General features: G+C 41.7%; 4 protein-coding genes across 9 annotated transcripts; 3 read left to right on the top strand and 1 right to left on the bottom strand.

Annotated features, from left to right (window-relative positions):
* The first annotated feature begins 10,758 nt into the window (after nt 1-10,758).
* sec22bb (SEC22 homolog B, vesicle trafficking protein b) lies at nt 10,759-16,699 on the top strand. Its single transcript, XM_060932552.1, has 5 exons — nt 10,759-10,913; nt 13,918-14,027; nt 15,411-15,571; nt 15,690-15,836; nt 15,966-16,699. The coding sequence occupies exons 1-5, from the start codon at nt 10,839-10,841 to the stop codon at nt 16,118-16,120; spliced, it is 648 nt and encodes a 215-aa protein (XP_060788535.1). The 5' UTR covers nt 10,759-10,838; the 3' UTR covers nt 16,121-16,699.
* Nucleotides 16,700-83,632: 66,933 nt separating this feature from the next.
* Nucleotides 83,633-209,616, top strand: notch2 (notch receptor 2). Of its 2 annotated transcripts, none has more exons than XM_060932550.1 (34): nt 83,633-83,985; nt 116,761-116,842; nt 149,140-149,405; nt 150,081-150,422; nt 154,245-154,367; nt 154,539-154,772; nt 162,180-162,335; nt 166,203-166,388; nt 166,506-166,619; nt 167,332-167,445; nt 167,619-167,852; nt 171,217-171,327; nt 172,541-172,733; nt 172,930-173,075; nt 174,122-174,235; nt 177,681-177,800; nt 177,891-178,043; nt 183,747-183,975; nt 186,827-187,028; nt 187,144-187,297; nt 187,887-188,071; nt 188,273-188,405; nt 188,676-188,918; nt 189,625-189,737; nt 192,039-192,571; nt 195,218-195,568; nt 195,651-195,793; nt 200,408-200,612; nt 201,876-201,954; nt 202,080-202,227; nt 203,491-203,813; nt 203,900-204,047; nt 204,166-204,263; nt 204,357-209,616. In XM_060932550.1, the coding sequence occupies exons 1-34, from the start codon at nt 83,913-83,915 to the stop codon at nt 205,803-205,805; spliced, it is 7,497 nt and encodes a 2,498-aa protein (XP_060788533.1). In that variant the 5' UTR covers nt 83,633-83,912; the 3' UTR covers nt 205,806-209,616. The 2 variants fall into 2 exon arrangements, with proteins under 2 accessions (XP_060788533.1, XP_060788534.1); XM_060932551.1 differs by lacking the exon at nt 83,633-83,985 and adding an exon at nt 106,261-107,633.
* Nucleotides 209,617-220,396: 10,780 nt separating this feature from the next.
* slc35a3a (solute carrier family 35 member A3a) lies at nt 220,397-252,122 on the top strand. 5 transcript variants are annotated; one of them, XM_060932544.1, is made up of 10 exons: nt 220,397-220,807; nt 220,932-221,002; nt 223,254-223,324; nt 230,139-230,358; nt 232,234-232,388; nt 236,626-236,748; nt 237,090-237,264; nt 240,289-240,407; nt 248,412-248,545; nt 251,477-252,122. In XM_060932544.1, the coding sequence occupies exons 4-10, from the start codon at nt 230,169-230,171 to the stop codon at nt 251,565-251,567; spliced, it is 987 nt and encodes a 328-aa protein (XP_060788527.1). In that variant the 5' UTR covers nt 220,397-220,807; nt 220,932-221,002; nt 223,254-223,324; nt 230,139-230,168; the 3' UTR covers nt 251,568-252,122. The 5 variants fall into 5 exon arrangements, with proteins under 5 accessions (XP_060788527.1, XP_060788531.1, XP_060788529.1 ...); XM_060932548.1 differs by lacking the exon at nt 223,254-223,324; XM_060932546.1 differs by lacking the exons at nt 220,932-221,002; nt 223,254-223,324.
* Nucleotides 252,123-266,502: 14,380 nt separating this feature from the next.
* On the bottom strand, nt 266,503-273,552 carry fam78bb (family with sequence similarity 78 member Bb). The gene is made up of 2 exons (XM_060930936.1): nt 273,275-273,552; nt 266,503-267,025 (listed from the first exon to the last, which is right to left on the bottom strand). Exons 1-2 carry the CDS (start codon nt 273,535-273,537, stop codon nt 266,503-266,505), a joined length of 786 nt encoding a protein of 261 aa, XP_060786919.1. The 5' UTR covers nt 273,538-273,552.
* Between the last annotated feature and the right edge of the window lie 14,806 nt (nt 273,553-288,358).

Raw genomic sequence — 288,358 nt, 5'->3', positions numbered from 1 at the left:
GCCGTGTTGGGGTCCTGAACTAGGAGGAGCTGTCCCCGATATGCCTGTCAAACTCGTTGTGGGTAACCATAGCAACCAAGCTCGAGCTCGCAACCTGTGCAGTCTGCGCAGTTGCAACTATACTGCTGTGCACCTCAATAAACCGAATGGTAATTAGTCTTTTGATTTTTCCGTGAGGTTTGCCTTATGCAAAGAAAGACAGCATGGACGTTTTTTCCTCCCTATAAGTGGGGGGGACCGAACGAGGTGAATTTAAATCTGGGTGGGACGAATCCCCCCGTCCCCCCCTCTATCTGCGCCCGTGCATCCACCCCCGGTGCCTTGCCACCAAGGAACTTGCAAACCACCTCAGTGACTTCGGCTTGGGTAATGGACGAGTCCACCTCTGAGTCATCAGCCTCAGTCTCCTCAATGGAAGACATGATGGTGGGATTGAGGAGATCCTCAAAGTATTCCTTCCACCGCCCGACAATGTCCCCAGTCGAGGTCAACAGCTCCCCACCCGCACTGTAAACAGTGTTGGCAGAGTACTGCTTCCCCCTCCTGAGGCGCCGGACAGTTTGCCAGAATTTCTTCGAGGCCGACCGATAGTCCTTCTCCATGGCCTCCCCGAACTCCTCCCAGTTCCGAGTTTTTGCCTCCACAACTGCCCGAGCTGCAGCACACCTGGCCTGCCGATACCCGTCAGCTGCCTCAGGAGTCCCAGAGGTCAACATGGCCCGATAGGACTCCTTCTTCAGCTTGACGGCATCCCTTACTACTGGTGTCCACCACCGGGTTCGGGGATTGCCGCCACGACAGGCACCGGAGACCTTGCGGCCACAGCTCCGAACAGCTGCGTCCACAATGGAGGCAGAGAACATGGTCCACTCAGACTCAATGTCCCCTGCCTCCCTCAGAAGCTGGGAAAAGCTCTCCCGGAGTTGGGAGTTAAAGACCTCCCCAACAGAGTGCTCGGCCAGACATTCCCAGCAGACCCTCACCATACGTTTGGGCCTGCCAGGTCTGTCCAGCTTCCTCCTCTGCCAGCGGATCCAACTCACCACCAGGTGGTGATCAGTTGACAGCTCAGCCCCTCTCTTCACCCGAGTGTCCAAGACATAGGGTCGGAAATCAGATGAAACGACAACAAAGTCTATCATCGACCTCCGACCTAAGGTGTCCTGGTGCCACGTGCACTTATGGACACCCCTATGCTCGAACATGGTGTTTGTTATGGACAAACCGTGACTAGCACAGAAGTCCAATAACAAAACACCACTCGGGTTCAGATCGGGGAGGCCGTTCCTCCCAACCACGCCCCTCCAGGTGTCACTGTCGTCGCCCACATGAGCATTGAAGTCCCCCAGTAGCACAATGGAGTCCCCAGTCTGAGCACCCCTCAGTACCTCTCCCAGGGACTCCAAGAAGGCCGGATACTCTATACTGCTATTCGGCCCATAGGCACAAACAACAGCAAGAGCCCTCTCCCCAATCCGAAGGCGCAGAGAGGTGACCCTCTCATTCACTGGGGTAAACTCCAACACATGGCGGCTGAGCTGGGGAGCTATAAGCAAGCCCACACCAGCCCGCCGCTGCTCACCATGGGCGACTCCAGAGAAGTGGAGAGTCCAGCCCCTCTCGAGGAGCTGGGTTCCAGAGCCCAAGCTGTGCGTGGAAGTGAGCCCGACTATCTCTAGCCGGTACCTCTCAACCTCCCGCACAAGCTCAGGCTCTTTCCCCCCAGCGAAGTGACATTCCATGTCCCAACAGCTAGCCGCTGTGTCCGGGGATCAGGTCGTCGAGGCCCCTGCCTTCGACTGCCACCCAATCCACACTGCACCAGTCCCCTACTGCTACCTCTGTGGGTGGTGAACCCACAGGAGGTCGGGCCCATGTCACCTCTTCAGGCTAAGCCCGGCCGGGCCCCATGGGCAAAGGCCCGGCCACCAAGCGCTCGCAAACAAGCCCCAACCCCAGGCCTGGCTCCAGGGTGGGGCCCCAGCTGTGCCATACCAGGTGACGTCACGGTCCTCGATGGTTTCTCCATAAGGGTTTTGGTGAACTGCTCTTGGTCTGGCCTGTCACCTAGGACCTGTCTGCCTTGGGAAACCCTGACAGGGGCATAATGCCCCCGACAACATAGCTCCTAGGATCATTCAAGCACACAAACCCCTCCACCACAATAAGGTGGCAGTTCTAGGAGGGGAGAACCAAAATCATGACATAAATATATGTTATTTACCAGCTGGGAGGTCCATATCGTGAAATACCGTGACCAAGGTCTTGAAAGTACTGACCGAGGCCCTCTGGGCCAAGGCCAGTATTCAAGGCCGAGGTCACAGTATTTCACCATATGGACCGACCTTAAGCTGGTAAATAATATATATATTTTTTTTCTCAACTGTTAGGTTCTAAACCTCTTGCCCTCAGCCTCAGCCGGAGCGATTACCCATCTCGAGACCAGTCCCCTCGTGTCACCCAGACGTCTGGGGGTGAGTCGCAGAAAAAAGACAGGAACCCCACAAAGTAGTTCGCAATCTTTATTCGCAAGTCCCCAATGAGACGAGAGAATACAGGAGATTTTATAAGTGTGTATTATCTATGTGGATGAAGTGACATCACTGTTTGATATCTGTGTGTGTGTGTGTGTGTGTGTGTGTGTGTGTGTGTGTGTGTGTGTGTGTGTGTGTGTGTGTATATGCAGCTGTGGGTGTGTGTGGGTGTGTCTGAAATCATTGCAGACCTTGGCGCTGTTCAGACACATTTCTGATCAATAATACACATTTCATATCAAAATAAGCAGAATGTTCTGATGATATGATATGATAGCAGTGTTCTTATGATATCAAAGTCCATTGCTTATGCACAGCCTGTTCTTAAGATAGAACACAGTCTTACGACAGAAATGGAATTTTTAAACAATGTCTAGCTGACCAGAAGGTCATTTTTAACTGAACAGAATAAATCCTTTACAATTATTAAGCCTTACAATCAAGAATACAATTTTGTCACAAAATAAATTACTGCCTTCTTGGTCAAGAATAAATACTTACAATTATTTATCCTTACAAAGGAATAAAACCTTACAATCCCCTCTTTGATACTAGTATCACTAGGATCACACCCCGGTATTCTGATCATTCTGATTACATTGAGAATTAGGATTAGATGTATGCTTGAGTTAATCCTTGCTCTTCTTGACGTGTATTGGTGCTCAGAGGGTGGGCATGCCCTATCAGCCCTCGTCCCACCTCACCGGAGCTTAGAGAAACTCGAAACCTCTTAATTTGTCCCAAATACACACTACTTCCTTCAGAGTAATTTGTTCTAAAATAGTGAGGGAAAATGAAATTATAGCATATCGACCTATAGTGATAACAGAGTCCTGTAAGAATACAGAGCTTCAGAGCATAGAGACATGTAATAATAGTATAAGGCGGCATCAGATGACAGACATAGCAACTTTCATTCATGTGCGCTCGTGCAGTCCAGTTAGCGAATTGCCAAAAGATGTTGTCTCGAGGGGGCGGCACGGTGGTGTAGTGATTAGCGCTGTCGCCTCACAGCAAGAAGGTCTGGGTTCGAGCCCCGTGGCCGGCGAGGGCCTTTTTGTGCGGAGTTTGCATGTTCTCCCCATGTCCCCGTGGGTTTCCTCCGGGTGCTCCGGTTTCCCCCACAGTCCAAAGACATGCAGGTTAGGTTAACTGGTGACTCTAAATTGACCGTAGGTGTGAATGTGAGTGTGAATGGTTGTCTGTGTCTATGTGTCTGCCCTGTGATGACCTGGCGACTTGTCCAGGGTGTACCCCGCCTTTCACCCGTAGTCAGCTGGGATAGGCTCCAGCTTGCCTGCGACCCTGTAGAACAGGATAAAGCGGCTAGAGATAATGAGATGAGATGAGATGTTGTCTCGAGGTCCAGCTCGAGCGGGTAACCCTGCTCCGAGCAGCAGTAGAGTGGTCATGAAGCTTGTGATTGGTCCCAGACAGGGCGCGAGATCCCCTCTTTGTTCACAACGTCTTGCAGGTAATCTAAGGATTCTCAGTTGGCCATGGCTGCACAAATGTCACGTCAAATCTGTGTAGAGCTCAGAGATAGAGAGACAGAACAGAGACTGGATAGGGACACAGAGAAAACGTTAGTAGCAAACTTGTCATTGTAACACAACTTTGTTATGGAGCCTTCTTCAATCGCATGGCATGGATCCACTGTGGAAAAAGATCAGTTAAAACAACAGTAAAAGTAATGGCGACTACGTCTGCAGGCCCACTATATATAGGTTCTCCCAATTGTCCAAATCATTTAAAGAGTCGCACCAGCACTTTGTCTCCCACGTGAAAGGGGTGTGTGGGTGCTGCTGGTGGAGATAATATTGTACTATTGACCTTGGTACAAATTTTATGCAATTTATCTATAGACCCTTTGCACTGACGTCACCGGAAACCGGAAGTAAACAAACCCTGCGCCATATTGGAAGACCAACAAACTCGTGATTAGGGGGAAATAACGGCAGCGCGCGGAATTTAAACCCACGAGGCACTTGATTCATCATAAACCTACAATGGTAAACTTTTGTGCTGTGTTAGGGTGTTCCAACAAAGCTGATGGGAAAGGTGAAAAGAAGTCTTTCTACAGAATACCAGCTGTGATTGAGACACAAGCAAACCAAGGAGCTTTCTGCCAGGAGACAGAGAATAAGTGCATTACTGAGTGTCTGTGAGCAAAGGAGAGCCTGAACGTTGCAACCTCCCTATTGGCTGTTTATTGGCTGTTTGTAAAAATGTATCAATTGTTGCCCTTCATCGCGGACTCGAGAGACGAGACCTGACGAGTTAGTTCGTTGGTAGCAGAACAAAATGTCTGGACACAAATCAGGTTTTCAGAAAAGGAAAGAAAATAAACGCAGGGTCAAAAATACAAAAAAGGAGGCAGAAAAAGCAAAACGAGTTAAGGTAGGACAAATGGTTACTTTTCTGAGGCAGCCCGCTGTGGCTGCAGGCTTTCAGTTGTGTCATTGAATGGTTACTTTTCTGAGGCGGCCCGCCGTGGCTGCCTGCAGGCTTATTTATTATAGCCCATTTAGTTAAAATAGTTGATATAAAATGTTTATAGTTATAGTTATGTGATGGTTGTCCTCAGTGTTCGAACTATGCCGATATTTTCGGGGGGTCCCTTTTTTTCCCTGGGGGGGTGCTTGCGCTTGTCTCGGAGCGCGGATCTCCAAACACGAGAAGCCTATCTTACGCACATATCACACGGACTCCACACCTCCACACACGCATCGCGTCTGAAGTCATAACTCATCAGGGGAAATCGTGTCCGCATTGGCATGTTCAAAAAACAACCTCGCGTCAACAATGATACCACACGCAAGAAAAAAAAAACAGTCAGGCTACTCAACAACCAACCTGGCAGCAGCAGTCGTTGTCATATCGGTTTATTTTATCTTTGATGTAAACACAACACTTCGGATATGCAAATGCTTCCCATTACACACGATTGCTATGTCAATAAACATCATTTTGCCAATATTTTAGAGACCCCCCAACATTTCCCAAATCATGTTTTCAAGGGATCTCATGTCTGTTTCAGGGGATCTCGGATCCCCCGAGTACCCCCGTAGTTCGAACACTGGTTGTCCTGATTTAGACTGGTGTGTTTTTTTTTTTGGGGGGGGGGGGGGGGGAGTGTTGCGCGATGTTGCGCGATGTTGCACCCGGGTCCAGATTAGGGCAGAACCGGCCCTGGCTACATTTCAGGTGTAGTTTGTTTTATGTATGTATGTACTTGCATAGATGTGTACTTGGTCTTCCAATATGGCGACTACCGAAATCTCACGGCGCGGTGACGTCATGCGGGAAGGGTCTATAAGGGCTGCAGAATACTTATCCATATGTGTTTTCAAATCAGAGGTACCCGGAGCCGGAGTTCCCTTCCTCCAGGGGAGAGGGAAAGGTCTTCCAAAAATAATTTCGTAGGGGGAATTTTGAGGTTCTTAACCTCTTGCCCTCAGCCTCAGCCGGAGCGATTATCCATCTCGAGACCAGTCCCCTCGTGTCACCTAGACATCTGGGGGTGAGTTGCAGAAAAAAGACAGGAACCCCACAAAGTAGTTCGCAATCTTTATTCGCAAGTCCCCTCCCATTGGTGACACGAAAGGACAGTCTTGAGATTAATTATTATGTGTTAATTCATACAGCGCGCTCTTCCCATGACAGCTTATTCACGAGGATAAACAAATCGTCTCGTGGCCCCCCACGAGGATAAACAAATCATCCCGTGAAACCCTTCACGAACATAAACAAATCGTCCCGTGAAACCCTTCATGAGGATAAACAAATCGTCCCGTGGCCCCCCACGAGGATAAACAAATTGTCCCGTGAAACTAGTCACGAGGATAAACAAATCGTCCCGTGGCCCCCCACGAGGATAAACAAATCGTCCCGTGGTCCCCCACGAGGATAAACAAATCGTCCCATGAAACCAGTCACGAGGATAAACAAATAAACAAATCATCCCGTGACAACTATTTCACGGGGATAAACAAATCTGGGTTTTCGGATACTACCAACCAGGCGGAAGTCCCTCAGACTTACCTGGTCAGTAGATCCCGGACGAGCCCCCAAACTATTAGGTTCTTAACCTCTTGCCCTCAGCCTCAGCCGGAGCGATTACCCATCTCGAGACCAGTCCCCTTGTGTCACCCAGACGTCCGGGGGTGAGTCGCAGAAAAAAGACAGGAACCCCACAAAGTAGTTCACAATCTTTATTCGCAAGTCCCCAATGAGACGAGAGAATACAGGAGATTTTATATGTGTGTATTATCTATGTGGATGAAGTGGCATCACTGTCTGATATCTGTGTGTGTGTGTGTGTGTGTGTATATGCAGCTGTGGGTGTGTGTGGGTGTGTCTGAAATCATTGCAGACCTTGGCGCTGTTCAGACACATTTCTGATCAATAATACACATTTCATATCAAAATAAGCAGAATGTTCTGATGATATGATATGATAGCAGTGTTCTTATGATATCAAAGTCCATTGCTTACGCACAGCCTGTTCTTAAGATAGAACAGAGCCTTATGACAGAAATGGAATTTTTAAACAATGTCTAGCTGACCAGAAGGTCATTTTTAACTGAACAGAATAAATCCTTTACAATTATTAAGCCTTACAATCAAGAATACAATTTTGTCACAAAATAAATTACTGCCTTCTTGGTCAAGAATAAATACTTACAATTATTTATCCTTACAAAGGAATAAAACCTTACATCTACCAAATTCTAACAGAAAACGAGAGCGCCCGAAAGGGAAAACCAAGCCGAGCCACCATTTTGAATCCTCATTCACGGCTATAATGTAAATTGCTTTCCCCTCAGTATAAAAGTGCACTTCCATGGCAGGAAAATAAAACTAGATTTTGCCGCCTATGTAGTCCCCTATTTATACAAATAGGAGTCAGTCAGGATTCAGCCATGTTTTTGCTCGATGTTTTTGCTCGACCAAAGTTATACAGTATTATGACCTTTATATTGCATAAATAAAGCCATTTGGTGAAACTCTGAAGAAGAGATTGTACTGGTTTAAAGTTTTTACCTAAAGTAATATCATGTATTAGGATAACATGGTGGGCGGCGCGGTGGTGTAGTGGTTAGCGCTGTCGCCTCACAGCAAGAAGGTCCTGGGTTCGAGCCCCGGGGCCGGCGAGGGCCTTTCTGTGCGGAGTTTGCATGTTCTCCCCGTGTCCGCGTGGGTTTCCTCCGGGTGCTCCGGTTTCCCCCACAGTCCAAAGACATGCAGGTTAGGTTAACTGGTGACTCTAAATTGAGCGTAGGTGTGAATGTGAGTGTGAATGGTTGTCTGTGTCTATGTGTCAGCCCTGTGATGACCTGGCGACTTGTCCAGGGTGTACCCCGCCTTTCAACCGTAGTCAGCTGGGATAGGCTCCAGCTTGCCTGCGACCCTGTAGAAGGATAAAGCGGCTAGAGATAATGAGAGGAGATGAGATAACATGGTCCAAAATGGGTCTCATTAACTAATGAGATCAAACTGTTAGCAAGTTACAGGTTTTTAGCTTTCTCCTGAAATGTTTTCTTTTATTTCTTCTTCCTCAGGGTAGTAAAACTTGCTTTCGCTGTGAACACTGTCGTTATCGCTATCCATGCTGTAAAATTAATGCTATTCTCCTGAGAAATGCTGGCAAAAATTTATAAGTTTTTTGATAATCTTATAAATAAATCTCATAAAAATGATAAATGTTGACAAAAAATGCTACTATGTTTGCTGTTGTTGTGAACGAGCGAGTCGCCAGAGGTCCGTAACCGGGGTCCGTACCATAGGATACGGACCCACTCGCCAGCCAATCAGAGCGCAGGATTTGGACCGCGAAAAAAATAAATCTCTATATGTCACTCGTGAGGAAACCGATGAGTGAATTGTTTTGATAAATTTGGGTACTTTTTGTTTGTGAATGTGTCGATATAATAAAAAGAAAATCACACGTCATCGACTGGTTCAGTATCATGCTAGCTGAATGGAATTTATATGATATACCATGAAAAAAAGCCAGCCACTATTATTTGAATATGTCACTCAGATCCGCGATGTGTTTCGTATGAAAAATTCAAGTTTTTCAACACAAGAAGATAAACTTCATATCTTCAAGCCAACGTGTGATTTTCTTTTTATTATATCGACACATTCACAAACAAAAAGTCCCCAAATTTATCAAAACATCAATTTATGATCAGTTTCCTCATGAGTGACATAAAAAGATTTATGTCTCGGTTTTGGTTCTCTATGTCCTGGATGGAGCTCGGATGAAAAATACGAGTGGTGTATTTCCCAGTAAAACACTTGTGTCTATATAATATTAAGTATTACTGCACTGCAACATTTCACTGTGTGTATTACTCAGCTAGTGTTTGTTTGCCACGTAAAACCCACTTCTTACATTCTTGCAATAGTTCTGAATGGTTAGTAGAGTTAGCGATCATCATATATATGAGAAAGGGGATATTACACAGTTGCATGAAGATATGAAGTTTATCTTCGAGTGGTGAACATATTCGCAAGTGAGCAAAGCCAACGAGTGAAAATATTTTCAACACAAGAAGATAAACTTCATATTTTCATCCAACCGTGTAATGTTCTTGCTAAAAATATGTGTCATGCTTGAATATTCTGTGTGCTTGAACTAGTCCAGGCTGGTCTGATTATTACTTGTTTTGATTCATTAAATCTTTGCTCGCAGATTCTGCTGTCTGCTTAATGAAGGTTAAGTTGGCCAGTATTGTCTTTCTTCTTTTCATAAGACTCTGATGGGCGGCACGGTGGTGTAGTGGTTAGCGCTGTTGCCTCACAGCAAGAAGGTCCGGGTTCGAGCCCCGTGGCCGGCGAGGGCCTTTCTGTGCGGAGTTTGCATGTTCTCCCCGTGTCCGTGTGGGTTTCCTCCGGGTGCTCCGGTTTCCCCCACAGTCCAAAGACATGCAGGTTAGGTTAACTGGTGACTCTAAATTGAGCGTAGGTGTGAATGTGAGTGTGAATGGTTGTCTGTGTCTATGTGTCAGCCCTGTGATGACCTGGCGACTTGTCCAGGGTGTACCCCGCCTTTCGCCCGTAGTCAGCTGGGATAGGCTCCAGCTTGCCTGCGACCCTGTAGAACAGGATAAAGCGGCTAGAGATAATGAGATGAGATGAGATGAGATATTCATAAGTCAGCGTGAAATTGTCTCTGAGCGGCTGTGTCTGTGTCAGTGACTTTTGCTCCGGGGTCGATCCGTGAGGCAGAATCTCTTAGGCCTAACAAATCCTAACAGTTCTTTATATCACCTGGACACATCCACAAAAAAATATGCAAGTTAATCAAAAGAATTTTTATTTTGAACTGGTTCACCATTTTGACAACGTGTGGTCAGCAGGAAAACCCTGGGAGTGATGTCATCAGAGTGAAATATCAGGAAATATGTCACTCAGATCCATGATGTATTTCGGATGAAAAATGCGGGTTTTTCAACACGAAAAGATAAACTTCATATCTTCAAGCCAACATGTGATTTTCTTTTTATTATATTAGCCACATTAACAAACAAAAAGTTTCCAAACTTATCAAAACATCAATTTATCATCGATTTGCTCACGAGCGATATATAGAGATTTATGTCACAGTTCTGGTTCTCAATGTCCCAAATGGAGCTCGTATGAAAAATATGAGTGATGTATTTCCCATTAAAACACTCATTTCCATACATATAATATATATTTACCCCATTTGCCGGTCATTTCATCAGAATTTCACACGTTTTAAATACATTTGCACTCTTGATATACTTTATTTATTGTACATCAATTATTACAATTAAAAATTATTTTATTAAAATATTATGAAAATGATGGCCACTTTTAATGGTGTGTTTATTCATTTTATTTGTATTGACAAACTTGTGTTACTGTGATTCAAACGTTAAGCTAAGGTAACCGGAACTAATTACACTTGGATTAAACGTTTCCTACGGACAGCTAATAGAGCAACACGATACGGTCACGTATTTCCGGCCAGCTCATCGAGTCCACAGTTGTTGACAACCTGTCAATTTTTATCCCAATCGTATTCCGAGTAACTTGGTTTCATGGGTCGTTATTGGCTAATTCGCTCTCGATTTCTCGACTACGATTGGCTCGGAGTACATACTCCACCTATTAGCAAAGAATCAGGATTCTAGTAACCAATCATAGCGAGGAGGGCGGGATTTGTGTGGAATACGGGTAGGAAAAGTGGGCTGCGTAATCTTGATCCCCGTCATCATATTATCTGCAGACTGAAGCGGGTCAGAGCGGTGCAGAAATTAGAGAAAAATGGTGCTGTTTACGATGATCGCGCGGTTGGCTGATGGCCTGCCGCTGGCTGCTTCCATGCAAGAAGACGAACAGGTTTAATTTTTATCCTTAAACACTTTTTTTTTTTTTTTAAATCTCTGTGGTTTTAGCGCTGCTAGTTATGGCTAGCTAGCTAAATTAGCTTATATGTAACAGCTCTTAGTTTCTGTGCTTCGTTTAATGTTTCTTTATACAATTTTATAACTCAATTTTTTAACATAACGTCTGTAAATTAGGGATAGTTTCTCACATTTATTTATTTATTTTCACTAACCTGTTAAGATGATACCTCCTGACCGATATTGAGGAAAATATCATATCACGATACTTCCATACGGTTTCCTGATACACGATATTTCACGGAAACTATCAGTGACCCCACAGATCAGTGATAACGTAATGCTAAAACTGTGATTTGAGTCTTTCAAAAATGTTATAATTCAGTTGAAATGCTGCTACCAATATCAGTGTTGCACTGTATTCACACTCATCACGCTTGTCGTTTGTCACTTATAGGTGTGCACTGTTCAGCATCCTTTTATTTTTCTATGTCTGCGTCCGACACGGAGCCACGATTTCAGTGATGTCACAACAGGGCAACTTTTGAATTGAGATTTGCTACGTTCTTAAGCAAATTAAGTATTATTCCTCCACAAAAAGCGACAAATCCAAACAGATAACTTGAACGATTACTTGGAGCAACCATACGGCACGCGTGGCGATGCTTCTTCGGTTCCCCACTCGCCACTTCACATCCTGTTTACTGTTTGATGCTCAGAAAGTAGGCGATGTCCTTATGACCTTTGTTTCATGTTATTGTATTGAAAGCGTCTTTTTAATAAATGTGTACAGAGACATTATTGGATTGGGGGTGGGGGGCAATAATGAAGCTTGTAGGGAGGAAGTAGTGGAGATCGTTTGTGCCTGTGGTGAATGTCTGAGTGTACGTAGTGAATTTGTTTTGCTAGACTAATCTGACTACAAAGCTTCGCATGTAACATGTAACTCAAACTTAAAGACGTTTTAAACAGAAGTGATGTGTTTAGATCTTAGCTTTAGGCTGCATGTTTTAAATACTCATCCTAACAAGGGGGAAAAAATAATGCTGGATAGGCCACGCCCACAAAGACTGACTGTAATCATATTTATGCCAAAAGCTGGATTTTTTTTTTATTTAATCTTTTACGTACTGTAGAAAGCAAAGAACTTTTGCACTGTAATTATGTGCATAATAGATTACTGATAAAATGTTTTTTGTTGTGAATTAAGACGTATTTTAATCTCTGACTTCTCCCTTTTCTTTTTCTCATGCGGCCTTGAAGGCAAGTGAGAAGGTTTGTGCACATTCTGCTTCATCGCTACACACAAGAAGAAAAGAGAAACTTCTCCACTAATCACACACGGCGCATTAACCTTGACCACCCCTGTCCTGATATTCAGTTTTCACATAAAATGAATATCATAAAACTCAGTTTCCTCCGCCATGTTTTTTCCTTCATCCATCCCTCCGTCTGTCTGTCTATCTCTGTTCATCCTTTCTCTGAAGTGACGTGGTGATTTTTGAGGGTTTGTTTGGATTCTGATTGGTCCCTGCAGCTCTGACCTGCTCTCTCAATGCACTCTCAGTACGTTTACATGCACATCCAAATCGAGCTACTGTCGGTAATCGAGAAAAGGGTCCCAGCAGGGGTGCCAGAGAAATCCAATCCTACATGCAACTGTGAAATCGTATTGTGTAAGGTGCATTGTGCACCCGAGCCACAGGTGGCGCTACACGCCCCATCGTGTTGGTACACTTCCGGTTGTCGTCATGAAGAAGAGCTATAGTGTTGCCAGATACTGCTGACGTTTTCCAGCCCAAAACATGTTCAAATCCGCCAAAATGCACTTAAAACCTCCCAATCTGGCAACACTGGCAATAGGTCGTGTAGCTCGATTGCGAGAAATCAAGTTCAGTTCAATTTCAGCCGAGCTAAGGTGTTTCCATGGCATTTAGAACTGCGATTTCAGTTGAGCAACGGCAGAAATTCGATTTTCTCTATGTGCATGTAAACGCACTAACTGTGTAATGCATTATCATTTCTATAGAAATAACTTGTACGCACACACGGAGTTGTACAGCAGACGCTCCGTATGAACGAAGAAGTTTATTTAACACTTTTATGGAAGGAGTCTCCAGGGTCCGATGTAAAGCCGTGACAGAAGAGTCTGCGTTTTGCGGTTTCCCTGTGACCTGACAAGCTGTATGGGTTTTTTGTTTGTTTGTTTGTTTTTGAAAAGTCTTATTAACTTCAAAATAAATAACGATGGAACAACTCTTCACAGCTGCTTTAATATCAGAATGTAAGAACATGAACTAAACTTTTTTTTTTTAATAAATGTAATTTAGTATAAATACACAGGTGATTTTTATAGAAAATCACACATGCTGATTGGTCGAGAGATTGAGACGATTTCTCAATGATCACCTTGAGCGACTCAGGCAGCCGATTGCCATTTCGTCACTGTAAGTGAGGAAGAATTACAAATGATGAAAGAAAATGCTGTTCCTAAAAGCACTAAAGAGGCTATGAAGTTTGGTCTAAAACCATTCAAAGGAAAGGTGGGATTGTGATTTTATTTTATCCATTTCAAAACGAAGTGACTCGGTGTAGATAAGTGAGACAAGTCTGTGCCGCAAAGTTATTACATTTGCATGAAGATTTTGAAGATTGAAATAAATTATTTTTAAAAATAAATAAATAAATCAAAACAATTATCCGTCTCGGGCTCAGTGAATAATTGTTAAATGTAACCGTAGACGTAAATTATAAACTTTTAACATTTGCTAACGTGCTGTGGCGTAAGAGGAATAAAACCCTTCAGGAAAATAATCGTCACGTTGGTAACAGGAACTCCACCTCTTCTTAGGACTGTTCTATTGATCCAAAAGACATTTTCCTTTCAACCTCATTCCTGCTTCCACATGGTCTATTGAATACCTGAGTATCAGCACATGCCTAATGGGTGGTTTGTGTGTGTGTGTCCTCTACGTCACGTGTAATCATGTGTTTTGCAGATGGGTCGAGACATGCAGCAGTATCAGACTCAGGCCAAACAGCTGTTTCGGAAGCTGAATGAACAAAGTCCAACACGCTGCACGCTGGAGGCCGGATCCGTGACCTTTCAGTGAGTCTCTCACGCGCAGCACTAATTAAAACGCTTTCTAAACAAAAAAGCTCTTAAAGCTCATGGGCAACGGTTTTAATTTTATGCACATTTGAAACTATATGTGAAAAAACCCTCTGTAATTTTCTTCTGATCCCAAGAAGTATTGTTAATAAGTAATAATTAAAGTAAGTTAGCGCGGATCGCGGCGAATTTCTGTTTGGCTATTTTTGTGACCATTCAGCGCGTGACATCATTTAAGCCAAATAAACCGCTCGAGTTGAGTCCACTTCCGTTTACTTACACTGCCGTTCGGCTTGAGTGCAGACGCGCGTTCAGGAATTTCCAAAGTAAAAACCCCCCATGCCTTATTGCTGTGCAGTGAACTGTAACAACGGGACCGGTTCAGGAAGAAGTTTTTACCTTTATCCGAGAGAGGAGAAGAGGCGGAGAGAGTGGGTTGGCTTTTTCCAAAAAAGAAGAGGCGGAGCGAGTGGATTGTGTGCGTGAAGCGAGTAGGCTCTAAAAAAAATAGTATAATGCCGCGGATGGCAGGCTAATGTGGCCTACCGGCGCGCTGTCCAGTAATTGTTCCCTATATCCACTAGGGAGGGCGGTTTAATTATTCTTCAAAAGGGCTCTTATTTAGTATTACGACGAAAGTAGGAATTTATCGTAACTACCAGGATAAATCGTTTGGGCGCGAGTCTTGTTGAGGTCCGGGGTCACCGCGATCAGAGTCGGCCGAGTCGCTGTCCGATTCCGAGGCCGCACGGACAAACCAGTGAGCCACATTCACCGATTGCTTCGCAACGACCAGAGGTTCATACATGTATGGTTTCACCTCTCAATATTCAACTTGGAGAGTTCCTGCTTCAAAATCGCTATCACCTTCAGACGTTTTACCCAATCTCTCACGACCAAAGTCCGTACACGTGTGGTCACTTCGCAAGTAAACACAGAGCTGCTCCCGGTCTGTTTGGCTTAAATGACGTCACGACGACGGTCCCCTGGCGGTGAAAGTGTGCATAAGTGAGATGTAAACAAACCTTCGGAAATTGGGCAAAACGGTATATTTTAACCGTTTTATTCAATTTTAGGGTGCAAATTAGACACCAGGAAGATTGATTTCACTTTTTGGGTCGTTCTTCTAAACAATAAAGTTGATATTCTACGTTTCACCTCCGACCATTGCCTATGACCTTTAAACACGTCCCAGATTTACACCCTTGTGTGTCCTCACTTCCTGTTCTATATCACAACTTTTAATGTCATTTCCTGAAGCAGAATTTCACACTCGGCTTATTAACATCAAAAAAAATCCAAACCAACCCTGTTTGTTATCTGGCTAACTCCGAGACCTGACGTGTCTGATCTGATCTAATCTAATCTGTTGGTCTAAAGTTACCTGATAGAGAAAGGGGTGTGTTACCTGGTGCTCTGCGAGGCCGTGTTCCCTAAGAAACTTGCCTTTGCGTACTTGGAAGATCTCCAAGCTGAGTTCCACGAGCAGTACGGGAAGAAAGTTCCCACTGTATCCCGACCGTACTCCTTCATTGAGTTCGGTAATGGAGAAACTTTTTTTTTTTCCTCTCTCTCCATTCTTTTCTTTCATAAATATTGCCACTAAGATGATTTGAAGTCTCCAGGCCTGTAAAAGTGACCGTGTGCACGTCCCCACAGACACATACATCCAGAAAACGAAGAAGTCATACATCGACAGCAGAGCTCGCAGGAACCTGGGGAGCATTAACACGGAGCTGCAGGACGTCCAGAGGATCATGGTGGCCAACATCGAGGAGGTGCTGCAGCGAGGAGAGGCCTTATCGGGTAACAAACAAACAAAAAGCCAAATTATGATTTTCTTTTCCTCACTCTTAGTTTGAGTCTTTGTTGTTTTAACAATTATGGATGTCTTAAGTGTCCGAGGTAAACTTGTCCCCCCCCAAACACCTCCAGCTTTAGACTCGAAGGCCAGCAACCTGTCCAGCTTGTCCAAGAAATACCGCAGCGACGCCAAATACCTGAACACGCGCTCCACCTATGCCAAGCTGGCCGCCGGCGGCGTCTTCTTCATCATGCTCATCGTCTACGTCCGCTTCTGGTGGCTGTGAGGACGAGGACGAGGGAGGAGACGTGACGAAAGCAGCGGAGACAAGCCAACCGCCGTCACTCTCCCTTTCCTCAGAGACTGATGATTCCGGCACTTTCTCTCCCCTTGCAGTTCACAGACTGAGCTACGATTCGTTGATTTGTTCGTATGTTGTGTGTTTTATTAACTGACGCAGAAGGAAGAATGAGTGACTGTGTGTGAGTGAGTGTCTGGAGACAGTGATGTGAATAAGAGCGAGGGCGAGAGAGCTTTTTCTGAGGAAAGAGCCCAAAGAGCGCCACCAAGTGGACAATTTGCCTTATTTCACTCTCCTGAAAGAGGTCAATTCATTTGTTAATTCCCTCATTCATTCATTCACTTGTTCACTCGTTCGCACTTGATATGGAGAGATTGCAGGGGTTTTTTCGCAGGTTTACAGGCCGTGTGCTTGGCAGTGAAGTACACCGCTGTAAAAACCAACACAGGTTTTTAAAGAGGGAAAAAGACTCTGGTGTACGTTTACTGTTCAGTTGATGATAAAGTGGTTCAGTGTCTGATGCCTGTAGTTTCAGTGTCTGTTCTAATAAACGCCTGAAAGTTCGTTTGTTGTTGTATTCGAAGTTCATTTAGTCGTAACTTGAACTTTAAAGAATATTGAAATATGTAGGGGGGGAAGTAATAAACTTTTTTTTTTTTTAAATTCCATTTTTTAAATGAAACATAAAGGAGCTACTACGAGTAGGAGTGATTTTATTTAAATTAATTTAAAGGTGGTGTTGTAGTCGAGGTCCCCTAAAGCCCCGAGACCAAGTCAAGACCAAATGGCCCTTTTCCACTACCCTTTTTCAGCTCGCTTCAGCTCACTTCAGCCCGACACGGCTCGCGTTTCGACTACCAAAAACCAGCACGACTCAGCTCGCTTCAGCCCTGCTTAGCCCCTAAAACTCGCACGGTTTTGGAGTGGGGCTGAAGCGAGCCAAACCGTGCCGAGTGAGGCTGGGGGCGTGAACAGACACTCCCCTGTGCACTGATTGGTGAGGAGGAGTGTCCTCACATGCCCACACACGCCCCGCGAGCACGCTGGGATCTGTAAACACCGCAAACCCGGAAGAAGGAGAATTACGAATTACGAGAATTATGAAGCCTTATGCGCCTCGCCTCATCTATACGCTCTTGCCAGTATCGGTTGGCGTTGTCAGTGACAACAAGCCACAGCACCAAGACCAGCAACACTAACGACTCCATGTCCTCCATGTTTATTGTTTACTATCCGGGTCATGAGACTACCGCTTAAAAGATCACTGATGTCACTGTTTGCGCTGCTTAACGACATCACGTGACGTCCACCCACTTTCGCTAACTCCACCCAATGTGTCCACCCACTTCCAGCCAGCACGGTTCAGCGCGGTTGTAGTTGAAATGCAACTCCAACAGCCCCACTCAGCCCAACTCAGCACCGCACGGCTCAGCCCGACTCAGCCGCGTTTGTAGTGGAAAAGCGGCAATAGTGTATCGAGACAAAGACAAACCCAACATTTTGAGGGGTTGAGATCAAGGCAGGGTGAGACTGAGTCAAGACCAGAACCAGATTAGTGTGTGTGAAATGCGGGTGGGTTGACGGCCATTAACAGGAAGAAAAAATTCAAATTAGCAATGAGTCCCGTTATTGGTTGCATTTGAAGCAGGAACTTTTCCATCCAATCACAGTAATGATGTTAACAAATAAATCAGACAATGCACAAGGGATTTTACTGAAATCCCCACTGTTGTGGTCTTCACCGGTCTTGAAATAAAATCCAGAGTCCTCTATATCCAAGATCGAGACGAGACTCAATAAAAATGCGCCTGGTTGCAAGACAAGACCAAGACCTTCATAAAGTGGTCTTGAGATCAAGCTCGGTCTCCAACAACGCTACAGGGTTAGTCAAAATTATATTAACATTAATGGATTATTTTTCTTTTTCTTTAAATGGTACTGTTACTCACTGGGTTTTGTGCGTTGAACATGATGGTGAACAGGTTGAGAAAATCATCTTGCACATGTGATGTATGTTTTGTGAATAAATTGTTTCTACTATTCAAGTGTTTAACATAATTTTGACTAGCCCTGTATTTAAAGGTGAGATATTACATCCCTTTTCCACAAGCTGACCCAATTCTCTGAGGTCTTAATGAAATGTCTGATGTGCTTTGGACAAAATACCACAAACGTCAAGGACCACAGCTCCTCCTCACCCTGTCCAAACAGCCCTTTTGAGATACGGTCTGTTCCTTTAAATGAAAATGAGCCGCTGCTCACCCCACCCCTGTCTTCTGCCAGCCAATCAGGGAGCACTTTCTTCATGAATGAGAACTACCTTTGGGAATGAACAAGCCAGGAGTGGAGATTCTCAGATGAAGGGGTGGGATTATTCTAATGAGCTCATTGTGACATAGAAAGAGGAGCGGAACCGAACCTGCCGTGTTGAAGCTCAGGTTTTCTGAAACAGGCAGAATGAAAGAATCCGACTGGGTCGTCTCTTATTTCAGTTTGTGTGTTGGTGGAGACTCCAGATACCCAAATGTATGTGCACAAGCACTGAAAAGTATTTTTCATAGCATGTCATTTTTAAATATTTTAATCCAATTTAAAAATATTCATTTAGACACTCTCTCAGAGGCTGGCAGTGGAGAAGAGAAAGGATAATAGCCAGAAGAAAAAAATGAGCAGATGACAAAATTAAAGCTAGACGTCCTTTCGATTTCATAAAATCGGTGAAATTTAGTTCACTCTGAAATGTGGTGATTGTGATATATGTTTATTTCTGTAATATCTCACAAAATATCAGGCCGTTCTGTTCTGTGGCTGGGAAGTTATTTAATTTGAGGGGATTAAAGCAAATAATGTGCATGAAATCACTCGTTTCGTGCAGTCAAGCTGACAGAGGAAGTCCGTGTATGTGTGTGTGTGTGTGTGTGCGCGCATGCGCAGGTTTACCTTTGAGCGTGCACTGACAGTTCCATCATTCTGTTGCTAAACGAACAGCTGATCACACCGAGGTGCTCGCTGAGCGCCGATATTTATTAGTTTGGTCCTGCGTTTCCTTTCCTTTATATATAACATAACGTCTTTTCTTCTCGCTTTCTTTCCGTTACTGTAGTCGGTCTTTCACGTTTCATTCGCACACTCACGTCCTCCATTTTTCTCTCCTGTTTCAAATTTGTATCCCACAATGCCTTGCGTGAATGGGGAAAGCCCACCATGTGATGCGTGACGTAGTATCTTGTATTGGGTCATGGTGAAGCAGGAAAAAATAGCGGAGAATTTAGGGCCACGTGGAGCTAAATTCATTCATTGTTCCATTTTTAAAAAATAATAAAATTGGAAGTCTGTGATTCGAATTCAGTAGCTTTCGGTCCACTGAACAAAAATAATTGGGTGTCGGGAAAATTATTTTTATGACCTAAACTTGAAAAATCTTAAAGGCAGTGTAGCTTTAATGATAGAAAAAGATAATAAGGAAAAAGAAAAAAAGACGTGCATGCGTTCAGTGTGTAAACACTGTTCACTCGGTCCGTTTCACTATGGACTTCACACCGAGTCACTTTTTATACGCTTTTAGTGCACTGATTTATGAGTTTGTTTATTCACTCTATCACTCTGCATCTGCTACTGGGAATTTATCCCCCCCCCCCCCCCCCCCAAAAAAAAAAACATTATTATGAAATTAGCTTGATATATCTATTGTGCTGTATTCATTTGGAGGTTTTTTTTCAACCCAAAAGTATTTTTGTAATCATTTTACGGATGGTTATTATAGTTCCTGTTACCAAAATCAGTCATTTGAATCCCAGTGTATGTGAAAGATAATAAAATGGGATTGAAATCTTTATATGACGATCACACCATATATGAAGTGAATTTTTTGTAAAACTCTACATACAAAAGACAAAAAAAAAATTATGCTTAAAATTAAAGATTGTGACGATCCAATACCCAAGATATGCATCAGAGGGAAGCAAAAAAAAATTAAATTAAATTTTAAAAATAATAGTACAAATTTGAGCGAGTTGTAATAAATGATAACAAAAGAATGGAATTGGGTTCAGAAAAGTTTTTTTTTTTTAATATTAAATGTTGGGGGCGGCACGGTGGTGTAGTGGTTAGCGCTGTTGCCTCACAGCAAGAAGGTCCGGGTTCGAGCCCCGTGGCCGGCGAGGGCCTTTCTGTGTGGAGTTTGCATGTTCTCCCCGTGTCCGCGTGGGTTTCCTCCGGGTGCTCCGGTTTCCCCCACAGTCCAAAGACATGCAGGTTAGGTTAACTGGTGACTCTAAATTGAGCGTAGGTGTGAATGTGAGTGTGAATGGTTGTCTGTGTCTATGTGTCAGCCCTGTGATGACCTGGCGACTTGTCCAGGGTGTACCCCGCCTTTCGCCCGTAGTCAGCTGGGATAGGCTCCAGCTTGCCTGCAACCCTGTAGAACAGGATAAAGCGGCTACAGATAATGAGATGAGATGAGATCTCAGGTTTTGTGTAAGTCGTGTTTTTAGATGTGTATTTTTCTCACTAATTTTTTGTTAAGTACTTTATTATGAATTTTTCATCAATATTTTTTAAAGTTTAGACTTTAAGTATCAGAGTAGGAAAAGAAACAGTGCTGTCATGTCATATCTACTTCAAATACATCTATCTAGGTCTAGGCTGTCTTATTTCTCTGAAAAAGCACAACTTTATTCATCACACACTTGTGAAATTCCTCTCTGCATTTAACCCATCTGAAGCAGTGAACACACACATGCACACACGTGAGCAATGAGCACACACGCATACCCAGAGCAGTGGGCAGCCATGCTAACAGCGCCCGGGGAGCAGTTGGGAGTTAGGGGCCTCGCTCAAGGGCACCTCAGCCCAAGGCCGTCCCATATTAACCTTGCTTTCTAACTAACTAACCATCCAGAACTAGCTTGCCATGGCATGTTTCCTTCACATGATCCAAAAAGTGCTGTACTTTTATCTCTTTGTACTTTTATCCACTGAAATGTAAATGAACAACAGAAAGAAGATTCAGTCCAAACAAATAATCAGGCCAGGGCCTTGTGGCTTTCTGGGAGTCTCGGGATTGAAGCTCATAACCTTCTATTCCGTAACACACAACACAACCTTTCACCATACAGTGTTCACACTAATCACATGTCTAACTTTATGTGTTCTCGAAGAATCCATCAGGCTCAATAGTAGTAATGATTATAGTTCAAAATATTTGCTTATTTTTTAAAATTAGACCTGCTGTACCACTTTATTCTCACCAGGGGGCGCCACAACACAATCAATAACTTCAGATACTTGTTCAAAGACTGGAATTCTTCTCTCAACCCTTCTATGCAGTGCACTTCGACAGGACTGACAGAAATAAGTCCCAAAATCTTTTCTATAAGACATCCTGCAGTGTGGAACATATTAGTCACCTACACCGTAATTATACAGGAGACAAGTATAAGGAGTAAAAAGATACATCCCATGAGAACGAGAAGCTGTTCCCTGCCCTATACAGTATGGAGTGAACTTGTGTAGGGAGAAGACTAGTACACTAGATAGTGTCCTACCTTATTATTGTACACTTCAGTAAGGACCTCTATCCCAAATGCAATGGATGAGTACAAGCCATTATTTCATACCTTTACAGGAAGTACGGTGCAAAATAGCTTGATAAAGGACATATAATCCACTATATCATGCGGCATTGAGGCTATATCTGGTGTACAAGGCATTATTTCATCCCATATGTCATGTGTTTGATTTAAATAGCTCCTGAATGGATATACAATATCATCTAGGGCACTTCATATGACTGTATAGTGCAGTTATATAAAGAAAAGGGAAGTGAGTACCGAATATATAGTGCACTATAGTGTCCTATATGCATAGAACGTAAGCATTATTTCATGTACTATGTACGTAGTGGCTGTTAAATACACAGTGTGTGTTTCGAAGCCACTTTTATACCCTATATAGTGAAGTTACTTATGGAAAATGGACATATTATAAACCTAGTGTGTTATATTGTATGTGAGAGACATTATGCCACACCCTTCCATAGAAAGAAGGGAACTGAATACCAAATGGCAATCCAGTGGGTATAGAAAACACTATGTAGGGCGTGGATGCCATTTTTATCCCCTTTATATTGCAGCGACATCATGAGAATAGTTATATTCGACAAGTATAATGGATCTGAAGGCCCAATGGATAGTGCCATGTAGAGCACTACACAGTGTGTTAGTAATTACAGTTGTGGTCAGAAGTTTACATACAGTGACGTGAATGTCATCGTGGATATGAATGTCATGGCAATATTTGGGTTTTCAATGATTTCTCTGAACTGTTCATTTTCTGTAGTGAAATGATTGTACAGCATATTTCTTTAACAGAAAAAAACATGAATTTGGGGCAGAAGTTTTAATTTATTTTGGGTTTTCTGAAATCAACACAGGGTCAAAAATTTGCATACGCTCACTTAGATTATTAATTCAGAGGTGCTGAGACTTCCAAAATGTCTCTTATCTTGCCAAGGCTGAGGTCTCTTAACTTCCTGTTAGTGATCATGATTGACTACAGCTGGTAGCTTCTCTGTGCCTTCAGAAAAAGGGTTTGTTTACAGCACTCATTGGATTGACCAACACACAGTAAAATGGGAAAGTCCAAGGAGCTCAGTGCAGATCTGAGAAAGAGGATCGCAGATGTACACAACTCCGGAATGTCTCTTGAAGCCATTTCTAAACCACTGCAAATTGCCACTATGCATCAAGAAAGCCCAAACTGTCACCCTCAGCTGAAAGGAAATGGGTTTGGATGGTCAGGAACAACCTGGGAACCACCATGGCACAGCCCTGCCATGAACTGGAAGCTGATGGATCACTGTCTACAGTTCAGATCACCATGGACTAAGAGGGTGCTATCCAAGAAATAACCCCCTGCTCCAAAATTGACACCTTCAAGCTGAACTAAAGTTTGCAGCTGACTACATGGACAAAGAAAAAGCCTTCTGGAGGAAAGCTGTATGGTCACATCAGACAAAGATTGAGTTGTTTGGCCGCAATGACCACCATGTACAGATGAACACTGTACCAGCTGTTGGTGGTGGTAGGATCATCATGCTCTGGGGCTGTTTTGCTGCCAGTGGAACTGGTTCATTGCACAAAGTGGATGGAATAATGAAGAAGGAGGACTACCTCAGAATTCTTCAGCATAACCTCAAACCATTGAAAACTTGAACATGACTTGGGACTTGGGAGTCACAACAGGACAATGAACCCAAACACGCATCAGACCTGGTTGTGGAGAATAAAGCAGGCTAACATTAAGCTTAAATAAGTCCTGAATTCAACCCTATTGAAAATATATGGACCGTGCTTATAAGTCAAGTCCATGGCAAGAAAAAAAAAATTAATTGAACTCTACCAATTCTACCATGAAGAGTCGTGAAATATCCAACCGGAATTCTGCCAGAAGCTTGTTCATTGTCAAGGTGAATCTCGCGAAGAAACATTTTACCCAAATATTAGGTGTGCTGTATGTATATTTTTGACCCTGTATGTATACTTTTGACCCTGTCTTGCTTTCAGAAATCCCAAAGGAAATTGCGCACCGAATTCTAGTTTTTTGTTGTTGTTTTTTAATTAAAGCTGTATGCTGTACAATCATTCTGCCACAGAAAAAGAACAGTTCAGAGAAATCACTGAAAGCCCAAATATTGCCATGACATTCAAATCCAAGATGACATTCATGTCACTGTATGTAAACTTCTGACCACAACTGTATGTCAGCCTGTGTGGTGCAGTTTCATGGAGAAAAGGGAGCAGAATGCCAAACAGCTCCCTATGACGACGTATAATAGACTATATAGGGTGCAGAAAATATTTAATGAGTAAGAAGGTAAAAACCAAATAGCTCTCCATTGGGTTCACTGTCAACTGTAATGTGTAGGAAAGACTTTTATTATTTATTGGATGTAGTGCAATTAGAATGGATATACATTATTATACAAATAGTGTACTATATCGTGTGTTTTATACCCGATGCAGAGCGAACCAGGTGCTAATTCTGGGATGGTACTAGGGCTGGTTCGGAGCTGGTTCAACTGCAAGTTTCAAATCAAATCAAGTTTATTTGTACAGCGCTTTTAACAATAAACATTGTCGCAAAGCAGCTTTACAGAATTTGAACGACTTAAAAGATGAGCTAATTTTATCCCTAATCTATCCCCAATGAGCAAGCCTGTGGCGACGGTGGCAAGGAAAAACTCCCTCAGACGACATGAGGAAGAAACCTCGAGAGGAACCAGACTCAAAAGGGAACCCATCCTCATTTGGGCAACAACAGACAGCCTGACTATAATATTAACAGTTTTAACAGGTATAACCCTCAACTGTCCTCATGGGGCCGTCCTTCACAGGAGTGGGGCGATAAAACTCCGACCAGACACAGGGCACCAGGATGGATCAAGCAGGTCCGAGGGGCAGAAGAGGCCAGCATCTCAATCCCAGGATCAACATGTAACTCAGAGGGACAGATGGGGGGGGGGGGAAGAAAACATGTTGTTAGGTATGCCCTAAAAATGACAAGTATTAAATCTGTGTGGTAGGCTCGCAGAGACGAGAGTCTTTACATCAGGCATGACACACAATGGCATGTTAATATGGTAAAAAAATATATCAACTTGCAAGCTTTCTCAGAACTGGCTAGCTTTTCCACAGGTTAGAGAGCTACATCATTACTTCACTGTATACATCCACCGGCCACTTGATTAGGAACACCCCGACATCCACCTGCTGTTTTATTTTATGCTTTTTTCTAATCAGCCGATCCCTTGGTGCATAAAATCATACAGCTACAAATCAAGAGCTTCAGTTAATGTTCACGCTGTTCAAACATCAGAATGGGGAAAATTCCATCCATCCATTATCTGTAGCCGCTTATCCTGTTCTACAGGGTCGCGGGCAAGCTGGAGCCTATCCCGGCTGATTATGAGTGAGAGGCGGGGTACACCCTGGACAAGTCGCCAGGTCATCACAAGGCTGATACACAGAGACAAATGACCATTCACACTCACTTTAGAGCCACCAATTAACCTAAACTGCATGTCTTTGGGGGAAACCGGAGCACCCGGAGGAAACCCACGCAGACACGGGGAGAACATGCAAACTCCACACAGAAAGGCCCTCGTCGACCACTGGGCTTGAACCCAGGACCTTCTTGCTGTGAGGTGACGGCGCTAACCACTACACCACCGTGCCGCCAATGTGAAAAACTGTGATCTCAATTTTTGTGTGACTTTCTTTCACTGTGGCATGGGTGTTGGTTTGAGCCAACACCCTTCTGGTTTGCATATTTCAGAAACTGCTGGTCTCCTGGAGTTTTCACACACAACAGTTTACACAGAATGGTGCGAAAAACAAAAAACACCGAGTGAGGGACAGTTCTGTGGGTGGAAACAAATGCCTTGTTGATAAGAGAGGTCATCTCATCTCATTATCTCTAGCCGCTTTATCCTGTTCTACAGGGTCGCAGGCAAGCTGGAGTCTATCCCAGCTGACTACGGGCGAAAGGCGGGGTACACCCTGGACAAGTCGCCAGGTCATCACAGGGCTGACACATAGACACAGACAACCATTCACACTCACATTCACACCTACGGTCAATTTAGAGTCACCAGTTAACCTAACCTGCATGTCTTTGGACTGTGGGGGAAACCGGAGCACCCAGAGGAAACCCACGCGGACACGGGGAGAACATGCAAACTCCGCACAGAAAGGCCCTCGCCGGCCCCGGGGCTCGAACCCAGGACCTTCTTGCTGTGAGGCGACAGCGCTAACCACTACACCACCGTGCCGCCTAAGAGAAGTCAAAGATCACAAAATGGACAGATCGGTTTGAGGTTCGAGAGTTTTTGCCAGGAAGGATATAGTAACTCATATAATCACTCTTTACAACTGTGATGAGTAGAAAATCATCTCAGCATGCAACAGCAGAACAGAAGAACACATTGGGTTCCACTCCTGTGAAGAACAGGAATCTTAGAATCAAGACCAAGTTCATATTAAAGTGGACGGTGAGTGTGTCCCTGCTTTCCCAGCCGATCGCCCGCCCACTAACCGCTACTAGCACCACTAGCACCAAGCACAACAACAGAAATGATGGACTACATGGTCTCTTTTTTTTCTTTGGATTAGTCAGATGAGCATCTGTTTGGTGGTCACAAAGTTTTATCTGGTCTAATCCCACCCCAGCCCCTGACATTGACAGTTCTTGGTTCTAAACCAGGAAGGAGTTGGTGCTGCTCTGGAACCAGTTTTCCTGGCTGAGAGCTGGTTCTTTGGCAGTCAGAATGGGAAGAACTGGTTCGAGATTAGGCATCAGCTCCGAACCGGCCCTCGAACTGCCTTGGTAGAGTCATTATGTCATTATGTCAAACCATATATAGCGCCTTTACATGTCAAAGAAGGGATTTTAACTCCAAATGGCTCCCTGTTGGATATACAGTGCTCTTTGTTTGGTGGAGTAAACATTATTTCATGTAAGGTTGGAGTGTAAGAAGGGAGCTGGATGTAAAATTCAAAAATAGCTCTGTGCTGGATGTAATGTCATTTACATCGTGTAAACAAATTGTCATTGAATTTGAGTAAAATAAAGATTATGTTATTTGGAAAATATAAGTCAAACCCTCAAGTTGAATTGAAAATTGATAACAACCATAGAAAGAGTTTATGAAATAAAATTTCTGGGTGTGATTGTTGATCATAAAATTTGCTGGAAACCACATATTAATCATGTTAAAGCAAAAATAGCAAAGATTACTGCAATTTTGGGGAAATCAAGACACATTCTGGACTATAAATCACTACATACTCTGTATAATGCACTCATACTTCCATATCTGAGCTACTGTGTGGAGATATGGGGTAATACCTACGGTACAAATCTAACCTGCAACCGTTATGCACATTACAAAAAAGAGCAATAAGAATCGTCAATAATACGGGATATCTTGAGCATACAAACGCATTATTCGTAAAAGCACACACTCTGAAATTCACTGATCTGGTTAAACACAAGACTGCACAAATTATGTATAAAGCAAGACATAACCTTCTTCCGGGTGAGGTACAAAATATGTTTATGGAAAGGCAGGGTGGGTATAACCTGAGAGGGGAAATGAATTTTAAGAGAGTAAATGTTAGAACAACTATGAAAAGTAGGTGCATAACAGTCTGTGGGGTGAAATTGTGGAATGGTCTGGATAATGAACTCAAAAATAGCACCAACATAAAACTGTTTAAAAAATTATATAAAAACATGTTAATAAAAATATATGAGAATGTGGACAGGCAGACTATATAGGTGATGATGAAATTGAGAGTAAGTCTGTGACTGGTCTTCTTGTATTTAGTGTATAGTTATAGGTATGTGTATATGTATGTACTGTATAGATGTATTGTATGTGTGTATATATGCATAACATAAGTATCTGTATATATGATTTGGTCGATATTATACCATGTCGGTATGTCTTGGTATGTTGGTATGTTTTCTTTTTGTTTTTTGCTTTTGTTTTCTTTTGTATATATAGTTTATTATGGCGGAAAGTGATGTTTGATTAGCGGTGGTATAGAGGGTTAGGATTGGATAAGTTATTACTTCTTCCTAATCCTTTCTGAACATTATTATGTTACTGCCTTGTGGCTACGCTATTCTGTTTGTTTATGACGATGTTTTGATTATTGCATTTTTTATTAAAATTTTTTTTTTATATCTTTCTTCTTTATTGTTCAGAATAAAGTAATCAATCAATCAATATAGGAGTCATTTTTATACCCTATGCAGCATAAGTACAGGGAGAACAGATCTGAATGGGCAAAAGTGCACTATATAGTGTGTTACAGCCATCATTCCAGATTGGCCATTATATCATTCATACTCTGTATAGTTCACTTGCATTCATGCAAGTTCGCTTTCATTCTCTGGCCTTATTAAGAAGGCCGGAAGAGAAAGAGCTGTGTACCTGATTTGAGAGAAGCTCTTTAACTTGTTTCGCAGGAAGTGGGGGCTGAGAAAAAAAGAGAAGCAGTACGTCGAGCTTTAACCGCAGGGCACAGGCCAAACTTTTCACCCCTTCAGTTTTGGCCTGATGAACGGGAAGTGCTAACGAAAACGAAAATGGCACAAACATCAGCTCTGTCTGTGCATTTAACCTGTCTGAGTGTGTACATGTCTCTGTGTGTGTATGAGTGTGTGAGGGGGTGATGTGATTGATAACATGATTTACCAATAATAATAATCATTACTGAAATTTTACTGATGAGATTATGGAGCATATAAAGATTTGAGAGTGAGAAAGACTTTCCTTACTTGTTAGCTACATTATCGTTGTAGCTTCAGTGCAGAACTAAAGTGACTGACTGAATAAATAAATAAATAAATAAATAAAATAATAATTATAACTAGACTGCATTTCCGCAGAGAAAATGCAAAGTGTGCTTGCTGAGCTGTAGCAGAACAGCTATCATGCTAGCATGCTAAAAGCTAGCATGCCAACATGCTAATGCCAACATGCTAACAACTAGCATGCTAACAGTTAGCATACTAACATGCTAACAGCATACTAACATGCTAAAAGCTATCATGTTAACATGTTAATGCTAACATGCTAATAGAGAACATGCTAACAGCTAGCATTCTAACGTTAATGATTAACATGCTATTTGTTAAAATTCTAACACTTTATGGCTAATATGCTGACAGCTATCATGCTAACAGCTAACAGACTAACATGCTAATGGCTAGTATGTTAACTTTTAGCATGCTAACACGCTGAGGGTGACATGCTAACAGCTAACATGCTAACAGTTAGCATGCTAACATGCTCAGGCGAACTCGCTAACAGCAAACATGCGAACTCTGCATGCTACCATGCTAATCCTAACATGTTAACAGCTCTCATGATAACATGCTAATGGTGAACATGCTAACAACTCGCGAGCTAACAGCAGGCATTATATCGTAATGGGTAACATGCTAACAGCTAGCATGGTAACACGTGACTGCTTATATGCTAATTGCTATCGTGTGTGCGTGTAAGTATTCCTAATAAAGTGGCCATTGAGTTGAAGTTGATTTACTGTCAAAGTCTCAAATGAGCAGATCCTTGCCAAATGCATCATCACCTATGGGGGAAGGGAGGAATGACTCAGTCAAGCTTCCACTGATTAGCGGCAAAATGAAGAAAAAATGGACGGATGAAAGGCAAGACAAAGCCGAGTGCGGGTCAGAACCGATATCATGTGTGTGATGGTGATTTGGCCTGAGGTGCCGTATGAAGTTTGGTGGATGTGTGGTGAAGTGTTAGGGCCTCTGCATGCTCTTGCGACAAGGCTTTCGCAGATAGCTTTTCGCAGACAGTTGTAATTTATCGTTGAGAGGGGAGTAATAGGCGTGCGCGATGTTATTCACCGCCACAACGCAAGGGGGCGCGAAGTCGCGAAATCGTTAGGAGTAGTTGGTGGGTGTGGTTAGTGGAGTGTTTATCCTCCGGTTACTTATAATGACTAGAACTGGAGTCGTATAGATGTATGTACTTCCTCACTTCCTCGATCAACCGCTCTTCGTGCTGCTCCATCTTCGCTCGTGTTTTTAAAAATGGCGGTCGTGAAAACAAAACAAACCGGGAAAATAGGGAAGCGGAAGTGCGTGTACAGCTGATGTAGAGTGGACCAATCAGAGCCCTCTTGTCTGCGACGCTGTCTGCGAGGCTTCTGCGGTGGTGACAATTTTTGGGAGGTGCGCGCAGAGCGTCTGCGAAGGGGGGGGCTATGCAGATGCCATCTGCGACGCCATCTGCGAGGACTGCGTTGTCAGCATAAATTGGCCTTTACTGAGCAAAACTCCGTTCATTTGAATGGAGCCAAAAATCAATGGAAGCCTATGGAGGTAAAAAGAGATGCGTGAAAACCAAGGAAAAGATGAGTGCAGGTCTCAGATGAGGGGATGGATCTGTGCGGGGACTTGGCCTGAGGCATCAAGTGAAGTTTCTTGAAGTTTGGTCACTTGGTTAAAAAAATTGATGGAGAGTGAAAGTTTTTCTCCTGAAACACCATTCATTTTCAATGGGGCCAAAAATCAATGCAAGCCTATGGAGGAAAAAGGGATGAGCAAAAAGAAAGGAAAAATATGACTGCGGGACAGAACCGATTGCATGTATGTGTCGGGGGAGTTGGCCTGAAGTATCACATGAGGTTTGGTGCATCTGTGATGGAGCGTGTCCAAGTAGGACGATTCGATTCATGAGCCCTATTCATTCTCTATGGGAAAAAAACAAAAGAAAAACGACAAGAACAAGAGAACGGGCGCGTTGATCCAAAAGCTGTATACAAGCACATTACACCATTTCGGGCCAGACGTCTCAGAGTTGGAACAGTGTCTCTATCTCGAACACCCTAGGAAGAGTAGTGGATCCAAAAAACGTGTCGGAATAAGGCAGAATAAGTAAACTTAAGAAGAACAATAGTGTGCTTGCCTTTTGAGCAAGCACACTAATAATAATAATGCAAGTCAAAAATAAAAACAACAAAATTTCTCAGTTTCAACATTTGATATGTACTATTTTCAATGAAATACTATCTAGGGTGGGGCGGCACGGTGGTGTAGTGGTTAGCGCTGTCGCCTCACAGCAAGAAGGTTCTGGGTTCGAGCCCTGTGGCCGGCGAGGGCCTTTCTGTGCGGAGTTTGCATGTTCTCCCCGTGTCCGCGTGGGTTTCCTCCGGGTGCTCCGGTTTCCCCCACAGTCCAAAGACATGCAGGTTAGGTTAACTGGTGACTCTAAATTGACCATAGGTGTGAATGTGAGTGTGAATGGTTGTCTGTGTGTCTATGTGTCAGCCCTGTGATGACCTGGCGACTTGTCCAGGGTGTACCCCGCCTTTCACCCGTAGTCAGCTGGGATAGGATCCAGCTTGCCTGCAACCCTGTAGAACAGGATAAAGCGGCTAGAGATAATGAGATGAGATGAGACTATCTAGGGTTTCCATGATTTGCAAATTATCGCATTATGTTTTTATTTACAGTTTACACAGCATCCCAACTTTTTTGGAATTGGGGTTGTACACAGACATACAAAAAAAAAAAGACGAGTCTTCCTCACATCAGGAGGTGACCTTGTTCCCAACCACTTGCAAAACTAAGCCGACCTCTGGAAATAACCCAAACCACAAAGAGCCTGTTGGCGACTGGCAACCAACCAACAACCATCACAGACGTATGAAAGTTCCTGGGGTACACACACCATCAGCTCATTTAAGTAGGACGTGGGTATCACCTCCACCATGAAGAAGACCCTAGAGAGATGAAGAAGGCCATCAGGAAACGAATGAGGTTACAGAGTAAGGGAGCAGCAGCTGATGCACTTCTACTCAGCAATAGTGTGAGCTAAAAACATTTGCAAATAAAAAATACTTCAGGGAGTGGTGTTAGAGGAAAATAATCACCTTCAGGATGGTTACGGTACCTCCGCTCCATCACACCACACCATCGTTGATTATTTTCCTGTAACAGCACAACCTCAAGTGTTGTAAGCCTTATTTAGGTTAAATCCAGAACTCTTGAAGGTACATTGAAGTGTTTCTCTTTCAGGAACGTTTCCAGTTAGAAGGTTTTTGTTTTTGTCGTTGTTGTTGTTTTTTTCAAGCTAAGAGCCCTTATCTACCTCACTCAGAATATAGATCTGGTTAAATCTGCATTGCATGTATGTCAGATGTCAGATTCCTTTCTCTAAAAACTGATGTGCATTAAAAAGAAAAGAAACTCCATGTTGTCATCCAGAGACCGGGCTGTTGTCGTGTTCTGAGTGGAATTTACAGAAAAGTGATTAAAATATGACAAATCGACACGTTCCGACGGTGCAGTGAAGAATAACAGGATGTACAGCTTCTCTTTGCACAACATACTGAAGAACTCTCTCTCTCACACACACACACACACACACACACACACACACACACACACACACACACACACACACACACACACACACTTTAATTTCAATTCAGCAAGCTTCATTGGCATGACCGTTGCAGCAGTTACAGTATGTCTCTGTCTCTCTATCTGCCTCTCTCATTCTGTCTGCTTCTTTCTGTATATGTCTCTTTATTTGTCTCTCTGTCTCTCTCTCTCTCTCTCTCTCTCTCTCTAACACACTTTAATTTCAATTTGATGAGCTTCACTGGCATGACCATTACAGTAGTAATTAAATTAAAGAGAGTCTCTCTGTCTCTCTCTGTGTGTGTCATTCTATCTGTCTCTTTCTGTAAATCTCTCTCTCTCTCTCTCTCTCTCTCTATATATATATATATATATATATATTTTTTTTTTTTTTTTTTATGATGCGCCAAATGTTTTCTATGGATGAAAGATCTGGACTGCAGGCTGGCCAGTTCAGTACCCGGACCCTTCTTCTACGCAGCCATGATGCTGTAATTGATGCAGTATGTGGTTTGGCATTGTCATGTTGGAAAATGCAAGGTCTTCCCTGAAAGAGACGTCGTCTGGATGGGAGCATATGTTGCTCTAGAACCTGGATATACCTTTCAGCATTGATGGTGTCTTTCCAGATGTGTAAGCTGCCCATGCCACATGCACTAATGCAACCCCATACCATCAGAGATGCAGGCTTCTGAACTGAGCGCTGATAACAACTCAGGTCGTCCTTCTCCTCTTTAGTCCGAATGACACGGCGTCCCTGATTTCCATAAAGAACTTCACATTTTGATTCGTCTGACCACAGAACAGTTTTCCACTTTGCCACAGTCCATTTTAAATGAGCCTTGGCCCAGAGAAGACGTCTGCGCTTCTGGATCGTGTTTAGATACGGCTTCTTCTTTGAACTATAGAGTTTTAGCTGGCAACGGCGGATGGCACAGTGAATTGTGTTCACAGATAATGTTCTCTGGAAATATTCCTGAGCCCATTTTGTGATTTCCAATACAGAAGCATGCGGGGAGAACATGAAAACTCCACACAGAAAGGCCCTTGCCGGCCACGGGGCTCGAACCCGGACCTTCTTGCTGTGAGGCGACAGTGCTAACCGCTACACCACCGTGCCACCATATATATCTCATCTCATCTCATTATCTGTAGCCGCTTTATCCTGTTCTACAGGGTCGCAGGCAAGCTGGAGCCTATCCCAGCTGACTACGGGCGAAAGGCAGGGTACACCCTGGAGAAGTCGCCAGGTCATCACAGGGTGCATCAAATAATGCAGCTACAAATCGAGAGCTTCAGTTCATGTTCATGATGTTCAAATATCAGAATGGGAAACATTGTGATTTCAATTTTTGTGTGACTTTCTTTCACTATGGTATGGGTGTTGGTTTGAGCCAGATGGACTGCTGATCTCCTGCTGATCTGGGGTTTTCACACACAACAGTCTCTAGAGTTTACGAAGCTCAGACTGGTGCGAAAAACAAAAAACACTGAGTGAGTGACAGTTCTGTGGGTGGAAACAAACACCTTGTTGATAAGAGAGGTCAGAGGAAAATGGACAGATTAGTTTGAGCTTTTTTTTGCCAGGAAGGATATAGCAACTCATATTATCACTCTTTACAACCATGGTGAACAGAAAAGCATCTCAGCCATGCAACAGCAGAAGAACACATTGGGTTCCACTCCTGCAGTGAAAAACAGGGATCTTAGAGTCAAGAACAAGTTCCTATTCAAATGGCCGGGGAGTGTATGTGTCTCCGTCTGCTTGTCTCTCTCTTTCTGTTTATTGTTATTTATTTATCTGTTTTTTTAAGTGAGTATTTTAGAAATGTGATTTATTTGATGCAAAATTCGATGGTAAAATAAAGCATTGCCAAAAGTCAGCATATCTCTCTCTCTCTCTCTCTCTCTCTCTCTCTCTCATTATGTTTCCATGCCAACAGTGAGTGTGTGACAGTCATGTGATGTTGAAGGTGAATGGATTAAAATGCTTTGTGTGATCACGGTACAAGCACAGCATTAACTTTTTACTTATTATACACAGCTGTAGATCTTATATAAAGTTTTAAAGCCACCAGAATGTTCTTTTGAAGACCAAAACATGTTCCTGCTGTGTGCTGTATGATATACATACAGTAGAATGTTAAACAATTCATAAAATAAATCATATTTTTGGGTCAAATTAACTTAAAGAAAAATTAATGAGACCGTCAGTGACGGCATAGCTCACTCCGGCCCCATCTAGTCCAGAAGGAACAGTCTAAAGTGGGCCACCTTGCGCAATAAATGTTGCAAGGTATTGCTGGGTTTCAGTCACGTGACTTTTCTTAGTGGTTTTACCGGAAGTGAAATAGCTGGTGGTCTAAACGGCTGCTGTAGTGCAAACAACTAGCGATAACTTATCAGAGTATGCTCGTCATCTAGAAGCCACTGCTGGCTTTAGATATATTCAGAAGATTGCTATGTGCAATGGAATCGACCCCTACAGTCTGGGAAAGAAGGATTTGTCATACGATCTCGAAAACTACCCTTCAGCCGAGTCCCCCGACATCTCGAACTATCTGGTGTTGCAGACGTCCTTCTACACCGCAAAACAGATGAAAGTGTGGAAGAGTATGGAGGCTTATAACTTTTTTGTATGTGGCTGGGTAAAGGATCTTGGTATCAAGTTGCTGCCCAATGAATCCTGGATTGTTTTTGCCCGTGTAAGTATGGTTTTTTTTAAGCTTTTCGTTCACGTCTTTACAACGAAGCGCTGCAAGTAAACAAACAACAGTTCACTTGATTCTCACTTATGTTCGCTCTTATCTCTCAGCTAAATCATTCACAAAGCTCATCAGAAACCCCTTTAAAGACCTGGATCTTACTTAAACAAGACGGAGAAGTGATCACGGCGCTTTGTAACTGTACGGCTGGGGAAGAATTTTGTCGCAACCTTCATGCATATGGACTTGGTAAGGAGTGAGGAGTAACTCACTAGTAGTGACTAAAAAAAAGTACCGTAAAATAACGACACATAGCAAGAAAAGTACTTGGAAAACACTAAGGACGTAGCTGAGAGAGAAATACAAACCTTTCACCCAAGTGATCACTGCAAACTCGAGCATGCGTCGACTCGGCTCCCTTCGATTTCACTGAGAGGTTCAAAAGCCACCTTTCTCCACGTCTTTTAGTGAAATCCTGTGTTCGTTCACCCTTTTTTATTAGTTCATGGAGAACCCTGAAGAAACTTTTGTCAGTTTCATGGGTTGATTGATTTGAACAACCTAAAACAATGCAAGCGTAAGGCATTTTTCATGCGAGCAATGCACCTTCTCCGTACAAACGCTTTGTCAACTGAACTTTGGTAGACCACCAGCTAAAATTTTGAATAATTAATGAGACGGATGTGACGTCACGTGAAACCCAGCTATATACACTATATATAGAAGTGATATCCACCCTAGGAATACCAACCTATTTGCCAGAAAGAATCCAAAACGGCGAGGAAATGACCTTTTTTTGAACTGCTCATTAAGGCTTAATTAGTCCATAACTTCATTAATAATTGTAATTAAGCAAATATGGGCAGAAGTTATATGCACCTGAGGCAGACCTACCTTCATGCCAGAAAGAATCAAAATCTGTGAAGAATTGAGGGAGAAGTGATTTTCATGAAATGTGTACGACGCCAAACGGATGACGGACCACACATGATGACATAAACTCATCACCTATCAGCTGGATGAGATAATAATAATTAACGAACAAGGCCTTACCACGCTTACAGTTGAGAACCTGGTGTTTTCTTTCAGTTGTGCAAGTTTTGACTGGAGAAAGCTGGAGAAAACACTCAACTCGAGTTTATCTTTCATCTCATCTCATTATCTGTAGCCGCTTTATCCTGTTCTACAGGGTCGCAGGCAAGCTGGAGCCTATCCCAGCTGACTACGGGCGAAAGGCGGGGTACACCCTGGACAAGTCACCAGGTCATCACAGGGCTGACACATAGACACAGGCAACCATTCACACTCACATTCACACCTACGCTCAATTTAGAGTCACCAGTTAACCTAACCTGCATGTCTTTGGACTGTGGGGGAAACCGGAGCACCCGGAGGAAACCCACGCGGACACAGGGAGAACATGCAAACTCCGCACAGAAAGGCCCTCGCCGGCCACGGGGCTCGAACCCAGGACCTTCTTGCTGTGAGGCGACAGCGCTAACCACTACACCACCGTGCCGCCAGTGTTTTACTATTGTTGAATAAATATAATAAAATTGATTAGAAAAAATCCCATTAGTATAATGAATGAATAATGAAATAATAATGAATAAATATAATAAGTAATATTATTATAATGGTAATATTATTACACTAAATATTGCTAAATAATAATGAATAATGAATAAGTATAATAATGAAATTAGTTATTAGTATTACATTCTTATGCTTTCGTAGACCATATCCCATATCTGATATAATAAACTAAACACATTTAATCAAAAACCTCCAACTTAAAATCTTAAAATCTGTAACAGAAGATTTTAAAAGATGTGCTTTTTGCTTTTAACAGAAGTAAAAAGCACATCTTTATGTCACTCATCGTGAATCCCTAGATTGCTTTTTACCTGTTCCCATGGACATCTTCACATCCGATCTTCCCACTTTTATTACTTTACTTTTCCCAGAAATCAGAGCCACTCAGAGATGCCAGGGGTTCCTCTTTGACCCCTCCTGTTCATATTGACACTTCTCCTCTCTCCATCTCTGTCTCTCTCCATCTCTGCCTCCTGTTCCCTCTCTCTCACGCTCCCTCTGTCCCGGAGCCGAGGCCGGAGCAGCTGGAACGCTGTGGACGAGGGTCATAAAAGTGATGGGTGAAAGAGGAAGTTCAGAGGGAGCTCGTGAGTTATTGCCCCTCAACACACATGCACACACAGAGGGGCATGGGAAGGGACCTGGCTCTCACCCGTCTGCCCTCCTGTGGAGAGACAGACAGACAGACAGACAGACAGACAGACAGACAGATAGATACACAGACAGACAGACAGAATGTCATTCTACCTTCTCACTCTTGTTCATGAAGCGCCATTACTGATCCTCCAACTGGTAGATCAGACATCAAAATTAACCCTGAAATCTTTTCATTTTTACCTTTAACTTGATCTTTGTCTCTCTGTGTCTCTCTCTCTGTCCCTCTCTCTCTCTCTCTCTCTCTCTCTCTCTCTCTCTCTCTCTCTGTCTCACTGTCTCTCTCTCTGTCCCTCTCTCTGTCTCACTGTTTCTGTCTCTCTCCCTGCCTCTCTGTCTCTGTCTCACTGTGTCTCTCTCTCTCTCTGTCTGTCTCTCTGTTTCTCTCTCTGTCTCTCTCTCTGTCTCTCTGCCTCTCTCTCTCTCTGTCTTTGTCTCTCTGTCTGTTTCTCTCTCTGTCTCTCTCTCTGTCTCTCTGCCTCTCTCTCTGTCTCTCTCTCTCTGTGTCTCTCTTTGTCTGTCTCTCTCTGTGTCTCTCTGTCTCTCTCTCTCTGTCTGTCTGTCTCTCTCACTGTGTCGCGCTCTCTCTCTCTCTCTCTCTCTCTCTCTCTCTCTGTGTGTCTCTCTCTCTCTCTGTCTCTTTCTCTGTTTTTTTGTTATGACTGATTTTATTATATTTATACTCGAGATGACACTGATCCAGTACAGTATCAATACACAGCACCAGTCAACAGTCAGAAGGAAAAGGCTTCTCATTCAATTCAGTGATTTTTATGAATTAAAAGTCACTTCATGTCTTAAAGTAATGATGGACGTCGTTTCTCTTTCCTGAGTTGTTCAGTTCTTGATATGACACTGTATGGATTACTGCAGCTGTGGATGGAATTGGGCTGTTTTATTATTTGTATTGTTATTATTTACTATTTACTGTTTTATGATTTCAGATGCATTAAGAAGGTAAGAAACTCGTCCAATAATTACCTTTTGACGAGACACACCTGTTAATTGAAAAGCGTTCCAGGTGACGACCTCAAGAAGCTGGTGAAGATAACGCCAATAGTGTGTAAAGTGTCATCACGGGAAACTTTAGTGTTAGAGTTTGAAGAATCTAAAATATCAAACATTGTTTGTTTTGAACCCTTTTTTTGTTGTTTACCACATAATTCCAGATATGTTCCAGATGAATTAATAAATATTTATTTCCCAGGAGAACTTGAACCACATTTTAGAACAGGATGATGATATCACCAATTTAATTATCAACAAGTGTCTGCTCGAATACACGCATATAAAAACTCGTTTTTTATTCGGACTATTCCAGTACGGAATCCATTGCTAGCCTGCGTTGTGAACGCACAACATGTTTCAAGATTTAAAGAGCAGGATCCATCTTTTATTAGATGTGTATAATCAGAAGAAAGTCTGATTTTAATGATATTTCATTAGTATTTTGTACTATTGTTAACATTCTGCTTGTAAATTTATATAATTTATTTATTATAATACCGCTAGACCACCGGATTAGCTATGGTATAATTAAGCACTAAATAAATAAACTGAAAACTGAAAGTGATGTTATTTCATAGTTTTGATATCTTCTGTTTTGTTCTACAACGTCAAAAATAGTCATAACACATATTTTGAAAAACATATGAATGAGTAGAATTAGGGGTGTACAAACTTTTGACTGGTACTGTATTTGCAGTGTAAGTGTGAAAACCTTTAACTCTGAAGTGTTTCATTATAAAGCTTAGTATTTTTAAAAGAAAACAGTATCGGATGGGTATTGGATCGATATCAGCTGATACTCAAGATTTCAGTTTCAGTTTTTCGGAAAAGAAAAAGTGGAATCGTTTCATCGATTACGTCTCGACTGTTCTTCTTTTTGATGTGCTTGATATGTATTATTCAATAATAACTTATTTAATGTCGACAAAATATTTTTAATAGTTTGGAAACCTTTGCATGAAACATGATGATGTATCTAAATATTATATCGACGACTTTTCTTTATTATTTACATTTGTTGTGATCCCAAATCTCAATTTTTTAAAAAAATGACAAAAAAGATTACCATCACTGTGTTAATTCTATCTATCTTTATTTAATATTTATTTAACAATAAAAATGCAGTAAACACACAAACAAATAAACATATCAATAAAATAACTTAAAGTCAAAGTTCACATCATTGAATCATTAAATGATTTAACAACATGCCATTATTTATTAAAGACATTTTATTAAACTTTGATTTAATGTTTATGGAAAGAGTCTCCAGTATCAGTGCTTTAGGTAAAGCTGTAACTATTTAACAGTTATTCCATGAAATCGAGTTGTACATGAGCTGATAGCTGATGAGGCGCGTAGCGCTGAGATTGAATGGAATAACTGTTTTATTCTATCCACATTCACTGGATTTTGAGAAACAGAGCATTTTTATTTGTACTTTCTGCAAATTCGATAAATAAAAACTTTATACAAAACGTCTGACAAAATCATTTCCGCTGAAAAAATGCAATAATAATTATAATAATAATAATAATAATAATAATTCCTGAAAAAAAGAAACGTTCTTACCATCAAATACTTTTATTCCATATTTTGATGCTTTTTTTTATTTTTTGGGGTTTTGTTTTCAAATAGAGTTTTTATTTCGTCCTCGGTTGGTTCAGCAACAAGTGATGCCATTTTATTTTTCTCTACTCATGGCATATGAGCTGATATCCTAGCAGTAGAGTAGCCAATCAGAGTGCATGATAGCTCATATCCAGTGAATGCTGATAGAATAAACTAAGTTTCCTGATAGCTTGGCTCTTATAGCTGGTTTAATTTGCGTGAGAACAGGAACTATCTTGTTCCAGATGCTCCCCAAGATTAAATGCAACTATAAATGGATAAAAAAAGTGTGTTGCATCATCTCATTATCTCTAGCCGCTTTATCCTGTTCTACAGGGTCGCAGGCAAGCTGGAGCCTATCCCAGCTGACTACGGGCGAAAGGCGGGGTACACCCTGGACAAGTCGCCAGGTCATCACAGGGCTGACACATAGACACAGACAACCATTCACACTCACACCTACGGTCAATTTAGAGTCACCAGTTAACCTAACCTGCATGTCTTTGGACTATGGGGGAAACCGGAGCACCCGGAGGAAACCCACGCGGACACGGGGAGAACATGCAAACTCCGCACAGAAAGGCCCTCGCCGGCCACGGGGCTCGAACCCGGACCTTCTTGCTGTGAGGCAATAGCGCTAACCACTACACCACCGTGCCGCCCATGTTGCATCATTGTTTAATAAATTAAAAAATGGGAATAGTTAGGAACTCACTGCAGTATGAGATAGAGGAATGAAACTTAGACCACTAATGTTACAGCTTCACTGAAAAAAAAAAACTCTTTCAGATTTACATGAAAAAAAAAACATGTACATCGGTTGCACATGTTAATATCATGTTTTCTAAAAAGCATATATTCATGTCAGTTAAACATGATTCTGTTTCGAAGAACAAACATGATTTTTTCATGTAAATCTACCATTTTTATTTTATGTTTAGTGTATATAATTACCTCATGATAAATCAACATTATTTATTTTATCATTATAATATATTTTTACATGATCAAGCATGACCAATTAATACTTCATAAAGCATCACCTAAATTTACATTTTTAGAGAGAATGCAAGGGGCTTGCCACACAGCGTTTCAATAATGCTTTTTTATTACTATTTCAAAATGCAAACATGCTATAGCCAAGCTACAGCATAGCAACAGCTTTGTTAGAACTTGTGCTACGCTATTCAAGACGGAAGTAGATGCCACCAGAACCTCTGACTCTGAAATCAGGGGGTACAACACAAACATGCAAAACCTCAACTCAATTTTGTTTTTAAATCCCAAATTAAAACACTTAGCCAAGTGGAGTATGGATTTTTTTGCTTTGTAAAGTAAAAAGGAACATAAAAAATAAGAGCACAAGAGCTTGAGTGCATGAGTTTCAGTAATGGTCCATTGCAACAATGTTTTTGAAAACGTGAACCTCCTTAGAGACCAAGGTGCCTTCCAGCACCATCAAAATTTGAAAGAGTGCTTCAGATGTGCATGGTAGTTGAGGTTCAGCGCATACATTGATCCACATGGTCACCAAAGAACAACTGAAGAGGTACACTTTTAAAACAACTTGTATAATAGTATGCTTAAAGAAGTCATGTTCAAAACTAAACAAAATATTTATCAGTTACTGTAACACGAAAACACATTTTGAGGAGGCACATTTTGGAACGCACAACCCCAGGAGAAATGGTCCCTGAAAATACAGGGGTTAGAAAAAGGTACAAAACCTACAGGAGCTGCATGAGTGTGTTTCAAGTAATGCTCCATTGCAACAGCTCATTCACAGAGTCTGTTTCTGAGAACTTGAACTTTGTTAGAAAGCATGGTGCCTTCCAGCTCCATCACAATTTTCTGGAGCACTTCAAAACAGTACTTCAGATCTGCAGGGTAGTTGAGGTTCAGAGCATACATTAAGCCAAACAATATGACAACAGCTAACGCAAAGCTGTCCAGATCCTGCAGTACCTGCTGGCCTTCCAAGACAATCCCTACCGTATGTCCTCTGGTTTGCTGGTGGCATCATGTTTGAGGACGTAGATTCCAACTGGAGTCTCCTCAATAGCTTCTTGGATGCGGAATTTGTCTTCTGCCGGCGGAGTGCACAGTCAAAAGAAACAGAGTAAGATCAAAGAACAAACAACAGAACAAAAGTACACAAATCTTTACATTTACAGTACATATATGACAGCTGAAAGTAGACAAGTCTTTTTGAGTGTGACTAATTTGTGTTGAATGCACTCTACTTTGATGTACAATTAAAGCATTCCATGTCTTAAATGTGCATGGACATTCAGAGTATGTGCACGGATACCTTGCAGTGCGACCAAAATGTGGATGTTTGAGCTTATAATGGTTCAGCAAGTCATGCCTACTTGCAACTGAACACCCCTTACATGGCCACATTCACCGGGGGGAGAGAGAGAGAAAGAGAGAGGGTGTTATTTAAATGCACAAAATCACAAAATCTGTAATAGTAGTAATAATGTCCTGATTTGTTTAACATGTTTTGGAAATCAGTAGTTTTCCTGAATTGTGTTGTTATCTAGTGAGAAGAGTTTTAAATGTCAAACATTCCTTTTGAACAGCCAGCTTATTGGAAACCTTTCAAGTATATTACTTCAACATACATGGAAGATTATCACTTGGTGAAGTAGAGATGAAAGTGGAGCAAAGAAAAAAATCCTGAACTTTTGAAAGTCTAACTAAGATGGGGGGAGGGGCAACGTCCCCCGAAAAAATTTGAATAACATCACACGCAAAACCCTGCATTCTAGTGCATTTTAGTACTTATTTTCACTAAAACAAGTTATAACTTTTAAGCCTTTTTCTTTCATGTACATTAATGATTAACATGTCAAAAATATCAAATTTAATTCCCCTAGTTAATGAGTAATTTTCAGGAGCGCATTTAGAAAACGCGGTGATTTTCCTGCTACACAGTTCATTACTTTGAAAAAAAATCAGACAGTTGAAGGTAAACTCAGCAAAATCCCAAAACAGTCCTGTTAAAAAGTAAAGGTCTGTTAGAGTTTCTAAAGCTTTCAGGTTTCAATGTTGGGGACATTGAGCCTCGTTTATCAGTCTTTTAGTAGAGTTGTGCGTTTGCAGAAGCTAAAGTGAACTAAAAGTTTCCAATTCATATTTATGCGAGTTGAAGCCAATTGTTCACATTAGTTTGTATTGTCTGTAAATTTAAACACACCAATGAATACCAAATTTCTCATGTAAATCAGGGGCGTAGCTAGGATTTTTTTTTCGGGGGGGGTCACACACTGACTGGCAGCCTGAGTGCATTATGTAACAGAAAATAAATTCCCATTGCTAGTTTTAGGCAGTTTAGAAACCGGCTCTTCCATTATTACTGTTTCTTCCACGTTTTCTTGATGTTGTGTTCTAGAAACGGCACTAAAACTTAGCTTCGAAGCCACAAAATGCAACTTTAATGGAAAAAATATATATAATAAATTGCTTACCTCTCTTCACATCGAAAGAAGGAGGAAAAATTTGCTTGTTTTGACATGGCAAATTATTAACACGAGGAAATACTTGTAATTCGCAACTAAAAAGACTGCAGCTACACTGGCAGCTTGAACATGCTTTCTAGTGCGATCGTGTTGCGCTTGCACAGAACGGTGTCAGTCCTGCGCGCCTTAGCATGTGCACCTGAGGCACGCCTTGGGCACGCGCGCTGTTAACAAAGAACACCTGTCTTTAATCAATGAACTATGTTTGGGCTGTTTAAGGACCGCGCCCATGCAAGGACAATGCGAAGTATTACGCCGCGTCTAGGAATACGAAAAATACATTTCTCCATTCGGAAAACCGGAGATTTTCGAGAGTTTTGTCAAATATCCGGATTTCCGGGTAAATCCGGAAGACTTTCATCTATAGTGAAGGCTCTACTACTGGGTAATCAGCTTTTTGCCTGCCCCATATTTGTGCACAGAAATGAATGAAAGTTTTTAAAAGTGAAATTTAAGTCAGTGAAATGATACCCTAAAAAAGGATCTAGATACTCACCCCTTACTACAGAGCCTTTGGGACAAGTGCAGAGCAAAGCAGATTTTGGCCGCCTCAAAACAAACACAAAATATAAACATACATTTATCTCTCTCTCTCATTATCTGTAGCTGCTTTATCCTTCTACAGGGTCGCAGGCAAGCTGGAGCCTATCCCAGCTGACTACGGGCGAAAGGCGGGGTACACCCTGGACAAGTCGCCAGGTCATCACAGGGCTGACACATAGACACAGACAACTATTCACACTCACGGTCAATTTAGAGTCACCAGTTAACCTAACCTGCATGTCTTTGGACTGTGGGGGAAACCGGAGCACCCGGAGGAAACCCACGCAGACAACATGCAAACTCCGCACAGAAGGGCCCTCGCCGGCCACGGGGCTCGAACCCGGACCTTCTTGCTGTGAGGCGACAGCGCTAACCACTACACCACCGTGCCACCCACATACATTTATATTGTTTTAATATTCACACACAAAAAAGGCATCATTTCTCTTTAAAGCCATGCTACACGTCATATTTAGTCACAATATAGTAGGCTAATGAAAGTGCCAGCTTTAACGACTGGCTTGCCTTTCACATAGGAGTGTTCAAATCCCCCCTACTGCACAGGCTACTGTAACCTTAACTGTTCTTCCTACTGCAGTCTGTGCCTACGTGGTGCAGACACATTTTTCATTCGTTTTCATTTAGAATGCATGTTAACAGATGAGACCATGCATACCACACGTGATCCGCGCGGCTGCGCAGTCTGCTTGAAATAGAAAAAGGGTTCTATTTTTCCGCACGTGTTGTGCGCGGTGTAGCGCGGGCTCCAAGACTTTAATTGAGAGCTCGGGCAGCTTAAACACCACCCACAAATGTGCAATAGATTTTCATAGTGTAAAACTCATGTTGAATGCATGCATCTCAATACATGTTTGCCTATTTCCATTTGCCAATCTGCCCGACATGAAGTTAACTGACAGTCACCTGCATTAGCCGAGCGAGCAACAGCTGAACGTTAACGTCAACTTCACTTTGCATAAAACAAGCCAGCCACTACCTTCTCCATACATGTCAACCTTTGGTCAATCAAACCTGTATAACCAACCTCCAAAATCCGTATTTCCCTTATAAAATCCATATAAGATGCAAATTAAAATAATTTACCTAAAATTTGAATGATAATTACAATAATATATCCCAGTTATTTTTATTCAATATTAATAACAATAAACCTTCAGAATGAATACAAAGCTCCAATGTTTGACAAAAACACAAAGTGTCACTCTAATGTTCTGAATTGTACTCCATGACAGCTTTTTTAGCGCTCTGCACCAATACCTCACGAGGCTGCATGTCACAGCAAGTGTCTGTGTTGATCTTGCCGGAGTGCCCATTCAGAATCTTTTCAGTCGCTAGTGAAAGTTGCTCAGGTGGAAATACGCATTTCAAACAAAATGTTACTTCCCGGTTGGTGGGATTCTCGCAATGCGGTGTGCGCATGATCAAAAGTGGAACGAAGTCTCGCTACCACAAGATAACGCGCGATTTGATAAGACTCTTTACTGGTTGTCTGTGGTGTACAGTACGTTTGTAAATGTTATGCGCTCTTTTATCATCGTGGGAATTGATTATAGCTCTAAATAAATATTGAAGTTTTTTTAAAGAATCCGTATAACTTTATTTGTACGCCCGTATACTACGTTTATTGAATCAAATCCGTATAAAATACGGACATTCCGTATAGGTTGACATGTATGCTTCTCGCACCTCACAAAAAGCCTCATTAACATTAGCTAACTTCAGAGTTGAAGTCACCAAACTTGTGTTCAGTAAATTCAGACGATAAATACAAACGCATATCATTTAGTCCAGGGGTTTTCAAAGTGTGGGAGAGTCAGCCCCCCCTCGGAGAGCAAATAAACAACAGCACCCCCCCCCCCCCCCTACAATTTTTGTTGTTGCTATACTTAATGTTCCATTCGTATTTTAAAAAAAAATGGTTGTTGTACACATTTTTATTTTTTTCTTTTTCACATTTTAAACATCTGTGCTTTTTAAAACATCTTGTTTTACACATTTTAAACATTTCATAGCATCGTTAGCTAGCACCTCTTGGCAGACGACACACTGTGGCAGTGGAGCATCTTCAGATCCAGTCCATGAAAATCCAAACTTTAAATGATCGTGGTCATACTTCCTTCTTTTTCCAGTCCCCCCAGGATTTCGCGGGCCTTTTTTGTGATTGTTGCGGGCTAAAATGTCTGATGTTGCGGGGGGGGGGTGTTTCCCAAAAAAATTGCGATGAAAGTTGCGGTGTTTTTTAGGTTTTTGTTGCGATTACATTGCGGGAGGAAGTGAAAGTTGCGAGAAATTGTTGCGATTTTCTCTTTTTGTGATTAAAATTGAGTGATATGTTAAATATTAAGTTATTACTGAAAAACTATTGATTAAAAAACAAAGACACTGAGAAATGGTCCTATAAACAACTTTACCAATATAAAAGATTACCAGGACTACAAAAATGCAGAAAAATAGGCTTTACTTATCCAAATGCACCTGTTGGTTCAAACGTTATAGTGCAGAGAACCTCACAGCACAACATGAAGTTACCTTAAAATAGAATATAAATGCTGCAGCTTTCATGTAAGAAAAAAAACTATTAATACTAGTACTGTGTGCAGGCAGTCTCTCCTGAAGACTAAATTAAACAATAATTATAAACTAATAAAATAAATGGCTCAGGCTTCATAGAAGAAAAAAAACAATTTGAACAGAATCTCACAGTATGATGCTGAAGCTGCCTAAACAATGGAAAATAAAATACCATTTTGGCAAAAATGTTGGCATCCATTAATTTCTTGTATTAAGTAAAAAAAAAAATAAAGTGCACACAGTCCTTCACTGTAAACATAACACACTTTCAGTAACAGAATTTAAGCCTACATAAACACTGACTCGCACATCATGCAATGTTGCCAGATACTGCTCTCTCACTCTCTCTCTGTCTCTCTCACTCTCTCTGTCACTCTCTCTCTCTGTCGCTCTCTCACTCTCTCTCTGTCACTCTCTCTTTGTCTGTCACACTCTGTCTCTCTGTCACCCTCTCTCTTTGTCACACTCTGTCTCTCTCTTTCTCTGTCACTCTCTCTGTCTCTGTCACTCTCTCTCTGTTGCTCTCTCACTCTCTGTCACTCTCTCTCTGTTGCTCTCTCACTCTGTCACTCTCTCTTTCTCTGTTGCTCTCTCACTCTCTCTGTCACTCTCTCTCTCTCGCTCTCTGTTGCTCTCTCACTCTGTCACTCTCTCTGTTGCTCTCTCACTCTCTCTGTCACTCTCTCTCTCTGTTGCTCTCTCACTCTCTGTCACTCTCTCGCTCTCTGTTGCTCTCTCACTGTCACTCTCTCTGTTGCTCTGTCACTCTCTCTGTCACTCTCTCTTTCTCTGTTGCTCTCTCTCTGTCACTCTCTCTTTGTTGCTCTCTCACTCTCTGTCTCTCTCTGTGTTGCTCTCTCACTCTCTCTCTGTCACTCTCTCTGTGTCACTCTCTCTCTGTTGCTCTCCAACTCTCTGTCACTCTCTCTCTGTCACTCTCTCTCTGTTGCTCTCTCACTCTCTCTCTGTCACTCTCTCTCTGTCACTCTCTCTCTCTGTTGCTCTCTCACTCTCTCTCTGTCTCTCTCACTCTGTCACTCTCTCTCTCTGTCGCTCTCTCACTCTCTGTCACGCTCTCTTTCTCTGTCACACTCTCTGTCTCTCTGTCACCCTCTCTCTTTGTCACTCTCTCTGTCTCTCTCTTTCTCTGTCACTCTCTCTGTCACTCTCTCTGTCTCTCTCTCTCTCTCTCTCTGTCACTCTCACTGTCTCTCTCTCTCTCTCTCTCTCTGTCACTCTCACTGTTTCTGTTGCTCTCTCACTCTCTCACTCTGTTGCTCTCTCTCTCTCTCTTTCTCTCTCTCTCTCTCTCGTTGTCTCTAGGGCTTTAGGATTTAGGGTGGTAAAAGCTTTTGCATGTTGCTTTTGCATGTTGTTGATTATTTTCCTATAACTGCATGCCCCATACATGACTACACACCATGTACAAATTGGGTCTAAACTAAATTATATCTGTCAGGATGTGTTTATTTACTTCCAGCCCAAAGAGAACACAATCAGGACTGTATATACAGGAGGGTCACTAGCTTGGATGTTGTTATTGCTGATAGCAGAATGAGTGTGTTTACAGTGTGTATGTGTGTGTTCATGGTGTGTATGTGTGTGTTCACGGTGTGTATTTATAGCAAAGCCATAATATGTGTTGCTGTGCTGTTGGAGAGAGCAGCAGGCCGAAGTGTGAATACCAGTCATTGCTATCTTCTGGCTGCCTGTGGTGTTATAGTACACCAATTAACCTCTGGAGGTGGAAGAGGACACACACACACACACACACACATACACACACACACATTGTGTTTCAGTGGTGTTATCATCAGTAAGAGGTGTGAAACGACGAAACACACTGACCACATTACCTCAGTTTTGTGCGTTCCTGCTACTTTTCTCTCCCGCCACCCATTTTTTAGTCTTTCTTTGGCTCACACAATTTGCTCCTCTGTGTGTGTGTGTGTGTGTGTGTGTGTGTGTGTGTGTGTGTGTGTGTGTGTGTGTGTGTGTGTGTAAGAGGCTATGGACCGTGGCGGATTACTCTGACCTTGGCGTACTCCTGTGCCAGAGGGACCAGCCACTCATATTCAAAGAGGTGTGTGTGTGTGTGTGTGTGTGTGTGTGTGTGTGTGTGTGTGTGTGTGTGTGTGTGTGTGTGTGTGTGTGTGTGCGTGCTCATTGAACCTGAAGTCCAAAGTGAAATACCACACTCACACACACACACACACGCCCTGTGACCTTGAGTGTGTACTGGTGGTGTGGTGTGTGAATAGAGCTCAGGATTAGGGCGGGATCGTGATGCTAATCCTTTTGTTCGAAGGAGTTAATAAGACTGGAACGGTGTTTAAATCCACATCATTATAAACATCCGTTAATCATTATTCCGAATCATGGATTCTGATTGGTCAGAAGGTGTTCATTCATTTTCTATAACAATAGTGCACGGACTCATTTCTATAGTAACAGCTGATTCACGTGAACTTACATAGCAGACGCTTCACATAAACGGAATAAAAAAATCACTGAGGTGGTGAAGTTTCCTGTGAGGAGAAATGTGTTTATTTAAGATTTTATGGAAGAAGTCTCCAGTGTCAGAGGAAGTTCCACAGTATTAGATGTGGCTATAAATGGATAAAAAGGATGATGTAACATTTGTTAATTAATAAAACATTGTAATCATTTGCCAATTGCTGTGGTGGAAGAGGAATAAAACTCCTCACCATAACAACTATAGGGCAGTAACAATAACTTCACTTCATCGCCCACACACACACACACACACACACACACACACACACACACAAAACCACACACACACAAAACCACACACACACACACAGACAAAAAAAAAAGTACATAGTGTATAGTGCAGTGATGTCGTGCCCAGTACACAATCTGAGACATGCCATCTGTGTTTGATGATGTCGTCAGAACACCATAATGATGCACAGCGTCCGGAGTTTCAGACCTCCAGCTCACACCGTACACACACTGCTCTCTGCTCAACACACACTTTTTCCCACACTATGGTATAAATAACCGTCTCACCTTCTATGTGTGTGTGTGTGTGTGTGTGTGTGTGTGTGTGTGTGTGTGTGTGTGTGTGAGAGAGAGACAGAGAGAGTGAGTGAGGGTGTGACAGATGGATGGACAGGATCCCACACCCAGCAGCAAATTCCACAAACCTGTTCGCTGCCAAACACTCTGGTACACTTACAGCAGACACACACACACACACACACACACACACACACACACCTGTATAACAAAGGAACTAGTCTCTCTCTCACTCTCGCTCTCTCTCTGTCTCTCTCTCTGTCTGTCTGTCTCTATCTATCTCTCTCTGTCTGTCTCTATCTATCTCTCTCTCTGTCTCGCTCGCTGTCTTTGTCTCTCTCTTTCTTTGTCTGTCTTGCTCTCTGTTGCTCTCTCTGTCTCTCTCTAGCTCTCCCTCCCCGTCACTCTCTGTCTCTCTGTCTCTCTCTCTCTCAGAATGTGGCCAGTGGTTTTGTGTGATGAAGGTAACAGTAATACAACACAGTCGTGAAAGTTTTGCATTTATCTGTTCAACACTGTGAAGGATAAGAGAAAGAAAGAAAGAAAGAAAGAAAGAAAGAAAGAAAGAAAGAAAGAATAAACGGCTTCTCAACACAAATCAGGTCATGAATCAGTCACTATGAATCATTTCACGAGAGTCAGTAACTGACATTTATAACCGAACACCAGGTTGTTGTTTCTAACCAGCTTTACAGTAATCTCTAAACTTTTAAAATAAGATTGCATTTTTATGTTTTTTTGCAGCAGTGTTTCACATTCTGGGGCATGTGTAGTATATAGCGTGTGTGTGTGTGTGTGTGTGTGTGCGCGCATGTGTGTGTGTTGTTATTCTTGCCCATCTCAGCTCATGCCTTCTTCCTACAGCTCTATCCAGTCAGTGTAAGGTGGCACACACACACACACACACACACACACACACACACACGTCCCTCAGAAGTGTTAAAGAGGTCATATGGAGAGAGAGAGAGAAAATCTGTCCTAAATATACCACTCTCTCTTCCTGCGTCCTGCTCTCTTGTTTCACTTAATAGGGTGATGGCGGACAGTGTTTCCGGATGTCTCTGTGTGTGTGTGTGTGTGTGTGTGTGTGTGTGTGTGTGTGTGTGTGTGTGTGTGTGTGTGTGTTGGAACACTGAGGACACTGGACTCAGCATCTTTACAGATTAAATATATAAATATGAACTTGACCAGTGAGGTTATTACCCTCAGGGTCTCAGGGATACATTTATATTTTATACATCGACCAGCCATAACATTAAAACCACTGAACTCAATCACATTGATTATCTCATTATTATGGCACCTGTCAGCGGCACGGTGGTGTAGTGGTTAGCACTGTCGCCTCACAGCAAGAAGGTTCTGGGTTCGAGCCCCGTGGCCGGTGAGGGCCTTTCTGTGCGGAGTTTGCATGTTCTCCCCGTGTCCGCGTGGGTTTCCTCCGGGTACTCCGGTTTCCCCCACAGTCCAAAGACATGCAGGTTAGGTTAACTGGTGACTCTAAATTGAGCGTAGGTGTGAATGTGAGTGTGAATGGTTGTCTGTGTCTATGTGTCAGCCCTGTGATGACCTGGCGACTTGTCCAGGGTGTACCCCGCCTTTCGCCCGTAGTCAGCTGGGATAGGCTCCAGCTTGCCTGCGACCCTGTAGAAGGATAAAGCGGCTACAGATAATGAGATGAAATGAGATGAGATGAGATGAGATGAGATGAGATGAGATGAGAACAGTCAGTTCTTGAAGTTGATGTGTTGGAAGCAGGAAAAATGGGTGAGTGTAAGGATCTGAGTGACTTTGACAAGGGCCAGGTTGTGATGGTGAGATGACTGGGTCTGAGCATCGAACAAAATGGCACATCGTGTAGGGTGTTCCCGGTATGCAGTGATTAGAACCGAACAAAAGTTGTCCAAGGATCTGAAGGACAACCGGTGAACCGGCGATAGGGTCATGGGTGTCGAAGGCTCATTGATTCACACGGGGCACGAAGGCTAGCCCATATGGTCCAATCCCACAGACGAGCTACTGTAGCACAAACTGCTGAAAAAGTTAATGCTGGCTAAAACAGAATGGTGTCAGGATTAACTTTTTCAGCAGTTTGTGTGTGTTTACATTTTCTTCATAATTCTGTATTGACATGAAGGACATTTTAGATCTAAAAAAGATTGCATATTTATGATGTATGATATTTAATAGTTATTTTATATAGTATCTGTACAACTGTCTGTCTGTGTATCTGTCAGTCTCACTATATTTCCTATCTGTCTGTTGGTCAATTTATTGATCTGTCTTTCTGTTGACTGATCTATCTATCTATCTATCTATCTATCTATCTATCTATCTATCTATCTATCTATCTATCTATCTATCTATCTATCTGTGTCTCTCTGTCTGTCTGTCTCTCTTTCTCTCTCTCTCTGTATGTCTGTCTGCCTCTCTCTCTCTCTGTGTCTCTCTCTCTCTGTCTCTCTCTCTCTCTCTCTCTCTCTCTCTAGACCAGCTAACTTCCTTCTCATAAATATGAGCTGGTATTTTGGTGTGTCCACTTTCCCACGCTGTGGATCGAGGGACAGAGATAGAGCTTGGTAGGTAACTGATGCTGAGTGGTGTGTGTGTGTGTGTGTGTGTGTGTGTGTGTGTGTGTGTGTGTGTGTGTGTGTGTGTGTGTGTGTGTGTGTGTGTGTGATTGCTATTCTGATGCCATCCAGCCGCAGTATATCACAGCTTTATCTGGCCCATGACACCCCTGCCATGCACGATAAATCTCTCTAAACTCTGACCTCGTCACACCAGCAGCAGCGTATTTACACCATCCTTATGGCTCATCACACACACACACACACACACACACACACACACACACACACACACACACACACACTTACTTTCCCATGCTGATACTAGCCAACATCTCCTAACTAAGCCACTGTCATAACAAGTGTTATAACCATGAAGGTGTTTCTTCATTTATTCATCTGTTCTAGTAAATTACCTCTCGTAAAGGTTGTGTTTTGCTGTTTTATTCTTTTTGCTGATTTTACAGTCAACTGTCTTCAAAAGTCAACTGACTTCATTGTTACTCACAGTAATATACATCTGACTGGACTTTAAAATCCATTTTTGTAACAATTTTATTTTCTGTCTAGATCCAATTACAATAAGGTTTGAAGATACAGGCGTTTCCTAGCAACCTATTCATATCATCGTATCATTTATAGTGAAAAAACTTCCACAAGATTTGTGATATACAATATTTTTTCCATGTCATACAGCATCATAAACACCAGTTTACAACCTTCTATTACAATCTGAGACAAGTTTCTGAGTGGCATGACAGAAAAAGGTCATGTTATCATCCAGAGATCATGTGAGAGAGTTTTTACCTTTTTATATGTTTTAAAATCAGTGAATAATATATATTCAATCTTGTGTGTCCAAAATTTTTTTTAACTAGTATCATATATAATCTGTGCACATTGGAAGCAACACGGATTACAATAGAGTTACAAAAACATACAATAGTTTTTTTTTTAAATGTTATTTTGGAGTTTTTTGCCTCGGGGCTAAATGAACTGAAAGTTGTCTCGTTAACCCCTGGTTAATTTTTGTGAACAAAAATAATTGATATATGGTGTAAAGGAAACTTATATGATTTTAACAAAAGCCAGAATTTTAAATTTATGCAAAGTTCATTTTAAATCATTAAGATTTAGTTTTTAATTTGTTCTTCGAAAAGATAAAGTTTAACTTTTTTAGAAAAGGAAAAGTTATTTGACAGTTTGATGGCCTGAAGAAGTTTTTTTTCCATATTTGGGTTGGAATGAAAGAAATAGTTTGTTTACCTACATTAGTCCTTGAAGGTGGCATGTAAAGATTACCGTGAGAGGAATATCTCGTACGATAGGAATGCACACTATTAACAAACATGCATCTGTTCCAATCCTGACCTTGTGTCAGTCATCCATGACTGGGAGAGCAAAACTGGATCCCTGGGTGGGATACGCTCCTGTCAATCATAGCCACACTTATCAACTTATTGTGGGCATCTGTGAGCTCGTGTATGTGGAAGGGGGCAGACAGCACTTTCCTCCGAGTATGTGAGGTGGTTTGGGAACAGTGTTGTAGTCGCGTCACTAAACCTCGAGTCCGAGTCCAGTCTCACATCCCCAGTGTTCAAGTCCAAGTCAAGTCCAAATCATTGAAAAAATTCTGAGTCGAGTCCAAGAACAAGACTCCAACCGCACCATTTGACGGTGGCTGTTTCAGTGCCATTAACATTAGTTTGTTCCTGATCATGATGTATGAACAGGTGAATGTGCTCCTCTTTGTCAGGGAGTGTGAAGTATTCTGTCAGAGATGGTTGGGAGACGGATGTAAGTGCAGAAGGTGTGTTTATTAATACAAGTGAAAACACGTAAACAATCCAGAATGGCAGGCAAAATCGTAAAACGGTGAAACAGGCGATAGGTCGGGCGAGACACAAACAGGCTATCGTAGACTCGGCAGGATCAAAGACAAGAAACAGGAAATCAGGGATCAGGAACCCAAACAAGGAAATAAGGCTCAGTAATGTGTCAGCAACGCAACTCAATACTTCGCAAAGTAAGTGCGTTTTCACAGTTTTTACACAGGCCCGCTAATTGCACCTTAATCCTGTGCAGGTGCAAGTTATTTACGGCGCACGTGCCAGAGTCCGCTTGGCACGTGCGTTGATCAAAGTGCGCCCAAGAGTCTATCTGATGCACACGCCAAGGTGTGACACTCTTGCACAAAATTAGTACAAAAATTAATGTAAATATAAATATCTTATGCCAAATTATTATGGCATGTTACAAAAAAATAAAGAAAAACTCTGAGTCCGAATGCAGTTAATGCACGAGTCCGAATCCGAGTCATCAGTGCTCAAGTCCAAATCAAGTCACGAGTCCTTAAAATTAGGGCATGAGTCGGATCCGAGTACTACAAGCCTGCTTGAGAAAACAGTCAAATTAAAAGATGTCTAAAATTTTGGTAGCTAAGTGTGATTTCCTCCCACAGCGAACATCACGCTGTGATCAAATTGTTGAAAATTACAAACAGCAGCACATAAACCTAATCAGTTCAGTTTGTAATCAGATATTGGTTCACGAAATATCTGTAAATTTTAAATGCAGTTTTCTTGCTTTACATTTCCGGTTTGTGAAAAGGGTTTGAAAATAGTAGAACTTTATTTGTGGTTGAAAAACACAAAAATTCTTCATTGCATATATCCATTTAGGAAAGGTTGTAAGTTTCAGACTTAAATACACAAGCTATGATTTCAACATGTGAAGGGTTTTTCCAAGCCGCCACACATACGGTCACAATGAAACCAGTAAAAGTACAATATTAGGTCATTAGGTACAGGTAAAAATACGAAACATTGTGAATGAACTCAGCATTACAACTATAATTGACAGATACATAACCGAAGAGATGATAAGAAAGAATGAAAAGGAAGAAAAATCTGTTAAAAGTTTAAGAAGATAAATGACTTATTCCAACATATGCTGCATGCTGGAGGAAAGTTTGTTTCTCTGATGAGTGGAGTTACAGTTGTTAAAGTGGGAATTTGTGGGGATTTCTGGGGAAACCATTACAGTTACCCAAGTCTTTAACTGGAATTGGAAATATAAAGCATAGTAATCTGCTGACGAGAATGATGAAACACATTGCAGTTTCTCCCTGTTTTATAGGCCTAAGGAGAGCTTGAGAAGATTGTAAAATGTCAGCCAAGGCGATCGTTTAATGCTGTTTCTACATTTCATGTGTTCATTATAGAGTTTGTTTAAAGTCTTTACATTTGCCAGAAATTAATCAAAAGCCTTTTAAATAACAGTTCCATTATCCTGGTGTTAAAACCCTCAAATAATAACACAGTTATTAGTTAACTGCGATGTTTTCCCACATTGCTGCAGCCAGGAACGAACCAGAGCTTGTCCAGGTCCGAAATTTAAAATTAACCCCGAAATCAGTGCAAAATTTTTCTTATTTAAAAGAAGTATTATTTAAACAATCCAATATCCACCAATAGGACAGATATGTGTGTGTGTGTGTGTGTGTGTGTGTGTTAGTGCAAGTTAGTGCACGAGTGTATGCCTGTGAGCGTGTGTATATAGGGGTGGAAGGGTGGCATAACTGCTGTGTAAAAGGTATTTTCCAAGAATTAATGTTGATACATGCACAGAGTATTAGATCCTCAACGAGATCAAGAAAACCCCCTAGAACACCAATGAGGAAAAAAATGGAGGGAAAAAAAACAGTACACAGGGAGGCACAGTTCCCACTGCCAGACAGTGAAAGTGATGAACAGCGCTGTTGAGTTAGTGCCCATAGGTGTGGGTGTGTGGGTGTGTACTGTATGATGTGCTAAAGGATTAAATTGTGTGGTACATAAGGATCAAAAAAAGTTTTCTTTTCTAATTTTCCCAAGAAATAAGAAAAGCCAACTGTTACTGGAGAGAGACTATGACTAAAGTCACAGTGATTTGCACTAGCTTTTACAAACCAGGATGTCTGGTCACCGTACTCTATAGATCCGGAACAGTAAGAGATAGAGAATGACGCTTAGTGAAGAAAAAAGCCCATTTTTCATGGATCATTCCAGTTCGGTGATCCAGATCAGCACCAAAAGTCATAGCAAGTTAATTCTGCCCAAACGTATTGTGCCTGTGAAATTTGGTGATGATTTATTGAAAACTGAGGGAGAAATAACGTCCTAAAAACCAATAATAATAATAATAATAACAATTTTGAGTCTGGTTCCTCTCGAGGTTTCTTCCTCATGTCGTCTGAGGGAGTTTTTCCTTGCCACCGTCGCCACAGGCGTGCCCGTTGGGGATAGACTGGGGATAAAATTAGCTCATATTTTAAGTCGTTCAAATTCTGTAAAGCTGCTTTGCGACAATGTTTATTGTTAAAAGCGCTATACAAATAAACTTGACTTGACTTGACTAATAATAATAAGAAGAAGAAAGATTCTGAGTGAGAGTAACAATTTGCACCAGCACTGCTAGCACAAATGAATTATTTAAGCAACTTTATGTTTTACGTACTGTACAACCCCAATTCCAAAAAAGTTGGGACAAAGTACAAATTGTAAATAAAACGGAATGCAATGATGTGGAAGTTTCAAAATTCCATATTTTATTCAGAATAGAACATAGATGACATATCAAATGTTTAAACTGAGAAAATGTATCATCTCATCTCATCTCATTATCTCTAGCCACTTTATCCTGTTCTACAGGGTCACAGGCAAGCTGGAGCCTATCCCAGCTGACTACGGGCGAAAGGCGGGGTACACCCTGGACAAGCCGCCAGGTGATCACAGGGCTGACACATAGACACAGACAACCATTCACACTCACATTCACACCTACGGTCAATTTAGAGTCACCAGTTAACCTAACCTGCATGTCTTTGGACTGTGGGGGAAACCGGAGCACCCAAAGGAAACCCACGCGGACACGGGGAGAACATGCAAACTCCGCACAGAAAGGCCCTCGCCGGCCACAGGGCTCGAACCCGGACCTTCTTGCTGTGAGGTGACAGTGCTAACCACTACACCACCGTGCCGCCATGGTGAATTGTGTTCACAGATAATATTCTCTGGAAATATTCCTGAGCCCATTTTGTGATTTCCAATACAGAAGCGTGCCTGTATGTGATGCAGTGCCGTCTAAGGGCCCAAAGATCACGGGCACCCGGTATGGTTTTCCGGCCTTGACCCTTACGCACAGAGATTCTTCCAGATTCTCTGAATCTTTTGATGATATTATGCAATGTAGATGATGATATGTTCAAACTCTTTGCAATTTTACACTGTCGAACTCCTTTCTGATATTGCTCCACTATTTGTCAGTGCAGAATTAGGGGGATTGGTGATCCTCTTCCCATCTTTACTTCTGAGAGCTGTTGCCACTCCAAGATGCTCTTTTTATACCCAGTCATGTTAATGACCTATTGCCAATTGACCTAATGAGTTGCAATTTGGTCCTCCAGCTGTTCCTTTTTTGTACCTTTAACTTTTCCAGCCTCTTATTGCCCCTGTCCCAACTTTTTTGAGATGTGTTGCTGTCATGAAATTTCAAATGAGCCAATATTTGGCATGAAATTTCAAAATGTCTCACTTTCAACATTTGATATGTTGTCTATGTTCTATTGTGAATACAATATCAGTTTTTGAGATTTGTAAATTATTGCATTCCGTTTTTATTTACAATTTGTTCTTTGTCCCAACTTTTTTGGAATCAGGGTTATAAATCATTTTTCTCCACAGTTTGGTATTAATCAGTTCCCACCCACTAGCTAGCTACCAACTGGGGAGGGTGAAGGCTAACAGGTGCTTCAGTCAAGATTTTCTGTTAAGACTTTATGCTTCTTCATGCAGCATCACAGGCAGAGTAACACATTCAGAAGAAAGCGCTATCCGCCCTCTTCTGCATACATGAATTTACAGGTGTCCACGATTGACTGTTGATGCTTTGATTGACATGTGAGAGAGTAATACCACCCCTCTCACCCAGAGAGAACAGCTGATTTTGTTCTCTAGACTCCACGTCATGGAGGCTGTGGCATCATCAGGATCTCCTGATGATGCCACAGTGTACTTTTTTCTGTTGCATCACTCCAGAGCCATGATTCAGATATTTTCTTGAATCTTGCTGATCAGTTGTCTTTCATAGATCAAAGTCAACTACCTAGTGTAAGACAAGGAAATACTTCTCTACTGTAAACTCCCATTTCCGGTTGAGAGTACGCAGTGAACGTTTTGGCTGCTGCTTCTCATCAGAGCTTTTTCTTTTTTCTTTCTGTGTTTGTATGGTTTGATGTTTGTTCTTTGTTTGAATGTTTTGTCCGCCGGTTGTGGCTTGCTCTAGACCCAGTTTTTGGCGTCAGTTTCCTCAAGCCTTGGTCCACCATGGGTGATGTGTGTTCTGCTCGCTATGGACTGCAGTGAGGTCATCGCAGTCCATTGCAGTCCATAGCATCATTGCGGTCCACTTTAACATCGGAGTTGCCCAACGCTCTGTGTGGCGGTGCCTCTGTGCTCACTGTCTGGATCCATGGCACGGTGTTTTGAGCGCTGGTGCCCAGTGACGTCGTGGTGGCTGTGCAGGTGGTGCGGGATTTACCTTCATGCACCTTTTAGCCAGCTACGCCACAGGAGTTACATCCTGACCTCTACTGGTGGACCTTTTTTTTTCCCTTTTGTAATTGTAAAGCGACCTTGTGTGTGAGAAAGGTGTTTTATAAGATAAACTTATTTTTAATTTTATTATTATTGTGCAAATTTTTCATAGCATTCAAGTAAAAAAAATGATATTGAAAATTTTGTAGTGTTTTTTTTTAAATCCAGTAATATTTCTGCAAAAGTAAGGACCCTTGCAGAAAATTAATACACAGTATTTCCCATGACCAAAGGTCTTTATAATGCTTTGGTTAAAATGTTTAGTTTAAGGTTTATGTTACTTGAGTGAATTAATGTTTTGGATCTGATCCTCTCAACAATGGTATCCAATGTATATAATTTGTTGGAGCTCAACAAATTTCTATAGTCCCTTTCACATACAAAACCTGGTAATGTATCAGGTGAAAACAACAAGGGATTGATAACAAATTTCAAACCTGACTGTATTTAATGGGATGCTATGGAACATGAACCTCCACGAGGCGTGTAAAACATGCAGAACCGAATATGATATATAAGTCATGAGGTGGGAAGTCTGTCTTGTTGTGAAAATCCCAAGCTAGTTAGTTAGCAACATGGCGCAAGAGTTCTCTTCCTGCTTCTGAACATTTGTTTTGTTCAAGCAAAGGCTATTGATAACAATTTTGCTTCATGTACAGTGGTGCTTGAAAGTTTGTGAACCCTTTAGAATTTTCTATATTTCTGCATAAATATGACCTAAAACATCATCAGATTTTCACACAAGTCCTAAAAGTAGATAAAGAGAACCCAGTTAAACAAATGAGACAAAAATATTATACTTGGTCATTTATTTATTGAGGAAAATGATCCAATATTACATATCTGTGAGTGGCAAAAGTATGTGAACCTTTGCTTTCAGTATCTGGTGTGACCCCCTTGTACAGCAATAACTGCAACTAAACATTTCCGGTCACTGTTGATCAGTCCTTAGAGGAATTTTAGCCCATTCCTCCATACAGAACAGCTTCAACTTTGGGATGTTGGTGGGTTTCCTCACATGAACTGCTCGCTTCAGGTCCTTCCACAACATTTTAATTGGATCAAGGTCAGGACTTTGACTTGGCCATTCCAAAACATTAACTTTATTCTTCTTTAACCATTCCTTGGTAGAACGACTTATGTGCTTAGGGTCATTGTCTTGCTGCATGACCCACCTTCTCTTGAGATTCAGTTCATGGACAGATGTCCTGACATTTTCCTTTAGAATTCGCTGGTATAATTCAGAATTCATTGTTCCATCTATGATGGCAAGCCATCCTGGCCCAGATGCAGCAAAACAGACCCAAACCATGATACTACCACCACCATGTTTCACAGATGGGATAAGGTTCTTTTGCTGGAATGCAGTGTTTTCCTTTCTCCAAACATAATGCTTCTCATTTAAACCAAAAAGTTCTATTTTGGTCTCATCCGTCCACAAAACATTTTTCCAATAGCCTTCTGGCTCGTCCACGTGATCTTTACCAAACTGCAGATGAGCAGCAATGTTCTTTTTGGAGAGCAGTGGCTTTCTCCTTGCAACCCTGCCATGCACACCATTGTTGTTCAGTGTTCTCCTGATGGTGGACTCATGAACAATAACATTAGCCAATGTGAGAGAGGCCTTCAGTTGCTTAGAAGTTACCCTGGGTTCCTTTGTGACCTCACCAACTATTACACACCTCGCTCTTGAAGTGATCTTTGTTGATCGACCACTCCTGGGGAGGGTAACAATTGTCTTGAATTTCCTCCATTTGTACACAATCTGTCTGACTGTGGATTGGTGGAGTCCAAACTTTTTAGAGATGGTTTTGTAACCTTTTCCAGCCTGATGAGCATCAACAATGCTTTTTCTGAGGTCCTCAGGAATCTCCTTTGTTCGTGCCATGATACACTTCCACAAACATGTGTTGTGAAGATCAGACTTTGATAGATCCCTGTTCTTTAAATAAAACAGGGTGCCCACTCACACCTGATTGTCATCCCATTGATTGAAAACACCTGACTCTAATTTCACCTTCAAATTAACTGCTAATCCTAGAGGTTCACATACTTTTGCCACTCACAGATATGTAATATCGGATCATTTTCCTCAATAAATAAATGACCAAGTATAATATTTTTGTCTCATTTGTTTAACTGGGTTCTCTTTATCTACTTTTAGGACTTGTGTGAAAATCTGAAGATGTTTTAGGTCATATTTATGCAGAAATATAGAAAATTCTAAAGGGTTCACAAACTTTTTTTTTTTTATTAAGTTTCTGCCATTGCACAAATAAACTAACAATAAAAATAAGATATAAAATGAAATTATGTAATAAAAAACTTAGTAAACTTAATAAATGGCAAGGCAAACACAACAGAGCTAGGCTCCAATAACAGTGCCGCCTATATAACTAAAATAATTTCAACTAAATACTAAATAAATGAGATAATCTAATGATAATCATAAAACATGTAAATATGGACAACTCTTAAACAATTAATATAATAGTTAATCAATATCCGAGTATTAATTAATAGCAACATTGCTTAAGTAGAAGAAGATTAAGAGAGGAAGAACATTTAGGACACAGGGATTTCCAGGTTAAAAAGTTAAATTGATTGTATGACTTGTCACTAGCGTCTTTATAAAACTTGAGCAAACGAGATTTGAATTGAGCAAGCGAAGTGGAGCTGCGAATAAAAACTGGGAGATTATTCCACAGTTTGGCTAATCGATTAAAGTAGGAAGCTTGGAAAAGTTTAGTACGACATCTAGGAACATGAACATCTAAGTCGGACGAATTACGCGTAGATCTAATAGACATTTTAGGTTTAACAAAGTCAGTAATATTAATGTTGTAGTATCCTAAACGACATCTAAAATAAAATATGAGGTCTTTAGCCTCATGCCAGTAAGTTAAGGGCAATAAGTTAGTTTGCCTTAGCCTATCTATGTAAGGTACTTTATTTTGCCAATGTAGGTTAAGAATAAACTTGGTTGAACGACGTTGTAGCTGTTCAAGTCGCTGCATGCTACAAATAGTTTGGGGAGCCCAAAGTTCACTAGCATACCCCACTTGAGATCTGATAAATGTAAGATAAAGCAATCTCCTAGTTGTAAGACTGAAATTCTTATTTAGATGTCTACATAAAAAACCCAACATTTTATACCCTTTTGAGACAATTTTAATGATGTGACAGTCCCATTTTAAGTTAGATGTAATGGTTACACCTAAGTCTCTTTGTGATGTTACTTGATTTAGTGGCACACCGTCCATTTCATACTGATAGGTTATAGGTGATTTCTTTCTAGTAATTGACAATGCTTCACATTTTGAACTGTTATAACGGAGACTCCATTGCTTGCTCCAGACGCTAAGAGTATCAAGATCACTTTGAAGATTTTTTGCGTCATCTTCACAATTAATCTCGTTGCACAGTTTAGAATCGTCTGCAAATAGGACCACGTTGTTATTAACAGCAGTGGGTAGATCATTCACATATACTAGGAATAGAAGAGGACCTAGTATACTGCCCTGTGGTACTCCAGAAGTAACGGGAAGACTAGAAGACGTCACTCCATTGATAATACATTTCTGGTAACGATCGCTTAAATAGTTTTCCATCCATTTAAGAAGAGTATCAGAAATGCCGTAGGTAGTGAGTTTGACAAGCAGTTTTCTATGCGATACACTATCAAATGCTTTAGCTAGGTCCAGATAAATGACATCAGTCTGAAGACCTTTATCCAGACTTAGTCCCACGTTATGATAAAACGACAACAACTGAGTCACTGTAGAACGACCCTTTAGGAAACCATGTTGTGCATCTGTAAAAAATTGGGCAATGTGTTCCATTAAATTGTTATACACGCAGCGTTCAAGCACTTTAGATAACACAGAAAGCAATGAAATCGGTCGGTAGTTGGTGACATCCTCTTTTTTGCCCTTTTTGAACACAGGTACCACCACAGAGTGCTTCCATTCCTCAGGAATCTCTCCAGTTGCTAGAGATTTGTTAAACAGGTTACAGATAGAAGGACAGAGTTCTGTAGCACATTCTTTCAGAATTGATGTTGGAAGGCCATCGGAGCCAGGGGCTTTGCGAGGATCAAGTGAAGACAGAGATGACAATACTTCCATATTAGTCAACACTATGCTATCCAACTTTGGAACTTGTGAATCTTGATCATACTGATTTGGGTAGCTAGACTCGTCAGAGGTAAAGGTGGAGAAAAAGAAAGTACTACTTGAAAGTAGTACTTTCAAGTACTACTGTATTTGTACAGTATGCAGTACACAGTGAGGCAGTATGAATATTTGGATCATGTAGGTGTCAGTGTGAGTTCTACTTGTGGTCGGGTCATACCAAAGACCACCATAAAATGGTACCTACTGACATCTGGTGAGGCACACCACAATACAGATGTGAGTAAGGAGTCAAACTCTCGCAGTTACCAGAGGACTACCCCCCTACTCTAACCCTAGCGATGTAACAGGTGAGAGGCTGAGGGCTATAGAAATGGAGATCAGTGCCGGCCAAAGTGCCTTAAGGGCGTAGTTAGTACTGGGACCAGAAACTGCCTGAGAAGACCAGGTCCTGGCATGGGAGGGACTTTATTTATTTATTTATTTATTTATTTATTTTTGGTAGGTGTTAGTAGTTCAGTTGCAATATCCCTGCATCATCATTTACGTCACCACCTCAGCATCACGACTGATCACAACGCATTAATTCATCCAAGGACTTGAATTCCCACTGGAACCTTGTCGTTAATGTTTATCGTTAATGATTCTAGGTGGCCTGGGGTTAGATTAATGTTTCAACTTTACCATTTTGCTCCCATTCTCACACAACTCCATTACAACATAATATTGATAAATAAAAGATTTTCAGTGTGAGTGTAAACGCTGTTAGAAATAGGGGTACAGTAAGAATCAATTTCTGGCCCCCAAGGTACAATCTACACTAATGTACACTAATGTACCCTCTAGGGCTCATTATTGGTCCTTACGGTAACTATGTGCACCTTTTTAGGGACAAAAATGTACATATATGTCCCCAAGCAGTATCTAAACGGTAAAAATAAGTGCCTTAGAGGGTACTGATCCAGTGATAAGTCATTGTACCCCTAAAGGTACAATAGCATACTTTATTTTCTGAGAGTGAATGGGGTGTTAGTGACAAACATTTTCCACTAACTGTCTCTAATTTAAGCCTGGACCATGTTCATTTTACAGTGTTGGCAGGAGAGCTCTGTAGTGTTTATTAGATCAGTTCAGCGTGATGTCTTCCAGAGAGCATTTGTGTACTGAACACCAAAAGGAAGTTTCATGTGTTTATTAAAGCATTTTTTGTTTTAACACTATTAAATTAACCAAATGTTACATGCCTTTGTTGTTATTAACTAGATGTAAACACTTACATACTGCTGAATAATGTTGAATATGTTAGAAGAATTAGTAACTCATTTGTTTGCATATAATATATACTGTAATATCTATGTGATTGTTAAGATTTCACTTTTTTTAGGATGGATAATAAATACACTGCCTGGCCAAAAATAAATTAAATTAAAAAAAGGTCGCCATTTGGATTTAAATAAGCAAAAATATAAGAGCCTTTGATTGGATAATTAGTGCAGTGATTAATGTGTTTCAGCTGGCAACAATTCTTTTAACCCTAATTGATGCAGTGAGTAGCTTCTCATTTCTTCAAAAAACATGTTGGAAGATGTATCCTGTACTCATTCAAAGTTCAAAGTGTTTATTGTCATATGCAGAGTAAGGGCATGTCCTCTTGCACATTGAAATTCTTAGTTTGCTGTCCACCATGAATGCCAATTAGAAATAAAAATAAATAAATAGGTGGAAGAAATAATACAAAGTAAAGGCGATGTAGTGTAAAATAAAAGCAAGAAAAAAATTCCCTTCTTACCCTGACATGCGGGCGGCACGGTGGTGTAGTGGTTAGCGCTGTCACCTCACAGCAAGAAGGTCCGGGTTCGAGCCCCGTGGCCAGCAAGGGCCTTTCTGTGCAGAGTTTGCATGTTCTCCCGTGTCCGCGTGGGTTTCCTCCGGGTGCTCCGGTTTCCCCCACAGTCCAAAGACATGCAGGTTAGGTTAACTGGTGACTCTAAATTGACCGTAGGTGTGAATGTGAATGGTTGTCTGTGTCTATGTGTCAGCCCTGTGATGACCTGGCGACTTGTCCAGGGTGTACCCCGCCTTTCGCCCGTAGTCAGCTGGGATAGGCTCCAGCTTGCCTGCGATCCTGTAGAACAAGATAAAGTGGCTAGAGATAATGAGATGAGATGACCCTGACATGCCAAGTAAAAAAAAAAAAAAAATCTGTTACTCATGGAAAAGATGTGTGTTTCAGAAGGGTCAAATTATTGGTCTGCATCAAGCAAAGAAAACAACTAAGGAGATTTGAGTTGAAATAACTGGAATTGGGTCAAGAACTGTCCAACATATTATTAAAACCTGAAAGGATAGTGATGAACCATCAACTTCATGGAAAAAGATCCTGACTGACTATGATCAGAGATCACTCAAATGTTTGGTGAAGTCGAATCGTTAAAAAAAAAATCGACAGTAGAACTCACTGCGGTGTTTAATAGTGAAATTAAGAGCATTAACACTTGCAATGTGATGAGAACTCACAGGATTGGGATTAAACAGCTGTGTGTCCATAAGAAAACCAGTTGTTAGTGAGACTAATCAGGAAAAAAGGCATCAGTTTGCTACAAAACATAAACATTAGACTCTGGAGCAATGGTTTGATAAGTCCAGCTTGACCCTATTCCTGAGTGATAGGCGTGTCAGGGTAAGAAGGGAAGCTCATGAACCGATGCATCCATCATGCATCGGTTCATGCTTGTCCACTGTACAAGCCTCTGGAGGCAGTGTTATGATCTGGAGTTGATTTAGTTGGTCAGGTTGAGGCTCAGCAACATTATGGGGCAATAAAATGAAGTCAGCTGACGACCTGAATGTATTGAATGACCAGGTTATCATCACATCAATGGATTTTTTCTTCCCTGATGGCACGGGCATAAATTAGGGCTCAGACTGTGAAAGAGTGGTTCAGGAAGCATGAGGAATCATATTCATCATAAGCACCACAGAGTCCCAACCTTAACTCGGGACCTTAATCGCTCCTGTGGAGGACAGCCCCATTTGGACTGTTGAAAGTCACACTTGGAAAATGTCTCTGGACACTTATAGTTTTGCTATGATGGCTGAAGACTACAACTGACAGTTTTGCACTGAAGTCTCCATCAATGAACAGTTGATAACTTCAACAAAACAGACTTCATGCTAAAACTATAATGAATTTCCTGGTGACACAGTTGTATTTTGTGACTCTATAGGACACAGTTATAGAAGCGAGTTATTTATAATCGTGCTATCTGTTATCACCCAGATGAGGATGGGTTCCCTCTTGAATCTGGTTCCTTTCGAGGTTTCTTCCTCATGTCTTCTGAGGGAGATTTTCCTTGCCACAGTCACCACAGGTTTGCTCATCGGGGATAAATTAGGGATAAAATTAACTCATGTTTAAAGTCTTTAATTTTCTGTCAAGCTGCTTTGCGCTAATGTCTGTTGTTAAAAGTGCTATACGAATAAAATAAAAAGTGCTTGACTTGACTTAACCCTATTGAGAATCTTTGGGATGTGCTGGAGAAGACTTTATGTAGTGGTCTGGCTCTCCCATCATTAACACAAGATCTCGGTGAAAAATTAATACCACTCTGGATTGAAATAAATGTTGCGATATTGCATAGGTTTATCGAAACAATGCCACAGCGAGTGCACGCTGTAATCAAAGCTAAAGGAAGAGCAACCAAATATTCTTCGTGTGCATGTGATGTCATGCTTATTTTTCAAACTGAAAGTCTGCCATGTTGGATGATAACAACAACCAAGGTGGCGGCACTTCACGTGCGAGCTGCTATAACGAGTCATGATTTTCTTTTGATTTCATTGCTTTTGAAGAAAGACAATGCCTCCTTTGTGTGCGGGGTATAATTGCAGGAATGATGCTACTCATGACAAAGAGAAACAGTTCTTCGGAATTCCCAAGATAATTAAAAACAGTGACAAAATATATGAAGAGCAGTCCAAAGAACGCCATGTGTTGTGGTTCAAAAACATAAATTGTGAGGACTTAACTGAGGAAAAAGCTAATTACACCTGTGTGTGTGGTGACCACTTTATATCTGGTAAGAGTTCATTGCTAATTAAAGCTATGTTTTCTGTTGATTAAATTGAACTTTTGAGTGGTGTTTCTTGAGATCATTAAGAATGGTTTACACGAGCATGAACAAGCATCCTGTCATCGTTTAACTGTTTGGTGAGAAGACTACTAACCCAGCCAGACACAAAGATATTCTTGGCATCTAGGCTCTTATAAGCCTTCATTTGTGCTTTGGTTGTCCATGAGGTTTGTAGAATGAGGGTATTCAATCGCTGGTAATTAAGCTAAATCCTCTGTATAATCAAATGGCTTTAACATATACATGTAAAAGCCACAAATTTCAACTTTTTCTCTGAATCTTGACTTGGCAGAGGACTCCAGAGAATCATAATATTTCAAGAAAGTCGGAGATGCATCACAGTTATTGTTTGCACGAGACGGCATTTTGGATTTATATATCATCCAACATGGCGGCAGATGCATACTATTTTGTCACGTGGTTGCACATGAAGAATTAGAGTGTGTGACTTTTTTTTTTTTTTGGTTTCACATTCTGATACTTTTAAAAATGTCCATCCATCTATAACCGCTTATCCTGTGCAGGGTTGTGAGCAAGCTGGAGCCTATTCCAGCTGACTATGGGCAAGAGGTGGGGTACACCCTGGACAAGTCGCCAGATCATCACAGGGCTGACACATAGAGACAAACAACCATTCACACTCACGGTCAATTTAGAGCCACCAATTAGCCTAACCTGCATGTCTTTGAACTGTGGGCGAAACCAGAGCACCCAAAGGAAACCTACACAGACACGGGGTAAACATGCAAACTCCACACAGAAAGGCCCTCGTCGGCCGCTGGGCTCAAACCCAGGACCTTCTTGCTGTGAGGCAACAGTGCTAACCACTACATCACTGTACTGCCCCCATGTAGCCAGTTAGTGGTAAACAAATGCTCTGTGATCGATGCCAAGTGGTGCATATATATTTCTGAATATATATAAAAATGTGGGGGAAACCAGAGCACTCAGAGGAAACCTATACAGACATGGGGAGAACATGCAAACTCCACACAGAAAGGCCCTTGTCGGCCACTGGGCTTGAACCCAGAACCTTCTGGCTGTGAAGCGACAGTGCTAACCACTACACCACCGTGCCACCGTCTTTTAAAGATATGTACATCCAAAATGAGTTTTATGTGTTTAAAGAAATACACAATTGCTGGAACATTTAGTATATATAGTACATATATAGAACTACACAGAATTATATGTATTTGTGGCAGCGAGGGCATGGTCAAGCATGGGTCTGTGACAGGAGGGTGGAGTCAGGGAAGGTAAGTGGCAGAATCACTACACCTGATGGCAATTAACCTGTGTTTGTGTGTTTTCCCAGTGACCGCGCCCTACTTAACGAGGGAGAATGAGAACAGAGGAGACTCTCCCCCGAACAAGACGACAATTATCCCAGTTACGTGCGTCCTCACTTACGAATTTTTTAATTATGTTCTTGAGGGTGCGATTAAACCGTTCAACTAAACCGTCCGTTTGTGGGTGATACACGCTGGTGTGGATCGGCTTAATACCTAATAACCCATACAGTTCCTTCAGTGTTCGTGACATAAACGAGGTGCCTTGATCAGTCAGAATCTCTTTCGGGATTCCAACTCGGTAGATGATGCGGAAGAGTGCCTCCGCAATACTGCGTGCTGAGATATCGCGAAGAGCCACTGCTTCCGGGTATCGCGTTGCATAGTCCACCAGAACTAATATAAAGCGGTACCCTCGTGTTGACCGATCTAATGGCCCGACGAGATCCATCCCAATTCTTTCGAACGGGGTCTCGATTAATGGCAGAGGGCACAAAAGCGTTTTTGGAATGACCGCTGAATTTACTAACTGGCATTCGCGGCACGCTGTACACCACCTACGGACATCGCCGCGAATCCCCGGCCAATAGAATCGGGCCATTATTCGGGCTAGTGTCTTATCCTGTCCTAAGTGTCCAGCCATGGGATTAAAGTGAGCCGCCTGGAATACCAATTCCCGGCGGCTTTTTGGAATCAAAAGCTGTGTGATCTGCTCTTTCATCTGAGTGTCCTGCGTCTCTCGGTATAATCTATCCTTCATAATAGAAAAATAGGGGAAGGACGAGGTGGCATTTGGCGGGAGCGTTTGACCAGGGTGGCGCAGCACCCTGGGGTGCCGTCTGGCTTCGTTCGGGGTGCTGTCAGAAAATTATATATTCTAACATTGAAATAAATAAAATGAATCAAAATTCCAAAAAATGATAGTTACACTAATGCAGATCATCACCACCTCATGCATCATCAAAATTTGTTTCATGGCCCCCTTTCCCATGTCACAACGTTACTGCTGGGGTCAGCGTATGGTCATCATGACTGCATATATTTTATATGGGGGTACCTTGAGAATTTGCATACTTCTGAAGGGTGCCGTGATTGAAAAAAGGTTGAGAAACGCTGTTTATATATATATATATATATATATATATATATATATATATATCGTAAGTTACGAAGGTAACTATGGATCTGTGAGACCAAGGGATGACCGTCACTACGGTCTAAAAAAAGGAATGATCACCTTCGTTCTGCCTATCACCGAGACCATATGTCAACAAAGTCATGTCCATGACCTCCGGAAGCAGAACGACTCGTGTTATAAATAGCAGAGATTGCTCCCGGTTCAGTCTCCTACCTTGAGCGCCTCCGGATGGTCCGAGCAACAAGGATAGTGATGGTCATCCCTCGGTCTCACAGATCCATAGTTATCTTCGTAACTTACAATCTGTTTCGACCTCACTCTGACTGTCACTACAGTCTACAAAAAGGGATGTCACATACCAAAAGAGTCGCGAGGAACCCAGAATTAATCATTAGAACCTCGCTCAGTCACGGACATGAGGGCAGCATTGCCGACCGGAGCTGGGCGAGTTACATCCTGTAAAATCTAGTAAAAGTGCATGGCGTAGCCCATGAAGCCACTGCACAGATATTGCCTGCTGCCACACCCCTAAGGGCAGCCCAAGATGTAGCTACACTTCTGGTAGAGTGAGGCCTCGTACCTGAAGGGACCGGTATCCCCTGAGCCCTGTAAGCGTGGGAAATAACCTCCACCAGTCAATGAGACAGCCTCTCTTTGGAAAGTGGCAGCCCACGCTTCACCGCCCCATAACAGAAAAAAAGTTGAGAGTGAGTTCTCCTCAAGGACTGTGTACGGGCCAGATACACCCTCAAGGCCCTGACTGGGCACAAAGTGAGCAACTTGTCCTGCTCTGCCTGCGAGGCAGAGGAAGGCTGGAATTGGGACACCTCCAGAACCTGGTTGATGGACTGCTGATTAAGAACCTTTGGCAGAAAAGCTGGATTTGGCCAAAGTGACACGCCAGTGCCTCCTGCCTGCCACCTTAGACAGTCGTCGCTAATGGAGAGAGCACACAGCTCTCTGACCTGCTTTGCTGAACAGAGTGCCAAGAGAAAAGCAGTCTTAAGGGACAAAGATCATACATCTGCGTCTGAAATAGGCTCATACGGAGCTTCAGTGAGCGATGTTAAGACTGTGGGCAGATCCCAGCTTGGCGCCCGCAAGGTGCAACCTGAACGCAACCGGCGGGCTCCCTTCAAGAACTGGCCAATCAAAGGATGCCTACCCAGGGGTCTGTTATCTGTGCCCTGGTGAAAGGCTGAAATGGCCGAAGCATAGACCTTTATTGTATTGACTGCCCTGCCTTGATCCAAATGGGACTGCAAGAAGCATAAAACATGTGGCACGGGGCAAGCTGCTGACTCAAGACCCATGCCGGCACACCAATCTGAAAAGATCCTCCATCTGAGTGCATAGCAAGCTCTAGTAGATGGAGCCCTGGCATTATTGAGTGCCTCTTGAACAGACTCGTCTAGCCGCTCAGTGATGGACTCTGCAGGGGCCAAACCCATAGATGTAGGGCACCTGGGTTCGGATACCAGATCCGCCTGTCCGCCTGTGACAGAAGATCTGCTCTGCATGGTAACTACCATGGCTGACCCTGCAGCAGCCGGAGCAGGTCCGGGAACCAAGGCCTCGACGGCCACCGTGGAGCAACCAGCAGGACTGAGTGTTGGCCCTCTCCGATCCTCCAGAGGACCTGAGCTATGAGAGGGAGTGGAGGAAAAGCATACAGCAAGCTTGTTGGCCATTCTTGTGACAGAGCATCCAGGTCCAGACTGCCCCCCTGCCCCGTGAGGGAGTACCATTCCAGGCAGTGTGTTGTCTCTGCTGATGCAAAGAAATCCACTTGTGCAACACCGTACCGCATCCAGATCTGGCTGATGACATCCGTGTTCAGTCTCCATTCTCCCTGGAGTGGCCCCGTCCTGGAGGGAATGTCAGCCGCTCTGTTCTCTACACTCAGGATGTGCACTGCCCTCAGTGAAGAGAGTCGTGGCCATCCCCATGTCAGCAACTCCTCTGCCACCTGGAGGCACCGCCGGGACCTCGTGCCCCCTTGGTGATTCACATGATACACCGCCAAGGTGCTGTCTGTTCTCACAAGAACATGTTGGTATTGCAATATCGGCAGGAATCTTTGAAGAGCGAGATGGATTGCTTTCAGTTCGAGGACGTTTATGTGCTCCAACATTCATGGGGGTTGCCACATGCCCCTCACCGACCGTCCTTCCTAGACACCTTCCCAGCCTGTTAGGGACGCCTCCGTCGAGATGACCTGTCTCCTGTGGGGAAGGCCCCCCAGTGGGACACCTTGGAGCAGGAACTCCCGGTCCCTCCAAGGACGTAGAGCTTGGATGCAAGCCCGAGACACACGCAGCCTCACCTGCCTGTCGTCTTTCGGGAGGAGATGGAAAGCGTTGAACCAGCACTGCAGGGGGCATGTCCTCAGCAGGCCAAGAGGAATTACTGCTGCTGCTGCGGCCATCAAACCCAGCAGCTTCTGGACTCTGTGAGCTGTAACAAGACTGCCCAAGTGGAAATACTTCAGCATTTCGATAAAGCTGTCCACTCTCCGTGGAGTGAGAGATGCAGTCATGCCGACTGAGTCGAGGAAGATGCCAAAAAATTCCACCTGTTGGCGGGGTTGCAGGTTGCTCTTCTTGTGGTTGACAGTGAAGCCCAAGGATTGGATGTGGGCCAGAACTGTGTCTGCATCGCGCACTACCTGCTCTCAAGAGGGGGCGCAGATGAGCCAATCGTCCAGGTAGTGTAGGATTTTTAGACCTTGAGCCTGGAGGGGGGACAGCACGGCTGACACCACGCGAGTAAAAGCCCTTGGGGCCAGGGAAAGGCCAAAAGGAAGGACTGGAACACCCTGCCCTGGAAGGCGAAGCGCAGGAAGGGCCTGTGTTCTGGGCAGATTGGGACGTGGAAATACACGTCCTTTAGGTCCAGAGATGTGAACCACTCCCCCTGCCGGATGGACTGCATCACTACTCTTGTGTGGACCATCTTGAAAGGCAGCACCTTGAGATATCGATTCAAGGGCCTGAGGTCGAGAACAGGCCGATGACCGCCGTCTTTTTTGGGAACAATAAAATACTTGGAGTAGAACACAGTGAGCTGTGCACTGGGCGGTAGTTCTGAGATGGCCCCTTTTAGAAGTAGCTCTTGAACCTCCTTGATGAGTACGGATATCAAAGCCGGGTCTTTTATGGATGTTACCCTGACCCCTGAAAACGTAGGGGGTCGCCGTCGAAATTGCAATCGGTAGCCGTGAGCCATCATAGCCACGACCCAAGGGTCTGGCGCAATCCCCTCCCAGGAGGTCCATGACAGCTGGGAAGGACAATCGACGGGTGACCCAAGACTCCTATGCAGGACCGTGCCCCGCTGCAGTCCTCTTCTTCCCCTGGGTTGGGGATTTGGGGCCATACTTCGGTTGGGTGCATAAAATCACCAGTCCCGTGGGGCCAGTGGGTCATTGCCTGCTGGCGGAGGCCGGGTGGGCTGCTGCAGCCTATACCTACCCATAGGTGCCCGGCTGGCAGTTGAAGCCAACTTACAGCACACACGCTGGACAGCTTCCCTAGATGCCGCAGTGCATTCAGCATGATCAAGCACCTCCTGGGATCCTGGGTGAAAGACATGCCCAGGCACCATAGGGAGGCTCAGCAGCTTCTGCTTGATGGCTTCCGGCAGGGAGGTTTGCGCCAGCCAAACCTGTCTGCAGCACAGCACCGCAGAGGCCATAGCGTCCCCCACGTCTTGCATCAGCTGGGAGTGGGAAGAAAGAGCTGCGTCCACCAGGGCCCTGGCGTCCTGATCGTCTGGGCTCAGTGTCTTCCGTAGAGCCACCAGGATGATGGCTAGAGCGTTACCCATTCGGGCCGCTGGTGCCGATGCATTAAAAGAGTGAGTGGCCAGGCAGTCTGTCTTGGCGCACTCCTTATGAGGGCAACGTGGATTGGGGGATACGCGGGCAAGCTCCAGGGACGTCAATGCAGCCATTGATGGCTCAACTGGTGGCATGTCCCCTAGTCCAGTCTCAACTGGGTAACCAGCTGTTGCCAGCTGGCAGCAGCCTGCATGAAACTGGGGGCATTGCGACGACTTATCCCATGTTGGCTTGAGCATTGCTGCGTAATCATCCGCCACAGGTATAGGAGGTGGTAGGGTAGCATGAGAGACACCCTCCCAAACTCCTCCCAAAGGAGCCGGGGCTGGTGCAGGAGCCTGAAGGCTCAGGACCTTGGCAGCGCTCAGCACCTGTGACACCAGGGAGCTGACAGGGGCCTCTTCTGTCCCTGTGGAGCTGTCAGCTGGTTCTGCAGAACCAGAATGCAGGTCTCCCCCTAGGCCGTCCCCACCTGTTGTGTTGTCCATTGCTGTGTGGGGAGCATAGATGGATAGCACATCCACATTGCCCCGCCCATCCTCCTTACCATTGCTCTCAGGTCTGGATGAGAGGGTACCCCCCTGGCCCAGGGGCAGGGAAGTAGATGACAAGCCCTGTTGACCTTCCAGCCTGTCCATCCTCTGTGACAGAGCCTGGAGAACTGAGAGGATCTGGAGCGACTCCGCGTTACCACTTTCCATCACCGTAGCTGAGGCAGTGCGTTTAGCAGGTCTGGGCACCTCTCTTTGGGCAGGCCTGTGGGGGGGACTCCCGCTGCCGGTCACGTGAATGCTTGCGTTTGTGCTTATGCTTATTGGAGATGGATGGCTGGTCGGGGGAGCGTCGCCTCTCTCTCCGGCTCTCGCACACATGGCCGCCCACCTGGCTGGCCTGGCGCTGTCTTTCCCCCCTGGAGATGTCGCAGGCTGCACTGCAGGGGTTGTCCATGTCCTCCAGCACGTGGGCAGCTCCAAGGCACATTGGACACTCCCTGTGCCCCTCTCTGGAACTCATTGAGGCCCTGCAAATCCTGCAGTAGTGGGAAGCCATCATAGCCACACAGAGGCCTAGGTGATCTGAAGTCTGGAGTCCTCCTCTAGTAGTCCACCAAGGTATTATGGTGGCCTGCACCAGCACGTGAACGCACTTAACGGCCGCACACTAGCCTCACCGACTGCGAACAGCGGTATAGGGTATGCCACAGGATCACAATGGTGGGCCTTCCCAGCGTGCAAATGCACTTAGCGGGAGCACACTAGCCCCACCAGCTGCGAACAGGGGTATAGGGCGTGGCAGAGGAGGGTGTCGCTGAGGAGCACTGTCGTGGCCTGCACTTGGATGAACCTGATGGAAACAGAAAAAACACAGTACACAGTATTATGATGGCCCACACAAATGCAGTTAGTGGGCGCATACTAGCCCCACCCACTGCAGAAAGTGGTATAGGGTGTGACACGGGAACACTGCCGAGGCCTGCACAGCGTGCAAATGCACCTAGCAGGCTACCCCAGTGAACAACAACAAAAGCACAACACAATAACAGGTGCACACCAAAACACAGTATGAAACTCAAATAACAAAATCCACTTACCGTGGCTATATAGGACAATACAAAGATATATAGCGCTAGGTGGCCTTTAACAGCAATCTGACGGGCTCACACGATTTCTGGCTGTGACAACAGCAGTAAAAAACACAGAACATTGGTATTACGGCGGCTCACACCAGCACGCGAACGCGCTTAGTGGGCTCGCACTAAGCCCACGGCTGTGAACAGCGGTATAGGCACACAGTGGTAATAAACTCAGATTACCCGGAAATCTAGCGCATATAATGTAAACCAGTGGTGGCTGGTAGTCTTTCAAACAAGGGAGGCTGGTCGGTTACGATATATCCAGATTTTAAAAGAAAAAAGAAAAAACACATCAATTTTGCCCATACTCTTGCCTCTGATCTGGATGATTGTTGGCAGGGTCACAAACTGTGAAATAACAGGTTCTTTTGGCCCATTAGCCTACTGTCCAATATACATGATGGTGGTGTTGGGGGGGTATATTTTAACATTTTATATTTTAAACGAATCACACCGCACTCACGATGAAAAGGTGCAAAACAAAACCAAAAGACTGTTAAAACAAGAAAAAATGTCTGCACACTTAGATCCTTTTATTCATTAACTTGCCAAGCTTTCGGTCAGAGACCTTCCTCAGGGCACAAACAGATGGAGCATACAACAAACTAATCAATTAAGATTCATTAAGGTGCTCAGTCACACCTACACAGATGAGTTGTAGTCCAAGTGTGGGAGTTGTAGTTTTTCTGTTCTTCCTGGTTTCATATTTCCTCTACCCAAGGTAGCTAGCATTAAATTGACCCCAAATGCACCAATAAAATTACCCACCACAAAAACATCTTTTTACATACAAACTTAAGTACACACACACGCATATAAGCAAGTGTAAGTTCAAGATAACTGCATAAACATCAGCAAGAACTTCATAAACTGCAGTTTCAAGACTTAACAAATGGTATACCTCCAATCATAACATAACACTCATGTCAAAATCTACATTTAACCCTTTGGGTTGTAGGGCATCCAATGTATGGATCCAAAACAATTCCCTTTGACATAGCACTTTATCAATGTTCCCACCCCTTAACAATTTAACTTGCTCAATACCCTGAAACCGTAGGGAAGAAACAGGGTGGGCACACTCTACAAAGTGACAAGCCACAGGGTAATTAAGATCAACCCGTCTAATCGAACTCTTATGTTCGCTGATCCTTTGTTTTAAGCTACGTGTAGTTTTTCCCACATAGACCTTATCACAGGGACATCTTAACAAATAAACAACATTCTTTATATTGCATGTAATAAAACCCTTCACATTGTAACTTTTACCAGACCTGGGATGTTTAAAAGTATGAGTCTTATATGTACTGTTACACTGGGCACAGTTGCCACAGGGGTAGTTACCATCCCTCAGGGGTGCTAAGAGTGTTTGAGCAGGAGCAGATCTTATACATGCTTTAACAAGCTTATTCCTGAGGTTGGGACCCCGTCTGGAGACAAACAACGGGGGGGGGGGGGTCCTTAAATTTACCCTGGAGTGAAGGATCATCACATATCAAATGCCAATATTTCATGACTGTGTTTTTAATTATGTAGGATTTTGGAGTAAAAGTAGTAATGCAAGAAACTGAAAACTTTTTATCTTTTTTAACACTTTTTTTCAGAAGATATGGCCGTGGCATGGACAGGGCAATGTTGTATGCCTCCTCAACAATCTTAATGGAATAACCCCTAGCCAAAAATCTTTGTTTCATTTCTAATGCAAGCAGCTCACATCCTTGTGCCCTAAAAAACGGACTGCCCAAGAGTCAGTTCTACAGACTCAGACGGATCTGTCACTCTACTGAAGAATATGAGGAGAATGCATTAGAAATGAAACAAAGATTTTTGGCTAGGGGTTATTCCATTAAGATTGTTGAGGAGGCATACAACATTGCCCTGTCCACGCCACGGCCATATCTTCTGAAAAAAAGTGTTAAAAAAGATAAAAAGTTTTCAGTTTCTTGCATTACTACTTTTACTCCAAAATCCTACATAATTAAAAACACAGTCATGAAATATTGGCATTTGATATGTGATGATCCTTCACTCCAGGGTAAATTTAAGGACCCCCCCGTTGTTTGTCTCCAGACGGGGTCCCAACCTCAGGAATAAGCTTGTTAAAGCATGTATAAGATCTGCTCCTGCTCAAACACTCTTAGCACCCCTGAGGGATGGTAACTACCCCTGTGGCAACTGTGCCCAATGTAACAGTACATATAAGACTCATACTTTTAAACATCCCAGGTCTGGTAAAAGTTACAATGTGAAGGGTTTTATTACATGCAATATAAAGAATGTTGTTTATTTGTTAAGATGTCCCTGTGATAAGGTCTATGTGGGAAAAACTACACGTAGCTTAAAACAAAGGATCAGCGAACATAAGAGTTCGATTAGACGGGTTGATCTTAATTACCCTGTGGCTTGTCACTTTGTAGAGTGTGCCCACCCTGTTTCTTCCCTATGGTTTCAGGGTATTGAGCAAGTTAAATTGTTAAGGGGTGGGAACATTGATAAAGTGCTATGTCAAAGGGAATTGTTTTGGATCCATACATTGGATGCCCTACAACCCAAAGGGTTAAATGTAGATTTTGACATGAGTGTTATGTTATGATTGGAGGTATACCATTTGTTAAGTCTTGAAACTGCAGTTTATGAAGTTCTTGCTGATGTTTATGCAGTTATCTTGAACTTACACTTGCTTATATATGTGTGTGTGTGTGTGTGTGTGTGTGTGTGTGTGTGTGTGTGTGTACGTACTTAAGTTTGTATGTAAAAAGATGTTTTTGTGGTGGGTAATTTTATTGGTGCATTTGGGGTCAATTTAATGCTAGCTACCTTGGGTAGAGGAAATATGAAACCAGGAAGAACAGAAAAACTACAACTCCCACACTTGGACTACAACTCATCTGTGTAGGTGTGACTGAGCACCTTAATGAATCTTAATTGATTAGTTTGTTGTATGCTCCATCTGTTTGTGCCCTGAGGAAGGTCTCTGACCGAAAGCTTGGCAATTTAATGAATAAAAGGATTTAAGTGTGCAGACATTTTTTCTTGTTTGAACATTTTATATTTTAAAATTGTGGCATGTGGCATGTTGTTTAAAAATGGATCATTATTGAAAGCAGCTCTTTGTCAGGAACCTCAGCAGTAACAGCAGAGTGTTCTGGAATAGGCACAAGCACTGACCTTGGGGAGCCAAACATAGAGCTGGGTGCCACACATTTCATTCAAACACACTTTCCCTATATTTTACTTACTTTGACTGAGAAATGTTTTATTGACAATTTTGATAACCCTTCACTTTTAATCCAGGTCTGTAGTGTGAAATGTTCTCGGCTGTGTTTTTGTTTAAAAATGTTTTCCAAATTGTAGCTGTGTTTAATTCATATCCAGAAAAATATATATTCCAATATAATATACTCAGCATAAACATTTTAAATAGATTCTATATTTTTGGTCCATCCATGACATATTACTAAAGTAGCCTATTTACTGTTGTTGATGTAGGTCACTTGCTGTTAGCCAATTCACTTTCTCGTACCAGGAGAGCTGAAAGGAATGAGTATTATTCCCTACCTTTTTCACCAAGTCGGTTTGAGGCGTTGGTCTACCTTGCTCTTTAATTTTAATTTTTTCCTCAAAAGGAAGACTGGCAAATGGCTTCGCCAAAATTAAATCAGCAATGCTTGGCATCCGTGCGCAGCTTTCTTGCTAGCTGACTAGCCCCCTCAAGTTCAAGTTCAGTCACTCAAATAAACGAAATTTCTGGAACTAAGATAGCAAACTTGACAACATTATATTTACACTTTATTTACAATGAAAATATATACAAACTAAAAAAGCTGGTAGAAACCGTATGTAATGAATGAAATCGAAATGTAAGCCAATCTCTTACAATACACCACAGCACTAGCGAATCCGCATGGGACTGAACTGAAATTCACCGCTGCCTGTCTATATTTGAAATGAGCTGTCAATCAAAGAAAATATCCGGCCGCTTTCACCAATCACCAGTCTCCTTGCGGAAACTGCCATGTCCCTCCCACTGTGAGGCTGGGAGTCCGTGGGCGGGCATTTTCGCAGTATTTGTCCAATAACCGTCTTGCATTTTGAGATTGAAAAGCGCATAGCTCCCAAATGCCATTGAAGTCCACTGAGGCTGGGAGTCCGTGAGACTCCGTGGGCGGGCGTTTTCGCAGTATTTGTCCAATAATCGTCTTGCATTTTGAGATTGAAAGCGGATAGCTCCCAAATGCCATTGAAGTCCACTGAGGCTGCGCTGCATCGTGCTGTCGAGGGGGAAAAACTCGCACACACATTAGGCGAACTGGGGAAAGTTATAACGGAATGATTTCGCACTGTAGTGGGTTGAGCACATATATTTCTAAGATTCTGGATCTGAAATAGCAATGTTATAAGGTCGGCTATAACATAAGCCTAGCGCAATTCATCCTACACGATGTTCGTCATTTTTAGAGGAGGCTGAGCCTCCCTCGTTGTCTTAGAGCAATCGCCCGTGACGTAAACAAAAAGGATACCTGAAAAAACAAGCTTACAGCCTACCAGCAAATGCACATAGCTCAGAAATACACAAACCACAACAATTCTCGGGGACACAAGGCACCCGTACCGCGCAGGTACCGAATTAGTGGAATGTGAAGCAAAGAAATCAGGATTTCTTACCTTACGGGTCTCTTACTTACGGTCTCGTACGAGGTGATCAAGGTGAGAGACTGAACTGGGAGCAATCTCTGCTATTTATAACGCGAGTCGTTCTGCTTCCGGAGGTCATGGACATGACTTTGTTGACATATGGTCTCGGTGATAGACAGAACGAAGATGATCATTCCTTTTTTTTAGACCGTAGTGACGGTCAGAGCGAGGTCGAAACATATATATATATATATATATATATATATATATATATATATATATATAGTGGCTAGCACTGTCACCTCGCAGCAAGAAGGTTCTGGGTTTGAGCCCAGTGGCTGACGAGGGTCTATCTGTGCGGAGTTTGCATGTTCTCCCCGTGTCGTGTGGATTTCCTCCGGGTACTCTGGTTTCCCCCACAGTTTTATATATATATATATATATATATATATATATATATATATATATATATATATATATACACAGTGGTGCTTGAAAGTTTGTGAACCCTTTAGAATTTTATATATTTCTGCATAAATATGACCTAAAACATCATCAGATTTTCACATAAGTTCTAAAAAGAGATAATGAGAACCTACTTAAACAAATGAGAAAAAAATTATACTTGGTCATTTACTTATTGAGGAAAATGATCCAATATTACATATCTGTGAGTGGCAAAAGTATGTGAACCTCTAGGATTAGCAGTTAAATTGAAGGTGAAATTAGAGTCAGGTGTTTTCAATCAATGGGATGACAATCAGGTGTGAGTGGGCACCCTGTTTTATTTAAAGAACAGGGATCTGTCAAAGTCTGATCTTCACAACACATGTTTGTGGAAGTGTATCATGGCATGAACAAAGGAGACTTTTGAGGACCTCAGAAAAAGTGTTGATGCTCATAAGGCTGGAAAAGGTTACAAAACCATTTCTAAAGAGTTTGGACTTCACCAATCCACAGTCAGATAGATTGTGTACAAATGAAGGAATTTCAAGACCATTGTTACCCTCCCCAGGAGTGGTCGACCAACAAAGATCACTCCAAGAGCAAGGCGTGTAATAGTTGGCGAGGTCACAAAGTACCCCATGGTAACCTCTAAGCAACTGAAGGCCTCTCTCATATTGGCTAAGGTTAATGTTCCCGAGTCCACCATCAGGAGAACACTGAACAACAATGGTGTGCATGGCAGGGTTGCAAGGAGAAAGCCACTGCTCTCCAAAAAGAACATTGCTGCTCATCTGCAGTTTGCTAAAGATCATGTAGACAAGCCAGAAGGCTACTGGAAAAATGTTTTGTGGATGGATGAGGCCAAAATAGAACTTTTTTGTTTAAATGAGAAGCGTTATGTTTGGAGAAAGGGAAACACTGCATTCCAGCATACAACCCTGATTCCAAAAAAGTTGGGACAAAGTACAAATTGTAAATAAAAATGGAATGCAATAATTTACAAATCTCAAAAACTGATGTTGTATTCACAATAGAACATAGACAACATATCAAATGTCGAAAGTGAGACATTTTGAAATTTCAGGCCAAATATTGGCTCATTTGAAATTTCATGACAGCAACACATCTCAAAAAAGTTGGGACAGGGGCAATAAGAGGCTGGAAAAGTTAAAGGTACAAAAAAGGAACAGCTGGAGGACCAAATTGCAACTCATTAGGTCAACTGGCAATAGGTCATTAACATGACTGGGTATAAAAAGAGCATCCTGGAGTGGCAGCGGCTCTCAGAAGTAAAGATGGGAAGAGGATCACCAATCCCCCTAATTCTGCGCCGACAAATAGTGGAGCAATATCAGAAAGGAGTTCGACAGTATAAAATTGCAAAGAGTTTGAACATATCATCATCTACAGTGCATAATATCATCAAAAGATTCAGAGAATCTGGAAGAATCACACAGACACTTTATTTTACTTATTTTCATCAGCTTTTCAGCTTCTCTCACTCACACAATCACACACACAACACACACGTGTTCTGGTCAGGGGAGACTCTTCTCTGCTCTCCCCCTCCTTTTATACTCCATCCCTGCAACAAACAAACACACACACACATTAGTTGACACCAGGTGTAATGACTTAGCCACTTACCTTCCCCGACCCCGCCCTCCATTCACAGACTGCTGCTTGGCCATGCCCCTGCTGCCACAGGAAGATACGACAAAAAAGACCTAAGACAGTTGAGCAACTAGAATCCTACATTCGACAAGAATGGGTTAACATTCCTATCCCTAAATTTGAGCAACTTGTCTCCTCAGTCCCCAGACGTTTACAGACTGTTGTAAAGAGAAAAGGGGATGTCTCACAGTGGTAAACATGGCCTTGTCCCAACTTTTTTGAGATGTGTTGTTGTCATGAAACTTAAAATCACCTAATGTTTCTCTTTAAATGATACATTTTCTCAGTTTAAACATTTGATTTGTCATCTATGTTCTATTCTGAATAAAATATGGAATTTTGAAACTTCCACATCATTACATTCCGTTTTTATTTACAATTTGTATTTTGTCCCAACTTTTTTGGAATCGGGGTTGTAAGAACCTTATCCCATCTGTGAAACATGATGGTGGTAGTATCATGGTTTGGGCCTGTTTTGCTGCATCTGGGCCAGGACGGCTTGCCATCATTAATGGAACAACGAATTCCGAATTACACCAGCGAATTCTAAAGGAAAATGTCAGGACATCTCTCCATGAACTGAACCTCAAGAGAAGGCGGGTCATGCAGCAAGACAATGACCCTAAGCACACAAGTCGTTCTACTAAAGAATGAATCAAGTTAATGTTTTGGAACGGCCAAGTCAAAGTCCTGACCTTAATCCAATCGAAATGTTGTGGAAGGACCTGAAGCGAGCAGTTAATGTGAGGAAACCCACCAACATCCCAGAGTTGAAGCTGTTCTGTACAGAGGAACGGGCTAAAATTCCTCCAAGCCGGTGTGCAGGACTGATCAACAGTTACCGCAAACGTTTAGTTGCAGTTATTGCTGCACAAGGGGGTCACACCAGATACTGAAAGCAAAGGTTCACATACTTTTGCCACTCACAGATATGTAATATTGGATCATTTTCCTCTATAAATAAATGACCAAGTATAATATTTGTGTCTCATTTGTTTAACTGGGTTCTCTTTATCTACTTTTAGGACTTGTGTGAAAATCTGCTCATGTTTGAGGTCATATTTATGCAGAAATATAGAAAATTCTAAAGGGTTCACAAACTTTCAAGCACCACTATATATATATATATATCGGCAGCACGGTGGTGTAGTAGTTAGTGCTGTTGCCTCACAGCAAGAAGGTCCGGGTTCGAGCCCCGGGGCCGGCGAGGGCCTTTCTGTACGGAGTTTGCATGTTCTCCCCGTGTCCGCGTGGGTTTCCTCCGGGTGCTCCGGTTTCCCCCACAGTCCAAAGACATGCAGGTTAGGTTAACTGGTGACTCTAAATTGACCGTAGGTGTGAATGTGAGTGTGAATGGTTGTCTGTGTGTCTATGTGTCGGCCCTGTGATGACCTGGCGACTTGTCCAGGGTGTACCCCGCCTTTCACCTGTAGTCAGCTGGGATAGGCTCCAGCTCGCCTGCGACCCTGTAGAACAGGATAAAGCGGCTAGAGATAATGAGATGAGATGAGATGTTAGCATGTTGGAGATTGTGTCTAACATGATTTCTTTGCAAATGAGTCTTCTCGATTTGTAATAAAATGAAATGATCATAGGAATTTTTAACAGCTACATAAATAATTTGTTTAAAAAAATTATTCGGAGAAATGGTGGGTGGCGTCTTTGTTTTTTATAAAATCCCGTCAACAGGGGGTGAAAATTTCACGTTAAATTTGAGTCATAGAAAAGGGCTAAATCCCCAATCAGCATACTACCCTACTAAACAGTACGCCATGCAGGAAACCGATAGCAGAGCAGCAGTGTGACCTCACCTACTGCTGAGTACGCTAGTATGCAGATTTGCTCGGAGTTGAAAATAAGTTTAAAAATTCCTCCGCCGTGGTCTATGGTACGATGTAAAAAAAGAGAAAGAGACGTATTTGACGTGTCAGACGGTGGAAGAAGTTGTTTAAACATAATTTAGTAGTAGGTTTACCCCAGACGAGTCATATTTTGTGTTTGGTTTAGTTACTGTTAGGATATTTGACCCAGTGTAGTCCCTGTTGTAAACTTCACGCGGATGGATACTGCTTCTCTGCGGCTTTAGGAGGCGTGACGCGTCCTGCTCGAGGGAAGAGAGAGCGCGCGCGCGAGCGAGAGCGAGAGAGAAGTTCAGCGCTAACTCAGAGTCGCTTCATGGACGGAAGAAAAGTTGTAAAAATCTCAATTTTTATGGATTTATCCGCTCGAACCGGAACGAATGAGGGTTTCGACGCGATTTAAGAGTCAGTTTGTTACGTGTCCGTGCCAGTAAGTTGAAACTTAGGTGTTTTTTTTTGCCCCATTTATTGAGTTAAACGTTAGTCCTGAGGTAAAGCTCGCCTCGCGCTCGCGACGCTTATGAGGATTTCTCACAGAAAAAGATGGCCCGATTTTCCGGTGTCTCTTCGGGCAAAGTCATTTTTTTCATCGTTTCCTGGGTTCATCTTTCATATGGTAGGTTATTTGTTAAGTTTTATACTCTTGTTTAAAACGTGGAAACGTATTTTTTCTTGGTTTAATCCATCTTTCAGGTCAGCATCATCATTGTCTCCCTCTCTCTCTGCACGAGCCCCTGCGTGCTTCTTCTCATTTGTACAATAAATAATTTGCATAGCTAATTTGCATATCACCATATAAAGCGATGCATAATTTAAAATCACATGTAGATGATTTTAAATGCTATCTAACAGCTCATAACACAAACGCAATGATATGTGTGTTTTTTAATTATATGTAAGAGCTTTAAGAAATCTTTAAGGTTTAAAATGACTTCACATTACAACAGTAAATCCTAAACCTCAGGAAGTTCAGTACATTAAATGTTAAATACATTATTTCGATATTTCTGTGTTTTAAAAAGGTTATAACGAAGCTGAGAATTTCAGTGTGGTTTATGTTTTTGTTGTTGTTGTTTTGTTGTGTGTATGTGTTTTTTTTTTCAATCTTTTTCTAACCACCACTGCCCAGATGTTGGTGGTCTGCGTGCATTAAGCTTGGCTGCTGCTGATGTGTGTGTGTGTCCCTAAGCATAAAAATGCATGCGTTATTAAATAACAAAAAAAAACAAAAACAGTGTGTATCTGAGTAACTAAAAAGAGGTTGGTGTTAAAGTTAAACTCCACCCTGAAACGCAAGATATTTACATATTAGATTAAAAATATTTATGATTGTTCATGATTCTGCTGCTAATTTATCACCCAATACTGTATTTTCCTGGTTTTTTTTTTGTTCCTGTGAGTTCCTGGTGTTTGTTGATTTTGATCACCTCCAGCGCAGGTACAACGGTGTTCATGAAAATTCCTAAAAACGACACCAGTTAAGGGTTGGTTTTAGTAATGGAGATGTTGGCACAAAAAAACCAAAAACCCTGAAGGATTCAGGAATCCCATAATGCAATGTGGCTAAATGAAGAAGAGACCCGACATGGCTGTTTAGCGATGTACCGGATGACATAGTGATCATAATTGAAGCTTTTGGAAGCTGATGTGTTTGAACAGAGTGTAGGTGAGAGAGCTGGGCATCGCCATTTTTCAACACAGATAAAGTGAAAGTTGAAATCCCACTGGCACCACGATGAGAAGGTTGTCGAACAGCATTGTGGGTAATGCAAGAATCTGTTAAGTGAAGTGAAAATAAGACCAACAGGTCATTGGAAAGAAATTTAACATAAAATAAATAAATCTTCGATACTGTTAATCAAGGTATGATTTATTTTGTTTTAAGGTTAAACAGTGTGGTTTTGCGACAAAAGGCAATGGAAATACACTCCAAAGGAAATAATGTGTGTGTGTGTTTAAGCTGGACTATTTAGTGTGAAGGCAAAAATGGACTTGCTTGTAAAGGACGAGGGCAAAAAAAAAGTGATACAAGTGTCTTTTCTTTTTCATCTTTGGACCTTGAGTGAGAACAAGATGTTTAGACTCCTCCTACAAAAGTATTCACTCCCCCACCCTTAGAACACTGTAACGGTCCAAACTAAGACACTGAAAGGCCCAAGCTGATCCCAAACCTCAATTTTCCAATTGAGAATCTGTATGAACGCTTGGGAAAAAAAAAAAAATTGCTTTTCACCTGCGAGCGGTCTCCATCTAATCTGCCAGACCTTGAGCAATTTCGTGAAAAAATGCCAAAATCTAGATATGCAAAGCTGATTTAGACTCATCTCAGGTGACTCAGAGCCGAAGGTGTAGTTCTGGTGGGGGAGTGAATACTTACGCAACCAATAAATGTCATTGAGAGAATATTTTGCAGCTTCGGTTCGAACGTTACTCAAATGATAATACTAATTGAGTCCATTTCAATTTCAGGTTGGAGGGGGTGAATATTTATGCAACACACTCTGTGTATGTGTGTGTGTGTGTGTACACTCCCCGGCCATTTTAATAGAAACTTGTTCTTGATTCTAAGATCCCTGTTCTTGGCTGCAGGAGTGGAACCCAATGTGTTCTTATACTGTTGCATGCTGAGATGCTTTTCTGCTCACCATGGTTGTAAAGAGTGACTATATGAGTTACTGTATCCTTCCTGACAAAAAAAAAGCTCAAACCAATCTGGCCATTTTCCTCTGATCTCTCTTATCAACAAGGCCTTCGTTTCCACCCACAGAACTGTCGCTTACTCAATATTTTTTGTTTCTCTAATATATTAGAGAGTGGCGATTTTGTCAGACGTATCGTATTGCGATAACTTCAATACATTTCGACAGTGTTGTCTCTCAGAGTAGGCTCATTTTTGATATTTAGCTACAAAGCACCAGTGGAATAAAAAAGAAAACTTTATTTACAACCCTGATTCCAAAAAAGTTGGGTCAAAGTACAAATTGTAAATAAAAACGGAATGCAATAATTTACAAATCTCAAAAACTGATATTGTATTCACAATAGAACATAGACAACATATCAAATGTCGAAAGTGAGACATTTTGAAATTTCATGCCAAATATTGGCTCATTTGACATTTCATGACAGCAACACATCTCAAAAAGTTGGGACAGGGGCAATAAGAGGCTGGAAAAGTTAAAGGTACAAAAAAGGAACAGCTGGAGGACCAAATTGCAACTCATTAGGTCAATTGGCAATAGGTCATTAACATGACTGGGTATAAAAAGAGCATCTTGGAGTGGCAGCGGCTCTCAGAAGTAAAGATGGGAAGAGGATCACCAATCCCCCTAATTCTGCGCTGACAAATAGTGGAGCAATATCAGAAAGGAGTTCGACAGTATAAAATTGCAAAGAGTTTGAACATATCATCATCTACAGTGCATAATATCATCAAAAGATTCAGAGAATCTGGAAGAATCTCTGTGCGTAAGGGTCAAGGCTGGAAAACCATACTGGGTGCCCGTGATCTTCGGGCCCTTACACAGCACTGCATCACATACAGGCATGCTTCTGTATTGGAAATTACAAAATGGGCTCAGGAATATTTCCAGAGAACATTATCTGTGAATACATTTCACCGTGCCATCCGCCGTTGCCAGCTAAAACTCTATAGTTCAAAGAAGAAACTGTATCTAAACATGATCCAGAAGCGCAGACGTCTTCTCTGGGCCAAGGCTCATTTAAAATGGACTGTGGCAAAGTGGAAAACTGTTCTGTGGTCAGACGAATCAAAATTTGAAGTTCTTTATGGAAATCAAGGACGCCGTGTCATTCGGACTAAAGAAGGGAAGGACGACCGAAGTTGTTATCAACGCTCAGTTCAGAAGCCTGCATCTCTGATGGTATGGGGTTGCATTAGTGCGTGTGGCATGGGCAGCTTACACATCTGGAAAGACACCATCAATGCTGAAAGGTATATCCAGATTCTAGAGCAACATATGCTCCCATCCAGACGACGTCTCTTTCAGGGAAGACCTTGCATTTTCCAACATGACAATGCCAAACCACATACTGCATCAATTACAGCATCATGGCTGCGTAGAAGAAGGGTCCGGGTACTGAACTGGCCAGCCTGCAGTCCAGATCTTTCACCCATAGAAAACATTTGGTGCATCATAAAACGGAAGATACGACAAAAAAGACCTAAGACAGTTGAGCAACTAGAATCCTACATTAGACAAGAATGGGTTAACATTCCTATCCCTAAACTTGAGCAACTTGTCTCCTCAGTCCCCAGACGTTTACAGACTGTTGCAAAGAGAAAAGGGGATGTCTCACAGTGGGAAACATGGCCTTGTCCCAAATTTTTGAGACGTGTTGTTGTCATGAAATTTAAAATCACCTAATTTTTCTCTTTAAATGATACATTTTCTCAGTTTAAACATTTGATATGTCATCTATGTTCTATTCTGAATAAAATATGGAATTTTGAAACTTCCACATCATTGCATTCCGTTTTTATTTATTTTTATTTTATTTTATTTATTTACTTTGTCCCAACTTTTTTGGAATCGGGGTTGTATGTATCAGCAATGCCTGTGATACTTCTCATGAATATCGTATCATAAAAAGACATTTTAAATAAATAAATTAAAACAGGAGTAAACGAGGTTAGAGTTGCGTATAATGATGTATATTAGAATATTTTAGTTTATGGTAGTCAGAAACAAACCGCCAGCAAAACAGCGATCAAAATTAAAATATTCATAAAGAACATGGACCAGGAGGAAAATAAATGAGCAACTGAGACAAAAATAATCTTTAAAGTATCAAGCGATGCTTTGAGAAATGTTTATACAGCACAGCGTGATGTCATTTATCGTTATCAGTATTATGTTATTACATGGTCCTAATTATAAATGTGTACATTTCATAATCGTAAAGACACTTAAATTCTTGTGATTCATGCAAAAAGAAAACATGCTGTGTATGAATTTATTTGCAATAAGTATGTTGCTTGTTTTTCCTCATTTATAAATGATTCATTTCAGACAAGTCTGATGGTGTAACCCTTTTATAAACGTGACACATCTTGATATATAGGCCAGTTTAGACCTTGTAGGGAGGAAATAAATATTTTCCAAAAAAAAAAACCCAGGCAAGTGCTGTAACAAACAGAACAAGTCGCTTTTTGTTACTGAGGTTATGCACGAGTCAGTGGAAATGAAAATGGCTCACAATGATTGTTAAAACCTGTGTGTGTGTGTGTGTGTGTGTGTGTGTGTGTGTGTGTGTGTGGTGTTATGTAAATGTTCCTTGACTCGACAAATGTCCCAGAGCAAGTATAGACATAATTATTTACATATTCAACTGACAAAAGGTTGATTTGTTTGTTTAATTGTGTATAAAAAGGAGACATTTTAGTAACTGTTTCAGAGGCAGCGTAAAAAAAAAAGGCTCCATTTCCTCTGCAGACTTTTTTGAGTCGTGTGTGTCTCACTGTCGAGTTTCCACTCCCCTGCTGGTTGGTTTTGTGTTTTTCTTGTCTCATCTGAGGACATGGGCAGCGTCACGTGGTGCTCACACTTGCAAACGTTTTATACCATAATTGTTCTTTTTCTTGTTACTATTGTTGTTATTGTTATGGGATTTTGTGTGTAATTTGTGATTTATATTCCAAATCGTTTGGCATTTGGAAAGCTAGGCGATGCAGACGCAGCTGGAATGCTGCTGTTGGTGTTTCACATTCCACACATACACACACACACACACTCACTCACTCAATGCTGAACCCTACCCATTGTACCATGCACACACTCTTGCTTCTTTCTATGCAGTATTAGATTTCCTCCCCAGAGGTAAAACTCAAAGCCATGTTTTTTTTCCCCTTCTCCTCTTTATCTCGGCCTCTCTGTTTGCCGGCACACGACACTGCCTGGCGTGGGCCTCAGCTCCCTTGTGTGTGTGTGTGTGTGTGTGTGTATTTACTCTGGTGTGTGTGCTATGAAAAAGTCGCTCCTTTGTCCTGGGTTTGGAAAAACGCAGATCTGCGGGGTGTGAAATGCGATTTCTCCCACTGTGCCAAACACAACGGGATGATTATGGAGCACCAGCCTACATGCCTGAATATCCAGGAATATCCAAGACACCCTTTCTGAACTTGTTTTATTCTCAGATTGAAAACCACTTACGTTTGTATTGTCTTTGCTTAAGGCTGGGCGATACGATGATGTATCATAAGGATACCCTGATAAATTTTGTCATGATACATTTTTCTGAGATGTATTTCAAGTATTGAGATATCAAAGTCTGGTTATGAGTCTCTGATTTGACAATACGTTTTTATTCAAAAAATTTTTGAGCATCAGTATCAGGTTGGGACCAGCACAAAATAGCGGATCTAATATTCAATAATCAAATATTAGCAGTCTGTTATCAAGCCTGTATACTTTATTCGTGTAAAAGTATAGCGATATAATATTCTTGACATATCGCCCCTCCTGTACTATCAGTATCGGCCATTGCATTGTTACTAACAGTATGAAAGATAACAAAGATATTGGGAGATTAAAAATCAATAAATAAATATAACACACACACACACACACACACACACACACACACACGAGGGTAAGTCAAAAAATTCTAAGACAAATTGAAAAAGATCTTTATTTATGAAAATAAGAAAACTATTTCTCTACATATCCCAGGGCTCAACATTAACTTTTAAACCCACTTGCCCTGGGGGGCAAGTGGGGGTAAATTTCTACTTGCCCCCTAATATTATCACTTGTCCCCTATTTCACTACTTTTTTTTTTTTTAGGAAAACCATAGAATAATTGTGAATTGCAACATAAAATGAAGATCACACATTGAGTTGAAGTTTGGTTATTGATTAAGTTTATTATTAAGTTTGGTTATTGGTTACTTTTTACTTGTAACGGACAATAACATCTCATCTCATTATCTCTAGCCGCTTTATCCTGTTCTACAGGGTCGCAGGCAAGCTGGAGCCTGTCCCAGCTGACTATGGGTGAAAGGCGGGGTATACCCTGGACAAGTCGCCAGGTCATCACAGGGCTGACACATATGGCCCTTTTCCACTACCCTTTTTCAGCTCACTTCAGCTCATTTCAGCCCGACATGGCTTGCGTTTCGACTACCTCAGAGCAGCACGACTCAGCTCGCTTCAGCCTTACTTAGCACCCAAAACTCGCACGGTTTTGGAGTGGGGCTGAAGCGAGCCAAACCGAGCCGAGTGGGGCTAGGGGCGTGAGGAGACACTCCCCTGTGCACTGATTGGTGAGGAGGAGTGTCCTCACATGCCCACACGCCCCGCGAGCACGCTGGGATCTGTAAACACCGTAAACCCGGAAGAAGAATAATTACGAATTACAAGAATTATGAAGCCTTATGCGCCTCGCCTCATCTATACACTCTTCCCAGTATCTGTTGGCGTTGTCGGTGACAACAAGCCACAGCACCAAGACCAGCAACACTAACAACTCCATGTCCTCCATGTTTATTGTTTACTATCCGGGTCGTGAGACTACCGCTTAAAAGATCACTGATGTCACTGTTTGTGCCGCCTAACGACATCCGTGACGTCCACCCACTTTCGCTAACTCCACCCAATGTGTCCACCCACTTCCAGCCAGCACGGTTCAGCGCGGTTGTAGTCGAAATGCAACTCCAACAGCCCCACTCAGCTCGACTCAGCCCAACTCAGCACGGCACGGCTCAGACCAACTCAGCCGCGTTGGTAGTGGAAAAGTGGCAATAGACACAGACAACCATTCACACTCACATTCACACCTACGGTCAATTTAGAGTCACCAGTTAACCTAACCTGCATGTCTTTGGACTGTGGGGGAAACCGGAGCACCCGGAGGAAACCCACACAGACAGAACATGCAAACTCTGCACAGAACGGCCCTCGCCGGCCACGGGGCTCGAACCCGGACCTTCTTGCTGTGAGGAGACAGCGCTAACCACTACACCACCGTGCCGCCCCTGGACAATAACAGTTTTATCCAAAATAGTTTTTCCTGCCTTAGTCGATTTATTTCCATTTCACAAGCATGCAGCTGTTGTAAAGTTCAGTGTGTTTGTGTAGAACTCTCTCAGACTGTAGGTTCATTACTCGATAATGTAGAAATCATAAAATAGAAATCTATAACAAAGTTTGTATGAAGAAAACAGTAGGGTGCCAATACTTTTGAACAGTACTGTGTTTGAGAATATTATATTGTTTTTTTGTGATACCATCCACCTCTAGGTTTAAAAAAAAACGTGCTGCGTCATGACAATGGATAATGTTTGAGTTTAAAATTGTTTAGTATGTAGGTTGTGGGTGTTTTATATAGACCTGGCAAACTGTAACTGAATCAGTGCAGCCGTCTGTCTGGACACAGCTCGCTTTTTTTTTTTTTAAGAAACCTAGAGGTGGGTGATTAAAAAAAAGATATACAAATATTTTGCACAGGGCTGTGTTCCTCTGATAACAGAAACAAACCTCCAGCTCTCTCTGCTCTTAATCTGTTCTGTTCTTTCAGGATTTATTGTGCATGTCACTCCTTGTTGAGTTTTTTTTATGCCCAAGTTGTTTGAAACCAGTCTGGGTTTTCTGTCAGTGCCATAGACGTCGCCAGACCCATTTTAGGGTAGCTCCAGCCACCCTATCTTATGGCAAAGCCACCCTATATTTTTGCCCTTTTTTAAATTATTTATATTTTTATTTTTTTCCCAAAAAAAACAAAGGCAGTAAAGCACTGAACATGAGCCATCAACAACGCAAGTTAATCCGAACAACAGTTTCTGCTTGCTTATTTATTGTTTAATGCAATATTATTAATATCGTTATGATTCCTCCTCATTGGCTCTGTGTCAAGCGTCACGTCCAGTGGTAGGCTAGTAGGACTTAAAAAACTACGCGGGCATTCTGCAGCAGGCGCGGTGCGGGCTTCCATTGAGTTGGGTTTGCAGAGAGTCAGAATTCTATGCTTTCATTTGCAGACACACACGGTGAGATTGTAATTTGATGTCAGTGGTTTGCATTTGCTTAACTTTACCTAGGCTATATTGAGTCTTCTGTAGAATGTTTACATGATTTGTGAAGCACTTGCCCTCTTCAGTTTGCGCAGGAATGCATGACACCTACCATTGTTTTTTTCACATTTTTGTAGTTTAGCTGGTGAAGTTACTTCAGCAAGTAATTAAATGATGAAAGCAATTTTAAAATAGAATAGAAATGGTGGGAAGTGTGTCCCCAAGGTGTGATGCTCTTGAAATAATGAATTGATTGACAGCCTTAGTAGGTGCTCTGAAAAATGTTCGGCGCGCGCTGCGCGCGCGCAATACCTTTAATCCTCTGGGTGCTAAGCTACCCCTGTCTCTCAAACCTAGTGACGTCCCTGGTCAGTGCGTTTACATGCACATAGAGAAAATCGAATTTCTGCCGTTGCTCGACTGAAATCGAAGTTCTAAATGCCATGGAAACACCTTAGCTCGGCTGAAATCGAACCGAACTTGATTTCTCGTAATCGAGCTACACGACCTAGATTATGCGATTTTTGCCGAGCTACTTAGTGCATGTAAACCCTATCGAGCTACGTAGTCGAGCTACTTACTTCAGCACTGCCCCTTCCGGAAGTGACGAGTGACGAGACCGCAAGCGGGAAACACAACAGCCTCGGTCGGCATGACAACGAATCATGACAACGGCATGAATCTTTTCTTTTTGTGGCATTGTTTGCACTGTTAAAATTTAGCTCACTTACTGTATCACCAAATACATCTGTACAGCTGTTGCATAGCTGTGAATTGTGTACATAAACAAGTCATTGTATTTGTGTGTGTGTGTGTGTGTGTGTGTGTGTGTGTGTATATATATATGTCCAACATCTGAAGAATGTCAATAAAAACAAAACAGTTGAACTTTTTGTGTGTTTATTAAGACATAAGTTAAATTGTAAGCAAAAAAAAATTTTTTTGTAAGCAAAAAATGGACTTTAGAAAAATATACAATTGTGCAAAATAAGTTGTCTTACAAAACAGTGGTCTGCGCAGGACAGTTTGTAGCCATACAGTCTGTTAGAGCAAGCCTAACAGCTTGAGCACGGAACTTGTGAACACGGAACTGCCAGTGTTGCCAGATTGGGCGGTTTTAAGTGCATTTTGGCGGATTTGAACATGTTTTGGGCTGGAAAATGTCAGCAGTATCTGGCAACACTGCTGATAACTTTGTTTATACTCTTGAATAGCTCTTCTTCATGACGACAACCGGAAGTGTACCAACACAATGGGGCGTGTAGCGCCACCTGTGGCTCGGGTGCACAATGTACCTCACACAATAGCTCGATTTCCTTGTGTGCATGTAGGATTGGATTTCTCTGGCACCCCTGCTGGGACCCTTTGCTCAATTACCGACAGCAGCTCGATTTGGATGTGCATGTAAACGCACTGACTGTTGAATAAGGAAGTGGCTTCACCTGTAAGAAAATCATACACTTTCATGAAGGAGCTAACTCGAATGCGAGCAGAAAAAAAAAAAAACGAGATTCTTAAGTAAACTCTTCCATCCTCACTTCCGACTTTCTGTTTTTGTAAAATACAATTTAAATACAATCGTGAATTTCTCTGGAGTTTTCAGGCTGAGCTCCTCTCCTCGTATTCTTTAACCACTAATTTCCTCGTTGTTCTTGAAGCATTTGCTTCTATTTGTTAACATTTTTCTTGATAGCAGGGAGACGGTAATACCTTCTGTTTGAACAAGCAAAAACAGTGCAGAAATGAACCATATTGAAGACAGATTAAGCCTTGCTTGCATGAAAGACGGTGTCTGTCTGACCCTGGCTGTAATTATCACGTGATGTGTGACGTCATGCACAAGGGGTCTATAAACAGTATGCGTACCATACTAGAACAGCGTGGGGATATAAAATAACTTGCAAAGCAGTAAATGAAACCGAGACTAAGAAAACAGCCAAGACATAATGGCGGATACATAGTGAGGGCTGCTTTTAGGAACTGAAATAAAAGATCAAAAAGCCTAATTTTTGTGGTAATAGTTGGTAATATATGCTCCTTCCAACTTGCCCGGTCGGGCACGTCTGGGACATATCCCACTTGCCTGAATGCGTGTTTCACTTGCCCCGGGCAATCGGGCAGTGATTAATGTCGAGCCCTGTATCCTCCATTTAAATCTAAACACTTCTGCAAGTGGTGTTTCCATCGGAGAATTCCTTCTTTGTAGAATTCTGGGGGATGTCTTTCACTAGTCTGGCTAACGCGACTTCAAAGCTCTGTGAGCATTTGGTCTGGCAAAGATATTAAGCCCAACCGTTTCCCAAAGCGCATGGTTGACCCGCCTCCCTGAAATGCCTCAGTTTGCTACTGGTCGAAGCCAGAAAAGGCTGTGACGAAGCTTAAACCAATCACATCACTCTTTCCTCTGACGTATGTGACGCGACGGGGCTAACTGGTAGATTAAACTCTTACCGAAGCCGGTCGGGAGCAAGGCGAAAACTTCCTTCCTTTCAATAAATACCTCCAGGGCTGCTCTTTGCTCCGTTTTCAGTGAGAACTTGCTCCATGTTTGTAATGTTTCTAGTGAATGAAGCGCTTCCGGCATAGATTCTGTAAACAATCTATGGCTTCCGGTTACAGTTCTACTATGTCACTGCCTTGAACACGCCTCTACCCAGGGCCATTGGAGATGCTCAAAGTTGATTGGCTCCCGATTTTTCGGGAGCTTGGAAGAGCTGTAGATAGCTTGCCTGGCCAGACTAAGCTCGCAACAGGCCCTCGTGTTGCGTCACGCTTAGGATGGGCGGGCCCAGGCTAGTCTTTCACACCTTTTGAAATTATAACATCTGTCTTAGGACTTTTTGACTTACCCGTGTATATATATGTCATATAATATTCTAAAAAAATTTTGCAATATCAAATGCCTTTGTCATCTCTGTAGTAAAAAGGAAATGTGTCAGGGATAAGAACGATGACTAAGTGAAATTGTGTCCTCACTGAGGGACTGAAATAAGCAAAGTGTACGTGTCGCTGCAATTATAGAAACGATGTATTAGAGCGAGCCAGCACTACACTCAGAGCTGCTGACCAGTCAGAATTGTGAATGCTAGTAAATCCAAAGCTAACACTAAAGACTCATTTATGTTCCCTTTATGCATGAAAAATAAATGTCCGTTTCAAATGATGGAACTGTCACAGCCCACATGCTTCCATGCGTCCTTTAAATTAGCATGGATGTTAACCAGGACATCAACTAGAGGGCAGCTCAGAGTCAAAAGATTCAGGCAACAACAAACATTGTGACGGTGAAGGAGGTCGTAATAACGTATCTGTTTAGAAAGAGGCAAAAAGTGGAGTGACCTCACACAGATGTTTAAAGTCTCTTAAGTTGTATAACTTCCCTCCATTTATAAAATTTTCTTCATCATATCTTGCTTGAACGCTACGCTGCTCCTACGGTTTCCGGTGGTACTGTTCCATTTCATTAAAATCTGTAAGATTTCAGAAAATGTTCACAAATACAGATGAAATGAATGCACAGTAGAGGTTCTGTGAACAGGAGCAGCATCAGTATGAGCATTTACATATGGAGCATTATTAGCAGTATTGTATAATATTCATATTTTGTGTGTATTAGGGATCGACCAATATGTTTTTTTCAGGGCCGATACCGATACCGATTATTATGGAATTGGGATGCCGATAACCGATATGTGCAACCGATAAATGTAAACATTATAATTCACATGAAATTAAACATAGCACACACTGACACAGACCTTCATATCCATGAAATGTATGTTTAATTGTAAAATTGAACATGAAATTTTGTGCAGGGAGATGCCAGCAGCATTTGTACAATAAAGTCAAACATTAGTTAGAATAAAATGAGAAATAAAAAAATAATAAAATAAATATTCACCAACAAAAAAATAAATCACTCCCTACTATTAATACAGCTCACCATTTTCAGTGGAAAATAAATGAAAATACACTCTGGATTCTTTTATACTAAGAACTAAGTAAGACTTACCAACTTCAAGTAGTTTTTAAATAACAAATCAAGTGTAGGGAGCTGCCTGCAGCATTTTTTAAAAAGTAAAATCAAACATAAAGTAGGCTATCACTCCCTATTATGTAACAACTTAACAAGTCACCATCTACGGCCCTGCTCCTTTAAGAGTATATCGCTTTCCAAATCAGAAGCGCTAGCGAGGAGAATCACTTGCGCAAGAGTTTAATTGATGTATTTCGTTCGTTACCGTTTATCCAAGCAAGTGTGCATCCACGACACAATTAATTACTGAGCCCACAACAAGCGTCCTGACAAACTGCCTACAGTATTACATAGCCTGCTAGCACCATATCACACCTGGCTTGTTTAAATGTTCAAATAGCGCTTTATAAAGTTACCGAACATATACAAGTGCAATGCGCTTTTTGAGCACAAGTCACGTCATGAAGTTTACTCATCACCATAACAAATAGCCAATAGGCTTGCGCTAGCCTACAGAACACAAACACTACGTTTTATTTCGTCTTCCCTTGACCACCTCTCTGTATGGCTGTCATTCTACTGTTCGAGTAGAACTACTGACACATTCACAACGTTTCCAGACGGGGATTTAAAAATGACTGCAGCCTACGTTATGCTGGGGACTGCTTACAACATTACATGTAGTTTCAGCGAGACTAGTTGGTTGTAGGCTAATTCAAGTGCTTCCTTCCGTAAGCTAAGTTTGCCTGGCTACACAGATGCAAATGGACAATTTTAACGAGTAGTAGATGAAGAATGTAAACATATAATGATGTTGTGCTTTTGCAACTTGTGTGTTTGTGACTTATTGCGGCAAAAGCAGCGTGTCCTTACCTTGAAGTGGGATCTGCTTCTGCCCGAGTGCCCATACGGCCGCCTTGAAACAGTTCAGTGATTAGCTATGCGTGTTGATTGGCTGTATCCCTTGTGCCGCTTCTGCCCGAGTGCCCGTACGGCCGCCTTGAAACAGTTCACAACAAATCAGATGTTGTGGTGGGCGGGACCGTGTTCTTGAACTCAGAGAGGCGAGTGCAGGAAAGGACGTGCAGTGACAGTCGTGTTAGGAACGAAATGGCTGCAAAAAGGCATGTTATCGGCATATCGGTGGAAATTATGGCCGATACCGATAACCCTAAAAATGCAGAATATCGGCCCGATATATCGGCCAGGCCGATTATCGGTCGACTCCTAGTGTGTATGTGTAAAGTAGTTAAATAACCACTGCTACAAATGTAGTGTTGCTCACCTGTGTTAAGTGCTTGGTGTTCAGCTTTGGCACATGGTTTTGTGGTTTCAGTAAGAATCCCCTTGTGTGATTAGATGTCATCAGTTGTCTCCTCACACTGAGCGGTTTCAGGGACTTTTTTTAGCATGGCGGACACGCGAGAGGCTCATGACTGACGAGTGGAAGTGTTGCTTCAGAGGTCACGAAAGCAGAACGCACATGTGTGTGTGTGTGTGTGTGTGTGTGTGTGTGTGTGTGTGTGTGTGTGTGTAGCAATGAGTGGGTGCTTTTACCGACATTGTAAATATTACTATTTTGCCAAATACAGCATTTGAAGGCAGCATGAACCTTCAGACATCACATGACTGGAATGGAGGACTGCTGGGTGAAAAACTAAGCAGTGTTCTACGAGGGTAGAGCGAGAGAGAAGAAAAACAAGATGTTGTTACAAAGAGGTTAAGTCGGCGCATTTTGTTCCTGTTGTCTCTTAGTACAGAGGGTTTAGATTTTTGTTTTCATGTGGTTTCATTCAGATGAGTTGAATCAAGTTAGAAGAAAAACACTAATGGGCACCAATAAGTGCTAGGTTAAATGTAAAAAAAAAAAACTTTCTGTTTATCCAAACTTGCAAACCTTGGATAACAAAATGGCATCATCATTAAGTAGCAGGGTTTTAGAAATAGCCCCCAGTGTTGGGAAATGTTTCTGTTTTGAGCTTTCCTCAATTCAGATGCATTGAAGACAATTAAAACCTGCATTGCACCACATACTAAAGCCCAACCAGACACCTGAACTATGATAGCAACCAATTAACACCTTAGCAACCTACTGGAATAATATAGCTACCACCTAATAATATCCTAGCAACCAACTTAGCGAGCAATGCAACAACCTACCAGCACCCTAGCAACCAAATGGGATAGCCTAGCAACCACCTAGCAACTTGAAACATGTTTCAACATTTTTACACTTTTAATCTTCAATGATATAATGTTGATGTCATAAATATTGAGTGATATTTATGATATGCTTTTCTGAGATCTTCTTGTTCTTCTTTTGGCTGCTCCTGATTAGGGGTTGCCACAGCGGATCTTTCGTCTCCATTGCTCTCTGTCTTCCTCATCCTTCTCTACCAAACCTGCCACTTTCATGTCCTCTCTCACTACATCCATGTATCTCCTCTTTGGCCTTCCTCATTTTCGCTTGCCTGGCAGCTCCATCCTCAACATTCTCCTTCCCACACGCTCTGCATCTCTTCTCAGGATGTGCCCATACCATCTCAGTCCCATCTCTCTTAGCTTAATACCCAAGTTCTCCACATGTGCTGTCCCTCTGATGTGCTCGTTCCTTATCCTGTCCAACCTCATCACTCCCATCACAAACCTTAACATCCTCAACTCCGCCACCTCCAACTATGCTTTTCTGAGATATTGTACCATAATGTATTTTGTAGTGCTGTCAAGCGATTAAAATATTTAATCGCGATTAATGTTGCGACTGTCATAGTTAACTCGCGATTAATCGCAATTTAATCGCACATTTTTGTCACATGAAAAACCATGTAATTCTCTTATCAGCATAAAAAAGTGAATGGGCTTGCTCACCGTTCGAACTACAGGGGTACACGGGGGATCCGAGATCCCCTGAAACAGACATGAGATCCCTTGAAAACATGATTTGGGAAATGTTGGGGGGTCTCTAAAATATTGGCAAAATGATGTTTATTGACATTAGGGTTGGGCGGTATCCAAATTTTGATACCTTTAAACCGTCTCTGTGTTTTCCCGGGGTATACGGTATTACCGAGAAAAAAATAATATTTTGTTTCGGCCTACTGTGTAACGTGCGCCTATGCCTCAAATGTACTATTTAAAAGCAGCATAGCGAATTGTGTGCATTGTGGTATGGATTAAGCAGCAAAGCGAATTTTGTGCATTGATGAATGGATTCAGAGACATTTCAAAGCATCACGCAACTCTTCCTTCATCTTGAAAATAGCATTCAACTGTCGTTTACACATGTCTGCGTTGAAACGCCATTTGCAGCACTACTTCACCTACTCCATCAAAAAAAAGTACACGATGAGCAGGATCATACCCTTTCAAGCATGGGAAATAAAAAAAAGAAAAAGAATCAACCAACACCCAAGTCCGTTTAGACTGCGCGATAAACCATATTCTTCAGCGCAAATGAGGCGAACCTAATTCAAATGCGTGAAAGCTGCACAAGGCAAAATCATATGGGCCCACATCATGCCATGGCGGGGAAATTAATAATCAAATGGCCTTACCTTGCTTAAAACGTTGTCTTGATCACATAACTCCTTACAATTATTCCACTTAAATCCATACGGTTTAACACACCCAACAAACATAGCAAGCGCATTGCTAATTCCCACCAGAAACCTAACAGTTTACGCTACGATGTTTTCTTCCGTTTCTTCAGTAGATGACATTTCAAACGTTTATTACCCACATCCCAAATGTCATACGTTATATTATTTTACCTTGTTGTTACTCATGTAACCTACTCAAAACACAACTCATTGGAGAGATCTCGTGGAAGTGGAGTACCCCAGGCTATGGTGTGCCTTAGGGGACATATTAGATTTTTCGTTTGGTTTGAAACCAAAATACTGCCACACTGCCGATGTTGTATTTTTTTTTTTTGCCACTTACTCGTTATCTTGACTTGCCATCTTTCAACCGCGGTCTCAGTCTCTCTTTTTTTTTTTTTAGATAGGACAGTATAGAGAGACAGGAAATGAGCGGGGGAGAGAGAGACGGGATCGGGAAATAACCTCGGGTCGGAATCGAACCCGGGTCCCCGGATTTATGGTACGGTGCCTTAGCCATCTGAGCCATGACACCCCCGGTCTCAGTCTCTTGCGAAGCTTTCTGTCAGACTCCAAAATGTCACGCAGGGTTGCCATGGTAACGACATAAACAACCCTGCATGCGATGAAAACTTCTTTAGGAAATTGATAGAATTAGTGAAAATACGATCACACAGTTATTCGGGATGATCTTCAATTTATTATTTTATATTATGACCTCATGTACTCCATATTTATTTAGATATTATATATTTTTTTTAAATGACGGTAATGAGACCGATACCGTTGGTACTTTTGGATACCTCAGGATACCTTCTTACCGTAATACCGCCCAACCCTAATTGACATAGCAATCGTGTGTAACGGGAAGCATTTGCATATCCGAAGTGAGCGCGCGATGGAGAGCCGCGCTCTGAGACAAGCGCAAGCACCCCCCCAAGGGAAAAAAAAGGGACCCCCCGAAAATATCGGCATAGTTCGAACACTGGTTGTACCAATGTTTTTTTTTTTTTTATTGCAGAGCATAACACGTCTTGTCACAGCCACTGCAAAGTGGGGCTGGAGCCGCCGATGGGAAAACGAAACCTAACCGAGCACCGTGGCTCTTCGGGGGAGAGCAGAGGACTCTGGCTGTGTGGGGCATGGCATCATGTCACAGAGCGTTAATCTCGCGATAAAAAAATTATCGCCGTTAAAATTGAGTCAAGTTAATAACGCGACATTTTTGACAGCTCTAGTATTTTGATAACATTTTTAAAAGCAATAACAATTACAAAACCTGGAAGCAGATCTGATAGTTTTCCAATGCTTGAAATTTGTTAGAATTTTTTTTTTTTTACAGATTTTTACAAAACTTTCCTCCTTTTTGATGTTAATTTTTTTTTTGTAAATGTATACTTAAATACAACACTATTGTTTTACTGGAAGTTTTTTAAGAAGCCTGTCTAGCACATTGTGCATCATAGAAATGTCCTGAAGTATCGTGATATGATATTTTTATTGCAATCATATCGTCCAGCCTCTTAATCACAATGTTAGTGTGGTTCATAGACTCATTAAAGGTGCAATAAGGTAGATTACCAGCATACACAAACCAGCAGTCTGGCCCCAAAGTCATTTATCAGCCATTTAACACTTTTGTTCTGAGGTCATGAATTAAACCCGTACTTTTTAATCATGTTCTATGTTTGAGATTACTGCTGAGTAATGTTTATACTGGACATCTGTTTTCCTATTTACTTCATTTTGTTTGTCTCTCTTGAGTTAAGACCTAGTTAGCTAGTTTTTACTGAACCACTACGATCACTGGTTAAAATGTGTGTTTTGTTTCTGTTTTTTGCTTCAAGAAAGAAATGGCAAACTCTCAAAACAAGTCTTGAGTGCTGCGTAATGATATATATGGGTCTGTCTCAGAAACTGGGTACTGTGGGGGTACCCCACTAAATATACTCACAGTCAATAAACTATACGGTTTTGAATGGTGATGCTGATTTTAATTTGAAATAAAATGATGAAAGAAATAATACAGATAAAACTAAATCTATGATGTGAATACTCTATTCAGAATTTGGCAAAAATTCTGAAAATTTTTGGAAAAATGGCGGCTTGATCTGGGACATGATAAATGGTTGACTACATCGCATTCCCTTAAAAAGGTTGTAGTCCACTGAAAAGTCTACAGTTATCACTAATTGTATTTTAAGTTGTAACTTTATACACCTAAGGATTGGTGCGCTAACAGAATAATCATAACCGTAATTAAACATCATGCAAAATATTTGATCACCGTTGTAACTCCATTTTCCGCAAACCCAAAACCAATACGATCATGTGTTTTGATCTAAATGGAAAGCCTCAGGGTCAAGGTCACTACCTCACCAAAAGTAGTAACTTAAAATCACTACGTCGTATAAAAATTTAGTTATAAATCTGCGATTTTGTTTTTTAAAACGAAAGCTGAAAGTTAGGTATAGAATATGTTTCTTACAGAATATGTTACGATGGTAGCTGGTCTTGTATGAATTTCTGAGCTATAAAATAAGTTGTGGTCTATTTTTTACCGTAGCGTGTTATTTGTGTGCGGGGAAGGACACACATTAACAATTTGCATGTGTAGAATGGAATTTTCCACTCCAATAGTTAGAAGTTGATCATGCTTCCATTTGCGGTCTTTCTGTTACACGGGTGATCTGTTCGGACGTTATCACTGAAAAGGTGAGTTTTGACAGTTTTATTTTGTTTTAGTCTTGCAGTATAAGGCAATAGAATGTTTCTGTTTCATCTTACTTTCATATTTCGTAGTGTTTGCGTATTTTTGGCCAATATTTTGCAACCACGGTCAATTTAGATCGAACTTTTGATAGAATCTACGGCCAGTCATTTTTTGTGTCCTATTGTCCTATTTCGCCATATCAAATACCCAAAATGTATCATATTATTCATATTTAAGTGAATAATCAATTCAATCATCATAATTTGGCATTTTTAACCCAAGCAATCAAAAAGAGGACATTTATTCAATATTTTCACTCATCTGTGAAGGAGGGGCTTTAATTCTTCATAATGTAGTTATTTTATATGTAAATCAATTTTATAAAAAAAAATTTCCACAGTGGAGGCCAGATAAAGCAAGATACTATCTTTATTCTTATTAAACATGACAAAAGAAACATTGAGTGTTAGGTATATGCAAAAAAAATAGTAAAATTAGAAAATTTATTTTTTGACCATAATGTCCCAAATGAGAGACCAGTTTCTGAGACGGACTTATATATATGGGATAATTAAAGTTCAAAACTTTCTTTCTCTCAGTCTCTCTTTTTGCTTGACATCTCAGCGTCTTTTGTGGAAAAAACTTCTATCAGCTTCTCTAACACAACCAGCTCTGGCTCAGGAAGGGGTAGGTTAATTAGCTGTTTATTCGGATCAGGAGCGATTAGCTAAAAAACAACAACAACCCAGAAATATGTAGTGCAAAGGGGTTCTTTTGGAAACCACTGGTTGATTAACCTGGTCTGGTTTGTTGCCAGTTGTATGCAACGTATCTTTTATCAATGATACTGTTTAAATTTTAACTAAAAGCATAGCTAAAGCGAGATACATGGCCTGTTTTTTGTTTCTTGAAGAGATTGAGAAGTGCTTGTGCCTCGTGGTCATTTCAGTTGCTAGGAGGTACAAAAAAAGGCTCATTGTGTGGGTGAAAAAAACACTGCCCTTTTCCAAAATGGTGAAATTGTCATCTGGAAATTGAGGCTAAGTGCTACCAGGCTGTAGGGGAGAGGAAGAGAGGAGGGAGAGAGAGAGAGAGAGAGATGTTTGGGCTTGTTAAAATCCGGAGATTAAGGCAAAGGGGGACTTGAGTTTGTCCTGCTGAGCAGGTTAGCAAATTAACACGGAATTAAGATGCTTTGCATTCCTGCTTCAGAGCTGTATGTGTTTAAAATGTTTTCATGATTACAGATCTTCATTTATTCAGAAATAAAGTCTAGACATAAGCGAACAAGCATGAGGATTATGGAGTTGTATCATGTTCCATGTTTGATCCTTAAGTCCTGATGTACACAGACTTGAAACCCAACTCAAACACAGGATTTGGGTGTTTTTATATCTTCGTGTGATTCATGGAAAGGTTTTTTTTTTTGCAAGTTCTTATCTGTCCACAATGGTTTATTTGGTATTTATAAGTGTTCCAGTAGTTTAACTGGGACATTTTGAAGCCATGTGATATCAGAATGTGTGTGTTGGCGCATGCTGGTGTTGGGTGGTTGGTGTATGTTGGTGTTGGATGGTGTCTGTTGGAGCATGTTGGTGTTGGATAGTGTCTGTTGGTGCATGCTGGATGGTGTGTGTTGGAGCGTGTTGGATGATTGGTGATGTGTGTTGGAGAATGTATATTGTAGAGTTTTGGGGTTGGAGTAGGTTAAAGAGTACATTCTTACTCTTATGTGGTCAGAAGTTTACACACGTTTGTTGATTTTTTTGAGCTGTTCTTTTTCTGTGGCAGATTGATTGTACAACGTATGTCTTTAACAGAAAAAAAAAGAATTTGGTACATAAGTTTTCATTCATTTTGGGTTTATTGATATGAGCACAGGGTCGAAATAATCCATGTAGGGTCAAAAGTATACATACGCTCACTTAGATTATTAATTCTGTGGTGCCGAAAGTTCCAAAATGTCTTTTAACTCACCAAGGCCTATTAACTAAAGAGGCACCGATTGATCGGTTGGTGACTGGAATTGAGAATGAAGTCACATGGAACAGAAGGTGTGAAGATGAGCGAACGCACAGATCTGGACTACAGAAGAAACATGTCAGACATGTTGACGAGCATAAAGGTGCCTTATTATATTTTTCCATTTCTATTACCTGTTGCACCTGTTTTCATTTGGAAAAGTACAAACACTGCACTTCATTTTTAGTTGGAGGTTTGTAAAAAAAAAAACCAAAACAAAACTGCAACAACAACAAAAGAACAAGGTTTGTTGTGTAACCGAGTGCCCTTTTTTATTTTGAGATCTGACAATTTTCCATTAAAGAAAAGTTACAAAAATGTTTGTGTATGCTTTCAATTATAGTTCTTAGAAAGAAAGAAAATCAGAATCAGCAGGCCATACTTAAAAAAAAAAAGAAACTGGAGTCAGCAAAGAAAATTGCTATTGCATCTCTACTCCTTCCTGTTAGCGCTTATGATTACTACAGCTGTAGCTTCTCTATTCCAGCATAAAAAGGGTGTGTTTGACAGCACTTATTTTATACACAGAACAATTGGAAATAAAAGTCCAAGGAGCTCAGTGCAGATCTGAGACAGAGGTCATAGATTTACACAACTTGTAAAAGTCTCTTGGAGCCATTTCTAAACAACTGCAGATTTCAAGATCATCAGTTCAAACAATTGTATATAAGAACAACTTATTGGGAGATATCTGTACCCAAACTGTCCCCCTCAGCTGAGAGGAAATTGGTTCAGATTCTCAGGAACAACCCAGGAACCACCAAGGCACAGGCCTGCTCTGACCTGGAAGCTGCTGGAACACCGTCTACAGTCAAGCAAGTTTTATATCATCATGAACTGAGAGTCTGCCGTCCAAGAAAGACGTCCCTGTTCCAAAATTGCTGCCTTCAAGCTTGACTAAAGTTTGCAGCTGACCACGTGGACAAAGAAAAAGCCTTCTGGAGGAAAGTTTGATGGTCAGATGAGATGATTGAGTTGTTTGGCCACAATGACCAGAGGTACAGAGGAACACTGCACCAACTGTGAAGCATGGTGGTAGTAGCATCAGCTCTGGGGCTGTTTTGCTGCCAGTGGAGCTGCTGCATGGCACAAAGTGGATGGAATCATGAAGGAGGAGGACTACTTCAGAATTCTTCAGCATAACCTCAAACCATTGAAAACTTGGACACAATTAGGTGTTCCAACTGGACAGTGACCCCAAACATACATCAAAGCCGGATGCGTAATGGATAAAGCAGGGTAACATTTATGCTTAAAACAAGTCCTTACCTCTAAGGTATCGGAAATATGTGGCCTGGGCTTAAAAGTCTGGTCCGTGCCAGGAAACATGCACATTTATTTGAACTCTACCAATTCTGCCTAGAAGAGTGGTCAAATATCGAACCAGAATTCTGCCAGAAGCTTGTTGATGGCTAAGAAAAGCATCTTGTCAAGATGAAACTTGCTAATAGATGGTATTAGGTGTGAAGTATGTATATTTTTGACCCTGTGTGTATAATTTTTGACCCAGTGTTGATTTCAGAAAACCCACAATAAATGAAAACTTGTGCACCAAATTTTTTTTCCTGTTATAGATGTATGTTGTACAATCATCCTGCCACAGAGAATGAACAGGGGTGTGTTTCCCAAGAGCGTCTTAACTAGGAGAGAGAGTGTTCATTGTGCTGCATGCTCTACCATTTAACGATTATCTTTGTGCTGTGATGCTTTTGGGAAATTCAGGCCAGTTCAAAAAGAAATCAACGGAAGTCTGATGGTGCCATGACATAAACGTCTGACCACAAGGTTTTCTCTCTCTTTCTCTTTCTCTCTCTCTCTCTCTCGCCCCTTTTTTACAGCCTATTCAAGGCAGGAATCTTATTCCTTTAGTCCACCTTGCATTCTGTATAAAACGTCTGAGTGCGGAACGGTGTGTTGTTCCGTCTCTGAGCCAGAACGATTGGTAGTAACAGAACCAGAATCGATGTCTGTGTCAAAGGGACAGATGGTATGGCGGACAGGGGTTTTCCTCAATGTATATTTTTGATCTCACACACATGTGGCATTCACGAATCTCTCTATTCCTCTCTTCCTCATCTTTCACTCTGATCCTCTCCTGAAAAGCTGGCTCAGTTAAAGGACACACAGGTTATAGCGCTTATATTGAGGTTATTACTTTCCTTAAACCTGAATTATGTAACAAAAGTGATTACATGTTTTGTATGATGGTTTAGCAACTTTTCTTGTGTTTGAAGAGTGATATAAATGTGCACGGCTAACGAAAGCACCTCAACACTTCGGTTAACCTGCCATTGTATGCTCAGGGAATCTGGATTTTCCATTTGTAGATGCATCACCCTAGACGCTGTCATACATTTGGTTGTGGAACGCCAGCTCACAATGTAAAAATGCACACTGGCACGACTTTATTTGGTTCAATGTAAACAACCAAAGCCGAAATATTGAGGTGTCTTCTTTGTGCCAGTATTGCAGGATATCTGTGTAAAAAGGGCTTGTATGTGTGTGTGAGTGAATGAGTGTGAGATGGTGGCATGAGGGACGTCCTCTTCGCTTCATCTCGTGAGTGAAAGTATAACTGGAATGCACTTCAGCTGGGGATTGAAAGCTAATTAGTGAAGCTTGTTGTTCTCTAAAGAGACACTACCCGTCATTAACCTCGTCACCCCGTTTTATTCTTTTCCTGCTTTGTGTTTTTCATGCTGAGGCTGTAAATAAAGTGGGGCTGTGTGTCATGTTGTGTTCAAGGATGTTATGTATTACAGTTTCCTAATGCAGTACTTAAACACAGGAAGAAGGCTGTAGTAGAGCTACTTCAGGAAATGGACTGACTTCCTGTTCCAGCATGAACAACTTCCTCTCTCCGGTTCAGCCTGGACTTGGGCCAGATCCTCTTTTCACTTAGCAGTGGTGTGTGCTTGCTTGGGTAATTGCGCACAGGATTTTTTCCTCTTTCAGTTGCCATTAGTGTGCCTGCGGTCGGTTGGTTGGTCAGACAGACAGATGAAAGTGAGAGAGAGAGAGAGAGAGCATGTATGGACACTTTCAAACATTTTAAGTATATGGCCTGTGATATGAAGCTATGAAAAGCAGCTGTTTGTCGCTGATGTTTATAGCATTACATTTAACCATTGTCCTTGCTGTAGAGAGCGAAATTTACAAACAGTCTCACAGGGATTACGTGTTTTCTGGCCAGTGCAATGATGCGGTCAATTAGCTGGTCCTTCATTGCTGTCTGTGACGCATTGAGACACATTCGTGTTCACACTAAAGATGTAATGTGGTTATATATGTCCAGACCACCTCCAGATGTGGTTAGAGTGATCGATGCTGTAAACCCCATTCACATCTGTACTTATCGCTGTTCGCTTGCCATCCGATCACCCAGGGCGGATGTTAATTCCAGGTGTGAACAAGACTTAAAGGTGCTATATGTAAAAATTTTAGTTTGAAATATTCAAAAATGAGCTAACATTATCAAAAGAATGTGAAGAAACAAGTTTTGGCCTTATATCAGAGCCATCTGTATTGTTTTGCGGAGAGATCTACTGAACTCAGTGTGCTAATCAGCTAGCCCTGGTTCATCCTGTCTCGTAATACCATTATTTGTATCTCGACACGATAGTGAGTCCCGGTATCTCCTTGTTACTTACAATTGGGGTGGACGCCCCAACTTTGTGGTACCCCCAATTTGTTTGGAGAATGAATTCAGTAGGTGTCCAGTTCATACTTATAGCACTATATAAGGTGCCTTTTTGCTAGCACAGCTGCGAACCCAGTAGTTGCACTCGGATGTGGACCAAAAGTCAGCCTAAATACAGGAAGTGAACCAAACATGCAGCACATTTTGGGGTGTGGATGACATTTGTATATAGTGCTGATGAAATAAGCTGCAGGGTCTAAAGGACAGGAAATAAAATAAATACTGGATTTGATATATATATCTGGATATATATATATATATATATATATATATATATATATATATATATATATAAATATGTATATAACAATGTTCATATTATATTTGTTCAGTAAAATAATGTTCGTCTTAAAGGTGTTCAGTGGGTTGAGGTACGGGCTGTGTGCAGGACCTCCACTCCAAACTTAACACACCCTGTCTTTACGGAGCTCAGTTTGTGCACAAGAGTGTCGTCATGATGGATTATGTTCGGGCCTCTTAGATCCAGTGAAGGGAAACTTTAATGCTACAGTGCACAAAGACATTCTGTAGAACTGTGGAGATTAAAACTTTGTTTTTAAAAGTTTTTAAAGTATTTTGTTTTGTTTAATTATCTACAGAAAGAAAACAAACCAGATGACAAACAAATAGGTGTGAAAGCTCCCTTAGAGAAAGAGAGAGAGAGAGAGAGAGATGGAAAAATAAATGTGACCTTAATTGAACCCAAATAAACATGTCCATGCCAATTCTGAGTGTTTACTTGAGGAGAGAGAGAGAGAGAGAGACGCACACTTCCCCAGGGCATTGTGGGTATCGTATGAAGATGAGGCAGCGGTTTCAGGCTGATGGCAAGACCGGCAGCTGTGTCCCAGCTGGGATCTGTGTGTGTGTGTGTGTGTGTGTGTGTGTGTTGAAATCCAGGAGGGATTTGTACTCCAGTATTAGATTTCCCTCATTACCGAAGACCTTTAATTAAAAACACATTGTCCTGCTATGTGTTGATATGTTTTATTTAGTTTTATTGCTGTCCATCTGTAATATTAATCTAAATCTAATCTCTACATCTAATCTCAAAAGATTCTGAAAGTAGAAACGACAATTTATGGTCATGCCAGATTATTCCATCCTGTTGCACTAAAACACTTTTCTTAATCCACCATTTTGTCTGCTCACGTTATCTGGAACTTTCGAGAGGGCTTTAAGCTCCGCCCACTTCACACACATGTCACGTTATAAAAGTGTGTTTCCTGTTAAAAAGAACACGTCAGTTTCCTTTTTAAACCTTATAAACCACACTTACTTAGTCTGGAAACACATGAAACCACATGGTATATTTTGAAAAAATTTTTCTTTTCCCCTCGAAATTATTTTTTCCATGTTCATCACCAAAAAATCTCAGTGTCTGAAAGATTCCCACATTCATGAAATGCAAAAATGAGATCAATACTGCATTCACACACACACACACACACACACACACACACAGTACCAGTCAAAAGTAAAAAGCGTATTATTTCTAACATCATTGAAGGACTGGATATTTTATATATATATATATATATATATATATATATATATATATATATATATATAATTAAATGAAGCCTCATTTGCATAAATGAATGTCAATTATAAATAAAAAAAAATCCTGGTACAAATATTAGCAATCATTTAGCAAATAATTGTAATATGTATTGTATTGTTTTTTCCCCCCATTTCACTATTAAATGATAAATATCTTTAACTTTTTAAAAATTTAAATTCACAAACGTTGATTTTAAAAAAAGAAAAATTTTTATTGAATATTTAAAATAATAAGCTTTTTATAATTGAATTTATATATATATATATATATATATATATATATATATATATATATAAATTTTTTTCATTAATTTATTTTTCTTCCTTTTTAGTGTTAACTAATTAGCAATATATATAATATATATATATATTTTAATAAGAGGCACGCCAATGAAAGCTGGCAGCCTGTTTCTGTAAGGTTGGCTTTTTTTTTAATAGTGATGTCATTTCCTGTAGAAAAGTGGTACTGTGGTTTTATTTCTTCACAAAAGAGAAGTTGTGCACTGCTCTTGACATCATGAGTTTCCTTTTTTTTTTTGAAATATGTGACTTTCTGGTTCCCCCCATCCTTGACTGATTGATCTCATCTCATCTCATTATCTCTAGCCGCATTATCCTTCTACAGGGTCGCAGGCAAGCTGGAGCCTATCCCAGCTGACTACGGGTGAAAGGCGGGGTACACCCTGGACAAGTCGCCAGGTCATCACAGGGCTGACACATAGACACAGACAACCATTCACACTCACACCTACGGTCAATTTAGAGTCACCAGTTAACCTAACCTGCATGTCTTTGGACTGTGGGGGAAACCGGAGCACCCGGAGGAAACCCACGCGGACACGGGGAGAACATGCAAACTCCACACAGAAAGGCCCTCGCCGGCCCCGGGGCTCGAACCCAGGACCTTCTTGCTGTGAGGCGACAGCGCTAACCACTACACCACCGTGCCGCCACTGATTGATCTATAAAAGTAAAATAACAAAGGCAAAGACATGAAGCAACTGATCACTTTTTTGGTGACACTCGATTCTCTTTCTGCTTTTTTCCCCCCACAACAATTAATTTATTCCAAACAAAGTGTAATAATATTGGTCAAATCAGCTTCCACTGAGCAAACCTTTTTAAAAAATCATAATGCTTTTTTTTTTAACAAAAAACCCTCATCTGGAAACCTACCCAGAGAAAACCAAACTTTTTCCTTTTTTCTTTCTTTCTCTTTGCATTTCATGAGCAGCTGTTTTTGGTGATGCTGCAGAGCATACACCCAAACTGATGAGTGCCAATACGCACACATGTACACTTGCTCCCACTTTATGTGCGCGCGCACACACACACACACACACACACACACACACACACACACACACACACAGATGAGGTAAATAAGTTTTCTAGATGATTTAGGGGGACACGTGAGGGTTTTTTTCCTCCCACATCTGGACGCATTTTTCCAAACCTGAATCTTAGAAATTCCCACCCAGAGAGAGAGAGAGAGAGAGATGGATGAAGGAGGGAGTAAATGAGAAACCCAGATGCAGTAAAGTAAATAAATACCAGGAGAAATGACGAAGAGGAACAATTGAAAGATGATAAAATTCCCTGGAGCTTTGACCAGTTACATATGGCCCTTTTCCACTACCCTTTTTCAGCTCACTTCAGCTCGCTTCAGCTCACTTCAGCCCGACACGGCTCGCGTTTCGACTACCAAAAACCAGCACGACTCAGCTCGCTTCAGCCCTGCTTAGCCCCTAAAACTCGCACCGTTTTGGAGTGGGGCTGAAGCGAGCCAAAGCGAGCCGAGTGAGGCTGGGGGCGTGAGCAGACACTCCCCTGTGCACTGATTGGTGAGGAGGAGTGTCCTCACATGCCCACACACGCCCCGCGAGCACGCTGGGATCTGTAAACACCGCAAACCCGGAAGGAGAAGAATTACGAATTACGAGAATTTCTGAAGCCTTATGCGCCTCGCCTCATCTATACGCTCTTGCCAGTATCTGTCCGCGTTGTCGGTGACAACAAGCCACAGCACCAAGACCAGCAACACTAACGACTCCATGTCCTCCATGTTTATTGTTTACTATTCGGGTTGTGAGACTACCGCTTAAAAGCTCACTGATGTCACTGTTTGCGCTGCTTAACGACATCACCTGACGTCCACCCACTTTCGCTAACTCCACCCAATGTGTCCACCCACTTCCAGCCAGCACGGTTCAGCGCGGTTGTAGTCGAAATGCAACTCCAACAGCCCCACTCAGCCCGACTCAGCACGGCACGGCTCAGCCCGACTCAGCCGTGTTTGTAGTGGAAAAGCGGCAATACTGTATGCATGAATATTCAAGAGGAAAATTCAGATACAAATGCATTCGATTTATTTATATTCAAATGTAGAATGTACTTTTTTTTACTGCACCTGAAATAAAATAAGTAGTTCTAAATGAAATGTCATAGAAGGTATACATCCATTTTGCCCCAATAACATTTAGTTATAATACATATAATAAAAATTATCCAATGAGGACAAGATTCATTAATCATACACACCAAACAGGATGCACTCAGAAATGTTTTTTTTTTTAATATATATTTTTGTAAAAGCTGAAGCGTGGTGATGGTAGCATTGCCGTCTTACAGCTCCCTGGTTTTGATGACAGAAAGAATAATATAAGAAATGTATGTAAAATTAGTGAAGTCTAATCAAAGAGCTGTCCTTATGCTCTTTCATCTTTCATTCTCCTACTCCACCTCCTTCCTATCCTTTCTTTCTTACTCAGTCTTTCGGTTCATTTCCTATTCTTTTCCCATCACACATTTACTTTCGTTTTCCTTTCTTTCTCTGCTGCTTTCCTGTCTGTCTTTTTTCTTTCTCCTTCAATCTTCTCTCCATTTCCATCTCTCTGAATTCTGTAAACAAACTTCTATAATGCAACATTTCCAAGAATGTCAGTTTCTTTCTTTCTTTCTTTCTTTCTTTCTTTCTTTCTTTCTTTCTTTCTTTCTTTCTTTCTTTCTCACTCTTTCATAGTCTCTTTTTGATTACATCTCTAGTGTGTGCAGCATGAGACATGTTATAAACGAAGGAGGTGTCTCATGTTGGTTTTGTCACCTGAGTGTTAATGACGGTTTTCGAAGACTTAACCAAACCCTCCTCATTCATAGACACTCATTGTGAAAGCACTGTGCACTGAGGCAAAAGGTTGATCATTTTTATTAATGAACACTTGTCAGAGTTGGTTTGACTTTTGGGTTTTGTGTGTTTGTTACAACATGTTATCAGTTCCGCCATGATTTGAGGTCTAGAAAGTGATTAACATGACCAAAAACACAACTGTTACCTTTTAACGCTTCGTGAAAAGCCAATTCTTTCATGGCTACAATATGGAGTGTTCGATTTTCCTTACTGTGTGTAAAATTGTACAGTGAAAATTTTTGTGAATATAGAAATAAACTAGTTATTTATTTATTTTTTTGCGGTTTGATATTATTGAATGACATTCCCAGAATTGAGACATTATATTTTTGTCGCATCGCTCCACCCTTAGCTAGTCGAAAATTTCATCCTTTTTTTTTTAAGCGTTTTCTAAATTATTGCTACTTTTTTGATGGAAGAGTTGTTAGGATTCGTTGTACCACCATACTTTTTCTGGTGATGGATCTCCAGGAAGAAAGAGATGTAGCGCTTCTACCATTTCCAATACGATCAGTCAGCGATCCTTCTCTCCGAGTGAGAAAAACCTCAGATTGAGATGGAAATCAAGTAATTAGCAGCAGCCCATCCCCGAATCCTGTGACATCATCTCCTCTGGCACAGAGACAGTGTTTGTATGGAGGGCTTGTTAAACCAGTCAGGCTCTGCCCTCTCTCTCTCTCTCTCTCACACAAATTTCTTACTCTTCAAACTTGTTTTCTGTCTTTCATAAGACTCTCAATCTGTTCTGAATTACTTGTGCATTCTTTCCCCCCTTAGAGACACTTTCTCTCTCTCTCTCTCCTCGTCCTCCTTTCTTGAGTGCTCTTGACTCTTGTTCTTCACCTTCTCAAGCACCCTGCTTTCCCTCCCTCCTGCCATTCTTTCTCCAAGTCTCCGAGTTTCTCACACAGCTCAACCAGCCCTCGCCGACACACCAGAACCGCTGCCAAACGTGCTATGCCCCAACTTTTTCATTTCACACCAAATTCCTGCACAAACACTAGACTGCTTGCTTGTTTTTTTTTTCAGCAAGCAAGGTTTACAGTAACTGTATTAATCATCCTTGAAAGAGAGAGAGAGAGAGAGAGGATGTTGAGGCGACAATAAAATCAGCGTTTCTGGTTTGATATGGGTTATAAATACTGTATGGTTATGAGTCTTGTGTGTTTTTGTCTATCAAGCAAAAACCCAACCACAGTCCTGAAACTTTCTAGCTTTGTATCTTGACAGTTTGCTCAAAAGAATATTTTCCTTTATGCACCCCATCGAATGTTCTCATCTCATCAGAAAGTTTTATTTCTTGTTGAACTGAAAGATCCAGAAAGAAAAAAATGACATTGGTATGAATCTGCTATTATTATTATTATTATGCCTTTTTTTGCGGTCTCTCAAACCCAGTTGTTAAACGTTGGCCAAGTGCCCAGTGCGAGCTCATTGTCTTCAAGCTCAAACACGTGTTGATTTCTTTTTTTTCTTTCTTTCTTTTTTTTCTTTTTTGGGCCAAAGTGCAGGAAGTGAATCTTAGCACTGAACATGCTTCCTGTGTGGAGCTATCATGCGTCTTAGACTGTCTGCGCTGCTTTGAAATCATATGACCTGCCTGGTCTGATGTCTGAGAGGGAAGTGTGAACTCGGAACAGTCAGCCATTCTTGTAGCTGTAAAATCTTTAAATGTCAAAGATGTATAGAGAACATTTATGTATACTATTTCTTACACTTAGTGTAGTTTAGTTGCGGCTTAAAGAAAGATCATTCTTTCTGGAGCAGATAGAAGTTTTTGTAAAATGGACAAAACACACCCCTTATCTACAACATGCTTACTTACCTTGTGATGCAGAAGTCTCTAGAAAAAGATTTCCCTGTCTGAAGACGAGAGAAACCCCCTTCTGGTGACACACGCAGACCTCTTTAGGGTTTGTAAACAAAAAGAGCTGCGCAAGAAAACTGACTCAGGTTTAATCTGAAGGGTCTGTCAGGAATTTTATTTAATACTCAGAGTGATTGTTAACTAAAATGTTATCCACTTATCACTGTGGATTATACCACGGCATGGCTGAATGCTTGAATCTGATTGGTCAGTAGGTGTGCATTATTTTTGTATAGCTGCACAGCTCAGAAAGCGGTTCCAGCTTTAACATGAATGACAGGTAAATATAATAGTGCTAGCTCTAATGTTATTGTTTCTATAGTAACATCTCATAGACAGGGACTTGTAAGGCGGGCGCTCTACGCCAACTAAAACTAATAATAAACTGATCTGAAAAAAAATCCCGTTGTTTAATTCACAGTTATTCACAGAAGGTGAACGGAATATCAGTGAATAATAACTGAGATGGGCGGCACGGTGGTGTAGTGGTTAGCGCTGTCGCCTCACAGCAAGAAGGTCCTGGGTTCGAGCCCCGGGGCCGGCGAGGGCCTTTCTGTGTGGAGTTTGCATGTTCTCCCCGTGTCCGCGTGGGTTTCCTCCGGGTGCTCCGGTTTCCCCCACAGTCCAAAGACATGCAGGTTAGGTTAACTGGTGACTCTAAATTGACCGTAGGTGTGAATGTGGGTGTGAATGGTTGTCTGTGTCTATGTGTCAGCCCTGTGATGACCTGGCGACTTGTCCAGGGTGTACCCCGCCTTTCGCCCGTAGTCAGCTGGGATAGGCTCCAGCTTGCCTGCGACCCTGTAGAAGGATAAAGCGGCTAGAGATAATGTGTGTGTGTGTGAATGTAATAACTGAGACTTCGTTTCAGTTATTATTCACCAATATTCACTGAGCTTGAGGTGGATAATTGTTTTAGTAGAAATAAACGTGATTATTTAAAAAAATTGTATTTAAAAAATGATTTCAAACTTCAAAAGTGGCATGCAAATGTAATAAAGGCACAGCACAGACTTGTGTCACATAAAATACTTTTTTTTTTTTAATGGATAAAATAAATCACAATTCCACCCGAATAGTTTTGAATAGTTTTAGACCAAACTTCATAGCATCTTTAGTGCTTTTAGGAACAGCATTTTCTTTCACAATTTGTAATTCTTTCTCACTTACGGTGACGAAGCCATCGGCCGCCATTTTGCCGAGTCGCTCGAGGTGATTATCGAGAAATAGTCCGAATGTCTCGACCAGTCAGCATGTATGATTTTCTATAATCACCTACGTATTTATACTAACAAAGTATAATGAATAATTGTTGATGTGATGACTGACTTTTTGTTCTGAGACTTTTATTTAATGTTGATGGAGTCTCCAGTGTCAACAGTTTCTCACTTTGTCTCGCTTCTTGCTTTGGCTGATGTCAGAGTGACGTGTCTGACTCAGAGGTCTGAAGGTTGGAGTAAATTTAAAAACACAACTTTCTTGGGTGGATACTTGGGAGTGGGATTGTTTGAGTAACTAATAATGAGAACATGAGAATTTTAAATCTTTTAATTCTGATTAAAAATGAGAACTAATTATGGAACTGGATTTGGAAATGTTTACATAAAGAGACTTGATTTTTTTTTTGGGATTGATTTTAATTGTCTCTAGACTTTATATGTAAGTGATTTTGTGAGGGAGTGAGTGAGGGAGTGAGTGTAATGTTCTTTGGTCTCTTGTCTGTTGCTTCGCAGCTCTGCAGTGCGTGGATCTCATGAATCCGTGTGTGAACAATGCGAGCTGTGTCACCTTCACCAACGGAACGGGATACTGCAGGTAAGAGAACCACTCAGCTTCCTCTCAACACCGCTGACATTTTCACCACCCACCGGAGAGCTGGCGCTTTCGTGCACACACACGATTAAGGTTTCTCTGATCGAGCACACCTGAACACAACTGAACCTACCATTTAATGTTTTTAAGTAAACAGATAGACAGAATAAAATGTAGAGGAAATATGTTATTAGATACGATGGGATAGATTGATGTATGGATGGACAGACTGATGTATAGATAACTGGTTGGGCGAATAGATGGATAAATCGGTGGGTGGCTGTATTAATGCATGAACAAGATGGATAGGTAGGTGGATAGAAAATGGATAGTGGGTGTATAGATGGATGAGAGATGGGTAGATGGATAAACAAATGAATGGATGAATGCATGGATTGGATCGCTAGATCGAAAGATGGATTAGTGTGGTATGGATAGAAAAATAGATAGATAGGCAGACGGGTAAATTGTTGGATAGACAGACAGAGGTTAATGGATTGATAGATGAGTAGTTGAAAGGATTAGTGGGTGGAGAATAGATAAATACATGTACAGATGGCTAGACAAGAGCTGCATGGACGGATTGGTGGTTGGATAGACAGATGAATGGATGGATGAGTGATTAATAGATGGATGGATGGACTGGTGAAATGATTAATGGAAGAATGGATGGATTAGTGGATGGAGAGTGGATAAATAGATGTGTGGATGGATGGTAGATGGGTAGGCAGGTGGATGGATGGATGGATGGATAAGTAGATAAGCTGGATGTACAGATGAAGAGATGGATATATAAATGGGAGAGACTTATACAGACTAATGGTGGATAGATAAACAGATGGACAGAAAGATGGTTCAATAGATTGTGGATGGATGGCAATAGATGGATATATGAACTGATATTCAGATAGATTAATAGATAGATACATGATGTATGGATAATGGATGGATTGGAGGCATTGATGGATTGATAAAGTGATGGAGAAAGAGAGAGAGAGATGTATGGATAGATGGTTAGATGATTTGAGAGACAGACATAAAGCTAGAGATGAACCATATAGGGACCTTTAGAAGAATGTGTGTATTATATGTGTTTGCTTGTCATGCTGCTGGAAAATGAGCAACACACACACACACACTTCACCACCTCACCTGATGTTTTCTTCCACAGGAAACACAACTTATAACATTTCACCCAAAGCTACTGAGACCCAAACAGGATGGTGAAAGTAGAGACAGGAACTTTGTGTGTGTGTGTCTAAGTGTGTGCAAGTGTAAGGACTAAAATACTGTATTAATGTTTGCTTCTAACTTTTTTATTATTATTTCTGCATCAAAATAATTTATCTTCAAAAAAGTGGGTTTTTAATAGAAGGGAACTGTGCATTACGTGTGTGTGTGTGTGTTTAGCATACTTTTGTGTTCCATGTTAAACGTTAGCTATTTGTATACAGGCAAAAAGCATGCAAATTGCATAAAATGATTAACAAAGCAAAAAAAAAAGTGGGTAAGTTTTTGAGCAGGAAGTGTTGAATATCAGAGTTCTTAAGTTTCAAGGGGGAATGCATTGTCTTGCTGCTGCAGGTATGAGATGTTTCTAGAGTCTCGATGTGTAATTGTGCTTAAACATTAAAGCAGCCAGACACGCCTGAATTTATCTGCCAGGACAAACACCCTCAACAACACAACCTATCAGGTTGCCTTTTAAAGACAAAAAAAATCAAAACAGGTCTGTTCACTACTGCGGATCATTTACAAACTGTGACTCTAAATCATTCCAAGGTTTCGTCATTGATTTCAGTCCTGCTGATAACTTTTTTGTAAAAATATGACTGTGCAGGCTTGTGAACAGTTTACAGCTTGTCTTAAAATTCTTTTTTTTTAAGAAAAGGAAGAATACAGGGTGTTGTGAGCAGCGTAGCAAGCGAAAGATGACTTAGCAAGCAAGTTAAAGGTGTGTGTCCACATGGTGTTTTTTTTCTGCGCACCAGTGTCTTTTTTTTTTCATTTGTTCCCAGTGAAGAGACGAGTGTATATGGCAACGTACGGCCGCCTCAAGAAAAAGCTCTACACCTATCGTCTTTTTGTTTTTTTTCAGAGCACTCTGCCTTTTTCCCGTGGCCGTTCTAAGCGCTTATAGTTGAAAATCTCTGAACATTGCGGAAAGATGCAGGCGTCATCACTGTGGCTCCTTTTCAGGCAACCAATCATACGACAAATAGAGTAATGATATGTTGTCAAGATATTGAGACGGAAACAAGACCCACGTGCTTTTTTTTTTTGAAGAAGTGCTCGGGTGAAGCCAGCTCTTATCTGCCAGAGAAAAACACTATATTAACACACGTCTGAATTCTTCTAGTTCTATAATTGGATGAGTTGGTAGATATATAAACTGTGTGCGAGTGCCATAGCAGGCTGGACAAAGTGCTGTCAGTCAGGCCTGCTTATTAGAATATTAGGCCACGCCCATCTGGATGGTCCTCTCTAATTTAGATGTGTGAACAGAAATACAGATCGATGGATGGATAGATGGATTAATAGATGAATAGCTAGTTGGATAGATAGATTTATGGATTGTTGGATGGGATCAAAGGTGGACAGAAAAATAGGATGGCTATTGTGCTGGATGGATGGATAGATTGAAGGATAGATAAATAAGGATGGATGAATTAATGGATCAATACTGGAGTAGATGGATGCATATAGATGGAGATTGGATGGATGGATAAATAAGGTTAGATTGAAGGATGGATAAACATGGATAGAAGGATGGATATAGATGGAGATGTTAGATTGAAGAGTGGCTAAACATGGATAGAAGGTTGGATATAGATTGGGATTAGATGGATAGATAAATGTTAGCTTGAAGGATAGATAAATGTGGATAGATTGATGGATGGATAGATAAATGATATTGGATTGAAGGATAAATGAATGTGGATAGATGGATGAATAGATGATTGATGGATAAATGCATATATGGATGGATTTATGGATTGTTGGATGGGATCAAAGATGGACAGAAAAATAGGATGGCTAGATGGGTAGATTGAAGGATAGATAAACGTGGATAGATGGATGGATATAGATGGAGATTAGATGGATCGATAAATAATGTTAGATTGAAGGATAGATAAACATGAATAGAAGGATGGATATAGATGGAGATGTTTTATTTTATTTTATTATTATGGATATATAATTGGGCGGCACGGTGGTGTAGTGGTTAGCACTGTCGCCTCACAGCAAGAAGGTCCGGGTTCGAGCCCCGTGGCCGGCGAGGGCCTTTCTGTGCGGAGTTTGCATGTTCTCCCCGTGTCCGCGTGGGTTTCCTCCGGGTGCTCCAGTTTCCCCCACAGTCCAAAGACATGCAGGTTAGGTTAACTGGTGACTCTAAATTGAGCATAGGTGTGAATGTGAGTGTGAATGGTTGTCTGTGTCTATGTGTCAGCCCTATGATGACCTGGCGACTTGTCCAGGGTGAACCCCGCCTTTCACCCGTAGTCAGCTGGGATAGGCTCCAGTTTGCCTGCAACCCTGTAGAGCAGGATAAAGCGGCTAGAGATAATGAGATGAGATGAGAATTTCAGGGATATATAATTTTTAATAGGTTACAGTTATAGTTGATGATTGTTAGACCTTTCCTGGATTCGCTTGGATGCTCGCGGAGCGGTGGTCTCGGGTCGAGGTCGGCTTTGATAAGTGATTGGTTCGGTCTTGGCTTTTGGCCTTTGTTTCGTGGGCGTCTGGGAGAATTCGGGAGGGGTCTATTCTAATATAATTATACTTTTATACATTTAATAATCCTTTTATATTGTAGCTTTTTTGTACTTATTGTTAGATTGAATATTGAATATATATTGTAAATAATGTAGTCAAATTTTATCATAATTTTTTTTTTTTAGTTTTTATTTATTGTAAGATGTATGTGTGTATAACAGGGCTCCTTTTGATAGCAGAGGCATTTTGCCACTGACTGGATTACCCTGTTGTTGTTTAAATAAAGGTTCCAAACAAATGTTAGATTGAAGGATAGATAAATGTAGATAGATGGATGGATATAGATGGAGATTGGATGGATAATGTTAGATTGAAGGATAGATAAATGTGGACAGATTGAAGGATGGATAGATGGAGATTGGATGGATGGATAAAGGATGTTGGATTGAAGGATAGATAAACGTGGATAGATGGATGAATAGATGATTGATGGATAAATGCATATATGGATGGATTTATGGATCACTGGATGGGATCAGGGGCGGCACGGTGGTGTAGTGGTTAGCGCTGTCGCCTCACAGCAAGAAGGTCCTGGGTTCGAGCCCCGGGGCCGGCGAGGGCCTTTCTGTGCGGAGTTTGCATGTTCTCCCCGTGTCCGCGTGGGTTTCCTCCGGGTGCTCCGGTTTCCCCCACAGTCCAAAGACATGCAGGTTAGGTTAACTGGTGACTCTAAATTGACCGTAGGTGTGAATGTGAGTGTGAATGGTTGTCTGTGTCTATGTGTCAGCCCTGTGATGACCTGGCGACTTGTCCAGGGTGTACCCCGCCTTTCGCCCGTAGTCAGCTGGGATAGGCTCCAGCTCGCCTGCGACCCTGTAGAACAGGATAAAGCGGCTAGAGATAATGAGATGAGAGATGGGATGGGATCAAAAATGGACAAAAATTGGATGGCTAGAGTGCTAGATGGATAGATTGAAGGATAGATAAACGTGGATAGATGGATGGATAAATGGATCAATACTGGAGTAGATGGATGCATATAGATGGAGATCGGATAGATAGATGATGATAGATTGAAGGATAGATACTATGTCCATCTATCCATCCATCCAGGTAGGTTAATGAGCAGAGATGGAGCATTCTTTTTTTTCATGATAAAGAACTGAACATTGTTCTTTCCATCATGTGAAGAACTGAATTCTCTCCATCATGTGAAGCAGTATGTCAGCATGCAGATGAAGTTCTACAGTAGAAGAACCAGTGTAGGGAATAACACCAAAACGCCTCCAGCTGTTTTTCTGAAATGCAAAGTGTTTCCTCAGTGAAGTGTTAATGAACCACTCACACAGGTGACTGCTTTTTTCCACCGGCCTTGAACACCAGCGCTGTGTGCATCACTAATCACCTGGTGGAGCTGGACGCTGCGGAGAATGGGGTATCGTTTGGTGTATGTTTAGCTTCAGGGAAATTGGATTCAACATGCGAGTCATCTTTCACAACAAATCTGTGCCTGTGCGTGCGTGTGTGTGATTTGCTCCACAGCACTGTTTTGGAGTGTTGTTTAGATGAACCAAAGTGTGTTTTTTAACTTTATTCATTTATTTTATTTATGACTACAACTCAGAGCTTCACCAACCTATTTATTTATTTATTTTCTACGATCCTGATACAAGCTTGAGCTCTTGTTATGATAATTTATGTAAAGATCATTTGTATAATATAAATTTCATGAACTGAGAAAAATGACAAAAATATCATTTCGCCAATCTCAAAAGGAGTTCTAAAGTAATAAAATAATTTAAAAAGCTAATGAAACGGTAGCGTGGCAGTAAAATATCAACATGCTCTGTTTACAATAAAACACTTATTTTGTTTCCATTTATCGCAGTTTTATCGATAAATTTAATCTCCATCTATATATGCATCCATATACTTATCTACAGTATCATCCATCTGTCATTTCATCCATGTTTATCCAGTTATCCATCCGTGCGCTCCTCCATCCGTTTATTGTTCTCACAGGTACAGATGGGAAAATGTATGTTCTTTAAAATAAATGCTGTCGATATGTGATCCTGTTTTTTTGCATGTATTATAATTTGGGATAAGACTCAGACGGCCATTTTGTATTCAGGTGTAACCTTAAGCAGTAGTTCCACCTCCTCATCACTTCACATATCGTCCTTCTCGTCTTAGTCATTTTTTGTTTCATGACTAGCCACATTCCCTCTTATGTCCCGCTCATTCTTTATGTTATGATTAAAATGTGTGACGTAACGTTTAATCACTGCTCACGTGAGCTATCATCTGTCACCCCACACCTATTGAGGTATTTCACCTGACGTCACAGGGTCACGTGATGCCCCGGTGTCCGCCATTTTGAACGTCAAGCTAGCTAATGTCAACAACAGTAGCTAGTATGTTACTATAGCAATGTTTACGTTCAGTCATTTGGATGACTGTTAAAACCTTTCAGTCTCAAGTTTTTCCTTTACTGGATTTACTAGTTTACTGAGCTAGCGCACGCCGGCCGCCGGGGAGCTAGCGCACGCCAGCCGCCGGGGAGCAAGCGCGCGCCGGCCGCCGGGGAGCTAGCGCGCGCCGGCCGCCGGGGAGCTAGCGCGCGCCGGCTGCCGGCGGGCTAGCGCGCGCTAGCTCCCAGCTTGCCCGAGCGCGCTAGCTCAGTAAACTAGTAAATCCAGTAAAGGAAAAACTTGAGACTGAAAGGTTTTAACAGTCATCCAAATGACTGAACGTAAACATTGCTACAGTAACATACCAGCTACTGTTGTTGACATTAGCTAGTGCTAACAGCTAGCTGCTAGTGCACTGCTACAACTACACCGACCCTAATAATACAGTTCTTGGTCATCGCCTGGTAACAGCAAATTTATAACGGGCCATGTCTCAACAGACTAAGAAGTTATTTCAATGACATTTAATAACATTTTGTTTATCCTGAGGACCGAAAGTAAATGAAAATGTGAACAAACCTTAGCTGTAATAAGATGGCGACCACCGGCTCCAGGGACGACCCGCTGATGTAGGCATGTTACCCAGCCTGACACAAAATATTTGTAGGCATCCAAACTCTTATACGCTTTCAGATCAATACCTGTGTATGGCGATGGGTTTTTAACAACATAGGTATACAGATCATGTGGGCCGAAGTCAGGTAAAGACGAGGGCTTCGTGTACTTCCGTACGTCAGTGAACAATCCTGGTGGAAGCAGGTAAACGTCGTTCTCTAAGCCTGCTAACCTCAATTTTTGCAAATACCTCTCCCTCTGCTCGCCCTGTAAATGCCCTACGTCGCTGGATAGTGAAGGTGTTTTCTGCATCTCTCTCCTTTTTCTTTTATGTTTTTCGTTTGTCGCCTTCCTCGCATTCAAACTGATTCGAGCCGTGCCGTCCAAAATGGCAGCATCACATGACTTGGTCACGTGGGTGAAATACCTCAATAGGACAGTGTGTGTGGGTTTATGTGGAGACAGATTAGAGTAGGCATTCTAAGCTCCGTCATGGCTCCTCCTCCTTCTCTGAAGCGAACCACTGAGAGATCAGATCTCATCTCATGAACCCTACGAGAGAGAGAGATGCAGTATTCAGCTGAGTGATGCGTTCACCAGAGTCCCAGTAAATAAACATGGCATTAAAGAGAGCATAACATGCAGGAAATTCAGTTTTTATTTATTTAATTTTAAATGTGAATAGCTCTGCTGAGCACGGTGCACTTCCTCCACTGTTATGTTCTGCCGTTGCAGTTTCATTTTTTTTCTTTTTCCTGCCATCCCATAGCACACGAACAGATGCAACTTTTGTCTTTTGTTATTTAGCAGGAACAGCTTGGGACGATATCTCCGTCACATGCAACCAACAAAAAGAAACATTTCAGTATCTTTCAAAATGTCTAAAACAGGAAGTCATGCTGAAGGAATTTATTTATTTTATTTATTTGCTTTGTCGTGATAATCCCCTGAAGGTTCAGAACGATTATCTTGGATTAAAGTTCTCGGTTCACAGGAAGGATTTCTGTCGTTTCTACCACGTATAGACGATAAAAGGTCATCTGAAGTTCAAATATTTTCGCTCTGTGAGTGAATCAGTGGGTTAATAGAAGAGTGGTGGCATGTCGGTGGGGTCGCTCCTGGTCTCCTTTTGTCTCTTCATGTCTCAAGTGCACAAATGATTTGCTTTCATGTTTTCAAAAACAACTAACATTAAGGGATTAACTTTATTAAAAGCACTGTGTGTTACTTAACACATGTTTTCATGCTTTCTAGTGTGATATGGAAAACCTGCAGTCAAACATAGCATTATGCAATATTTAAATAATATTGGCTGGCGCTGAGTGGTATATCAGATATGTTCCATTCAGCTAGCATGATATTGAACTAGTCGAAGATGAGTAGCTGAATGGAATATATCTGATAGACCACGAGAAATACTAGCCAATATTATTATTATTATTATTATTATTATACATACACACTCTTCATATCAGCATTCTCGAAGGCCAATGCTAGCTTACCTGTGACTTGGTGCTGTTACTGCGGCAGTCCAGTTATCTTTCAGCCGGCGTAGCAGTTGCGTTAGTGAAGGCCAACGCTAGCTTACTTGCAACTCGGTGCTGTTAGCGCGGCAGTCCAGGTACCTTCTAGCTGGTGTAGTGTTAGCGCAGGCCAATGCTAGCGCAGTCAAGCCGATTATTATTTATTTATTTATTTATTTTTTCCCTGTGTAATGTATTTCGTTACTTTTAAAATCAACATCAACACACAACGGAGCGACCTGGCAGTTAAAATTCTTTCAAAGTCTTCCACTTTTAATGAAACAAACGTCACGGCCATGTTTGTTTACAAACTGTCACAGTCACTCGCTAGCATGGAAGTTTTATGTTTCCAACATGTCGCTTTTCCAGTTTTTCGATGTTCGTTGATATGTTTTCTCTTGTAAATATGCGTGTAGAGGATATAATGAAGTTTTGGTAGCATTTCGGGTGTTCAACGCGTCTTTAGTTTCAGTTTATTTATTTAATGCTTAAACCTAGCACTGGATTAGCCTCGTCTTCTCTCTTTCCCGGCCATCAAAGAAATGATTGTGCGCATGCGCAGCAGAAAGTTTTGTCATTGGATTTTCGCATGAGCTCTGATGTGTGATGTCATGGTGTCTTGACAACATGCAATATTATAGCAATATTGCACGCTCATTCTCCGTTGGGGAGAGCTGCGTAATACATGGAGGATAAGCGATATGATAACAATATTGCATGCCATCAATAAACCCACTAGAAGGGAATAAAATACATGTTTTTATTCCATGGGAAAAGTGTCCTGTATGTATAATAATTGATGATATTTGACTGATCCTGCTGCGATATGATTTTGATTCAGTGTTTGACTATATTATTGAATCTGCTATGATATGAATTTTGATTCTTCACATAATGGTCCTGTTAGGAAGCTAGATACCCACCTAAGCCCCCTAACCTAGATGTGTGCGATAACGTGATAGTCAGCATGTACGATACTAAGTGGATTGTCCAAAAGGGGCACAGACTTACCGGTACCTGCGCCAGGCCGCCAACCCAAACGTTGCCTCACGTGGACGGAGAGTTCGCACTCGGAGTCACTCCTCTCCAACTCCCCTCCACGTTCATTTGGGGAAAAACCCCGAAAAATAAAATAAACAAAAGAAAACGTGCAGTCCAAAAATAATACGAAATTCCAGAGGCAGGGCGTTAATCCACAATTCATGCAAAGACGACAGGTAGCTGCTTCAGTAGCCTCTCACCGAGAGGCCTACCCAGTCCAAACAAAATCCTTCTCTCTTAACACCTGTTCACAGGCTTATCTAGGCCTAGCCAGCCGAAACCCGCAGTCACGACAAGCCAGTGCCCCCTAGTGGATAGGATGTGTTCATGAAAGTGTAGTGTCTAAAGTGCAACTACTACTAACATCCTAACATCCCTCCCCCCTTAAACAAAAAAACCCATTTTTTTTTTCTTTTCGTCTTTTATATATTTTCTCTTTTTTCTTCTTTCTTCACACACATCTTAAAAATCAGCATTATGCTGACAACCTAGGCCTAATAGCCCAACCCTTGTAACCAAAACTGCAACTCTACTTTACCCTTCAAGTCTCATCCATTGGTTGCAATCGCGATAGTGCATCAGCAACTACATTATTTCTGCCTGCAATATGCTTGACCACCAAGTTATACGGTTGGAGCACCAGGCCCCACCTGAACACTCTCTGATTTGAAGTCCTGAACTTGGCCAAGAAAGTGAGAGGGTTGTGGTCAGTGAAAACCTCAACGTCACCATTGGACCCAGACAAATAGATTTCAAAATGTTGGACAGCTAACACCAGAGCCAGTGCTTCTTTCTCAATGGTAGAATATGCTTTTTGGTGCCTACTTAACTTCTTTGAATAATAAGCTACCGGCTTATCCAGGCCTGCTGCGTCTGCCTGTATCAGCACTGCCCCTATGCCAACATCACATGCATCCACTGCTAGCTTGAATGGTTTACCGAAATCTGGGGCTACCAACACGGGTTCACAAGAGAGGATGGCCTTAATCTGATTAAACGCCCTGTCACACCCACTGTTCCAAAGAAACTTCACCCCTTTCCTCAGGAGATTGGTCAGAGGTTCAGCCACTGTCGCAAAATTGGGAACGAAACGCCTATAAAAGCCACACATTCCCAAAACCTGCATGACCTCACGTCGTGTCTTAGGTACGGGCAGATCTAGGATGGCCTGAATCTTAGCCCGCCTTGGCAGAACCTTCCCCCGTCCCACCAAATGGCCCAGATAGGTCACCTGACCCTTCCCAATCTCACATTTCACAAGGTTGGCTACCAGCCCTGCCTGTTGTAAGCGTTGCAATAGCTGTCGTAAATGCTCCAGATGTTCGGACCATGTATTGCTATGTACCACCGCATCATCTATGTACACAACTACATTACTCAGGCCAGCTGTCACCTTACCCATCAACCTTTGGAAGGTTGCGGGCGCGTTCTTCATCCCAAAAGGGAGGACGTTACAGACATACAACCCATCAGGCGTGGCAAAGGCAGAGATCTCTTTTGCTCGGGCAGACAATGGGACCTGCCAGTATCCCTTAAGTAAATCTAGTTTAGATACAAACTGCGCTTGGCCTATACGGTCAATGCAATCCTCAAGTCGAGGGATTGGAAAGGCATCAGTTCTTGTCACCTGATTCACTTTCCGATAGTCTATACACAGTCGCCATGACTTATCCGGTTTTGGCACTAACACCACCGGCGAACTCCAATCGCTCTGCCCTGGTTCCACTGCCCCAATCTCTTCCATATAAGCCAGTTCTTCCTTAACATGAGACAGTTTCAAAGGAGACAACCTATAAGGATGTTGCTTTATTGGGTCTGCCTCACTGACCTCAACATCATGCACAGCCAATGTGGTAAGACCAGGATGATCCCTAAAAACTGCACCTAATTCACTAAACAGTTTACACACATCTGCCCTCTGCTCAGAAGACAAATGACCAAGATTTTCTTCTAACTCACTCAATGCCGCCACATTACATAGGTGAGCAGTCACAGGCTCCACACCTGCCATATCATCCTCCCCCTCCCCCTCAAGACTAGAGACACATGTTATCATAACTGGAGCTACCCGGCCATGATACGGCTTCAAGAGGTTAACATGACAGAGCCTCGTCTTCCTCCTACCCTCAGGAGTGTTAATCACATAGTTGCGATCTCCTACCTTCTTTGCAACCCTGTATGGCCCAGCAAATGCTGCACTCAAGCTGCCTCGCATTGGCTTCAATACCAAGACCATATCTCCCACTGAAAAAGATCGAGCCGCTGCTTTCTTGTCATATTGACGCTTCATCTGATCACGAGCAACCTCTAAATTGTCCCGTGCTGCCTCACACGCAGCCACTAAGCGCTCCTTGAAATGAGAAACATACTGCAATAAACTGCCCTCCTCCTGGCTGTTTAGAAACTGTTCCTTCACCATCTTCAAGGGACCCCGGACCTCATGGCCATAGACCAATTCAAAGGGAGTAAACCCTGTTGAGTCATTTACAGAATCTCGAATGGCAAAGAGTAAAAATGGCATTGCACAATCCCAATCACTGGGGAACTGAACACAGTAAGCACGCATCATAGATTTTAAGGTCTGATGATGTCGTTCAATAGCACCCTGTGACTGAGGATGGTAGGCAGAAGACAACACCTGTTTTATCCCCAACTCAACCATTGCTTGCTGAAAAACACCAGATGTAAAATTGGTGCCACGATCTGACTGAACCTCTCTGGGCAACCCAAAACGAGAAAAGAACTGAAGTAAAGCGTCCACAACAGGCCGAGTTTTAATATCACGCAGAGGCACTGCCTCTGGAAAGCGAGTGGTTACATCCATAATGGTAAGCAAATACTCATGGCCCTTCTTGGTCTTAGGTAATGGACCTACACAATCAATTAGGACACGAGAAAAAGGTTCAGTTACAATAGGTGGAAGACTCAAAGGCGCCAACGGAATTTTCTGGTTCGGTTTCCCAGAAACCTGACATGCATGACATGAGCGAACAAAATTAACCACATCTTTATGCAAGCGTGGCCAATAAAAATGCCTCATTACTTTAGCTTGCGTTTTCCGAATTCCTAGGTGTCCAGCCATTGCTGCTTCATGAGCTAAACGCAACACTTCCTGCCGAAAACAGGGGGGAAGCACCACCTGCTCTACCACTGCCCAGTCCTCAGTGGCTGGTCGCTCTGGTGGCCTCCATTTGCGCATCAAGACATCATTTTGGAGATAAAATCCCTCAGCAATCATTTGGCTTTCCTCAAACTCAGCTGCAGATTCTCTAAGCTTTACAAGTTCACAATCCTGTTTCTGTGCATCAATAAGGGCAGCGGGACTGAATTCACCACTACAGGGCACCATTCCCAATGCTTCCAAAGATGGCATGGTTGACTTAACAGTGCGCCCACCAGAGGCCATGTCAGAAGATGTTTGCTTTGACATAGAGCGAGTAACCACACAAGCCGGAAAAGCTGCAGGAAACTGCGCCTCTAATGCCTCCAATTCAGGACTCACACAAGGAATGGTACTAACCACAAGTGATATGTGCACCTGATTTCCCGCCAGGTCATTACCCAATAGAAGGCTAACACCCTTAATAGGCAGCGATGACATCACCCCAATAGGAACATAGCCATTAACCACATTAGACTTCAAACACACATTGTAGAGTGGAACAGACCCATACTCCCCACCTACACCTTCAACCAGCACAGATCTCTTCAAAGAACAACTCTCTGGGAACTCTAACACCCCAGCTAACAGCAATGACTGAGCTGCCCCAGTATCTCTCAAAATGGTAACAGTGACTTCAGGCCCACCTTCAGAAACTGACACAGAGCCCTCAGAGACAAAACCCTTAAAAAGTGGGTCAGTTGTAGTTGGCGTCACTATGCTACTCCCACCCTGTTGCAACCCCTGCGTTGCACCAGGCAGGACAAATGCCACTTCTCTGACATCATCCTTCCCGTTATCAGACCGTCCCTTCTTTTGCAGAACGGGACAATGTGATTTAATATGTCCAAGTTTTTTGCAATAATGACACCTAATGTCATCAGAGGGCCTCCTAACAGTACTTACAGTAGATCGGCCAGCAATGGGCTGCCCAGCACTAGGCAGACCTCTAGCAGGTGCCTGGAAATCAAGTCTGCTGCGACTATCACTTCTCTTTTCCTCACCCTCACGACGTGAAGAAACACAACCTGCCTTGTTTGGCCACACACTTCGATGTATCAACACATAGTTATCTGACAATTCAGCAGCTTTAGCTGCAGACTGCACCAGCTGCTCATTAAGGTGTACTTCAAGCTGGCGAGGAACACTGGACTTAAACTGTTCGAGAAGCATCAATTGTCTAAGCTCCTGAAAGGTGTAAACTTCACTAGCTCTGAGCCACTTATCAAAAAGCAACTCCTGTTGCCTAAACAAATCTCTATAAGTCTGCCCAGACTTTAATTTCTCAGTTCGAAATTGCTGACGATATGCTTCTGGAACAAGCTCAAACGCTCTGAGTACAGCCTTCTTCACAGCCTCATAATCTGTATCATACTCAGAACTGAGCGCGGCATAGGCATCCTGGGCCTTCCCAGTGAACTCCCTACGTACCAACGTCACCCATTCTTCTCTAGGCCACTGCCGTTCTCGTGCAATGCGCTCAAATGTATCAAAATATACATCCACTTGATCTGCAGAAAATTTCGGCATTAAAGCAAAACATTTACTCAGATCAAATCTAGCCTCGTGTGTACGCTGACGCTGATTATCTTGCTGTCTGACTTTAACCCGTTCAAGCTCAAGTTGCGCTAACTCCTTAGCCTCCTCTCTGTTCTTTTTAAACAGTTCCATTTCCTTAATTTTCATTTCCAACTCCTTTTCACTAAGCCGTTCTTTTCTGGCAGATTCAGCCTCCACATCACCGACACCCAAACATAACAACAACGCATTTATGATTTCATTTTTATTAGCGTCATGAGAAACCTCTACTTCACAGAACTCAACCAACTTAAAAAGATTTGGCTTTGTAAGCCGAACTAAACGCACACAAGTTACCTCCTCTCCCATGAATTCCTCTGCATTAAAGTCAGACATCTTCGCAAATAACAAATCCAGTCAAACTGCGCCAACAAAACAACCAGACGCGATAATCGCGTTACAAAATGTTCCAAACAAATCAGGTGCTACGCACCAGCAAACACTGCACAAAAGTTACCCAGCCTTGCGCACCGCCACAAAGCGCCAGCCTACACACTGCAGCTTCCAAAACGCAATGGATTCGTTTCCACAAACGCTACCTTACTTTTCACGTTACGCTACACAAAACGAACGCAGCTAATGTTACAACACCACACAAAAGCTACCGAGTTCAACATCAGCTAACCACAACACATTCAGCTCCCGGATGAGCCCCCACACTGTTAGGAAGCTAGATACCCACCTACGCCCCCTAACCTAGATGTGTGCGATAACGTGATAGTCAGCATGTACGATACTAAGTGGATTGTCCAAAAGGGGCACAGACTTACCGGTACCTGCGCCAGGCCGCCAGCCCAAACGTTGCCTCACGTGGACGGAGAGTTCGCACTCGGAGTCACTCCTCTCCAACTCCCCTCCACGTTCATTTGGGGAAAAACCCCGAAAAATAAAATAAACAAAAGAAAACGTGCAGTCCAAAAATAATACGAAATTCCAGAGGCAGGGCGTTAATCCACAATTCATGCAAAGACGACAGGTAGCTGCTTCAGTAGCCTCTCACCGAGAGGCCTACCCAGTCCAAACAAAATCCTTCTCTCTTAACACCTGTTCACAGGCTTATCTAGGCCTAGCCAGCCGAAACCCGCAGTCACGACAAGCCAGTGCCCCCTAGTGGATAGGATGTGTTCATGAAAGTGTAGTGTCTAAAGTGCAACTACTACTAACATCCTAACAGTCCGATTTATTTTATATTGCTGAATCTACTGTGATTACTATACAGCATGCTATTGAATGTGATGTGATATGAAACCAGTTAGGTTCTTAAAGTGTACCAGTACTGGTTATGCTTACAACATTAACCGTGCTTTATGTGTTACTTATAGACAAAAGACGCACGCATTCAGTCAAAAAAAACACCGTAAAAGCACTTTTGTGAACAATTTTATTCCATGAATTACCCGTGGAGGCAGAACCATGGGGAGCAGCCATTGCCGGCCAGAAGTGGCGTACAGTCATTGATTCCGGGTTATCGGGTGCGAGTAAACAAGCAGTGCTCTGTGGGTCGAGATTCCCAGCTCCCAGTCAAGTAACTTAAGAACACGTTGAATAAATATAGATCTAATACTTGTAATAGATCTTTATTTTATGGCACATATCTATTATTTCATGGCATTATGTGCAAGTAGATTTGGTTGTACTTTGGGGTCGAGAGCTTCGCCGGCGAAGCCTAGACAGATTTAGTAGGCCATGCATTGAGATAAATATCTTCGAGTTTTTTATCATACAAGCATGATAAACATATTGACAGAAATGTTATACTTTACACTTTCCTATGTGCCCACTGCCAAATAATATTATAGTTTTTAAATTACCTAAATTAGATGAAACATAAAACTTATCACCTTACTCAATCACACCAGAGTCGGAGGACTGAGCGCGCACTCCTGCATTCATAAAAAACTATTGACATGGTAACAGCATGATAATCACTTTCACTCTTTCGGTTTTGATTGGTTTCTCTTTTGCGGTAGGAACGTCTACCGTAAACAGGATAAAATCTGTCTGACATAGTTTGGGCTATTTGGAGGTAAAACTTTTGGCAAGATGGCACGCGGATTTTATGCGCTTCGGATGATTCAGGACAGCGATTCAGTTCATGATTCATTTTATGATTCAGGACAGCGATTTGGTTCAATCTTGAGAACTGCGGCACTGATGATGAGCAGTGCCTTTTTTTTTACTTAGACTCAATCCAGCCAAAGATCAGCTTGAGTAAGTGTAAATATTTCTTCTATTTCTTATGAGCAGATCGGTTGATAATGTGTTCTCTTAGACTGCTGTTTGCAACACAGGGTCAGTGACCAGTCCACTGCAGCCCAGACAGTTGGACAAACCAACGACTGTGCGTCACTACCAGTGCCGGAACAGCCCATGAAGGAGGCAACATGTCGCTGACCATGCCTGACTGGCAGAGCAGCGACTTAAAACTCGCTCGGACTTGACAAGAGCTTATGATGAACATTACATGACGGAACCACTGGTATCATACGTGATCTTTTGAAATAGCTAGTAATTAAAATTCACTACGTTGCTTTATGGCAATGATACAATATTTGATGATATCACTGTCTGCTGTGATACGATTTCATTTCTTAAAGCACCGATTCTATATGTGACGATGTTGTCATTGAATCTGCTATGAAACAATATGATTTAGATTCATAAGGCAACGATTCGATATTTGATGACACCACCGAATCAATATTATCGATTTTCACAATATTTTAATTTGGAAATATTGTGCCGCTTATTTTTCATATATTGCCCAGGCCTGCTTATTACCTTGTGTTTTATTTCACAAACAGTTTCTGAAGTTCCTGACTGGGTATTTTCATCCATTTTAAGAAGCTGGTATTTATAAACTTCCTGTATAGCTCAATGTCACTTCCTGTAGTGTGGTAGAGAGCAGTGACAGTGTTTTTTTTTTTAAACCTTTTATTTGTCAAGAAATACAATTTTAATGAAACCCACCAGTTAGAGAAAACAACACAGCTGGTCTGAAATTGACAATCAAAGTGTGGCCTACATTGTGTGTGTGTGTTCTTAGTGGAACAAATGAACACACAGATCTGTTTTTTTTCTTCTCTTCTCTGTGTAGGTGAGCCAACACCCAAGAGCAACAACCTGTCTTGTCCTTCTCTTTCTTTCTTTCTTTCTTTCTTTGCTGCCACTGAGAGCTTAGGACAGGAAGAGGTGTGTGTGTGTGTGTGTGTGAGGGAGAGAGAAAGAGGGTGAGCAGCAGAACCGGTGCGACTGCAGGTCTATAGCCAGGGTGTGTGAACCAAGCGTGTGTGTGTGTGTGTGAGATAGGAACACGTCATCTTCGATGACATTATGCATGTGGCATTTCTGTAGGATTTTGCAAAATGGCTCACGTTTTTGCTGAAAGCTGGAATCCACACACAGACAGTGTGAACATTGGAAAGGTTCTAGAGTGTTGAATGTTCTAGAATACCTTGCAGTGCTCTAGAACATCAAAGAATCTTCTGAGATGCCTTGAAATGTCAGAAAGTTTTTTTTTTCACTTTGTAGTTCTTTGGTTCTTTTTTTTTTTTAATTTATGCAACAGTTATTATTTGCATAAATATTAACCACCCTGAGCTCAGATAAAAGGGTGAATGTTTGGGTGTGTGTGTAATGACTGAGTTTTCGAGAGTTACTAAAATGAAACCGTTTTAATACCTGAGCTCACTGCGTTTCTGTGGCCAGACCTTTTTTCTTTTTCATCTTACCGCCAAAACAAAATGCCATTGTTCTCGGACTGAAGCACTTGTTTTATCGTAATTAATTCTCTCCCCATTTTTATATTTGTTCATCTTCAGACAACTCACTCCTCTCACTATCACTCTTACCCCCCCACCCTTCCCTGTCTTACCCACTGTTGGGGGGGTTCTGTGATCTGACATGTAGAATTTGCCTGCAGGAGAGAGAGAGAGAGAGAGAGAGAGAGAAGGATGTCTGTAAAGGATGTAATATGAGACAGGATGTTGTTGATTGAGACTGAGAGTTTATAGGGGGGAGACTGAGGAATTACCCCGTCACTGCCTTTTCCCCTCATCACTCTGTCAATCAACTCTCCCCCTATTTCTCTCTCCCCCCTCTCTGTCTCTCACTGTCTGTTTGTCTCTCTCTATCGTTTTCTTTTCATTCTTTTTCCCTTCTCCCTTTAGATCTCTGTCTCGCTCTCTGTGTCATTTTGTCTCGTTTGTTTACTCTATACATCTATTCATCTCTTCATCTCGCCACCTGGTTCATTTTTTTGTCTTGTTGCTTTTCTGTAGTTTTTCTTTTCTCTTTCATTCTCTCTCTGTCTCTCTTGTCTTTTTTCTTTCTTAGTTGCTCTCTTTTAGTAAAGAACCTGTATCAGGAGAGAATAAAAAGAGAGGAAAGTGAAAACGTGTATGAGGACTGAAAAGTGTCAGAAGTGCAGCCGAGCGTGCAGAGGCCGAGATTTACTAAAGTGCAGAAAACACACGCACACATACCATACGCTGCATTAGAACACTGCATTAGCACACTACTCTTTGTGCAGGTGAGCAAGATTCGGAAGTGAGGTGACGTGTGTGTGTGTGTGTGTGTGTGTAAAATTGTGTTGAAAATTGAGAGAAATTTACTCCTTGTCAGAGTCCTTGGTTAATAAGATCCACCTGCCAGGGGCAGCTTCATTTTAACTTAGTGAAACACACACACACACACACACACACACACACACACACACACACCTGCGTGCAGACAGAAGCGGAAGCCTGACAGTGTGGTGGAGAATGTAGCGACCATACTCTAATACCACAGAGCAGCGTGCCAGTTAGCCAGTCTCAGTGACAGTCGGGATAATCATTGGTACAGTGGTGATGATCTGTCTCACACACACAACTAACACAGCTAATGCATTCAAGTGGAGTCCAGAACCTGGCTTTTGTTCTAGAATTCAGCTAGAGCATTAATTTAAGCCGAATTCTAGAACCTGGCTATTGTTCTAGAACTCAGTAATTTCTTTCAAGCAGCGTTCAAGAAATTAACCCTTGTTCCAGCAGAATATGAGACACAGCTTATGCTTTTAATATATATACGTTCTACACCTTTGACCTGACCTTGGTTCTAGAATTCAGCTAATGCATTCAAGCAATGTTTTAGGACCTGGCTATTGTTCCAGAACTCAAGCTAGTTTATTCAAGCAGAAATGTAGAACTTAACTGTTGTTTTTGACTCTTGCTCATGCATTCGTTAAAACCAAGCTCTAGAACCATGACCGATGTTCTGCTCAACTTGTGCATTCACTAAAGCAGAGATCTAGAACCTGAATGTTGTTCTGGAATTAAGCTAGGGCGTTTATTTAAATGGAATTCTAGAACATAGCTGTCGTTCTAGAGCTCATCTAGTGCATTCAACCAGAGTTCTAGAACCTGATCGTTGTTCTAGACCTTTGCTTGTGCATTCATTGAAGCAGAGTTCTAGAACTCGGGTTATGCATTCAAACTGAGTTCTAGCACCTTTTCTAGGTCTCAGCCAGTGTTTTCCTGCAGTGCTGTATAGAGATGCACCGATTGCAATTTTTTGGGCCGATTCCGATTTCCGATTTTCCATGGAGTGTGACCTGCCGATACCGATTTTGGCCGATTCCGATTTCATTTTTTCAAACCACTTCACAGCACACACAGACTATTTTCTTTTTATCTTTTCTTTAATAGAACATTCTGCCAGATTTTCAGTAATAAATTTAACACCTCAAAGGTTGAAAACAAACAAAAAGACATTGTTCTTTGTAAAATCTTTCTTCATGTTTGGTATTAACATTAATTCCTGAAATAGGAAATTCACACAAACATTTTTTTCTTTTCCCATCCAATATCTGGCACAAAACCAACTTCCCCCTCATATATTATTTGCCTACTGCTATGGAACACACTTTCATAAGCCTGTTTAGATCTGAAAACTTGTGCCTTATAGAACAACCCATTTCTTCATTCAGTATCAAAATACAAAAATAATTTCCAGTCATACTTATACCATAGCCATTCTATCATCTTTGTCAAATGTGTATTTGTAGAGTAATTTCCAATGGAATCAAGTGCAACCAAGGCTGTAAAACAAACAAAAAGACATTTTTTTCTTTCTCTCTTTGTACAAATCTAACTAGATGTTTGGTAATAGGCCAACATTCCTGTAATGGGAAATTCACACAACCACAAACGTTTTCTTCTTTTCACATCCAATATCTGGCACAAAAATAATTTCACTATATGTGGATATCCAAATATAGTGAATTTCGTTGTTGTTAACGGCGCGCGCACCGGAGCTCGTTAGGCGCGCAGGACTGACACTGTTCTGCGCAAGCGCAACACAATCGGACTAGAAAGCATGTTCAAGCTGCCAGTGGAGCTGCAGCCTTTTAGTTGCGAATTACGAGTATTTCCACTTTCATCTCTATGTGATACACAAGTTTTGATCGGCAGAAAATCGGCATATTTTAATTTTGACCGGCCGGTCGCCGGTCATGGCCGATCACGTGAAAATCGGCCGATTCCGATCGGCAGCCGGTCAATCGGTGCATCTCTGGTGCTGTAGGTCTTAGTTCACTCAGCTTTTTTAAAAACTGGTTTGGTTTTATATTTAAAAAGAACACAACACAAAATATTTAACATGGAAAGGAGAAAAAAATACAAAATCTCATCTCATTATCTGTAGCCGCTTTATCCTTCTACAGGGTCGCAGGCAAGCTGGAGCCTATCCCAGCTGACTACGGGCGAAAGGCGGGGTACACCCTGGACAAGTCGCCAGGTCATCACAGGGCTGACACATAGACACAGACAACCATTCACACTCACATTCACACCTACGCTCAATTTAGAGTCACCAGTTAACCTAACCTGCATGTCTTTGGACTGTGGGGGAAACCGGAGTACCCGGAGGAAACCCACGCGGACACGGGGAGAACATGCAAACTCCGCACAGAAAGGCCCTCGCCGGCCACGGGGCTCGAACCCGGACCTTCTTGCTGTGAGGCGACAGCGCTAACCACTACACCACCGTGCCGCCCAAAATACAAAATCTTTTAAAAAATTATTTTATAGTTTTAAAGATTAAGTACGCTATTTTAATTTCAGCCACTTCACTTGATGTATATAAAATCACAACATCCAGAGTTTTACAGAAAGCTCTTTCATGCATAAATTACTTTACAAACATTTCCAGATTCTTTAGATAGTGCTTGAGAAGTATAGCATAGTGATAAGAAAAAATGAAGTTCTTTTTGAACTTCAGGAAGTTCACGATGAAAAAATGAAGTTTTTAGCAGCACAAGGGTTGTTTAAACAGAGCACTGGAAATGGAGAAGTGCTCAAGTAGCTAAAAAAATCACAGATAATCTTGAATATGATGTTTTCTTCCATCAAATATGTGAAAATTATGAAAATTGTATTTTTAATAACGTTTACTGCACATCACTGTCATCTTTCGTCACATATTCCATCTCTCTCTGTCTCTGTGCTCTACAGTGGAAGCGTCCCAAACCACATGCCCTCATTCACTACACAGGGTTTCAAACAGCAGGGAACACAATGGCCTTCCAGAACCCACTGGGCTGGAGATGGCGTACTGCACTGCATTTTGGGATTTCATGGAACCTCAACGAAGAATTTTTTGGCTTTGACCACAAAATTGCAGCCTCCTAAAATAGTGCCCTGTGCTCTGTGTGTGTGTGTGAGAGAGAGATGTTGGACACACTCGACCATGCCCTTTGTAGTTTCAGCTTGAGATCCAAAGCAGTTCATTTGCACCATTCAGGAGTTCCATAGCTGTGACCCATGTTCTAAAACTCAGCTAGAGAATTCATTTAACTTGACCAGTGTTCTAAAACCTGAGCATGTGCATTCATTTAAGCTGAGTTCTAGAGTCTAGTGAGAATTCCAGAAGATGCAGCTCTTCAGCGTACAGTGTATCATTTGGTAGAAAAGCACAAGTTGGAAGGGAGGAGTGTGTGTGACTTGTTTTGGAACTCAACTTGTGCAGTCGGTGAAGCCAAGTTCTAGAACCTGACCATTGTTCTGTAACTTGGCCATAATCCTGCTAGGGTTGGTTAACTAGAGCTAGTGCATGAAAGAGGAGTTCTTGAACCTAACTGGTGCTCTAGAACTTGTACTTTGAAGCCACGTTCTAGAAAGTAACCATTAGGGTTGGGCGGTATTACGGTAAGAAGGTATCCCGAGGTATCCAAAAGTACCAACGGTATCGGTCTCATTACCGTCATTTAAAAAATATATATATCTAAATAAATATGGAGTATATGAGGTCATAATATAAAATAATAAATTGAAGATCATCCCCAATAACTGTGATCGTATTTTCACTAATTCTATCAATTTCCTAAAGAAGTTTTCATCGCGTGCAGGGTTGTTTATGTCGTTACCATGGCAACCCTGCGTGACATTTGGAGTCTGACAGAAAGCTTCGCAAGAGCCTGAGACCGGGGGTGTCATGGCTCAGATGGCTAAGGCACCGTACCATAAATCCGGGGACCCGGGTTCGATTCCGACCTGAGGTTATTTCCCGATCCCGTCTCTCTCTCCCCCGCTCATTTCCTGTCTCTCTATACTGTCCTATCTAAAAAAAAAAAAAAAAAGAGACTGAGACCACGGTTGAAAGATGGCAAGTCAAGATAACGAGTTAGTGGCAAAAAAAAATACAACATCGGCAGTGTGGCAGTATTTTGGTTTCAAACCAAACGAAAAATCTAATATGTCCCCTAAGGCACACCATAGCCTGGGGTACTCCACTTCCACGAGATCTCTCCAATGAGTTGTGTTTTGAGTAGGTTACATGAGTAACAACAAGGTAAAATAATATAACGTATGACATTTGGGATGTGGGTAATAAACGTTTGAAATGTCATCTACTGAAGAAACGGAAGAAAACATCGTAGCGTAAACTGTTAGGTTTCTGGTGGGAATTAGCAATGCGCTTGCTATCTTTGTTGGGTGTGTTAAACCGTATGGATTTAAGTGGAATAATTGTAAGGAGTTATGTGATCAAGACAACGTTTTAAGCAAGGTAAGGCCATTTGATTATTAATTTCCCCGCCATGGCATGACGTGGGCCCATATGATTTTGCCTTGTGCAGCTATCACGCATTTGAATTAGGTTCGCCTCATTTGCGCTGAAGAATATGGTTTATCGTGCAGTCTAAACGGACTTGGGTGTTGGTTGATTCTTTTTCTTTTTTTTATTTCCCATGCTTGAAAGGGTATGATCCTGCTCATCGTGTACTTTTTTTTGATGGAGTAGGTGAAATAGTGCTGCAAATGGCGTTTCAACGCAGACATGTGTAAACGACAGTTGAATGCTATTTTCAAGATGAAGGAAGAGTTGCATGATGCTTTGAAATATCTCTTAATCCATTCATCAATGCACAAAATTCGCTTTGCTGCTTAATCCATACCACAATGCACACAATTCGCTATGCTGCTTTTAAATAGTACATTTGAGGCATAGGCGCACGTTACACAGTAGGCTGAAACAAAATATTATTTTTTTCTCGGTAATACCGTATACCCCGGGAAAACACAGAGACAGTTTAAAGGTATCAAAATTTGGATACCGCCCAACCCTAGTAACCATTGTTCTAGAGCTCAGCTTGTGCATTCAAGCACGGTTCAAGAACTTAGACTTAAGTTTAACCTAAGTTCTAGAACCTGACCATTGCGCTCTCTCTCACTCACTCTGTCTCTCTCTCTTTCACACATTTTCTTTTCTCCTTTGTGTCTGCTTCTTTCTCTCACCCTTTTTATCTCTCACTACCTCGTCACATTTAATTTTCCCCCTTTTCTGTTTTTTTCATCACTTTGATATTCTTTTGCTATTTTTATGTTTTTCTTTCTCATTTCTCTTATCTTTTATCTCTGACTCGCCTTTTATCTCTGACTTGCCTGGGCGGCACAGTGGTGTAGTGGTTATCACGGTCACCTCACAGCAAGAAGGTTCCAGGTTTGAACCCAGCAGCCGGCGAGGGCCTTTCTGTGTGGAGTTTGCGTGTTCTCCCCGTGTCAGCGTGGGTTTCCTCCGGGTGCTCCGGTTTCCCCCACAGTCCAAAGACATGCAGGTTAGATTGATGTGGGGCGGCCTTGGACTGAGGTGCCCTTGAGCGAGGTATCGAACCCCTGACTGCTCCCCGGGCGCTCTAGTGTGGCTGCCCACTGCTCTGTGCATGCGTGTGTTCACTGCTTCAGATGGGTTAAATGCAGAGGATGAATTTCACTGTGCTTGAAGTGTGCATGTGACAAATAAAAAGGTTTCTTCTTTTCTTTTCTTCTTTCATTTTAAAATTTTTTTTCCTATTTCTGATTTAGTGACCTTTTAATCTTTATCACTTTGTCTTGCTTTTCTTCCTTCTTTCTATTTTTTCTCTTGCGTTTTCTCCACCCACCCATACTACCTCCATGTTCTATTTCTTATCTATTGTCATTTTGTCTTTCATTTTTCTTTGTTTTTCTCGCTTTTGCTCACTCTCTCTTTTATTTTTAACTTTCCATCTATGTTCCTTCCTGTCTGTTTCTCTCTTTCCAATTCATTTTCATCTCTCACTACCTTTTTATTTTTTTATCTTTATTTTCCGTTTTTGCTCTAATTTCTCTGTACGTCCTTGTAATTCTTTTTTTCTTCCCTTTCATTTCTCCATCTCTCTTAGACTGTTTTAAATTCTTTTTTTTTCTTTCCTCTGTTCCCACTCTCACTCCTCTTTAGTTTCAATAATTTAATTCCTGCCCTGCTTTTCTCCCCGTTCTGCGCTTTCCAAATCATGGTTTTTCTTCGCTGAAAATGACAGAAAGTAAGGAGAGAGGAACAGAGGGGGAGGAACAAGGGAGGGAGAGAATGAGGGAGAGAGGGCACTTCTAAAAATAAGAGCCTTTTGGAGAAGAAGGAGGGAGTGAAAGAGAAAGACTTTGACTTTTCTAAAGGCCTTTAATTAACCTTTTTTAGAAAGAAACTCAGAGCAGCTTTGTGAAGCAGACTTTATTAACAGCTAAACAACTGAATGACTGAGAGAGAGAGAGAGAGAGAGAGAGAGAGGTAAAACCAGTGGAATTTATGCTCAGTCATGTTTGTCGTCTGCTTTTGTCCTGAAACCTCAGAACCTTTTAACATTCACAGCAACATTTTAAGTGCTGCTTGACTTTCAGATGTGATTAGATAGTGTGTGTGTGTGTGTGTGTGTGTGTGTGTGTGTGTGTGTGTGTGTGTGTGTGAGAGAGAGACTGCATGGCGTTTTCAGATTTCAGGTCTAAGAGAGTTGAGGAGACAGAAGAAATGCAGGATGAAGAGATATATTTCTTTTTTTTTTCCCCTCCCACACACCCCACACCCACTGTGGACATGGGGAGGTCAGGGAGAAGGGGGGAGAGAGAGGGAGAGAGGGAATGATGGAGGAATGAAGTGAGAGAGAGAGAGTGAGAATCAGTGTGGGGGGAGTTAACGAGAACCATCTGTAGAAATCTGACACCTAGAGAGAGAGAGAGAGAGAGAGAGCAGAAATTTATGAAGGATAACAAAGAAAGCCATAGATGAATTTAGCTGCTGCTGTTTCGTGCCAGGTTTCTGTTTGGTCAGTAAGTGTTGTTAACACTCTCTATCAGCAGAAAGAAAGAAAAGAGAGTGAAAGTATGTAGAGAGAAAGGAAGGAAGGAAAAGAACAGCAGGTGAGGAGGAAGAGCGCAAAAGGAAAGAAGGAAGGAAGCTAGCATGAAAGTTGGATGAAAGGCAGGAAGAAATACAGGTAGGAAGACAACGAAAGAAGAGGGCAAAAGAAAGAAAGCAAGAAAGCAAAAAGAGTGAAAGAAAGGAAGGAGAAGAGCAAAAAGGCTGGAAGAAAGAGGGCAAAAGAAAAAGAAGAGAGACAACAAAAGGAAGAGATGGAAAGAAAAGAAGAGCAAAAAAAGAACCTACCGAAGAAAGGAAAGAAAGAAGAGAGCGAGGGAAATGTAAAGCATATATTGAAAAAAGAGAGAGAAAGGAGAAAGGAAAAGAGCAGAAAGTGAAAGGATGGACGAAAGGAGTGAAGAGAGCAAAAGGAAGAATGTGAAGAAAAGAAGGAAGAATGACAAGCACAGATCTGTTTAATAAATATATAATAAATATGCAATAGAAAATAAGTTAGAAGTGTTGTGTAAAGTGGTGTGTGTGTGTGTGTGTGTGTGTGAGAGAGAGAGAGAGACCAGAAATACTCTTAGTGTTTGACTGGTTTTAAAGTTTGAAGTGTCAAGTCGTGTGTTTACGTCGAAGCCCTGTGTGTTTGATCAGGTGTCTGAGCACCACTCGCCCTCGACTCTGTTTAAGGTGGCCCTCAGTTCAACCCTGCACAGTTCCTTTATCTTAACCACATACCTCCTTAAACCTCATCACAGAGTCACGTCTCTGATTTAGTTTATTTACTTATATATATTTTGTCTTATTCACTTCAGGAGTAAAAGAGAATGAATATACAGCTGCTATAACGTCAGCGAAAACTGGACCACTGTCTCAAAACATTATGCCATTAAAATGTAGCTATAAACGGTTAATAAACAACGCATTCTGTCAAATCATTGGCAGATAATTGCCGTCACATAAGAGAAATAAAACACTGTATAATAATAGCTTCATATCTCATCAGTGATTATTTTCCTGTCATGTTTTATTTCTTACTTATTATTTAATCAAGCAAAGGCTTTGTACATATTTCCATTTCTCTCGTTGACTCATTGCTTTTTTCTCTCTTGCATAATTAGCTTTGCTTCTAATCAGATCACGAATAGAAGATGTCTTGCATCTGCCAGCCAATCAGAAACGAGTAATTTCTATGTTTCAGTGTGTAATATGTGTGTGTTTGACAGTGCAAGAGATAAAAGAGTTTCCCAAATGGTTTTATTGACGCTCAGTGTGTGTGGTTGTGTGTAGGGGGGTGTTTATTCTGTTTTCTTAACGCTTGAGAGGCGTGTCGGTCGAGCTGGTTTAGCAATCATAGCACAACAAAGGCGACAAACGACAAAAATGTGACGTTATGAGCTCATAATGCCTGCTTTTGTCATTAAACCTGAAGCCTCCTGCGTCTTTAATGGACCGGAGCTAACACAGCCAATAAAACCAGTTAGCCTCAAAAGGGAAAGTGAATGCAGATCTTTCTCCCAGGGTGATAGTTCTGCCCCATTTCAGGTCACCAGGGTGTATTTGCACCCTGCAGTGGGACACTATGGCTCCACGCACACACACGCAGAGACGGGTACCGTCATGGTCATGTACTTGGACTAATCTGGAACAGTCTCACTATGTTATGCTTCACTTTTTTCAGTCTTAAGATCCTTGTGTGTGGGTGCTTTGTTTCTCAGGTGTGGGGGTGTCAAAACGACGTCAGTCCAGTATCAAATCGTTGATTATGTAAGATGACTCACCCGCAGAGATTTTCTTGAACCCCAGATTTTTTTTTTCCCGGTAAAGTTGTGTGTTTAGTCACTCACACACACACACACACACACACACACACACACACACTTGGTATTACAATGTATATGAAGTGTCAATAATGCCATGCCCCACACCTTACCGTAATCTTAACTTCAGTTTACAAAAAGAAATCTGCATGTATTTTTTTAAAGCGTACTGTTCTTTCATGCATTTCTATCAGCGTGAGGACATTTGCATATTGCTAAAGGCTACTAATACTAAACATGCAGAAAAACTGTCATGCTAGGCATACAAATACATTTGAAAGGTCTAAGTGAGAAAATGTCAGGCTTAAATAGGCAAAATATCTGACTAAATAATTTTAAATGTAAACATGACTTTTTACAGAGCAGGACAATTAGCACTCATCCTCAGTCAGTGTGTCAGTGGAAGCATGTTAGCCTTCCTGTTATGCACACTGTCATGTCATGTCATGTCGAAAAGTTCAGTAGGTAGGATGTGAGAAAATTTAGATTTAAAAATACTCATGAACTGATGACTCATGAACGGTGTTAAAGGTATTAAAATCACCCTCATTTTATTTTGTCATCCAGTGGTTGCTGATATTTTGTTGGCACGCTAGTCGTCTTTCTGTTCCTCTTTTATGTGGCTTGTTTTTTCCTCTCTGTCTTTTAGCTTCTAAAGTAATACTTAAGTAAAACTCGCTTGCTGTTCCCTTTTTACAGAAATACTTGAGTAACACTGTCAAAAAAATGTCAGCAGTATTAATGACTTGGGGTGATGGGCAGAGAGAGAGGGAGAGAGAAGAGTGAGGGGGGACAGATGTGTGTGTGAGAGAGAGATGAGTGAGGGATGGATAGAGACACTGAGGGGCAGGGAGAGAGGGATTAGAGAGAAAGACATGAGGAGAGAGAAGAGGGAGAAAGAGAGATGGAGAAATGAGTGAGGGTTGGATAGAGACACTGAAAGAGAGGGAGGGAGAGAGAGATGGGGAGAGAAAAGTGAGGAATGGCTAGAGAGAGATAGAGAGAAGAGTGAGGGGATGGCTAGAGAGATGGAGAGATGAGTGAGGGATGGCTAGAGACACAGAGAGAGAGACGAAGAGATGAGTGAGAGACGGCTAGAGACACTGAAAGAGAGATGTGAGAGAGAAGAGTGAGAGGAACAGGGAGTGTGTGAGAAAGAGAGAGACAGATGGAGAGATGAGTGAAGGATGGATAGATACTGAGGGACAAAGAGAGAGAAGAGTAAGGGGGACAGGGAGTGTGTGAGAAAGAGCGAGACAGATGGAGAGATGAGTGAGGGATGGATAGAGACACTGAGGAACAGGGAGAGAGAGACCAATATAGAGGGAAAGAGAGTAAGGTTGGAAGAGGCTGCATGGCCAGGCCCCAGAGCCTTCCTAAACAAGGACAGCAGCACTGAGACCATGTCTCCCAACAGTCTCTGCATCACACAGCCCTGACCCCGTCCTGCGGTAGAGAACAGAGGCACGAGTCCAGTGCTGTCCAGTCCAGAAAAAGTTCACAATCCTCTTCTAGACTTCCTTGATCGATGAAAGCTGAGATGATACCACAGCATGGAGATGATCAAGTTGTTGGTGACCTTGTACTCTCCACTTGTAGGACTTTTGGGGCAGGACCCAAGTCATTGAGACAACTTGGCCCACATCTTCTCCACTGCCCCCTCCGAATTCTTATTTTGAAAGTCTGCTGTTCCTAAAAACACTCCAGTCCAGTCCAGCTTTTCCCCACTGGAGATTCTCCGGTAAAATGGGAGGCCCTTGTCTCTGCCACTGCTCAAATAAAAAGCTCTCACATTTGTCCCAGTCAACACGTCCTGAAGAAGTTCTTGCATACACGGTTAGATTATGGCTCAGAGCTTGAATGTTATCTTGGTTCAGCGTTCATCAGGTTCTGATGTTTTACTTTTCTCAGGAGGTTGAAGAAAAAAGGCACTCGGGGTATCCATGTCCTTAATACTGGAGATGTGAGATCTTATTAAAGGGTGGTTTAGTTTGTTCCTGAAGAAAAGAACTTAAAGCCTTTCTCCTTCCTTCCAGTAGATTCCCTGTGCCAGTGTCGTTCCTGCTAAGCATTTTACTTTCTACTAAAGTTATTTCTGTCTCAAGTTCTTGAATTATTGTCTGTAATATGTGTGCTGTGTATTTCTGACAAAAATAGTTTTTGCGATTTCCCCCAGCAATAAACCAGACTATTTTTCTCTACATTTAAAACAACAACAAAGTTTTCACAAAAATCCCAAAGCAGTTTTGTATTAAAATTCCAAGTATAATCTATGCTTTATGGTGTCAGACAGCATTAAATCTGTTGTGACTAGATGATGATCTGAAAAACCCGTGGGGAAAATGACTGACTGACTTTTTTAAAAATCTACATCTGTTTGTTTTAGTGATGTAGAACCTGTCCAGTCTTGCCGCAGTGATCCTTGTGTCAGTAAATGTAACCCATATGTGTTGTTTTATGCCCTGATTTTTCTCCCTCTGCTCATCAGCTAAACCATACTGACTGATAAGACCCTCAAGTGCTTTAGCAGACTATGGGTGTGGTTCCTCCCTGTTTCTGTCTAAAGTGAATTCTGTACTGCAGTCCCAGTCCCCTCCCGTTACCACTAAAGATTTACTGCTGCTTTGTTGTAGTATGTTCTCCGTTATTCGGGGTGTAAACATTTACAAAGATAAACCCTGTCCTCTTTATTTCCCCGGCATTTATATTAGACCCATGACTATGAAAAAGTTTCCCTTCTCATCTCATTAGCCTGATCACTCAACATGTAATGATTTATTGTGCAATGATAAATCTCATCTCATCTCATCTCATTATCTCTAGCCACTGTATCCTGTTCTACAGGGTTGCAGGCAAGCTGGAGCCTATCCCAGCTGACTACGGGCGAAAGGCGGGTTACACCCTGGACAAGTCGCCGGGTCATCACAGGGCTGACACATAGACACAGACAACCATTCACACTCACATTCACACCTACGGTCAATTTAGAGTCACCAGTTAACCTAACCTGCATGTCTTTGGACTGTGGGGGAAACCGGAGCACCCGGAGGAAACCCATGCGGACACGGGGAGAACATGCAAACTCCGCACAGAAAGGCCCTCGCCGGCCACGGAGCTCGAACCTGGACCTTCTTGCTATGAGGCGACAGCGCTAACCACTACACCACCGTGCCGCCCTGTAATCTGTTTTTCCTAACTGTAATTGCATTGCAGAGAACGTACAATAATGGGCATCCATGTGACTTTACCGTAGGCAGAAGTAACGCAGCTCTAATGCTGCGAAAACGCCCAAGAAACTGATCTAAAATGGGAAAAAGCTGTTGTGTGATTGACTGTACAAATAGGTTTAATAAGGAATCAGAGCTCTCTTTTTACAGACTTCTGAAAGATAAAGAAAAGAGAAGCAAATGAAAGCGATACAAATGTTCATAAAAGTTTATTAAGAAAAGGACTCCTCCTGTCAAATCCTCTTTCAGCAATCTTGTTGCCATGGAGTAGCATTGCCGAATTGCCTCTGAATCAGTGTGGCGAAACCAGAATCCACTTGCGTCTCTCTCTTTACTTGCTCAATCGACACTTTCAGCATCTTAGAAATATTAATCCATGGATCATGAATATTTTAGTTACTAGGCTATTATATTTCATTCCACCATTTACAAATGTGGGTAAATAATTATTGTTGATTTTTAAGAAAATGAGAGAAGGACAAAAAGAGAGACAGAAAGGACAGGGAGAAAATTAGTGTCCATCACTGTCTCCGAGTGAGAGAAGTAAGAGATGAGTGAGGTAGAGAGGGGGACATACTGAGAAAGACTGCAAGAGAGAGACAGAGGGACAAGAAAGAAATGAGTGAGGGAGATATATCGTGAGGGATGTAGCATGATGGGTGTGAGAGAGTGATGGATGGGGAGAGAGAGAAATGGTGCTGGATGTGTGGAGAGAGATGATTTTGTGTGTGTGTGTGTGTGTGTGTGTGTGTGTGTGTGTGTGTGTGTGTGAGAGAGAGATAGATAGATAGAGAGAATGACAGAGCAGTGAGAATTAATGAAATAATCCCAAGTAAGTGGAGGGATTGGGAGGAAGATAGGTAACTGAATAAAAGGAGTGGGATAAGAGTTAGGAATGATCAGGAACAGGAATACACAGAGTGAAAGACAAATAGAAATGGAGAGACAGAAGATTGGAGGATTGAGGGAGAGGGAGAAATGGAGTAGCAGTGTTTCGCCAGTGCTGTTTTGCAATGCTGTAATTTCTCTTTTTCGTGTCATACTCTGGAAGGTCTGCAGTGTACTAACGCAATGCAGATCCACGTACTGCTGTGAACTTACAGGAACACACACACACACACATCTCTCTCTCTCTCTCTCTCTCTCTCTCTCTCACTCTCTCTCGGCATGTACGTACATAATGGCTCAGAAATGCACCATGTGTATAATACAGATTTTGACACACTTCAGGAGTACCTGCAGACAGACTGGTTTACACACACACACACACACACACACACACACACACACACACACACACACACACACAAGTTTTGACCCCTGACATGTTTTTATTCCTGCGCTCTGTGTTCTGGATTCGTGCTGAATTAGCATCAGTGTCCGTTTCTGTATTTCTTACATGTTTATTTCATTTAATTTGGTGTGGTACACACACACACACACACACACACACACACACACACACACACACACACAGCTGCTTACACTGTGCTAATACTCTACAGAAAAAAAAATACAGTACAATTAATAAGATTTGTGTGTGTGTGTGTGTGTGTGTGTGTGTGTAGGTGTCTTCTGGGTTACCTGGGCGAGTACTGCCACCATAAGGACTTGTGCCAGCCGGATTACTGTCTGAATGGAGGGAGTTGTAGGATGGCGAGCAGCAGCCCGCCTGGTAACCCTGTGTGTGCGTGTCAGCTCGGGTTCTCTGGCCGCCGCTGCGAAGAGCAGATCGACTCGGCATGTTACCCCATGAACCCCTGCAGCAATGGGGGCACCTGCTCCCTCCTGCCCCATGACCAGTACACCTGCCAGTGTGCTACTGGATGGACAGGTATCATATACTCCTTCTCTCTGTCTGTCCTTATGTCTGTCTCTCTTTCTCTCTCCTTATGTTTCTGTCCCTCTGTCTGTCCTTTTGTCTCTCTGTTCTTCTGTCTCTCTCTATCTGTCCCTCTGTCTGTCTTTCTGTCCCTCTGTCTGTTTTTCTATCTTTGTCCTTCTGTTTCTCTGCCTGTCCTCCTGTCTGTCATGCTCTTTCTTTCTCTTTGTCTTTATGCCTGTCCTTATGTCTGTCATCCTCTCTTTCTCTGTCTTTCTCTCTCTCTTTTCATCCTTCTCTCAGTCTTGTAACCTCTGTCTGTCCTCTGTCATTCTGTTCTAACTGTTTGATCCTCCTATTATAAATAAATCATTTTATTATAAATAAACATTAAAAACAAAATGGCCAAGTCATAAGGCAAACACTACATGATGTATTTAAACGGGACATTGAAAATGAATAGTTCAAAACTTAAATACATAAATTTTTTCCCCATATGACTTTTTAATTTTCAGTGTTATTAATTCTTTGTAGTGTGAATTTTTGCCAGTGTCTTAAATTTAGTTTTTATTGTGCACTGTGGATATCTTGTCTATTTTTTTTTGCCATATTTAAGCACTAAAATTTTCAGAAAATTTCGTTAAATTGTAGAAATCTTAATGCGTGTGTGTGTTGTCTCTGTCCTAGGTACGCGGTGTGAACTAGTGGACAGCTGCGTCTCCTCTCCATGCTCCAACAGTGGAACCTGCACATCTCTTCCTGATGGAAAGTTTTCCTGCACGTGCCTTTCTGGATACGACGGGTACCTCTGCCAGAACGACGTGGACGAGTGCGCGCAGGATCCATCGCTGTGCCGTAATGGTGGCATGTGCATGAACGTCCCTGGCTCATACCGTTGCAACTGCGCTGCTGGGTTTACGGGCTCCAAATGTGAAAAGCTGTACATCCCCTGTTCTCCATCTCCCTGCATGAACGGAGGAACCTGCAGACCGACGTCCGACACCAGCTACTGGTGCCACTGTCTTCCAGGTGGGCTGGGGTGGGGGGTGTTAGACAGGTTAAAAACAGTCCAAAATCAATAACACGTGACACCAGGAAACAGAAATGAACAAAGGCTTGATAGCCTGCTAACAGATTCGGGTTTCTTGTGAGCATTCCTGTGATCGATTGGGACAGTGTACACAAAGACCAAGTCGCTTGAAAGCTAGAGCTTTGTGTGCTTTGTGTTGTGCTTCGGTTTAAAGTTTTAATCTTGTTTTAAAGGCAGAATTAAAATGAGTGAGACTCAAATAAACAATCTGCAGCTAAACAATCCCTGAAACGCATTCATTCACAGTGATACTTAGATTATTGACATTATTTCTAAAAATTCAGTATTGTTCACAGTCAGGCTGCATGGTACTTTCTTTAATATGCAGCTGAGCTCTAAGAACCAGTCTCAGAGATTCCAGGAAGGTTTCTGTGGGTGTTTAAATTACAGCATTGTTACAGTTCGACCAAAAAAAAAAAAAAAGGCTAAATGTAGGATGCTAGCATTTTTAGCAGTCAAGTCAAGTTTATTTGTACAGCGCTTTTAACAATAAACATTGTCGCAAAGCAGCTTTACAGAATTTGAACGACTTAAAACATGAGCTAATTTTATCCCTAATCTATCCCCAACGAGCACGTCTGTGGCGACGGTGGCAAGGAAAAACTCCCTCAGACGACATGAGGAAGAAACCTCGAGAGGAACCAGACTCAAAAGGGAACCCATCCTCATCCAGGCAACAACAGACAACATGACTATAACATTAACAGTCCTAACATAAAGTCAGCTTCGTTGATGCTATAAACCCCCCACTGACGGAAACCCGAGCGCAAAACCGTTCACGACAACCACAGTTCCAAAGTCGGCAAGTCAGCTGCAGTCCTAAAGTCAGCAAGTCAACTGCAGTCCTAAAGTCAGCAAGTCAACTGCAGTCCTAAAGTTAGCAAGTCAGCTGCAGTCCTAAAGTCAGCAAGTCAACTGCAGTCCTAAAGTCAGCAAGTCAACTGCAGTCCTAAAGTCAGCAAGTCAGCTGCAGTCCTAAAGTCAGCAAGTCAACTGCAGTGCTAAAGTCAGCAAGTCAACTGCAGTGCTAAAGTCAGCAAGTCAACTGCAGTCCTAAAGTCAGCAAGTCAGCTGCAGTCCTAAAGTCAGCAAGTCAACTGTAGTGCTAAAGTCAGCAAGTCAACTGCAGTCCTAAAGTCAGCAAGTCAACTGCAGTGCTAAAGTCAGCAAGTCAACTGCAGTCCTAAAGTCAGCAAGTCAGCTGCAGTCCTAAAGTCAGCAAGTCAACTGCAGTCCTAAAGTCAGCAAGTCAACTGCAGTGCTAAAGTCAGCAAGTTAACTGCAGTCCCCAGCCACAAAAGCACCACTGCAAGAGTCCAGAGCGTCCTCCAGGCAGTGATTTGTTGTCACTGTTACTGATATGAGGAAAGAGCGTTTGTGTTCTATATCTGCAAAACTGTCTTCAGAATGATTCCTTACTTTTCCTCATTTTCAAGGATCTGTAATTAATTAGAGTGCTTGAAAAAGCACACTATTGTTCTTCTTAAGTTTTATTATTATTATTATTATTATTATTATTCGTTTTCACCCGTTTTTTGGATCCACTACTCCTCCTAGGGCTTTTGAGATAGAGACACCGTTCCAACGCTGAAACGTAGGGCCTGATCTGGAATGGTGTGCTTGTTCAAATGGTTGCACTACCCCTTGTCGTTCGTCCGGTATTCCCGTTTTTCCGTAAAATTTCGTGCCACTGAAATGAATGGGAGTGATGACGTCATAAGGAGCTCCCCCACTCTAGACGTTAGAGCATGTGCAGCAGAAAAAAACAAAATTAAAACTGCGATTTTACAGCCAAAATCCATGTTTTAAACCCTGTAAAACCTCTGAATTAAATTGAAAAACGTATAAAAGGGTGGAGAGGAGATTAAATCTCCCTTCAGAATGCTGTGAAAGAGTGTGACGGGCTGAGCCGTGACACTGACAGAGCATGCAGGCAGCCATTTGCCGGCATTTTTAAATCACTGCTGTCCTGTCCTGTCGCTACATTCTTCATCTGTATAATCTTTGTCTAGTCTCAAAAAGTAAAATAATCCACACTAGCTGTTAAAAACTGCATTTATTGGTTAAAACTTTTATTATTACAACTCTGGTAGCAATTCACTCACCAGGCATTCAAAACGCTCTTCCGTGTCTCGTTTGGGGAAACAGATGGACTGTTCCACTGGGGGGAAATAGAGGGGTGTCCTGGGTTCTTTGTGGAGCAGCCCATTGTGACCATTCTGACGGGGGTGTTTTAGGGGTAATGACTTAAAAGCCATTTGGAGGGTTCAGTAAGGTATTTTTGTGCATGTCAGTTCTTGTATGTATTTTATAGAATGTGAGAGAATGTGGCTTCATTTGAGCAAGCACACTCCAGCAGTTTCTGCAGAGGAAATGCAATTTAGTTGTTACATTTCCATGTTTTTTACAGGTGATGAACAAATAGCGTCAATAAAACGCTACCTTAAATTGTGACACTATTGAACTCGATACGGTTTGCCAGCTTCTTTTAACACATTTAACGTCGTAATATCAAAGCTGTTCCTGCAAGAGTAAGAGAAAAAAAAGATGAGATAAAAAAAGTAAACTATGTTAGTTTAAATACGGAAGAATGATAGGAAATCGCATGTGCTGATTGGTCGAGAAATTCAGGCTATTTCTTGATAATCACCTCGAGCAACGTGGCAAAATGGCAGCCGATGGCTTCGTCACTGTAAGTGAGGAAGAATTACAAATTGTGAAAGAAAATGCTGTTCCTAAAAGCACTAAAGATGCTACGAAGTTTGGTCTAAAACTATTCAAAGGTAAGGTGGAATTGTGATTTATTTTATCCATTTCAAAACAAAGTATTTTATGTGACACAGTTCTGCGCCGTGCCGTGATTAAATTCGCATGCCGCTTTTGAAGACTAAAATAAATATTTTTTAAATGCAATAAATTTTTTTAAAATAGTCACCTGCGTATTTATACTAAAACAATTATCCACCTCAGGCTCAGTGAATATCAGTGAATAATAACCTCAACTTCGTCTCGATTATATTATTCACCGATATTCACTTCACCTTGAGCAAATAATTGTTTAGTAGTAGTAGTAGTAACAACAATAATAATAATAATAAAACCCCACTCCTAAGAGAGAGAGGAAAAAAGAAAGGGAAAGAAATGCAAAAGGATACTAATAAAATAAAAATAATAATAATTATTATTATTATTGCTTTATTTAGTAGTAGTAGTAGTAGTATAATCCAGCTTTAGTGTGTTTTTATTTTTGCATTTTGTTTTCTCGTTTCCGTTTGTTGGTGTGTAAACTGACCCAGAGTATGAAGAAGGTCCTGCATATTTTTTTTTTTTGTTTGCTCTCCGGTATTATTATTATTAGTAGTAGTAGTAGTATTAGTGCACACATCCTAACCCCCGTTCCTTCTCCTTCGATCTCGGTGCTGAGCGTGTCACTTGTGTGTTTGGAGTTCAAACACAGAAATTTCTCTCCCAAGTTTCAAGTTTAAAGGTGAGTGCTTTGGCACAACGAGGCAGCAAGCCGTGACCGGTGTCTCCCCCGAGGCCAAGAACCCAAGCTGTGGGAAAAACCATGCCAGAGAGAGTATGAGAGTTTAATAAAGTGTGTTTATGATTAGGATCTGCTTGTCAGAAAGAGAGAGAGGATGATGTGATAATAATACTGCTAAAATGTAGGTGTCAGTTACAGGATTTGGGTTTGATGTGATTTATTTCTGTAATAAATTAATGCTTGTTTCCTTTCCTTTATCTGTGTCTGCAATCAGGTTTTAACGGCACCAACTGCGAGGTGAACATCGATGACTGTCCGGATCATCAGTGTCAGAACAGAGGAACCTGCATGGACGGAGTGAACACCTACAACTGCCAGTGTCCGCCCGAGTGGACCGGTACGACCCTGTTGGAGTTGTATTCTTTTCCATTTAGTGTGTGTGTGAGTAAAAGGAGGGAAGGAAAGGAACACAGTTGTGTGTGAGTTACTGACAGAGCAGATGATTGATAGATTCATGATCTGCGTCTTGTTAAGGCCTTTCTTCTTCTTTTTTAAAATATTCCTTCAGGCCAGTTTTGCACAGATGACGTGGACGAGTGTCGCCTGCAGCCCAACACCTGTCAGAACGGTGGTACGTGCAGCAACACGCCTGGTGGCTACAACTGCGTGTGCGTGAACGGCTGGAGCGGCCTGGACTGCTCGGAGAACATTGATGACTGCGCTGCTGGACCGTGCTCAGCCGGCTCCACCTGCCTCGACCGGGTTGCGTCCTTCTTCTGCAGCTGCCCCTTCGGCAAAACTGGTGAGGCTCCTCAGGGTCTGAATTCGAATCAGATTGATTCTTTTGGTTCAGTTCACACATCATCACAAACCTTTTTCTTAAAATTCTTCATTCATTACTCAGAAATACAGCGATGATGTAAAACTCAAACAAACCAAGTTTTTGTAGAAATCGCAAAAAAATCACTCAAGCATGGAGACCTGGCGAGCAATGAATGATTAGGTAAATAATCACTTTAAAACATTTTGCGTCTCATATTTTCTCTTTTCCCGGTGGTCCAAATTTCCAGAACACACAGCAGCACTACAACTCTGCATGACTCCTGTGTTTGAGTTGATTCAGAGATGAATCACTTTCTCACGAGGCTTCACTCAGAAGCAGGTCGAGACCGAATCACTCAGACGCTCTGTCAAACAATCCGAGCGTGATTTCTTCAAGTTCTCCGGTGTGACGTGCCCGTTTCCTCATTATTGCGTTTTGTTTATCCGCATTTTTTCTTTCTCAGCTGCTATCATACAGTACAAGAATGTGGTGTGAAGAAAGGGCGGGTGATTTTGACTTGTAGACATGGGTGTGTTTTACGTGTGTTTGTCGTACCTGAAGAGGCATGCTGAAATGTGTGGCGGCCTGGGAAAATCCTGCGCATGGTCAAATTTGGACATTTCCTACCGAAGGTTAAAGGCGTTTGTCATGAGTGAAGTCCGTGAAAAGTGAAAAGGCGGGGTAAGAAAATAGCCGTGTCATTTTGGTAAATTTTATTTATCTTTTCCTAAAGTAGAGATGCCAAAATGTATTTTTGGTGGATTTTGCTCAAAGGAAAACGTCATGTTTAGTTGTTTCTGGTGACATCTGATGGGTTTTCCCAGACCACCACACACATACATAGTCATTGCTCATGGCTTAGCAATCTTGCCTTGTGTTCACAGTGAGGATTATAAACATTCAATAAATTAGAAATCCTCTCTGCTCATGCGAGCTAGCTGTTTAAAGTAATATTTGAAATACATACGTGTATAAATGAAAACGCCGTCCTTCTTCCCACAAGCCTTTTGTGCTACATTTCCTTCAGTTGTTTTCGACACACTGACTTGTTGCTGCTTTTATTCTGACATCCCATGTGTTTTATTATGATGGAGAAGTGTATCCTGCTTTAGTGTTAGACTGTTGCACTAGCAGGAGCAAAACGCCCATACAGGCAATCTAAGGATGCACATTCACCAGCCACTTTAATAGGAACTTGTTCTTGATTCTAAGATTCCTATTGTGCACAGGAGTGGAACCCAATGTGGTCTTCTGCTGTTGCATGCTGAGATGCTTTTCTGCTCACCACGGTTGTAAAGAGTGATAATGAGTTACTGTATCCTTCCTGGTAAAAAAACCTTGAACCACCTCAAATCTGTCCATTTCCCTCTGACCCTCTCGTATCAACAAGGCGTTTGTTTCGACCCACAGAATTGTCGCCCACTCACTCGATGTTTTTTGTTTTTTGCACCATTCTGTGTAAACTCTAGAGACTGTTGTGTGTGAAAACCCCAGGAGATCAGCAGTTTCTGAAATACTCGAACCACCAGTCCATCTGGCTCAAACCAACACCCATACCACAGTGAAAGAAAGTCATACTTCACTGTGAGCTCACAATTTTTCCCATTCTGATGTTTGAACATTGTGAACATTAACTGAAGCTCTTAATTTGTATCTACATGATTTGATGCATCATGCTGATTACAGGGGCGGCACGGTGATGTAGTGGTTAGCGCTGTTGCCTCACAGCAAGAAGGTCCAGGTTCGAGCTCCGTGGCCGGCGAGGGCCTTTCTGTGCGGAGTTTGCATGTTCCCCCCGTGTCCGTGTGGGTTTCCTCCGGGTGCTCCGGTTTTCCCCACAGTCCAAAGACATGCAGGTTAGGTTAACTGGTGACTCTAAATTGACCGTAGGTGTGAGTGTGAATGGTTGTCTGTGTCTATGTGTCAGCCCTGTGATGACCTGGCGACTTGTCCAGGGTGTACCCCGCCTTTCGCCCATAGTCAGCTGGGATAGGCTCCAGCTTGCCTGCGACCCTGTAGAACAGGATAAAGCGGCTACAGATAATGAGATGAGATGAGATGCTGATTACAGAACTGCATAAAAACAGCAGGTGTATGTATGGGTGTTCCTAATAAAGTGGCTGTAAACTGAATGTGAATATTATCTTATCAAGATATATAAATTAAAGTAACTCAAAATTGGTGTTTCAGAGCTTTTTGTACTTGTCCCTTAGTGTGATATGAGGGGGAGGGGACAAAAGCAAAAAAAAAAGTTTTAGAGAGCTACATAGTTAGATTTTATATTTTGTGACTTCAGGGAAAATATTTTGATTGTGAATTCAATCATGATCATCCAGTGAAATGCTCTCTGAGACCATATATGGCAGATTCTACCGTAACTGGATCCATTAACCACTTGCCCACAAAATAAGAAATTTTTCTTGTCCTTTTTTCAGTGAGGTAATATTTTCAAGATTGAAAATATGGTATTTGGTCTTCTAAAACAGCACGTCATTTAAAAATACACCGAGTATATCAATAAAAGATTTTTAAAGAATAAAGTTATATTTCTTTGACATATCTGACAGACATAACTCCCATTTTAAAAATCCCTTTCATTATCCCTGTTGCTATCGTCAGTGAATTTCTGTCAGATGACCTGACGATAGACTCGGCCATTATGGATCTTTGGTAGTTATCGTGTGGAAGCAGGCTTTATAATTTTTGGGTGTCAACAGATAGAGTTGAAATAGATTAACAGCAAAAAAACTATTTTGTTCACGAGAGAAGCCCACAGTTATTTTTAAAAAATGCTATCGTCAGTCTGTCAGTCAAATGCACCTGATGATAGCAAAATTCAAGCCCTCACCACGCACATGTTGACTGACGCAAGGAAGAAATTCTACTGCGCATGATTTTTGTGACAGCAGACATTTAATTCCGGGCAAGACTTGGAGTTCTGACAGCTAGATTTCATCAAATAAATCAAGGTAAGATTTTCAGTCAGCTATCCTGACGATAGAAATTTTTGACGATAGAAACATTGAGAATATATTTGTGCATTCATATTTAAATGTTTCTGGAGGAAAACTATCGTAAGTTGAGATAAATCGGAGCCACTTGCGACCCTTTCAGCCGACAGGCCATTTCAATGTGTTATTTCCCCGCGAAAGTGACACAGTCGTGTCTATCGTTACTGTTCTGACAATTATTGTTGATATTTCAATTTTGAAAATAAATTTTATCTTTTTTATTTCAATATTTTATTTTATTATTTGGTTCTAGTGATGAGGTATTTAATATTATTACTAAATTTGTCAGATTAATAATGTAAGAAACAGTTTTGTTGCTATTGTCATCTAGAGTGTCTGTCAGAATATGATGGTAGACGTTAGTTTGTCTGTCAGATTTTGATGATGGAAACCGATGTGTTTCTATTGTCATTTAGCATGTCTGTCATGTCAGTTACCAGGACTACTGTCCTAAAATTTACTGTGAATGTCCAAGACCCCAAATGCTACTAGAAAAACTTAATAGAATGATCAAAATAATCAATTCAGCAATTTAAGGAGATGGGACTTAACTGGCCTCTGTTATGGTAGAATCTGCCTTATGCCCCGCTCACTGGAGGTGGGTCTTGTACAGTAGCAGTAGGTTGTTAGCAACAAACATGGGAGCGTTTGTGGTTCTGCTTCTTCCTGCACACTATTCCCTTTTCTGAACTTTTTACTTGATTACGCGGGAAAAAAGATTGCCTTTTGCAGAGTGTTTCGAGTTTCTGTGAGGTCACAGTTACAGCGCCCTCCACAATTATTGGCACCCCTCGTTAAGATATGTTCTTAGGCTTCTAATAAATTCTTTTTTTTTTTAAATAATATAGGACAACAATGCGAAAAAAGACAAAAATCCAACCTTTAATTCAAGTGCATTTATTCAGTGGGAAAAAAATCCCACATTAAGAAATCATTCTTTTACATGAAATCACGTGTGCCGCAATTATTGGCACCCCTGATGTTAATACTTTGTACAACTCCCTTTTGACAACAAGACAGCACTTAATCTTCTCCTACAACATTTCACAAGATGGGAGAATACAGAGAGAGGGATCTTCGACCATTCCTCTTTGCACAATCTCTCTAAATCATCCAGAGTCCTGGGTCCTCTCCTATGCACTCTCCTCTTCAGCTCACCCCACAGATTTTCAATTGGGTTGAGGTCTGGGGACTGAGATGGCCATGGGAGGAGCTTGATTTTGTGTCTGGTGAACCATTTTTGTGTAGATTTGGCCACATGTTTAGGGTCATTATCTTGCTGAAAGACCCAATGACGACCCATCTTCAGCTTTCGGGCAGAGGCCACCAGATTTTGATTTAAAATGTCCTGGTATTTCAAAGAGTTCATGATGCCATGCACCCTAACAAGGTTCCCGGGGCCTTTGGAAGAGAAACAGGCCCACAGCATCACCGATCCTCCCCCATACTTCACAGTGGGCATGAGGTGCTTTTCCGCATACTCATCTTTTGTGATGTATTAGAGTGTTTGTTGCCAAAAAGCTCTATCTTGGTCTCATCTTACCAAAGCAAAGCACACGGTCCCAGTTGAAGTCCCAGTACCGCTTAGTGAACTCCAGACGTTTACGTTTATGCTTGTAAGTGAGAAAAGGCTTTTCCCGTGCATGCCTCCCAAACAGCTTGTTGGCATGTAGATAGCGCCTGATGGTTGTTATGGAGACTTTGTGACCCCAAGATGCTACTCTTTGATGCAATTCTCTAACAGTGAGCTTTGGAGAACTTTTTACTTCTCTTACCATCCTCCTCGCTGTGTGTGGTGGCAAGATAAACTTGCATCCTCGTCCAGGCTTGTTTGCCACTGCTCCAGTTGTTTTAAACTTCTTGATGATTCCTCTGACTGTAGATATGGGCAGGTGTAGGCGAGTGGCTATTTTCTTGTAGCCATTGCCTGAGGTATGAAGGTCAACACACATCTGCCTTACTTGAATGGTGCGTTCTCTTGTCTTTCCCATGTTGAAGAGTGGATAAAAGAAATAGGCCTCTGCGTCACATCATATTTATACCCCAGGGAAACAGGATGTGATGAATTACTAATTAAAGGTTCCTAGATACTCTGATCAACCTTATAAACTACAGTAGAAATGACAGAAATGCTTCAATTACATTTACTTTTTAGGAATTGTTATGGGTGCCAATAATTGTGGAACAGGTGATTTTATGAAAAATAATTATTTCTTAGTCAGGGATTTTTTTTATACGCTTGAGTTAAGGGTTACATTTTTCTACAGTTTTCAGTGTGAGATTATACTTCTGCAATAAAAATTGAATTTATTTTAAGGCTTTTAACACATCTTAACCAGGGGTGCCAATAATTGTGGAGGGCGCTGTATGTGTTGGAACTTTCACAGAAGACTTTCATGAACTTTGGGCTGGAATTCGTTGCTTTATCAGACAGCGAGAACATGATTTTGCAGAATTGATGTATGACATTACGACTCTAACCTTTTCTTTTATTGAATTGCAACAGTACAATACAATGGACAGCCCAGGCAGCGACGCTGATTTCGGGTGCCATAAACATACATCGGGTCAACATTAACTTAACTTGTACTTTAAGAAGAACTTGCTTACACTCAGAGTTCCAATTTCAAAGTAACACAATAGTACATTTAAAAAAAAAACCACATATCAAACATACTTATGGAACCAAACTTCACAATAGATAACATAGAAAGACATAGACATCATAACCCAATATTCACCAGGCTTTCGTCTAAACGGGGGAACAGAGGCGCTGCGCCCTCTTACTCTCGGCGTGCGCCCCCTTACCGACTCCGTGAAAACATCCCAGCAACACTACGTGACAATGTGTCTGATCATCAAATACGTTATAATTGCTCCAAAAATATTCCAATCATAGTAGATACACCGCCAGACGGTGCAAAAACAATCCGAATTGGCGTTTTCCAGACTGAGGCGCCATGTTGTTTAGTTGTTTACTTGTCGCGGCTGCTCTCGCGAGATTTGACATGGGTTACATACAAGATCAGCTGACTTGTAGAGCGAGATTTCTCGAGACTGAATGACCTTTCACCCACCGGCGCGGGAGCTTTTGACAGAAGTAGTTCGCGAGTTGTTTTTGTTGACACTTGGGCATTTAAAGATGTCATCCCGCGGCACGAAGCGGAAGAAAGCCAAAGACTGTCCGGGGCAGAAGAAGATTACTTCTTTTTTTTTCAATGTTGACAGACAATTTGTTACAATTTCCCTCTCAGATAGCCTCAGAATGTCCCATTGGAGCATTCTTCAAAGGCTTTGCACGGCGGGGGGGGACAACCGGCACCATCTCCCCCCCCCCCCGCTTCGCTCCCTCGCCATGGTGAGCGCCCTCATACTAAATTTTTCTAGAAAAAACCCTGTTCACAATAAGTAACATAGACTTAATACAATTTTAGACCCTTGGGAGGTCAGCGGTCATAATTAATCTGAGCTCAGAACTTTGAATAACAGGTGTTCAAATTAGAAGTTGGTTTGAGACATAAAGAGAGGTCTGGGGTGGTTTAACTGGAAGAAACATCAAATCGTTTTGTAGAGGAAATGTAAGTCTCAAGTGCCTGAAATACTTGTTTGTTTGTACAGTTATCACAGCCCGGTAGCCCCTGTAGTAGAACTGATTTGGTCAGACGATCTTGTGTGAACTGTTCAACAGTGGCGGCTAAGACTTCACGCTGGTTGTTGTAGAGCGGACAGTGTAGCAGATAGTGGGCGACAGTTTCAGAGGACGAACCACAGGAACACGCTTTGTCTTTTATCTTCATTACGTGCAAGGTGGCGTTTAATGGGCTCCAGTCCATTCTTAGTCTGGCAGCAAGGACGTTGTAATGCCGGATACCCTGTCGTCTGTACGCCTGGTGTTGCCTTGGAGTCAAGAGGTAATCCTTGCCCATCCTCTTGAAGGTGTTTATGTTGTTAGCGTCCTTCAGTCTCTGTGGAAGTTGATTCCAAAGAGTTGATACATGTGGAATGAAGGTGGACCTGTACAACTTTGTTCTACAGCGGGGTACGTGAAGATGAGCTGTGTTGCGGAGCTGAAGTCGAGTCGTTCTCTGTTCGCCTCTTGTTGAGGGGATGAGTGACTGCAGGTGTACTGGTACCAGCTTGTACATTATCACCATGGAATGATAGTGCCTCCTAGTGGCCAGACTGTCCCATTCAAGTTCTTGTGCAAGGCTGGTACTGGGGGTCCCCTTCATGGCTCTAACCTGTGGCGTAATGAGGCCTGCTTGGACTCATTCTCTAATCGAAGTTCTCACTGATAGGACTGAGTGACTTCACACTGTACTGTGACTGTGCCATGACTGTGCTTTGTGTGTGTGTGTTTTATTTCCTCATACAGGTTTGCTGTGTCACATTGATGATGCGTGCATTAGTAACCCGTGCAGGGCGGGCTCTCAGTGCGATACCAATCCTGTGAATGGCAAATTCAACTGCAACTGTCCGAATGGATACAAAGGCAACACCTGCAATGACGATGTCAACGAATGCACCATCGGTGAGATCAGTGTGTTTCGTTGTATCTTTTTGTCGCACACCTTCAACCTGTCACTTTTCTCATTATTAATTTATTTTAAACTTTGTCCTTCCTGTTATCTCCATATCTCTCTCTCTATCTCTCTCTCTCTTTCTCTCTTTCACTACTAATCAGCATCTAAGTCATCTTCAAACTTTATGCCATGTGCATATTGAGATATCTTTTGACCTCCCTATGAACCCCTTGCAGTCAGATGTAGGAGAGATAAATGCTTCATGTAGCACATTGCTTTCCATTTAAGGAATAATAAATCATCTGCAGCGTGTGTGCAAGTTTCACATGCAAGAATTTCAACGTGTTTCCCTGAACTAAGGAAAAAAAACCATCCTGTTTATGACAGTCACTAAAAATGAACTGATAAAGGCTGAGAGCTGTTCACATTTAAAATACCTGACTGTGAGCGCACACACACACACACACACACACACACACACACACACACACACACATAAAGGGCTGATGTGATGGTTATAACAAAGTTTTATCAAAGCCTAGTTTTTGCATGAGGACAAAAAAGAACTTAAAGTGCTGATGACACGTTTTTGACATCTTTGGCGATCTTTTATAACATAAAAAGTAATTCCCGATGATCCATATATTAATTCACGAAGGCGCCTATTTTACAAGTTATGATAAAAAACGCAGCTATTTGGGCAAATTTGACAGGGCTGCAGCACCCAGGAGACGAAAGAGGAGGAGGGGCTATATGACGTCAGCGAAAGAACCTTCCTCCTAACTTACCAGTTTGTTGTTGATGCGACAGGTGTTCAGTTTGTCATTATTATTATTATTATACATTATTATATATATATATATATATATATATATATATATATATATATATATATATATATTAGTTATTATGCCTTCGCGTTGTGTTGCCGGCTTTTGCTCCAAAACCTACAAGGATGGGGTAAGTTTATTCAAGTTTCCCAGAGATCCCGAGCTGCATGCGAAGTGGGTGAAGCAAGTCAGGCGCACTCGTGACAAGTGGGAGCCCTCACCAACATCCGTCCTGTGCTCTGAACACTTCGATTTGGATTGTTTTGACACCCTTCCCAGCTTAAAAGAATCTCTTGGGTGTTCAGTTCAGCACAAACGTGCGTTACTACCATCAGCAGTGCCTACACAGTGTTGCCAGATTGGGAGGTTTCCCGCCCAGTTGAGCGGTTTCAAGTGCATTTTGGTGGGTTTTGAACATATTTTGGGCTGGAAAACGTCAGCAGTATCTGTTGCCAGATACTGCTGACGTTTTCCAGCCCAAAATATGTTCAAAACCCACCAAAATACACTTGAAACCGCCCATTCTGGGCAGGATTCCTCCCAATCTGGCAACACTGCCAGTATTCCGGAGGGGGTCTACTAGTAGCTATGCCGGATCCAAAGACAGTCCTCCTGTCAGAACATGTGTTGTGAAACGACATAAGATAAAGGTACGTAGAGCTATAGATTCTACATGATAATCATAAATGTAATCATAAAGTCGGCGTGATATCAGTCATGTATTTGCTTGTGAAAGCTTGCGGCTTTCATGTAACTGCCGCCTAGCAACGAGAGGCAAAGGGTAAAGAGGGTAGGCTATCATAGATTCTATTCGGAAGAGATCAACACAATTCTAGACTCCCAGAAGAGGAAGAGCTAGCACTAGAGAGTTCACCGGCGTTTTCATGCGCCATTTCCATTGAGTAGAACCAGAGTAGAACAGCCAGTGAACCGCAGCGTGTTCTCCCGCTGACGTCACAACATGGCCGCGAGCCACGGACCCAGTTTTCTTGCGCTGTGCAATTAAAAGTTGGATATTTGTGTAACAACAGCTTCTTTTCACGTAATTATAACAGAAATCTAACATGTTTGCCATGTTGTATAGTTTATTTAAGAAATTGCATAGAGTCATGTTCGTGTCATCAGCACTTTAAATATCTGAAAAGAGAAATGATAGAGATTTATCCCAAAGCTCTGTTTGAATACTGAATTCTGATAGGTTGATGTAAGAAGTCCCTGATGTGGATGGAGTACAGAAGCATGGCAGGCTAGAGATGACGTTCACACACCCTTTTATTTTGGATTATGTTGCTTGTGTTGCTTTTCAGCTTTAACATTTGTTTTAGTCACACACAGATACATGCACACACACACAGTTGTGTTCTGGTCTAGGAGATCTCTTCTCTCTCCCTCCTTTTCTGTCCTCCACTGTCACTGCAACAAACACACACACACAAAACATTAATCGACAACAGGTGCATTGACTTTGCCACTCACCTTCCCTGGCCCCGCCTTCCATTCACAAACTGATGCTAGGCCATGCCCCCGCTGACACAGTTGATTAATTTTCTATAACAGCAGTTTTGACAGTAGTGCAGCATACACTTGTTCTAAGATGTTATCGTTTCTATGGTAACAGATCTCATCTCATTATCTCTAGCCGCTTTATCCTGTTCTACAGGGTCGCAGGCAAGCTGGAGCCTATCCCAGCTGACTACGGGCAAAAGGCGGGGTACACCCTGGACAAGTCGCCAGGTCATCACAGGGCTGACACAGACACAGACAACCATTCACACTCACATTCACACCTACGCTCAATTTAGAGTCACCAGTTAACCTAACCTGCATGTCTTTGGACTGTGGGGGAAACCGGAGCACCCGGAGGAAACCCATGCGGACACGGGGAGAACATGCAAACTCCGCACAGAAAGGCCCTTGCCGGCCACGGGACTCGAACCCGGACCTTCTTGCTGTGAGGCGACAGCGCTAACCACTACACCAGCGTGCCACCTGGTAACAGATCATTCATTAAAAAAAAAAAGTGTTTAATAGTTATGGTGAAGTTTTTTGGAAGGAGACGTTTAGTTAAAATTTATGGAAGGAGTTTCCAGTGAGGGGCGGCACAGTGGTGTAGTGGTTAGCGCTGTTGCCTCACAGCAAGAAGGTCCGGGTTCGAGCCCCGTGGCCGGCGAGGGCCTTTCTGTGCGGAGTTTGCATGTTCTCCCCGTGTCCGCGTGGGTTTCCCCCTGGGTGCTCCGGTTTCCCCCACAGTCCAAAGACATGCAGGTTAGGTTAACTGGTGACTCTAAATTGAGCGTAGGTGTGAATGTGAGTGTGAATGGTTGTCTGTGTCTATGTGTCAGCCCTGTGATGACCTGGCGACTTGTCCAGGGTGTACCCCGCCTCTCGCCCGTAGTCAGCTGGGATAGGCTCCAGCTTGCCTGCGACCCTGTAGAAGAGGATAAAGTGGTTAGAGATAACGAGATGAGATGAGTCTCCAGCGTCACCGCTTTGTAACAGTCAGCGGTAAAGCTGCAAATTTTTATTCCTGAGAGGGAAAAAAAAAGAGCGTCTGGTGACAGAGCAACTTTTTATAGCTGTTTATACCTGTAACATAATGCAAGTGAGGACAGGAGCTCATTTGTTTCATGGACTTTCCATAACATTAAGAGTAACTAGAAATGGATAAAAGTATCACATATTGTTCTTTAAAAAATAAAAATGGATAATCACTGAAAATTTGCTGTGGTGTAGGAGGAATAAAATGCCTCAGAACATGACGTTATAAGAAAATAATCAACTCTGGGGCGGTCACTGTGACTCCGCTTCATAATGGCAATCGTTGACTATTTATTTAGAGGATTAATTAAATTCCAGTACAGGTAAATGTTGAAATTCTAATGTGTTAATCACACTTTTAAAATGCTTTAAAAAGTTTTATACAAAAGTAAAAGAAACCTTTCACCCTGACCAAGTTGTTTGATTTGATTGATTGATTGATTCATTCATTCATTCATTCATTCATTGTTATTGTTGATTGATCGTCTCTCACATGTCTCTTAACAGGGCCGAACCCATGTGAGCATGGCGGCACGTGCGAGAACACGGCAGGCTCATTCACTTGTAATTGTGCACGTGGGTACACGGGACCCCGGTGTGAGCAGGATGTGAACGAGTGCGGCTCAAACCCCTGCAGGAACGAAGCCACCTGTCTGGACCAGATTGGCGATTATACCTGCATCTGCATGCCAGGTGAGAAACACGTGCGTGCGCACACACAATTAATTGGATGCATAATACAAAATATAATTGCTTGTTATTTTAAACACTCACCTCTCCCTGTCTACGTGTGTGTGTGTGTTCTGGCAGGTTTTGAAGGAGTACACTGTGAGACTGAAGTGGATGAGTGCCGTAGTTCACCCTGCCTCAACAACGGAAAGTGTCGGGATCAGGTCAGCCGCTTCGTCTGCGAGTGTCCTCAGGGTGAGACACACACACACACACTTAACATTACAGTTTAATACAATGACACCATCTCTATCTGTTTAGTGTTCAAAATATCCGTGTCTGTATTCTGTTAAAACCCAAAGTAGGCATGGTCTAAACCAGGAAGGTTTCTTTGGTTCCTCAACCTCAGCTCGAGTTCATAGTCGATCTCGGTTCATATTTTATTTGTATCCTTCCTTGATATTCCAACACATTGAATTGATATCCCAGAATTTCAACAAACAGTCTGAAAATTTCCACAAACTCAGGAGCACGAGTAGGATACGAAATTTTTTCTGTCTTTAACGGGATTTTTTAATGAATACCAAGTTTCTTTGTGTACAAATGATTAATGAATAAATCCATTCATATCCACTTTAATGAATGAGGTCCATTCTAAGTAAAATCCCTTCATCCATCTTTGTTTTTCCTCTTTGTAAATGTTTCTTGCAAATAATTCTTCTATTCATATCTATTTGTATCAGAAATGAATGTGTACATTTGTAACTGACTTGTTTATATTCTTTGGCGTTTTTTTTAGTTAGGTACAGAAACACATACACACACACTTGCACAATCACACATGCGCTTTCAATGCTTTATATTGAAGTCATGTTTACTTAGACTGTTGGTATTGGTATAAGTGATTTGTGTGAAGTTCTTTAAGTAAGTGTGTGTGTGTGTGTGTGTGTGTGTTTCCCTTCATCAGGCTTCACAGGAGAGACGTGCCAGATAGAAATCGATGAGTGTGCAAGTACACCATGCCACAACGGGGCCAGGTGCATCGACCAGCGCAACGGCTATGAGTGCGAGTGTGCAGAAGGTAGCGGCATGATCCACATATCCTCCACTGCAGCCATATAGAACAGCTGTACCACATCTCTCTTTCTCTCTCTCTCTCTCTCTCTCTCTCTCTCACACACACACACACACACACACACACACACACACACACACCGAGAACTGATAGATTGATTCTTTTAACCCGCTCTCTAGGTTTCACAGGTCCCCTGTGTTCAGAGAACATCGACGACTGTTACCCAAAGCGCTGTCACTATGGAAAGTGTAAGGACGGCATTGCTATGTTCACGTGCGAGTGTGACCCGGGGTACATGGGTCAGATCTGCAGCGAGCAGATTAACGAGTGTCAGAGCAACCCGTGCCAGAACGGAGGGCGCTGTGTCGACCGTGTCAACGAGTACCAGTGCCAGTGCCTGCCCGGAACCTCTGGTAAGACACACACACGCATTCCATGTCACTCTAAGAATAATTTGCATATATGATGCATTTGTTTCACATTCTTGTCATTCTTAAGATAGTCACATCTTGTGACTAGCTCAAACTAGTCACAAGCAAGATTATATTTTATCAGCTTTCTGTACTTTCTATCCTCTGATCTGTTACACGCCACTTATCTCATTTATCAAAAACGTGTTCGGAATTTGTGCTTAAGAAAAAAATGGTATTTTCTCTACATACTGGAAGTTAAATCCCACACATTCATGCCCGGCCACACTCGTTTGAATAAAGACACGCCCCCAAAATGCCATATATGGTGAACAGTGTACATTAAAATGCCAAGCAGTCGACTCTTGCACTACTTGTTGTGGATAACATGAAGGGCGTGTCTAAGAAGAAGTTCAGCAGTGAATTATAGATACTGTTGTGCAAAGTGGAGCAAAACAAAAAGAGGTTTTTCAAATAAATAAATAAATAAATTTTATGAGTACATGTGTGCCTTGTATTGTACATGTGTGTCCCCAGTTGCATTTAGAAACTTCATGACAATTCGTCATTTCTGCTCCCGGTTTTGGAAATGTCTAACATATTGTGGTGTTATCGATATGAACGAAGGAAAGATGCGTCATTATTTGACTCGTAGTTAGTTTTGAGAAACGCCAGACCCATCTCTAATTTCTCTTTGAAAAGAGTCCATGCAGCTAGCTACATATGTAACTAACATAACTATTGTGTAGCTACTACAACAGCACAGCTGGCTAACATTAAGGGAGCTAATTACATTACGAAATGGTTTGAACGACCAAGTTGCTTCTACCGTCCTTTCCAGAAGAAGAAAGCTGTATCATATGTAACAATTAATTATAAATTTTTAGTTGCTGATTACGGAGTCCAGGATAGCCAGTGATAACATTTTCTTCCCCCCCCCCCAAAAAAAAAAAAACATCTGTTTTATTGCTTGCTACCTGAAAACCTCACATCAGTTTTCAGTTGAAAAAAGATGATTATTTTTAAACTAAATTTTAAAGAACTTAGACTTTCATGTGATAACAAGTTTGGCTCTCAAAGTGCGCTCTCTCTCTCTCTCTCTCTCTCTCTCTCTCTCTCTCTCTCTCCCTCTCTCTCTGTGTAAAAAGCATAATGAGTGTACTTACTGTCGTTCAGGAAACTGTGTTTAGCAAGCCAGTAAAGCCCCCTAGTGGATAGTTATATCATTGCACTTTTATTTAACAAATTCAGGTGTATTGTAACATTTAATACAATTCTTTACATAATTAGGAAGTGGTCATGGATGGAGCAATGATGGACAAATATTAAACATCTGTATTTTATAAAACACAGCAAGTTGGCCTAGTGGTTAGCGTGTCTGCCTCTTGATCAGGAGATCTACTCACGGTCGGGTCATACCAAAGGCCATCATAAAAATGGTACTTACTGCCGTCTGGCAAGGCACGCTGCAATACAGTGGGGAGTCAAACTCTTACAGTATTCAGGTAGTAACCAATAAAACAGATGTTCTGGGAGGAGGTAACAGGAGGACAGAGGATGGGAAGGAGCAGTAGCCTAGCCTAACAATAAGCAATACTGGACAATGTGCAATATCTCTCCTGCTGGCCCCTTCCTCTCTTCCCCGTATCTTATTCTTTTTATATTTGTATATGTAAATACTTACTTTAATTTAATTTATCTAGAAGTGTTTTCTCTATTTTCTATTCTCTGTTTCTCCTGTAATGATGCTGCTGGAATCTTAATTTCCCTGAGGGAACCTACGATCAATAAAGTTATATCTAATCTAATCTAATCTAATCTAGTTACCAGAGGACTAGCCCCCCACTCAGGGCTCGAAATTAACTTTTTTTCTTTGTGTCCCCCAGTGGTCCCGAATTCTGTGTTGTATTGTCCCGAATGGAAGCAATAGTGTCCCCATTTTTTTCCTCTCTGAAATAACCAGTGGTTAATATTATCATATGAAGTTACTATTATATTTGTAACTATGCGATTTTGAACCCTTTATATCATTTTTACAATAAGTCACAAGACACAAGCGACACATGTCCAATACATCATCTACTTCAAAATTAGTTATTGCATTTTCAGTTTATTAAACTTTGGCGATCTCACTGTATGAATAGATACCTGTTTATTTAAAGGGGCCAACTAGCTCATTCAGAAAATGTTTAAACTCCCTACATCTGCAGTACACTTTAGTTAAAATAAGACCCCTTTTATGTTCATTTCATCTACTTATACCTTGAATATCTGTTGGCACTTATAAGGCCAACTTATAATTTTCACCATTACCGTTATCCATTTTTATGAACTTTCCGTTATCCATTTTATGAACTTTCGCTGCCGAAACGTGGGCGCAAATGTTAGCAACATCAACATAGTGCCAGCAGGTCCGAGCCTAGTTGTGCTGCTGACTGACTAAACTTTCTGAACTAGAAAGACACCAAGAAAACTCACTTATTCTGTTGAACGGTATCTTCCGTCAATATCATCCACATCATTCCTGTTGTATTTTATAACGTGTCTAACAGTGTTCATTAAGTTCATTCAGTTGCTAGCGTTGCCTGCAGACCAGGCGATGACACTTTGGATCCTGAAGGTCCCGGAGACGTTATGTCTGGGCTTTCAGTTTCTTCCCCGCGGTCGGTCCGCTTCAACCACTTCAGCATTTTTGTTCTGGCAAGAGTCGGCGCAGCGTGTGCGGTAGCAATTCCATTCCAAGTCCATATAATGCGGACTCCGGCCGAAGATTCTAGAACAGAATGCGCTGCTCTGTAGCCTACGGATGCAGGTGCATCGAAAGTGTAGCTACTATGTATTTTTCGCTGTTAACGTTTTAAAATTAAAATTGACAAATTAGGTGAATGTCTACGTATGTGTTACGGCTTTGTAAATAATATTAATGTAGAACTTTTTTTCTAGATCTATTTTTTTCCATTGTCCCGGGATTGTCCCAGATATGATAATTTTGTGTCCCGATGACATTTTTTATGGTCCCCGGGACATCGGGACACCGTTAGTTTCGAGCGCTGCCCCCACTGTAACCCTAGCTGTATAGGCGAGAGGCCAAGGGCTACAAAAACGGAGATCGGCGCCACGTGGGAAGGGACTTGATTTTATAAAACAGGAGGAAAAAAACACTCATGTTTTAAAATAAAAAATGTATATATATTCTACCATTTTATTGGCCTAAAAAATGAATGATGACATTAATGATGAAAGGTGTGTAGGATTAATGGGACGGCTGTGTGTGTCTGTTTGGGTGGACTCTGAAACTATTCAGGTCTTTTCCACCTGTCTGTCTTTCTTCTGATGTGAGATGTATGTTCTCTTCATCTCTCATTAGGTGTGAACTGTGAGAACAACTACGATGACTGCATCAGTAACCCGTGTGTGCACGGTGTGTGTAATGACGGAATTAGCACATACAAGTGTGTGTGCAATCCCGGATACACAGGTATATACACCTGTGCATGCATGCACACACACACACACCCATGTATATTTTACAGTCTCACATTTTATCCATATCACACATGCCAGTCATTCCATTTATAAACACTTACAGTAAGTGATACATGTAATTTAACCACACACACACACACACACACACACACACACACACACACACACAGTGTCTTTAACTCTTTCTGCCTTATCTATCTCGCTTTCTCTCTCTTTTTCACATTTTATTTTCCATACTTATCCTCTCTAGCCTTCTTTTGTTTTTCCTTCTTTTCTCAATCCATCCTGACTCTGTCACTTCCTTTCATTTCTTTTTCTTCCTCTCTTTTCTGTCTCTCACTCTTTCTTTTCCTCTCTTTGCCTCTTTCTCAATCCTTTCCACATTTCTTTTTTCTTTTCTCTCTCTTCTTTCTTGTTTGTCATACTTTTTTCTTACTCTTTTTCTATCCTTCCCTCACTCTCCTTTCATATTATCCTTCTTATTCCTACTTTTTCCTTTCTACCTTCTTTCTCTTTACTCATTTTCCTCTGTCACTCTTTTCTTCCTTTCTCACTCCTCCTCTTTTCCTTTCTTCTCCTTTTTCTCATTTGGTCTTTTTTCTGTCATTTTTATTTTTCATATTTTCCTTCACTTTATACTTGCTTTGCTCTCCTTTCATCTTACCCTCCCTATTCCTGTGTTTCTTTCTTCCTCTGTCTCTCCCTCCATCCTCTGTCTCCATTGCTTTTATCGTCTTTCATTTCATATCCTTCTTTCTCTTTTTTCCTCACTCTTTCTTCCTCTCTCAATGCCTCTTTCTCACTCTTTTCCTTTTTTCTTTCTCTCTACATTCATCTTAACTTCACCATTCCTGCATTTCTCTTACTCCATCCCTCTCTTCTTTCTCGCCTTCGCTCTCTATCTTATTTTATTCTTTCCGTTATCTTTTTTCTCAATCTTTCTGCTTCTACCCTTATTTTTCATCTTATTCTTCCAATTCTTTCATCTCTCTCTCACTCCATCTCTCTTCCTGTCTTTCTTTCTCTTTAACTTCCTCACTCTATGCCTTTTTCTCCTTTTCTCTCTCCATCTTTCTCACACTTGTCTCCATCCTCCTCTGATTCTTCTTCTTTTCTTGTCTTCTTCTCACTCCACCTCCATGCCCAACATTCTTCTCACTGTGTTCTCTCTATAATTGTCTTCATCCCATGCCTGTGTCTCTCAGGTGAGCGGTGCACTGTGGAAATAGATGAGTGCAGCTCGAACCCGTGTCTCAGCGGAGGGACGTGTGTGGATAAAGTAAACGGGTTTCAGTGTCAGTGTCCGGCGGGGACTCACGGCCTGCTCTGCCACTCCGGAGCAGACCACTGCGCCCCTCAACCCTGCCGCAACGGAAAGTGCGAGGAGGTGCAGAACGGGTACGAGTCTGCTTTTTTCCCTCTGTTCCTTCCGTAGTTCTTCTGTAAATTCTCCTGAGGACGACTTACGAACAGCTTGATAAATGAGACCCCTATTTTTTAGCTTCACTTTAACTTCAATTTGTATGCATTTGCTTGTCTTTTTTTTGTGTGTGTGTGTGTGTGTGTGTGTGTGTGTGTGTGTGTGTGTGTGAAGGTATCGCTGTGTATGTTTCCCTGGTTACGAGGGTCAGAACTGCGATCAGGAGAAGAATGAATGTGAGTCGAACCCCTGTCAGTACGGAGGAACCTGCCTGGACGCTGTGAACAGCTACACTTGCAAGTGCCTGTTTGGCTACACTGGTGAGTGTGTGTGTGTGTGTGTGTGTGTGTGTGTGTGTGTGTGTGTGTGAGAGAGAGAGAGATAGAGAGAGAGAGAATAAGTGTTTATTAAACAATGCAAGTGTTAGTGTGACACTTCATTCTTCTATGCATTACTAAATTTTTATGGATAAATAAGTTTAAGTTTAAATTCCATCATACAGCCCTTTGTTAAATAAGTTGCATTATGGTATAATGTATATTATAACTTGTGTAATTGAACTTCTTTGTTTCCCTGATCACTGCTGCTACGATGCAGATAAATTCCACTAGTGTGACTGTGGCATTTTCGGTGTTAATTAGCCCCAAGCTAACTGTGGTATTCATTTGTCATATGAGGTGACAAAGATAAAGAATTATAATCCTCATCTAATGAAAAAAGGATGGTTAAAACATTTATAAAGCATTCATTCATTCTCTCTCTCTCTGTCTCTCTGCCTCTGTGTGTGTCTCTCTCTCTGTCTTTCTTTCTTTCTGCGTCTGTGTATGTCTCTCTGTCTGTCTCCCTCTCTCTCTCTCTGCCTCTTTGTGTGTGTCTCCCTCTCTCTCTGCCTCTGTCTCTCTCTCTCTTGCTCTCTGCCTCGGTCTTTCTGTCTCTCTCCCTCCCTCTCTCTTTCTCTCTGTCTGACTGTCTGTTTGTCTCTCTGCCTCTCTCTGACTGTCTGTCTTTCTGCCTCTGTCTGACTATCTCTCTCCCTCTCTTTCTCTCTGCCTCTGTCTGTCTCTCTCCCTCTCTCTCTGCCTCTGTCTCTCTCTGCCTCTTTCTGACTGTCTGTCTGTCTCTCTCTCCCCCGTCTATCTCTCTTTCTGCCTCTGTCTGACTCTCTCACCCTTTCTCTCTCTCTGCGCCTCTGTCTCCCTCTCTCTCTGTCTCTCTCTCTCTGCCTCGGTCTGTCTCTCTCTCTTTCTCTCTCTCTCTCTCTCTCTCTCTCTCTTTTTCTGCCTCTGTCTGACTGTCTGTCTTTCTCCCTCTCTCTTTCTGCCTCCCTTTGTCTATCTCACTTTCTGCCTCTCTCTCTCTCTCTCAGGCATGAATTGCGAGATAAACATTAATGAGTGTCAGTCAAACCCCTGTGGAAACAAGGGCACCTGCATTGATGGAATTAACAGCTACACCTGTATCTGCCCTCGGCCTTACACAGGTACACACGTACACTCACACACTCTCTGCTTAAAGCAGATACACAGAGCCTTTATTTTTAAATAAATTTCTGAGTGGATAGTATCTCCATCCTTGACTCTTGTATGCTGCATAAATGGGAATAAAAACATATATATTTTTGAGAAGTAAAATCGACCGCAAATTTGTCATTGGAACCGCCCCGCTGAGCCAGCCAGCCCTGAGCGCGTGACGTCACTGCAGGAACCGGCTTTAAGGCCGAGGCCTTTTACAGCTATAGACCAAAGTCATATCAATAAAAATTTATGGTGAAAGTAAGAAACACCGTTACCGACTCGCTCAACTAAGACTGATTTGACTTCACTGATTGTGGGTTGACTCTCATTAAAACAGGATGGGTGTTATAACTTATGCAACATACATGTGTATGCATGCATTTTCACTGATAAAACGTAAAAGGCTCATTAAATAATCAGATGAACTGAGAATCACATTCTGAAGCAAATTAAATAATCTTATACCGGTAACTTAAACACACAATACAGGTTACATGTATTAATCTAAATGCAGGTAAACAACGAGTGTTTTTGTTGTTTTATATCCAAATGAGAGTCGGCGCTTACCCGTCTGTGTTCTCGCTTCTTGAAGGCCGACCTTGTGGCCGATTGTTTTGAAACAATCTGACTTTCAGTTGTTTGTTCAGTTCGCCGTTCATTTCCTTCTTCCACATAAGGATGAGATATTGCTACTGAGGCGAGCATATCCAGCAGAGAAATCAGACAGCTGGTCCACTCATTCTCCATTTTCTCCATACTGAGTACTCCGCCATTGCTGCTCGGCTCAGGCAATTACTAAAACCTGGGACGGGACGTCACCGGTTTTAGCAACAACCACGAGGAGGTCACTACCTGAGCGATAATATGTCACGTCACGTCACGTCCCATGCCGTTCCGTCCCAGGTTTTAGCAACAACCCTCTGCTCACACTCCGGGAGAACTGGTGCACCTGAACTTACTTTCCTTTTCTTGTAGTTTTCATTTCCTTTAATTGTTGGTACTGCACCCTCTTTCAATACGGGCTTATAGCCAACGCTCCTCAACAGACCAGAGGTCCCGTACGAGTCTTCAGTAAAATGTGCAGAGGAGAGGAGAGACCACTTTGTAGGCGCCCAATGTGCCCGTGAACTTCTCACAAAACGCGTCCAAATCCTTGCAGTTTGAACATTCTTGGGCCATGAATGCAACGTAAATCCACCTTCTGTCATGTTGCTGCACCGGCCAGCAACACATCTACGTGGCATGGCGATAAATTAGCTCAAAATGGAGGATCGGAGTTGCAGTCAGCTCTGTGTTTTAGTATAGCGGAAATGGCGATGAGACTGATAGACTTCCTGCTGTGACGTTGCGGACGTCAAGGTCATTCACTCAGACCGCTACCTATATAAATCACTTTAGTCGTAAAAATTACTATATTAGATTTATTGCTAACGCTTAAAACTATTCCTGTGCCATTCTTGAGGTCTCAAGGCATTTATAAACAAAAAGTGAGGCCATGGCTCTGCGTATCTCCTTTAAGAAAGTTTTGTGAGAGCAAACAATACTCATATTCACAAACATATCTGATACCTAGTATTGCACGTCTGTAGTAATCATGCTCCATTCCCACGGGATAAACAATCTCTGTAAAAAGCACAGAGACGCGAGAGTCTTCACGTGTACATACAGCCGTCACAGCAAACGAGTCAAGTCTACGTCTCTGTGTTAATTCAGACTGATTGTTTTAAATTGTTATATTTTTAAACTCGACTAGTTTTAGTTTGGTTTCAACGGGAGATGGTGAAAAAAAAGAATCGATCATGTCTTGGAATGCCTTTATACTGAAGAAAAAATGACTGGGTATTTACCAGAATGTTCATTTGGATGAGATATATGTTACCTTGGGTTAGTTTTACAGGTTTTTTTTTTTTTTTTATATACGAGGTAAACTATGTTGTATAAAAGATGCAGGGATGAGAGTTTTCCGCTTTTCGGCGGATTTCCGCTTTTTCTGAGCAAAAATCGATATTATGCCAAATCCGTTGAGATTTTTTTTTTTCATTGAGGGGGGGTTGGGGTATGTTCCTTCGTGATACTCAAGAGTACGACGATGTTACATGTTTACATTTTCGCCATCTTTAGTCTCGCTAAGTCTCACGGTAGAATACGTGTTATCTACAATGTAATTGGCCAAAACATCGCTGGCGAGAGCAGGATAGCCAATCATAACAGTTGTTACAAGAGTGTGGGAGAGAACAAAAGCCAATCATAACAGTTCTTACAAAAGTACCCGCATTGTTCTATTTTATCGAAACTTGCACATGTTCATCGTCGCTGCGCTTCAAAAATGCGTTTCTCTTTCGTATCGGCTTTTTTACTCAAAATGCCGAATACAATTGACAAGCGAGACGAAGCGAAGGTGCGTGAAATCGATGCTGGTATAAAAAACAGAGAGAGGACTGACAAGCTTTTGTCTTTGTCCAAAAGGCTGAAGAAGAAGTCGAAATGATTAAATGAAAATGAGAAGTGACTGTGAACTATAAATAATTGTATAAAGTGTACATAGACATTATCCCATAAACTTAGCATTCGTTTGATTTAATACATTGAACATGTATATGATGGTCAGTAAATCTGAATTAATGCTGACAGTTTTGAAAACTTAAATATTTCAAAAGACTTTGAAATCATATGCAACTAATGAGGACATAGGGTGACTGACCTTTTCTCCCTAAGAAATTTTATTTAATATATGAACATTTTGATAATTAATAAAACTTACATTTAATGTGAATTTAGTTTGTCATTTTTGTTGATCATAAATTATAACCATACCCTTGAATGTAGAATGTGATTTTATTTTGAATTCAAACAATACTCCTATTGATTTGAAACATATTTTCATGTAAATATATAAAAAAGACAACAGATTTTTTTATCTACTACAGCTCAGATTGCAGGAAAAGTGGTTTGTAAGGCCTTATTTTTCAAAATTTTCCTGGGGGGTATCCCTCCCAGACCCCCGGCTTCGGGCGCCATCTTGTTTTCTGCTTTTTTGGTGACCACCCACTCTCATCCCTGAAGATGGTGTAATATTTCCTGACATGTCTGAGCAGGGTGTGACTAAAATCCCAGAAGCACACCTGTAACAATTACATTACTCCATCCCATCTTCGGCATATAAAAGTAATCCGAACAAGTCTGCTTAAGTCTGACAGTTTACCCAAAATGTGCCTTGGGCCACGCCTCCTACCTGAGTCTGATATATATATATCTGTGTAAAATACTTAACACTAATAATATTTGCTGAGGAAGAACATGATTTGGCTTCAACGTGTAACGATACGTCGTCCGTTTTTTAGTCTGAACAGAATGTCATACAGAGTTGGACACAACTTCACTATTTTCATGCCTATCCTTACTGTCTTATAGGAAGGAACTGTGAGGACGAGTTAGTGCCGTGTGCGACTCAACCATGTCAGAGAGGAGGTGTGTGTCAGCCGTCGTTCGATTACACCTCCTACACCTGCAAGTGTCCCACTGGTTGGCAAGGTGAGCGTGTTGTCTTTAATGGAAAATTTTCTTCCTGAGCTTTTTAGTCGGTATTAAAGAGTGTGTGTGTGTGTGTGTGTGTGTGTGTAGGAACCCACTGTACAGAGGATGTGGACGAATGCAAGAAGAACCCGTGTCTGAACAGTGCTCACTGTCTGAACAATCAGGGCAGCTACGTGTGCAGCTGCCAGCCCGGGTACACCGGTGTGAACTGCCAGACTAACATCGACGACTGCAGCTCCAGTGAGTACACACACACACACACACACACACGCTGCTGTAAATCTAGCCTCTCTAAACTATAGACCCTTTTCACTCACGTGACCTTCGTAAACGCGACTGCCATTTTCGACATGAAGAAATAACGGTTTATGGCACAGACCCTTTCAGTTCTCGCTCATCTAGCTGCTACAATGACTGCTTAGACTGCAACAATAATACCTAACACACAGGGCTTGAAATTAACTTTTTTTCTTTGTGTCCCCCAGTGGTCCCGAATTCTGTGTTGTATTGTCCCGAATGGAAGCAATAGTGTCCCCATTTTTTTCCTCTCTGAAATAACCAGTGGTTAATATTATCATATGAAGTTACTATTATATTTGTAACTATGCGATTTTGAACCCTTTATATCATTTTTACAATAAGTCACAAGACACAAGTGACACATGTCCAATACATCATCTACTTCAAAATTACAGTTATTGCATTTTCAGTTTATTAAACTTTGGCGATCTCACTGTATGAATAGATACCCGTTTATTTAAAGGGGCCAACTAGCTCATTCAGAAAATGTTTCAACTCCCTACATCTGCAGTACACTTTAGTTGAAAATAAGACCCCTTTTATGTTCATTTCATCTACTTATACCTTGAATATCTGTTGGCACTTATAAGGCCAACTTATCATTTTCACCATTACCGTTATCCATTTTTATGAACTTTCCGTTATCCATTTTTATGAACTTTCCGTTATCCATTTTTATGAACTTTCCGTTATCCATTACCGTTATCCATTTTTATGAACTTTCCGTTATCCATTTTTATGAACTTTCCGTTATCCATTTTTATGAACTTTCCGTTATCCATTTTATGAACTTTCGCTGCCGAAACGTGGGTGCAAATGTTAGCAACATCAGCATAGTGCCAGCAGGTCTGAGCCTAGTTGTGCTGCTGACTGACTAAACTTTCTGAACTAGAAAGACACCAAGAAAACTCACTTATTCTGTTGAACGGTATCTTCCGTCAATATCATCCACATCATTCCTGTTATATTTTATAACGTGTCTAACAGTGTTCATTAAGTTCATTCAGTTGCTAGCGTTGCCTGCAGACCAGGCGAGGACACTTTGGATCCTGAAGGTCCCGGAGACGTTATGTCTGGGCTTTCAGTTTCTTCCCCGCGGTCGGTCCGCTTCAACCACTTCAGCATTTTTGTTCTGGCAAGAGTCGGCGCAGCGTGTGCGCTAGCAATTCCATTCCAAGTCCATATAATGCGGACTCCGGCCGAAGATTCTAGAACAGAATGCGCTGCTCTGTAGCCTACGGATGCAGGTGCATCGAAAGTGTAGCTACTATGTATTTTTCGCTGTTAACATTTTAAAATTAAAATTGACAAATTAGGTGAATGTCTACAGTGGTGCTTGAAAGTTTGTGAACCCTTTAGAATTTTCTATATTTCTGCATAAATATGACCTAAAACATCATCAGATTTTCACACAAGTCCTAAAAGTAAATAAAGAGAACCCAGTTAAACAAATGAGACAAAATATTATACTTGGTCATTTATTTATTGAGGAAAATGATCCAATATTACATATCTGTGAGTGGCAAAAGTATGTGAACCTCTAGGATTAGCAGTTAATTTGAAGGTGAAATTAGAGTCAGGTGTTTTCAATCAATGGGATGACAATCAGGTGTGAGTGGGCACCCTGTTTTATTTAAAGAACAGGGATCTATCAAAGTCTGATCTTCACAACACGTGTTTGTGGAAATGTATCATGGCACGAACAAAGGAGATTTCTGAGGACCTCAGAAAAATTATTGCTGATGCTCATCAGGCTGGAAAAGGTTACAAAACCATCTCTAAAGAGTTTGGACTTCACCAATCCACAGTCAGACAGATTGTGTACAAATGGAGGAAATTCAAGACCATTGTTACCCTCCCCAGGAGTGGTCGACCAACACAGATCACTCCAAGAGCAAGGCATGTAATAGTCAGTGAGGTCACAAAGGACCCCAGGGTAACTTCTAAGCAACTGAAGGCCTTTCTCACATTGGCTAATGTTAATGTTCATGAGTCCACCATCAGGAGAACACTGAACAACAATGGTGTGCATGGCAGGGTTGCAAGGAGGAAGCCACTGCTCTCCAAAAAGAACATTGCTGCTCATCTGCAGTTTACTAAAGGTCATGTGGACAAGTCAGAAGGCTATTGGAAAAATGTTTTGTGGATGGATGAGACCAAAATGGAAATTTTGGTTTAAATGAGAAGCGTTATGTTTGGAGGAAGGAAAACACTGCATTCCAGCATAAGAACCTTATCCCATCTGTGAAACATGGTGGTGGTAGTATCATGGTTTGGGCCTGTTTTGCTGCATCTGGGCCAGGATGGCTTGCCATCATTGATGGAACAATTAATTCTGAATTATACCAGTGAATTCTAAAGGAAAATGTCAGGACATCTGTCCATGAACTGAATCTCAAGAGAAGGTGGGTCATGCAGCAAGACAACGACCCTAAGCACACAAGTCATTCTACTAAAGAATGGTTAAAGAAGAATAAAGTTAATGTTTTGGAATGGCCAAGTCAAAGTCCTGACCTTAATTCAATCGAAATGTTGTGGAAGGACCTGAAGCGAGCAGTTCATGTGAGGAAACCCACCAACATCCCAGAGTTGAAGCTGTTCTGTACGGAGGAATGGGCTAAAATTCCTCCAAGCCGGTGTGCAGGACTGATCAACAGTTACCGGAAACGTTTAGTTGCAGTTATTGCTGCACAGGGGGATCACATCAGATACTGAAAGCAAAGGTTCACATACTTTTGCCACTCACAGATATGTAATATTGGATCATTTTCCTCAATAAATAAATTACCAAGTATAATATTTTTGTCTCATTTGTTTAACTGGGTTCTCTTTATCTACTTTTAGGACTTGTGTGAAAATCTGATGATGTTTTAGGTCATATTTATGCAGAAATATAGAAAATTCTAAAGGGTTCACAAACTTTCAAGCACCACTGTACATATGTGTTACGGCTTTGTAAATAATATTAATGTAGAATTTTTTTTCTAGATCTATTTTTTTTCCATTGTCCCGGGATTGTCCCAGATATGATAATTTTGTGTCCCGATGACATTTTTTATGGTCCCCGGGACATCGGGATACCGTTAGTTTCGAGCGCTGCTAACACACATTTAAGTGTCCGTCGTAAAGACGTGAAACTCGTCGAGTGACGAGTGTGTTCATTGATAAGCTAACACAATCTAAAAGTAGACATACCATCACACTGCCCTGGCGCTGTGTACAGTTTACCTTCTATGGTTTGTGCACTCACTATTTGCCATTACTTTCTCCAACCCAGTGTTCGAACTATGCCGATATTTTCGGGGGGTCCCTTTATTTCCCTGGGGGGGGGCTTGCGCTTGTCTCAGAGCGCGGATCTCCAAACACATGAGAAGCCTATCTTACGCACATATCACGCGGACTCCACACCTCCACACACGCATCGCGTCTGAAGTCATAACTCATCAGGGGAAATCGTGTCCGCATTGGCATGTTCAAAAAACAACCTCGCGTCAACAATGATACCACACGCAAGAAAAAAAAAACAGTCAGGCTACTCAACACATCTGATCCACAGCAGCACCAAAGCATCACTGGAAATCATGTCAACAACCAATCTTCCATTTCAACATGTAGTGGAAGTTCATTATGTCTGACTACTTAAGTATTTTTAAGTTCGTTTCTTAGACAAGGATTTTAAGCTTGTTACCTTGTTGACAGTTTCGGCGTGAAACTTCCGCCTTCCTCAGAATTGTCACCAGAATGTTAGGTGGTGACGTGCCTTATCAGCTGATGTTATGTTACGGAGGCGTGAACGTCCTGTCCGATTTGACAGGTAGTCCACGCCTCCTGCTGTCAGGTCGCTCAAGAAAATAGAGGAAGAAAATAGATACCAGCGTTGGATTTTAGAGGCAGTGGAGATACGCAAGCGGGCAGAAAGGACGATAAACCGGGATGAGGGAGCGTACGCGCTGTCGCACACCTGGAGCGCCGTCCTGGGGGAGCGACCTGACAGCAGGAGGCGTGGACTACCTGTCAAATCGGACAGGACGTTCACGCCTCCGTAACGTAACATAAGCTGATAAGGCACGTCACCACCTAACATCTGGTGACAATTCTGAGGAAGGCGGAAGTTTCACGCCGAAACTGTCAACAAGGTAACGAGCTTAAAATCCTTGTCTAAGAAACGAACTTAAAAATAATTCCATTTCAACACCGTCAACAAACAAATGGCACCACAAACATGAACGAATCAGTCAGGCTACCGATTCCAAACCCACAGCAGACGAATAATTAAATGCATCTTACCTTAAAGCAGAATCGACCACAAAGGAAGTCTGTTGGCACACTTATTTCTACTAGTTTGCGTCCCCAACCTGGCAGCAGCAGTCGTTGTCATATCGGTTTATTTTATCTTTGATGTAAACACAACACTTCGGATATGCAAATGCTTCCCGTTACACACGATTGCTATGTCAATAAACATCATTTTGCCAATATTTTATAGACCATCCATCTTCTCCGTCGGTCAGCATCTGTCGGGATCCGATAAAATGATAAATCTTGCCTTGTGTGTTGATGGTTACTACATCCAGGTGCACAACAATATAATGGCATGATGGAAGTCTTGCTGAAAGTAAAAACTTTCTTTGATGGCTATATTCCTTTCGATGCTTCGCCGTCATTCCTCGTTGTTGGCTGTGGTAGACTACTGGTGTAGTCTACCACAAATGTCCAAAATGGCGGCCGCGTTTGTCGTGACGTCACGTGAAAAGGGTCCATAGCCCAAAGACCTCAAGCCGCTGCAACTGTTTTGTCTCAGATCCACTGCGATCACCTTTCAAAAGCCCAATTACAAACCTGAATAACCTGCTTTGGATAATCAAATTGTACCTGTGGATTTGACTGCCACACTAACGATGTAATAAAGACTTGCACTAAAGAGGGTTTAGGAAAGGAATGTGGTCCACATCAGATGATCAGTGGTCTCAAGTTGCTTTTTAGTTTCATTATTCCACATTTGATAGCACATTATACCACAGTGCTGATGAATTCTTGATTCTGATTGGTTTGGGGTTTGTATATCGGATGCTTCACGTACAAAGATGAGAAATGTGTGTAATCGTTGATATGGTGAAGTTTTCTCTGAGGAAATGTATGGAAGGAGTCTGAAGAGCCGGCGTTCTGTACGGTAACAGTCAGATTAAATGGTTCCTGACAAGCTGCATTATTTATTTATTTTCTTTTATTTTATCCTTAAAAAGTTCAAGAGCCTAGTGCAGGAACGACTGTTAAAGCTGCTGTACCGTTAGCAATCACTGGTGTTGGATGTTCAGCAACGTTAATTGTAACTGTACATGGATAAAAAGTATGATGCGTCATTGTTTAATTAAACATAATTGTGACCATCTGGTGATTTTATTACAAGAGGAATAAAATACTTTCGGATGTGATGTTATAGGAAAATAATCAACTTTGTGGTCGTAACAGTAACTCCACTTTGCTTTGGGTCGCACTGCACAACACCTTCATTGATTATTTTCCTGTAAGAATACTCAATAAGTATAATATTCTCTCTATGGAACATATTCTCGACAGTAGAGATAAAAACATTTTGTTTGTGTGTGTGTGTGTGTGTGTGTGTGTGTGATGTAAACCTTTAAGATCCTTGTATCAACGGAGGCTCGTGTGTAGACAAAGTGGGCCGGTTCTTGTGCGAGTGCAGGCCGGGTTTCTATGGTGACCGATGTGAGGAGGAAGTGAACGAGTGCGCGAGCTCCCCCTGCAGGCACGGAGGAACCTGTACAGACTTCGTCAACAGCTACACGTGCCAGTGTCAGCCCGGCTTCAGCGGCATCAACTGCGAACGCAACATTCCAGAATGCACAGAGACGTAAGCGCTGTCGACTTTTAATTCACACTGTAACAAGAATATTTTAAATATTGTGTCAATGACATCAGTAAGAAAATATATCGTGCTGTGCTTGGAGTCAGATTGTCCAAGACGCTCAGTAAAACACTTCCTGCTAATTTCCTTATAAAATTACACACACTGTACCTCGGACTACTTATACTTATGTGCTTCATCATTTCTTAAAGGGATAGTTCGGGATTTTTGACATGAATCTGTATGGCATCCCCATCAATAGTGTCGTGCAAACACACTGACTTACCCCTGACAGCATCTTGTGAGTCCAGTTCTTGTCCAGTTTTGGTCCAGACGAAAGTAGTCTGGCAAGTTTGTTGGGGTCACGAAAGTAAAACGTTTTTCGTCTCAAAACAGTGTGTGTTCAAAAGAGTGATATATTTGCATCACAAAACCGTTGCCAAATAAAAAGTCAGACCTCGAAATCGCTTGGCACTATTTTCTCTCCCTTCTTATCACTGCGCGCTGCCGCCAGGTGACAGCCACGGCTGTTTCATTCATTGTTTTAGTGATGGGAATTTCGGCTCTTTTTCGGGAGCCGGCTCTTTTGGCCCTTCTTACTATAAGGAGCCGGCTCTTTCGGCTCCCAAACGGCTCCTGAGATTTTATTTTTGATTTAATTGCTGCAATTAACTAGTTAATTAATTACATTATTATTTATATTTTATCAATAGGATGTTTTCCATTTTATTTTTTAGTTTTTGTAGCCATTGTAAAGCTTTGTAAAGTATAGCAGTGTAACAATGTTCTAGCTATAGAAATAAAACTTACTTACCAATTAATAAATTATTTTCTCACAAACATAATGCAAAACTGTGTTATATTACCAATATAAAATACACAGAAGACATCAACTGTTTATCCTTTATGGCTTTATTTCACACTCGACCTTGAACAAAATGCCACAAAATAAATTATGAAGTATAAATCAGGCCTGAGAAACTATGAAGCAAAGTTGGAAATTATTTTAACAAACACAGAACAATGTGCAACAAAATATGTGGCACCTTGAGCGCATGTAAAAAGAGAAAAAAGTGCCACACTCTGCTCCACCAATAATGAGAAGCCGCTGGAACAGCAAATATGCTCCTGTTATAATGACTGCTGTCTCGTTGTATACCGCAGATTAATCTGGCCATGCCAAGGCGGTTGCCGACCAAACCTGTCAATTTATGAGCGACAATTTATATCATGAGCTTTAGGAATTCATGGCAACAAAACAATGATCATGGTTGTCAAATAGACAATCATCCTTCAGCTGAGCTGAACTCTGTCTCTCTCTCTCTCTGTCTCTCTCTCTCTCTCTCTGAGGCACCTAAGGACAAAAAACTAATTCGGCTCCCCAACTCGGCTCCCACCGAAGAGCCGGCTCCCGTCGTTCACTTCAAAGAGCCGGCTCTTTGAACCGGATCATTCGCGACCGACACATCACTACATTGTTTACTGCTAGCAAAGTTAGCGACAACATGTCTGACTACAACGGTGAAATGTGTGCGGAGATTCAGCCACATCTTTGTTGCTACAGCCTGGATAGTCACAAGTGCGCACCATTTTCACAAATATATTATTGTATAGGTTATAGAAGGTGATAAATTTGTCGCTGTTCTTGCTCTCAAATTAGCTTGTTAGCGCCGCTGATCTGAACTCCTAATCACTGCCAAACAATGGGAAAGGTGTTGATTCCTGCGCAGATGTCAGCATGACAGCGCGCAGTGATACCGAGGGAGAGAAAATAGTGCCAAGCGATTTCGAGGTCTGACTTTTTATTTGGCAACGGTTTTGTGATGCAAATATATCACTCTTTTGAACACATACTGTTTTGAGACGAAAAACGTTTTACTTTCGTGACCCCAACAAACTTGCCGGACTACTTTCGTCTGGACCAAAACTGGACAAGAACTGGACTCACAGGATGCTGTCAGGGCTAAGTCAGTGTGTTTGCACGACACTATTGATGGGGATGCCATACAGATTCATGCCAAAAATCCCGAACTATCCTTTTAAGCTATTAAACATTATTTTCTTGGTGCATGACATCACTCAGCGCCCCCATGTACGACGAGGTTGAGTGGAATAACTGTTTTATTCTATCCACATTCATTGGATTTTGAGAAGCAGAGCGTTTTTATTTTTTGCAAATTCGATGAATAAAAACTTTATACAAAACGTCCGACAAAATAATTTCTGCTTAGACGGACTTCTTAAAAACCTATCGATGGCGGCACAAATTGACTTTAGTGTTGTTTTTTTATAGAAAGTGCCGTCTTGCTGTCGTGCCGAGGTATAGAACAGCTTTAGACATTTATTTAATTCTTCCTTGGACATTTCAGTTCTGTAATTTTCAAACTTCTTTGAGCTTTTGAACCAGTCTAAAAAAATTCAACAAATTTTAATGCTTAAAGATGAAGAATGTAAACAAACCGGCGAAATGGCAGTGGCAAAATGTGATAATAATAATAATTCTTGAAAAATAAAAAACGACAAGTTCTTACCATAAAATACTTTTATTCCATATTTTGTTGCGCTTTGTATTTTTGGGGGTTTTGTTTTCGAGTCGAGTTTTTATTTTGTCCTCAGTTGGTTCAGCAGCACGCGCCGCCATTTTGTTTTTCTCTACTCACAGTATATGAGTAGAGTAGTCAATCAGAGCGCACGATTGCTCATATCCAGTGAATGCGGATATAATAATATTTATTATTATTAATTAATATTGTGTAGTATAATGACACAAAACAGCAAAACATTATTACAGTGCTATTATAGAGTACTTTTACGGTTGATAAGTGTTCTTTATCATCCCCTTCACCTCTCTCTGCAGCTCATGTCTGAATAACGGCACGTGTGTGGACGGCATAAACCGGTTCTCCTGCCGGTGTCGTCCCGGGTTCACTGGCTTGTTCTGCCAGTATGAGATTAACGAGTGTGAATCACAGCCGTGTAGAAATGGAGGCACCTGCACAGATGGTGTGGGAACGTTCCACTGCACCTGTCCTATGGAGTACACTGGTCGATTCTGCCAGGTACACACACACACACAAAATTATAAACTATGTATATCTTGCCCTCATGCATACAGTTACACCTGATCGTGTTTGTACCTTTTTTGGCTATGTGGTTCTTTGTGTGTGTTTGTAGTCGATGGAGAATCTGTGCAAAAACATCCAGTGTAAGAATGATGGAAAGTGTGTGCAGCAGGAGACCACATGGCACTGTCGGTGTCCTCAGGACTGGAGCGGCCTCTACTGTGACATCCCCAACATCTCGTGCCAAAACGCCGCTATCGAGAAAGGTCTGTTAGATGATCTCTGAATCTAAAGCCTTGTCTCGTTGGTTAGCAACATGGCTAATGTTAATCTCCATCTTACGACAGATACCCAACATTCTCCAACAAACACTATCATTGTTCAAGACATACGGTGGGCACAAATTAAAAAAGGCACCATTTTTGAACAAATGATGAAGTCCTCCATCACTCTTAACATCGTCCAGCCAATACCTAACCCCTCTAATGTCACTAGTTTGCTTTAAAATAGGCTTTAAAATTGATCTGGAAAATAATTAATAAGCCACATAAACTCTTGAGGGTGAGTGAGGAGATTCCAGGTACTCCTAGACGTTTAAGCATTGTGTGTGCAATTTCTGGGGGGGGGTTTACATTTTGGACTACTTTATTACAAGTTACCACTCAAATAAAACCACTAAGATATTAAAGTGAAAGAAAAAAAGGCCTGTGATGTTCTCTGATTTAATGGTTAGGCTATGGTGTGTGTGTGTGTGAGAGAGAGAGAGATGCTGAACATTTATTTGGATATGTGTGTGTGTGTGTGTGTGTGTGTGTGTGTGTGTGTGTGTGTGTGTGTGTGATGTTCACTGTTCAGGTGTAGCAGTGGAGCAGCTGTGTCAAAACGGTGGACAGTGTGTAAACAAGGATAATACACACTACTGCTCATGCCAGGTGGGTTGGACGGGCAGCTACTGTGAGACAGGGATTGACGAGTGTCTGTCCAGTCCCTGCAGGAATGGAGGGACATGTGTGGACTACCAGGGAGGATATGACTGCCAGGTAAAAATAAATAAATAGCTTGACATAAATATTGATCATTTGTGTTGTCAAACCTTCATCATCATATTTAAACAATGATTAAACAACTTGTATAACTTTCTACGAATATAATGTGTTTCTTGTGATATAGATGTCTGGTGACAGTGCTCTCTCTCTCTCTCTCTCTCTCTCTCTCTGTTGCTCTCTCTCTGTCTCTCTCAGTGTAAGCCTGGATATCAGGGAGTGAACTGCGAGTATGATGTGAACGAGTGTCAGTCGAACCCATGCCGTCATGGAGGCACCTGCATCAATCTGGTGAACCACTTCTACTGCTCTTGCCCACCTGGAACCAAAGGTACCAGAGACACCCAGGTGTATGAGAGTGCTATAGAGAATGTGTTCAAAATCTATAACAGAATATCAGTCTGATACCAGGTAGTGTTATTGGACTGATATTAGCATGCACTGGGATATTTACCAATCAGAATCAAGAATTGAACGGCTCTGTGACCAAAACTCTGAGCATTGATGTCACGTTCGTCATCGTGTTGTCCATTATTTATTTTTATTGTAGATCTGTGTATCATTTTTTCTCTTTTGTTTTACTGTCGTTTCCATTTTTCAGGTCATCAGTGTGAGGTGGATATCGACGAGTGTTCCACGGAGTTTGGCCCGCCCTGTTTGAATGGCGGTCACTGCATCGACGGTGTTGGTCAATACAAGTGTGTGTGTCCTCCCGGTTTTACCGGCAAGCGCTGTGAAGGTGACATTAACGAGTGCCGCCCATACCCGTGCCACAAACCCGGCAGCCTCGACTGCGTCCAGCTGGCTAACGACTATCAGTGCCGCTGTCGCCTCGGTTACACCGGTGAGACCATGTTCACGTTTTATTTTAAAATTTATTATTAAAAAAATAGTCATCATTCAAAAAATGGAAAAATCTGAAAGGTTTTACTGATATTCTGTTGGTTGTTTCTAGGAAAGTTACATTTGACACCTTGTGTCATGGGCATTTCGAGGCAGAAATGAATACGGAGTTTAGCAGCTGCCAATGAGAATAGAGCAGGGGCGGGGCTTACTGTGTCTTCAGTTTAGTGTCTAGTGGTTTGTTTTAGGTCCTTACTGAACGATTTCATCCGTCTTCATTTATCTGTTTAATTATTTAGTGTGACTCTGAAATGCACAACGATCTCAGACTCAGATTTATTGTCATTCAAACCATGTGACATGATAAGAACGAAACGCAGGTCTCGGTGTGCGCAGCTTGAATAAGTAACTAAATTTTTTTTTTTTTAAAGTAACTAAATAAGTAAAAATAGTTAAATAACAAATAAAATAAAATAGAATAAACTAAGGTTGGATTTAAAAATAGAATAAACTAAAATAAAGCTATCTAGGATAACATTAAAATTCAAAGGACAGTAAAGTATTGCACATTGTACTTCAGTGGCAACAGCTTAAAGGTGTTCAGTGCAACAGTGCGAAAGTACAGCAGCAAAAACATCAGTGGCAACAGTTCATCTAATGTAACCTAATTGTCTCTGTGTGTGTGTGTGTGTGTGTGTCCCCTTTAGGTCGTCTTTGTGAGTCGATGGTAGATCTTTGCCAATCGAAACCCTGCCACAACAGGGGCAAGTGCTTCATGAACGTGAGCTCAGTTCATGGATACAGCTGCTCCTGTCTACCTGTAAGTCTGTGTGTGTGTGTGTGTGTTCATGTTTACACCCAATAACAAGACAGTTTTAATAAAAGCTCATTAGTAAGCCATCGTGATTTTAGGGTCTCTGAGAATTTAATGTTTTTTTCTGTCTTGCTCAGATTCTTGCTCTGCTTTTCTTTGTCCTCTGTAATAACGCATGCTTATGTTATTTTTTTCTGCATGGTATAAAATGGCTTCTTCACTAACCACTGCTTATTCTCTCCCTTTCCTCACGCCTGCACTAAAAGGGAGAGGGCCAACATAGATCAGGTAAAAAAAAAAAAAAATTAGAGCTTTCTCTCTGAATCTAAAACACTTTATACGCTCTTCTCCAGCTGCTCTTTGTTACCTGAATGTCGGGATGGTTTGCTTTGCCTGTGTGTGATTTTTGGAAACTGTATTTGTATCAGATCGCTTGAATTTTAGTTATGATTTTTCTTCGTGTCTTGGAAAGGTGATGTCTGTGAAGGAAGCTTGGCATATTAAAGTGCATATCACGGGTAGATTCAGGAGCAAGATCAATGTAATTCTCCTATTTTATATTAAACTTTGGTCAAATATCTGTAACATTCTGCATTCTCTGCAATTTTTTTACCTTGCGCAATACCAGAAAAATTCAGTTGAAATCAAGCCATTTGAGGCAAATTGGTCCGCCTCTGAGAAAACTTGGCATTTGGATTTCCCGGCAAACATTGATTTTCGTGATGTCATCTGCGGGACGCCTCTCTCTGAATCCTACGTCAGCGCTGGTTTGTTTATGAGAAAACAACCTGGTGGTTTTCTGCAAATTTCTTCAACGTGATCACGTAATTATTAAAAAGGTTAACAGATGTATCGTAGGAGGGTGTAGCAACACCGATCTTGATGGGATTAGTACTCATCGTTTCCCAAAAGACCGGACAATGAGAGAGAAATGGGAGCGCTTGGTCTACACAGGCTGTGCACTGAAACCGTGCAAAGCTCTCGCAGCCTGCTGGCGCTTCCGCAGATAACGTCACGATTCTGGTTCCAGACTCCCTTGGGATTTTAACAGATGTGTTTTGTTATTTTATTTTTTTCTGCTGTAGACAGATGGCCTTGTACAAAATTACCCTTCTGGATGAGTGTGTAAAGGAACATACTTTCATATAAAACTAGAAAAAGCACTCGGAGAGCGCAGACCTCCGCCAAGAATCCTTTAAAAAAATCCGGGATCCAGAAGGTGATCCAGATCACCGCCAAAATTTAATGGATTGTTACTTGTGCCCAGTCACACCTCTTGAAAAAATTTCAGAGCAATCTGTTCATTACTTTTTCCGTAATGTTGCTAACAGACAAACAAACAAACCAACACTACCGAAAACATAACCTCCTTGGCGGAGGTAAAAACCCGAAATTGGTCCAGAATATGCACTTTAAGAGTAAATACTGTCTTCTTCGATGAGGAGTCAGTGTACAGTATACACTGTAGTACAGTATATGTGTGATGGCTAGGGGTAGGGCGATATGGTAAAAATATCATATCACAATACTTGAAGACATTTCTATCAAATACAGTATATAGGTTTTGTAAAAAGCTGCCAGAAAAAAAAAACTATGAAAAACTGAGAGATTGTGGGTTTTATTTACGATAATATCTACAAAAATAAAGTCCACTTTCAGTCTGTAATTGTTGGAAAAAAAATGTGAATGTTAGAAAAAGAAAGGGCTGAGCAATTATGATATGATACTGATATAATGATGCACACGATATCTTAAAATGTTTATCGTGATCTCTTTTTTGAACATTTTTATTGATTTTTTTAAACTAACAATTACAGACTGATTGGAAGCAGCTGATGTGATATTTTTAAATAAGTTTTGTACTTCTTTAAAATTGTAAAATGTTAACATTTTATAGATTTTAAAATCATTTCCTCCTTTTTAGTGTTGATTTATTTCTGTAGATATTATTAAAGTATATTAAAGTAAAATGCAGCACTGTTTTGTTTTTTTGACTAACAGTTTATTAACAAACTGATGTGATGCGTAGAAATGTCTCCTAGTATCGTGGTATGATATTGAAGTCACATCGCCCCACTTGTAATATTGTGTGATCTGATAATATTTATCACGGTACTGATACTGCATAATGATGATGATGATGATCTTACCTACCCTTAGTGACGGTCTTGACTTGGTGAAATTTCTGTTTGCTTATAACTATATGAAAATAGACATACGTTCTTGAGATGAAATGTTTCCTTTTGCACAAGTAAATTTTTAATATTTTATCCCCCCCACAAAAAAAATTGTGTTTCTATGTCACAGGGCTACACAGGCTCCAACTGCGGTGAGATCGAGGGCAAAACCTGCGCCAACCTGCGCTGTCAAAACGGTGGACATTGCCAGATGTCCCCCTCCAGCCGTCCTCTGTGCGTCTGTCCGTCGGGTTTCTCGGGCCCGCGGTGTGAATACGAAAACGCGTTGTGCCTGTGCCAAAATGGAGGCGTGTGCTTGAAAGATCTGCACAAACCTCACTCGTTCTCTTGCCAGTGCATGGTCGGGTACAGCGGAGAGCACTGCCAGAACAGAGTCGGGTCCACATCCTGCCCTTATGTGGAGTGTCAGGAGCGCCGTGGTGACAGGGTGTGTGACCCACAGTGTAAGAACATAGAGTGCGACTGGGACGGAGGAGACTGCACGCTACACCGGCTCAACCCGTGGGAAAACTGTACGGCCTCTGTGCCATGCTGGGAGTACTTTCATAACGGCCACTGTGACTCCGAGTGTGACAATGCTGGCTGCCTGTTCGACAGCTTCGAGTGCCAGAACAGCTCGCCGTCCACGCCCAGCGTATGCAAGTACGTACCACAGTGCCACCCAGATGTGTTGATTTAATATGCGTAAATGTTGAGCCATAAATGCGTTCAAACAGTTTGAGCAGCAGATCAATCGTGACAAATATGTAAATGTTTTACAGTTTCAGCAAATGAAGACAGACAAGCGATTATATTTAAAAATCTGTTATTTTGTACTGCATTTTTATTGCCCCAACACTGGAGCAATGTAGTTCAAATTAATTTTGATTACTTTACTGAAGTTTTTGTGGTATTTACATGTCATCAAACCTGCACAACTACACGATTAAAACACAACCACTGAATTCTTCCCTTTGTAGTCCTGTCTCAGAAATCAGTTTTAGAACTTTATTGAGAATTATTACACTACCGTTCAAAAGTTTGGGGTCACTTTGAAATGTCCTTATTTTTGAAAGAAAAGCACTGTTCTTTTCAATGAAGATCACTTTAAACTAATCAGAAATCCACTCTATACATTGCTAATGTGCTAAATGACTATTCTAGCTGCAAATGTCTGGTTTTTGGTGCAATATCTCCATAGGTGTATAGAGGCCCATTTCCAGCAACTCTCACTCCAGTGTTCTAATGGTACAATGTGTTTGCTCATTGCCTCAGAAGGCTAATGGATGATTAGAAAACCCTTGTACAATCATGTTAGCACAGCTGAAAACAGTTGAGCTCTTTAGAGAAGCTATAAAACTGACCTTCCTTTGAGCAGATTGAGTTTCTGGAGCATCACATTTGTGGGGTCGATTAAATGCTCAAAATGGCCAGAAAAACGTCTTGACTATATTTTCTATTCATTTTACAACTTATGGTGGTAAATAAAAGTGTGACTTTTCATGGAAAACACAAAATTGTCTGGGTGACCCCAAACTTTTGAACGGTAGTGTATATGGCACGAGCTACTTCTGGTAAAATCGTGCCTTCTTATTAATTCTTTGGTGGGCAAGAAATCAATCAGTATTTTCCCGTAATGCCCGTAAGCGATTATGGACTTGCTTTCAATGTTGCAAAAAACAAAACAACAATAATGAGATGAGATGAACAACACCAAAAAAGATGAATTAGAAATCAAAACCAAATCAAAAACGGCCAAAAGACAAACAAGAGTCACCGAGTCGTTCAGGAAATGAACAATGAAGAGCATTCAGAAACCGCTAACAGAAATTCAGTTTTGAAACTGATAGCCGTTTATTCTGAATGCGTGACTCAACTACGTTACAAAATTGACGTAACTGAAAGCAGTGTCACGTCTAATTATAATGACTGTCTGTTTTAATCTTAGAAATAAAAAAGCCATTTAATAAACTCCTTATTAAACTCTTTGCTCCTGTCTTTACGGGAAAATATCAGACCGAGGTCTTGACAGTACGGACCGAGCCATAGGTGAGATCCGTACTAAAAGACCACAGTCTGACAGTTTCCTGTAAAGACCTCACACTCGGTTAAAGGTGGGGTATGAGATTTTTTTCAGGAGTATTTTTTACCATATTGCTTGAAAAGCTCCTCACACCCATGTTGCAAGCAGTACAATAGAAGGTTTGACCCAAAAACGAAATATTTTAATCCAGTCTACAGTGTAAAATAAAGGAAAAACGCCATCCAATCATATCGAGGTACCACCTCAAAATGATTGGATACTGACACGTCAATCAGACTGAAGCCCGCGAGCAGCCCGGCCCTTCTGTGTGTGTGTGTGTGTGTGTGTGTGTGTGTGTGTGTGTGTGAGAGAGAGTGAGCAGCCCCTCCCCCAACCCACGCTCAGCAGGGAGAGACAGAAATGCACAGAAAAAGGTCCCTCCAAACAACGGGGATTTACACGAAAACAGAAGGAGATATTCACAAAATTCTTTCACAGTGAGTGCCACAAGGCTCTCCTGAACACACTGATGTAATTTTTTTGTCTGTAGTGTAAAAAATGAGGTCACTAGAGCGAGTTAAAAACGAGTGACTTTTCTGCCATGTTTATAATGGCAGTCTATGGGGCTGCGCGGCTGTCCTCTCCTCACTTTCAGGCTTCTCATTCAAAAACTGTAAATCCTATTGTGTAGGTAGACATATTGTGTGAATCAGGACAAGTGTGGCTACTACTTTTGAGAAAATTATGTGTGTGGAGTGAAAATTGGGGCTGAAAACACAGTTTAAATGAGAAAGTTTGAGCTATTTTTCCAAGCTCTCTACACTCTAACTTAACGAGACGCGGGGGGTGGGAGTATGGCGAGGGCGGGCTTGTTTCTTTTCAAAATATGGCTTGCTGGAACCGTTATTCCAAAATCTCGTACCCCACCTTTAATAAGTCGTTAATAATTTGGACTGACGTGTTCATAAAAGCATTCGACAGCGTTTGCGTAAACTTTTTATTTATGGATTTCAAGAAGTTCTGCCTTTGGACTTGAGTTTTGATTAATCAGGTTTTGCTTTCTTTCAGGATTTACAGGAATATGTGTTAAGGTTCGTGTTCGTATTAATCACACAAAATCTAATGCTAGGAATGTAATTGGAGTATTCCTGTAACCATTTTAGTTTACCTAATCGCACTCTTATTGGCTTAATCTTCTTAAAATTGCCCTTCAGCCACAAACAAAACATGGTACTGATGATATCGAGTTATTTGCTTGTCATTCTTGCCTCCTCCATCTTCTGCAGGTATGACCGGTACTGCCACGACCACTACCAGAACGGCCACTGTAATGAGGGCTGTAACACCGAGGCGTGTGGCTGGGACGGTTTGGACTGCTCCACCAACAAGCCGCCTCAGCTGGCGGAAGGTACGCTGGTCATCGTGGTGCTGCTGCAGCCCACAGAGCTGCTCGGAGATATGAAGAGCTTCCTGCGCTCGCTCGGCATGCTACTTCACACCAACCTGCGCCTCAAGCTCAATGATCAGCAGGAGCCCATGGTCTATCCATATTACGGCAACGAGCAAGACGACATGCAGGCCAGCGCCTCTGCCACGAAACGACTCCGCAAGAGGGAGCTGGGGAAGGAGGTTATTGGGTACGTTTGCTGAAACTTTAACAGTCTAGCCAAAAATTGTTTCTGTATGAATCTAATGGGATGTTTTGTCTGTTCCTTCCAGGTCAAAGGTGTATCTGGAGATTGATAACCGTCAGTGCGCTGAGAGTTCCAACGAATGTTTCTCCAACACCGACCTGGCCGCTTCGTACATCGCAGCCGAGTCCCTCAAAACCGAGCTGCATTATCCTGTCTTCTCTGTGGACAGTATGTTAGCTTTTGGTTCTAAAATACCGTAGATATGAGCAAAATATTTACAAGGGCACAAAATCAACCTGAATAGAATAATAATTTTATAGCACTATGAATGAACCATCGAATTGTGTCGTGTTGTGTTTTTCACCTCAGTATATCGCTGCATTGTCTTGTGACAGTGAGACCAGTAATGATGTACGCATTGCTGTTAAAAATACACATTTATTCCTTTCTTTAACATGCACCAGAAACAACACCGCAACATTTATTATGGTGTGACTGCTGGGTGCCTGGTGGACAGCAGTGAACTACCGCTTTCACTTTACATTATGACTGTAGAGTTACCATCCACTTGATGTATCAAGGTTGCATCTTTCACATTCAAGCATGCACACCATTAGGACTCATTCCCATGCATCTGTTCCTGATTAGAGTGCAATCACAGCACATGCATATAAGGACTCCAGGGGCTTCAAAGTTTGGGAGAATAGCAGGGTACAAATAATTTACAGCAGGGTGCAAAATGGTAAAATGTCTGCCAGCGGCAGACATAATGCACACAAAGCGTGCAGGGATATAGATAGATAGATAGATAGATAGATAGATAGATAGATAGATAGATAGATAGATAGATAGATAGATAGATATGCATGCAAGTACGAATTTTTCATGGGGCGGGATGGTTTGGAACAGGCCATCTAAAATTGGGATAACATTTACCCGGGACGGGTATTTGAGGCGGGTCGTCTAGCTTAAGCTTGATTAGCGTTGTTACGCACGCCAGTGTTTCCCACAGAAATTTTGGAGACTATGGGGGAGGTGCGGGGGTTGTTTAAAATTGAGTGATATGTTAAATATTAAGTTATTACTGAAAAACTATTGATTAAAAAAACAGAGACACTGAGAAATGGTCCTATAAACAACTTTACCAATATAAAAGATTACCAGGACTACAAAAATGCAGAAAAATAGGCTTTACTTATCCAAATGCTCCTGTTGGTTCAAAAGTTAAAGTGCATAGAACCTCACAGCACAACATGAAGTTACCTTAAAATATAATATAAATGCCTCAGCTTTCATGTAAGAAAAAAAACTATTAATACTAGTACTATGTGCAGGCAGTCTCTCCTGAAGACTAAATTAAACAATAATTATAAACTAATAAAATAAATGGCTCAGGCTTCATAGAAGAAAAAACAATTTGAACAGAATCTCACAGTATGATGCTGAAGCTGCCTAAACAATGGAAAATAAAATACCATTTTGGCAAAAACGTTGGCATCCATTAATTTCTTGTATTAAGTAAAAAAATATGTTGCCAGATACTGCTGACGTTTTACAGCCCAAAATATGTTCAAAACCCACCAAAATGCACTTAAAACCGCCCAAATTGGGCAGGAAAACGCGCAATCTGGCAACACAGGCGTCAGTAATGGCTGCACTCGTGTCGAGGATGTAAACACAGTTGACGCGGCAACGGACATACATGACATAGTGGATGTAATTTATGTTCACAACTTTTTTTGCTGTCAGAAATATTTAATAATAAATTTTGTGACTCGACTGACAATAGCCGGCGGCATAACAAGCCATAGCCGGCGATTTGCCGCCGGTGACCGGCTACTTTTGAGACCGCTGGGACTCTGAGTAACACACAGACTTTGCAAAAACCTTGCGTTTTGTATCACTTTTCTGGTTTTCACCCTGTTTGTGTTTTTGAACTGTGAGTATCGTATTCCCTCTGATATCCTCTCTGTGCCTCACTCGACCACTGCCTGTTTTTCGACTGTGCCTTTGTCTCTGTTTTGAATGTTTGCTAGCGTGCTTTCACTAAAATTCTTCCTGCGCTCACATCCATCTATCGCCGTTTTATATGAAACTGTCGTAAATATTTTCCGTAAAATGTGTTAGTAAATGTAATAATCCCACGTTATTTTTTAAAAAGCAAATTAAAAATGAACGCTGGATAAAAACCCATCTATCTTATGTAAACAAAGATACAAATTTCTTTGTCTGGTGGTCGAGTGTTTGAGATACATTGCCTTGCAGTTCCAGTTGGGTTCGCTGTAGTGGTACATATTCATCGTACATATGTCATATGGTCAAAGCCATCAAAAATCAGCTCGATGTGTTTCTCTAAGTATGGGGCGCCGCTCTGCTATTACTCTACTACTCTCATACGTTCATTTATGTTTATTATGTTCGTCTTACTGTGATTAATGATCTCAAAAAATACAGAACACTGTTATGAGAACACAAGCATTTTGTTTCAAACACTACCACAGTCCTGTGGTGTAACAGCAGCATTAATCATGCAGCGTCATACAGAATATTAATCATGAGGTATTGTGTGGTATAACAGCAGCATTAATTTTGCAGTATTGTACAATATAAAGAACATAGAAATAAAAAAATAATTTAGAGCGTTTACATGTAGAGGGGTTGTAATGTTTTTATTTTTATAATATTTGCATCATTTTTGTCTGTTATCAAAGTGTATTTTTCCCAGATTATGATACATTTTTAAATGCTTTTTTAAATAATATGATTATATTGTGTATTTAGATATAACATTAAAGTGACACGGGTCGATGTGCTGGTTCAAGAATAATTTAATCCACTCCGCTTTCTGAATTGTTTGAGCTGATGCCCATCCCCATAGCTGGCATGTTTCATCTTGTTTCAATACATTTTATTTCCTAACGCGGGGCGTCCTGACCACGTGTTTAGTTTGTTTACAAACCGCTCACTCAGCAGCCAGTTCAAAAAAGTCATGTGAGGTCATGTGTGGGTCAGAGGTTATCACTACGGAGCCACAGCAAACATGGCGGATCGCCCAGATCAAATGAAGACTCCTAAATCGAGACAGAAAACAACAATTTTAAGGAAATATCTTGAGAGAGGCAAAAACGGGCCATAAAAGAGGGAAAAAACATGCCAGGCAAGCCGAATAAATATTTCTGGCCAGATTTCTTTATGGAGGGTCGAAAAAAAAGGCAAAAACAAATGCGGCATCTGATGCCAACTTTGCCAAGATGCTGCTGGACAGGTGAGTGACAACAGAGTTTGCACTTTGAGAAACATCATGAAAACTTGAACTTTTTATTAAAAGATAAAGTATTAAACACTGTTAGGCTGCCGGTTCCACCATGTTTGTTGTGACGCCACTCATTATAATATTATAATGAGGATAAACTTCGGCAGTTTTCGTACCCGAGTGTAAACGTTAGCACACGGTGTTTTTCCAGCTCATTCTCCTTGACAGGCATGAGGCAGCAGGCAATACAGTGTGTGATTCAAGAACCTCGCGGTTATTCTAGCTCCACAGGGTACTATTCGTCTTTTTAAAGGTCCCCTTGCATCGTTTTTTTTTCATTAATTGTGTGGTGGTCTCTAGTATGTGAGCTGGTTTTGGTGAAAAAAATGCTGTGGTTCTCCTGTTTCAGGCTGTTCTAGTTTGGTGGAGTAGCGGGTGGTGGGAGAACGACAGGATTTCAGCTCTTACTCATTAATATTCATGACATGTAAATGTGTTACCTCTGATTGGCTAACAGCACTGTGACGCTGCCTCCAGTGGGTCAGGACAAGCGGATGTGGGCGTCTTTGTAAAAACTGTTTTGATCGGCTATTATGGTCTCGACATTGATGTTTTGACCAATAACAACGTAGATAACACGAATTTTACATCACATTCAACGAGATTTAAACGAGACTAAAGATGGCAACTTACAAATAATGTGTAAACATCGTTGGAGTTAATAAAGTTTGAACAGCATGAAGGAACGTACCCCAACCCCCTGAAATTCATAAAAAAAATTCTCAATGGATTTGGCATAATATAAAAAGGTCGTTTTTTACTCAGAAAAAGCAGAAATCCGCCGAAAAGCGGAAAACTCTCATCCCTGCCTAGCTTGTGACCATGTCATGCATGCTAATGTGGAGAATATGAACATGCTATTTTGTAACAAAAACCTTCGAACAAAAAGTTCATGTTTTACTTACAGCTTGCGAGCTGGTGGTCGATCGTCTTGACTACAGATCCAAGTATTAAAAACAACCTCGAAGCAAAACCATTACTGAAGGCACCGAAGTTTGAAAAGTCACTGTGGTTGAAATGATCAGAACACAGTACTAACGTTGCATTATACTTCGCTGGTGGTGTCCCAAAGATAAATTCCAACCATGTTCAGACATGCTTTCAGCTTGCTGTTAGGTCCTCTTCGTGAGCTACTGACGAGATGGGCTCTGCTATCTCTCCTCGCGCTTTCTTCCCGTGGGCGGTCGCAAGCCAAGGTGGGCGAGGCCATGAATACTAATTTTCGAAGTGACGTCACTTCGTATGGCTTTTTCTGATCCGCTCGTTTTTCCGACTATTTTCTTTCATAAGCTAATACAGGGAATGGGAGTAGAATTACATTTTCACATGCAGCATGCATATGCAACTCGGAGTGAACTATGGTATTTCAAAAAGAGCCAGTATTAAACGTTTTTGGTGGAAGAGCACCTTTAATAGATCAACCTGTGTCAATTTAAATAATATGATTACACTGTGTATTACAGTGTGATATAACGTACTTAAAATCAATAAAAATGATTGTTCTTACAATAATACTCTCTCTACTCCAGGTATTCCACCCCCCGAAGAGCCTGTCCATCCTCTCCTCTACCTCGTCGCCGTGGCAGCCGCCATCATCCTGCTTATTGTGATTTTGGGCGTTTTGGTCGCCAAACGTAAACGCAAGCACGGCATCCTCTGGCTCCCGGATGGCTTCCTGGCCAAGAAGGACAGCAAACGGCGAGAGCCTGTTGGCCAAGACGACTTCGGCATGAAGTGAGTTGGGGACGGATACAGTCAGGGAGTTTTTGTACCATTATAGATTTTATTTTATTTTTTATAGGTTATGGAAACCATCAGGAATAACTGATAACTCCTTGATATCATTCTAACACCACTAATAGTTTCAGGAACCAATTAACGTTTTCTGGAACATTTAGATGTGTTTCCAGTGAAGGAACCATTACCAATTTTAGTTCCTGAACCACAGTTCTTGGAACCTCGTAATTATGAGTACTTTTCTGCTGATCAGGAAATATTTGGGAGGAGCCTGATGTGCTGTATTTTCAGATTGGTCAAATGTGAGTTTCACAATTTGACCAACTCTTTTCACCGGAGTTTTAAATCAGAGTTAATACAACATGGCAAGAAAAGCATAATATTTCTGTGACCTTTTTATTTTGTTGACACAAGAAGACTTGCCTCTACTCTTATGTCACATAAAGTGGAAAACATTTGACATGAAGGTTGGTTTACAGTAGACGGCCGTGTTAAAGGAGAACTGAAGTCATTTTTAAACTTGCTTTATTTCTTAACGTGTTATTCAGTTACGTTTTCAGTTTTAGTAACCTTATATCGTGACTCGTATTGGCAACTAATTGCAATTAAATATTATACTTATCGGCCTGTTCGGTTTTTAGCCATGTTAAATTTAGTTCATTTGGTCCACGGCAGGCGTCGCTTATCCGCGCGATCTTCACGAGACTTGTGCGAGACTTCGAAACGTGAAGTGTCAGCCAGGTGTCAGAAACTGTTTCCCAAATGAAATATTGCACAAAAACGAGTTTAAATGACGATTACTGCCTATTTTTTCAAACTTTCCTGATTGCTATCAGAACAAACAAAACTTCCGGCTTGATTACATCAGCATTCGAAAGAGGGCACACGCGTCTTTTGACAGCGTTGGCAGATGTCGGTCACTTTGATTTCCGCTGTACATTTTACTTCCGTCCTACGATGTCTCGCACAGGTCTCAACGAATCTCGTTTATGGCCATTGCTTTGACTTATGGACTGATATATTACAGAGCATATTTCAAACACTCATAACTTGCTATAGCAGCGACAAAATAGCGATCAAACATGCATTCCTATATTTAATAAAATGAGATAAATAGAATTTTGATCATAAAAAATTTGCCTTCAGTTCCCCTTTAACACCTATTTTTCAACAAAGCAAAAAAATAATATAAACCAACATATGTGTGATCTGAAATATAGTGTTTCTCCCTTCAATGCTTTTATTCCTGCTGTTCTATAGGAACCTGCAGAAGTCGCAGATGGACGGCAGTGCTGGTCATCACTGGCCAGAGGAGGAGCTTCAGTCCAAGAAGCAAAGAGTGAGAGACACACAGACTCGCATATGTCTGCATTCACACACACTCAGATGATGATAAGACATCTATATAGAGGATTTAAAATATTTCTCTCTCTCTCTCACCTTTGTTTTCTGTTTCTCTCTCAGTTGGAAGATAAGCCGTTGTTGGGAGTGGATACAAGAGTGGATCGTCGTGAGTGGACCTTACAGCACCATAAAGCTGCCGATATCACCCTCACCCCACCTCAAGCCGATATCGACATGGACTGTCTGGATGTCAACGTGAAAGGACCCGGTAATTACCCGTTTAATAAAATAAACCCACGTTGAGAGGAATTATTACCTTCAAAGAAAATACCACAGAACAAAATAAAAACAGGAAAGTCTTATGATGGAAAAAATGTATTTTAAAAAACCCTAATATAACAGTAAAACATAAAAGTTAATACAAACATGTGATATAGTGTGTGTGTGTGTGTGTGTGTGTGTGTGTGTGTGTGTGTGTGTGTGTGTGGACATAGATATAGTAAGAAAGATACAAAAGCATGACTAAATTTGCTAATAAAATGACTAAATTGTGATCCAAAGAGATGAGAGAGAGAGACAAGACACACTAGAGACAGAGAGACACACAAGAGAGACACGAGAGAGACGGAGAGACACATGAGAGAGATAGAGACAGAGACACACGAGTGAGAGAGAGGAGTGGGAGAGAGAGAGAGACAGGGAGAGACACTACAGAGAGACACACAAGAAAGATAGAGACAGAGAGACGCACGAGAGAGATAGAGAGACATGAGAGAGATAGAGACAGAGAGACACGAGAGAGAGACAGAGAGACACATGAGAGAGATAGAGACAGAGAGACACAAGAGAGATAGAGAGACACGAGAGAGATAGAGACAGAGACACACGAGAGAGAGACAGAGACACATGAGAGAGATAGAGACAGAGAGATGCACGAGTGAGAGAGAGGAGTGGGAGAGAGAGAGACGGAGAGACACGATAGAGAGAGACACGAGAGTGAGAGAATAATAAACAGAAAAACATGCTAGTATGATAACAAAGGATATTAAATTAAAAGTACAATTTTTCACATCTATCGATTACCTGTGTGGCTGTAAGCTTGAATAAATCTCATCTCATCTCATTGTCTGTAGCTGCTTTATCCTGTTCTACAGGGTCGCAGGCAAGCTGGAGCCTATCCCAGCTGACTACGGGCGACTGACTACAAGTCGCCAGGTCATCACAGGGCTGACTAGCAACTTTTTTAAAAAATAATAAGACTCGCAACATTTTAAAATCTGACACAGGATTAAACACATAACTGGCCAGTATTATTACATCATAAAGTATAGGAGCCAATTACACTGTGATATGCAAATATGAGTCACGTGACACCACCTCACAAGAAAAAAAGGCTGTAGTGTATAGGATTGTGGGTGTTTACAATTTGCATATGTATAGGAAATAGATTTCTTGATGAGGTTACAGACCAGATCTTAATAATATCTTAATAATAGTTTTTTAAATCACTTTTTTTCTCTCTTGATGGCAGATGGTTTCACTCCTCTAATGCTGGCGTCTCTGCGGGGTGGCAGCAGTCCTGAGTGTGTTAGCGTGCTAGCCGATGAAGAGGAGGAGAGCGGAGTCGATGAGCCTGGCACAAACATCATCAGCGACCTGATCTCTCAGGGTGCGACGCTCAACGCACAGACGGAGCGCACAGGCGAGACGGCGCTTCACCTGGCCGCCCGTTACGCCCGCGCCGACGCCGCCAAGAGGCTGCTGGATGCCGGCGCCGACCCCAATGCTCATGACAACATGGGCCGCACGCCGCTGCATGCAGCCATCGCTGCCGACGCACAGGGAGTCTTCCAGGTTAGAGAAGGGCACAAGGAACAGACAGCACAAGGAAGAACACTTTTTTCATCTGTTTACTTACTTTACACACTGCTCTATTTTAGATCCTGATACGGAATCGTGCTACAGAGCTGGATGCAAGAATGAACGATGGAACGACTCCTTTAATCCTGGCAGCTAGATTGGCTGTGGAGGGCATGGTGGAGGAGCTGGTGCACTGCCACGCTGATGTAAACGCTGTGGATGACCATGGTAGGAGACACATAAAAACACACGCACTCACTTTCCTACTCTCTATATCTATTTTCTGAATAATGAATAATTTTATTTGATTTTCTGTAAACTGAAGGTGATATAATTCTCTGTGCAGGTAAATCTGCTCTGCACTGGGCTGCTGCCGTGAACAATGTGGAGGCCACGCTGGTGCTGCTGAAGAACGGCGCCAATCGAGACATGCAGGACAACAAGGTGAGGATCTGCGTACTCTTCAGCCTTAAACACTAATCATACAAAAACCAGGTCTTTGTGCAATTCTTATGGTTTGTTTTTGCTTTTTTTCAGGAGGAAACGCCGTTGTTCCTGGCAGCGCGTGAGGGTAGCTTCGAGGCGGCTCAGGTCCTGTTGGATCACTACTCCAACCGTGACATCACCGATCACCTGGACAGGTTGCCACGTGATACGGCTCAGGAACGCATGCATCACGACATCGTTCGCCTGCTCGACCAGTACAATCTGGTACACAGTCCACATTCTGGATCAAACCATGTCGGAAATGGTGGGGGTGGACACCCCTCCATGGTCTGCACCAGTAACGGGGTAATCGGCATGCGTCCGGGACAGCAAAACAAGAAGAACCGGCGCGGCGGCGGTGCCACCAAACTTGGCGGCCCTAATGGCGCTGGGGGCGGAGTTAAAGATCTGAAGGAGATGAAGGCAAAGCGGAGGAAGAAACCAGCCGGAGGAGAAGCGACAGGATTGGCTGCATCCAGTGGTAACATAGCAACCGTGACTGCTAACACTAACGGCACCAAGGCAGCAACAACAGCCAGCACAGGCGTTCTTTCAGAAAGCTCAGTCACAATGTCGCCGGTGGATTCGCTAGAATCGCCGCATTCGTATACGACGGATGCTGCAGGAGCTGCCAACATGGCCAAATCACCTCCGCTGATGACCAGCCCCTCAACCCATGCTCTCCTGCCCCCCGTCAGCCACATGCTAGGGCAACAGCAGGGCTGGGTGGGTGTGACTAAGCATGGCTATGCAGCCCCCCACGTTTTTGGCCACATGCTTCCCCATCAGATGGCACCGGCACACTCAGGCCTACAACAGCACCATCATGGCTCGGGGATCCTTGGGCCCGTGAATGTCTCCGTGAGCCGAGAGCAGCTTCCATCGATCGTCACCTTCCAGATGATGGCCCCCAGAAACCAGGCGCTGCTCAAACCCAACCAGCAGGGGGCCATGCAGGTGAGTCAAACCCAGACCCAGGGTCTTAACCACATGCACTGCAGTCAGGAGATGATGTACCCCATACAGGAGGCAGGGCTACAGCATGGCATCCCACACCTGCATGGCCACGCCCATAACATCGCAGAGCCTCAGGTGAGGCAGGTGACGCCATACCATCAGCAACTGCAGAGTCCTGTGGATAAATACCCAACTCCTCCCTCACACCGCAGCTATGCCAGCGGTGCTGGATCAGAGGTGGTGACGACTCCTGGTCAGGGCTCTGAGGTCACGACCCCAGGTCATGGAGCTCCGCCTTCTAGCGAGCACCCGTACCTGACGCCATCACCTGAGTCACCTGATCCCTGGTCCTCTTCGTCTTCACCTCACTCGCATTCAGACTGGTCTGACGTAACCACAAGCCCACATGGTGCGCTGCACTCGCACGCGCACCCTCACACACATGCGCACACTCGTGTTCCGGAGCAGGCTCCTCTGCCGCAGCCCTCACAGCCAGCACAGCCACCGCCGCAGCAGCAAGCCTGCAGCAGTGTGTATGCGTAATAACACCGAGGAACTGCTTGTCGCTGTGTCTTAACCTCATTGTCTTGTTTATATGCAATTTTTAACTCCCTAAAATGGAGCAGCATAAATCTACCGCCTGGATCTTTGAGAGACACAATCTCTCTCTCTCTGTCCCTTTCACACACACACACACGCAGTGCTCTGTTTTTTTTATACACTATGCAGATCATCGCCTGTGGGTGTTTATATGCAATCAGTAACTTTCTTTTATTCAGTGATCCGGAGAATGAAGCATTCTCGTGATGCTCAAGCCGACTCGGGACTGAAAGAATCTTTAAAAACCCTGTTTACACTTACTACATCACGTCATGGGTCTTGGAGCTGGACTGGATTATGGACAGATTATAAGCACGTGTAGTCAAATGCATTTCCGGGTTCACCATTCTAACACTGTGGTTTTCTTCACTTCCGGCTGCCTTATTATAGTGAAAAAAAACCCACACATCATCATTTTCATGTGCATGTCTGAGCTTTTGCACGGGGCTCAAATAGAAATATTTCACATGCATTTCTACATAGACAATCCGTATACATGGCTATACGTTTATATCTAAAAATCCCAATCCTTTAGACGCGTATGAGATGAGGGTGCAAACGGAGGACTATTGATGAATTACATCAGCAACTCGGACGTATATCGGTGTCCTTGGACAATCGTAAAAAGCAAAGACAGTGAGCTGGACTTAAGTGTTTTCAATGTGGTGGTGACCGTTTTGCTTCGGCTTTTTTTTTTAAACCTTGAAGGAAATCAAATCTCAAATAATAAAGTGCAACCACTCTGTTTTTTTCTTTTCTTTTTAAATATTGCTCTTTCCAAAGCTTATGTATCTCCAAGAATGGACTTACTAACCATTGTAAATTTTTTTTTAATGTAATGGGTCATGGTTACATTTGAGCTAATACTGCCTTGTTATATTGTGTTGTTTTTTTTTTGTTCTACACCACTGTGCACATCGACAGTCTGTCCACCAGTGATGAAACACCTTAGTTTCAGTGACAGCAATAATTCTTAGCGCCTCTGTTGTTGCTAGCATCTTCGTTTTATTTTGTAGATTTTGCAGCAGCCTGTTGGCTCGATTCTAGCCGTCTTGATGTCACATGGGCTCTGATTTAACCACGCTGTGGTTCCGAATGGAGATGTTGCTTTATTGCAATATTTTGCATGACATTGACTGCCTTGAGAATGTGATTCACTGTATGAACATGACTGCCTTGTGTTTGAAATGAGTGTCCGATGATAATGAGTTTCAACACACATTTTCAAAAATTCATCACTAATTGTTCAGGAGAAATTACCAAATTTAAACGCGCATGTGTATTCAGAGAACAAACTCCCATGATTGCTTTCTTTTGCGCTAGTAAGCGACAAATCCACATGGTAAACTCCAGAAAATTCCAGGCCAATCCCAGATCAGCATTCAGTTCCCATTTAACAGAAATTGTTGCATAAAAGTGGAACAAAAAATTATCTACAGTTCAGGAATTATGCATTTAACCCCTTAAACTCTTCAGGTATTGATCAGATTTTCTTTTTTTATTTTGCTAAACTTACACGTGTCAAAAGGGCTAAACGAAACATACGCTATTCGTTATACATAGTTAATTTTTTTTTCAGAAGACATAGTGCTATCTAGTGCACTAATTTTAATCCCATAATGCACCACAGTGAGTGCTGTAGATGCCATGAGATATCCAAATGCACCAAGTTTTTTGGTTTGATTTACACCATGGGGTTGCTATGGCAATGTCCTCTTAGACTCCTCCTAAGACCTTTTATGAATGAAAAGAGTGAATTTTTTTTTTTTTTTTGAGAAGTCATGTTACACATTTTCCAATCTCGGGAATTCTGAATAGTAAAATAATTAAACACTCCAGAGTCACTCTTACCATTCCAAAGAGGATTATTTTTCTGTAACAGCATGTGCTGAAATGTTTTATTCCTCTTATACCTTTAAAAATATTTTTTTATCAACTTGTAGTTCAATTTAATGTTACTGAACCTCCTGAAAAAAGTTATAGCAGCTATAAACAGTCTTCCCCTCGTTTGTCTGGTTTTTTTTTTCCTTGGCTCTCATGGTACCGAGGAACCGCAAAGCACAAAAAGTTCTGTTCTTCAGAACTTTCCTGTTTTTGGGGAAAACTGTGAAAACACACCAACTCTGATGACTCCTTCCGTAAATGTTAAATAAACGTCTCCTTACAGAAAACATCTCCACATAGAAAATTACACACTAAAAAAAAAAACTAGATGTGGATCATCCATCGTACAAGTCCCTGGGAATGAGCTGTTACCATAGAAACAATATTACATATTAATATAACAAGCACCTTAATCTTAAACCTGTGATTTGTGTCTGTTAAAGAAAATTAATCAACGCCTTCTTCTGACCAATCAGAATTCAGCAACACTGTGGTACAAGTAGACTAATCAACTTTTATATTGATTATTGAATATATTTTTTAAGCTAGACAGGTGACACTCACAAGCCAAACCTGGAGTGACTTCAGAGATTTGTTTCTTGCTAGTGATGATCGTATTGTGTATTGCTTGGGTATCGTCTTGTGCCAGGTTTAAATCATCGTAAGATCCTCTCGCAAATCTGACCGAGAGGACGGTTTTAGTGTGAAATCAGTGTTGCACTTTTTCTAAAATCAGCATCTGTCATTATTTTTATTTGTCTGCAATGCTCAAGTCAAATCTTGAATATAGGTAGAGTTAAAATCTAAAATTAGTCATCAAATTAAACCATCAGTGATGATCATTAATGCAGTGCAGTATTTCATTCGTAAAGGAGCAAATTCTGACGGCCATCTTTGATTTGGTTAAAAAAAATAATTAGGCATAGTTTTTCCATGTGCCTTTTTTCCTCCAGGATATTGTACAGAATATTGTAACCATTTCTCATATATATATATTTTTATTCTATCAGTTTGTTTGTTTTATACTAATAGTTTTTTTTTTAGTTTTGAAGTTGTAACTTTTCATGTTTTAAATAATGTATTGTTGCGTTTTTTAATTTCTTTCTATCTATATCTATCTATCTATATATATATATCTATCCTGCTCGATTATGAAAACCCTGCGTTAAATTTTTTAGTATTTTTTAAAATCTTAATGTTTCTTGTTTAAGCAGAGCTTTATAAACCTGATTGATGCAATCATAAGTATATAGTTTTTACACATCGTCGCCATTTAGTGTCCTGAACACCAAATGACTGATTTTTTTTTTAATAACCAAAAGTATTTTTTTAACCAAATCTCTCTTCTTGGTGATTTACATTACATTTTATCTCCAGTTTTTAACAGGTTATTATATCATCATGGTATTACACACTTACAGTAGCATACACGCATGCACACACTCAACACTTGCATGTTCTGGTGTTACACACACTCACACACTCTGAACACTTGCATGTTCTGGTGTTAGTGGTGCAGAATGTCATATCACATTCATCCTATTTATGGCACTTAAACCATTGCTTGATTTCTTTTTTCTTTCCCCTCTCTCTCTCTCTCTCTCTCTCTCTGAACTCAGACAGCAGCATGTGTCCCTGTGGGTAAACACTTTTTTCTTAATAAGTGCTGTACATAGATTTTTAATGCGTAATGTACTTTTCCTCTGTTCATCAAATACAGACCTATTCTGCTCTTGTGCTATGAAGTTTGCAGCCTTTCATCCTGTTCGTAGAAGGACATTTTTTGTGATTACAGAACAAAATTTGTGTAGCGCAAACCAAGCAAACATGCAGATGATGCCAATAAAGATGAAATACACCATAAACTTTACAGATTTTTCTCTGCTGGTGTGTTCTTGTGATGTTTCACCTTCTTCAGACGTGTTATCAAACAGGTACAGTAATGAAACAACTGTTTATAAAACCAGCCAAGTCATGCAGTAATAATTAAAAGAAAATAGGCAATAATTGAGAGACAGGCACTGATGCCACGCCTACTTCATTGAGACTGAGTCTGACAAGCACAGAAGTCACACCTCCTTCACTGAGACAGAGTCTGATGGGCACAGGCCATGCCTCCTTCACTGTGAATGACAGATGCCACCCCTCCTTCACTGAGACTGAGTCTGACAGACAAAGGCCATACCTACTTCACTGTAACGAGCCTGAGAGGCACAGATGCCACGCCTCCTTCACTGAGACTGAGTCTGACAGGCAAAGGCCATGCCTACTTCACTGTAACGAGCCTGAGAGGCACAGATGCCACGCCTCCTTCACTGAGACTGAGTCTGATGGGCACAGAAGCCACGCCTTCTTCACTGTGACGAGTCTGAGAGGCACAGATGCCACGCCTCCTTCACTGAGACTGAGTCTGATGGGCACAGAAGCCACGCCTCTTTCACTGTGACGAGTCTGAGAGGCACAGAGGCCACGCCTCCTTCACTGAGGTGGAGTCTGACAGGCACAGAGGCCATACCTCCTTTACCAAAACTGAGTTTGACAGGCATACAGTCGACACCTCCTTCACTGAGACTGAGTCTGATGGGCACAGAGGCCACGCCTCCTTCACTGAGACTGAGTCTGATGGGCATAGAGGCCACGCCTCCTAAACTGTGACTGACAGAGACCATGCCTCCTTCAATGTGACAAGTCTGACAGGCACAGAGGCCACACCTCCTTCACTGAGACTGAGTCTGACAGGCACAGACCACGCCTCCTTCACTGAGACTGACGGAGGTCAAGCGTCCTTTCAATTCACTGACACCAACAGGCACAGGCCCCGCCTTCTTCACTTCATTAAGAATGACAGGCAGACAGACACCACACCTCCTTCACTGGGACGAATAGACATAGGCCACGCCTCTTTCACCATGGAAGCACTGATCTAGATTGTAATACTGTGTGTCCTTGTCGCAAGGTTATGTCTACATCATATGTACATACTGCATACACACACACACACACACACACACACACACAGAGGGGGTTTGTTTACATCAGGTCTTTATCAGCTGTACAAGCAAAGTCCACACACACACACACACTGAAGACTTTTGCTTTCACAGCTGAAGAGGCAGTGTCACAGCAGCCTGGCTGTGTCCCAAATCGCTCCTTAATCCCTCTTTAAGTGCACTATGTAAGGTCTGAAAAAAGAAATAGTCACTAAAGCAAAATCTTTAATGCTTCTTTTAGCGTGTTACTGGTAGAGTGTCAAGATGTGACACTGAAAAAGAAACAAAAACAGATTTATGAAACAGGTGGATTTAACACCTTGATTATTTAATTTGTTTTAATTTGCCAGGTTTTTGTTTAGAAATTACCTCAGGTGTTCATAAACAAGTTACATGAAAAACCTCAGTGGTTCATGTCATGATTACACCTGAATCCGTCAGTGTAGAGTTTAATACCACACAAGCATTAACTGTTTTTATATATTATTCCACAGAATATTATTTCAGTTAAACTAATAGTATTTGTGGCAGCGGGGGCGTGGCCAAGCGTCGGTCTGTGAATGGAGGGCGGAGTCAGGGAAGGTAAGTGGTGGAATCACTGCACCTGATGGGAATTAACCTGTGTTTGTGTGTCTTCCCCAGTGACCACGCCCTTTAAAAGGAGAGAGAGAGCAGAGAAAGGGAGCTCTCCCCAACCAGAAGGCTTGTGTGTGCGTGCGTGTGTGGCTGGGAGAGTGTAAAAGGCAAAGCTGAAAAGCTGAAAATAAAAGAGTTTTGAGAACTCAGTTCTGGCCTGCCGTGCTTCTGTGCTCCACCCACCTGGTCAGATAAGACAGTGGTGCTGAAACCCGGGACGGAGTGCAGAAGGGAACAGCCACATGGAGTCCTCCCCCTTCAAGGACCTGGTCCATGCCCTCACCACGGCCCAACAGAGCCAGCACCAGGCACTGATCGCCCTCCGAAAGGAGCAGGAACAACGGTTCGAAGCCCTGGTGCTGGCGCAACAGGAAGATCGCCAGGCGTTCCGGCACCTGCTCACGTCGGCGGGGTCCACGATCACCATCGCCGCGGACCCTCCCCACCTCACCCTAACGAAGATGGGTCCGCATGACGACCTCGAAGCCTTCCTTGCTCTTTTTGAGCAGGCAGCAGAGGCGTGGGGTTGGCCAGTGGAACAGCGTGCGGCGCGCCTCCTCCCCTTGCTAACATGTGAGGCGCAGCTGGCCGCGCTACAGCTCCCTGCCGACAGCCGGCTGGTCTACGCGGACCTCCTCAAGGCCGTCCTCCAACGCGTGGGTCGCACCCCGGAACAGCAACGGCAGCGCTTCCACGCGCTGCGCCTGGAGGAGGTCGGCCGGCCGGCCGTTTGCGTTTGGCCAGCAACTCTGGGACGCCTGCCAGTGGTGGCTGAGGGCTGGCAACCGCGACACCGAGGGAATCATTGATTTGGTAGCGCTGGAACAATTTGTTGCCCTACTTCCGGAACAGCGGAGTGGGTCCAGTGCCATCGCCCGGCGTCACTGGATCAGGCCATTGAGCTGGCGGAGGACCATATGGCAGCCGTTCTGATGGCAGGACAGCGTGTCTCCCCTTCTCCCCTCTCTTCTCTCTCTCTCTCTCCCTCTGTTCCTTGTCCTCACCCCATTTCCCCACCGCGGAGGCGGGGGCCGGCTCCACCCCAGCCGGCCTGCCGCACCCACGGTGCCCTACCGTTTCCTACTTCCTTGACTGTGTCTTCCCCCCTTCAGGTGAGTGATCTCCGGAACACTGGTGCAGGGAGAGAGCCTGGGCCGGTATGCTGGCGCTGCGGGGAACCGGAGCACCTCCAGCATCAGTGCTCGGCAATGGAGGTGGGTGCGGTGGTCCAGATACCTAACACACCAGGGACTGCCCTCGATCGGGCCGGAGCGTATCGCATACCAGTGAGTATCCAAGGGGATACGTATCAGGCTTTGGTGGACTCCGGCTGCAATCAGACCTCAATCCACCAAAGCCTGGTGCAAGACGAGGTGTAGACCTCTTGCAGTCACGTGACCGGAATGTAAACAGCCGCCATCTTGTCGGTCAACAACACAGCTGAATACTGCTGCACTCATGTACAAAATGGATCAATTTCAACCAACGGACTACATGGCTCATTTTTCTAATGAACAGATAACTAGATATGTCTAAAATAAACGACCTACAGATTAGTGACCCTTATCGATTACCGGACGTAGTTTTCATGACCGTGTCAGTGGATATTGAACTGCCAGAGGTGGAATACCCAGATGTGTATAATTACCTCATTAACTTTCCCTCGCTGTTCAGTGGTGAAGCACTGCGTGCTTATAAATCTCTGGACAGTTATCTTTACAGAAATTCAGGATTTGTCAGCCGCCCTCAGATGTGGCATCTTGTAAACAAGAAAATAACAATCCTCATTGGACGGGTAAGTCACTTAAGTATTGAGTACTAGTACTGATACTAGATATATCAGTAGTATCTAGTATAGCACTGACCAGCCGATTATAGAATAGAATAAGGTAATTCCAGCTGTAATTCCAAATCGTCCGTCATGTTTACCATGGATCTGGCGTTGGAGAGGTAGAGGCTTGACAGTGGAGGTTTGAGTGGCTGTTTTCTGAGCTTAGTCAACAGGCCGGCTCTGCAGCCTCGCTTTTGCTTCCTCTCCCGACGCCGCTTTCTTCGCCTGCCAGACCCGATAACAATTCACGGAGACCCTGCTGGTCTCGCTATCTCGTCCGGAATGTTGTGCATGCGATGGAAATCGCTACAAACCGTCATTTTCTGCTGGAAACCAATGTCCAGGAAGTCCATACGGTTGTAGTGGATATTGAAGTCCGGTACAGACGAACAACACGCAAAAATACACACAAAAAACATAAAAAACGTGCACAGGTAGGGAGAGCTTGTAGTCGCAGCATCCCAATCATGCGCCGCCATATCCACTATTATGGTTGAATATTTTATATTATCAGTTAGATCAAGTATCAGTAGTCTATCACTATTACTGTATATATGGTATACCTGATAGCAGCAATCCATTTTGCACGCCTGTCAGGGTCCCGTGGCAGCCTACTGTCAAGTGTATGTGAGCATCATGGGTTTCCCACACTTGAAAGGGAAGGACTCGGACACAGGATTCCACTCGTCTTATGTTTTATTGATTTTCAGTGGAGTTGACGTTGTAGTAGAATTGTATATAGTAGGGTTTTCCAGAAGAAAAGGTAGAAGTAGAAGTGGAACCAGAAGTAGAAGGCGGAAATATGGCGTTTGACCGACAAGATGGCGTCTGTCTACAATCTGGATCGGCTGTGACGTCACATGCAAGTGGTCCATTGGGAAAAGCACAATTGGTGAAGGTGTTGTGTGTGTACAGGGATGTTCACAACTACCCTTTAGTTTCAGTCCACATTCTATTTCGAGGGGGAAAATTTAGATTAAAGGCGGCGGTTAATCCTCGCCTTACCCACGCGATAAATCTGGGGACTGATTGGCCGGGATTTCGGGAATTAATGACGCATTTAGTGAAGAGTGGGTCCTGCCATAGTTCAGCGGGGGGAGGTCCCGGAGTGGCATTGGCGGGAGCAGCTGTCACAGAGCCGTCTACGTCATCACCGCATTAGAGTGAGGAGCAGCATGCTCCTCCTCCCTCTCAGGAATTCCCTCATGGATTTCCCGTTAGAGCAGTCGCGAGATGAGACTCTGTGGCATGCGTTTGACCAAGTGAGATTGATCGATGGTCAAACACTCCAGCCAAACGCCACCCCGTCCTTCCCCTATTTTTCCATTATTAAGGATAGGTTATACCGAGTGACGCAGGACACTCAGACTAAGGAACAAATAACACAGCTTTTAATCTCAAAGAGTCACCGGGAATTTATATTCCAGGCGGCTCACTTTAATCCCATGGCCAGACACTTGGAGCAGGATAAGACACTAACCTGAATAATGGCCCAGTTCTATTGGCCAGGGATTCGTGGCGATGTCCGTAGGTGGTGTACGGCATGCTGCGAATGCCAGTTAGTAAATCCCACGGCCATTCCAAAAGCGCCTTTGCGCCCTCTGCCATTAATCGAGACGCCGTTCGAAGAATTGGGATGGATCTCGTCGGGCCATTAGATTGGTCAACACGAGGGTATCGCTTTATTTTAGTTCTGGCGGACTATGCAACGCGATATCTGGAAGCAGTGCCTCTTCGCAATATCTCAGCATGTAGTATTGCAGAAGCACTCTTCCGCGTCATCTCCCGAGTCGGAATCCCCAAAGAGGTTCTGACTGATCAAGGCACTACGTTTATGTCACGCACACTGCGCGAACTGTATGGGTTACTGGGAATTAAGCCTATCTGCACCAGCGTTTATCACCCACAAATGGATGGCTTAGTCGAACGGTTTAATCGCACCCTCAAAAACAATTAGAAAATTTGTAAGCAAAGACGCGTGCAACTGGGATAAATGGCTCAAGCCCCTGTTATTCGCAGTGCGAGAAGTCCCACAAGCCTCCATGGGGTTCTCCCCATTCTAATTATTATACAGCCGTAAGCCGCATGGCATTCTGGATGTCTCATCTCATTATCTCTAGCCGCTTTATCCTGTTCTACAGGGTTGCAGGCAAGCTGGAGCCTATCCCAGCTGACTACGGGCGAAAGGCGAGGTACACCCTGGACAACTAATAATAATAGAATTTTGTGAGAACCTGTAAGGAGAAAATGGAAGACACGTAAAAATGGCGGCCAACTGGTGATTATAGAGCGGTCTGAAATCAGGAGGCGGATCTTATGCAACAAAATACAGTACAACGAAGGATAATTTACATGGTTGGTTGTTGGAATAACAATTGTAGAGTATAAAGTATGGTTATGATTATGTGAGTTTACTGAAGATGAATGAATTAATTCATCTTCAGTAAGTGTTTATCAGTGTCAGGGTCACGGTGGATTCGGAGTCTATCCCAGGAACACTGGGCGTGAGGTCAGAATACACCTCAGGTGAGATACCAGTCCATCACAAAGCACCTCACACACACATTCATGCCTAGGAGTCACTAATCCACTGGCATGCGTTTGAGAGATGGGAAGAAACCTGAGAACCTGGATGAAACCCATAAGGAGGTGAGGAGAACTTTGGAAACTGAGCTCAGAATCAAACTGGGGACTTATTATTATTATCCATCCATCCATTATCTAAACTACTTTTCCATTAAGGGTCACACATGAGCTGGAGCCAATCCCAGCTGACTTCAGACAAGAGGAGGGGTTCACTCTGGACATGTCCCCAATCTATCACGGGACTAAAACAGAGATGAACGACCATCACGCTCACTTTGGGTGGCACGGTGGTGTAAGTAAGTGGTTAGCACAGTCGCCTCACAGCAAGAAGGTTCTGGGTTCGAGCCCAGTGGTTGGCAGGGGCCTTTCTGTGTGGAGTTTGCACATTCTCCCCGTGTCAGCGTGGGTTTCCTCCGGGTGCTCTGGTTTCCCCCACAGTCCAAAGACATGCAGTTAGGTTAACGTGGGGCGGCCTTGGGCTGAAGTGCCCTTGAGCAAGGTACCTAACCCCTGACTGCTCCCTGGGCGATGTAGTATTGCTGCCCACTGCTCTGGGTGCGTGTGTTCACTGCTTCAGATGGGTTAAGTGCAGAGGATGAATTTCACTGTGCTTGAAGTGTGCATGTAACAAATAAAGGTTTCTTCTTCACACCTACAGGCAATTTTAGAGCACCCAGTGGACCTAATAATCATGTTTTCGGACTGTGGGAGGAAACTGGAGCACCTGGAGGAAACCCACATAGGCAAGAGGAGAACATGCAGACTCCACACGTATCCCTTTTCCACCAACAGGGAACGGGCTCTGTTCTGGTTCATGCACCAAATTTTGAACTGGTCAGAACATTTTGACCAAAAATAAATTGGGTCAAAACCTGAAAAGTTGGTTGGTTCCCAGCTGGAACCGAAATATAGCTGGTTTTTCCAGCGCAAACTGTGATGTCAGTGGGCGTGTCAGTAGTTTGAGGAGGAAGCAGAGCGCAGTAATGGAGAACACAATGGAAAATGATACATCTTCAGAAAAAATGGACTGAAAACAAATATCTGTAATAACACAACAGAAGGGCAGCATGGTGGTGTAGTGGTTGGCACTGTCACCTCACAGCCAGAAGGTTCTGGGTTCGAGCCCAGTGGCTGATGGGGGCCTTTCTGTGTGGAGTTTGCATGTTCTCCCCGTGTCTGTGTGGGTTTCCTCCGGGTGCTCCGGTTTCCCCCACAGTCCAAAGACATGCAGGTTAGGTTAACTGGTGACTCTAAATTGACCGTAGGTGTGAATGTGAGTGTGAATGGTTGTTTGTCTCTATGTATCAGCCCTATGATGATCTGGCAACTTGTCCAGGGTGAACCCCGCCTCTCGCCCGTAATCAGCTGGGATAGGCTCCAGCTTGCCTGCGACCCTGCACAGGATAAATGGTTATGGATGATGGACGGATGGATGGATGGATGGAACACAACAAAAAATTGGAGGTCATCGATGTGCCATCTCCACCATCTTGCTACGACTGTTTACTCCTGTTGTAGATTGTGCCCCGAATTCTGTTCATGGCACATCCTTGATTACAACGGTTCTGATCAAAACTGGTGAAAACGTGGGCCAGTTCACTAGCAGAATCCTGAATGGAACCGGTTCAAGAACAGGCTCCCTGTCAGTCAAAACGTTGCTACAGAAGTACAAAAGTTGTCGTCTGGACACTTTTATTATTATTATTATTATTATTATTATTTTGAGATCATCTCCAGCTTCTAGCTGGGTGAATCATTTTACATCTCAGCTTCTACTCACATCTTAGAGATGCAAAACCTTCTGGAGGATGTGTGCTGTTCCTAACATAGACGACATCTGTGCACTACCAATAATGTCAGGTATTCCCAAGTATTCTTGCCATTTCTTCAGGTCTTTTGACACAGTTCTAAGTGCGCTATCAGCACAACCACTACCTCTACCTGGTGTATCCTTCTTACTTCAAATATCAAATCATGGTACCTCTCAATTTTCCATTTCTCAGTTCTCGCTACATTCTTGTCATTCAGCACTGCCACATCAACCATAATCCATTTGTGTCACTCTTTCAGCACCGACGTGATGTCTGGGTGGTTGTGTGGCACACGTCTATCAGTCATGATGGTACTTATTATTATTACCTCACCTGGTATGCAGTAAGCGGGGCGAGGTATTGTTTTCGGTCGGGTTTGTTTGTTAACAATATTACGGGAAAACGGCTGGATCAATCTTCATGAAACTTTCAGGATAGATGGGCGTTGGTCTCAAATAGAACCTCCAACAATTTGAGGATCATCCGGTCAAGGTCACCAAAGAGGTCAAAATTGTTTTTGTTGTGGCTCCTGCCTCATATTGAGGCGCTAGCCACTACGTCATTGTGCTGTAAGAACGTAAGAGTGTAACAGTCGCGCACTGCACGTGCGCATACACGTTATGATAAAAATGGCCAGTGAGTGTATACAATTCGGATTACCATTCGAAATAAATGGACTAGACTAAAGACATCGCTTTCAGATGTGTTTATGCTTATTACAGAGGGAAAGTGCATTCCAGTGAGCTCTAGTGCCGGGCCATTTCCGGGAAATAAGAGTTTGGGTCATGGTGACAGCGTGTGTATGTCAGCCTCAGTTTGGAGGTTTCAGTTTTGAAAACTGCAAGAAGTAAGAGTAGAATAATATAAAGTACAGACACTTGGTATATTTTACTTCTGTGATTTTTAAATTGTTCATTTTTGGATTACGCTTCATTTTTGTGGCTACTGCCTCATAGAGTGCTATATTTACTGTATGGACATGGGATCAGAAAACAATTTTATTTATAAGCAGTAGCCACATGTACCCATAGAGGACCTTTTTTTTTTTTGCGATATCGTCCTTCATATCCATCATAAGTGCTACCGGGTGAGGTTTGTTTTGCCTGGCAACACTTAGAAAGAAAGAAAAAAGAAAGGACAACTTTATTCATCACACACTTGTGAAATTCCTCTCTGCATTTAACTCATCTGAAGCAGTGAACACACGGGAGCAATGAGCGCACACACACACCCAGAGCAGTGGACAGCTCTGGGTGTGTGTGTGGGATTGAGATGCTGGCCTCTTCTGCCCCTCGGACCTGCTTGGTCCATCCTGGTGCCCTGTGTCTGGTCGGAGTTTTATCGCCCCACTCCTGTGAAGGACGGCCCCATGAGGACAGTTGAGGGTTATACCTGTTAAAACTGTTAATATTATAGTCAGGCTGTCTGTTGTTGCCCAAATGAGGATGGGTTCCCTTTTGAGTCTGGTTCCTCTCGAGGTTTCTTCCTCATGTCGTCTGAGGGAGTTTTTCCTTGCCACCGTCGCCACAGGCTTGCTCATTGGGGATAGATTAGGGATAAAATTAGCTCATGTTTTAAGTCGTTCAAATTCTGTAAAGCTGCTTTGCGACAATGTTTATTGTTAAAAGCGCTATACAAATAAACTTGATTTGATTTGACAGCGACAGCGCTAACCACTACACCACCATGCCGCCCTCATCTCATCTCATCATCTCTAGATGCTTTATCCTGTTCTACAGGGTCGCAGGCAAGCTGGAGCCTATCCCAGCTGACTACGGGCGAAAGGCGGGGTTCACCCTGGACAAGTCGCCAGGTCATCACAGGGCTGACACATAGACACAGACAACCATTCACACTCACATTCACACCTACGCTCAATTTAGAGTCAACAGTTAACCTAACCTGCATGTCTTTGGACTGTGGGGGAAACCGGAGCACCCGGAGGAAACCCACGTGGACACAGGGAGAACATGCAAACTCCACACAGAAAGGCCCTCGCTGGCCACGGGGCTCGAACCCAGGACCTTCTTGCTGTGAGGCGACAGCGCTAACCACTACACCACTGTGCCGCCCTGTATATGCAAATACCTAATTTAATTTAATTTATCTAGAAGTTGTTCTCTATTTCTATTCTCTGTTTATCCTGTAATGATGCTACTGGAATTTTAATTTCCCTGAGGGAAATCTTCTTGCTGTGAGGCGACCGTGCTGCCCTATTATTATTATTAACTATAAGTTACTTTGAGAACCAATAAATATTGGTGTATTTAATTTTGTAAACAGATACTATGATGTGGGCGGCATGGTGGTGTAGTGGTTAGCGCTGTCGCCTCACAGCAAGAAGGTCCGGGTTCGAGCCCCGTGGCCGGCGAGGGCCTTTCTGTGTGGAGTTTGCATGTTCTCCCCGTGTCCGCATGGGTTTCCTCCGGGTGCTCCGGTTTCCCCCACAGTCCAAAGACATGCAGGTTAGGTTAACTGGTGACTCTAAATTGACCGTAGGTGTGAATGTGAGTGTGAATGGTTGTCTGTGTCTATGTGTCAGCCCTGTGATGACCTGGCGACTTGTCCAGGGTGTACCCCGCCTTTCGCCCGTAGTCAGCTGGGATAGGCTCCAGCTTGCCTGCGACCCTGTAGAACAGGATAAAGCGGCTAGAGATAATGAGATGAGATGAGATACTATGATGTAAGCCTTAAGCCCTACACCCTACTTAGTGCACTCGAACCTCCGTTTTGGATTCGGCCTGACTCCGGACCAGCAGGTGTCGCTAAAGAGTCTCAATGAACATGAATGGAAAAACACCAGGAAGTATCTCACCCACACTCTGAAGGTTTCAGTGTTCAGCATAAAGAGCTGCAGTTGTTAAAACCAGCGCTTGGTTTGCTTATTAAATTTTATCCAGGAAACATTTATAAACCGATATCAAATCAGGACGCGAGTTAAAAGAGGAAAATGGAGGCGTTTAGTGCCGGAAGTGAGATTAGCATGAGCTTGTTGTGTCTGAGTTACACAGCAACCTGGAGCAGAGAGGAAGAGCTTCACACTGCAGCTTAACACACTTCCTTCATCTCTTCACCCATCCATCCATCCCTCCCTTCCTTCAACACCTCCATCCTTCCAGAATCCGGAGAAAACCTGGGATTTGCTCACGTTTTGCTCCTCAATCCTTCACTTCCGGATTCGCTCAGGAAGGCTTCCCCCGGCTGTGTGTGAGTTCATTCACTATATTATCTATCAAAGATATAAAATGCACACGTTTTCATCTTATTTTCACTCTTTTTCTTTATTATTAATCTTAATAAAACCTCTTTACTCTTGCTGTGATCTTCACAGAGCCTCGGATTGATACAGGAGAAAGATTTAGGCTTTGAAAGTGTCACTTTCAGACAAATCTTCATTAAACGGTTTGTTTTTGTTTTTGTTTATTTCCCCTACAGATAAAGTACTGTGCATAAATCTTATCCCCTCCCCCTTTTTTAAAGTATAAACTTTTGTTCTAGGTTGTTTTATGATTTAATATCAAAGGCTGCTGGATTTTGCTGTAAAGATAATCAGCAGTGTGACAGAAGAAAACTTCCAGCTCATAAAACTGCACTAATAATTCCTAAGATAACTTTTTTCTTTTAAAGCAAAGAAAAAAACATTTATCTCAACATTTATTCCAGTTTACTGCTCTGTCATTTTTATTTAGTCCTACACCCTTATGAGAGAAACTCTGCCCTTTTTAATCACCAAGACACAAACAACTGTGTGTCATGCTGTTATAGGAAACTAATCAACAGCTTGGTGTGATATGACACAAAGTCCACTCTTGAACATTACTACACTACCGTTCAAAAGTTTGGGGTCACCCAGACAATTTTGTGTTTTCCATGAAAAGTCACACTTTTATTTACCACCATAAGTTGTAAAATGAATAGAAAATATAGTCAAGACATTTTTCTGGCCATTTTGAGCATTTAGTCGACCCCACAGATGTGATGCTCCAGAAACTCGGGCTACATCCACACGGCAACGAGATTTTTTTTTTTTTTTTAAAATATCGCGTCCACATGGGCAACGGATCAGTAAAATATCAGGTTCATATGGCAACGCTTGCTGAAAACGATGCAATACACATGCCACACCTCTAGGTGCGCCGTAAGACGGTCCAATCGGAGACACCAGAACAATAGAAGTAGACGCATGTGCATAACTGTGCATGCGCGCAGTGACTATCCCTGTCACTGTCATACGCACACACTTTCTCACTCCCTATCCTATGGATATAGTCCCTTTAAATCACGTGCTCGTTTTTTTGAATGGAGACGCGGAAAGAGGAATGAATGGGGGTAGATGGAAGCCGGTACGCCAACATTCTGATATCCTCCAGAATTCTTTAATGGTCCGGAATAAATTGAATGCTACACGTTGATGGGTTACTTTGTTCTTCTACACCCTTTTTGAGGAATGTATTGTTGGACTTAAACCAACATCTGAAGAGGTGAGCTCGCTCCTTTTTTTTCCCTATTTTTGCTGGCGGGATTGACTCTGCCCTAAGGGCTATTCTCTCTCTCTCTCTCTCTCTCTCTCTCTCTCTCTCTCTCTCTCACACACTTTGCACCATTACACAAATATTCACAGTGAAAATATTTTGTAAGCGCGTTTCATGAACCAAGTTATAGGATTTGTTGACAACTCGCATCGAGTTCGTTACACTTCTACCCGGCGTGAAGCACATGTGGTTGTGACGTCATCGTAAACAAATCCGTTCTACTCATCCAGACGACTTCGCAATGGCTCCGTTGCCAGATTTTTTCACTCTGGAACCCGTTCTCAAAAGATTTCGTTTTGGGGCACCCAAAATGCCGGTGCCGTGTGGACGCCAGGCCGAAACGATAAACAATTTTATCAGATTCACCTGAATCTGTTGCCGTGTGGACAGGGCCTCAGTCTGCTCAAAGGAAGGTCAGTTTTATAGCTTCTCTAAAGAGCTAAACTGTTTTCAGCTGTGCTAACATGATTGTACAAGGGTTTTCTAATCATCCATTAGCCTTCTGAGGCAATGAGCAAACACATTGTACCATTAGAACACTGGAGTGAGAGTTGCTGGAAATGGGCCTCTATACACCTATGGAGATATTGCACCAAAAACCAGACATTTGCAGCTAGAATAGTCATTTAGCACATTAGCAATGTATAGAGTGGATTTCTGATTAGTTTAAAGTGATCTTCATTGAAAAGAACAGTGCTTTTCTTTCAAAAATAAGGACATTTCAAAGTGACCCCAAACTTTTGGACGGTAGTGTACGTCCTAAACAGTGTGTTTTATTCCTCTTATACTCCAGCAATTTACCAGTGATTAGTTTTAATTTATTAATCAGCAACATGTCCTGTTTTTTTTTTGTGTATTTATTTGGTTTTAGCCCCCTGGTGTTTTAATGTGACTCAAGTTGGTCAGACAAGTAACGTTTTCCTGAGGTTACATTGTTCATTTAATCTATTACGGCTTCTCACGTCTTTTTGAAGAGAATTAAAGACTTTTGATGTGCTGTTTCTTTGGCTGTTATTTAGGTTTATAAGTTAAAGCTGGTTGTAAACTGTCAGTCTGTAATTAGTGACTGTAGCACATCTGCAGGTTTAGAACATTACACTCTGTGTTCTGTCACGTTTCAGACGCTCTTCTCCAAACCCTGCAAACAGCCGAAGCTCCGGTTCGAGTAGAAAGTGACTACAACATGGAAGGAGTGAGTTGTGACGTTATGAGCGTGCTCAGATCTCGGAGAAGTGCACTAGAGTCGCTCTGAAATGAAAGCCCTGGGTTGGTGTGGAGTGTGGTATGTGGATAACGTGGCTCAGAGCTCTTTGGCGTCCGGAATGCATTTGATGCGACAGGAAGCCAGTGGCGTGACATCCGTAAGGGTAGAACTCGTCTCTGGCTTTTGTAAAAGAGTCTCCAGTATGTTTTGTTACTAAATGCCCCAAAACCCCGCTTGCTTTCACAGGAGGAGGCGTTTTGTGGTGGCACGGTGGTGTCGTGGTTAGCACGGTTGCCTCACAGCAAGAAGGTTCTGGGTTCGAGCCCAGCGGCTGGTTGGGGCCTTTCTGTGTGGAGTTTGCATCTTCTCCCCGTGTCTGCGTGGGTTTCCTCCGGGTGCTCCAGTTTCCCCCACAGTTCAAAGGCATGCGGTTAGGTTAATATGGGACGGCCTTGGGCTGAGGTGCCTTTGAACGAGGCACCGAACTCCCAACTGCTCCCCGGGTGCTGTTAGCATGGCTGCCAATTGATCTGGGGGTGTGTGTGCGTGTGCTCATTGCTCACATGTGTGTGTTCACTGCTTCAGATGGGTTAAATGAAATTTCACAAGTGTGTGATGAATAAAGTTGTGCTTTTTTTAATTTTGACCGGCGTCACAAACGGCCAGTCGTGTTTAAGTCTTATTGTAAAATTCTAATCACTTAATAAAGCCTGCTTTAGGTGTTCTGTAAGAAATATACACTTGGGAATGTGATGTGTATTTGTAGGAAAGTAATCAACTCCAAGTTTGGTGGTGTGGTGAAGCAGCGTTACTGTGAGCACTCGGAATTGATTATTTTCCAATAACGGCACGTCCTGATATCATACATGTCAACCTTTGGTCAATCAAACCTGTATAACCAACCTCCAAAATCCGTATTTCCCTTATAAAATCCGTATAAGATGCAAATTAAAATAATTTACCTAAAATTTGAATGATAATTAACAATGATATATCCCAGTTACTTTTTATTCAATATTAATAACAATAAACCTTCAGAATGAATACAAAGCTCCAATGTTTGACAAAAACACAAAGTGTTATCAGCGTAGTTACGAAGGAAATACTTCGTTGTTTGGAGACAGGTTTCACCGAGCGGCTATTATGCGCGAGACTTCATATTAGCCACAAAGTCAGGAAAATCTGTTCGTAAAATTGCGTTATAATGACCAAATACAATGAAAAGGCATTTTTCCAGTCTCACTTGTGAAAGGTAATCCCATGTGATCTCGTTTGGACGGTAAACCTGTTGGTACAGTTAAACGCAGCACATGAATGAGGCATCTTTATTCTCGAACGAGGATGACGTATGATTCTACGCAGAAGCCGGCGTCTATGACTTCACGGTTGGCGGGATTCTCGCAATGCGGCGTGGGCATGATCAAAAGTGGAACGAAGTCTCGCTACCACAAGATAACGCGCGATTTCATAAGACTCTTTACTGGCTGTCTGTGGTGTACAGTACGTTTGTAAATGTTATGAGCTCTTTTATCATCGTGGGGAATTGATTATAGCTCTAAATAAATATTGAAGTTTGTTTTTTAAAGAATCCGTATAACTTTATTTATACGCCCGTATACGACATTTATTGAATCAAATCCATATAAAATACGGACATTCCGTATAGGTTGACATGTATGTGATGTGTGTTGCTCTTGCACCACAGCAATCTACAACAATTACAAATCTGTATGAATTAAAGAATGAACTGTTTTTTTTTTAATCCCTTTATAGTTGTGGAATGAAATGACTTGGTTCCTGTTCATTTGCATTGCAGCAGCTATAAACCGTCATTCCCTCATCAACCTTTTTTTTTTGAGTTTAAGACAAAAACGTGTACAAAATGCTGGCACTGGAGACTCCTTCCATAAATGTTTCCTAACAAAAGGCCTCACTGCATCAACCGTCACACAACTTTACTTTTATTAACCCTTTGATGCAAAACATATGCACACCCCTTCTATTGCACAACATGGGTCAAAAATGACCCGTATTCATTTTCCAGGTTATTTCATGCTGACTGAGTTTTTCTTTGCTCTATCTTTTGAAATCAATTTATTTTATGATTGAATATTCAAAGTATTCTTTAAATATCTTTTTAATTACCACAAATCGTTAATTTAATTTTTTCTTTCCTACTTTATGAACAAAAATACTTTATATTACTACACATGGGTCATCCAATTGTGATTTAAAATTAAATGTCTTAATACTATAATAATTTGTTTCAAGTAATTACTTTAGCAGTGAATGGGGCCAGTTATTTATTTATTAACTATGTCGTTAGCTAAGCCAACTACAATAAAATTAGCTAACTAAAGTAGAATATGTCAACAGCTCAGTAGCTAATAGTAATTACTTGTAACTTTCTGACAAGTAATCGACTCACTCTCAAGGGAACCTAAACAATCAATTTTTTTCGAAGGTAATGTTAGAACAATTGAAAAACATTACTTACATGTATTAGATGGGCAAAGGGCGCTGTGCTGAGCTGTGAAATGTCTGACACAAGCACAATTCACAGTTCCAACCAAACGCTGGAGTAAATGCATGCGGGTCGGTTCTGACCCATGTGTGTAAACTTGATGTAGAATTATAAAAGCTGTGCTTGTTCATAACTTAAGAAAGGAAAAATAAAAATGGTAATTTGCGTTAAACAAAAACAAGATATTTACTGCATATTTGGAAAAGTAAATGACAAAATGAATGTATTTCAAAAGTATATGATAGAAACACTCAGCCATACATGAAATAACCTGGAAAATGAATGCAGGTCGTTTTTAACCCATGTTGTGCATTAGAAGGGTAGTGATACAAAAAGGGTTTTATTCAAAAAGTAAGAAAGGAAAAAATAAAACAAGGATGTATGATGATCAAAAACAAGTTAATTGAGGAATACCTTGAATACTGAATGATGGAATTAATTTATTGCAAAGATATAGAAGATCAAAACTCAGCCAGGTCACTTTTGACCCATGTTTTGCATCAAAGGGTTAATTAAACAGCTAATTTTTTCAGATCAATTTGTTAGTCTTTCGTGATGTAGAGAGTCTGTCTTGGAAGCCCCTGTGTATGAGCTGTTGCTATAGAAACGAGCGCATTAACATAAACCTATAGCCCTAGTTAGACTTGGACTTAGACGACCTTTATTGTCATTCAGTATGCAACAAGTGTACACCGAACGAAATTTCGTTGCAATTTAGCTCAGCACAGAAATAAATATGAAGTGTATTAAATTATGCAGCAGCAAAAATATTATAAAGTGACCTGTGGAATTTGGAATGTTCAAGTTATAAATAGAAGTTCAGAGTTTGGGTTTGGAGTTCAGCAGTCTGGTGTCCTGGGGGAAAAAGCTGTTACAGAACCTGGTGGTCTTGCACCGAATGCTGCGGAACCTCTTTCCAGAGGTCAGAGGGGAGAACAGCCCATAGTGAGGGTGTGAGGGGTCACTGATGATGTTTCTGGCTCGAGACATGCAACACCTTGGTGCAATGTCCTGAATGGACGGAAGAGAAGTCCCAGTGATTTTATCTGCTGTTCTCACCACTCTGCTCACAGTCTTCCAGTCAGAGGCACTGCAGCCTCCACACCACACAGAGATGCAGCTGGTCAGAGCGCTCTCTATGGTGCGTCTGTAGAATGTAGTGAGGATGGGCGGGGGCAGGTGGGCTCTCCTCATCCTACGCAGGAAGTGCAGACGTTGCTGTGCCTTCTTGACCAGTGACGCGGTGTTCACAGACCAGGTGAAGTTGTCCGAGATGTGCACCCCCAGGAACTTGGTGCTATTGATCACCTCCACGGCCGTGTTGTTGAGGAGAATTGGAGCGTGGCTGGGTTGGCTTTTCCTGAAGTCAACAATGATCTCTTTTTAGTTTTGTTCAGGATCAGGTTGTTTTCCCTGCACCAGCCCACCAGCTGCTCCACCTCCTCTCTATAGGCCAGGTCGTTATCGTCCCTGTTGTGTCGTCCGCAAACTTCACAATGTGGTTGCTGGTAGCCTTGGGGACACAGTTGTGTGTCATCAGAGTGAACAGCAGAGGGCTCAGGACACAGCCCTGAGGGGAGCCTGTGCTGAGGGTGATGACACTGGAGGTGTTCTGTCCGACCCGCACTGACCGTGGTCTTTCAGTGAGGAAGTCCAGCAGCCAGTTGCATAGGGTGGTACTGAAGCCCAGGCGACCCAGTTTGTTCACCAGATGCTGTGGAATGATGGTATTGAACGCTGAACTGAAGTCCAGGAACAGCATCCGCACATGAGTGATGTTCTCCTCCAGGTGTGCAAGGCTCAGGTGAAGAGCGGAGGAGATGGCGTCTACAGTGGAGCGGTTTGGCTGGTAGGCAAACTGGAAGGGGTTGTTTGCCTACCGGCCAAACCGCTCCACTGAAGACACTAGTTATAGTCGGAACTTGTGTCCGAGTCGTGCTGTTGTGCAAAAATCACGCTCCGATTCGTGCGTTCAGCTGCTCTGTGCTGTAAAAACATGTAACGATATCCACAATATCTCAGTGATGACACACATTTATCACAATATGGCTGTTCAGTTCCCGTTCCTATTTCATCAAGAATCGTGCAGCCTGAAGTTACTGAAACTCTTTACGACATCCTGACTTTTACAGTTGTTAGTTTTAGTTCAAGTGAGCCGATTCGAACATTAGTGACGTGTCACAAGTAACTAAGTGTGATGTTAATAGCTGAGGGTTTGTTTGAATTCCTGAAGGGTGTGTTTGATGTGCTGAACAGGTTACATGTTATTCCTCCTGCAAATAGAAAGAGTTTCACTGTGTAAACACGGGACAGGGAAGTCGCCTTCTAAAGCGTTACTTATTGTTTGGGTTTTTTGTTGCGGTTGACGTGGGTGTGGTCACCGGGAGAGTTATATCCTGATACATGATCTCTGTGTCCTTCCTCAGAGCCTCCGTGGTGAAATCATACAGAAGTGTTAGCACCTGAAGTCAAGTCTCGGGTTTGTTTTTTGATTTTTTTTTTTTTCCCTTCCACAGACCGTCGTTTTAAAACGTTCTCCGTATGCAGTGTAAGCGGGTAAGACCAGTGAAATGTGGGATACGTTTTTAATGAGGAGAAATTTTAATTTGCTTGATTTGTAACTCTGTCCTTTTAAACAAAAGATTTAGAGGAAGTGTCGCAGCTGTAATATGTAGCATGGTATTTTGAGGTTTTGTTAAAATAAATGGTGCAAAAAAGAACTAATTATTAAAAAAATGACACATACAGTGCTTTTTACCATTTTGCCGTTTATTCAGCCCAATACTGTACGTCTTACTGTGATACGAAGATAAATTAGACGTTTCTGACTTGCAGCTTTGGAGATGTGTCTCTGATGTGTCTCTGTCAGCTTTGTACATCTTTTAAATTCACTCGAGCTCCATCTGATTGGATCAAGACCACTGGTGAAGAGCAGTTTTTAACTTGTGCCACAGATTAAGCTTAATCAAATGAAGATTTGAGCTTTGACCATCCACAACACATTCAGGTTCTTGGTTTTGACTCACTCCAGTGGAGCTTTAGGTGGCAAAAGGTTTTCTTGGATTGTCCTGCGTTTGGCTTCATCCATCATGGCCTTAACCCTGACCAGGTTCTCAGTCCCTGCTGATGCTCCCACCACCATGCTTCACATGGTGGATTTTTTTTTTTTTTGGTTTATAGAATTGCCATTAGACCAGAGAACCTTTTTTCCCCCACCCCCAACGTTTGCTGAGTCTCCACCAAGCCTTGTTTTTGATGTGTGTTAAATAAATAAATAAATGTGTGTATATATACATTTTTTCCCCTTCTCACCACCTCTGCATATCTTAAGAGCTACTGCAGCACAAACTGCTGAGAAAGTTAATGCTGGCTAAAATGGAAACGTGTCTGAATTAACATTTTCAGCAGTTTGTGCTACAGTTGTAGTCCCATATGGACTAGCCTTCGTACCCCGTGTGAATTAATGAGCCTTTGATGCCCATGGCCCTGTCGCCGGTTCACCGGTTGTCCTTTGGATCCTTGGACCACTTTTGTTTGATACCGGGAGCACCCCCCACGATGTGCCATTTTGTTCGATGCTCAGACCCAGTCATCTCACCATCACAATCTGGCCCTTGTCAAAGTCCCTCAGATCCTTACACTCACCTATTTTTCCTGCTTAGAACACATCAATTCCAAGAACTGACTGTTCTCTTGCTGCCTAATATATCCCACCCCATGACGTTCCTTATCCCCATTTTTTTGTTTTTATGTTTTCTTTTATCTTTAATCTGTCAGGGCATACAGTTTTGTATTCTCTCTCTCTCTCTCTCTCTCTCTCTCTCTCTCTCTCTCTCTCGCTTGCTGAGGAGAATCCTTTCATTCAACCAACACTTGTATGAAAGTGCAAAAAAAAAGCAATCCAACCTAATAATAATACCAACCCAATCTGCCCATACCCTGGAGCTTCAAGGTCTGATTTACTTTTTGTTTATTTTTATGCAGAGACAAAACAGCTAAAGAAACATAATGTTCCAAGTTTGATATCAAACTCAATAACGTTATCAGATAATACTGTGCTGCACTGTTAGGTTGATCTGTTCAGCCCCATGGAACTTTTTTTTTTTAAATAAATCTTGGCAAATTTAATTTGAAAGCTTGACTATAAACTGATGCTTGTTTGCTGTGAGATCAAAGATTACGTTGGAGTTACTGAGTGATGGGAGATTAGTAAATTATTACTGCTCTTGCGTGTGTACCCCTGACACTTTTTTCCTCTCTTTTCCCCATGCGGTTCAGCTCTGCTCTCCTCTGACGGATCGTTAGGCCATGACGTCACCGCGGCTGAAGTACCTCTCTCTGGGTGTGCTGGTGTTCCAGACGACGTCTCTGGTGCTGACCATGCGATACTCGCGCACACTGCAGGCCGACGGGCCTCGTTACCTCGCCTCCTCCGCCGTGGTGCTGGCTGAGCTGCTGAAGATCCTCACCTGCATCTGCCTCGTCTGCAAAGAGCACAGTAAGTTCACCCCTCCGTCTCATCTGCAGCCAGAGTGGTCATTCTGTCCTGCTGGAATGATATAAGGTACGAGAGAGACATCAACTGTATGATGAGATGTGATTCAGTTTTCTGAAAAAGAAAGAAAGAAAGCACAAGTTTATTCATCACACACTTGTGAAATTTCCTCTCTGCATTTAACCCATCTGAAGCAGTGAACACATACGTGAGCAATGAGCGCGCACACACACCCAGAGCAGTGGGCAGCCATGCTAACAGCGCCCGGGGAGCCATTGGGAGTTCGGTGCCTCGCTCAAGGGCACCTCAGCCCAAGGCCGTCCCATATTAACCTAACTGCATGTCTTTGGACTGTGGGGGAAACCGGAGCACCCGGAGGAAACCCACGCGGACACAGGGAGAACATGCAAACTCCACACAGAAAGGCCCTCGCTGGCCGCTGGGTTCGAACCCAGAACCTTCTTGCTGTGAGGCGACAGCGCTAACCACTACACCACCATGCCTTCTGGGCTTCCAGATTGAGAGGCCACGCCTCCTTCACTAGGACTACCATATACAAAAGCCACGCCTCCTTCATTTAGACTGACTGGTACAGAAGCCACACCTTCACCAGGACTGACCTGCACATAGTCCATGTTTCCTTCATAGGGAGTAAATGGTGCAGAAGCCACGCCTGCTTCACTGTGACTGACACACACAGTGGTCACACCTACTTTATTGTGAATGACTGACTGGTACAGAGGCCACGCCTCCTCCATTGGGATTTCCAAATTTTATCTCTTTGTATTATGAGCTTAATCGAATTTGACAGCCACCAGTTTGGCGTCTGTATTTAACCGTATATACTAAACAACGATCTAGTTTCCGTTTTGCTATGACGACTGATATATCGGTACCTCTTTTTGCACAAAGTGGGTTCTAGTTTACTCTGTTACTTTAAAGGAACAGTCCACCGTATTTCCATAATGAAATATGCTCTTACCTGAATTGAGACGAGCTGCTCCGTACCTGTCCGAGCTTTGCGCGACCTCCCAGTCAGTCAGACGCGCCGTCACTCCTGTTAGCAATGTAGCTAGGCTCAGCATGGCCAATGGTATTTTTTGGGGCTGTAGTTAGATGCGACCAAACTCTTCCGCGTTTTTCCTGTTTACATAGGTTTATATGACCAGTGATATGAAACAAGTTCAGCTACACAAATTGAAACGTAGCGATTTTCTATGCTATGGAAAGTCCGCACTATAATGACAGGCGTACTAACACCTTCTGCGTGCTTCAGCAGCGCATTGATATCTGAGCTCCGCATCAATGCGCTGCTGAAGCACGCAGAAGGTGTTAGTACGCCTGTCATTATAGTGCGGACTTTCCATAGCATAGAAAATCGCTACGTTTCAATTTGTGTAACTGAACTTGTTTCATATCACTGGTCATATAAACCTATGTAAACAGGAAAAACGCGGAAGAGTTTGGTCGCATCTAACTACAGCCCCAAAAAATACCATTGGCCATACTGAGCCTAGCTACATTGCTAACAGGAGTGACGGCGCGTCTGACTGCGTCTGACTGACTGGGAGGTCGCGCAAAGCTCGGACAGGTACGGAGCAGCTCGTCTCAATTCAGGTAAGAGCATATTTCATTATGGAAATACGGTGGACTGTTCCTTTAAGACAGATGTGAACTCAGTAGCTTTATTTCCATTTTGTGAATAAAAACTTTTCCTCTTGTAAGGATGTTCTAATAAAATACCATGATAATCTTATCTCCATGGTCTCTCCTGAGGTCAGTGAGATGTGACTCCCTGCTGTTTCAGGAGCTTTGTTTAATATTTATCTGTCAGTTTTATGACGTGTCCGGTCTCTGTCCTTGGCGTGTGGTGATCAGGTTACAGTGTCCGCGCTCTCAGCAGCGTCATCAGGCAGGAGATCCTCCATAAGCCAGTGGAGACGCTGAAGCTGGCCATTCCCTCAGGAATCTACACGCTGCAGAACAACCTGCTGTACGTGGCGCTTTCCAACCTCGACGCCGCCACTTACCAGGTAGTGGGAATGGAAGACACTTGTCCATCCATCTCTCTCTGTATATACATGTATTCATCTATACATTGATGCAAACGCCTCACATTTCAGTCGTCCATTCACCCATCCATCTCTCTATGCATCGTGCATTCCATCCATCCATCTACACACCACCTATTTCATCCATCCATCCATTTATCTGCATATTTCTCATGTCGGTCATCCACTCACCCATCCATTTATCCACACATCTCTCATTTTCTTTTTCTTTCCCTTTATCTTTCTTTCTGTTGCTTTCTCCTCTTTTTTTCTTTCTCTCCTTCCTTCTTTCTTTGTTTCTTTTTCTTTTCTCTCTTACCCACCCATCTATATTCCTCAGTTCATCCATCCATTCACCCATTCATCCAACTGCACATTTCATTCATCCAGACCATCCATCCATTATCCAACTATCTATCTGTACATTTCTTATTCCATCCATCCATCGTGGTGCTTGAAAGTTTCTGAACCCTTTAGAAATTTCTATATTTCTGCATCAGATTAATGAAACAAATGAGAGAAACTTTATATTTGGTCCTTTATTTTATTGAGGAAAATAATCCAATATTCTGTGAGTGGCAAAAGTATGTGAACCTCGAGAATTAGCAGTTAGTCTGAAGATGAAATTCGAATCGTGTGTGTGTGTTTTTGCCCTGTTTTTATTTAAAGAACAGAGATCTATCAAAGTTTGATCTTCACAGCACGTTTGTGGAAGTACATCATGGCACAAGCCAAGTCAATTTCTCAGAACAGTTGTTGAAGCTCATCAGGCTGGAAAACCATCTCTCAAGAGTTTGGATTCCACCATCAGACAGATGGAGGAAATTCAAGATCATGGACCAACAAAGATCACTCCAAGAGCAAGATGTGGAATGTAATAGTCTGTAAGGTTTCAAAGGAACCCAGGGTAACTTCATGTTTATGAGTCCACCATCAGGAGAACTGAGGCCCCGTCCACACGAGTACGCAGCCTCACCCAATACGCTGTCATTTTGAAAAAAATCTCCGTAAACATGGCATCGTTTCGATTCACTGGAAACGACCCAAAATGCTGTAGTACATATGCCAGGCCTGTATGTGGCACTGTGACGCAGCCACACCAATACACTAAAACTGGAAGAGAAGCCATGGAGCATGCGTATATAGGTCACGCGCTGTTTACAAAACAAGCTCATAACACGAAGTTTTGTTGCTCCTCGCAGTAATATAAAAGCAGAAGGTTTTGTTGTAGCAGCCGTAATAGACTGAGTTGTTTCTGCACTACGAGCACAAGCCTGTAGTTCGCAATTATGATGCGTCTAGCGGCGGTGGCTGAGGTTAAAGGTTAGAGAGGTGGGGCTTATACGTCATCGTTTCTGAAAAAATCCGCTTCGCCGTCCAGATGACTCCGGGCTATCCGGCGTTTTAGGATTTTCCCACTCTGGGACCCGTTTTCAAAAAATACCGGTTACACACCTCGAAAAAGCCAGCTCCGTCTGGACGCGAGGCCGAAACGATAAAGTATTTATGCGGATTCGACAAAAACGTACTCGTGTGGATGGGGCCTTGTTACTGCCATGCACACCACTGCTATTCAGGGTTGGAAGGAGGAAGCTTCTACTCTCCAAAAAGAACATTGCTGCAAACTACAGGTTGTTAGCGATCACATGGACAAACCAGAAGGCTGTTGGAAAAGTTGTGTCTCTGGATGAGCCAACAATAAATATTTTTTGGTTTAAATGAGAAGTGAAAGGAAAACACTGCAGAACCTTATCCCATGTGTGTGAAACATGGTGGTGGTAGTATTATGGTTTGGGTCTGTTACAGGTTTTTTTTTTTTTTTTAAATAAATCTTGGGTGATTCTAGATTTACCTAGGTGGACTTCAAAGCAGATGGTCCTGTTTGATGCCCAGTAAGAGGACTAAAAAGTGGGGGGGGAAAGCAAATTAGACAGACAGATATATAAGGATCATTCTGGGTAGAGAGGTACAAGAGGATAGACGATAGAAAGGGCGTGCGGTGGGGGGGAGGTGAATCGAGAGTGGTCGTTGAAGTGTTCTCATTCTCTTATGAACCACCCTTGAAAAAAAATCCCTTTTAAGAATGTCGACCTAATTCACCTAGGTGAACCCAGATTCATCGGAGTTCCAAACTCACCTGTTTTGCTGCATCTGGGTCAGGATGGCTTGGCTTCATTGATGGAACCATGAGTTCTGAATTATTCCAGCGACTTCTAAAGGAAAACATCAGGATCTCTGTCTGTGTACTGAATCCCAAGAGAAAGGGGTCATGCAGGACGACGGCGACCCTCATCACACAAGTCGTTCTACCAAAGAATGATTAAAGAAGATAAAGTTGATGTCTTGGAATGGCCAAATCAAAGTCCTGATCTTAATCCAGTAGAAATGTCTGAGGAATCACACCAATATCCCTGGTGTCCAAGCCGATGTGCAGGATCTGATCAACAGGCACCACGAATGCTCACATAGTTTTACCACTTACTGATGCGCAATATCAAATTTTCCTCAATAAATAAATAACCTAGTATATTGTCTTGTTTGTTTAATTGTGTTCTCTTTATTGACTTTTAAGACTCGTGTGGAAATCTGGTGATGCTTTTGGGTCACATTTTATGAAATCTAAGGGTTCACAAACTTTCAAGCACCACTGTATACTTTGTGTGTGTAAATATGTATGCGTTTGTCCGTCCACACCTACCAACCTGCATGTATTCCATCTTCTGTCTGTCTGTCTGTCTGTCTGTCCCTCCATCCACTTGTCTGTTTACCTTCTATGTCCTCCACCCTCTCATGCACACACCCTTTGATTTACCCATCTGTCCGTAAGATATTTCACCCATCCATTCATCTGTCCCATCAGGACTTGTATTCTGAGCTAGGGATGAGTCAGAGTCTTAAAATAGTCATCAAAACTTATAAACAAAAACAATATATAGGCATATAATGTGTTTTCTGACAGATTAACAGTAGTATTCGCTCAGTATATGGGTTTTTTTTTTCCTCCTCCTCCTCCTCCTCTCCTAGAGAACCAGCTGTGCTCTGGATTTCACCCGCTGTGTGACAGCATCTTGATTATCTCCACAGAAACATGTAATTAAAGCAGAGAGGAGGAGCTGTTAACGCAGTGTCTGATCTTTGGCACATCCCCAAGGCTTCTATTAGAATGTTGTGTGTAAAAGGCCACCTTGTGTAAATATTCGACACTTATTGTCATTAAAATTATATTTATTACTGTTTATACTGTACAGATTTCATTATCGTTAGCAGTAATACTGCACAGGAGACGGGGAATTGTACAATTAGTTTTGAACAAAGCTTTAGAAAACGTCTTGGTAATTTTACACAAAATTCAAAGTAATTTGTACACACTTCTGGATTTAAAAAAAAATTGTCTTGACTCTAATTGATCATAAATAATAACGAGACTGTAAATGACGGTGTAGCTCACTCGGGCCCCGTCTAGTCCAGAAGGGATGATCTCAAGTGGGCCACCTTGCGCAATAAATGCTACAAACTATATAGAAGCGATATCCACCCTAGCAATACCGACCTGTTTACCGGAAAGAATCCAAAACGGTGAGGAATTGATCTTTTTGTTGAACTGCTCATTAAGGCTTAATTAATCCATAACTTCATGAATAATTGTAATGAAGCAAATCTGGGTAGAAGTTATATGCACCCTAGGTCCCCCTACCTTCATGCCAGAAAGAATCAAAATCGGTGAGAATTGAGGGAGAAGAAGCGATTTGTGTTGAAGCTGCTCGTTAGGGATTGATTTAATTACTCTGTCTTCATTATTAATTGCAGTTATGCAAATTTGGGTATATGCACCCCAGGCAGACCGACCTTCCTGCCAAAAAGAATAAAAATTGGTGAAGAATTGGGTGTTTTTAAAGCAAATAAATAGGTGTGACGGATGGTCAATGCAAACAACATATGAACAAGCTAAGTGAGGAATCAGACCCTGCGTCATGCTGTTATAGGAAAATAATCAATGAAGGGGTGGTGTGATGAAAGAGTTACTGTCATCAGGCCAGAAAGTTGAATAATTTCCCATGGCGGCACACCCGGAGGTGTTTCATTCGTTTTATAACAGCAGCAGTTTACAGAATTATTCAAGTGACCTTTTTTTTGCCCATTTATAGTCACTTTTAATGTTGTGCAATGTCCTCAAAACAAGTTTCTGTTCTCACTACTGTTCTTGCTTCCTCCTTTTTAGGTGACCTACCAGCTGAAGATCCTCACCACTGCCCTGTTTTCGGTCTCCATGTTGGGTCGCAAGCTTGGTCTCTATCAGTGGCTCTCGCTCATCATTTTGATGACCGGAGTCGCTCTTGTGCAGGTAAACGCAGAAAAATCAGCCGCCACTGTCTGAGGGCCAGGATTAACGTTAGGCGGATAGCAGATAGCTAGCCTGATCCGTTTTGTTTTGGGGCATTCCAATGGTTTATCCCTGTTTTGTAGATATTTGCATGTTCTAAAAGGGGATTATCCAAAAAAGACAAATTACTTTTTATTAATCAATTACTGAAATTTATTTGTGAAAATACAGCTCAGTTTGTGATAATAGTATTATTAGTCAAATTATGGCTCCCGACTATTTATTTATTTATTTATTTATTTAAATGCTGCTTTCATTATTTATTAGCAGATTAACCATTTCTGATTGTGTGTGTTGTGCAGTGGCCCACGGACTCTCCGGGTCCCCCCGAGAAGCAAGAGCCGACAACAGGGTCTCCGTTCGTGGGTTTGGTGGCCGTGTTGGTGGCCTGCTGCTCCAGTGGCTTTGCTGGTGTTTACTTTGAGAAAATCCTCAAAGAGACCAAGCAGAGTGTGTGGGTCAGAAACATCCAGCTCGGTCAGTACGTGTGTGTGTGTGAGAGAGAGAGAGAAAAAGATTCATCTCCCAACACCCTTATTACTGTTGATTATGACAGCAGTGGTGTGGTTGTTAATTATTTAATGAAGACCAGGAAGGGCAAAATAGGGAAAAATATAGATAGATAAATAAATAAAGTGTCTGTCATGATGATCCCTGGGAAATGGTGCTGGGAATCCCGATTCTCTTCCACTGATTCAAATTGTTTGGCTCGACTCCCAAATAGAGTGCCGTTTTTTTTCCCCCTTCCTGTTAGCTTATCTACATCTGAAATTCACAAAGTTTCATGAAATACTTTGTTCATTTTTTATTTAACCTTTATTTAACCAGGAAGTCCCATTGAGATTAAAAATCTCTTTTTCAAGGGAGACCTGGCCAAGATAGGCAACATTGAAAACTGTTACAGACATACAATATAAAAGAACATCAATAAATACAGTGGTGGGTGGGGTGGGGGGGGGGAGAATCATAGAATTGTCCTTGACATTCATCTGAAATCCATTCCAGAACTTGTCCATTTTACACTTGTAGTGTTGTACGACTATAACCACTTCATCTCAATACGATTAAACTGCTTTACTGCAAGCATAATGAGAACAAAAAAACCCCTCTGTTTTTATAGGAAAGTTTATATTTCTCCACTGTGTTTGTGTTTTTCCAAATGAACACTGCTCCTGGTGGAGATGTAATGACCGTGTGTGAGGAAGAATCTTGTCTTGTCGGACTTATTTTTATCCCAGTGTGTGCTAATGGAGTGTTAACGGCTCCGCCCGTGTTTCTTCTGCTTTATCTGAGCGTGAAATTCACTTATTCTACTTCAGCGCAGCAGATCGTCACATTACTGTCCCAGTTTCCTGCTTTATACTTCCAGATGAACCCTATGTATGCGCCCTAGATACCGTACGTACACCTTCATGCACCCTAGATATGCACCCTACATTTACACCCTCTGCATGCCCTTCATACACGCTTATGCACCTTGGTACTCCCTCATGCAGCCATCATATACCTTCATAGACCTTTTGTATGCAACCTTCAAACTCCCTTAGGCAGCTGGGCCATAGAAGGTGCACGCTGCATGCTGCACGCTACACGCTACACGCGTGTAAAGAAAAGTGGACAAACGTAGCATGACTTGCTCTGGGCCATAGAACGGCATTCACGTTGCACGCTGCACGCTGCACACTTCACGCGTGAAGCGAGAAATGAACATGCACACTTTTTTCTAGGCGTGAAGATGGAAATTCCAGTCAATGCATGCGGTCACCGCCGCGCCAGCCAATCAGAACGGGTCTAGGGAGATAACTCTATGCTTTCAGGGGAAAACTTCAGAAAAAATATAATTGAATGGTATAATTGAAAAATAGTTCTTCATCGGGATTGTCAAGCAGATTATAGAATGTTCGGTGAAATTCACCACGGGTTTCTCTCAGAAGGAAGTGTTCTCGGCTCCAAATTCTGTTCCTTTTTCTCTTCCTCTGTCTCAGTAAAAGCAGAATGAGGCAATCGTCGTCATCCGAAGAGTCCATATTGTTGGTTACTCGGTCAAAGTAGAACAGACGCAACACGTGAACATCCATGCATGAAGTTTAATGGCCCAGGGTCCGGTTCTTCACGTGAACGTGCAGCGTGAACCTTCTATAGCCCAGCAGCCTTATGCATCCTTTATAAGGCTTTATGCAAGTTTGGAAACTCCTTCATACACCCTTCATTTACCCTCGTACAGCTTTCATGGGCCTTTTTCTAGACCTTCATACACCATCACACACACGCATTAGAAAATGTTGTTTAGCTCTGTAGTACCACTTACAAGATTCACCTGAGATATAGCATTAGCAGTGATGGTGAAATATTAACTTCATTGCAAATGCCAGTAAAGTATGAAGTAAGAAGATATAAAAAGGTCGCTCCTGGTTTCAGGCTCTCATCAGTGGTGGTCATGGTAACTACTTGACCTACCAGAGTTATTGTCATGGTTATAAAGTAGCCCCGCCCCATCAGGCTGGCGTCACCAGTTCCTCAATCCCATTGTGCCAGAGCTGAAGTAATTTTACCTGACAGGAACCGGCTTTTGTCGTGGGTAGGATCGTCTCTTAAATATCTTTTTATAAACTTCGTTTATTTAAGTGCTCAGGAAGAGAGCGTTAGAAATACACGGTGTATTTTCTGTGGTGAGTATTGTAAAGTGTGAGGAGTTAAATCATGTATGCTACCGGTTACAGTTTGTTTATACTTTTTATCCATGTAACATTGTGGAAAGTCCATGAAAGAAGTTAATTCCTGTTCTCGCTTACATTATAGCAGCTGTAACGTGGAACAGTCGTTCCCTCCTCCACCTCTCATCTCATTTTTCTCTCAAAGTTAATACGTATATAAAATTACGGAGCTTGTCGTGTTTGAGATACCACAGTGTGTCCTGAACATGTCAGACTCGGTTGCTGTTTTATGTTAATGTTTTATGACTCGCGTCTTCATTCCAAAATGTCACAGAAGCATTTCCTTCCAGAAAGCTTCACCAGAGCAGAGATTTTGTTGTTGGAAAAACCTCCTCCTTTTTCTTCTCCATCTTGCACGTCCTGGTGAATGGACCATTAGTATAGTAACAATAACGTTGAAGAGCGAATGTGGTATTATAAACCTGTGAGTTAAACCAGGAGCTGGAAATTGCTGGACTGATGTTAAGAAACTGTGTGTTTTATAGACTACTGGAGACCAAATGTCCCCACAAGGATGATAAAATCAGACAATTTGAACCTTGTGGGGACATTTGGATGACCCCCCCATAAGAAAATTGCTGTGGGATTTATTTATTTATTTATTTATTTATTTAACAAACAAAAAAAAAAAGCCATAAAGTTTCCTTTTCATTACTGAAGTTAAGGTGAGGCTTCGGTTGAAGTGCAGCACAGCATTAATTAACTGCAATAATAATCATCAGTGGAAGGTCCTCACAGGGATAGTGAAACAAACGTGTGTGTGTGTGTGTGTGTGTGTGTGTTAAAGGTCTGTTTGGTCTGGTCTTTGGCCTGTTTGGAATGCTGATGTATGATGGAGAGAGAGTGAAGGAGCATGGAATGCTGCAGGGCTACAACTCAATCACCTGGACTGTGGTTTCTTTACAGGTGAGATTTAAACAGCATGCGCGCGCGCGCACACACACTCATCATGAGGTTTATGATGTTCCAGCATATCAGCATGTATCTAATTACACGCTTCACTTGTTTGTGTGTGTGGTTTTGAAATGCGCCACAGTGTGATCACATCAAACACCCGGAACAGAGCGCTGTTTGTTTTTACACCTGTATACTGTCATTATTTATAATCCCACTGAGTCCCAAGGTGCTTTTTTTTTTTTTTTTGGCTTTTCTTTAAAGTGCTGATGACACGTTTTTGACATCTTTGGCGATGTTTTATAACATAAAAAGTAATTCCCGATGATCCATATATTAATTCACGAAGGCGCCTATTTTACAAGTTATGATAAAAAACGCGGCTATTTGGGCAAATTTGACGGGGCTGCAGCACCCAGGAGACGAAAGAGGAGGAGGAGCTATATGACGTCAGCGAAAGAACCTTCCTCCTAACTTACCAGTTTGTTGTTGATGCGACAGATGTTCAGTTTGTCATTATTATTATACATTTTTATATATATATATATATATATATATATATATATATATATATATATATATATATATTAGTTATTATGCCTTCACGTTGTGTTGCCGGCTTTTGCTCCAAAACCCACAAGGATGGGGTAAGTTTATTCAAGTTTCCCAGAGATCCCGAGCTGCATGCGAAGTGGGTGAAGCAAGTCAGGCGCACTCGTGACAAGTGGGAGCCCTCACCAACATCCGTCCTGTGCTCTGAACACTTCGATTTGGATTGTTTTGACACCCTTCCCAGCTTAAAACAATCTCTTGGGTGTTCAGTTCAGCACAAACGTGTGTTACTACCATCAGCAGTGCCTACACAGTGTTGCCAGATTGGGAGGTTTCCCGCCCAGTTGGGCGGTTTCAAGTGCATTTTGGTGGGTTTTGAACATATTTTGGGCTGGAAAACGTCAGCAGTATCTGTTGCCAGATACTGCTGAAGTTTTCCAGCCCAAAATATGTTCAAAACCCACCAAAATGCACTTGAAACCGCCCAACTGGGCGGGAAACCTCCCAATCTGGCAACACTGCCAGTATTCCGGAGGGGGTCTACTAGTAGCTATGCCAGATCCAAAGACAGTCCTCCTGTCAGAACATGTGTTGTGAAACGACATAAGATAAAGGTACGTAGAGCTATAGATTCTACATGATAATCATAAATGTAATCATAAAGTCGGCGTGATATCAGTCATGTATTTGCTTGTGAAAGCTTGCGGCTTTCATGTAACTGCCGCCTAGCAACGAGAGGCAAAGGGTAAAGAGGGTAGGCTAGCATAGATTCTATTCGGAAGAGATCAACACAATTCTAGACTCCCAGAAGAGGAAGAGCTAGCGCTAGAGAGTTCACCGGCGTTTTCATGCGCCATTTCCATTGAGTAGAACCAGAGTAGAACAGCCAGTGAACCGCAGCGTGTTCTTCCGCTGACGTCACAACATGGCCGTGAGCCACGGACCCAGTTTTCTTGCGCTGTGCAATTAAAAGTTGGATATTTGCGTAACAACAGCTTCTTTTCACGTAATTATAACAGAAATCTAACATGTTTGCCATGTTGTATAGTTTATTTAAGAAATTGCATAGAGTCATGTTCGTGTCATCAGCCCTTTAAAATACTGGTTTACCTCTGTCTGTCCGTATCTCCGTCCATCCGAAACACCCTTTTTCTCAGCAACCACAAATCATAACCACTTGGTACCGCGCTTCAGCTTGGGATTCTATACCGTTTTCAGGTCTGTCGAACATCAACTTCCTGTTTACCGACTAAATGTATTTACGAAACGTATGGCGTGGATTTACACATGGTTTGTAACACTTTTCTCAGTAACTACAAATCACAGCTGCTTGATATTTGGAACTGAGCTTCAGCTTGGGGTTCTATACCGTGTATACCATTTTCAGGTCTGTCACACATCGACTTCCTGTTTATCGACTGAATGTCGAAACATATCAGGTGGCTTTTGACGCTATTTCAAAAAGTAAAATGCTATTTCAAAATGACAGTTTACCCGGATGCTATTTGAAACCCTGGGGAGAGACACCGCTCTTTACTTACCACTGATTCTTGGGATTCTGGATAAAACGGGTTTTAATTTTGAAAATAAAAAGTTACTTAAATTACAAAATCTAAAGGTATATCATTACAGGACAAGGCCTTGGCTGTTCAGCAATGTACCGGTACAAGCTCCTCATTTTGTATTTTTTTTCATAAAATAGGCATTTTTTCAGCTATTACTTTGTTTTTGTCAACACCGTTAGACACAATAAAAAAAAGCAAATTATTTTGTATATATTTGGTCTAATATGTATTTAGAGTTTTTAAATAATTCTGGCATTCTTAGCACACACATACACTGTTAAAAGTTGAATATTCACGTTTATTAAATTTTTTATACAGTTTCACGTGGACTCCTTTAAAGATCTAATATTATACAATATTTACTTTCAGCCTCAGGAGACAAAGTAATGTTTTTTTGTTTTTTGTTTTTTTATTTAACAAACTTATTTTTGCATTAAAAGAGACTATTACTTTCATAACACAACAGCACTGAAGAAACGTTAGCATATTCATTTAAAGCAAATAAAACTCCCTGTGACGGTGGTGACTTTAGAACTGACGGTGGTGACAGTGGCCTCATTACAACATATAATTCCAAATTTCAATTCCAGAGTCAATGGCTTTTTGCTTAACTTTATTTAACTATTTGGTCCAAAAAAATAACAATCCTGAGCAATGTAATATTTTTTTAAGGAATATAGGCCTAAGGTACAATTAAGCAATATCATTTTTAAAAGTACTCCATCCCCATATCATCAAATATCAAATCATCATAGTAAGAAATAATGTTATTACCAGTGGGAATAATGTACAATGCATCACTAACATCTTAAACTGTCATCTAGAGCCCCCTACTCATAAAATAATACATTAGATTCTTCTGTAAACTGGACTGTAAACTGTATTGGATGTGAACAGATAACAAAACAAAAACTATATCTGTTATTAACTAAAAACTAAAAAATAACTAAATTGTGAGCAAACATTCAATAAGAAATTCTATGTAAATACCACAAAACACTGGGCTGTCTGGGGGAGTTTCTGGGTGATCTGAGACCTTTCTCTTACTGTACGTTCTCTTGATACTTGGTGCCTACGTTTCCAAGCCTTTCTCTGACTTCTCTTTTCCCTTTCATTCAAGTCATTGATATTTTTAATCTTCCCTTCCTCCACTCTCTTCTTCCATCTTTGCCTTTCCGTACTGAGGTATTCCTTCTTTAGCTCTGCATCACTGTTTATTTTCTCTCTGCGCTTTTTTTGATATTCCCTGTTTCTTCTCCTTCTCTCCTCCACTGATAGCTGCTGCCTAGCCATAACTTCCTAAAATACATAAAGTCAAAGTTGAGTGTGATGACTATGAAATTGAGGGAGATGTTATGAATGTTGGATTTGGTTAAAGGTCATTCCATTTGGCTTTAGTCATTGGAGAAGGGACACTGTATACTATGTGCTATATAGGTAGGTAGTAGGTGCCCTATGTGCATCCCAAAAGACATAAGCCAAATGAACATGGCATAATAGTGAATTGAGAGAGAGAGAGAGAGGAAAGGCACTACATCCCCTAAGGGTTGGACAATAGGGAAAAAAATATAGGAGGAATTATATAAATATAAGAGGTTAATGAAACATCACATGTCATATTGGTATTTATTGTGATCAACAATTATGTTCTAGCCTCTGTTGAGGGCCATTTGGAGGTTTTTGTCACCACCGTCAGGTTTTCTGTCTGACGGTGGTGACAAAAACCTACTCTTTCACATGATATGCAGGAGTCGTTCACATTAGCCATCTTGTTTTCCCTCTGTTGCGAGCTACTTCAGACCTCTTCTTAAAAAGTATACATTTATGTCATAATCTAATCTAATATTTTTTAGACAAAAGCAGGGCTTTGAACCGGTTCAAGGAACGAAAACGAAAACCGGGAACTTTTTCTATTTCACATGGAACAGAAACGAAACCAGAAACTTTATTTTTTATGTTCCGGAACAGAAATGCTTATTAAAAATAATGGTAACCGGTTAATACCGGTTTTTATTTCGTTCCTCAAAATTTCCGTAGCCTACAAATAAAAATAGTCATTCTTCTCCTGCGCAAGTTTCTATGACCCGCTGGGGTTCACTTCCTGTGTGATGTTCGCTGACTGAATGGAGAGAGCGGGAGGGTGGACTACTATCACGTCTCCACGTGATAAGTGAGTAAGTGCATTACTGAGTGTCTGAGCAAAGGAGAGCCTGAACGTTGCAACCTCCCTCTTGGCTGTTTGTAAAAATGTATCAGTTGTTGCCCTTCCCACGGGAATCATCGCGGGCTCGAGAGCCGAGACCTGACGAGTTAGTTCGTTGGTAGCAGAACAAAATGTCTGGACACAAATCGGGTTTTCAGAAAAGGAAAGAAAATAAACGGAGGGTCGAAAATACAAAAAAGGAGGCAGAAAATGCAAAACGAGTTTTAAGGTAGGACAAATGGTTACTTTTTTAAGGCAGCCCGCCGTGGCTGCAGGCTTTCAGTTGTCTCATTGAATGGTTACTTTTCTGAGGCAGCCCGCCGTGGCTGCCTGCAGGCTTATTTATTATAGCCCCTTTAGTTAAAATAGTTGATATAAAATGTTTATAGTTATGTGATGGTTGTCCTGCGATGTTGCACCCGGGTCCAGATTAGGGCAGAACCGGCCCTGGCTACATTTCAGCTGTAGTTTGTTTTATGTATGTATGTACTTGCATAGATGTGTACTTGGTCTTCCAATATGGCGCCTAACAAAATCTCGCGGCGCGGTGACGTCATGCGGTAGCCCTCCATAGGGCCTGACTAGCCTTTGGTAACACACTAAACGAATTATCTTTCATTTTTGACACTTTTTCTGTTTGTGTAGATGGGAAGACATACTGAGAATCCAAATCGCCAACATTTGAAATAATAATTGTTTTGAATTATTTCTTGTCTTATTTAATGAAGGTTGTAATAGAATTAGCCTACATTTGGCTTAAGCTGGATGAGACAGAGACATAATTTTATAGCCATTTGTTAAACAGCTGACAGGGAACGTAATTAACCGGTCCGGGAACGAAATTTTTTTTGTTCTAACCAGTTCGGGAACATCTATTTAATGGTGGAACCCAAAACCGGAAACGTTAAAATTCCGTTTCTGTTCAGAACGAACCAATAGGAAAAAAATTCTGGTTCAAAGCCCTGGACAAAAGTGATGGTTAGTTTTTTTTTTTTTTTTTTTTTTTTTTATCAGACATCTAATTTATTGGGTTTGTTTACCTGACATGTTTCGACGTACAACTTCCGTCTTCCTCAGAGTGTCACCGGATGTTAATTGGTGACGCATCTTTTATCAGCTGCTGTTTCTGAAGGCGTGGCCTTCCTGTCTGGTTTGACAGGTCGGTCACGCCTTCTACTGTCTGTTTGTCCCCTGCAAGATGGCACTCCAGGTGTGGGAGAGCATGTATGCTCCCTCATCCCGGTTGATGGTCCTCGGGCTTCGCTTACGGATCTCCATGGCCTCCCTGATCCAGCGCTGATGTTTGTTATCTTCTGTGCGGATGACTCTGGCATTCCCCCAGTCCATAATGTGATTTTCCCTTTTACAGTGATCTGTTATAGCTGACTTATAATTTTCCTGTTGTGCCTTTTCTTTTATTGTTCGGGTTTGTCTTGTAGCTGTCTCCTTTTCGCACTCTTTCTTATGTTCATGTTTTCTTGTGTTGAAACTCCTTCCTGTCTCCCCAATATAAGTTTTATTGCATAATTTACATGGAATCTCATATATGGTGTTGCATCTGTTGTCCGGATGTATTCTGTCTTTGGGATGCACCAGGATCTGACGGAGTGTTGTGTGTGGTTTGACAGGTGTGTTAACATTGTGTTTCCTCATTACTCTTTGAATGCGTTCAGTTATTCCCCTGATGTATGGTAATGTAACTACTCCCCTGTGTTCTTGTTTGTTAGTTTGTTTTTTCTCTTTCTTTTGTGTTTTGTTGTTTTTAACCTGTTCCGCCCCTTTGGATATTGCCCATTGTGGATATTGACATGCTTTCAGTGCGTGTTGTATATGTTGTTCCTCCTGTTCTTTGTCCTGTGGATCTGTAATTATTGCTGTGCGTTCATGTAATGTTCTAACTACGGATATTTTGTGCATTATGGGGTGTTCGGAAGTCCAGTTTAAATATTGGTCGGTGTGTGTGGGTTTTCTGTGTACTTTTATTTTGATATCCCCATCTTCTGTGTGTTGTATTTTTAAATCCAAAAATGCTATTGACTGCTCCGTTTCTTCTTCATGTGTGAATTTTATATTGCCGGTATTGTCTATGGTGTTAAGATGGTCGGTGAGTTGTTGAGTGTGTCCCCTCTTTACTTTTTCCAATATGTCGTCCACATACCGTTTCCAGAGTGTTGGTCTGTATTCCGCTGGTATTGTGGTGAGTGCTTTTTGCTCCAGATCCTCCATGAAAAAACCGCACATGATGGCTGATAGTGGGTCTCCCATGGCAAAACCTTCCTTCTGTCTGTAGATTGTATTCCTGAACTGAAAGTATGTGGATGTGGCGATGAATTGAAGAAGCTGAGTGATGTCTTGTACGGTGAGGTTTGTACGTTTCTTGAGCGTCCTGTCTGTTTTTAATTTGTCTTGTACTATCTGTATGGTGGCTTCCGTGGGTGTTCTGGTGAAAAGAGATATGACATCATGTGAAATGAAAACTTCATCTTGCTGCATTTTGATGTTTTTTAGTTCTTCTGCCAGATGTTTTGAGTTTTTGCAGTGTTGGTCTGTGAGTCCTAGTAATGGTTTAATTATTTCGGTGAGTGCTTTTGATAAGTTGTATGTGACTAAAAGATGCGTCACCAATTAACATCCGGTGACACTCTGAGGAAGACGGAAGTTGTACGTCGAAACATGTCAGGTAAACAAACCCAATAAATTAGATGTCTGATAAAAAAAAAAAAAAAAAAAACTAACTATATTTAATATAAGACATAATGAACGTAATCGAAAGGAAAAGGAAAAGTGATGGTGTTGACATGCTATGGTTGTGACTGTAGCAGTGTCCAAAAATATGAACAAGTTTAAGAGAAAATACCAAACTTACAGGAGCTTGAGTAATCTGGAAGCATGCAGTACAGCTGAAGGTTTGAAAAGAGGGTCCTCAGGAATATAGTTGACCTTGTAGTTGCCTGATTTTATTGCTTTTTGTAAATATCTGACGGTGACGACGAATATGTGGGACACATTTTGAGCAACCACAAAATAATAGTAAGCATCGTTCAAAACTCACTGTTTGCAATTTTAAATACATATAACAATGTATTCTTTCATGTAGTAAAGGTATTATTCAATTAAATTATTACTTTGTTTTTTTAATCAAGTTGAAATGATTGGCTCCTATCCGAGGACAACTGATTTTGTAGGCAGTGACCAGCATATAATCATTAAATTAATAAAAAATAAACACAATCCTATAAAAGAACTGTACATGTGTGCAAAGGACCCCCTGATTATAACTTGAATTTTTTTATTTATTTATGAAAATGTTATTAATTTCCAACAGACTTGGCACTTTTCTTAGTGGGACATGTTTTTGCCAGAGTTTCAAGAATCAGTGTTACTTGTTTCAGGGTTCATTATTTGTTGAAGTCAAGATTCATAATAAGTGTCCTATTCCTTCGATTGCTTGCGTTCTGATATAAGCGAGAGCGGGGGGGCGATACGTAAGTGAGCAGTAGCTCATAGTTGATTTTATTTTTTTATAAACCTTGACTTGTTCATTAGGGATCTAAATCGCCGTCAGTTTTTCTGCTTTGCTTTAGGTGTAGAATCAGTAAATCTATAACTCCAGTCCTGTGTTGTATGATGATGAAGCTGATTCAGTTTTATGAGTTTTATTGTAATGCGTTTGTGGTTTGTTTTTTCCCCTCACAGGCTTTGGGAGGTCTGGTCATAGCAGCTGTTATTAAATATGCAGATAATATCCTGAAAGGTTTCGCCACATCCCTGTCCATCATCCTGTCCACACTCATTTCCTACTTCTGGCTGCAGGACTTTGAGCCGACGAGGTACAGATTTGTGTCCAGCTGTAATTGAACGTCCTGTTAAACAAGGACCAAACTCTGAGTCAGGAAACCTGTGGCTTAACAATATACAAAAAGAGAGACTTGACATGACTGGTGGATGGAAGCGACGCACTGTAGTTCTTTGCAGTTTGTTTTTGAGTGTGTTGATACATTAGATGTGCAGCGCCCCCTAGTGAACAGTGCATGTTAATAGGAAAGATGCAGCTCCTCAATCAGAGGTCTGGCCAAAAAAAAAAAATAATAAGCATGTAGATGCATGTACAAGTACAAAATAATTATGAGAATAAAAAAATTAGATTTAACATCCTGAGAAATTCAGCATCAAGATTTATACCTCGAAAATCTAGATTTAATGATCTTAAAATTTACCACCAAATTCTATATTTAACTATGAACTATTTTTATATTTTAAAATCTAGTCAGTGATTATATTAAAACGTATAGAGAAAAAAAAATCAAAATTTAACTGCAGTATTAATTTATTTGAACGAAAATCTAAATTTAATATCATTTAAAGTTTTATAAAACAAATCATGACCAGGTGTGGTGTTTAATAAATCTCTCGAGCGTTTTAAAATTTATTTAATTTTATTTATTTATTTTTGCCGTGGTGGTGTTTTTAAGTTCAGATGACACTTAAGCTGTCAACTAGAAACAGGGTTTAGAAAGGTCGGGTTTTAAACACAAACATCACAGTGACGTGCGTTTACATAAATTTTAGCTAAAGGCAGGTCATCAGATCGGAGACTAGCGACAGGATTAGAGCAAGTGCCTTAGAAAGGGGAGTTTTCAGATTTTATTTTGCGTCTCGGTTGTATCTCATCTGTTCAGAGTTCATGACTGGTTGAAAGTGGTAAAGTGAAGCAGCACTGAAACAAAACGTAGCCACTTTTTTTTTTAAAAAGACAAATTGTCTTGTATGGACTCGTGCGTGTGTGCTTTTAATAAAACCACTGGGAAAAGTCACGTGACTGGGCACATACGGATTTTTGGATCCGATCCGGAAAAAGCCATACGCGTCCCCGGACCCGTTTCCGTCCCTCGCTTCCTTCCTTTCCACTGTTTTCATTTTGCTCTGAATTGTTACTTTGAAAAATGAGCGACACAGCTGAGCACGGTGAAAGTGAATTTCATTATCCAGATTTATCAGCCACAGAGCTCATTGAACAAGCTGAAATTGAAATTTTCTCCAAGAAACTGGAGAAAAAGGGACTTGAGTGAAGAAATTGACCTTTTTATACAAGGAGAAACAACAAGAAAACACCGTTTAAAAACAACCAAAAAAAAAACCCTGAGGAGACTACGACATGAACGCTTTCACAAGATTTCTCACTGAAGTTAAGGAGGAAGGAGATGCAAGCCGTCCCCTCTTAGGAGCTCGACAGCTTATGTAGTTTCTATATACAAGTGGAAATTTAGACTACGAATCTGAAACTGTCTTCCTTTTCGCGAAGTATTCACTGCTACCTTGATGACAACGGTTGTCATAAACATCCTGAAAAACGAAGACTTTAAAAGTCCAGGGAAGTCCTGAAGTCCAAGCGCAGAGTTCGTTTTTTGCATGCCGTTGTTCATTGGTTTCCACTGTGTAGGTTAGTTAAAAAAGGTCATGTGATAAAATGCTTATTGACAGTTAGGTCGGGCCGGACGAGAAAATATTTGGCTCTTGGCCATCCGTATGGGCCGAGCGCCACATGAGCACAAACCAAATATCTTCCCGTCCGGCCCTCTGACTCAGTCCATAAATACAGGTCTGTATGGTGAAATACCGTGACCGAGGTCTTGAAAGTACTGAGCGAGGCCCTCTAGGCCGAGGTCAGTATTCAAGGCCGAGGTCACGGTATTTCACCATACGGACCAACCTTAAGCTGGTAAATAATAGATTTTTTTCTTTACCAAATTCTAACAGAAAACGAGAGCGCCCGAAAGGGAAAACCGAGCCGAGCCGCCATTTTGAATCCTCATTCGCGGCTGTAATGCAAATGGCTTCCTCCTCGGTATACAAGTGCACTTCCATGGCAGGAAAAAACTACATTTTGCCGCCTATGTAGTCCCCTATTTATACACATAGGAGTCATTCAGGATTCAGCCATGTTTTTGCTCGGCGTTAGCAACAGTTAGAGGGTTTTATCTTTCTCCTGAAATGTTTTATTTTATTTCTTCTTCCTCAGGATAGTAAAACTCGCTTTTGCTGTGAACACTGTCGTTATCGCTATCCATGCTGTAAAATTAATGCTGTTCTCCTGAGAAATGCTGGCAAAAATTTATAAGATTTTTGATAATCTTATAAATAAATCTCATAAAAAAAAGATAAATGTTGACAAAAAAATGCTACCATGTTTGTTGTTGTGAATGAGCGAGTCGCCAGAGGTCCGTAACTGGGGTCCATATCGTAGGATTAGACGATCTGTCTAATCATAGGATATGGACCTGCTCGCCGGCCAATCAGAGCACAGGATTTGATGGAAACCGGACTGTGAAAAAAATAAATCTTTATTCGCCTGTGATCTTTTTTTTGTAGGCAACAAATTTTAAATAACTTAACCTTACGCATCTGGTAGTGCGTGTTTATTTGGAGTGTAATGATTTGGCCGGTTTAGATCGACACACAAGGCAACATTTGAAATTTAATCAATTCAAGTCATAAATTTGTAATTATTGATTATAACGGATTATGAATGGTGTGATATTGGAAAAGGAGAAACAAAATTAGTATTGTTCGACTAAACAACAGGGTATTGAGGTGATCGGTCATTGTTGTGACTTTACAGTAGGCCTTCACAGATTCTGAAAAACGTTTGTGACATAATCGTATCACGTCTCGTAAGAATCAGGATTGTGTCGTCTCCTGGACGAAGCCTGAGGTCTAACTGTGAACTGGTGTGTGTCTGTGTTTATTGTTCCACTGTGTAGCATCTTCTTCCTGGGAGCCGTGTTGGTCACTGTTGCGACGTTTTTGTACAGCTACGAAGGCAAACCTGCGTCCAACCCGAGCCGAGCATGACGGGAGGCCAAGGACTCCAGAGAGCTGATGGAGGTCCAGGATCAAGCTGTGGAGGAGGAAGTTTGATGATGTCCGTTATTCTCAAGTGACTCATGAAGTTGATTAATTGAGCGAGTGTGTGCACTCGTGTGAGAGATCAGAGACGCAGAGCCGTGGTGAGCTAAACGAGCCTGGACCATCAGTATACGCAAAGAGGAAACGACGGAAAATAATAAAACTGTCCTTATATACAGCAGAACTCGAGCACTTGGGCGGGGAAAGCACTGGAGTGCCGTTTAGTGTGTGTGTGTGTGTGTGTGAGTGAGAGAGAGAGAGAGAGAGATATGATCCAAACAATCTGTCATGGGATGATAATTTAAGATTGGTTTTTTTTTTTTTTTTTTTTTTTTTTAAAGCCATGTCATGCATCAAAATTCAGGCATTCGTTCCTGATTACAGCTGAGTGGACGGACACTTCAGCCACGAACAAACTCCAGACACTGAAAATGCAATGAACATAAAAATTTGTTCAAACTTGAATAAGAGAAATTTAATATTAAATAATTTTAGTAAGTATGGACTGTATCTGTGTGGTTTTTTTTTTTTTTTTTTAAATGGGATCAAAAAATATTTCACTTTCGTTTCTACTTGTGTGAAAGTCCAAGGCAGAAAAATCCACTAATGATTTAAAGCTGTACTGCCTTTCAGATTTTTCAAGTTTAGATCATAAAAAGAATTTTCCCCGACACCCAATTATTTTTAGTGGACGAAAGCTACTGAATTCGAATCACAGACTTCCTACTTTTTATTTTATTTTTTAAAAAATAGAACAATGAATGAATTTATCTCCTCGTGGCCCTAAATTCTCGGCTATTTTTTCCTGCTTCACCATGACCCAATACAAGATACTATGTCATGCATCACGTGGTGGGCTTTCCCCGTTCACGCAAGGCATTGTGGGATACAAATTTGAAACAGGAGAGAAAAATGGAGGACGTGAGTGTGCGAATGAAACGTGAAAGAGCGACTACAGTAACGGAAAGAAAGCGAGAAGAAAAGACGTTATGTTATATATGAAGGAAAGGAAACGCAGGACCAAACTAATAAATATCGGCGCTCAGCGAGCACCTCGGTGTGATCAGCTGTTCGTTTAGCGACAGAATGATGGAACTGTCAGTGCACGCTCAAAGGGAAACCTGCGCATGCGCACACACACACGGACTTCCTCTGTCTGCTTGACTGCGCGAAGCGAGCGATTTCATGTGCATTATTTGCTTTAATCCCCTCAAATTAAATAACTTCCCAGCCACAGAACGGCCTGATATTTTGTGAGATATTACAGAAATAAACATACATCACAATGACCACGTTTCAGACGGAACTAAATTTCACCGATTTTATGAAATCGAAAGGCCGTTTAGCTTTAACACAAAGAATTCAGAAAGGAATCAAGTTAAAGTGAAACCCCACATCAAATTTTTCCACGTGGATCAACCGAGACAGAATCTGAAGTTTGCTGACCCTTAAACATCTAAATCATCCCACAGTGTCGTCTCCTAAGGTTTTAAAGTTGATGCATTTCATACTGAGGCTTTCAGTGGCTGGTTTTGATAAACGCTGCTCCTTGTAGATGATCATTTTAAACCCCACTCAGGTGCCCAGAAGGTCCTGATTAATCATCTGTAACAGCCTGGATGCGTATCATGGACACGCTGCATAATCTGTAAGTATAATAATAGACAGATTTAAATAAAAGTGTGCTGAGGAAGTTTTCTGTAAACAGATTGTGGAACGAGTCTCCAGTGTCCGAGGTAAAGGTGTAAGGTGATGGTTTCTGACGTCTCCAGGAGAAAGGAGTTTACATTTTTTTTTTTTTTTGGTTTTGTTTTTTTAGGTAACTTGCAAGCTACTCTTGGGTCTTTTTTTTTTTTTTTTTTTTTTTTTTTAAGGCTCAGCTGTGATAAATGTAAATGAGAACCGGAACTAACTTGGACCTCATGGACTTTCCCCAATGATGTATAAAATAATAAAATACAAAAAAAAAATTCAATTGTTGCCAAAACACTTCATCAGTACATGATTCCTTATGTATTTAAAGCTGCTGACTGCAAAGTCATCTGAAATTTTCTAATTTTTTTTTTGTACGTCATTTTCCTCTGTCCTGCAAGAACAATATCATGCGGATGAATGAGAGGTGATTATTTTGATGATCATTCTGAGGGTCGCTTTTCTCAGTTTTGGGACCCTCTTGAGGTAAACAGTACGGCCCTACGGAAGCAGGAAACAGCTGAACGCGAGGGAGGAGCTTTAACTCATTGGCATAACTATGGAACTGCGTCACACCAAGATGGTGATGCCTTCAAGAAAACATCGTGACTCGGCGTCGACCCTCGGAGAGTTTTGAGTCGCAGGGATTTGTGCAATTTGTGGTTGACGTTTGCGAATAGATTCATGAAACAAAAGACAAATGTTTATATCTTTTCTCTGTTCCTGCTTTTGTGTTCTTGTTGCTTTCTCTGTAAGATCAAAACATTAGGTGTAGAACTCCATCATCGACTTGTTACTGTGAACTCGAGCTCATGCGCTGTAAGGCTAAGATAGCTAAGCGCTAGCTAGAATGATTTAGTTATCTGTCCAGAAAAATGACACGTCATCTCTCTAACCTCGATCCAGGGGTGAAAGTAAGCCGGTCCTGGCCGGTCCGGCGTACCACTAAAAGATTTGGCCGTACCGGAAAGAAAAATATACTGTCTCTGGAAAAAAAAAATGCACTTTCAGCATAACACACCTCATTCATCTCATTATCTGTAGCTGCTTTATCCTTCTACAGGGTTGCAGGCAAGCTGGAGCCTATCCCAGCTGACTACGGGTGAAAGGCGGGGTACACCCTAGACAAGTCACCAGGTCATCACAGGGCTGACACATAGACACAGACAACCATTCACATTCACACCCACGGTCAATTTAGAGTCACCAGTTAACCTAACCTGCATGTCTTTGGACTGTGGGGGAAACCGGAGCACCCGGAGGAAACCCACGGGGAGAACATGCAAACTCCGCACAGAAAGGCCCTCGCCGGCCACGGGGCTCGAACCCGGACCTTCTTGCTGTGAGGCGACAGCGCTAACCACTACACCACCGTGCCGCCGCCTAACACACCTGCTAACGTCAATTTACCAAAAGCAACACGTTTTCCTCAATATACATTGCATATAACTCGTTCTGACCTGTCTCTGAATTATGTCTGAAGTGAATTCCTTCCGTGTTTCACTCAACAATGTGCAAGATAGTGCACGGAGCCCACTGCTTAACCATCTTGCGCCAACGTGCGCAGCTGGTATCCAAAGTGTTTTAGTAGACAGAAGTTCGTTGCAAAGTCTCCCAAATAAAAACAACACATACAGAAACATCTGTTGATGTTTCAATATTCTATTATGTGTGCAGTGTTTCGCTGGACAAACAACGAGCGAGCTACAGCGCGCGTACGGCTTAACCAGATCTTGCGCTATAACGTGAGCAGCTGGTACTCAAAGTGTTTCAGCAGACAGACGTTAGTTGCAAAGTCTCCCAAATAAAAAGGCGTATAAAGAAACATGTTAATGTTTCATGATAGGCTATTTAAAAAATTACTTTGATCAGAATTCGTAAATCGAGTGGAAGTTGGGGCAAAGATTCTAGATTACTGTCTGGTTGGAGCGAGCAGAGTAACTAGGCTACCAATGCATGGCGCGCGCACTGAGAACACATGCACTTTCTCAAGCGTTCCAACACACACGTGCGAAAATACAAAGCAGACATCCCAAGTCTCCCGGAAGTTCTGGGAGTCTCTCACATATTGATCGTGGCTCCCTGATGCCTGCAAATTGGAGAATATCTCCCGGAATCTAGAGCAAGCGAGCAAGAGCGTGCACACGAAACATTAATGTCTGCATCGCGTATATGACGGAGTGCGTGAGGGAGAGCGAGAGAGAGACTGCGTGTGTGTCTGTTAGACAATAATAAATAATTAGGTGTATTTTTCGGCGCGTGCGCACTATGACTCAAAATAATAGTACCGGCAAGAAATAAAAGTTACTTTCACCCCTGCCTCGATCTATCTTGCAGTTGCACTCACTAGGCAGGTTTTCTTTTCCGCTGGAGGGAGAGCCGAGTCCGCCATGTTCACCCACACTGGCTCGTTTTGGTTAAAAGTAGTTTGGTTCAAACATGCCCCCTGGTGGTCACATGATGTTGCTCGCTTGCTTCGGCGATCTCCGGAATCGTAAAATGCGGGAAGCTTTTTATCTCGGCAAAACATTTACACGCAGGATACACACACACTAGCGTGTGTGTGGCAGCAGAGAAAATTCTTGAGACGCCAACAGCAACAGTAATGGAACATTTTACCCAGAATTCAACTCTGCAGTCAGAACCTTTAATTTGATCCTTGCTTAAAAAAAAAAAAAAATCAGATTTCATTTCCTGCTCTTCAATCATGAAGGAAAACATCAACCCAAACCTGCTTTCTGTAACAAGACCACCACAGTAGCCGAGGTTTTTTATTAGGCTCATTTTTTATTTCATATAAACACTTGACTCCTGAAGATGTTCACCTCAAAGTGCTTCAAGAGTGCAGAGGAAATGAGAACACTGTTTACGGTGACACTGTAAACAGTCAATACAAAAAACAAACAAACCAACAACAAATGAGCAAGGCTCACAGATTTCAGCCCTGTAATGGGTTTTCCTGGTGTGGGTGTGTGGGGTGGGGTGTGGGGTGGGGTGGTGTGGGGTGGGGTGGTGTGTGGGGGGCACGAGTGAGTTTTCTTTCTTCTGCACCACAACCCCAACATTCTTGTTTGTTCGATGTGGATTAGGTCATGTTTCTCCAATGCTAACTCTTCTTTCATATTCTTTTCACTTTTTGTTCATTTACAGCTAATTTTTAAAAAAATTCTTTTGACCTCATTTGCTGTTCCTGTGTTCACACTCCAGTGAAGCATCATGTACTGTCTTTTACATATTTTTTAACCATTAAAAAAAAAAACAGTATGTGCGTGCGTGCAAAGTTGCTTGTAAGTTTGAATAAACCAGCTGTACGTTGTCGTACCTCAGCCACGTCTCGGCTCAGGAGCTTCGTGCTCAAATCCCTGCCTGATCTTCAGGACTGCCATCTGCTGGGTTGTTTTTGTTTTTGTAAGTTGATAAGGATTTGAGATTGGATTAGAGCCACTTAAAGCTTTACATCATCGCCAGATTAGTTTTATGCTCGGTGTGTTTAGGGTGGGGTCGAGACGAGGAGCTGCACATTTGTTGATTCTTTTTATTTCAACTTTGATGGGGAAAATCTCCAGTAAAAATAAAACTTGGTCTAAAATTAAATCAAATCCCATAGTGCATTGGGTTTTTATTTCGTTCACTGATGGTCTAACTGACTAAAATGAAAATTTTCCTGATGGGGTCGAACACAGCAACACTCGATCTCCATCTGTCTGTTTACTGCTTCATATTTTTCATGTGTTCAGATTTAAATCGGTTTTCCATGACCTAAAGTTTATCTTTTTAACACCACTATGCCTCTTAAAAATCTGGAAAACATTCAAGAATCGACACGTAACAATTCTCCCGATTCATGATTCAATTCGACTCGTGATATTTGATTCACGATTCAATTTTTCCCCCACAATATTTTCAAAACAAAATTAAATAAATTTTATTCACGAAAAAGGCATGATTTTATTTTCCTCTTCTTTATCAAATTAAATATTTCATTTTATATTAAAAAAAAACAAAAGAAGGGGTTTCATTTTTTTTTCATACCCAACAATTATTTACAAACCTCAGCGCTCGCTATTCCAAAGTGTCACTTCCAGGGCGGGTCGCATTCAGTTGGATTAGTTGCATTCGTATCAGAGTTATTGCGCCTTCTGCTTTCTCAACAACGCAGTTAATGTGAGAAAAAAACAGATTACACAGCCTGATACAGTAATAATTTTTGCTATTTCGCAGTTCCTTTATTTCCACAAATCGTCATAAATTTGTACCGCAATTTATCGTTGCATGACTATTTTATCATTCCACACCTACTAGAGAATAAAAACCCCTTGATGGAGAAATGTGAGCAGGATTAGCATGGCAGCTCGGACAATTCCTCAACCTCAGCTACATCACTCGAGTCTCGACATCACTAGAGATGTGCACGGGAATGTTTAGGTTCTTTTTCCCCAATAACACGGTTATGATAGCGGAGTGGAGCCCCATAGGCATAGTGTGGGGATACATAAAGAAACCCATCAAATTGTTTTCGGATGGTTTCGGTCCTGTGCGTGTCTCCACCATACCAGTGTTGGTAATTACCAGTCACACACACGCCGCCTAGTGGCCAGTGTTAGTAATTACCAATCCCACACGCCGCCTAGTGGCCAGCATTAGTAATTCCCACACGCCGCCTAGTGGCCAGTGTTAGTAATTACCAGTCCCACAAGCCGCCTAGTGGCCAGTGTTAGTAATTACAGTCCTAAACGCCGCCTAGTGGCCAGTGTTAGTAATTACAGTCCTAAACGCCGCCTAGTGGCCAGTGTTAGTAATTACCAGTCCCACAAGCCGCCTAGTGGCCAGTGTTAGTAATTACAGTCCTAAACGCCGCCTAGTGGCCAGCGTTAGTAATTAGTCCTAAACGCCGCCTAGTGGACAGCGTTAGTAATTACTGGTCCTAAACGCCGCCTAGTGGCCAGCGTTAGTAATTACCGGTCCTAAACGCCGCCTAGTGGCCAGTGTTAGTAATTACCGGTCCTAAACGCCGCCTAGTGGACGGCGTTAGTACTTACCGGTCCTAAACGCCGCCTAGTGGACGGCGTTAGTAATTACCGGTCCTAAACGCTGCCTAGTGGCCAGCGTTAGTAATTACCGGTCCTAAACGCCGCCTAGTGGCCAGCGTTAGTAATTACCGGTCCTAAACGCCGCCTAGTGGCCAGCGTTATAGCCGGTAAAGAAATAAAACAAAAGAGGCTGCTATAAGAAAATTCTACAACCCAGAAACAGATGGGAGCTCTGAGCAGGAAGTTTGTGTCTCTTGGTGACCAATGGTTTGTGGTGTTTGTTTGTTCGAGCTTCGGATCTGACGCTCACTCACTCACTCACTCACTCACTCACTCACTCACTCTCTTACACCTGTATAAAAGTAAAAACTCTTATGCAGTCGACTGCTCGACTTTTCTGTTGCATCCCTCAGGCTCATGTTCCTGATGCACAGCTTTAATTTCAACACGTGGCCTGTGAACCAATCAGGCAAACTTTCTGCTAAAAAACAACGGTATTTGTGTCTGATATATTTTCATTTGGAGTAATGTATTCATATTTGGTTACATAAAGGATTTTATTTTATAATGCTCTTTTTTATGTCTTTGCCACTGGATGGTTGAGGTGTGATTGTTTTCTAATATTCTCATTTGTGTGGTATCTCGAGAACAAGGGGTTGAATGTTTGTAGGGTTTATATGGAATCATCATCATAACCAGCAGATGAACTGATTAGATTTTGGAGCCAAACAGGTTCAAGGTCAAAATAGTTTTTCTTTAACAGCTTCATCTCTCTGTCCTTCTGTTCTGAGTATTTTAAAGACATTTCAGATGAACACATTAATCACAAGAGGGACTCGGCTTCTTGGTGGTGCACTGCAAAAAAAAAAAAAGGCCAGGAAATTAAAATATCTTGATATTCAAATTTATGAAAACATTTCTGTTATAGGATTTCAACAAACTAAATACATTGAAGATGAAACATTTTTACTCTTTTCACTCTTGAAAAAGTCTTGTACTATTGTCAGATCATTTATTTCTAGAAAGAAATTGAAAAAAATAAAACTTGAAATGGCTACAAATAGATTTAATAATAATCTTGGTTTGTTGTGAAAACGAATCTTACTAGAATGGCAGCTACAGTTATCAACCATCCATAATTATTGACACCTTTTCAGATTTACCACTAAACAATTTTACAAAGGTGAGTTTCAGTTCCAACAGTTATTATTGGTTAATTAATCAACCGGAAGACCCCGCCCCATGCCCTTTGATCTTGTCGTCTGATGTCACAGCTGAGATGGAATTTTTTTTCAGCACAATCAGCAATTTTTCAGAAAACCCGGACGTTATCATCACAGGTAAGCATGGTGGAAAGATCACAGACATGTTTTTACTGATCAAATTCACTGATATTTCATGATCTCCTCGTCAAACCCTACTTTGTTTCTGACTCTTTCATTCATTTGACAGTCGCCATTTTGTATCTAAACGCACATTTGAGAGTCTCGTGAGATGTCAATAATAGTGATCACTTTCACTGGTGTCCACCATTATCAACACCCTGTGGAATTAAGGGACATTTACAACTGTTATGGATCCATCTTTGTGTAACATTGTTGAAGTTGATGAAGTACTTAAAAAAAAAAAAAGTGCTGTGATTTATAATTTTTTTTTCTGATTCATAACAGAATGGAATGTTTATAGAGTATTTGGAATCTGATTGCAATAAATAGAATTAGACCAGAAATAAATTCCTAGCATATAAAAAAAATTACATGCTTGAAATATTTAGATTTTTCTATTCCATTCAGAAAATTTTTTTTCCAGTTTGTTGTAAATATCGACCACATATTACAATATCACTAGACATTTTATATTTTGGTTCGAGGAATGAGATGCGACCTTTGACCTGGATGTTCCTGTGGTTACAATGTCGATTTCCTGTTGACATTTATTGGTAAACTACAAAACTAGAAATTAATACAAACAACTATGAATGATTGACACAATGTGATCTACGAAAATACTGAGAAAGCGGGTAGAAAGTGGAACAAAAAGATTTTCTGACGCAGGTTAAACATTATCAGTTCATTTGTTTACAAACATTAGAATTGCTTCCTCATTTACATAAACACCGACATCCATATATTTATATAAAATATATTTTGTACTAAATATAAGTCTATGGAAAACAAATTTGAAATAAAAACTGTTTTGTTAACTTAATACCACATACTGATTTATTTATTTTTTTTATAAATAATCATCTGGATGTCGATAATTGTGGAACGGTGTCACGTGATCTGATACGCTAAGTAATCAGGAATCAACTAATTTTTTCCCCAGTGGAAGTTTGAGTAATTATTCATGCACAATTTACATATTGAAAGTCTTTTCTACTTTTGCAACGGCCAAAAGATCGTTAAGGTGTCGATAATTGTAGCCGCCGCTCTCATGGCACTTTGTGGAAATGTAATATTTGTGATCAATAGAGTTAAATTGCATTTAGTTATATTCTCAATTTAACAACATTTTAATTTTTTGATTTTTAATTTTAATATTATATCTGATATAAGACCTTCTTAATATAATGATATATATTTGATCTTTATCTATTATAGTAGTTTAATGTTTTTTTATATTTTTAATTGATATTTTATTAGTTCGAATGGATTTGGATCTGACTCATTGTACATATCGACGATAAATAAAGCCATGATTGACTGATTGATTGATTGACAATATAATTAACAATTATTCACTGAAGGTGAAGCAAATATCATTGAATAATAACTGAGACGAAGTTGAGCCTGAGGTGGATAATTGTCTTAGTATAAATACACAGGTGACTATTAAAAAAAAAAAAGCATTAATTTTTTCAAACTTCATAAACGGCATGTAAATGTAATAACTTTGCGGCGCATATAAAAACGAATTGCACAAAATCCTTTGTTTTGAAATGAATAAAATAAATCACAACTCCACCTTACCTTTGAATAGTTTTATACAAAACTTCGTAGCATCTTAAATGCTGTTCCTAAAAGCACTATCTTTCATCATTTCTATTTCTTCCTCACTTACGGTGACGAAGTGATCGGCCGCCATTTTGCTGACTTGCTCAAGGTGATTATCCGAATTAGAAATAGTCCAAATTTCTCGAACAATCAGCACACGATTTTCTATAATCACCTGCATATTTATACTAATAGTCTATATTCCAGATATTCTCACTTGATCAGATATTGCATGGGCTTCGCATTCAAATCTTTTTTTTTTTTTTTGCTGGAGTTCTTGAAGTCACCTCGTACGCCATATTGATCCAGTTCAACGAAATACATCAATTTTTTTTTTGCTGTTAATTTCAGAGACATGTCCTGCTCATGGCACTCGACCCATAACATGACTCAAATTTTCTATTAAAATGTTAATATTTATGATAAGCTTCATCTTGATATATTACAATAAGAATATGGCATTTATGCAAATATGCAAAATCTTCTAAATTTTTGAACATGTATTATATTGTATTATATTTTAAACAGAAATCTCATAACTGTCTGTATGATGTAGAAATAAGTTCACTGCTGCATTTTTTTGAGTGACTGTGTGTTTAAGTATGGTTTTATTTCTTCTAGCAAACACGAGTTCTTACATGCTGCGGATAATTCTCTAAAACGTTATATGTATTTTTTTCTTTGTTTTTCTTGCGTGTTCATAAGATATGATTTAAAAAAAAATCATTTGTACAGTACAGAATGCAAAAAGTGTGGGTTTTTTTTTTAAGAAAAAGGGCTGAAAAAAATGATCTGGTAAAAATCCAGTAGGTGAAAAAAAATTAAATGGTTTGTCATGTGGGTGTGCAAACTTTTGTACTCATCCTTATTATATTAAAAAGGTGCCAGTAATTCAACATGCAGAGGAGGGAGATTAAAATATTCACTACTATGTTTCTCACTGCTGTGAGGATTAAAATATGATTTAAATCATAAATTTAAATCAAATTAGTGTAATATTTTTAAGTTAGATTTAACAACCAAAAGTAATCATTGGGTTAAAAAAAAAAATAAAAGCACTTGGATGCATTAATTCATTTCCATGATTCTACGGCTGTGTGTGAGAGTATTTGTGCACGTGTGTGTGTGTGTGTGTGTGAACGGTTCCTGTCTCACTAATGAGCAGCACTGGGACTTTGTTGTTTGTATTCCTTCTCTCTCAGGTGAAATAACTTCTGTGCTGCTCTTTTTTTTCCTCCTTCATTCTCTTGAATCAATACTGAAGCAACACACACTCCTTTCTCAGACTAATTATTCTACCTGGTGTCTCACACCTGGGTTTTGAGAAGCTGAATAAATACTGAAATCTGACCTGTAATAAAGTTGGAAGTTGTTTGAGATCGCTGATAAATACTGTATTTTACACCAACATGGTGCTGGGAGTCAATCAGAAAACCTTCAGCACTTTTCCATCACACACACTCCGGTCCTTAGTTTGTGAAATAAACCAAAATGTTTCACTGAGGACTGGGGACATCAGGGGGTTTGGGGCAGCGTAATCAGACCTGCCAACCCTGAAGAGGAATGATGAGTATTATTATATGCCACGAGCTACTTCTGGTTAAATCGTGCGCTCTGATTGGTTCCTTGGTGGGCAGAATTTTCCCGTAATGCCCGTGTGCGATTACAGACTTTCTTTCCAAGGCGCCGGCTTTCAGTATCGGAGAGTTCAAAACACCAACGCAACTGTCAGTCATTCCACATTCATATCTATATAACAGTTATTCCACGAAATTGAGTCGTACATGAGCTGATAGCCAACGAGGCGCGTAGCACCGAATTGTCTATACACCATGTATGACAAGATTGAGTGGAATAACTGTTTTATTCTATCCACATTCACTGGATTTTGAGAAACGTATCATTTTTATTTGTATTTTTTGCAAACTCGATAAATAAAAACTTACCCAAAATGTTCAGCAAAATAATTTCTGTTTAGAATGTAAACAAACCAGCCAAATGACAGGAGCAGTTTGTGAAAAATGCAATAATAATAATTCTTGAAAAATAAAAAAAAAAGATATGTTCTTACCATCAAATACTTTCATTCCATATTTTGTTGCTTTTTATATTTTTGGTATTTTGGGGGTTTTGTTTTCGAGTCAAGTTTTTATTCTGTCCTCGGTTGGTTCAGCAACACGCTCCGTCATTTTGTTTTTCTCTACTCACGGTATATGAGCTGATATCCTAGTAGTAGAGTAGCCAATCAGAGTGCATGATTGCTCATATCCAGTGAATGTGGATAGAATAAATAAATATTTCTTTCTCAATTGCCTTATCTGTTGTTTTTTGGGGTGAAGGTTGGCAGGTCTGTATAATTTTGTCATTCTAAAAGCAATGCATGCTACGTAATTTGCTACGTAATTTAAATTGCAGGGATTTGAAAGAAAAAGAACAAATTGAAACCATGTGGTTGAAGAAGGAAACAACTCTTTAACTCGGTGTATGTCAGAGTTGTGAGGAAAAGCGTCCTCAAAGCCAGATATAACACTTGTACAATCATAATGATTTTTACTTTGACTTTCACAGCCAAGTACAGCATGCAACTGCTCAGCTCTGAAACTGGTGGAAACGTGGACCGCCCTAAAAAGGTTTTGCTGGTTTTCCTGAACAGCACCGAAACTGTGTCAAAAAGGAGTGTAAGATTTTCCTCTGTTACAACATCATAATTTTACTGGATGAAAGAAAGTAGATTATGACTTTTCTATATGTAACGTTTGGCCTCGAGCGCAAGGTTTTTAAACGTCTTGATCAAACACTGTCCTGTACGCTTTCCATCACTACGTCTCTTCACCTTATAATCGTTTTATGACTAAGAAAGGTTCTGAAAAATTTCTTGTAATACAAATTCATGGAGTTGTATCAACAGTGAGAACCAAACCTCAAAACTCAACTCATCAATCCTTCTTCTGAATGATTCCCACATTATGGATCGCGTTCCCATTCTGTCTCTGGTACTCCAGCTGTGAGCTGGTTTTAAGGCGGCTCGCCGGTCTGTATGTTGGGTTTCTGTGCCTCATTGGCCCTTCTGTCCAGTGAAAGGCAGTAGTGTGGCATTAAGGCAAGTGGTCCTGTCTGTGGTTCTCGATAATTTGGCCAGAGAACACTGGAACGGTTGCCACACTAATATGGATACATTTGAAAGCTTTGTTTTTGCTTTTCCCTAAAGTTTAGCATCTACATTCTAACTTCTGGTATTATTTTTACCACATTTTCTCCCAGTTTAATCATTTACCCATTCCTACCCCCATTCATACAACAGCTACCAACCAAGGCTAGCATGTGCTTCTTCCAAGACATGTTAACCTAGCGACCACATCATTTCAAATCTGCTGCTAATGCTATGGTCACACAACAGCTCGCAATGCTTTACGATGGGTTACTGATGAAAAATGAAATGTTTGGTGCCAATGCTTCCCCAAGCTTTGGGAAGTATTCCCAAACCCATCTGCGAGTATTCATTGCTTAGTGTGCTGACAAAAACATCGCCACCAAATTTTAATGCATGCATTGAAATTTTTCACGATGTTTTTGGCCACTCAGGAGGTGGAGACACACCAAAAAACAACTCACGAAGCTCAGGCAACATTCGCCATGCATCACATGATTGGTGATGATGTGACCACCAAGTATTCATAAACCCATCGCGAGCTGTAGTGTGACCAGGGCCAAAGCTACATCACAGGGCACCTGAATACTGGACATGGAGGAAAGTGCTATCTACCCTCTTCTGCATACATGAGCTCACAGACGCCCATAATTGGCTAATGTTGCTCTGATTGAGAGCCGAGAGTGAGTATGAGGTTTTTGAGAGTTTTGCTCTATTGAGCTCCTGGCCACAAATGGCTGAGGCATTGGTGAGATTAGAACTTAAGATCTCCTGGTGTCAGGATGAATACTGTTTGTTCCGTTGCACTGCTTGGGGGTAGCTGAAAAATGCCTGCACGTCCTACTTGAGCCAGTAAAATGAGGATTTAGCACAAATCCTCATTCGTCTCTTTCAGTGGAACCTACCAGGCCCTGGTTCCGTCATCCATCATCTTGTCAGTAGTAATGCACGAATCCCACTTTTCTATTTTCACTATGATCTCAGGACTCTGCAGGATTCAGACAATTTCTGTATTGCGTCCACGTGCAAGACCTGCGTTGTGTCAAACAACATAATGTATGTTTATGGTGTAAAATATATCAGTAGAATGGAAGATACAATCTATGGCCAAAAGTATGTGAACCCCTGACCATCACACCCATATATGGTTCTTCTCCAAACTGTTGCCACGATGTTGAAAGCACATAATTGTCTAGAATGTCTTTTGTATTCTGGAGCATTACAGTTTATCTACACTGGAACTAAGAGGCTTGAACCTGTTCCAGTATCATGATGCTCCTGTGCACAAAGTGAGCTCCATGAAGACATGGTGTGTTAAGGTTGGAGTAGAAGAACTTGAGTGTCCTGCACAGATCCCTGACTGAACTCAATCCCTTTGGGCTGAACTGGAACTGGAACCTTCTTGACCAAGCATCAGAGCCTGAGCTTGTGGCTAAATGAACACAAATCCCCACGGCCATGCCCCAAAATCTATTGGAAAGCCTTCCCAGAAAAGAAGAGTGGGGATGTTCACCAAGCGCCTATGGGTGTAACGGTCAGGTTTGCACAGGGTTTTGGACATGTAGTGTATGTCAGATCAAATATAATACCAATCCAGATGTTAAGAACAGTATCGGCCATGATACAGGTATTTAATAAATGATTGGTACATCACTACCAGTTGGTAACAGCACCATGATCAGCAGTTAATAGAAATTCCTTTCTGATATCGCTTTGTTCAATTGTAAAATTGCGATCAAATCAAACCACACAACATTGACATTCAAGTGTGAAAATGGAACGATGGAAGGCCACAATAGCAGCAGAAACAACTTATGCATGTTCAAATGGATCCATATTAGCGTGGACAAGACCTTACAAATCGAGCTGGGGCACACGTTACATGACCAACAGAACTCTCAGCTGTCACATTCCGCTTGCCCTGCTGTAGATATATTTCCTGAAAAGGGTTGAGTCAAAAACCAACCCGGTGGAAAGGACTATCCTCGATCCACACTTACTTTTCCCTGAACCAGCTACTTTGAGGGGATCACAACCAACGGCGTTCCCCTTCTGGGCCGCCACATGAGCACCTGGGCGTCATTTGCATTGGGTTTACCCATGGCATTCTGGGGAATGGGTTCCATTTGGGTCAGGATTTTGGGCTGGTCCTGGTGAAGAGGTCCAACCAGCCTGGCCCTGGAGCCCAGAGGCATCATGGGATCAACAGCGATGTCCACTTTCATTCTCCATTTGATGGTTTGCAGCAGGATCTTTTCGCATGTGCCGATGTTGAGCGCCACCAGCCACGTGGTAAAGCTCTGGTCACGAGTGATGTGTGTGAGAAGCGGTGTGTTGTTCTCACTCACTGGCACTGCCCACGTCACACTTGGGTAGAAGTTGTCGTTCATGCTGACAATGAGGCGTGAAGGTTTGGATGTCGGGCCTGAGATGGTTACTGTCTCTGTAGTGTTGCCGTACCACGGGTAGCTCACACCGTCCGAGTCACTGATTGCACTCACCATGCCGTCCCTCAGCTCCGGGAGCTCCCAGCTCGACCTAAAAGGAAGCAGAGGTCAAAGGTGAAAATGGAAACTGGGATGCTTGCCAGTGCAGCCATTGATTTGATTTGCATTTTATTAACTTTTAATATTGTTTTCACCCAAAATCTCATGTTGGGCTTGGGATCAAAATTGTGGAAGTGGGTTGGGGTCAAAAGGGCTCAAGAGTGGAACACTGGCATAGTAGATTATAATCTACTCATTACTAGCAGAGAAAGCTAACCGCTAAGCCACCACTGCAATTCTGTAATTCATAAATAACTTTAAGAATCACCAACTACTGGGATGGTGTGGTAACACAAAAAGCCAGCTCGCTAATACAGCTAAATATCTTCACTTTCCAATTTCTTAGAAATTCTCTTCCAGACATGTTTGATAGTTTTTTAAATCTTAATTCCCAATTTCATGCTTACCAAACTCAACAAAGCGACCAACTACATATCTCCCTTGTGCGAACATCCCTAGGTCAAAAGAGTGTTCAATACAAATGTGTAATTGAATGGAATAACCTCCCCCTCCACCTTAAAAGTTTTACATCCATGATTAGTTTTAAACGTAATCTCAAAAAACACCTATTTTCATTCCCCAGCCACACTTGACCTTTATCTTTAAATATAGTTCAGTCTTGGATCAAATTGTAAAATATTACACTACACCATGCACCAGGCTTCTGTTATTAGTACAATATTTATACACCATTCGAAATCAATCAATTATACTTTTTTTACTTTATGTATAGATCCTAGGTTACATTTTATTCGTTTCTTATTTTCACTCGTTAACTTATATTTTATCTGCAATTGACATTGTTTATATTTATTTCAGTTATGATACCAGTTACAGTTTAATGTATAATTTTGTTACCAATTATTATATTATTATTATCTTTGTTATTATTTATTATTTACTATTGTTGATATAGTTATTCTCTAATTTGTTAAATTTGTATTAACTACTTGTTAATTTAAATGGGGGAAGACTTAGAACAAGCCATTGTGCTTTTTTCTTCCCCCAGCATGTTTTCTGTTTTTGTTCCATTTATGTTTTCTTGTAAATCTTTTTTATCATGTGCAAATAAATAAAAATAAATCCTTAAAATAAGGTATTAAGTATAACTAGCGAGCCATATTTACACTGATGGTCATCATTATTATATTAACAGCTAGCTAGATATTTAAAACAAGTCCTGACATCATCGCGACATATATACAGAAGCTTTCAGGAAAACTTCATGTCGTCCAACTTGAAATTGGTCCTGCATCAGCTACTTGTTTACTAGATTGTAGTTTTTAATCTAAGATCAGCTAGCATTAGTGTTGAGCAGTGTTTGTTAAATATTAGCCTGATATCCTCCTGACCTTTAATAGAACTAAAATGGGGGGTGAAATCATCAGAAACGATCAGCTGTAATTCCTTATAAGATGAAATATAAGCTAAAATTTATTTTGAGGCTGTATTTCCTTGTATACACGTGGGGGCAGGTGCTTCACTTTTCAGTTTGGGCTGTTAGAAAGCACAAAAAAATTCCCTACTGGGGTCAACTTGAAAGTTTTCCCTCATTCTGGGGATGGAAACTGTACTTTTCTTACCCAGGTGATATCATGTCACTTGCTTACATGTGCCAAATTTAAAAAAAAAAACTGGGAAAAAAAATATATATAAACAGTTATTCCATGAAATTGAGTCATACACGACTTGATAGCCGATGAGGCGCGTAGCACCGAGTTGTCTATAATCCATGTATGACGAGTCTGAGTGGAATAACTGTTTTATTCTATCCACATTCTCTAGATTTTGAGAAATGGAACATTTTTATTTTTAACTTTTTCAAATTCGATCAATAAAAACTTTATACAAAACTTCCAACAAAATCATTTTTCCTTAGAATGTAAACAAACTAGCGAAATGACAGAAGCAATTTGTGAAAAATGCGATAATTCTTGAAAAATAAAAAAGATACGTTCTTACCATCAAATACTTTTATTCCACATTTTGTTGCTTTTTTTTGTATTTGTTGGGATCTTGTTTTCAAGTTGAGTTTTTATTTTGTCCTCGGTTGGTTCAGCAACACGCTCCTCCGTTTTCTTCTTCTTCTTTCAGGTTTTTTTGTTGGTTGGTAAACCAACTTAAAGGTGCATTACCGCCACCGACTGGGCTGGAGTGTGGAACAGGGGGCATTGGGGGGGACAAACAAACAAACAAACAAACAAAAACCTATATTCTTTTAGCTATTTCTGTTTCTTCTAAATACTTGATGCACTGCCATTTTGTTTTTCTCTACTCACGGTATATGAGCTGATATCCTAGTAATACAGTAACCAATCAGAGCACATGATTACTCATATCCAGTGAATGTGGATAGAATAAAAACATATATATACGAGGGTACTTCAAAAAGTTCTCGGCCTCACACAGAAACAAGCGGTGTAATTATTTCCCATTCTGGGGCGTAACTGGACACTATAAAGCCTTACATCACTGTCCACAAAAACTCAAATGAAAGAAGCAATCAAAGAAAAAAGGAGAGGAAAGAAAGCTTCGAGCTGGTGTGCTGTTGCTCCAGGACAATGAGCCCGTCCACATAGCGCAGGTGGCAGAGGCAGGAGCAGCCAAATGTGGCTTTGAACTGTTGCCCCATGCGCCTTACTCACCCGACCTGGCACCGTCTGACTTCTATCTGTTTCCCAAACTGAAATCCCACTCACTTAGTCACCATTTTCGTGTATTTTTTTTAAACACTGAAAATTTTGAGGAATTGTTTGCTAACTCTAGCTAGCATTGGCTTATTATTAAACAAGCTAGCGAGCATTAGAACATGGGGGTTACCACTGGGGCCCGTTTGCTAAATATACAGTGCTGTACAAAAGTCTTAGGCACATGCAATGAAATGCTGTAGAGCAAAGATGCCTTCAAAAGTAATGAAATGAAATGTTTCAACATTAAAAAATACTATAAACAGTAATCAGTGAGTCACAATAAATGTAACAAAGTCAATATTTGGTGTGAGACGACCCTTTGCTTTAAAAAAAAAAAAGCAGTCTGAGGTCCAGTGAGTGCAGTTTTATGCGGAAATGAGCTGTAGGTCTTACTGAGCATCTTACAGAACCAGCCCCAGTTCTTCTGGACACTTTGACTGTCACACTCACTTTACTGCCAGTAGCCTTCATTATGTTTTCTTTTTTAATCTAAAAAGAAAGTGCTCTCTTATGGAATATGCTGCTCAGACATTTACAACATTTAATTTTGTGCTGGACCGCCCCCCCGAACGTTTGGAACTCTAAAATGTTTTTGTAATGTTTTGACTCAATAATGTAGAAGTCATAAAATAGAAATTGATAGCAAAGTTTGTATGGAAAAAAAAATAAGGTGCCTAAAACTTTTGCACAGGACTGCATATAGTTATCGCATTTTTAGTATAGTAAAATTTTAGGTATTAAATATTGCGAGGTAGCTACTTGTATTTATATGGTGAGGTTGACATTCTGATAGCTAAATGATTAAATACAGTAGCTAGTATGCTTCATAGTTAACGTAGTCGTGACACAGTAATACACTTTTTCGATGGAATAAAAAAATGTGTTCTATTCCCTTCTAGTGGGTTTCATTCATTTGGCTCGATAGCATGCAATATTGTTAGCCTATCACTTATCCTATGTGTATTATGTCACTCTACCCAATAGAGAATGAGCGCTGAATATGGTTTACGAGATTGCATGGTCGTCAAGACAACATCACGTCACACGTCGGAGATGTAAAACTTCCGCGCTAGTGAGTGAGCGACTGTGACAATTTGTAAGCAAAAATGGCCGCCAGGTTTGCTTCTTTAAATACGGAAGGTTTTGAGAGAATTTTGAAAGAGAAAGACACGTTGAACACCCAAAAGGAATGTGTATGTATAATAATAATAATATTGGATGGCTTTTTTTCGTGGTCTATCAGACATATTCCATTCAGCTACTCATCTTTGACTCGTTCAGTATCATGCTAGCTGATGGAATATATCTGATAGCCCACTTAATGCCAGTCAATGTTATTTAAAGATTCCATTCCACAGAGGAGATGTTGGTGAAGTCGGTAACCATTGACCAGCTCAACACCATGACGACTTCACTGGCTTCCTGAAGGATCCTTTTGCTACCACAGCCTTGGAGGCTACTATATACGGAGTTGATACCATGTGAGTGAGCCTGTTATTGTGTGAATGTGTGTATTGATACAAAACTATTCAGAAGATTCCACAATACTAGCTGTTTTAATTAACCTTCCAAATTCTTTCCTACTTTTAGCATCCACTCCTGATATCACCGCTAAAGTAACATTACAAGAGTTAAGCGTTATCTCTTCTGTTCTGAGATCAGTTTTTATTTTTTTTAACACATAACCCAATTTATCTCTTGCTCTGTAAATCACATTTCTGTCATACCCTGTCAAAATCTTCATGATGGTGGATGGAGTTGTTAGAGATGTTAGCGATGTTAGCAATGTTAGCAATGCTGCTCCCGCTTTAATGCAGTCACTGATGTGTAAAGTGTAAAGTCCCCATGAGTAATTCATAGCAGTGGAGTAATTAGTGTCCGTGTTATCATCGGCCAGCTGTGTGTGTGTTAAAAGATTCAGTATCAGAGCACGGCTTTAAAGCAGGAAGTGCCACTTGGAGCAAATTTCTGGCATCTCGTCATCAAATCTGCTCCATCTGTCACCTACACAACCTCCACATGACTTCACTCCCACACACACATTACCAACACACACACACATGAACAGACCCTGCGTGGAGGAACCCAATCAGGCAGTCAGGGCTGTAGGAGGGTGTGAGAAGATTTCTCTACCTCGTGTTCTTTCTGTCTTTGCGTCTCTCTGTCTGACCTGTCCGTGTACGAGAGAAAGAATTCCGTTGTTCTCATTATTTATCCATGCTGAAGTGCTGAGAAAAGGTGTGAACGCTTTGATTTGGGTTTCGGAATCAAAAAGCTGCCGCTGAGCTTTTTATATAGCTTTTTATGTATTCAGCTCGCTAACATGCACCAAAGACTAACAGTCCCTTATTGTAAGTTTAGCTCACTTCTTTCACAACAGTTAGCTTTAGCAAAAGATTACTCAGTTTTTTTGTATTGATTCAAGAAGGATTCAAACATGACAGTGTGGGGTTATACGAAAATAAGACAACATTTGTGTAACAAGTGAGCTCCTGTTCTCGCTGATGTTATAGCAGCTATAAACGGCCATTCTCTCTTCAACCTCTCTTTTTTTCTCTTTAGAAGTTAAAAAGCTAAAAAAAAAAACCATTCTCCTGAGCATGTTGGAAAACTTAGTCACAGGTTTACCTCTGACACTGGAGACGCCTTCCCTAAACGTAAATAAATGTCACCTCAAAAAAACAAACATCGCCATATCAATGATCATACCGCGAGCTAGCCTAGTGGTTAGCATGTCTGCCTCTTGATCAGGAGGTCATGAGTTCTTCTCGAGGTCGGGTTATACCAAAGACCATCATAAAAATGGTACCTACTGCCGTCTGGCAAGGCATGCTGCAATACAGATGTGAGTAGGGAGTCAAACTCTCCTGGTTACCAGAGGACCCGCCCCCACTGTAACTCTAGCGGTATAATAGGCGAGAGGCTGAGGGCTATAGAAGCGGAGATCAGTACTGCCCAGTGCGCCTTAAGGGCCAGGAGACTTCCTGGGAAGACCAGGTCCTGGCACAGGAAGGACTTTGACTTTTGACATATCAATGATCACACACGTTGTTGATCTGAGTATATGGAGCATCTGTTAACATATTTGAACGAGCGCATTAATATAAAAAAGTTCAAGAATCCACTAGCACATGGGACATCATGGTCTAATGACGTGCTGCTTCTAGAGAAGCAGCTTTGGGACCAAAACGTCACTGGTTCAATTCCCTGGACAAGCAGGAATAGCTGAAGTGCCCTTGAGCAAGGCACCAAACCCCCACCTGCTCCCCAGGCTGCTCTGGGTGTGTTGTATGTTGCTCTGGATAACAGCGTCTGCTGAATGCCACTAATGTAATGTAAATGTCACATCACTTATGTAGCATTATTTACAGCCGTATGGTTGCGAATAGGTGTGGAGGAAATTTATTCAGCTAGATCTTTCAAAATGACAAAAAATGGATGGGAGTGAAATTTTGGCTCGCTTTTACCAATCTTGAGATCATCTAGTGCTCTGTAGCTTTACATAGCTGGTGTAACACCATCAGGTCACATGTTTACGCTCATGAACTTACATGCCAATGTCTCCATAGGTGTTGTAGAACTCCATCTGAGTGCAAGCCTGGATCCATCCCACCACCCAGGTCTCATGGCGAGGGATGGGTGGCATGACGACCCGAGCCGAGGCTTTGAAGTACGGCGTCCTGTAGCGCAGCACTATCGGCGAGTTCTCCTCGATCACCGTCGGGCACTGGTCGATCGTGGCCGACATGTCACACACGGTGATGTTCTCGCGTTTGACACGCGACTTGCAGCTGAAGCTCTGGACGCAGCCCATGGTAGAGAGGCGCGCTTTGAGCTTGACCAAAGAATTCGCATCAGTGTGGGTTAGGTAGAGTAGGGACAATCACAGACACGAGGTTTCTCCTCGGATGCGTCCGTGGAGTGGAGACAGTGGAGGATAATCGCAAAGCAGCGTGCACAGTAGTTTGGAGACGACCACTTCATGACATTACATCACATCTCCTCAGAGCATTCCAACTTGATTTTCATTCACCAAGAAGTCAGTGAGCTGGAAACTTGAGAAAAAAAAAATATCTGAAGAAACTCCACACACAGATGATCACTGATACGGTACTAGTGGTGTGTTTTGATCATCTCCAGAACCTCCTAGGTTTGGTGCCACAATGCAGGGTATTTTTAAAAAAGATTTCGACCAAATGTTGATAATCTAAAATAAGAGAGAGAGAGAGAGAGAGAGAGACCAAGTGTGTGTTGTAGGTAATGAAATGATTCCTAGCATTCACACAATCCAACCAATGCACATCATGTTCCTCCAGATGATCAGGGATGCATCTTGGACTCTTCAAAGCCTCCTTACATCACAGATAGATCTTGTTTAAAGATATCAATGCACATCACTGATCTCTGAAGGCGTTTTCTGGTCCTCAGGGAAGGTGTCCCCCTTTTCTTTTCAGCCCTCTTCCTTCTTTCTAGTCCGCGTTTTCATGTCACTCGGCAAAAGGCGCTGCTTTGGCGTGTTCGAGCTTCACTCCTGCAGTCACACAGCCGGTCTCATCTCCTCTGATGGCGCTGAAAAGCAGGAGACCGCCGCGGATTCACGGTGATGATGTCAAGCCCCGGGTACCGATCCGCTTGCACGGTGGATTGGGGCGTGAAAGGAATAACGCGTCCGTTATCACCATCATCATCATCATCATGCACCTACATAGAGCTTAGGAGCAACTTAAACGCCGTGCATGCTGGGAAAATAGGTGTGGAGCCGTCCAAGAGACAGCGTGATTCCTCTTCTTTCCTTTTATTAGCGCATATCCACCGGTGCTCGCGCGCTGTTCGGCTGTCCGTGGTGCTGAAAGCGCGAGGAGGAGGAGGAGGAGGAGGAGGAGGGCCGTGTGTGTGTGTGTGTGTGTGTGTCCTCCTCATCCTGTAGGCTGCAGTCACATTGCAGCTTGATCTGAGTGACGTCCTCCACATGGCCGGAAATCCATCATCAGCTGCACGAATGACTTCAAAAACTAGTTTGTTTTCAAATCTCATGACATTTAAAATATGATATTTCGAATATTTCTAAAAAAATTTTTTTTCTATGCACTAGATCACTTTGTAGATTATTCCGCGCTTAATTGCTGCCATAGCAACAACCAGCAGGTGATGCTTCCAGCCATGCCAACTGTGACTGCTGATAAAATAAATGTCTCTTAGATTATTATTAATTAATTTATTTTTTTTAGTGGTAAATCATGTTCACCATGTTTTTTTTTAAACAATCTTATGTCTTATGCAGGTTTTGATTGGTCAAGATTTTAAAATGTCTTCTTCTTCTTTTGGCTGCTCCCAATTAGGGGTCGCCACAGCAGATCTTTCATCTCCATTGCTCCCTGTGTTCCGCATCCTTCTCTACCACACCTGCCACTTTCATGTCCTCTCTCACCACATCCATGTATCTCCTCTTTGGCCTTCCTCGTTTTCGTGTGCCTGGCAGCTCCATCCTCAACATTCTCCTTCCCGCATGCTCTGCATCTCTTCTCAGGATGTGCCCATACCATCTCAGTCTCATCTCTCTTAGCTTAATTCCCAAGCTCTCCACATGTGCTGTCCCTCTGATGTGCTCGTTCCTTATCCATTGCAAACCTTAACATCCTCAACTCCGCCACCTCCAACTTTGCCTCCTGCCTCTTCGTTAAGGGTGCGGTCTCCAATCCATACATCACAGCTGGTCTCACTACTGTCTTATACATCTAACCTTTCACTTTTGCTGGGACTTTCCTATCACAAATGACTCCCGAAATCCTTCTCCAACTGCTCCACCCTGCCTGCACTCTCTTTCTCACCTCACTATCGCAGCCCCCATTTTCCTGCACAGGCAAGATTTTAAAATGTATCAATTAAAAATCCTAAGATTGAGGGTTCGAAAATGTTTTTAATGAATCGCTGAGTTAATGGTAGTTAAGGAGTAAAAGACTCGATTATTGTGTGTGTTTTCTGCCTACAGGCAGGTCCTTCCTTATAGCTCCCGTTCCATGGCACGTCTTGACCATTACATAGAGGCCGGCATTCTTTACTCTGTCCAGCAATCCTGTTTGAGGTCTTCTAGGAGGCCTCCTCCCTTCTATTCTCCCCTCTATTACTAGCAGGAGAAGATCACCATGCCGTAGAGAATGACCAAGCCATCTACTCTGTCTTCTATTGATAATAGATATGATAGCTCTCTTCTCACCAACATGTCACAGTACTTCTTCGTTGTTTACTTTGTCCGACCAAGAGATGTTCAAGACTTTTCTTCAAAGTCACATCTCACAGCTCTCCAGCTTCCGCACATCCTCTTTCTTCAAAGACCATGATTCGGCCCCATACAGTAGAGTACTCCAGATGACAGTCTTAATAATTCTCTTCTTCAGATCAAGGCTGAAGGCTTTTGTGAGCAACTCCTTTCATTTAGAAAATGCATCCTTCGCACGGGCTATTCTTGATCTGATGTCTTTCTCACAATATCCATCCTGGGTAATCAGACTCCCAAGATAGTTGAAATGTGTTACTTGGCTTAGTTGGTTGCCCCCAAGGAAGATCGTGAATTCCTCACCAGGTATCTTGCTGATTTTCATTACCTTGGTCTTCTTAATGTTGATCTTCATACCATATTCTATTGCGGTCTCCTGCATTTTATCCATTATGAGCTGTAGTCCTTCAACCGATCTGGCTAAGGTTGCTTGATCATCTGCATAACGCAATGTCTTTATGAGATGACCTCCTACTCGAAAAGATTTGGTGTCATGTTTTTATAGGGGTGGCACAATGGTGTACTGGTTAGCACTGTTACCTCACAGTAAGAAGGTTCTGGGTTTGCACCCAGTGCCCTATGGGAGCCTTTCTGTGTGGAGTTTGAAGGTTATCCCTGTGTCTGTGTGGGTTTCCTCTGGGTGCTCTGGTTTCCCCCACAGTCCAAAGACATGCAGGTTAGGTTAACATGGGGCAGCCATGGCCTGAGGTTGGGCTGAAGTGCTCTTGAGCAAGGCACCTAACCCCCAACTGCTCCCTGGGCGCTGTAGCATAGCTGCCCACTGCTCTGGGTATGTGTGTGTGCTCATTGCTCACTTGTGTGTGTGCATGTGTGTGTTCACTGCTTCAGATGGGTTAACTGCAGAGGTTTAAATTTCACTGTGTGCTTAAGTCTGTGCTGGAGTGTATGTGTGATAAAGATAGGCTTCTTCTTCTCATCTCATCATCTCTAGCCGCTTTATCCTGTTCTACAGGGTCGCAGGCAAGCTGGAGCCTATCCCATCTGACTACGGGTGAAAGGCGGGGTACACCCTGGACAAGTCACCAGGTCATCGCAGGGCTGACACATAGACACAGACAACCATTCACACTCACATTCACACCTACGGTCAATTTAGAGCCACCAGTTAACCTAACCTGCATGTCTTTGGACTGTGGGGAAAACCGGAGCACCCAGAGGAAACCCACGCGGACACGGGGAGAACATGCAAACTCCGCACAGAAAGGCCCTCGCTGGCCACGGGCCTCGAACCTGGACCTTCTTGCTGTGAGGCGACAGCACTAACCACTACACCACCGTGCCGCCCCAGGCTTCTTCTTCTTCTACTTAATTTTTCTGCAAAGGTTTTCCACTAGATTTTGGAGTGTAGATTTGTGTTCATTCAGTTAAAAGAGCATTGTACTCCCTCTATTCACACTCACAACAAAAAACATACATTTTCTGTTATTATGCTGTAATGGTGTCATGAGGGATTGGGAGCAAAACACTCTCATTAAAGACAAAATGTTAATCTATCCCTTGGCGACCTCATAACCTTTACTTTATTGTGAATCAGAACGACTGGATTAACCTGTTGTGATGTTGCCGGTGGTGATGTAAATCTTCTTCTTTCAGCTGCTCCTGTTAGTCGCCACAGCAGATCATCCTTCCCAATTTATGATCCATATATTTGATTTGGCAGAGGTTTTTAAACCAGATGCTCTTCCTGACGCAACCTTTAGGAAGTATGCACTGGCTTGTACAATCTCAGTGGCTGGGTATTTTACCTAAAATTCATGTCTTGAAACTGTTGGAGGAAACCAGAGCACCTGTAGGAAACCCACGCAGACATGAGGAGAACATGCAAACTCCACACAGAAAGGCCCTCGTTGGCCATGAGATTCGAACCCGGAACCTTCTTGCTGTGTCAATGTAAAGCAACTGGTGGCAAACCCGAAACAACAAGTGAAGAAAACAGCAGGTTTAAAGGAGAACTGAAGTCATTTTTAAACTTACTTTATTTCTTAATTAACGTGTTATTCAATTACATTTTTGGTTTTAGTAACCTTATATCATGACTCGTATTGGCAATTAATTGCAATTAAATATTATACTTATCGGCCTGTTCTGTTTTTATCCATGTTGAATTTAGTTTGTTTGGTCCACGGCAGGCGTCGCTTATCCGCGTGATCTTCATGAGACTTGTGCGAGACTTCAAAACGTGAAGTGTCAGCCAGGTGTCAGTGCCGGCATTTTGAAAACTGTTTTCCAAATGAAATATTGCACAAAAACGAGTTTAAATGACGATTACTGCCTACTTTTTTCAAACTTTCCTGATTGCTATCAAAACAAACAAAACTTCCGGTTTGATTACATCAGCATTCGACAGAGGGCGCGCGCGTCTTTTGACAACGTTGGCAGATGTTGGTCACTTTGATTTCCGCTGTACGTTTTACTTCCATCCTACGATGTCTCGCACAGGTCGCAACGAATCTTGTTTATGGCCATTGCTTTGACATATGGACTGATATATTACAGAGCATATTTCAAACACTCATAACTTGCTATAGCAGCGACAAAATAGCGATCAAAAATGCATTCCGATATTTAATAAAATGAGATAAATAGAATTTTGATAATAAAAAAAATTGCCTTCAGTTCTCCTTTAAGCAAAAATGTTATAAATAGTCTTTTCTTGAACAAAACAAATGTTCAGGAATAGGAAGAGAACGCTCTCAACAAAGCTATAAACAGTGTGTCCTCATCAGCCTCACTTTTTCTCTCTCTTAAAGTTAATAAGACAAAAAGCAGTTTGTCATGTTCCCGAGAAAGTCAAGTTTATTTGTATAGCACTTTTAACAATAGACATTGTTGCAAAGCAGCTTTACAGAAAATTAAAGACTTTAAACATGAGCTCATTTTATCCCTAATTTATCCCTGATGAGCAAGCCTGTGGCGACGGTGGTGAGGAAAAACTCCCTCAGACAACATGACGAAGAAACCCTGAAAGACTCAAAAGGGAACCCATCCTCATTTGGGTGATAACAGATAGCATGATTATAAATAACTCACTTCTATAACTGTGTCCTGTAGAGTCATAAAGTATAACTGTGAAACCAGGAAAATCATTATAGTTTCAGCATGAAGTCTGTTTTGTTGAAGTTATAAACTGTTCATCAATTGATGGAGACTTGAGTGCAAAACTGTTCATGACAACTGCAGTCCTAAAGTTAGCAAGTCAACTGTAGTCCTCAGACATGGATGTATTACTGTAAGTGTCCAGAGTGTCTTCCAAATGTGACTTTCGACTGTCCATATGGGGCCGTCCTCCACAGGAGCGATGAGATGAGACTCCAGCCAGAAATAGGGCATCAGGATGGATCAGGCAGGTCTGAAGAGCAGACGAGGTCAGCATCACTGGTGTTTCAGGATTGACATGTACAACCCCGATTCCAAAAAAGTTGGGACAAAGTACAAATTGTAAATAAAAACGGAATGCAATAATTTACAAATCTCAAAAAACTGATATTGTATTCACAATAGAACATAGACAACATATCAAATGTCGAAAGTGAGACATTTTGAAATTTCATGCCAAATATTGGCTCATTTGAAATTTCATGACAGCAACACATCTCAAAAAGTTGGGACAGGGGCAATAAGAGGCTGGAAAAGTTAAAAGTACAAAAAAAGGAACAGCTGGAGGACCAAATTGCAACTCATTAGGTCAATTGGCAATAGGTCATTAACATGACTGGATATAAAAAGAGCATCTTGGAGTGGCAGCGGCTCTCAGAAGTAAAGATGGGAAGAGGATCACCAATCCCCCTAATTCTGCGCCGACAAATAGTGGAGCAATATCAGAAAGAAGTTCGACAGTGTAAAATTGCAAAGAGTTTGAACATATCATCTACAGTGCATAATATCATCAAAAGATTCAGAGAATCTGGAAGACTCTCTGTGCGTAAGGGTCAAGGCCGGAAAACCATACTGGGTGCCCGTGATCTTCGGGCCCTTAGACGGCACTGCATCACATACAGGCATGCTTCTGTATTGGAAATCACAAAATGGGCTCAGGAATATTTCCAGAGAACATTATCTGTGAACACAATTCACCGTGCCATCCGCCGTTGCCAGCTAAAACTCTATAGTTCAAAGAAGAAGCCGTATCTAAACATGATCCAGAAGTGCAGACGTCTTCTCTGGGCCAAGGCTCATTTAAAATGGACTGTGGCAAAGTGGAAAACTGTTCTGTGGTCAGACGAATCAAAATTTAAAGTTCTTTATGGAAATCAGGGACGCCGTGTCATTCGGACTAAAGAGGAGAAGGACGACCCAAGTTGTTATCAGCGCTCAGTTCAGAAGCCTGCATCTCTGATGGTATGGGGTTGCATTAGTGCGTGTGGCATGGGCAGCTTACACATCTGGAAAGACACCATCAATGCTGAAAGTATATCCAGGTTCTAGAGCAACATATGCTCCCATCCAGACGACGTCTCTTTCAGGGAAGACCTTGCATTTTCCAACATGACAATGCCAAACCACATACTGCATCAATTACAGCATCATGGCTGCATAGAAGAAGGGTCCGGGTACTGAACTGGCCAGCCTGCAGTCCAGATCTTTCACCCATAGAAAACATTTGGCGCATCATAAAATGGAAGATCCGACAAAAAAGACCTAAGACAGTTGAGCAACTAGAATCTTACATTAGACAAGAATGGGTTAACATTCCTATCCCTAAACTTGAGCAACTTGTCTCCTCAGTCCCCAGACGTTTACAGACTGTTGTAAAGAGAAAAGGGGATGTCTCACAGTGGGAAACATGGCCTTGTCCCAACTTTTTTGAGATGTGTTGTTGTCATGAAATTTAAAATCACCTAATTTTTCTCTTTAAATGATGCATTTTCTCAGTTTAAACATTTGATATGTCATCTATGTTCTATTCTGAATAAAATATGGAATTTTGAAACTTCCACATCATTGCATTCCGTTTTTATTTACAATTTGTACTTTGTCCCAACTTTTTTGGAATCGGGGTTGTATGAGAAATTGAAAACCAGAAAATTAAAATTATATATATTTTCATTTTTAACCTCCTAAGGCCCAAGCTGTTTTTTTACATGCATTTTTTTTATTTCTCTTTGCTATTTGGGCTTATTAGAACCTGATTAGAATAAAAACTAAGCATCATCTTTTGATAAGATGTACTTTTAGAGAAAAAGTATGTCCACATATGTGGATTCTTGTTCCGAATTTCCATAAAGTGCTGTCCACGCATGTGACCGCTAAGCCCTAGGAGGTTAAATTATTACTTTTGAATATATATCCTCCACTGATTAATTGTTGTCTAATTATTCAGTGTGGCTCCTGTATGGTATTTAATGGTCAAAAAAAGATAATTTCAAATAATCCATAATTATATCTAAAATTATAGAGCCCTATGTTTCAAATCCCTAAACTCCCATTACTAATTAGTTAATTAATACAGCCGGTAACCTAATTAGCAGCCATTTGACAGCTTGGTATTTCATAGATAGCGTTCCCCACTCCTACCTCACTCCGTCAATCCACACGCATGCAGGTGCACATTCCAAGCCCAGCACAGCCCACCACACACGCTCGGCTATATAACGAACACCATCGACAACAATTCAAAGATTTGGAAATTACCACATACTCAATGTAAATATACAGTTGAATAATGATCCCGCCAACAGAAATGTCAACAAATCCACATGTATGACACGATTAAAACCAATCATAAACGACCGTTTACTTTTCAGCTCAAATACACGAAGCGGTATTGGCCGGTTTCGCAAGTGGAATATTGCGCATGCGCACATCGCTCTTTCCTAATAGAAACATCCAGCAATTCATCAAAACAATATGTCGAGTGAGATGCTTCGGAAATCATGTGAATAAACTGATAAATTTGATATGTAACCCGAATATCGACGTATTTTGGCACTTGTCCAATCGGACAAGTAACTGAGACGATGAGCTTGTCCGACATTAAGTATCACTTGTCCCGGACAAGCGGACAACTGTTAATGTTGAGCCCTGTTAGTGCTATCGCCTCACAGCAAGAAGGTCCGGGTTCAAGCCCCGTGGCCGGCGAGGGCCTTTCTGTGTGGAGTTTGCATGTTCTCCCTGTGTCCACGTGGGTTTCCTCCGGGTGCTCTGGTTTCCCCCACAGTCCAAAGACATGCAGGTTAGGTTAACTGGTGACTCTAAATTGAGCGTAGGTGTGAATGTGAGTGTGAATGGTTGTCTGTGTCTATGTGTCGGCCCTGTGATGACCTGACGACTTGTCCAGGGTGTACCCCGCCTTTCGCCCGTAGTCAGCTGGGATAGGATCCAGCTCGCCTGCGACCCTGTAGAACAGGATAAAGCGGCTAGAGATGATGAGATGAGATGAGATGAGAGATGTTTAAGTGTACTTGCAGTGAATTCAAGTACCTGGGGTCAACTGTGCAGGAAAATGGGGGCTGCGATAGTGAGGTGAGAAAGAGAGTGCAGGCAGGGTGGAGCAGTTGGAGAAGGATTTCGGGAGTCATTTGTGATAGGAAAGTCCCAGCAAAAGTGAAAGGTTAGATGTATAAGACAGTAGTGAGACCAGCTGTGATGTATGGTTTGGAGACCGTACCCTTAACGAAGAGACAGGAGGCAAAGTTGGAGGTGGCGGAGTTGAGGATGTTAAGGTTTGCAATGGATAAGGAACGAGCACATCAGAGGGACAGTACTTGTGGAGAGCTTGGGAATTAAGCTAAGAGAGATGAGACTGAGATGGTACGGGCACATCCTGAGAAGAGATGCAGAGCATGTTGGAAGGAGAATGTTGAGGATGGAGCTGCCAGGCAAATGAAAATGAGGAAGGCCAAAGAGGAGATACATGGATGTGGTGAGAGAGGACATGAAAGTGGCAGGTGTGGTAGAGAAGGATGCGGAAGACAGGGAGCAATGGAGACAAAAGATCCACTGTGGTGACCCCTAATCGGGAGCAGCCAAAAGAAGAAGAAGTTTAAGTGTACTTGCCCTGTAGTTGTGCTTATCCTTTTGATAGTAGCCTATAAAATACCTCTTTTTCATACATATTGCCTTCTTAGTGATATACGGCAGTGTGTTTTAAATCCCATCTTTTAAACCTATATGTACCATAAGTTTGTGATCAGCTCTGGGGTGGAAGATCTTAAGAATAAACAGTGTTGGAACTTAAACTTATCTTTTATGTACATAGTGTTATTAACCCACAAAGAGACAGATAAACATTTCTCTTATTTTATTTGCCAACAAATTTGAAAACAAAGGTGAGAACATTGTGACAGACTTGAATCATACTGGCTGTCATTACACGCAAAATACATCTGAATTTTTACAATTTCATCAAAAAACAAGTCAAATTTCATCATAGTTTTTTTTTTAAATTTCTCCTGAGTGGGATAATTAATTTTTAAAAACTTATTTCTTTTTCTTTAGAGCTTGGATGTCAGTTTCAGTTGTCATTGCCATGTTTTTATACTTTGGCATTTAAATTTTGATTTTTAAAGAAAATTAATATGTTCTTAATCCTGAGTATCTGTTGTTGTTAATTTGTGAATTCTTACCTTTATAACTTCATTGTAACTTAAGGTACAAAACACTTAAATTGTCTACTGGTAGTGTGCATGAGGTAAGGGTTAGGGCTCGAAAACTAATAGTATACCTAGAAGGGTAATTGCAGTAAACTTCAAAACTAAAAAGTGGACTAGATGTGTGTGTGTGTATATATATATATATATATATATATATATATATATATATATATATATATATATATATATATATATATATATATATATATAATTTTTTTCTCTCCATGCTTCCATGGAAGGCGGTCACATTTTTCTCTGCTCTCCCTCTCCCTCCTTTTTTCCCTGCTTGTGCTCCTTTGTCTTGTCTCGTCTGTCTATAATTTTGAGAGACTCTCTCCGCATTGCTCTCTAAACTAAAAACAAAACAAAACATGGAATTGATAAACTGGTCTCCTAACGAAATTGACACAGTTTTCTCAACGAGAAGCCTGGGTTCGGGGGAACCTGCCTGTCCTGCCAGAACATTTGCGGCTGGTTACACGATGGATGTGTGGGAGCGGTGGCGGGTCGTGTGCCTGGCGATTCTTTCTGTGGAGGACATTGAAGATATCTACCTATTTGGAACCATGATTACAGGACTTTTGCTGATTGGATTAGGCATTGCCCTGGTTTATCGAGGAAATCAGAAAATGGTGACAGCTGTTCAAAGCCCCACAAAGCTGCCCGATATGATTGAAGTGGTGGGCAGAGCTGTCGGGACTCAGACTGTGGCTATTCAGAACTTGAACCACAACATGGTTGTCATCTTGGAGAAGCTTTTGACTTTGCAAAGAAAAAATATTTTGGAGACCAAATTGGACAGATATGGACGATCAGAGTGGATGGGCAAAAAATGCATCTGCTCGCGAGACCAAACAATCCCAATCTTATCTACTTTCGGCTCCCTGAGACAGCACCGGCCTCGGCCAAGGCCGTTGCTGGGACAACATCTCCCCCTGAAGGCCACTGCTGTGAGACACTCTTGCATTCCTCGCATTCCTTCCCCCACTTCCCGCGGTCGCCGCTTTCACCCCCAGTGTGACAAGTGGGTGCGTGACCAGCACCCTTATGGCTGCAGGAGCGGATGGCTGCTTGCTTGCGCTGGGTTACCTCAACCTCCTCCCCTCCCCCCCTTACCCCCCACCCCTGATCACCCCCCTTTCCCCCCTTCCCTCCCTTAAGTCCCGTGTTTTCATGTTGTAAAGTGTACTTGTGTTTTTTGTGCTTATGTGCTGAGGTTTTTTTTTTAATGTTCCTACACTGTACTCTCACAGGAGCATAGAGCGGGGGTGTTTTTTCTCCTCTCCTTTCCTCATGTTCTCTGTAATTTCTTTTTTTTCTCTGTCTTCTTGTCCTGTCTACTCCCCTTAATTATGTATATGTATGTATGTAAGGACAGGTTGATGGTCAATTTCACTGGTACAGTGATAATAAAGGGTTCATTCATTCATTCATTCATTCATTCATTCATTCATTCATTCATTCATTCATATAACCAGTAACTAATAGTATATTTCCAATATGCTGTAAAGTATACTTTTATAAACTCAAAAGTGGACTAGAAGTGTGTAACGAGTAAACCAATAGTATATTTCCAGTATACTATAAAGTATGCTTTTGTAAACTAAAAAGTGGACTATAAGTATAAAACAAGTAAACTCATAGTATATTTCCAGTACACTATGAAGTATGCTTTTGCAAACTAAAGAGTGGACTACAAGTATAGAACTAGTAAACTATTAGTATATAAGTTTACTTGTGGTATACTTGCAGTACAAAATAAAAAAAAAATACTAGTTGTATACTCAGAGTTTACTTCTCTTAGACTTAAAGTATACTTTTTTATAAACTAAAAGTGGGCCAATTTAGTCCCAAGATGTATTAGATTAGTTTACTTACAAGCATAGTTCGAATTACGGGGGGTACTGGGGGGTACTATACCCCCCAATGAAGACCCAGTACCCCCCAAAGAGACAAAAATATAAGTTTTTTGGGGGGGGTCCGATATTTTTTCTGATATTGTGAAAAGGAATATATAATTCAAACCAACTCCCATTCGGCATTCTTATTGTAGGAACATTTTAATGTAAATTGATTTCAGACAGACACTCCTATTGTGGACCGTACTATTTTTAGTCACCGCAGCGCTAGAACGCGCTAGAGCAGGGGTTTTCAAAGTGTGGGAGAGTCAGCCCCCCCTCCCCCCCGCAGAGAGCAAATAAACAACAGCGCCCCCCTCCCCCCCACACACAATTTTTGTTGTTGCTATACTTAATGTTCCATTCGTATTTAAAAAAATGGGTGTTGTACACATTTTTTTTCTTTTACATATTTTAAACATCTGTGCTTTTTGAAAACATCTTTTTTTTACACATTTAAAACATATGAGGGCGATTCTATAATTTGGGGTACATTCCATGTCCGCTGATGTTTACTGATGTTACTGGCTATTAAAAATCTTTTTTTCCTCTGGAATTTCACATTTTAAGCATGTATACACATCATGCAATATAACTATAAAAACATTTAACATATTTTTTGATTATTAGTAATTAAAATCTATCATGATATTCTTAGAGTTTTCATTTTTTCCATGTCCGATTTCCTGTTTCACTATTTTGTGTTCAAAATAAAGCATTAAAAAACATCAAAGTCAATAATAATATTTTATAATGTTCTTAAGGGTTTTAAGTACTAGGAGAAAATAATAATTTCATATTACATTTTAACATCTTAATACTTAAAATATTAATTTTACTGCTGTCCGCAAAATTTATGTCAACTAAGTTACTAACAAGACTGAAACCCAAAAATGGTTTGCTCCAACACCATGTGACCAGCCCTGTGTGGTGACGCCTTCCTCTCTGGCGGGCATTTTGAATGTATCATGGTGAGTCTCCTCTAATTTTCTTCAATATTTGATCTAAAATTACTTATGGTCTGGGAGTATATTAATTAAGCGTCAACTAAGTTACTCATATAATCATGGGTTTTGATGTTTCAATATTTTAATTAACTTACCTGATTAAAAAAGCTGTTAACCTCTTTAAGAAAATGCCATGTGCTTAGCAATGCTACATTAGAAGTTATGAGACAAAACATGGAAATTGTCAACTAAGTTACCTGTCAACTAAGTTACACAGACTGGGTAACTTAGTTGACAGGCAACTCCAGTGCTCTCTGACATCAGTAATTTTCACTACATCATTGTCATTATCAGTCTGCCTATCTCAATGAATACTGTAGTTAATAGAGTGCATCTTACTTTTTCACTATACAAGTTAATTTAGTATTTTAAAATCTATTTGAAATAGGTGTCAGCAGCTGAAAAACAGCGCAAATACAGGGCTCGAAGAGATATTTTACTGTAACTGAGTTACAGTTACATGGTTACTGTTGCTTATTTCCTTGTCACTGTTTTATCCATCACCTTGCCTATGAATTTACTTAAATGATCTTTCATTAAATTTCATACTACCTTAAAATAACATGGTACTGGTTGTTTAATGTGTCCTGTCAACTAAGTTACTTGTGTCAACCGCATTACCTCCATCGTCAACTAAGTTACACTTACATTTGTCAAGTTAAAAGAATGAAAATGAGGTCTATAACATAACTTGATGATTGGTATAGATGTGACCAGTTGTGAACTTTGGCAGCCTTTTCTTTAAATTGTGAAAATGACTGGTATGGCATTTTTGTAAATGAAAAAAATCATGGTCCTAATAACAGTTGTAGTCAAATTACTTACATACTGGGGGAAATTTTAATGAATAAAATATTTAAAAAAAATATTGTATATCTGGCAGAAAAGACTAAATATGTCTTCAAATCTAATTTTACTTTAAGTTTAAGATTCCGCCAAATGATTGAAATCATATCAGTTTGTCCGTAACTTAGTTGACAAGCTTGGAAGGAAAAACATTTTATTTCATTAAAAATAGAAAAAATGGTTAATGATTAAGCTTTGCAACAACTGGATATGTTACCCTGAAGGATTATGCTAACTTGTAAGACTGGTTGATTCACTGAAAAACAATGTTTTTTAATTTTTTTCTTACGGCGAAATGTACCCCAAATTATAGAATCACCCATGAGCTTTATTAAAACATCTTTTTTTTTTTTTTTACACATTTTAAACATCTGTGCTTTTTGAAAACCTCTTTTTTTTTTTTTACACATTTTAAACATCTGTGCTTTTTTTAAACATCTTGTTTTACACATTTTAAACATCTCATGGCATCGTTAGCTAGCACCTCTTGGCAGACAACACACTGTGGCAGTGGAGCATCTTCAGATCCAGTCCATGAAAATCCAAACTTTAAATAATCGTGGTCATACTTCCTTCTTTTCTTGCTTGGCCCAGACTCTGTCTCCTCACTCACTGTAGCTTTAGGTACTAAAAATCGATCCATTTTGTCTCTGGCAAAGGCTAGCTGAAGTTCGCTAAATGTCCGCAATAGTAACTTATTCTGGTTTATTTTTCCTCACGTTTTCCTCACGTTGCACGTTGCAATAGCTTCTAGTCCACACCGTATTCAGTTGATTCATCAGATACAGTCCATGGGTTTGCAGCAATTTATACAGTCTGTGGTTTGCAGCAGAAGACGTGCATTGGTAATGTTAGTTGCTAACCAACTTTTAGCCTGTTGAAAATGTGTTATTTTACAACTTTCATTTGAGTGATTCCACGCTTATGGGTACTGAAATGGGGACATAAACTTATTCACCTAAAACCATTTCTTTTTTTACCATCAGGTCACAAAACA

Source organism: Neoarius graeffei, chromosome 10 (genome assembly GCF_027579695.1).
Source record: "Neoarius graeffei isolate fNeoGra1 chromosome 10, fNeoGra1.pri, whole genome shotgun sequence".
Lineage (NCBI taxonomy): Eukaryota > Metazoa > Chordata > Actinopteri > Siluriformes > Ariidae > Neoarius > Neoarius graeffei.
Note: the sequence above shows the minus strand (reverse complement) of the source record. Positions and strands in the feature narration are given on the sequence as shown.

Excerpts from the sequence above, each read along its gene's own strand:
- slc35a3a (XM_060932546.1), top strand. The coding sequence starts at position 230,169 with ATGACGTCACCGCGGCTGAAGTACCTCTCTCTGGGTGTGCTGGTGTTC. Across the intron at positions 237,265-240,288 it reads GGTCAGAAACATCCAGCTCG|GTCTGTTTGGTCTGGTCTTT; the intron begins GTCAGTACGTGT and ends TGTGTGTTAAAG. Across the intron at positions 240,408-248,411 it reads GGACTGTGGTTTCTTTACAG|GCTTTGGGAGGTCTGGTCAT; the intron begins GTGAGATTTAAA and ends TTCCCCTCACAG.
- notch2 (XM_060932550.1), top strand. The coding sequence starts at position 83,913 with ATGGCCCGATTTTCCGGTGTCTCTTCGGGCAAAGTCATTTTTTTCATC. Across the intron at positions 166,389-166,505 it reads TACCTGCATCTGCATGCCAG|GTTTTGAAGGAGTACACTGT; the intron begins GTGAGAAACACG and ends GTGTTCTGGCAG. Across the intron at positions 166,620-167,331 it reads CGTCTGCGAGTGTCCTCAGG|GCTTCACAGGAGAGACGTGC; the intron begins GTGAGACACACA and ends TCCCTTCATCAG.
- fam78bb (XM_060930936.1), bottom strand. The coding sequence starts at position 273,537 with ATGGGCTGCGTCCAGAGCTTCAGCTGCAAGTCGCGTGTCAAACGCGAG. Across the intron at positions 267,026-273,274 it reads ACCTATGGAGACATTGGCAT|GTCGAGCTGGGAGCTCCCGG; the intron begins GTAAGTTCATGA and ends GCTTCCTTTTAG.
- sec22bb (XM_060932552.1), top strand. The coding sequence starts at position 10,839 with ATGGTGCTGTTTACGATGATCGCGCGGTTGGCTGATGGCCTGCCGCTG. Across the intron at positions 10,914-13,917 it reads CCATGCAAGAAGACGAACAG|ATGGGTCGAGACATGCAGCA; the intron begins GTTTAATTTTTA and ends TGTGTTTTGCAG. Across the intron at positions 15,572-15,689 it reads GTACTCCTTCATTGAGTTCG|ACACATACATCCAGAAAACG; the intron begins GTAATGGAGAAA and ends ACGTCCCCACAG.